This window comes from Panicum virgatum, chromosome 8N (genome assembly GCF_016808335.1).
Source record: "Panicum virgatum strain AP13 chromosome 8N, P.virgatum_v5, whole genome shotgun sequence".
Taxonomy (NCBI): domain Eukaryota; kingdom Viridiplantae; phylum Streptophyta; class Magnoliopsida; order Poales; family Poaceae; genus Panicum; species Panicum virgatum.
This window is the reverse complement of record NC_053152.1, coordinates 48,695,772-48,934,977: the sequence shown is the minus strand read 5'-3', so window position 1 is coordinate 48,934,977 and position 239,206 is coordinate 48,695,772. Positions and strand designations below refer to the sequence as shown.

At 45.1% G+C, this 239,206-nt stretch overlaps 12 protein-coding genes, 5 long non-coding RNA genes and 3 pseudogenes across 47 annotated transcripts; 7 read left to right on the top strand and 13 right to left on the bottom strand.

The window, feature by feature from the left end:
- Nucleotides 1-8,269: 8,269 nt before the first annotated feature.
- On the bottom strand, nucleotides 8,270-12,174 carry LOC120685581. The gene is made up of 3 exons (XM_039967590.1): nucleotides 9,129-12,174; nucleotides 8,818-8,977; nucleotides 8,270-8,704 (listed from the first exon to the last, which is right to left on the bottom strand). Exons 1-2 carry the CDS (start codon nucleotides 9,992-9,994, stop codon nucleotides 8,974-8,976), a joined length of 870 nt encoding a protein of 289 aa, XP_039823524.1. The 5' UTR covers nucleotides 9,995-12,174; the 3' UTR covers nucleotides 8,270-8,704; nucleotides 8,818-8,973.
- A 16,262-nt stretch (nucleotides 12,175-28,436) lies between these two features.
- Nucleotides 28,437-89,002, bottom strand: LOC120685577. 3 transcript variants are annotated; one of them, XR_005679642.1, is made up of 5 exons: nucleotides 88,966-89,002; nucleotides 44,100-44,357; nucleotides 43,854-43,997; nucleotides 28,756-29,190; nucleotides 28,437-28,664 (listed from the first exon to the last, which is right to left on the bottom strand). It is a non-coding gene; the product is annotated as an uncharacterized LOC120685577 (long non-coding RNA). The 3 variants fall into 3 exon arrangements; XR_005679641.1 differs by lacking the exon at nucleotides 88,966-89,002 and adding an exon at nucleotides 44,781-44,846; XR_005679640.1 differs by lacking the exon at nucleotides 88,966-89,002 and having other exon boundaries at nucleotides 44,100-44,821.
- LOC120685579 lies at nucleotides 33,871-34,881 on the bottom strand. Its single transcript, XR_005679643.1, has 2 exons — nucleotides 34,357-34,881; nucleotides 33,871-34,222 (listed from the first exon to the last, which is right to left on the bottom strand). It is a non-coding gene; the product is annotated as an uncharacterized LOC120685579 (long non-coding RNA).
- LOC120685576 (putative disease resistance protein RGA4) lies at nucleotides 35,542-41,365 on the bottom strand. Of its 9 annotated transcripts, none has more exons than XM_039967584.1 (8): nucleotides 41,152-41,365; nucleotides 41,019-41,070; nucleotides 40,860-40,899; nucleotides 40,517-40,716; nucleotides 40,317-40,418; nucleotides 40,015-40,222; nucleotides 36,000-39,188; nucleotides 35,542-35,878 (listed from the first exon to the last, which is right to left on the bottom strand). In XM_039967584.1, exon 7 carries the CDS (start codon nucleotides 39,085-39,087, stop codon nucleotides 36,028-36,030), a length of 3,060 nt encoding a protein of 1,019 aa, XP_039823518.1. In that variant the 5' UTR covers nucleotides 39,088-39,188; nucleotides 40,015-40,222; nucleotides 40,317-40,418; nucleotides 40,517-40,716; nucleotides 40,860-40,899; nucleotides 41,019-41,070; nucleotides 41,152-41,365; the 3' UTR covers nucleotides 35,542-35,878; nucleotides 36,000-36,027. The 9 variants fall into 9 exon arrangements, with proteins under 9 accessions (XP_039823518.1, XP_039823520.1, XP_039823519.1 ...); XM_039967586.1 differs by having other exon boundaries at nucleotides 41,019-41,059; XM_039967585.1 differs by having other exon boundaries at nucleotides 41,019-41,043.
- LOC120685580 lies at nucleotides 45,969-47,216 on the bottom strand. Of its 2 annotated transcripts, XR_005679645.1 has the most exons (3): nucleotides 46,839-47,216; nucleotides 46,364-46,538; nucleotides 45,969-46,244 (listed from the first exon to the last, which is right to left on the bottom strand). It is a non-coding gene; the product is annotated as an uncharacterized LOC120685580 (long non-coding RNA). The 2 variants fall into 2 exon arrangements; XR_005679644.1 differs by having other exon boundaries at nucleotides 46,364-47,216.
- On the bottom strand, nucleotides 69,587-74,445 carry LOC120685575 (annotated as a pseudogene).
- Nucleotides 74,871-88,601, bottom strand: LOC120685573 (putative disease resistance protein RGA4). Of its 11 annotated transcripts, none has more exons than XM_039967573.1 (6): nucleotides 88,461-88,574; nucleotides 87,782-88,216; nucleotides 87,412-87,635; nucleotides 80,232-80,365; nucleotides 76,898-80,045; nucleotides 76,366-76,790 (listed from the first exon to the last, which is right to left on the bottom strand). In XM_039967573.1, exon 5 carries the CDS (start codon nucleotides 79,999-80,001, stop codon nucleotides 76,927-76,929), a length of 3,075 nt encoding a protein of 1,024 aa, XP_039823507.1. In that variant the 5' UTR covers nucleotides 80,002-80,045; nucleotides 80,232-80,365; nucleotides 87,412-87,635; nucleotides 87,782-88,216; nucleotides 88,461-88,574; the 3' UTR covers nucleotides 76,366-76,790; nucleotides 76,898-76,926. The 11 variants fall into 11 exon arrangements, 10 of the variants coding, with proteins under 10 accessions (XP_039823505.1, XP_039823507.1, XP_039823508.1 ...); XM_039967574.1 differs by lacking the exon at nucleotides 88,461-88,574 and having other exon boundaries at nucleotides 87,782-87,819; nucleotides 87,960-88,416; XM_039967577.1 differs by lacking the exon at nucleotides 87,782-88,216 and having other exon boundaries at nucleotides 88,461-88,601.
- A 1,379-nt stretch (nucleotides 89,003-90,381) lies between the features above and the next one.
- On the bottom strand, nucleotides 90,382-93,765 carry LOC120685572. Its single transcript, XR_005679638.1, has 3 exons — nucleotides 91,599-93,765; nucleotides 90,868-91,519; nucleotides 90,382-90,767 (listed from the first exon to the last, which is right to left on the bottom strand). It is a non-coding gene; the product is annotated as an uncharacterized LOC120685572 (long non-coding RNA).
- Nucleotides 93,766-98,984: 5,219 nt separating this feature from the next.
- Nucleotides 98,985-99,857, bottom strand: LOC120685206. The gene is made up of 2 exons (XM_039967022.1): nucleotides 99,828-99,857; nucleotides 98,985-99,779 (listed from the first exon to the last, which is right to left on the bottom strand). The coding sequence occupies exons 1-2, from the start codon at nucleotides 99,855-99,857 to the stop codon at nucleotides 99,093-99,095; spliced, it is 717 nt and encodes a 238-aa protein (XP_039822956.1). The 3' UTR covers nucleotides 98,985-99,092.
- Nucleotides 99,858-105,165: 5,308 nt separating this feature from the next.
- Nucleotides 105,166-106,385, bottom strand: LOC120685205 (putative disease resistance protein RGA1). The gene has a single exon (XM_039967021.1). The coding sequence runs from the start codon at nucleotides 106,383-106,385 to the stop codon at nucleotides 105,246-105,248; it is 1,140 nt and encodes a 379-aa protein (XP_039822955.1). The 3' UTR covers nucleotides 105,166-105,245.
- Nucleotides 106,386-122,862: 16,477 nt separating this feature from the next.
- Nucleotides 122,863-123,438, top strand: LOC120685204 (uncharacterized mitochondrial protein AtMg00810-like). Its single transcript, XM_039967020.1, has one exon. It carries the CDS (start codon nucleotides 122,863-122,865, stop codon nucleotides 123,436-123,438), a length of 576 nt encoding a protein of 191 aa, XP_039822954.1.
- Nucleotides 123,439-125,621: 2,183 nt separating this feature from the next.
- Nucleotides 125,622-127,632, bottom strand: LOC120685571. The gene is made up of 2 exons (XR_005679637.1): nucleotides 127,569-127,632; nucleotides 125,622-127,466 (listed from the first exon to the last, which is right to left on the bottom strand). It is a non-coding gene; the product is annotated as an uncharacterized LOC120685571 (long non-coding RNA).
- Nucleotides 127,633-138,026: 10,394 nt separating this feature from the next.
- Nucleotides 138,027-154,008, bottom strand: LOC120686392. 4 transcript variants are annotated; one of them, XR_005680158.1, is made up of 5 exons: nucleotides 153,798-154,007; nucleotides 153,519-153,586; nucleotides 151,681-153,362; nucleotides 138,879-139,146; nucleotides 138,027-138,569 (listed from the first exon to the last, which is right to left on the bottom strand). XR_005680158.1 is itself a non-coding variant. In XM_039968592.1 (5 exons), exons 1-5 carry the CDS (start codon nucleotides 153,898-153,900, stop codon nucleotides 139,140-139,142), a joined length of 1,722 nt encoding a protein of 573 aa, XP_039824526.1. In that variant the 5' UTR covers nucleotides 153,901-154,008; the 3' UTR covers nucleotides 138,665-139,139. The 4 variants fall into 4 exon arrangements, 3 of the variants coding, with proteins under 3 accessions (XP_039824526.1, XP_039824524.1, XP_039824525.1); XM_039968592.1 differs by lacking the exon at nucleotides 138,027-138,569 and having other exon boundaries at nucleotides 138,665-139,146; nucleotides 151,681-152,038; nucleotides 152,177-153,362; nucleotides 153,798-154,008; XM_039968590.1 differs by lacking the exon at nucleotides 138,027-138,569 and having other exon boundaries at nucleotides 138,665-139,146.
- Nucleotides 154,009-178,482: 24,474 nt separating this feature from the next.
- LOC120684402 (cytochrome c oxidase subunit 3-like) lies at nucleotides 178,483-179,516 on the top strand. The gene has a single exon (XM_039966271.1). It carries the CDS (start codon nucleotides 178,640-178,642, stop codon nucleotides 179,480-179,482), a length of 843 nt encoding a protein of 280 aa, XP_039822205.1. The 5' UTR covers nucleotides 178,483-178,639; the 3' UTR covers nucleotides 179,483-179,516.
- Nucleotides 179,517-179,939: 423 nt separating this feature from the next.
- LOC120685202 lies at nucleotides 179,940-180,895 on the top strand (annotated as a pseudogene).
- A 1,746-nt stretch (nucleotides 180,896-182,641) lies between these two features.
- On the bottom strand, nucleotides 182,642-183,868 carry LOC120685938 (DNA-directed RNA polymerases II, IV and V subunit 9B-like). 7 transcript variants are annotated; one of them, XM_039968074.1, is made up of 5 exons: nucleotides 183,769-183,868; nucleotides 183,558-183,627; nucleotides 183,334-183,409; nucleotides 182,972-183,133; nucleotides 182,642-182,885 (listed from the first exon to the last, which is right to left on the bottom strand). In XM_039968074.1, exons 2-5 carry the CDS (start codon nucleotides 183,584-183,586, stop codon nucleotides 182,805-182,807), a joined length of 348 nt encoding a protein of 115 aa, XP_039824008.1. In that variant the 5' UTR covers nucleotides 183,587-183,627; nucleotides 183,769-183,868; the 3' UTR covers nucleotides 182,642-182,804. The 7 variants fall into 7 exon arrangements, with proteins under 7 accessions (XP_039824008.1, XP_039824007.1, XP_039824011.1 ...); XM_039968073.1 differs by having other exon boundaries at nucleotides 183,558-183,679; nucleotides 183,769-183,865; XM_039968077.1 differs by having other exon boundaries at nucleotides 182,972-183,130; nucleotides 183,558-183,679; nucleotides 183,769-183,865.
- Nucleotides 183,869-191,859: 7,991 nt separating this feature from the next.
- LOC120686226 (probable beta-D-xylosidase 2) lies at nucleotides 191,860-196,611 on the top strand. The gene is made up of 3 exons (XM_039968409.1): nucleotides 191,860-192,575; nucleotides 194,304-195,642; nucleotides 195,751-196,611. The coding sequence occupies exons 1-3, from the start codon at nucleotides 192,186-192,188 to the stop codon at nucleotides 196,386-196,388; spliced, it is 2,367 nt and encodes a 788-aa protein (XP_039824343.1). The 5' UTR covers nucleotides 191,860-192,185; the 3' UTR covers nucleotides 196,389-196,611.
- Nucleotides 196,612-205,503: 8,892 nt separating this feature from the next.
- LOC120685201 (putative wall-associated receptor kinase-like 16) lies at nucleotides 205,504-210,526 on the top strand. Its single transcript, XM_039967019.1, has 4 exons — nucleotides 205,504-205,565; nucleotides 206,698-207,267; nucleotides 207,438-207,493; nucleotides 209,346-210,526. Exons 1-4 carry the CDS (start codon nucleotides 205,504-205,506, stop codon nucleotides 210,524-210,526), a joined length of 1,869 nt encoding a protein of 622 aa, XP_039822953.1.
- Nucleotides 210,527-214,161: 3,635 nt separating this feature from the next.
- LOC120686212 (transmembrane protein 205-like) lies at nucleotides 214,162-216,893 on the top strand. Its single transcript, XM_039968393.1, has 3 exons — nucleotides 214,162-214,538; nucleotides 215,301-215,520; nucleotides 216,421-216,893. Exons 1-3 carry the CDS (start codon nucleotides 214,348-214,350, stop codon nucleotides 216,634-216,636), a joined length of 627 nt encoding a protein of 208 aa, XP_039824327.1. The 5' UTR covers nucleotides 214,162-214,347; the 3' UTR covers nucleotides 216,637-216,893.
- A 7,386-nt stretch (nucleotides 216,894-224,279) lies between these two features.
- LOC120685200 lies at nucleotides 224,280-226,961 on the top strand (annotated as a pseudogene).
- Nucleotides 226,962-239,206: the final 12,245 nt, after the last annotated feature.

Genomic DNA, 239,206 nt, shown 5'->3' with positions numbered 1-239,206 from the left:
AAACAAATTCTCGAAGAAACCGCACACTCACAAAGTAAGCATCAACTATAGTGGAAAAAAAGAACATCTTTATCATATATAACATCTGTTACAAGTCAGGCATTCTACTGTCACGAGGGCACGACAATGGGAGCCGGCGGCACGGACTCCTCCAGCGGCCAGCACTCCCAGTCGCCGTCCTTGCTCTGCGACAGCGAGAAATGCTTGGGCATCCAGACCTCCCCCTTCTCGTTCCTCTCCTCGGCGAGCTTCCTCGCCCCGTCCTCCACCTGCCGCTTCGCCAGCCGAGCTCTCTCCCAGTCCTTCTTCAGGATCGCGTCGCTCACCTCGCCCCAGACCACGGCAGACTCCGAAGGCGACAACCCCTGCCATAGCATGATCAGCACTATATTTCAGAGTGTTCTTTGTCGCACAAGCAAAGAAAAAAGAAAAATGCCACAGTAGTCAGTACCTTGTGATCTTGAACCACTGGCGTGGTGAGGTTGCCAATGGCGCGCTCGGCGTCGTAGAGCACGGAGACCTCGCCGGCTGCTGCAAGTTTAATTTTCACTTTTTTTTCCCTCAGATCAGAGTGGTCAACGGCGACCGTGTGCATGATTGTTACAGTATTTGATCAAAAGTGCTTTAGCTTTACCGGATCAAATAAACATTTTTAAACACAACAGATCATCTTCACTGTGATCATCCTGATGATCATATTATATTCCCGGTGCAGGTCAGACGCAAAAAGAAAATGGGCTTGAACCAACACCAAGAGTAAGAGTGATATATGAAACAAAATGACCAAGGGCCAAGTAAACGATGGTTGATCGATCCTTTTGTTGACGGAACAACAATCGACTCGCGTACGTTCACGGGTCCAGGCTGCATGCGGAACGGAAGGGATTGGAGAAAGGAAGGAAGGAGAGGCCAGCAGCAAGAGCCAGCCCAGAGGGGAAGGGAATCAATCACCGGAGCGGGTCTGAATAATATCGGCTGCATCCACCCACCAAATAAACAGGGGAGGAGGAAGGAAGAGGTCGAGGGGCTGGGATCGTCGGTGGATCGTCAGCGGCGGCGGTCGTAGCATGTACGGCGTTTGTAGTATGTGTGGGTTTGCAGTTTGCACCAATGATCCCTCCTAGCTGGGTTGTCGCCGGTAAACTGCTTCGGCATCAAGTCATCGGCTGCAGCCATGGAGTCTGGATCAGAGACACACGCAGCTTCAGCCTTCAGCCAGAATAAAATAAAATACGAGTTGCTCCGCCGTGCTGTTCGTTTCTGTTATGACCGAAACGTCCTAAAAAGAACATCTACACAAGTTCTATATAGGTATACACACTAGGTTTTTTATGCGTTTCTAACTCTACCACACAAAATTTTATACCTTGTTAAGTTTCAATCCTATCAAGTACACATGGTAATTTTATGAAAGGTAATACAAAAGTTAAGTGCAACAATTAAATGAGCAATGTAAAGTGCGTGCATTGTGCCTTGTGAGCATTTGAGATGTTTTGCAAAAAAGATAGGATCTGGCTAACGTACAGCCGGCCGTAATTTAGGCCGGCTGTACGGCCTATCTGTTTTTGGCAACAAAGACAATCAGATTTTTTCCCCTTTCCTTATTTAGATAAAACTGCCACTGTAACTCAAAAGCATTGTCAAAGGACAATTCAAAAAATAAAAAAACTGCATGAAACGAAGCTTGCATTTTTTCCGTAATGTGCATATGATTACAAGACAAGATTCTGAACTACAAAGATCATAAATCTAGCAATTTGATTATATAATATGCTATTTACACATAGATTTGCCTCCCATCCTCCCCTAAAATCAAAAGCATCACAGGGAAAGCTAGCTATTCATAACTGTATACAATCAGAAATACACATTTCTGTGCTTCACACTGCTTCACACTTGCATAACTGGTGAGTACCTTTCATGACATGCCATGCGACAACAAAATAAAGAGAACGAACTCAGTTAGCATGCAACACATAACAAATTAAAAAGAAAAACAAACAAAAATAATTCAGATGAGATAAACAATCACAGGGAAAGCTAGCTATTCATAACTGTATACAATCAAAAATACATGTTTCTGTGCTTCACACTGCTTCACACTTGCATAACTGGTGAGTACCTTTCATGACCTGCCATGCGACAACAAAATAAAGAGAACGAACTCAGTTAGCATGCAACACATAACAAATTAAAAAGAAAAACAAACAAAAATAATTCAGATGAGATAAACAACTAGCTTGTTTATCCTAATTTTCAGTAGAGACACACCAGAAATAAAAAGCTCATCAGAAATTGCCTATAGGCAAATGTACTGTTTTGCCCATTCTATAGCAAAAAGTTGCCTAACCAAAAATATTATTTTGCCTAACTAATAATAATGATTTGCTTAGACTCAATTTCCTAGAGCTTGAATTATTCTGCCTTACTAATAACACATTGTTGCCTAATGGTAAAAATAAACAAAGAAAACTCATACAACATGTCCTGATTTTAAGCACAAGCCATTCATTAATCAAGAAGACATGTCAATGGCTTGAAGTTAAAACAAATCTTCAATCATCTTTGGACTGAAAATTTATCTTCACTGGGACAGATAATTGATCAGAAGTACAACATAAGGTCACAACAAAAACATGGGTGAAAAACGTTCATCGCCTGTACGACCACAAGCAACTTGCTTCCCAGCAACTCATTACACATCTAGAGAACATCGGGTGGGACAAACTGACTTGCTACTGGCGGATCTAGGACTGAGGGGAAGGGAAGAGGGAGGGATTGGATGGGAGAGTTACCATCTTCTTATGAGACTGGGCCACTGGGGACTGGGGAGCCACCGAGCTCTTGTTTTCTATCCACCAGTACTTCCTTCTTTCCTGCTGGATACCTGCAAAATATTTAGAATGAATATGATTTGATTAGAGAACTTGTAGTATAGTGGAAAATAGTGAGGCATAACAGATAATTACCTAAGAGCTTGAATTATTCTTCCTTGCTAATAACACATTGTTGCCCAATGGTAAAAATAAACAAGGAAAACTCATATAACATGTCCTGAGTTTGCTTTTGTTCTTAAGCCTGAATATATGTATTGAGTTGCATATATGAAAATCAGAAGAAATGCCTAAATATATGCACTGAGTTAGCCTTGTTCTTAACATACTATTGCTTAGATTGATGCTTGGCTAGTATGATTAATTTGTTTGTTGGTTGAGCATAAGTTGCATATATGAAATCCAAAAAATGACCAGTAGGAAGATTGGGAAATTATAAGCAAATGCCTAAGTAAAGAAAAACATTATTCTGGAGTAGACAAATGGAACATTTCTGTTAATTAAACTACTGCCTAACTGAGAATCATGCTTGTGCCTAATTCAAGAATGGTATATAGTTACGCCTAGTTCAAGAAGACAGATCACTAACATGGGCATGCACTTCTTGTGGTCTTGGGAGCCCTCTAAGTTCACACTTGTATTATTGCTAATTTAGAACTATATTATTGCCTACAGAGTATATTGGTTTGCCTAATTTAGCAGCACTTATTGTCTAATTTCTATCGCTGAGAGAATCAACGGAACAAAACTAACAAAGCACACACAGAAGGGAGATCTCATGGTGATGCCATAGAATTACTGAAAAAGGATTAAAAGGCAGTGAGAAAACAAAAGAATGGTATCAATCTAAGAAATTATTTTGGAGGAAAAGACCTAAAACAAGCAGTTCATAATGTTTGCCCTGTAAGTTTTAGTAAAGACTTCATAGATATTGGAATTTCCTTGGAGTTACAAATAGAGACTTAACAGAGCAAACTAAAAATTAGGCCTAACAAATTTACTCCTTTTAATGTAAGAAAGCTGACCCATTACTTGGTTGTATACTTATATGGTGCACTAGAGACAACAAGATGTAAAACATAGGGGATGCGTCTCATGGCAACAGAAGCCAAGCATTCAAGTAACTCTTTGCCTTCTTTCTCTCGGCTCGGGTTTTGTTCTCGCTCGCTTTCTTTTGCGCTTCCGTGTGTGAGTGCGTGTGAGTTTTCACCGGTGCTTCCGCGTGTTGGTTTTTGGTGCCTTGAGCGAGCTTTGGCAATGCCCCAAGGTCTAGTAGTCCGCTTGTGGCTACGTAGAGCTGGCATTCGCCATGTTTGAGGTGTGTTGGGTGTAATCGGGACATAGGCCCACCGATTTGTCAAAATCGGGTTGTGGCTCCCATTCACCCCCCTCTGGTCACCCTTTTCGGTCCTTCATGGGGGAAGCTCAATTAGAGCATGTGGGTGCCCAGGCACCCCCTCCATTTCACAAAATACTTTAGAGCAACTAAAATTCGGTCCTATTGGCACCCCCCAAGCCCAAGATGAGGTGCCCACCGGCCCAGGCCACCCACCGGCCCAAGAAGGCAAGAAGCCCACCCCAACCCACCGCTATTGCACTGAGTCTTTCAGCCGAAGTGTTGCACGGTGCCCAACGCCCACACGTGCGACTCTCCATTTGCCTCCCTCTTCCCTCGTATACGCGTTTTTCTCGTCGTCCGCCGGTGGCCATAGCTCATTGGCTCATCGCTAGACCTGGAGGCTTCGTCGGAAGCCGTAGCCATGGCCCCTGGCCCGTCTGCTGAGCCAGCCGAGCTGCCACCTCGCCGACACCGAGGTGTGATTGTGCGGCCCTATGCGACCATGCGTGTCAGCGTGTGGCGCGGCGTTTTGCGCCCGCACCACCGCCGGCCGCCCCGGCCCCGCCCGGCTGCCGCCCTGGCACCCCCCACCCATTAGCTCTACCTTCGCCCCTGTCCAGCTCTCGTGCCACTTTAGGGGCCCTGCTTTAGTGCGGAGCTGTTTTTGGTACTCCAGCACCACGCTACAGTTAATGGAAGGAGGGGCGGAGCAGCTGCAGCAAAAATTGTGGCTTCTCTAGCTCCATGCTACTGTAATAGAGTCGGAGCCGCTAGGAGCCACACCAAACGAGCTCTGCAACCGAGAGTGGCACCAAGGAAGCCTACATATTCATTTGAGAAAAATATGAGAATAAATGAATAATACCAGTAGAGAAATGACACACATTCTGTGTTAATCTGTCGAGCTACATAGTTTTATGCTTGCTACAACACCATCTATTCAGCATGTCGACTGTAATTTTGACTACAACTTAGAGGAACTTAGGATTTTACTATAGTTTGGACTATGGTTTAAACAATAAATTTTCACTGTTCTTACTTGTTCCAACAACTATATAAGTTGTTTTAATAGACAAAGAGCAAGCGCGTCAATGGACTATGAACCATGACACCTATGCAAAAAATAATGAAGTGATAGATTCATTTCACCTAGGTTGCAATCCTAGAAGAACAAAGAATCAACCCGGCTAAGTATAATTCTTATTCCATGAAATAAAAAGTTCATTATATGTAATAAAATGGCGCAAAAAGGCCATGTGAACTCTTAGGACAATTTTAACATTGTAATTATTCCATTTCAAATTAGATCAATCAATGTAATTAAGTTAAAGTGGTTAAAGTTTGTATTAAGCCTTGGATATTTAAATTTTTTTAGCTCGCGTATAAATGGCCTAGCCAAAAATGAGAAAAAAAATAAGAAGGGGACCCGGAGAGAGAGCAACTAAATAAGGGTAGAGGTAGTTCAACATATTATTGTGGGTACAAGAGGTTGTAGCAAAAACTATCTAGAAAAAATAAAACGATCTACAATTTCGAACATAAAAAGTAATTTACCAGCATTCTTTATATAATGAATACAATAAGAAAACACTGGTTGCATATTACAAAAACCTTCATGAGTCCACTGTGTTCTTTCTATAGTTGCTTGCCATGTATTCATTGTTGCTCCTGACCTCTGCCCAAGGTTTGCACCTGGACTAGGGGCACCAAAACCACAACCAGCCTCGCCAGAGTGCATAGAAAGAATTATCTCAATTCTCTATCGAATAATGTCGTCCTGGTAGAAAATTGATTTCCATTTTCTCTCTTGACTTTTAGTTTAAAACTAATTTTTAGGTAGATTCTCATACCCTCAATAATTTTCAGTTTTCAATCATCTAACTTCAAAGTCTCGACTCATCTTATATGTTACTAATTGTTACTAATCTTATAGTATGTTACTAACTTCAAAGCCTCCAGTCATCTAACAGATAATCTACTACTTAGTAACATATAAGATTAAGCAAAGAAATACAAAATTTACTACTCGCTAATTGAACTTGTATAGAAACAATGGACCATCTACAGCTCAAATGGCCCATAACACTGGCCATAAGCGGCAAAGCCGCGAACTTCTCTAGTTGAAACTATTCAAGACAATCTGGCCTCCTAAATAAAGCCTCAAAGAGTAAATATCATGGCCTAACTACCCCATCGATATCCATTCCCGTCATTTGTCCTTCACTCCCATAGCGGGCGAGCTAGAGCGGCAAGCAAGGTGGTGAGCAGGAGCAGCGCGGGTGGCGAGCGAGCGTGGCAAGCAGGTCGATGCGGCAAGCAGGGGCAACGGAACTCATGTCCTCCGGTGAGCGGTGGATACTCGGTGGATACGTATCGGACGTGTATCGGCGGTGTATCGCGTATATGTGTATCGGTGGATACGGGATACGTCCTTCCATGAAGTATCGGGGTAACATAGCTGTATGCCTATGGGTCATAATAACTTCAGGCCGAAAGGCCGAGCGGCCCAGCAGGCGTGCACGGAGGGGGCTTTGCCCTTATCCTCTCGACTCCTGTCCCAACGGAAAGAACATACAGAGCGCTCGCAACTCTCTGTTGCCGGCGGCGGCGGCGGCGCGTATCGGCCTCTCCGTCCTTGCCGGCTTGCCGGGTATGCTGCTGCTTGCGCATGCGGCAGGTGCAGACTGCCGCGGGATGGCGGCTCTCGGCCGCTCGCCCCTCCCTCGCTCGATCCGACAATGGGGGTGCGCGGACTGCTCGCACATACAAATCCCCATCTTGTTCATCCTCTCCAGCTTGCTCTGCATTTTTGGAACTCAAGTCTCTAGTCAAACATACAAATATAGTTAAACCAGCGAGGGATCTAAGCGGCTAAATTTATTACAATTATTATTTGAATATTTTTTCTCAAGTCATTTCATATTTGCACAGTTTTTCCACTGCCTTTGAGAATTTAATTTATGGACTTTGTATTGTCTTTGCTAACTCTATCAACTATTGTTTTAAGACTATTCACACATCTCCACACTGTTCATCCACTTGCTATTATTTTCATACCCCTCTCCACCACCATCGCTATTTTATTACTACCTCACAAAGATTGCGTTTTTGAGTTTTAAAATTTGTCCCACAAAGATTGTCATTCTTGCTTTCCATTACAACTTTATCTCTCTATCTTTCTTATCCTCCACTCCTCTTTTCATGTGCACTCTCTACTTTTTCATTCTTCATTAATTCCCATACCCAAACCAAAAACTGCAATCTTTGTGGGATGGAGATAGTATCTGATAATAGATATCATGGACTTGTTCGTCGATGCTTTGTCTCTGCTGCAAATACGATCAACTCTTCATGATTAGCTTGTTGCATTGTTCATAAGTAGGACATCGTCACCTACCTCTTGTTAGATATTTAGGCAAATTCAGGCATATTTTAATCCAGAAATACAAGATATTTTCTATCATGAATATTGACCTTGAAATAACTAGTACGGCTAAACATGTCCACTACTGAGCATAACAAAGCAAACATCTCAAATATGAATAGTAGTACTAGTCTAGAAATATACCCTTAAGCGGGACCAGAGCCGGAGGCTCTGGTGGCGCTGTTAACATCATCGCCAGCCATGGCTAGATATGCTGTTCGATGTAGTCGTACAGGTTGATGCAGAGCAGAGGTTCGTAGTGCAGTCTCTCGAACTGCTGCCGGGAAGTAGTCGTTCGCTTGACAGAGAAGGAGCAGTCGTGTAGAGGTGCGCTCCCCAAAAACCTGATCGCCCGCCTATCCCAAGCAGGATCTCGAAGCGGTGATGGTTCCGGTGGCCTGCTATTTCGATGTGCTGTGCGCGCAGAACATAGAGACGGGGAAGCAAGAGCGCAGTGCAGAGGAGTCACGAGGAGGACGAGGAACTGGTGTGCCCATTGAGAGAGACAGGACCCTTGTTTATATAGGGGGGAGCGGCCATGAATAAAAGGAAGGCGACCTCAATCAAGAAAAAAAAAATCCCCATCTTGCTCATCCTCTCCGCCTTGCTCTGCCGATCCCAGCCTTGTCTAGTCAAACATACAAATGAGTTAAATAAATGAACCACAGAGAGTGACATCTTAAACCTCCTTAACATGTTCAAGGGAAACATCATACATACGTTCAATACATAAATAAACAAAGTTATTTGTGTCCATCACAAATCACACGCACTGCCAGACGGCCTGTGAGGTGCCGTCAGACCTTATTATTTGGAATGTATAGCAAACACAAACCACGCCGAATGAAACGCACAATGTCCGTGCGAGTATATATGCACACATCACACAGCCATCTTCAGCGTATCGAATGCGCAGGCAGAGATACGAGAGATGCTTTTATTTTAGGCTTCAGTAAGCAGCAGCTCCGGAGCCATGCTGGAACAAGCACAACATTATGTATATATTGTTGCAGATACGCAGAAACAGCCGACTAGTTGTAGCGCCATCAATCCTCAAGACAGAAGAACATATTGACTGATACCAATAACATACCACACGCAGAACACCTGGGCATGAAAGAACAGGTGAATAGTAAGATCTGCTGCTGGAAACCAAATGCAGAGACGTGCATGCAGATGAGGACTTAATGGAACATATTAGAGAAATTCTGAGTTCTGACCTGATGAGAATAAAGCAGCCTGTCTTCTCATAGACTCCAGAATCAACACACGGAAACACACAGAAAATGGTATTGCGAAACACAGAGTGCTAGTTGCCTGAATGGCTGGAGCAACATCCAGATACTAGCGGTGCACAGATCCATATAGCAATTAGCTTACCTGGACATACAGAAAAAAAAACATTTCATCAATGCATGATCACCTAAACTCAAAAGATAGATTCATCCGAAGCGATGGATGGATAAGTACAAGCAGGTAAATGAACTGATGGATTGTTAGTTGAACATTAGAGAGAGGTCGAATTACATACCTGAGAGGTGTTCCTCTCAGCATGGTCTTCCTGTAAAACCCTGAGTGGCTCGGTGCGAAGAGGTTGCGGCTCTCCTCCATCCCAGACCAATCCAGCTTATCCCAACAATCCTTCTCGCAATCCACCAGAACCAGCGGTTTATCATTTGCGCCGCCATTATGGATGGTCGGCAGCCTCCTGAGACTCCAGCAGCCTCTAAGCTTGATGGTCTCTAAAGCAGGGGCCAGCATATCAGCTTCACATATCAACTTGGGGAGCTCATGGAAGTGGATACGCTTGAGGCTTGGAAACTCTATGCTTGTAGCACATCGCCCTCTGTATGGTTCCCCCCTTGGGAAAATCTGTCTAAGCTCATCACAGTATGTGACATGGATGATTTCCAAGCTTGGTAGGGTGGCGAAGGACCAGGGAAGTACGAATTTGAGGCTGGGGCAGGAGTGCAGGTGCAGGTATCTTAGTTTTCCAAAAGCAGGTAAATGTTCCTCTCTGCCGTCGTAGAACCTAATTTTTCTGCTCCAGATGCATTCGACTTGCTTGAGATGAGATGCTCTGAAGGTCTCTAGGCTCTGGAAAGATTCTTTCGGCAGGGGCGAAAGATTGAGATGGAAGACTGTGTGCATCTTCGGGCACCTCTCAACCACGCACCACCTCACATTTTCAAATTGCTTTACCTTATAATCTACGCTAGCAGTAGTGATGGAGGCATGGTCATGCACATGCAGGGATTCAGCATGCAGCAAAAACGAATCCACGCTTCCATGATCAGGATACTTTAGGGTCTCCAAGTTAAATGCTCCCTCAGAAATTTCAACGTGGCGCTGCAAAGGTTGAGGCGGCACAGTCTTGTACTGAGCAGACATCATCATTCTCCCCAACAATATTGCCACGGAGACTCAGATAAGGCAATGATGACAATATTGCTCGAGGAGCACTCAATTCATCACTGGGGATGGCATCCTTTTGCTTGTTCGTTCCTTTAACTTGTGCGTGCCAGAGAGTAGTAGAAGATACTAGGTGTAAGTGGAATTGCTGCTCCCCGAATACAGTGTCAGATTCTAATCCATATCTAGACAAAAATCCTCGAAGGAACCTTACATCTGTAATAACGATATGTGCCAGTGGGCGGGAGGTGTCTTGTTGAGACCCCTGACAGTCATCATTCATTGATCTTATTCCTGCATTTCCTCTGGTATCTACATATAGCAACTTTAGTGGTGGAATTCCCAAATCATGCCATTTCATTCTGCGAAGCTTCTCGCAGTCCAATAGGAAAAGCCGCTCAAGATGAGGGAGCTGCATAGCTTCTAGGTCAAGTGCTTGGACCGCTGTGTCAGAGAGGTTTAGCTCCTCAAGATCTGGCAATCCACGAAGGAACACATTCTGCAGGGATATCTTAGAGACTCTTGGAGGTTTCTGGCTTGCTTTAATAGAACTAGGGCGCTCCTCTGTTCCTGGGATCTGCAATGAATGCTTCCATCGTGATGCTGGTCCAAATCCATCGAAGCTGAATGACTCTAGTGATGAGGGGAGGACGCCAGGTTCAACATTGTCTAGCCCATCACATCCATCAAGAATAAGCACCTTCAGTCTACTTGCTGCCGTCAGGTTTGGCAAGGCTTCCATTGTACTATTGCCAGAGAGGTCGAGAAGCTCCAAATTCTCCATTTCCGGTATTGAGTCTTGCAGTAGAACCTCCAAATACGAAGGAGATTCAACTACCCTGAACTTGCAATGATTACGCGGCCATTTAAACTTGGTTGTACCAATCCTAATAACATCAACAGCCTTCACATTTAGTTCCCTGAGTTCAACCATCAGCTCCATTATCTGGGGTGTCAATATCCATGCCCAGTTTGTTTGCCGTATGTCCAGCACCCATAGGCCTTTGAGAGATATCCACCTGCTCTCTTCCTTTCCAACCAGTCCATTGCCACTGCAGGAGTCTACCCAAAGAAACCTCAGGTTGTGGCAGAAGAGGAAAGGAGGTGACTCAAAGCTGAAAGCACATGAAGAGAGTTTTAGCACTCGAAGCTGTACTGAGTGATGAAACAAGCTGGTTGGCAAGTCTGAGTGCAAACTCAGGAAGTAAGATGTTGCCTCCTGGGGTATGGTGGTCTTCGAAACACTTGAAACCCATCTGCACCTATTTTCTTGCAGTTTAGAGAAGTCCTCAAACCACTTGATTTTGTTTTCTCACGAAGGAAGATGCTCCAATCGCATTGCTTCAAAGAGTCTGCTACCAGCCTCCCAAGCACCATCACCTTTAATGATCCCATCACAAACCCAAAAGTTAGGAACATGGACTTCCTCGTCATGACCACTGAAGTTGACATCATTGAAACTCAACCATGCCAGATAAAACCAACAATCTGTGACTATATCAGGGGTGAGAGAATCTACTTTTGTGAAACGTGCTAGCTCTTTAGAATTGTCGTGCACGGAGGTTGTTAACTGTGAGTCAGGTATTTTTCCGTCATCTCGCACTGCACTAAGAAACATGTGAACATTTCTCACATTGCTTTCCAGTATAGGTGTAAATATAAATGGCCACCGGTATGTCCACAATGCTTTGTTTTCTCTCCAATCAAACAAAGGAATACCAAAGTTTACCCAGTTGATCTCCTCGTCAGTTCCATTGCGAAAAATCACCAAAAACCTCTCCTTGGCCAAGACTTCAAAGATGTGGTCAGAAACTTCAGGTATCTCTTGCCTTGAGGTTTTGTCTATTCCCTCGAAGTCGTCATCCTCATCCTGCTTGTGAAAAACATTCACTACAGATGTGCCGAGTTTCAACTGCTCTGCTATATTTCTCTGCAATGATCTGCTTTCTGACTTCGAGAAATGAATGGTGATTACTCTGTCGAAGTTGAATTCCTTGGACCTCGGTAAGTTTGATATAGCGGTGAGGACAGCAGATGCTCCAATTCCATCCCACCCATCAAAGTAGAGAATGTTCTGCCGGCGCTCATATGTTGGACTGTCGGTGTTAAAATGATATTTAATGAACAGATTTACTGCATCAGAAATATTATCCACCGGTACGACCTGCACGAAATAGACTTTATTGTGAGGTTGCTATGTCGAATCTCCATTCTAAGTAAACCTGGAAGCATTTGCACACACAAATAACCACATTTTACGAAATTATCCATCTGCATATTGTCGTACTGACACCGGTACACCTAAATCACTACTACAAAACAGGCCTTTGTTCCTGGCCATTTGTCCCGGCAGCCTTTGGGCCCTGGACAATAGGTGGCTTTTGTCCCGGGTCCAACGGCTAGCCGGGCCAGCGGGGGGGACGGGGGCCTTTTGTCCCGGTTGGAGACACCAACCGGGACAAAATGGGAGCCTTTTGTCCCGGTTGGTGGTTCCAACCGGGACAAAAGGCCCGCGTAGCCTTTTGTCCCGGTTGGAACCACCAACCGGGACAAAAGTCCCCCCTTTTGTCCCGGTTGGTGCCTCCAACCGGGACAAAAGGCCTTGGGCCCCTTATCCCCTTCCCTCTCCCCCCGCCCGAGCCATTCAGCTCACTTGTTTTCTTGCTGTTCTTGGCTCGGGATAGAGGAGTTCTTGCTCATTTCTTCACCACATTTGTGAAGATCTTTGATTCCCCGTCCATCCATCTGCTCTAAAGGTTTGGGGTTTGTTTTTCTCTTCTTCCTTGGCTTGTATAGCTCATTTCATACTTTAGAAATAGAGAAAATGTGTAGCTAGCTCATTTCTTGGACATTTAGCTAGCTAGATTGCATATGTAGGTGTAATTTTCTTTTAGATTTAGATGAGTATATGGATAGTAGAAATTTTTAGAATGAGTGTAGATACTTCATGTGATGTACTTGTATATATGACCATATTGTGGATAGTTGATTTTTTTATTCATGAATGAATTAATGAAATGAGTATATTATAGAATTTTTTGTATTATGAATGGATTATTTTGACACTCTAGTGATGTATTTAATCAGGCTCACATTGAAACCATTTAGAAGCTAAAAAAATCTTTATTTCGAAACAAGTATATGTCGTTAATCTCCATCCAACGGTGATGGCACTACCTTTCAGGGATACACGATGCGCTATAAGGACGTCGCAAATCGGTTGGTCACATCACCAGCACTTCCGATTGATAAGAAGACAGCATTTGACGCAGTCAGCATGCCCGTTGTTGTACTGAGAGCATATCAACGAGCATGCTGCCTGTGCCAAGTGCTGTGCCTATTAATCGTAAATGTTGGTGCTGCGACTAGCCGATTGGTGACATCCTTGTACCGCACCGTGTCCCCCCGAAAGGCAGTGTCATCACCGCAGGGTTGAGGTTACTGACATATACATTTTCAGAAATAAAGGTTTATTTTTCTTCTAGAGGGTTTCTGGATATTGAAAAGAGTGTACTCCTGGAACTGAAGGGTGTCAAAGTAATTAGAAGTTATTGAGATTTCTTTCAATTAATTAGAGATTTCTTGAGGATTAATGATACATTTCGTCTTTTTTATATGATTTCATTGATATTTGCAAGAGTTATTAATCTGATCATTGTTATTGTAATAGTAAATAATTTTTGCATTGTAATGGTAAGAATTTATAATTTTGTGGAAAATAAAGGTATTTTTCAATAAAATATGGCTTCAGCAGCTGGAGGGTTTGATATATTTTATTTATTCGATACGTGTAAAGAATTCAAATCGATTTATTTAAAATGCAGATGGACCGGCAATGGATGTACAATGCTGACCGACGTTCGAAAGAATTCATTGATGGCCTGCATTATTTTTTGTCTGTGGCTGAGGCAAACAAGCAGAATGGTTTTATGTGCTGCCCGTGTGTTCATTGCAACAATAACAAGGATTACTCATCTTCAAGAATCCTACACAGCCACATTTTCGCAAATGGTTTCATGAAGAAGTATGTTTGTTGGACGAAGCACGGAGAACAGGGGGTTACCATGGAAGACAATGAAGAAGAAGATTTTGACGACCACTTTCCCGGGAATGCTGGAATCGGTGCATTCGATGACGATATTCCCATGGAAGAGCCCGAAGTAGATGTAGCAGAAAATGATCCCAGCGACGATCTGGGGCAGGCATTGCACAATGTGCAGGCAGACTGTGAGAGTGAAACGGAGAGGTTGAAGTTCCAGAAGTTGTTAGAGGACCACCATAAGTTGTTGTACCCAGATTGTCAAAATGGATTTAAGAAACTTGGCACCACCTTGGAGTTGCTGTAATGGAAGGCGACAAATGGTGTATCCGACAAGGGATTTGGTGAATTACTCAAACTTGTTAAAAAAATGCTTCCTAAGGACAATGAATTGCCTGCCACAACGTATGAAGCCAAACAACTTGTTTGCCCTTTGGGACTGAAAGTGCAAAAGATACATGCATGCCCCAACGACTGCATCCTCTACCGAGGCGAGTACGAGAATTTGGATGCATGTCCCGTATGCAGTGCATTGCGTTACAAGATTAGAAAAGATGATCCTGGAGATGTCGAGGGGGAGCCTCCCCGGAAGAGAGTTCCTGTGAAGGTCATGTGGTATTTGCCTATAATACCACGTTTGAAGCGTCTGTTTAGAAATAAAGATAATGCTAAGTTGATGCGATGGCACAAAGAGGAACGCAAGAAAGACTCGATGTTGAGACACCCCGCTGATGGGTCGCAGTGGAGAAAAATAGATAGAACGTACCTTAAATTTGATTTGGATGCGAGAAACATAAGGTTCGGTTTGAGTACGGATGGCATGAATCCTTTTGGTGAGATGAGCAGTGGTCATAGCACTTGGCCTGCGACTCTTTGTCTGTACAATCTTCCACCATGGCTCTGCATGAAACGAAAGTTCATCATGATGCCAGTGCTTATCCCGGGTCCAAAGCAGCCCGGAAATGACATTGATGTGTACCTAAGACCATTGGTCGAAGAACTCTTATTGCTCTGGGGCGATGAAGGTGTACGGATGTGGGATGAATACAAACAGGAAAACTTCAACCTACGAGCATTGCTGTTCGTAACGATCAATGACTGGCCTGCTCTTAGTAACTTGTCAGGACATTCGAACAAGGGATACAAAGCATGCACACACTGTTTAGATGATACCGATAATATATGGTTGACTCACTGTAAGAAGGTTGTATACATGGGTCATCGTCGGTTTCTTCCCATCAGGCATGCGGTACGAAAGAAGGGCAAGCATTTCAAAGGCCAAGCGGACCACCGAACAAAACCGATGCACTGTAGTGGTAAAGACGTCTTCAACATGGTAAAAGATCTAGAAGTTGTTTTTGGAAAGGGATCTGGTAGCCAACCTGTTCCGAACGAAAACGGAATGGCGCCCATGTGGAAGAAGAAATCTATATTTTGGGAGCTACCATATTGGGAAGTCTTAGATGTTCGTCATGCAATTGATGTGATGCACCTCACGAAGAATTTTTGCGTCAACCTGATAGCATTCTTGGGAGTGTATGGAAAGACAAAAGATACAGTAGAAGCACGTCAAGAATTGCAACGTATGGAAGAACGAGATGCCTTACATCCACAACAGCGAGATAATGGACGACAATACTTAAGTCCTGCCAGCTATACTCTTAGCAAGGAAGAGAAAGAAACCATGTTTGACTGCTTGAGCAGTATAAAGGTTCCATCTGGATACTCATCCAATATAAAAGGAATCTTAAATTTGGCAGAGAAGAAATTTACAAATCTCAAGTCCCATGACTGCCATGTGCTTATGACCGAACTTCTTCCGGTTGTGCTGCGGGGGATTCTGCCTGATAACGTCCGGTTAACCATCGTGAAGATATGTGCCTTCCTCAACGCAGTTTCTCAGAAGATAATTGACCCGGAGAATTTGATAAAGCTGCAAAATGATGTGGTGCAATGTCTTGTTGGCTTTGAGCTGATATTTCCACCATCTTTCTTCAACATCATGACACATCTTCTAGTGCACCTTGTCAAAGAGATTGATATTCTCGTACCAGTATTTCTACACAACATGTTCCCATTCGAAAGGTTCATGGGGGTACTCAAGAAATGTGTTCATAATAGAGCTCGTCCAGAAGGAAGCATCGCCAGTGCCTACGGAACTGAGGAGGTCATTGACTTTTGTGTTGACTTTATTGATGACCTTAAACCGATTGGAGTCCCTGAATCGCGATATGAGGGGAGACTAACTGGAAAGGGTACATTAGGAAAGAAATCTTATGTCTGCACAGATGATTTCTCATTCAAGAAAGCGCATTATACGGTTCTTCAACAATCATCCTTGGTTGACCCATATATCGAGGAACACAAGAAAATTCTGCTCTCCAATTTCCCGGAAAAGTCTGAGGCATGGATTACACGTGAGCACATGAACACTTTCTGCAGCTGGTTGCGGAAGCATCTAATGCATAACATGGATATAAGTGAACAACTGTTCTTATTGGCTAGGGGACCATCTTGGAATATCTTAACATACCAAGGGTACGAGATAAATGGAAACACATTTTATATGATAGCCCAAGATAAAAAGAGTACCAACCAAAACAGCGGTGTTCGTATGGATGCCACGGACAATAATGGAAAAAAAGACACATATTACGGCTACATTGAAGAGATATGGGAGCTGGATTACGGTCCCAATTTCAAGGTGCCTCTATTTCGTTGCCAATGGGTTAAGCTATCTGGAGGAGGGGTAACAAAAGATGAGTATGGGATGACAATAGTTGATCTCAACAATCTTGGGTATAGAGACGAGCCATTTGTCCTAGCCCAGGATGTCGCTCAGGTTTTCTACATTAAGGACATGTCCAGCAAGCCAAAGAAGGGGATAAACAAGCAAAAGGATGAGCCTAAGCGACACATAGTTCTATCAGGAAAGAGAAACATCATTGGAGTTGAGGACAAGACAGACTTTTCAGAAGAATATAATAATTTTGTTGTCATTCCACCTTTCGAAGTAAATGCTGATCCATGCATCCTGCTAGCCAATGATGATACTCCATACTTGCGTCGTGATCATAATCAAGGGACATTTGTGAAGAGAAAGTCTGTTACCGCTAATCCTTCATGTACTTGAATCATTTTATATTATTGTATAAAAACATAATCGCAATTCGAATACTTTTATTATATATGTACTGTACAATTATACTTTATGTGTTATATATATTATTTTATATATTTTTCACTTAATTACTAGACTCAATTATAATTTTCATTCAATAATGGATTACTCAATTAATTTTATTTATTTCATGAAATTACATTCACATTAACACACTATACTCTCTCACTAACACACACAATCTCACTAACACACACTATCTCTCAAACTCACACACTACTCATTAATATCATGAAATTGCTTAATTTTATCTAAAATTCACTTTTTAAACATTAATATCGTGATAGAATCCACTTTCTGTCGAAAAGCAACAGTTTGAAAAAAAAAATCACCTAATATATTTTTGCATGGTCAAAATAACAAATATGATTTCAAAAAAGTTAGATATTTCATTGACCCAATCACTTGAATGAAAATTAATTATTTTTGTTGCGTGTATCAAGTTTATATAGAGATAAGAAATTTTGTTCCATAATTTTTGGAATCATAATTTTATTAACTGAATTAACAAATGAAAGCCAATTTTAAAAGAGAAGTAAAAAGAAACAAAAACAAACATAACATTAGGCGGGAACGAGGGAAAACGGGCCCCTTTTGTCCCGGGTGGTAGATCCACCCAGGACTAAAGGTGGGCCGCGTGGAGCAGGTGTGCCAGGGTTGGGAGACGCTCGAGCTTGATATTCTTGGAGGCGATGGGGAGAGGACACTAGCAGAAGCCATTCATGGCTACATCCTATGGGATAAGCGCTACATTGTCCTAAAGTCGGATGATCAAACACCAAGACCGGCATCTCAGCATGCCTCTCCAAGACCAGCATCTCCGCAAAACTCCCCAAGGGCAGCACTGTCTCGGCAAGGTTCACCGGCACATTCTCCATCACCATCATCTCATGCGCCGATGAACACTCAAGCGTCACCGTCGCCTCCATGGCCACCCCCTCCGCCGCCGGCAAAGAAGCAGAAACGGCCGCCGGCAAAGAAGGTAGCTGCACCGGCTAGGGAGCCTCCAAAGAAGAAGGAAAAGAAGAAGAAAACCAAGGAGGCTCCTATTAAACCCTGGGACATGAGCCTTGAAGAATGCGATCGGATAACTCAAGAAAGAGTTAAAGAGCACTTCAAGCCGAAGCCGAAACCGGAGCCCGAGAAAGTCATAAATCCGATAGATTTGAAATTTTTTAAGGAAATGTGCGAAGCAAATAAGAGAAAATTTATTCCGAGAGACCCCCCTTCAGACTACGAATGCACAATTATCAAAACTACTGAGAAAAAGAAGAGACAATCAAAGTCGTCGTCGTCCGACGTTCCACAGCTCGGAGCCCAAAAGAAACAATCAATAGAGCCTCTCGTAGTGGGACAGACGACGCAAGAACAAGACTTTGTTACATTTCTGAAAGAATCAAACCTGACGGCCGCTCAGATTGCAGGGGGAGAAGATATTCCAAAGGCCGATGTGGTCGTCAAATGGACGTTTGAGATCGGCAAAACTCTTGTACCCCCCGAAGTAGTGTCTGTGCTTCCAACGCAAATGTATAAGCTGCACCAGCACTACATGCGTGCGATGGCCGATTGCATCTTCATGCAGGGCGCAAAGATTAAAGATGACGATTTCTTACGGGGGGAGGCCATTATATGGATAAACTGGGAAGAAATTTACCAACTATTCCATCAGGAGGCCCTCGACATCTCTATGGTCGGCTTGTGGGTTCTGTAAGTATTTTACTCTCCTTACGTATTGTTTTGCATGATCTCAACATACTGATCTCTTGATGTATTCGGTATCATGTAGAATGGAGATACATACTTGCAGAAGAAAGGGATACTCTCACCTCGGCTTCATCGACCCAATTACTTGTAATTGGAGGCTTCTACGTGACAATCCCGATGACATATTCCAAAACTTGTTCAAGTACATAAGCGTTCATCACAACAAGCAAATGATATTGTTTCCTTACAACTTTGCGTGAGTGATTCCTTCCGTCTAACTCTTTCTATTCTATAATCGAATTGTTTAAACCTTAACTACCAAGAACTGCCTCCGTATAATCTTGCAGTGAACACTTTGTCCTAATTGTCATAATTCCCGAGAAGAGCCTACTCGTGGTTATGGACTCATTGAGGAGACCTCCAGAACAATACGAAAATCTTCTTAACATGATGAAAAAGTAATTCTACCACTACTCCGTCCATGACCGATAATTTGAATCACTTTGTTACTTGACTATAATTTTTCTAATCATACACAGGGTTTGGAAAGAATTCGCTAAAAATCATCCAGGCAAATTTGACAAGGAATTGAAGATCAAGACAGATTTTCCGGTACGCGCTTGGATGATTCGTTGCACGATTCATTAGTTTTATTATATATTCATGTAAATACCTGATAATTTCTTCTCTCTTAAAGTGTATGAGGCAGAAACCAGGCACTGTATTGTGCGCATACTATGTATGCGAGAACATCCATGGTCTGGTAGGTCCTCCAAAGGGCTGGACAGATTGGGAGGAGGAAGTAAGTAAAAAACTTGTTAATATTTGAACTCGTATTTTAATTAGTCGAAATTAATTATCCCCTTTTTCCATAGGTCGGGGAGATGCGCGATAAACTCATACCGGAGGAAAAGATTATGGCGATTCAAGAACAATTCTCCGGATTTATTGTTGAGCAAGTCCTCGATCCAAAAGGCGAATTCTACTATGATGGAATATCTAATATTGACAATCACAGCAAATATGACAATATACGCGTATATATGTAATTAAGAACGAATATAACTATGTAAATATATGTGTGTCTATGTATTAAATTTCTATTTATGAGTATGTATGTATGTATTAAATTTCCAAAATGCGAATTCTACTATGTAATTAAGAACGAATATACCTATGCAAATATGATGGAGTATGTATGTATTATATATATAAGCACTCCAATAATATATATGTGTATATATATATTTATATAATATTGGTCCTAGACATTTTCATATGTAAAGGAATTCACATGTATAGATATGTGTATACATATATATATATAAGTGAATTAATTTATATATGAAAACTATCTAGGACAAATATTATATAAGTAACTATATATATATGTATATATTAGTGGAGATCATACACACTGAATTCCAATACATAAGTTTAATTGAAATGCAAAAGTATAATTGAAATAAAAAAAGAATTGAGAAAAGAAAAACATGAAAAAAAAGAGACATTTTGTCCCGGTTGGTAACACCAACCGGGACAAAAGAGTGCGCCAACCACGTGGGCGCTGGCTGCACCTTTTGTCCCGGTTGGTGTTACCAACCGGGACAAAAGGTCCTCTTTTGTCCCTGTTGCCACACCCGGGACAAAAGGGCACCCCTTTTGTCCCGGACAGGCGTTCCCGGTTGGGAAACCGGGACAACAGCGGTTTCCCAACCGGGACAAATCAACGTTTTTGTAGTAGTGAATCCAGCCCTAGGGGCAATTAGATGATGTAGCCCATGTGACCTAGTGGCTCGATCTACAAATAACTATCCAACGGACTCTATCCTAAGTAGCATAAACTTCCTGTCACTTTATCTAATTATGGAACGTGCACACTTCGATCATAAATTTTGTGTTTTCTAAAGCAATGTCTTCATTGAGAAGGGGGGCGGGGTGGAGGGGCCTCAAGATCTGCCTCACTTCTACTGCGGCTTTTGCAAGTTTTGTGATGTCCCTGTGATAGGGCTTAACATTTCTTTTAAGAAAAAGAGCATTTTTCAACGCGACCTCACAGCAAAGAAACTTGAGCAGGTCCCAAAGCCAGCCCTGTGCGTCAAATGGTTAAACAAAAACAGTAGGAATCACATCATATATAGCTTTTCAAATTTTTTTTAATTTTGTTTTTCTAACGTATACATTTAGCAATGTGAATTGCACATGCATGTTTTAAAGTGGAATTCTAACAGTTTTTTAAGAGGATATTCCTGTCAAACAAAACTATAGATTAACATTAACTTGCCGTAGACAAACTTTCCCATTAGATTACCAATTTAAAGTGCATCAGTTATCTCTATTCTCACTAACTAGCGAATGCAAATAAGAAAGGTACAATACCGCTCGCTTCATGAAGTACAATATTGGCAGTCAACGATTGAGTACTTGATGTTTTGGAGATATAACACTAGCCCATGATCATGATCAATTCCTTGTCCCGTTCTCCTGCGTGAAAGGTCATGTTCATTCTTAAAAACTCCTAAACCAGTGAATAAATACAAAACTTGTGACATTTCAAAGTTGCGGACGGATAGCCGGAAAAAAAGAGAGGTGTTTGGCATACCTGGTGGATTTTTAGGAGTCCAGCAACCAGATGGAAGAGATCAATTTCGAGAGACTATGGTTGGCTCAGCTTGCCAAAATGCCTAGCTCTTGAGGTTTATGCCTTGGCTTCTATTCCCCGCGAGCGGCAACTTCACTTTTGTTGTATTAGCATCTCTTTTGTCACACTATTTGCATAGAGCACGGTTGCCGATGAATAATTCTTTTCTTGCAATGGGAGTAAATAAAGTCATGCCTTGAGACACATGGAACAAAGTTGCCCACTGTCCCACGGATAGCACGACACAGAAGATTTCTTTTGTCTATCTGCTTTGTGCTTTGTTACTCAAGTAGCACCCCAAGCTGCCAGATGGAAGAGAAAATGAGGAATGAGAGTACTCTATCCTGCCTGTGATGAGTGAATTGTTAACCGTGCGGTGTGATCGTGCGCTTGGTCTTTGGATTGCAGGTACACGGGCGTCGAGTGTCGACGGAGAGTTGCCATGGAGGAGCTCAGGCCAGGCGGCAGCTGTGGCGTCCACTCCTGTATCGAGGGCGCAAGCGGCGACGGAAGACGGGTTTCTTGGTTTGCGCCACAAAACCAAGGAAGCTGACGGCGGTTGAAGACTCCAAGTCGTGGAGGCACGGGCGTCGGTCTTAGGACTGACGGAGGCGACGGGCGTCGACGGCGTCTAGGGCCTCGCTGCGGGCGAGGAGGTGACGGGCGTCAGGCGGCGTCTAGGGCCGTCAGAAGGCCGAGGCAGGAACGACGTCTAGGGCCACGGCGTGGAGGCAGGAATCTTCCCGCGCGTGGAGTTTTGGCGGTTTTCTCAAAACCGGCCACCTACCCGGGTTTCGCGGACCCTCCAAAACCGCGGAACGGATCTTCGTCCACATGGCGGCATCGCGGAGAAGGCTTCGAGTCGAAGAAAGAACATCGGCCGTCGGATGAGTCCAATGTATCTTTTCCAGTTTTGCCCCTACGGGCTTTCTAGTGTCTAGTTAAGTCTAGGGGTATTTTAGTCTTTAGTCTAGAGAGTTAGAGGGGATAAAATAGAGAGAGGAGGGCAGCCAACTAGTCTGGTCCACAAGTCCCCGTCGCCCCTCCTCCTCTCACGTTTTTCTTTTTTCCTTTCTTCCTCTCCTGATCTAGGGTTAGAATTTGGGGATGAAATCTTGAGATCTTGTACTGCAATTCAACGGGAATGGAGGCCCTTCCCTCCTGTGCCCTCCTGGTGTTTTTGATTTGAGTAGTTTGGTGTTGTTCTTGTGATTGGATTCGCGTTATTTCCTTTGGTCTCTTTTTCTGTTCTTGCGTAGTTCAAGGAGCAGCGCCGGCAAGGCGCACGGCGCCTGCCGCGTCGGTGCGGCGCTCGGGACGAGCAGCGCATGCCCGTGCTGACATAGGGCCGCACGCGCGCCAGGATGGCAGCAGCAGCAGGCAGTGCCTCTTCGGCAGCACATCTTCGGGCAGGTGGCGGCCGGCACAGCAGCTTCGCGTGGCACCTTCAGCGACAGGCACCACGAGCACATCACTGCTGCAGGCAGGGCGATTCAGCAAGCATGTATCTGCATATGTTTCTTGCAGGGTCTTTGCTTCGACGGCTGCTGTCTCTGGAGCAGTGAACCAGCGGAGGTGTCAAGGCGCATTCAACCTGTTTGATGAATTGATCCAAAGGGGACGACATAGCAGTAGCAACACAGGAGGCCGAGTGCAGCCTACCAGTAGCAGGCCAACGTGGAGCAAGTAGATTCGTGTCCAGCACTGTAAGCTTTTCTTTTCCTTTCTTCTACTCCTCTCACGTATATCTACTTTTGTAATTGGTATGGATTCGTGTCCAGAATGGAAATGGGTAGAAATTGGTATGGATTTCATTGTGGGGTTACCACGTACAAAGGATGGCTATGATTCTATATGGGTTATTGTGGATAGGTTGACAAAGGTAGCGCACTTCATTCCAGTGAAGACTACTTACTCGGGAGCCAAACTAGCAGAGCTATACATATCCAGGATTGTCTGCCTACATGGGGTACCTAAGAAGATTGTGTCTGACAGAGGTACTCAGTTCACATCTCGGTTTTGGCAAAAGTTGCATGAGTCAATGGATACGAAGCTGAACTTCAGCTCAGCTTATCACCCGCAGACAGATGGGCAGATAGAAAGGACCAATCAGGTGTTAGAGGATATGCTTAGAGCTTGTGCTCTAAAGCACGGAGGCAGTTGGGATAAGAGCTTGCCGTATGCAGAGTTTTCATACAACAATAGTTACCAAGCCAGCTTGAAGATGGCACCGTTTGAGGCATTATATGGAAGGAAGTGCAGGACTCCATTATATTGGAGTGAGACAGGAGAAAGCTAGTTGTTCGGCCCAGAGATCATCAAAGAGGCCGAACGACAAGTACAGATTGTCAGAGAGAATCTGAAAGTCGCACAGTCGAGGCAGAAGAGTTATGCAGACATGGGACGTAGAGAGTTGATCTTTGAAGAAGGAGATTTTGTGTATCTCAAAGTGTCACCTATTAGAGGTTTGCGCAGATTCAAAGTTAAGGGGAAGTTGTCACCTCGTTACATCGGACCATTAAAGATCTTGGCCCGGAAGGGTGAAGTAGCTTATGAGCTAGAACTACCGGCCCGATTGTCCAATGTGCACAATGTGTTCCATATATCTCAGTTGAGAAAGTGTTTGAGGGTGCCAGAGGAGGAGTCACCACTGGAGGAACTGAATGTGCAGGATGATCTGACTTATACCGAGTATCCAGTCAAAATTTTGGATACACTAGAGAGAATTACTCGGAGTAAGAGAATACGGATGTGTAAGGTTCAGTGGAGTCATCATGCAGAGGATGAGGCTACTTGGGAAAGAGAAGATGAGTTACAGGCAGAATTCCCTCAGCTCTTTGCTAGCCCAGCCGAATCTCGAGGACGAGATTCGGGGTAGGTTTGTAACACCCGTATTTTCAAATTAGGAGCCTAAATAAATTTAATTAGGTTTTTTTGTAGGTTCGATAAGGTTTTATTTATTTTATCTCGGATTTAGAGCATTTATCGCAAGCTTAAAATAAAATATTTAGCCATAAAATAAATGTAAGGAATATAGGTTTGTGCATCTCATGCTACTTTACATCTTTTATTTGCTTGTTGTTCAACTTAAATTCAAATCTTTGAGTTTGAATTTAAATTGAAAATGTTTGAATCGTTTTGGAAAATGGAAAATCTTTTCTCTTTCTCCGTCTCTTTTAGCCCAGCACGTTTTTTCTTTTTCTTCTTTCACCACGTGGCCCAGAACTCATTCCCGCGGCCCGTTCTTCGCCTCCCGGCCTAGTTCGGCCCAGCGCTCACCTCCCCCTCCCTGTCTCACCGCCAGGCAGGCCCCGCCCGTCGGGTTCGTCTCCCTCCCCCAACCGAGCCGGACTCAAGCTCGAGTTCGACCCGGCCGCGCGCGCCGCCGCGCCCCCCTTGGGCCCGCACGCCCAGGCGCCAGGTCGTCCCTATAAAAGGAACCCGAGACCCCCCCTAGACCTCGCCAAACCCGCAGCCGTCGCCTTAGCCCTCGCTAACGCGCGCCGCCGCGCCCCCCTTGGGCCCGCACGCCCAGGCGCCAGGTCGCCCCTATAAAAGGAACCCAAGACCCCCCCTAGACCTCGCCAAACCCGCAGCCGTCGCCTTAGCCCTCGCTAACCCTAGCTCCCAGAGCCGCCGCTTCGTCGAGTTCGGAGCTCGCCGCCGTGCCGCCGTTCCGCTCTGCTTCCTCGACGACATCGCTGCTCCGGAGCTTCGCCGTGGTGAGAGGAACCTCGCCGACCCCGTCTATTTTCCTATCTCGCCTTCTTGCCGGCGCTTAGCTCGCCAGAGTTTTCACTCCGCCATGCGCCGCCGCTAGCGCTGCTCCGGCCGTTGTCTCGCTGTCCAGATCCCCTAATCGAGTTCGCGACTTCACGAACATGCTCCCCGACCCAAATCCGAGCCTAACCCAAGCCCAGATGACCGTTTTGGTCTACTCCGGCCATCCTGCCGCCGCGCGCCGCCGCCTAGCTCGCCGCCGGCCGCTCACGCCGCCGCCAGTCCGACCCAAAGAACCCTAACCGTTGGATCTAAATCGAACGACCCAAATTAGATCGAATCCAAGTCAACTAAGTTAGAAACCGGTCAACCGTGGTCTTTTTGCACATAAGCCCCTCTATTTTTCCAAAATTAACCCGCCGTCCACTGCTGTTGAAAAGTATTTACGGAAAAGCCCTTTCTTTTATGTTTTAGCCCCTGAGTATAAGGTTTAATTAAGTTTTAGCCCTTAGATCTTGTTTTAGCCATAACTTTCTCGTTTTAGATCCATTTTCGATGATCTTTATGCTCACGCGATCGTTGCAACGAGTAGTATAGTTTAGTAACCTCTTTTTGTACTGTTTATGTTGTTTGGTGTACTGTTTCTTATTGTTTGTAGTCGCTCGTTTGTATGTGCGCGTTTGGTGCGATAGACGATCCGCAGTTCGAGGAGCAGCAGCAAGATCAAGGCTTCGGAGGGCTGGACCAGCAGCAGTTTGAGGAAGGCAAGTGGACCCTTGATCATGTTTTTGACCCATGAAATCACCAAATCTATCACATTTACTTTTATGTACATGCATGTGTCTATAAAATGATGGGAACCGAGTTAAGGACATGCCTAGTATTGTTTACCTTATTCCTTGATCAACTTGGGTTTAATTTCATGTTGGGTAGCTATGCTAGTTGCTATACTTTGGGTTATGGTTGGTTAATGATGATACAAATGCTATACTTGTTTACTTCATGTTCATGATGCTTAATGTTGTTAATCAAGAGTATATGATTTAATTGGAACATGGAGAACCACCCAGAAAAATAGTGCAACCACAATACTATATGGCTCTGGTCTTGGCTAAGTAACTAGATGATCTATATGTCGTGCTGGGGCGGTGATTGGTGGATTTTTTTCGGGTTATCGTGCTTTGAGGAGCGGGTGAAGGAAGCTTCGTCTTCTGAGGCACCGCAGAAAAAGGGACCAGTGCATACATATAGTGATTCTTTGGAAAAGCCTCGTAGTGAATCCCTAGCCACTCACCAAAGGAAGTGTTTAAGGGCCTTGCAAACCCGGGCGACATGGGAAACACGAATTGTGGGTAAAGTGTACAACCTCTGCAGAGTGTAAAACTAACCGGTTAGCCGTGTTCACGGTCAAGAGCGGCTTGGACCCTCACATGATAATTGAACTTGAAGTTGATCTAATTCGATGCTCTAATTTATGGTTAATTGTTGTTTATCTCTCTATATATGCTTATCTTGTTGGTTTAATGGTATATACTTATATCTAGATAATGCTTGCTAATAAAATATGATCAACTAAAAATGCTGAATGCAGTTAAACCGTGTCAGCTATTCCTTGAAATAGCCTTGCATATATTATAGTTGTTTTCCTGCCACTTGTTGAGTACCAACCATAAGTGTACTCACCCTTGCATACTTGCTGCTCAGACCATAATAACAACTGTCCGGAGTTTCCAGAAGACTTCGAGGATTTCTAGGCGTATGTCTCCCAGTCATCTGCCTGTGCTGAAGAAGATTCCGCTTCTACTCTATAGACGTTTACTTATTCGCTTAAGACATTTGGTTTTGTAATAAAGTTATTTAATACTGTCTTTACGCTTGCACTAGTTGTGATATTCACTTTATGGTTAATCATATGTGTGTAAACTGATCCTGGCGCACATATGAGATGCATTCGGTTTGCCTTTATAAACCGGGTGTGACAAGATGGGAGGACTATTAGCTGATCGCCTAGAGAAGAAACCAAAAGAAAAGTGGTGGGCACAACTAGAATGGCATAGCAGACAACAAGAAACACTACCACTGAATCAGATCATCTAGAACTGAAAACGGTACCTGAATACTGAATATGGAACCACTGTTATTGGGCTGATCAGAGTATTATACACAGAGATCAGTATGTGTCAATGAATTTTGTTTTTCCGTTCTGCTCCCAACCCGATGTAATCATTCAGAAATTGTTCTCTGTCTAGCATGAAACTTCTGCTATCTCTGCATGATCAACACATTTAAATCAGCCAATGAGGCATGTGTTATTAGAAGGAAAACGGGGAAATCAGAACTCTATATTGGTTTAAGTACCTGGGGCAAGGAGCTTGCCGCAACAATCAACCCCCCTTTTTTAACTTTTCTTTTTTTTCCCTCAGCTGTACAACAGAGATGACAAGAAATAGGTGCACAATCAAGACATGTACATCAAGAAATAGGTTACTTTAGTCTATTTTCATAATAGCAGATGTGGGTAATTTATAAGAAAATATAACAGATCCGATGGCTATTATAATTAGACTTGTTAGATTGATGGCTAGATGTTTCTGATTTTTGCGAGAATTTATATGATTCCTCTATTTTTTTAGAATCCTAGGTAGCTTCATGTGGAGACTTCAAAGGAGCCTCCAATTAGTAATAGTAAGATTGACATATACCAGTACTGATTTGTGGTGTAATATGTACCAAGGTGTTGGGGCACCTTGTTATATTAAGCTAAACATCACTAAATTTTTCTTTATACATCATACATAATGCTATTCCATATGGGTCAGGAACTAATACACTAGGCACAAGATGATTTTTAGCAAAATGAGTAGTCCGGTTAGGTATTGAGGTATAAACTCCTGAGTTAGCTTATTGTCCTTTTGTTTGTGCTGGTAAATATTGTAAGCGAACTTGGATTGGATTGGATGTTATCAATTGGAAAATATTTGCCATTATGCACAGAAAACCTCAAGAAATTCTGCCGACAGTGAACTTTTTATTTGCTATAGCATAATGACTATTTGATTCACCATTTCAACACGCTACTATAGAAGTCACAACTATTGTAACTTAAGGAAATGAAGATGAAATATAGTGGTAGCCTTGAAAGCTTACCTGTTAATAAGAGAATGACTTATGCCCAGATTCAATGTTAATTATTTATTTGTATAAAGAGAATTATCAGATGATAACCCATCAAGACTTCAAACATCCAGCAGACTGCGCCCAAGCTAGGCAGATGAAAGTAACTGATTTTAAACACCACTTTATAATGTGGATAGCAGAAGTTATAAGCCAATAAACGACGGATAACCACAAATAACAGAGCTCATTAAACCTGCAAAAGTCGATGAAAGAATGAATAGGTTAAGTGCTTGCTCATCGAAAGAATTATTACTGAATTAAAGCCATGCTGGTGCATTAAGTACCTGATTATAGGTGCATTGGTAACCCACTGATCAGAACACTACAGAAGGAGATCAGTATGTGTCAGTGCAATTCTTTTTTCTCCCTGCACTTTTCTCTTTAATGAGAGCTTTTTAGATAAACTTGAGAGATTAAGAAGTCCATAGAAATTGGTGCACATAGCATCAAGCTTCTGCTTACAAGGACATGCAAATCTGAAGCACAACTCGAACCATCTTCCAAGGAGCCTAAGAGTCTCATAACCACCAATAGTAATCTTCTTAAACAAGCAGTTTGTTCATCCGATCATTACCCATGAGTACTTTTAAGGCCTTCATGAAAGAGGGGATGCAATTTAAAACACAGGTGCCTGGTGAGACCAATGTATAGAATAGATGACTGAGGACTATCACTTTATTGCTAGGAGAATCGAGAACCAGCAGATCCTATGGCAACTACTGCAAAAGCGGGGACAATTCTTAGCAGGTTAAATGACAGCACGGTTAATCAACACCTATAACTAGAACAGCTTAACAGGTAATATAATTAAGAAAAATCACTGATAAAACTCAGCATTTTCAGATCTATTAGAACTAGAAAGGGTACCTGAATATTAGACCAGTTTAGCAGGTAATATGATTAACAAGAAAAATTACTGCTAAATGTCAGAGTTTTCAGATCTGTTAGAACTAGAAAGGGTACCTGAATAAGGGTCAACGGGTAAAGCACTGATTAGAGTGCTTCGTATGGAGCTCTGTATGTTTCAAAGTATATTATTTTGCTCCCAATAGGATCTAATGAATCAATGGTCCATCAGAAATGGGCACACTGTCCAGCATCAAGCTTCTGCACGATTAGTCAATTCTTATGAGAAAAGAATGCTAAGGGGGAAATCTGAACGTCTTGATTAACTGGAGGCCATGAAGCTTTCCATATCCAAAAACATACCTTCAGCAGAGCAGAGCGCAAGGACACAAACAGCGGAGGAGTAAATGAAAACTGGAGAGCCTTTGTTGCGGAAGGCCTTGAAACACATGAATAGTGGGTTGGAGACTTGCAGAAAAGTTGCTTTTAGACTATACAGCACAGTCTACCAAGACTGTTGTGGCATTTGAATATTGTGGAAGAAGCCAATGAGCTTTCTGTAGGATTAGCCAGTAAGTACATTTAATAATCATAGTATTAGCTGTAGATTCGATCTGCTTACCTCGAGATTCGACGAGTACATGTGAAGACCACTGTGCATGTTTGATGAAATTAGTACTAGCCTGTAGGCGACGGAACGTAACCCATTTTAATTAGCCTCAGAGTTGTATATAGCTTTATTATGTTGTGTGTGAACAGCTGACCTGTATATTCCTATATATTAATAACCTCGAGATCTTTGGTAGCGTGAACTGTTTTAAATTTGCCTCGAGATTCCACAGTCACACGTCGAACCGCTGTGCATGTACTTCAGTTCTTTTTGCCCCACGAATGCCGCACGTCTGGGTTTTTTTTCACGGGCGGTCTGGGTTTGGCAAGATTGCAATCCGACTTGGCATTTCTGGATCGGGCAGATGCAGCGGCCATGCTGCTAGAAAGACCAAACGCGTACTCCACATGAACGCGGGTTGGGAACTTGCAGAAAAGATGCAAATCAAGAATATGCAGCAATACCCGTGCGGCAGAGTTGTGTATCACAGCAAGCTTGCAATGTCAGTGCGGTGGCTACTGGCTAATGCGCTCCTCCGACCCAAGCCTGTACAAGCCAGCATCTTCCTGTGAGTGAGGGCCGGCGACTTGACTCGCGGCCTCGCGCGTCATCAAGGTCTCCATTATAGTGGGCCTTGTTGGTCGGCAGGCTCAATTATTGTCCTCCGCTCAGTCGTGTTCGATGGCTTTGCCAAGGCAGCCACCAGCACGCAGTAGTAATTGTCTTGCAGAATTAGTTTGTTTAAATCATTACTACACGCGAGTACTTTTAAGACCTTCCCGGACACTACTACACTGCAGAATTAAGCCGGCATTACCAACCTCAACCTGATGGTCGCTGATGCAGCAGAGCAGTCCATTGACTACAAGTCAGTAATGGGCTCACACACAGCTAGCACACGTACAATCACCAATGCGCTCGGCTCCTGTTGACATCCAAAATTAGCACAAGTCAAGTTTGACACGGTCAAGATGAGTTCAATAGATGACTCAGGTGCAGCCGGTCAGATCAGGTCTCCCGACCGGTCAGACCGGTCCTCTTCGAAGTATCCGAACATGTACCGGAGTATCCAGGTTGTCGATCGGATATCCAAACACATGTCCGGAGTATCCGGACATATACCCGGAATATCCAAGATGCCGATCGGATGTCCGAACACATGTCCGGAGTATCTGGAATGTCGATCGTTGACAGCCAAATTTGGCATGCACTGAGGCCGACCGGTCTGACCGGTCAGGCTTATAGAGTCCGAGTAGATTTAGATTTTGTATAAGGAAATCTTTGCTATTTGAAGGTAATCTCAATCGATTCAATAATTAGTACCTTACTTTTCATCTCCAAACCCTAATTTTTCCAACCCCATCTGATGTTCTTCTTGCATCTCTACGGCGTTCGAGGGCGTTCTGAGTGGCATGCCGACCTCAGAGCAACCCTAGATCTTCAAGCTCCGACAGATCCCTCTCGAGCTTGTGGTTCTAGGTTTTTGCCGTCTCCCTGGAGCACCGGTCTGACCGGTTCGCATAACTGGTCTGACCGGTCTGCGCAGAGAGGCTGCTGGTGTTGATCGTTTTGACGATCTTGCTGCGTGTTCTAGCGCATTCGAGTGTGTGACCAAATTCTGCGTCAACACACTTTTTAGCGACTCCGCTAGGGAAAGATATCTTGGTTATTGAAAACCGATCTAATCTACCCTAGAAAACATGAGCATTATCACCGACCTCGACGAGGGCAACATCATCTCTACATCTTTCGAGGAACTTAGCGAGGAGAAGCACCAAGATTACTTGGTGGCCACGGAGCACTTCAAGGCACAATTCTTGAAGGGATTCAAAAAAGATCAAAAAGGCCAAGTCACGAGGGCTCAAGACTTCGTGATGCCCTCCTTCACGCTCAAAAATAAGCAAGTCGAGGTAATAAGCGATGTAAGCACCTCATCTTCCGACTTGCTCAGCCAATTATCATCTATTATGGATCAGAAAATTGCCGATATGTATAAACCCAGGGATGATTTGCTTGCTAATCTAAAGGGTCAATTAGACATTATAAAAAAGGCAAATTTGTAGATGGTAATTGTTTTATCCAAACTGCTGAACCTAACTTATCGGCAGCGCTAGCATTCGCTCAACAACCACTGTACGGCATGCTGATGAGTTATTTTGCAGGAAAACACCACCACCTCAAATGTCGCAGGCAAGCATGGCTGGACCGGTCAGAGCACGGCGGTGATGCTTCTACAAAGTACAAAACCAGACATCATCAGTTCCCACAATTGCAGCTCCGATAATCGGTCATCTGCGCAGCAATGAATACCAAGGGCTTGCTCTGCAATTGAAGTCGTGGACACCACTGCACGGTGCTGTGAGTTCTTCCCTTGGCTAGCACTGCTTTATGCCTTGTTCAGCTGGAGCCTGAGACGGTAGGCAACTTCCTAATGGAATCTGCTTTTTTGCTGCAAATTTGGCCTCGCATTATTGATATTCTAATAGAGACATGAGCTAGTGCATGTCGACATGAGTCGCAGTCGAGGGGATGGCTGGCCAGCAGAAAAGCATGAGGGCACCGCAATTAAGAAAAAAAAGAGAGAAAGCACGACAGCATCGATTCCACCATTAACCCACCTCGTGCAGTCGTGCTAGCACTGCTTTATGCCTTGTTCAGCTGGAGCCTGAGACGGTAGGCAACTTCCGTGTGCACCAGAGCGCTATTGGGTGATCTTTCCCGTGCCTCCATGGCCGGCAGTGAGGCCCAGGTGAGCTCCCCCGCCTCCCCGTTCTTTCTAGGGTTATCTTTTCATTTTTGTTTTTTGATTTGCATTAAAATTCTATCTTTTCTTTTGATTTCTTTCGATTCATGACGAATCCAAACTTTCCCCGTCTCGATCTACCCACTAGATCGGCTCTTGATACCATTGTTATAATTTTTGGATCAACTAGCAGTAGATCGAGTGGGAGTACTCACTGATTCTTAGGAACTCGACCTGGCCAGCACTGGTTCATCAGGGAAGGATTGCTCTGGGGCAGTGACGTGGGGTGCAGAGGCGATGGCGAGGTCGGTGAGGGTTGTTGACACAGCGGGTCACCGGAGTTGTGGAGGGCGGCGCCGGTGGCACGCAGTGACATCGGGCGACGAGGACATCCTCGCTATGGCGAGGACGATGGCGTCGGTGGACTTCCCGCCGCAGCAGCGCCCCCTCTAGATCGGGTAAAGGTTTTGGACGGTGGGAACTGTAGCGGCGGCGAACCTCGTGTCATGTGCCGCATTCCCCACCTCCTTTATATATGTCACTGCACGACGGGGGCCCACCAGCAGTCTATTGGGCTGGGCGTCCCCGATCAGGACGCGAGTCAAGGGCCCAGTTGCCGTTAGGCCAACTGATGGAGATCCATACTAACATCCAGTTCCTCGTCTTATTGACATCACTCCAGCAGGCATATGTACCATGAACGCTGCTCCGTTGCCATCGTTGATCGGGTGAGACTGGTGCAACTTGACTCCATGGTCAAGGTCTCCATCCCCTCTAGCGCTGGGAGCGGGGCCATGTGGCCCCCACTCCATTATTGATCTTCCGTTGAGGCACGATGACCTGGTCCATTTAGGGTACAGGCACCCCAACCCAACCAGGCAGCAGTGGGGGCTCTGCTGACTAATCATATAAGCAAGTTGCACAATTGGGATACAACAGGCACCAATTTGTCCACCATGAGTTGGCCGATGGTTTGCTGACAGGCACTGTCAAGTGTGACCCAAACAGTGTGTTGTGGTGGCTCTGTCGGTGATGATCGCATTGTTCTGGAATCAGATGAGCAACCACACACCCAAGCAAGTTGTGGTTAATTAGGGGAAGTGCCGAGGTTTTGGGATTCAAAAGCAAAAAAAATTCGGAGCCCACCGAAATGGGTGAATTTCGGAAATTTCGGGAAATTCGGCCCGAATTTCAGTTGAATTGACCGGTCAAACAATTTGAACTTCATTCGAATTTTGACCGAATTTTGACCGAATTTTTTACAAATAAAGCAACAGATATTTTTCGAGCGATTGCTTCAAAATAGATAATATAAGCATCAAGAGAGAATAAGAAAGATGATACTACATGCACCACAGTCCACACGACAGTCCAGTTAACACATTTTAGAGTCCAATTGAGCCTAAGATGATACTGCAGCTCTTGCCGGCGCATCGTGACCAACTCCGACGTGTTCGACGCCTTGACCGCCGGCGCTGCCCCTGTTGCCGACCAACCCGCTGCGTACACGGGCACTGACCAACTAACTTCGTGATGCCTCCATGAGCAGGGCCTAGCCAAGAACAACAACTGATTAGGGACACGATAGATCAGCACAAGTTCAACCAACACGATTAAAAACAGAGGACCAACCACCACCTACGAGCTGCAGATTTGAATGGAGAGATGGACGGGAATGGGACGAACCAGGAAGGAGATGGGCAGATCTTCGAGGAGGTTGACGGGGAAACCCTCTTCCGCTCCCGTCTCGACCGCGCCTCCGCGGCCTGTTGGCGGCGGCCGCCAGCAGGGAATTTCTAGAGTTTCAGGTTGGAGTCCCGAGTTTTATAGTGAGAAGAGGTATTTGTGGGCTGTAATGGACCTTGGGCTGGGCTACAAATTCAAATTGAGCCGAATTTTTTTCGCCAGTTTATTTTTTGTCTCGGGCCTAACCGAAATGGGCGAAATTCAGTGAAATTCGGCCCATAAACCTTGGTGCCGACTACTGACTGATCGAGTTCCATCCATGAAGCTGCAGCCTGCAGATTCAGATGAACTCTACGGCATGCAGCAGCTTCCAGCGCTATCGAACTTGTGAGGCCAATTTAGATGATGCGTACTGCTTATATTGGCCTCTGCAAATCACGCATGTAAGCATGTTGCATGAAAGCAGGGAAAAGCAAGACGACGAGACTTGAAAAGCAGGGAAAAGCTGCAACATGCATGTAATCATGCATCATGCATGTAATCATGCATGCATGGTGCATGTTGCATGAAGCACACGCTAGTAGCAAGCAAACAACACTGATCTATGGAAGCCAACAAAAGTTAGTAGCCCGTCTATGCAGCTATATACGCACATATGGACGGCCGGGCAAATTAATAAGTGCATCTGTCAGCGAGCGGAGGAATACCACCGAATCACCGTGAGACGACCGACCACCACGCGCGCATGTGCATCTGATGCGCCGTCGCGCTGCAAGCAGGCCGGAACACAAGCCGCCGGCCGTGGCGAACGCGGCCCGGCGAAGTATCAACCCGTACCTGCCTGCGTTCCCCGCGGTTGACCACGATGCCATCCACGGTTGTGGCGGCCACGGCGTCGGGAACTCTCGCGTCCTCGAGGCGCGCGGCGGCGTCCGAGTGACAGCACGACGAGCATGCCCATGTCTGCGTGGTTACCCTTGCTCGTCGGGTTCCAGCACCACCATTTTGGCGCCCTTCTCCGGCGGCGCATCCTATGGCCGCCGGAACCGACTGTGATCTGCAGAAGATGCTGGTACTGGGCCACCATTTTGGCCGGCCTATGCTGCAGCCGGCAACAGAGATCGGGTGTGGTCTGTACAAGATGCATCAGTGCAAGGACCCAGAAATGTTACTGCTAAACTGCTAACTAGAGTTCGATTTTCATGTATATCTATAATGGCAAAAGAAAGCAGGCAACAGCAGGTTCAGTTTCTTCATATTACATGTTTGCAAATTACAAAACGTTCAAGCTCATCGCAGAGTTATTCCAGAAACTCAAGTAGCACACATTTTATATTTTTATTCAGACATGCACACTAGCCAAACGCTTAAACAAACATTTAACAAGCCTTCCCATAAGCAGCGGAAACATCAGCTCATGTTGTTGTTCTTCATCAAGATATACAGTAGCCTTCGCCGGCACTAGACAGACGTTCAGGTCCACGAGTAGCTAGGCACTTCCATCTTCAAGAGATACGGTACCCTTTATGAAAGCAAAAGGAAATAGCTTGTCAGTCGATCATGACAAGAAAACAGAGCACGAAAGGAAACCAGGGGAAAGATAAGTATGTAACGATATTCAAATATCCAAAAAGTGGTCATACCTTGCATATTCACAGGATTGGACAATCATCACCAGGTGTAGACATCCAGGTCTTCTCCGTGCAGCTGCTGGTGCCGCTCTTGGAGTCCAGGCAGCCACCGTGAGGAGACATCTTGCATATCCCCTGTCAAAAACAGCTGGTGCAAGCTGTCCAACCTCTCCACACACCTCAAGTTCGGACACAGCTGTGCACGCAGCTCTGTCACTTGCGGAATATTTTGTATCCTCTCTAGGCCTTTACAACCAGCAATTACGAGTGCCTCAGAGAGGAACGGGAGGTTCTCCACCACCTTAATGTTATCAACATTTCTTAAATGGAGCTCCTTCAAACTGGTGGCCTGCTGTCCGATCTGTGGTGGGAGAGCTCTCAGCTTGGGGCAGCGGTCAAGGTCCAACTTCCTTAAACGAGGCAGCAGCTGCATCCTTGGAGGTGGGGCTTCCCCGATTTGCTTTGCAACAGCTCCATCCTTTCCCGCTTCCTTACTTGCTGCTGTCGCTTCTTCTTCATTAGCAAACAAAGTCCACTCCTCCCAGTTGGGCATGTCCCAGATGACCAACATTTCAAGCTTGGGGAAAGCTATTGCCTCTGCAGATTCGGGATTACCCACCCCATAGCCAACAAATTCGGGTCCAATCTTGGTGACTGCAGTGGCTCCCTCGATTTTCAGATATTTTAGGTTGGGGAGCTGTCCAATTATTGGAGGAAGATGCTCACAGGACGTGAAATGTTGGAGTTTCAACTCAATTAATGAAATCAAATCTTTAGCACTGTACAGCCAGAAGGGAAACCTCCGACCAAAGAATCGTTTAATACATAGATCTTCCAGGTTATTTGGAGGGATTAGCTGATCAAAAACTTTCTCAATATTGTTGACAACCTCTTCAGGGTGTTGTTCCTCTGCACACTCAGTGCACCGTAAATTTAAAACTTTGAGATACTTCTTGTTTGTTAGTACTGAATCTGTACTACAAATTGCGGATTCTCCCAATTTAATCATATGAAGTTGCCTCAGCTGCAAAAGAGGACCCAACTCTTCTAGATTCCATCCACCTTGCATTCCAGTACAATTCTCACTGCTACTACCAATTGGAAATCCTTTTAAGTCGTTGAGAAATTTCAACCTCCCAATACCTTTTGGAACCTTATTTATGGGTGAACCTTTAAGACCAAGACGCCTTAAGTTGCATAATTTAACAATTGCTACAGGAAGGTTGTACAAACTGTCACAATTTTGCAATTCCAATACCTCAAGGTTTTTGAGTGATCCCATTGACTCGGGAAGGCATGTTATGCTGGTATCATTAAGTTTGAACAAGCGCAAATGAATCAAACTTCCAATATAATCTGGAATATTTTGTACAAGTGACCCACTTAAATCCAGAACACGAACATATGGAAATTGCTTGAAAATTGAAGATTCAGATGTCAGTGACTTGCCAGAGAAACTTATTAAAGTTCTCACTTTGTGTTGATTCATGTTCATGGTAGGTAAAGCAATCATATTATTGTCTGTTACAACTGACACACGTCGTAATTTAGATATACTGCTGCCCTCAAATGACCGTGGATCTCCACAGAAATACTCTTCTCCTGATAAATTCTGAGCAAGCTGTCTTAAGAGGTCATGCATTTTGCACTTGTATTGGTTAATATACGTTGGATCTGGCATGAGGAGGTTCCTTGAAATCAACTCATAGTAGTATTCTTCTGCAGTATCTTCCAGTAGTTGGTTCTTTTTCTTTTCTATAAAGCCTTCAGCAATCCAGAGCCTAACAAGATCATCACGACATAGTGTCCAATCTTCAGGGTATAAAGCACAGTAAAGAAAACATTGCTTCAGGTTTTGTGGCAGCTGATCATAACTCAAGAATAAAGCACCTCTCACTTCAGCATGGAGTTTACTTATGGACCAAGCATCATTGCTTAGAATCTTCTGCCATTCACTCTCTGTTGTCTCCTTCACTAAGAGAACACCAGCTATAGTCCTAATTGCAAGAGGAAGGCCACCACATTTTCGAACAATCTCCATTCCTGTGTCCTGCAGGTTGTGCACTTCTTTCTCATCAGAGATGTTCATACTCTTCCAGAGTAGCTCCCATCCTACTTCTTCTGACATCAATTCAACTCGGTGCATATGCTCCACCCCAATTGCCTTTGCAACTGTATCATGTCGAGTTGTTGCTACTATTGTTACTTGAGCTGCAGCATTTAGTGGAATTCTTAGATAATTGGTCCATACATCAGGCTCCCACAAGTCATCCAATACAAGAAAAAAGTTCTTTCCTTCGATCGCTTCTGCAAGTTTGGCTTGGAGCTCCCCCACACTTTCACCTTGCCCTTGGTTCACTCCGACATTTCGTAGTATTTCTTTCAACAGAATAACTGGAGAGTACTGTTGGGAAACACAAATCCATACCTGTTTCTGAAAGTTAGCTTTTACTCTTTGATTATTGTATAATTTCTGAGCTAATGTTGTCTTTCCAACTCCTCCTGTTCCGACAATACCTATCTTGTAAGCCTTCTTCTCCCTGTGGTCTAGCACCACTCTTACCAATGTCCCAGTAGCATGAATAATCTCCTTTCCCACAATATTTGGTTCCACAAGGTGGGACGTTTTCCTCATATCTGAAACACTGACAACAGGTTCTGCTTCAAACTTGAATTTTGTACCTAATTCTGCAATCCTCTCTATTCTTCTTTTGAGGCTTTTAATCTGAACAGCAATATCACGACGTGTCAAAATAGCAGAAAAGCTAGAGGCAAGTGGAAAACCATTGCATGCGGTTAATTTTCTTGATGATGACGAAGGCTGTTCTCCTAGTAGCTTCCTCCCTTTAAACCTGGCCAAGTCGATGATATTATCAGCATCATACATTGCATCTTTCAGCTCACCAAGCCAATTGCTAACAGCAAAGTCTTCAATCCTCCTCCGATCAGCATCTATGAGAAAACACTGTACTTGCATCATTGTTTGCTGCAAGTCACTAAGCTCTTGTTTAACATGTAGTATCTGTATTGTTTCGTCTGTAATGATTTCTTGGAGCTTCTTAATGCATGATCCGGCAAAAGAAAATAATATGGTTGCCATTAGTTGAATCCCAGAAACAGACCCACCAGCAAGAAGAGCAAGTTGGCAGTGGGATTACTGAACCAGCTTGCACAGTGTCAATCGATAAACAAAACTTAGATCTGAAAGTGACAAGTTTACAACAGTACTTATTAGGGATCTGAATAAGCACTTGAATGATGCAATAATTTATACATGCATGCTCTGGTGAGTACACATACATGTAAAGTACTACTGCATATGATCTCACACTAATTACGAAGCAAAGGATATGTAAATGATGCCAGCACCTAGAGAAAATTCATACCATGCACAAGCCGAAAGACAGACACAAAAAAAACTATATTGGGTGGACTTAGGTACATCCATGCATTACTACTTTTAGATTCCCCTAAACATTAGAGGTCCAAATTATGCCTTTGTTTATAATAAAGACTGACTGCTAATATATATCAAGTCTATTTATAGTTGGGCATTTAACATTGAGGTCTATCTATATTTTGCTCTACACTTTCCACATGCTAAAAAAACTGTGCCATGCTGAAACTTTATTTAGGCCTAGAACCAGTTGAAAGTAGAAATGAGCCGAGCATAGCCCTAACAGCCTGATCTCAGTCTTCTGCCTGGATATAGTTGACTTTACTTACCAGTAATTTTCACATGATTATACTTGTATGTGTAAAATTTGCTCCGATTTTCTGAAATTTACTTTTTTTTAACGAACTATTAAAAAGAAGAAACCCAGACTGTTTTCTTTTTAAAAAAAACTTACTTGATGCATATTCATCTGTGATTTGACATACTACTAGAGCCTGCTCAGCTCAAATGAAGGATTAAAGAACATAGAATTTGAACTGAGTGTTGTGCAAATTCCACCTTGGTTTTCTTTTTAGTGATCTAACTCTGACTGATGCCTTGATTTCATGCTTAGCACATTTTCAGGCCTACCTTTCATATCAATTTTTTTCTTAACGGCACAGAACCGTGTGTCTGTGTACTAGTAAGATTGAATACTGAATATGAATCCACTGTTATAGGACTGATCAGAGTGTAGTGGAGATCAGTATGTGTCAATGAATTTTTCCCCCTTTTTGCTCCCAACCGGATGTAATCAATCAGAAATTGTGTTCTGTCTAGCATGAAACTTCTGCTATCTCTGCATGTGATCAATACGTTCAAATCAGCCAATAAGGCATGTGCAATGAGATTATGAGAAGAAAGAAGTGGAAACCCGAACTCTATCAACGTACCATAACTCCATGATCTTAGCAGAGTAGAGCTGAAGGATGAGGCCGATGTTCGATAACAGATAGACAGTATGTGTGACAGTCCCCTTTTAAGTTTTTGCTCAGCTGTCCAACGGAAAATGAGAAGAATCGTTTAAGAAAAGAGAGAGGGGAAACTAAACATCCGATCCCTTTATCGATCAGACAATGAATTTTTCACTTACCAAACTGAAAGGATGCAAAAACAGAGGAGCCAGTTGAAAGCCCAAAGAGCACTTCCTACTGAACCACCATTCCAGTTCCTCCTCTTTTTGACATCACTTCAGCAGCGAGGAATGAGTGGGTGAGGCATGTGTACCATGAACTCTGCTTGGTCGCCGTCGTTGATAGGGTGAGGCCGGTGCAACTTTCAGGCTAGTAATGACTGCACAACAAATGTTAACATGATTCCTAAATAGAAGAAAATGAAAAGGCGATGCACGTTGAAAGAAAGACTATTCAATCATTAGCTATTACTAGTTCAGTGGAAAAGCATATCAATTGCAGCTATGATGATGGAGTATGTACCTGATTAGAGGGGCAGATTGATAAGCCACTTATCAGAAGGCTGTAGAATAGATTAGTATGTGTCAATTATATTTTTTTTATGCTCCCAACATGATCTGTTTAATAAGAGATTGAGAAGTCCAGCAGAAATGGGTGCGCAGAGCTCCAAGCTTGTTCTACCTCTTGATGACAAGCTCATGCAAATCTGAAGCACAACTCAACTGTGAATCATCTTCCAAGAAGGGAAAACAGTCCCAATAAGAACTAGCAGTAATCTGCTTGAACAAGCAGAAAAGATGATACGGCAACATACCTTGAGCAGAGCAGGGAGAAAGGATGCCACCACCAGCTTGCTGCAAAAGGCTCCTCTCCCTTTGCATCACATGAATGGTGGGATGGGGACTCGCAGAAAAGATGCAATGTCAGTGCGGTGGCTACTGGCTAATGCCCTCCTCCTACCCAATGAGTGGGGGCCGGCGGCTTGACTCGGCGTCAAGGTCTCCCTGGGCGGCTGGGCCAGCCACCTGCACATGCACCAGTGCACGCCGTGGGCGTTGTTGGTTGTTAGGCTCAATAATTATTGTCCTCTGCCGCGTTTGATGGCTTTGCCAAGGCAGCCACCAGCACGCGGTAGTAAACATCTTGCAGAATTAGTTTGTTTAGATCATTGCATTGCTTTTAAGACGTTCCGGGACACTACTCTGAAGAATTAGGTCCGCATTATCAACCTGATGGTACTTGCCCTATAGTCACTGATGCAGAGCACATGTGCCCCTCAGTCAGTGGTTGCAAGTCACGGGCTCACAGCTAGAACACGCACCATCAGTCCATCACCATGCGCCCGCATTTTTTTGCTTTTTAGCTTTTCTCGCGAAAGAATTCCACGTCTAGATTCTTTTTGTAACGATTTACGAAAATGGATCTTGGGGTCGGCACCGTAGTCTACGCACCGAGCTAACATATCTTGGCACATAGTCTACGGTGCCAAGGTGCCATGCCCGCATGCCAACCTAGATGAGCTGGTTATGGACATGGTCAGTGCTCAGCGTCGCAGATCACGACGCCGAGTTTAAGTTTGGAAAATTAATATAACAATGAGGTCAATAATTATAATTAGGGGGTGCTTAGTTGGTGAAAAAGTTTAAGTTTGAGTACTATAGCACGTTTCGTTGTTACTTGACAATTAATGTCCAATCATGGATTAATTAACGTCATTAGATTCATTTATAATGAATCAGTTAGACTTTGTAATTAATTATTTTTTCAACTGCATTTAATGCTCCATGCATGTGTTCAAAAACTCGATGTGATGGGTACTGTGCAAAAATGTTTGGAAACTAAACGCTGCCTTACGTTTGTCACGCTCTTTTTCATCAATTAAATATTCTAACACATACTCTAAAAATATATATTCATCATTATTTAGTTACAACAGATTTCATTTTGCATCCCACCTCCACATGTATTTGATATATCTATTTAGTTGAACTATTTGTTTGTGAATTGGTAGTCTTATCTCTTCCATTATACATAAATACATTGTGACACATCGTGGGTAGTATTTTTACATAAATAATAATATTAGTAATGATAGAAATTATAATTTAGATTTTTATATTGATATTTTAATATTTTATTATAATTATATAATTTAAATTTAGATTTAGGAGTTGTTTAACTTCTAATAATGATATAATTGGATAATTTATATGCAAATTTAGGGGGCTATTTGTATTATAATGGCATAGGTGGGTAATTTACACGAAAATTAGGGGGTTACTTTAGATTTTTTTATAATGGCACAGGTGGGTAATTTAGATACATGTTTAGGGGGTTACTTTAGTCTATTTTCATAATTGCAGATGTGAGTAATTTATAAGGAAATATAACAGATCTGATGGCTATTATAATAAGACTTGTTAGATTGATGGCTAGATGTTTCTGATTTTTGCGAGAATTTATAGGATTTCTCTATTTTTTTAAAAGTGTCCACCTAGTATCCTAGGTGGCTTCATGTGGAGACTTCAAAGGAGTCTCCAATTAGTAATAGTAAGATTGACATATACCAGTACTGATTTGTGGTGTAATATGTACCAAGATGTTGGGGCACCTTGTTATATTAAGCTAAACATCACTAAATTTTTCTTTATATCTTCAGTAAATCATACATAATGCTATTCCATATGGGTCACGAACTAATACACTAGGCACAAGATGATTTTTAGCAAAATGAGTAGTACGGTTAGGTATTGAGGTATAAACTCTTGAGTTAGCTTATTGTCCTTTTGTTTGTGCTGGTAAATATTGTAAGCGAACCTGGATTGGATTGGATGTTATCAATTGGAAAATATTTGCCATTATGCACAGAAAACCTCAAGAAATTCTGCCGACAGTCAACTTTTTATTTGCTATAGCATAATGACTATTTGATTCACCATTTCAACACGCTACTATAGAAGTCACAACTATTGTAACTTAAGGAAATGAAGATGAAACATAGTGGTAGCCTTGAAAGCTTACCTGTTAATAAGAGAATGACTTATGCCCAGATTCAATGTTAATTATTTATTTGTATAAAGAGAATTATCAGATGATAACCCATCAAGACTTCAAACATCCAGCAGACTGCGCCCAAGCTAGGCAGATGAAAGTAACTGATTTTAAACACCACTTTATAATGTGGATAGCAGAAGTTATAAGCCAATAAACGACGGATAACCACAAATAACAGAGCTCATTAAACCTGCAAAAGTCGATGAAAGAATGAATAGGTTAAGTGCTTGCTCATCGAAAGAATTATTACTGAATAAGCGGGGACAATTCTTAGCAGGTTAAATCTAGAACAGCTTAGCCGGTAATATAATTAAGAAAAATCACGATAAAGCTCAACATTTTCAGATCTATTAGAATTAGAAAGGATACCTGAATACTAGAACAATTTAGCAGGTAATATGATTAACAAGAATTACTGCTAAATCTCAGAATTTTCAGATCTGTTAGAACTAGAAAGGGTACCTGAATAAGGGTCAACTGATAAGGCACTGATTAGAGTGCTTCGTATGGAGCTCTGTATGTTTCAAGGTATATTATTTTGCTCCCAATTGGATCTCTTGAATCAATGGTCCATGAGAAATGGGCACACTGTCCAGCATCAAGCTTCTGCACGATTAGTCAATTCTTATGAGAAAAGAATGCTAAGGGGGAAATCTGAACGTCTTGATTAACTGGAGGCCATGAAGCTTTCCATATCCAAAAACATACCTTCAGCAGAGCAGGGCGCAAGGACACAAACAGCGGAGTAAATGAAAACTGGACACAAACTGGAGCAGGGCGAAAGGATGCCACCACCAGCTTGCTGCAAAAGGCTCCTCTCCCTTTGCATCAGATGAATGGTGGGATGGGGACTTGCAGATCGAAAAGATGCAAATATAGAATATGCAGATCGAAAGGATTAGTTGGCTGTCACAGCGAGCTTGCAATGTCCTGGTGCGGTGGATAATGCGCTCCTTCTACCCATGCCTGTATATATAAGAAAAAAAAATTAAACTACTCGCTAGCATCTCCTGCGAGTGGGGGCAGACGACTTGACTCGGTGGCCTCGCGAGTCAAGGTCTCCCTGGGGCCTGGGCCAACCAACGGGCGGCCCGTCCTCCGCTGCACGCCGTGGTGTTTGATGGCTTTGCTAAGGCAGCCACCAGCACGCCGGTTGTCTTAGTGAATGCAGTGGAGACCATGCAGCAGGCAGCCAGGAATGGACTAATAACAAGAACCGGTAGTAATCGTACTATTGCAGAATTAGTTTGGAACGCATGAATAGTGGGTTGGAGACTTGCAGAAAAGATGCTTTTAGACTATACAGCACAGTCTACAAAGACTCAGTATTTTAGCACCTATTGTGGCACTTGAATATTGTGGAAGAAGCTGCAGATTAGATCTGCTTACCTCGAGATTCGACGAGTACATGTGAAAACAACTGTGCATGTTTGATGAAATCAGTACTAGCATGTAGGCGATGGAACGTAACCCATTTTAATTAGCCTCAGAGTTGTATATAGCTTTATTATGTCGTGTGTGAACAGCTGACCTGTGCAAGCATGTGCTTAAGTATTGTTTAGGTATACTCCTATATATTAACAACCTCGAGATCCAGTCTGCTCAGCTCAGTTAACCAACATGAATAGTGGGTAGTCAGGATCTTTGGTAGCGTGAACTGTTTTAAATTTGCCTCGAGATTCCACATGAACGCGGTGGCGACGGCCGCGGGAGCCGGCGGGGCCTACAGGTAGCCGGTGTCCACGACGATGTACCTCACATGAAGGTGGCGTCGTCTGGTCCATCGATGGCCACGGTGCTGCCTCGCTGCTTCGAGGACGCCGGTAGTCTGGGCGATGCTTTCCCTCCAGGGGCTGCATTGCACGTCTCGTTACACATTCGACGACCACACGGCAGCAATGTCGATGGCGACATGGCGTGATCTGTATAAGATGCATCGGTGCAAGCAGCAGATGTTTCGGTTCACAGAAGATGCATTACTGGAACGAGAAGGCAAACAACTCAAACAAGTAACGACAGTTTCTGTTTCACATAAATGTTAGTGGTAGTTACAAAATAAGAGCTCACTAGCAAGGTATGCATAGGAATGTTAACGGTGTTAGCAGCCACGTGAAAAGACCATTTTACCTCTATTTGTGTTTCTATGACCAAATTGATATTGGTACATGTACCAAATTGATATTGGCCCCTAGGGGCTGCATAGGAATGTTCATAAACGTTTTTAAAAAGTTCAGAAATATATTATAATTAACATGCATATTTGTAAATATAAAATGTGAAAAAATTACACCAGCTGGTCGAGCAGCAAAGTACTAAAGTCTAAACTCTGATTTTTATTTCAAACACTCATTGCCACACGAAACGGCCGAATGATTTGGTACTCATCCATGTATCAGAGCATGGCTAATAAGCCAGCCGGCTGCTGGCTGAATAGAAGCGCCATGTCATATGCAGCCTACAATACAGCCAGCTCATATAATGGGTTGGCTATTAGATTGGCTGAAAAAAGAGTTGTAATAAAGATGCAATTACTGTATGCTTGCATGTGCACATGATCAATCGTGATCAACATCTCTGTGGCCATTTAGCAAACACAACATAATGATAACCATATGACATCATGAATAAGAATCATGGTTCATTTTAAATCCCAGATAACAATAACTTTAGATAACATCACACTGATAACTAGCACCACGACACACATATAGGAGTCTTATGAAAAAACATCAACTAAAAGTATTTCCGGCATGCAAGCCGCTACTTATTGACCTAGACAACGATAAAAGCATAGCACAGTTGCATCTTCGCTTAAAGGAGCAGCATCCCACTCGCACCAACCACCTTCAATCACTACATAGAAAAGAAAAAGAAGGCAGGGGTAAATATTGAGCCAATGCAAAACTTACAAATTTATTATTTCACAAGTATGAGTACAGGTTCATTTAAGTGAAAAGTTACAGAACGCACACCTGTAGTAGCACCCACGGCAATGGCCAGATCACAAGGACCTCAAATGGAATACATTGATGGGCTGCGATGAGATCCCTACAACTTGTGCCTGGCTGGGTGTGTTCTTCTCCAGCAAATTAACATAGCCACCAGGTGGGTGAGGGTGAAAATCTAAAACTCTACCCAAAAATAGTCCTACAATAAATTTTCTTCATCTCTAATTAGAGAGCAAATGGAAGATAACATTGTATTGCGTATCCAGAATCAGTAGTTAACAAATTCCTGTGTAATTATAGACTGAATTTTAGTCTGCTTAACAAATTGCTGGAAGATAACATTGTGTAGTTAACAAATATAGTCTAGTGTAAACTGCATCCTTGCTTGCTTGCAAATGGCAAGTGTCTTCATTCGAAACTGAATGCTATGCTACTCATACACAAGTTAGCGTACAGGAACATGAAAATTAACCAATAAAGACTATGGAGAGACACGTACCATCCTTGCAGATTGAAATCTTCATGATTTGTAGAGGGACCATTGCTCCCAGGTGCCCACCAAGGGCCTTGACTCAATGCCCCGGCCATGCTCGGGTGCTGTAGCCTGGCGAACCAGTATGGCATGGAGGAGGGCGCCATGAACTACGGTGGATGTGGAGGACACCAAGCTAGGGCGGAATAGGCTGGGCACTTGCCGACGGGATTTCTTGAGGGGTCGGTGCCGAGGTCCTCCTTGACCGGCGACTCATCTCGCAGAGAACAGAGACGTCGGCGGCTGGTTTGGCGCCTAGGGTTTGGAGTGAGATTGGGGATAAATCAGGCATGGCTTTGGGCTTTATCCTTCGATTTGGTGTGCAAGGAGCTAATTTGGAGCATGGACACCCTTTCCCCTCTTGTACATATAAATATTGTGGTCTAAACCATCAATCAATACAATCAATCATTCATTACACTCTCTCTTTCACTTTTACTTTACAACACGTTATCACGCAGTGTCTCTCACTGAGCGCACAAAGGAAAAACACTCGGCGACGCTCCCTGGAAGGCTAGAACTCGCCGACTTCTTTATTGCAACAAGAAGGCCATTGCAGGAAGACTTCACCGGAGTTCCTCGCCGGAGACCTCGCCGGAATCCCTGCCCATCGCCGGAATCCTCGGCCAACGAACCATTGGGGCGGTGCGGAGCAAGCAAGAGGAGGGGGGAGACGATGGCGCCCGCATGCGGCACTCGACACCGGCGACGGCACCAAGCGGCGGCGGCGCTCATCAGCACGGGGGCGGTGGCGGCGAATCGGCAAAGGGGCGCCGGCGGCGCACCCTACAGGCGGCGGCGGTAGTTCACGGGGCAGGGGCGGTTAGGGTTCCCCTAAGCCGCACCCCCCTGCCCCCTTTAACCGGGCCGCGCCAGGCCGCTGCAGGCCGGACAGAGCCGGGCCGGGCCATGGCAAGCCGAGATGGGCCGCCCGAGCGCCAGGCCAATCCAGCCTTTCCCCCCTCAATTCCTCTGCAATTTTACAATGAGGCCCCTGGAACTTTATCTATTTATGTTTTAGATATTTTAGTTCTGTATATTTATGTTTAAGGCTTTAGATTGTTCTGTTTCAGTCCTTTGACTACTCTGAATTTGCATAATTATTGTAAATATCTATCTAGATCATCAGATTCGGATTCTAAGTATCATTGTAATATAGATATTATGATTACTGCAGTAATTGTATATATGTGATCCGCAGATTCCACATTGATTATGCAAATACTATCTAAACAATATTTTTCATGTGCTATTTATTTTATTTGAATTACTATCAACTTAGCAGACAAATTACATTCTACATCATGTAGAAATATGCAAAATTTAAATTAATGTATATAAATCATGTTTTGGAAAAACACAAGGTAATGGATTCCTAAGCATCGGCTGTGATAAATTCTTTAAGAATTTATTTGCCCTGAGATCATGCTTTTAGGCAGCAAATTATTTGCTCATTACTAAAGGTCTACATCTTATGATGATTACCTATAATGTGTATATCTAAATTATTCAATACAAATTCAATTTGTATATATTAAAACTACCAAGTAAATTATTCCCGCAGGAATATTATAAAATAGTTGCACTATTTAATCAATATACCATAAGTTTTGATTCAAGCATCGTCTTGATTTCATTATTTTGCATAAATTTACACACACATAAATTTTAATTTACCACAGTAAATTAATCATATACATGATATTTCATGTAGGAATATGTCAACTATTGTCAATAAAGATTTCGCTGAACTTGCCGCAGATGGTAGTAACTATCTAACTTGGGCTATGGACGTAAATATCATGCTAACAACAAATGGTTTTCTCAATTCAATTGAGGAGCCAAATCCACAAGCCCCTATTTCAAATGAAGCAAAATATTCTACATTACATTTCTTGAGACATCATCTTCATCCAGATCTCAAGAACGAATATATAATGGAGGAGAATCCTAGAGCACTTTGGGTTGCACTCAAAGAACGCTATGATCAACAAAGGCAATTATTTTGCCTGAAGCTAGACGTGAATGGTCTCTCCTTCGCCTTATGGATTTCAAATCTGTTGCAGAATATAACTCTGCCGTTCACAAGATTTGTTCCAAGCTTCGTTTTTGTGATCAACCAATTGATGATGCCGAAAAGATTGAAAAGACTTTGTCCACATTTCTCCCAGCCAATAGGATATTGTAGCAGCAATACCGCCGCCACAAGTATACTAAATACTCTGACTTGATATATGATTTACTTCAGGTAGAAAAACATGATGAGCTCTTAACAAAGAATCATCAATTGCGCCCCGTCGGAGCATCACCTTTGCCTGAAGTTCACTACAATAGTCAGAACACTCAAAAGAAGTTTGGTGGCAAGAAATTCAAAAAGAATTTCAAGGGAAAGTTGAACAAAAATAAGCATCATTTCTAGAAAAATAAGGATTCTCACAAAGGCAAGGGCACTTTCAAGAAGAATTTCCGTCATGACAACTCTCAAGTTTGTCAAAGGTGTGGTTGTCACAACCATATCACTAAGAAGTGCCACACAGCTAAGCATTTAGTTGAACTCTACCAGAAATCTGTTGGCAAAAAGTTCATGGGGACAAGTATGAAGCGCACTTCACTACTCAACTGACTGACGCTAGTTGCTCCAAGGACACTCCTTTGGAAACCATTGATGAGAAGACTCCTCCGCAGACGGACGATTTATTCAGCACTGAAGATATGCTCGTTGAATTTCAATCCAATGACATATTCGGAGACGCCAACTAGTCTCAATCACCCCCATAGACTTGATCATTAAGCCATATTCTTGTAAATATTATGTTGTGTTGTAAAATATTTGTTGTCATAAATATTGTAAGACATACAATATAGTATTATAAATATATAATACTTACTCAATAATATATATACATATATATTATATAATTATTTGAGTTTATCTTAATATATTTGACTAAATCATTATAGATTATCTACGGGAACAATCCAAATGGAGGAAGAACTTTGTTTAGTGGATAGTGCTACCACTAATACAATACTTAGGGAAATTAAATATTTCCAAACTCTAACTAAGAGTAAAGGAAAAGTCATGACAATCGTAGGCCGAGATGCCGTGATTGTTGGTTCAGGATGAGCCATAATGATTCTCCCTATGGGTACACAATTAATAATCGAGGATGCACTCCTGTATCCCGATTCAACTCGTACCCTATTGAGTTACAAAGATATCCGTCGTAATGGTTTTCATATTGAAATACATAACGACAACAAAGATGAATATCTATTCATCACCAAAAATGACGGATATAACAAGCAATTGCTTTAAAAAATTCCTTCACTATCAACTGGATTGTATTTCACATATATCAAACCCGTACAACATGTTGCATATAAGATAATTTTTCAAAATCTTGATATATTCAATACTTGGCATGATCGCCTAGGACATCCCGGAATTGGGATGATGCGAAAAATTATTAGCAATTCACTTGGTCATCATATGAATACTTCAAAATTTCCTAAACCTTCAGATTTTGTATGCACCGCATGTGCTACCGGGAAATTAATCTTGAGACCCTCTTATCTTAAGATCAAGGCTGAACCGCTAACATTTCTTGAACGCATTCAAGGAGATATTTGTGGTCCTATTCATCAATTAACTGGGCCATTTAGGTACTTCATGGTACTTATCGATGCATCAACAAGATGGTCCCATATATGTTTGTTATCCACAAGAAATCATGCTTTTGCAAGATTCATTGCTCAAATTATCAAATTAAGAGCACATTATCCGGATAATCCAATAAAATCCATCAGAATGGATAATGCCGCTGAGTTTTCCTCAAAAGCCTTCAATGACTATTGTATGGCTCTAGGCATAAATGTGGAACATTCAGTTCCATACGTACATACACAAAATGGATTAGCCGAATCTCTTATAAAGAGAATAAAATTAATTGCTAGACCATTATTATAGAATTGCAAATTACCAGCATCTTGTTGGGGTCATGCGGTCTTACATGCCGCTGATTTGAATCAAATTAGACCTACTGCATACAATACGATCTCTCCGTTGCAGTTAGTACGTGGGAATCAACCAAGTATTTCCCATCTGCGAAAATTCGGTTGTGCTGTGTACGTACCGATTTCACCACCGCAGCGTACATCAATGGGCCCCCATAGAAAATTGGGGATTTATGTGGTGTATAAATCACCGTCAATCATTAAATACCTCGAGCCTCTTACATGGGACTTATTCACTGCCCGTCATGCTGATTGCATCTTCGATGAGGACAATTTCCCGGCATTAGGGGGAGACAATATGTACCATAACAAATGCCAGGAAATAAATTGGAATACCTCAGGTATTCAGTCCTTTGATCCACATACTATAGAAACTTAACGTGAAGTTCAAAAGATTATCAATTTGCAAAATATTGCAAATAATCTGCCAGAAGCATTTACTGATTATAAAGGTGTCACAAAGTCACACAATCCTGCCGTAAACATACCAGAAAGAGAAGTACCTACTCAAAATCTCCCAAATCAAAATAAGAGGGGGAGAAATACAGTAACAAAGGATAAGCCTCCGCGGAAACCAAGGAAGCCTACTTCCAAAATGGTAAATGCAAATCAACATCACGTTGATAGACACCAATTAGATATTGTAAATCCAAACAATATGGATATTCAAGAAATATACCATATACCTAGTACAAATGCGCGCACAAATACAAGTGCTAGGACATCGGAAGACCCAGACTCAAATTCTTTGGGAAATATAGAAGAGTCACAAAGGTTAAATGAAATTTCCACTAATTATATTGATTCTGGAGAATCATTCAATAGAAAAACTACAATTGTCGACATTAATTTCGCCTCCAAGATTGAAAGTAACCTCCAACTTGATCCAGAACCTAAGAACATGGCAGAGTGCATCAAGCGCTCAGACTGGATTAAATGGAAGGAAGTAATCGAGGCAGAATTGCACTCGCTCAAGAAACGAGAGGTATTCTCATCAGTTATACCTACTCCTCGAAACATTTTTCCTGTGGGATCAAAATGGGTTTTCGTCCGTAAAAGGAATGAAAACAATGAGGTGGTGAGATACAAAGCGAGGCTTGTAGCACAAGTGTTCACACAGAGACCCGGCATCGATTATGATGAAACATATTCCCCTGTTATGAGTGGCATAACATTCCGATATTTAATATCATTGGCAGCACAGAAAGGCCTATCCATGCATCTCATGGACGTAGTGACAGCATATCTTTATGGGTCATTAGATTCGGATATTTATATGAAAGTTCCTGAAGGGCTTGATATTCCGAATAAGAATCATTCACGCAACATGTATTGTGTAAAGCTTCAGAAATCATTATATGGTTTGAAGCAGTGGGGAAGAATGTGGTACAACCGACTAAAGTAATTCCTTCTTCAGAAAGGTTTTTCCAATAACGATGATTGCCCATGTGTATTCATCAAGAAATCCTTAAGTGGATTCTGCATTATATCTGTGTACGTCTATGATCTCAATATCATTGGGAGTACACGAGATATAGATGAAGCACGCAACCATCTAAAGACGGAATTTGAAATGAAAGATTTGGTTAAAACCAAATTTTGTTTAGGCTTTCAGCTCGAACATCTCCCATCAGGGATATTAGTACATCAATCTGCATATATCCAGAAAATTCTTCAGAAATTCAATATGAATAAATCATATCCATCAAAGACACCTATGGTCGTCAGATCTCTTGACATGAATAAGGATCAATTCAGACCAAAGGGCGAAAATGAAGAATTATTGGGAACTGAAGTTCCATATCTAAGTGCCATTGGAGCACTAATGTATGTCGCAAATTGCACTAGGCCTGACATTGCATTTGCGGTAAACTTACTAGCTAGACATAGTGCAGCTCCAACAAAACATCATTGGACGGGAGTTAAGAATATCTTCATATATCTCCAAGGTACAATGGATCTTGGTTTATTCTATCAGTTTGACCAAGATAAATCAATAATTGGATATACAGATGCTGGCTACCTTTCTGATCCCCACAATGCCAGATCTCAGACAGGCTTTGTATTTTTACATGGTGGAACGGCTATATCATGGAAATCATCCAAGCAAACCTTAGTAGCCACATCCACTAATCATTCTGAAATAATTGCATTATATGAAGCTTCACGTGAATGTGTATGGCTTCGTAGAATGATTAATCACATACAACACTCATGTGATATTGGTTCAATTACGAAACCAACAATTATCTATGAAGATAATTCAGCTTGCATTGCACAAATGAATGCAGGTTACATAAAGAGCAATATCACAAAACACATTACTCCTAAATTATTCTATCCTCACGAGCTCCAGAAAAATGGAGAGATAGAAATCTTGCAAACAAAGTCACGTGATAATCTTGCAGATTTATTCACAAAGTCTTTACCTACATCATTATTCCAAAAATATGTTTTCGGAATTGGTATGAGAAGACTTAAGGATTTGCAAGCATCAGGGGGAGTAAACCTTTGACTTTAATCTTCTGATTATATATTGTACTCTTTTCCTAAATGAGTTTTTCTATCAAGATTTTCTCATACTAGGTTTTCAACGAGGCAATATTCTGTGTCATATCTCAAATTTTCCCCACCGGGGTTTCTGAAGAGATATTCAAGACATATTATATATATTTATATATATATATATCATATTTTCTATTTTCTCAGCAGAGTTTTTAAGAAGATATCCAAGATATAATTTCTCCTCATATTTTTCCCATCGGGTTTTGGGGGGAGAATAAGTTCAAATATGATCAGCAGATCATAATACATCGCAACTTACTTATGAGTTTTCCTTTTGAGGTTTTTCTCATATAAGTTTGCAATTAATGATATTCCATATCATTTTCTCCTTATATTTTTCCCACTGGGTTTTAAAGGAGTTTTTAAATGAATACCAACACATATATGTCATCTCAAAATTTTCTCCTATTTTTCCAAAAGGGTTTAAGGAGTTTTTCCATGACATATACATACATACATCTCCTGATTTTTCCCACAGTGTTTTTCAAGGAGCTATATGATTGATTACAAGACCACAAGAAGATCAAAATTGATTATAAGGCTACAAGAAGAACAAATTGATTAAGGGGGAGTGTTACGAAGGAAAATAGGCTTAGTGATCAATTTCCATATTTATTAATTAGATTAATGACATCATTGTGATGTCACCAGGCAGTTACAAACATCACGAAGGGGCTGTCCCTTCATAAATAGATATCCTTTCCCCTCTTGTACATATAAATATTGTGGTCTAAACCATCAATCAATACAATCAATCATTCATTACACTCTCTCTTTCACTTTTACTTTACAACAGCTCTCACAGAACACAGCTGTAGCATATTGGGCAAGCAGTCAAAGTACTTCTAAAAGCTGTTTAAAAATAATGTAAGCTAAGACGTTAGCCCAGCCTTTTCCTGCTTATTTGCATCGATTTCGGTAAATTAGCACTTACGAGGAGCAATAAACAAGTCCAAGGAATATATTTAGTTTTCCTAAGCATGGTGCCCATGAGACCATTGCCTCGATATTCCACAAGCCCATGTGACACCCACGACCATATTTACTAGCTAATTGCGCCGGACCAGATCAAGTTCATACTTTTTTTTTTGATCCTCAATCAAGTTCATACTGATTTTTTAAGAGTAAGGTGCACTTGGGTTCTTAAATTTTTCCTAGATATCCTCGTCTTGGTTAATGAACACTTCGAGTAGCATCTTGGTCCTAGGACACTTTAATTTTTCCGCTCTAAGTAACAATCCAGTTAGGTCCATAATTGGTTATGGACTTTGAGGGAATTTAGGGTGTCACTTGAAAAGTTTGAAAACCATGCATGTAACATTCCGTATTTTTTTGTAACATATTTAATTGTGCAAAATGTGAAATTTCAAAAACTTTTTGTCTGGAGATGAAAAATAGATAGCACAACTCTAAGATTAACTCTATCTTCCTCAAATTCCTAGCAAATAAAATCTAATTTAAACAAGGACCTAGTGCTAGTTTGAAAATATTCGGATTTTATTTGGATTTATGCCTCTACCTTGTTTGTGTTTATTTGGATGAATTTTTGGTTTGAATTTGAGTGGTATTTACTTTGAATACAAAAGCTAATACTAACATGGGCCTAAACCTACCCAACCCGCCTAACCAACCCGACCCATACCCTTTCCTAGCTCGCTAACCATGCTGAGTCAGCCAAACCCATGCGCCCCACGCGCGGCCCGCGCGACCCGCCCGGCCCAAACGGCCTAGCACCACCACGCCCCTGCAGCCCAGACAACCGCACCCCTCTTTTCCTTTTCGCCGCCACTGACAGGTGAACCCCACCTGTCGGCTTTCCTCTTCCCCTATTCATCTTCTTCTCTACGCCACATCCACGACGTCCACACCGTAGATGCGCCCGACCATGTTTTGTGCTGATAGCGCCTGTCCCGCTGACGCCACCACCTGCCGCCTGTCCTCGCTGTCGACCACGACCGCCCGTGTGCGCGCGTCCCCACTCCACACCGTGAACCCTTTCTGCTCGTGCCCTTGCATCGCGCTGTGACCCGTGGCCCGGACGCCAAAAAGCAGCACGCAACAACCCCCACCTGCCCGCGCATGCCTCCAAAGACCTCCGAGGCACCGCCAGAGGAAATCCTAGACCGCTTGGGGAATTTTCCCCTTTTTCCACCACCGCCGCAAGTAATGCTAGAAGCAGAGGAGGAGAAGGGGAAGAAGAGGAGGGGAGAGCGTAGAGAGGAGGATGTCGCCGACGCCGGAGCGTCGATGTCGTTCAGCGCCCCGATCGGCTACACTAGCATTGTAGCTTGGCACGGCACTGCACCACGTCTTCCTGCTTCGACTCACCGCCGCGTCACGTCCTTCTTCCTCGAGCCGGCCGGTAAAACCATGTCTCCACCCTCGATCGCCTCCCCATCACCATGCGCCTAGCCGAGCGAAGCCCTAGGACATGTCCCAGTGTGGTTGCTTGCAGGAGCAGATGCACCGCCTTGCCGTGAGCCGCAGACCCCGCCGCCCTTCCTAGCACCTCCGTGACATGCTCGGCCACACCGCGGGCTTGGGATTCTAGGAACCCGCGCGGACCTGGGCAAGCCAAGGCTCTGCCCTTTGGCGCGCCACGACGAACCCCACCGTCCTAGCCCCGTCGGCGATACCCGCCGCAGCCTCGCCATGGCTTCGCCATGGGCGTGCTCGGCGTGCGCGCATCGGGGCCAACGAACCCGGGCTCGCCACGAACCTGAGGGATGCGATCGCCACCGCGACGTCACGACTACCACATGGCAAGCCTATTGGGGCGATTTGCCAAATACCTAGGCAGCCTAAGTTGTACATCCACACCCGAACCACACACGCATGCACAGTCACACACGAGTCGCACAGGATCTGGGCATGGCCACACCCGATCCCCGTGAGGTTGACAGCCTGGCCCCACCTGTCAGTGAAAGATGGAAGATGCCGAGACGGGTCCGGCTTGTCAGTGGGAGAGCACAGGAAAAAGGAAACAGAAGAAGAAGGAGAAGAAGAGATGGGCCAAGGCCTATGAGCCACCGCCGGATCGAGCTGGTGTTCGGGCCGAATTTGCGCGAATATGAGATGGGCCGAATCGCTACTTTCAGCCCAAGTGCACAGGCGCCCTTTTCTGTTTCTTCTTCCTAGAAACCTAACACGTGGATCCCACCTGTCAGTGAGATCCAGAGACTGACCAATGGGCCCCCTTGATCTTTTACTGTTGACCCATTGACTAGGTCAATGTTGATCGGTCAACGCTGACATGACATGAGCAGACTTGACCCTTTGGATGATGCCATGCTGATGTCAGCATGCCACATGGCACACCCAGAGGCTGCCACATGTCACTGATTCTGTTTTTCTTTTTCTGAAATTTATTTACCAGAAATACCTTTAAACTTAGAGAATTCATAATAAATCAACTGGACCTCCAAAAAATATGAAACCACTTTGGATCTTATTCAGGTACTTTTGTGCACTTTTGCCCTTTACCCCTATACTTATACATATTTATGAATAGGACCCGTCGCCGAGGAGCTGACCGAAGACCAGTAGTACCAGGAGACCCAGGAGTTCTACGAGGAATCACTAGGTTCACGCCCATCTTTAATCTTAACCTCCTATAGACATTGCATGCTAGACCCGTTACCGCTTTACTTATTGTTGAGATGAACCTGCTTTATCTTGCATCATGGTGGTGCTTTTAGTGGAGACGGTTGGCCACTAGCATTTGGCCGATGTCATAATAGCCCCAATGGCTGGCCTTCGCCAGCGCACGACAGGTTTGTGTACATCTTACCTTTTGTTTCTTTTATTTAGTGTATATGGTCCCTATGACTGATACTAAGTTAATGAAGTTCTATTGCAATGCCCTTCGAGTAAACCAAGTATATGATCACTTACTACACGCCCGTTTGTGAATCATTAAGACAGATATATTTGTTTCCGCAGCTCGATTTAAATAAAAGTGTTGATAGCCAAAATTAGCACCAACCGGTCTGACCGGTCTGACCGAGCGGTCTGACCGGTCGAAGCACTGTGGCCTGTCCGGCAGGGACCGACCGGTCTAGGAGGAGTCCGAGTCAAATAGGGATTTTTGTAGATCTAGATCTGTAATAGGGATTTCTTGCAGGATAAGTCCACCCACCCTATAAATATAAAGGGTCACGGCCGATTGAGGATATCTAATTGAACAAAATCAATACAAACTCTATCTTTTTACCTTTTCTCCAAACCCTAGCTTTTCCTAACCCAATCTGCTGTTCTTCCTTCGTCTCTGCGACATTTGAAGGCGTTCTAGGTGGCCTGGTGATCCTAGAACAACGCTACGTGTGTCTGCCCTAATGGGGTCCCTCCCGGGCTAGCGTTCGTCGGCCGTCGCCGATTTCACCCCGGCGACCGGTCTGACCGGTCCCTTAGACCGGTCTGGCCGCTCCACGTAGGAGGAGCTGCATCGACCTCTTCCTCGCACCGCACGATCTAGTGCGTTCGTGTGTTGATCCGTAAAAGGCGTCAACATACTTTTTGGTGACTCCGCTGGGGAAGAAAGATCTTGGTTAGCAAAACTGATCTTATCTACCCCGAAGAAGATGGGCTCTACTGCTGAAATCGACCCAGACAACGTCATCCCTGCGACGTACGAGCATCTTCCTGAGGACGTCCGCCTGATGCTGGAGGAGCGCAAGAAGAAGCGTGATAAAGAAGATCTACTAGTGGCGCTTGCAAGCATCAAGGTCGATCGACGCGGCAAAGTCACCAAGATCAAGGAGATAGACTTCGCTTCTACCTCCACAGATGCATCTATGGAGGTAACACCTGCTGTGAGTGCTCCACCTTCTGGTGTTACTATGGAACAAATTCAAAAATTGCTAGCTGAGCATGTTGTTTATTGGGTTAATTGGCTTAACTCTAAGGAAAGGGAATCGGCTGGTTAGAAACCAGAAACAGCTGATGAACCTCCATCTGTTTCTACTTCTGAATTTTACGTTCCTCAACCATTGGTAGCATCTCCTACGAGTCAACCTCAATATGGGATGCCGATGAATTATTTCAGTGGTCAAACTATGACACCCACATACACTGATCCCATTATGAGTATTGTTGGTTCGGCCAACATTAGCCGAACAAACGAGATTGTTCAGTACACACCACCAGAAATCTCCAGGAACTCAGTGCCACACATCGGCCCTATCTCCGACGAAATGTGCGACCGATATGTACAGCATTGGCAAAACCGGCAGAGACCGGTCAGACCTGTATACCAGTCCGGTCAGACCGGTTCCCCTCCACCGGTCCGACCGGTCATACCGACTAGTCCGATCGGTCTATCTGGTCAGCTTGTTGCAAACCAGCGAGAGGTATCTACATCCACACAGCCAAATTCTTCGAGTAATTTTGATAAGATGCTTGCTGATTATAGGAATGATTTGGCTAATTTGCTTAGAGAATGTTTTGGAGTGGATGTTAGAAGCAAAACCCGCACATACCAAAAGCCGTATCCTACTTCGTTTGATTCGGTTGCATACCCTGCTGGTTTTAGGTTGCCTGAGTTTGTTAAATTCAGTGGGGAAGATACCAGGAGTACTTTTGAGCATATTAGTCAGTAACTTGCCCAGTTAGGAGAAGCTGATTCAATAAATGAGTTGAAAGTGCGTTTATTTTCTTTATCTTTAACTGGAACCGCTTTCTCATAGTTTTAATCTTTGGCACCTAATTCTATTGGCTCATGGGAACAATTAAAGCAGAAGTTCCATGAGCACTTTTTCTATGGGCGTGATGAGCTTAAATTGTCTCACTTGACATCGGTTAGACAATAGCATAATGAATCTGTCAATGATTACATAAGACGATTCCGCGATACAAAAAACCAATGCTTTAGTGTGAATATTGCAGAAAAGGATTTAGCTGATTTGGCTTTTAATGGCTTGCGCTCTCATATCAAAGAAAGATTAGAGGGCTATGATTTTTTTACTGTTACTCAGGTGCATCAAAGAGCTTTGGCTGTAGAAAGCCGAAGTAAAGAGTCTCAAGAGTCTCATAGACACCATCGTTCTAGTGTGCATGCTTTAGAGTGTAATTCAGATTGTTCGGGCGATGAGTCTAATGATGTATATGCTGCTGAGTTTGCTTGGCTATCTCAAGCCAAACCCCTTACATGTTTTGCTCTTAAGCCGATTCACAAAAAATCAGCAAGACGAAAGATTTAGTTTTGATGTATCCAAGTACGAAAGAATATTTCATGCGTTATATAGACTTGGATACATCAAGATGTCACATACTTTACCGCCGCTTGAAGAGTTGAAGCGGCGAGCATATTGCAAGCTCCATAGTACTTTTTCACATGCTACTAATGATAGCAATATGTTACGTAGACAGATTCAATTGGCTATTAATGAAGGACGATTGGTTAATCCTAATATGCAAGTTGATCAAAATCCTTTCCCAGTGCATATGTTGGAATTAAACAATCATAAAGTGCTAGTTCGGCCGAGTCAAGCCAAATCAACTAAAGGGAAAAATATAGTCATTGGTGACGCAAGACCTGAAAAGAAGCTGACAATGAGGACCCCTGAAGGCGCGAAAACACTCGGGGGCAAGACAAGAAGAAGAAGGCTGACAACAAGTCGACCGGTCTAATCGGCCACAACGGAGGTCTGACCGGTCACGGGACCAGTCTGACCGGTGCGCCCAGTAGATCTGGGAACTCCTCCAAAATCAAGACAAGGCCGAGTTATAAGGAACTCTTGGCCAAATATGATAAAGAAGGGAGTGCTCAGAGACAGAAGAGGCGACCAAGCGAAGCAAAGGATACGGGATCATCGTCGAAACATCAAGAAAAATCGAGTCAAGGTAATTATGTTTCATCTAGCGGACCGATTGCTCTAAGGTATTGCTGGTATCCTTACTTTTATACACTGATGGATTATAGTAGGATGTATATGTAGTCATATTATATTCAATATCCTCCTATGTATCCAAACCATGCAAAAAGACCGATTGTTGATAACAATAATCTGGTCCAGCAAGATGTTGATTGTAGCAAGGAGAAAGAGAAGAGCAAGGAGCAAGATTCGAAGTATTTACAGCCGAGGTGGTGTCCATCAGGCTTATCTCATACTCAGAAGCGAAGGCTGCAATGTATGCGCAAGAAGGAGGCAATGGAAGCCGTATCAAAGACGTCAGCAACAATGAAGATGGTGTGGCGGCCCAAACAAGTTGTTTCAGCATCGACTTGATTAGAGCAAGTTATGGCCGATAATTACTTATTGCCCTTAGTACAAAAAATGCCGATGTAGTGTTAATCATCGCCCTTAGACAATGTTGGCTCAGAATAATGTTTTTTGACAAGCAAGCTTTACCGAAAAAACAGGGGGGCATATGTTGACAGTTAAAATTGGCACCAACCGGTCTGACCGGTCGAAGCACTGTGGCCTGTCCGGCAGGGACCGACCGGCCTGACCGGTAGGTCTCACCGGTCTAGGAGGAGTCCGAGTCAAATAGGGATTTTCGTAGATCTAGATCTATATTAGAGATTTCTTGCGGGATAAGTCCTCCTCACCCTATAAATATAAAGGGTCACGGCCGATTGAGGATATCCAACCGAACAAAATCAATACAAACTCTATCTTTTTACCTTGTCTCCAAACCCTAGCTTTTCCAACCCCAATCTGTTGTTCTTCCTTCGTCTCCGCGACATTTGAATGCGTTCTAGGTGGCCTGCCGATTCTAGAACAACCCTACGTGCGCAAGCCCTGACGGGGTCCCTCCTGGGCTAGCGTTCGTCAGCCATTGCCGATTTCACCCCGGCGACCGGTCTGACCGGTCCCTTAGACCGGTTTGACCGCTCCACGCAGAAGGAGCTGCATCGAGCTCTTCCTCGCGCCGCACGATCTAGTGCGTTCGTGTATTGATTCGTAAAAGGCATCAACAAAAAGCTTGGAACCTTATGGCTTTAGCAAGATCATTATTATCTAAGTGCTGTACATATCTATCGATCATAGCTAGATAAGAAGGAACTGTCTTACATAACTTGATTGAATAAAAGTAAAATCATAAACCATTGAATCATATGGCTGTATATGTCATTTCTCAGTTCTCAAGTTCTAATTCTTCAAATGATAGTTCATTAGTATCAACTTTTTATTTAGGTAAGTACGGAAAAAACCAGGGTAACTGCACCGCCTGTGATTTAATTATTGCTAGACTAGATTTAAGTGGGTTTAATTTAATCTCCTATGCGCCTATAATCCTGTAATTAATTTGGGCAGTGCCAATTTTCTTTTAATCTTAGGTAACAAACTTGATTAGTAATTAATTTTTAGTTAAAGGAAATAGCAGTTAGTGTTGACCTTAGCATTTGAACTTTGACTACGGATTCAATTTGGAAATGCTGAAGGTTCTTACAAAGCTTGACTTCATATTATTGTTTCCTCGCGCATTCCATCCGTTCCTAGTCTGAGCATTTTCAACACGTTTCCACTGTTGCCAAATGAATTTCAGGAGGAACTCACCACGGGCACCTTCCCATCCAAAATTCCAAATAGGGAGCAAATCGCTGGCACTCATCAAGGCTTTGGAGATCTGCCCATCGCAGTTCGCAGAGGTATAGCTCAATGCATTAATAGTACGGAGTATTCTATACTAGCTAGTATGTGTTGAACAATTCATTTTTGTCATTGGAAATGAATAATGTATATGCAGCAGGACGGAGAACACCATGTATCACGATGCCTGCGAGACAGGTTTTGGCTGTCACGATTCAGCAGGTACATACTACTGTATTACTGATGCTATTAGTGAACCTAAAACATCAACCATGATATATATGATGATTAATGACATTGAGTACTTATTCGTGCGTGCGTGGCAGTGACGATGGTGAGCTGCTTATGGAGCTCAGGTACATACCAGTCTTGCTTCAGCTCCCCATGGCAGAGCTGATGTTTTCGTCATGGATAGCGGGGCCGGATTTCACGTGATCACCCAATGTTTCCGGATTCCAGGTGGATAATTCAGCGATTGCTTGCAGGTCCAACTCGATTAACACGGCCAATTAATTTCGTGAATCATCAGATACGATGAGTAGGTTCACAATTCTTGGTCCCAATGCAACAATCCATGGCACTCAGCTCAGGTTGCCCAATTTGACATGGTCTGACCAGTGAGGCCCCAATTTGACAGAGACAGGCACACTTCGCAATGCATATTGGCAACGTATGCATGCAAACCACTTTCGTATGCAAACTATGGAAACTCCAATTTGGGCCATCGGATCAACATCCAAGAGGCATGGGGATGGGATAATTTTACAATCTGGACCCGCCCTTGGATTGGATAATCATACTTTTGCAAATTATTGGTGTAGGACACTCTTCGGAATGAATGAGTATCACAACAGCTCGGTTCGTCGAGGGCAAAGCCCCGGGAAGATAATCAGGACCAGAGTGACAGCACGAAAATCAAAGCAGGGGGCGTAATCGCTCTGTATTCAATGTCCCATCACACAGTTACAAAGGGGTATTTATAGCCCAACGATTCACCTACCTATGGGCTGAAAACCCGATGCTACCCCCTAACTGTCAGCATCTAAGAATATTCCGAGGGCAATTTGGTACTGTTACATAATCAGACAACTTGTGGATTACAGCTGGCCCGACAAGTGGGCCTTGGCTCAGCTCCGAAACGCTTCGTGACTGAACGCCTTCGATCCGGCTTTCGGGCTCGGCCTTTGCCATTCGGGTCTCTCACTGCATCCTCACTTGGCTATTCTTCGCACTTCGACTTTCGCTGTCTCCCCTTCGTCACCTTGCCGGATAGGAACCGACCATTGCCCGGAGATCCGGAGTCTTCGGGACAGGGTCTTCGTTATAGAATCTTCACCCCAGGGCTTTCGCTGATCAGGGCATGCACAATTGCCTCATCCTATCTTCGAGTCCTCATACCTTCGCACCGTCGCCGAAGGTGGCTCTCCCAACAGTAGCCCCTTGTTCTATAGTCTGGGGAAACTTCGCACACTGAAACCTAAGAAATATTTCTCCATGCTGCGGACTGCTGCCAGGTACTTCGCTAGCTCGGGTTTGAGTGCTCTATAGGTTTTGCCTATGTGGTTGGTGATGAGCTCGGAGTCGGACTTGATAGATAGCCTGCTCGCTCCAAGTGCTCGTGCCTTGCGAAGACCTAGAAGCAAGCCTTCGTACTCAGCGACATTGTTCGTGCATTGGAAATTCCAGTCTGGCTGCATACTTGAGTTGAGTCCCCGAAGGTGCTGTCAGGATTGCTGAAGCGCCCGAGCCATTCTAGTAGTAGGATCCATCTCATTCTAGCTGCCAGATTGCTTCAATTATCGGAGGACTCTGCGAAGGTGCTGATGATGTCCAGTCAGCAACGAAGTCTGCCAAGACTTGAGACTTGATTGCGCTTCGCGGTATGAAATCGATTGTGTGCGAAGTGAGTTGCGTTGCCCATTTTCCAATTCTTCCTAAGGCCTCTCTGTTCTCAAACATGTCCCGAAGGGGAAAAGATGTTGGGACCTTAATTTTAAAACTCTGGAAATAATGTCGAAGCTTTCTTGCTGCCATTACCACTGCATAGGCCATCTTTTCTATTTCAGAATAAAGCAGCTTCGATCCGCTAAGTGCTTCGGATACAAAGTAGATTGGTAGTTGCTTCAAAGTGCCTTCGACCATTCTTTCTTCAACTAATGCTGCGCTCACTGTGGAGCTCGAAGTTGCAATATACAATAGGAGCTCTTCCCCAGGCGAAGGGCTTGTCATTACGGCTAGGTTTTCCAAGTACTGTTTTAGATCTTCAAAGGCTTTGCCTTGCTCCGTACCCCAGTGAAAATTTTCTTTGCCTTTCAACACCTTGAAGAAAGGGAGTGACTTTTCTGCGGATCGCGAAATGAATTTTTTCAGCGAAGCCAATCTGCCTGTCAACTTCTGTACCCCCTTCTTGGTCGAAGGTGGTTGCATTCTTCTGATGGCTTCGATCTTTACTGGATTTGCCTCGATGCCCCTCTTTGTGATCATACATCCTAGAAGTTTCCCCCTTCTGACCCCGAAGACACACTTTTCTGGGTTCAATTTCAGCCTGTGTTTGCAAAGGTTGGCGACGGTCTCTCAAAGGTCTGAAATGTGGTCTTCGCACTTTTTGCTTCGCACGACGACGTCGTCAACGTACGCAGAAATGTTTCTGTCCAAATGAGTATCCAATACTGCTGCAATGGTTCTGTTGAATGCGCATCCTGCATTGCGAAGCCCCTCGGGCATCCTCACATAGCAGTATGTGCCGAAGGGAGTAGTGAAACTAGTCTTTTCTTCATCCGACTTCTTCAAAAAGATTTGGCGATAGCCGAAAAAACAAACTAACATGCTTAACATCTCCGACTCTGCCGCTGCATCTACCAGGGTGTCGATGCGAGGCAAAGGAAACTCATCCTTCGGGCAGAATTTGTTGAGAGTGGTGAAGTCGATGCATATTCTCCAACTTCTGTTCTTCTTCGGGACCATGACTACATTGGCCAGCCATTTTGTGTACTACACTTCGCGGATTACACCCGCGTCAAGTAATTTCTAAACTTCGCTTTGTGCGGCCTTCTTGCGGTTTTCGGACATTGCGTGAAGATGCTGCTTACGCGGCTTGACCTTCGAGTCCACCCTTAGCTCATTTCCATGATTTCTCTGCTGACTCCTCATAGGTCTGAAGATGACCATGCGAAGACGTCCTAATTGTTTCGCAAGAACTGGATGAATCTGGCTTCTTCTATCTTTTTGAGCTCTTTTCCGATCATTACTGTGCGATCGGGTACATCTTCGCATAATAGGACCTTCTTTGTGTGTTTGGCAGGAAGGACTCCCTCTTTGTGGGGTTGTTCAAAATTGTGTGGCTTTGCTTATTCGTTGTTTGCGGCTTCGATTGCATGGACATTTTTCATGGCACACGCCGCGTTGTCTTCGCATCTTCTGGCTTCTTCTTGGTTGCCTAGGATCGTGATGACTCCTCCGGCTGTCGGGATTTTCATGCAGAGGTAGGCTTGGTTGATAACTGTTGCGAACTAGATGATGCTGTTGTGGCCGAAGATGGCATTGTATGGGTAGGCTATGTCTACCACATCGAAGGTTATGAGCTCTGTTAGCTAGGTGTTGCCTTCTCCAAAGGTCACATTTAGCTCTATTTTGCCGAGGGCTTCGATTCGCTTCCCCCCGAAGCCGATGAGTGGGTACTGAGACTTGTGTAGGTTTTTCTCTGTGAAGCCCATCTTGACGAAGCATTGCCAAGTGAGAACATCTGCGGAGCTGCCATTGTCAACGAGGATCCGACCAACGTTGTTTCCCGCAAAGTGTACAAAATTTCTTCCAATGTTTGCACTGATAACAAGGGGGTCGTTGTGTGGGTAGTGTTGAAGCCTGAGGTCAGCTTTAGAGAAAGTGATTGGGACGTGAGACCAGGGAGTGCGGAAATGCTTTGCCTTCGTAGACATGCGAGATGGTGCGGAGGTATTCTTTCCTCTGATGCTTCGTCTCATGTACTGGCTCATTTGATCCACCGGAGATGGCATTGATGACGTTCACCGTGCCTCAAACCGGATCATTGGCCCTTTCTAGGATCGTGCCAGGTTCTAGCTTTAGCGGTGTGGGAAGGTAGGTGGGAGCTTGTGGCTGGGGTTGTGGGTGCCACCCTTGATGTGGCGCCGAAAGGGTTTGGATTTGTGGGAGTTGGGGTGCCGAAGGTGCTGGAAGGGCTTGTCGGTGTATGTGGGGTTGTAGTGGAAGGTTGGGAAAGATGGTGACAGAGTGGGATATGTCGAAGTCCAGTGAGGTTGTTGCGGAAGCTGCCACTGGATTTGTGGTGGCGGGCCTCGCGGCTGGTTGTTGTGAGTGTAATTGACGGGCTTTGGCGGTTGTTCGTTGTTTGTGGCTCGGTCCAACTCTTCTTTCTTTTGCTTGAGGAGGGGGCACTCACTCGTCCAATGACCCTTGTCTCTGCCATGAATGCAGCAGTAGGGTACTTTCTGCCTTCGGCCGGAGTTTTCCCTCCGACCCCGGTTGCTTCGTTCGCTCCTCCCTCCTCTGTTGTTTTGAGGCCGGGAATCGCGGGCTTCATCACCGGAGACCGTGTTCACGGCCTTCGCGGTCTTCGCTTGTTCAGCCTAATGTCGCTTCGGCCGGTCGCGATTGCACGATCTCTTCTCATTCATCTCTTCAATTCTCTGGCGCTTTTCTTTGTCTGAGATGCAGTATTCTTGCATAATCTCGAAGAGCCTGTTCAAGGTCTTCGCCCTGCGGCGCTCGAGGTACTCTCCGCACGGGCCAAGACTTAGGCCTGCGATTGCGGCATCGATGATGGAAGACTCCGCTACATCTGGAGCCCTTGCGCGAAGCCTGACGAGACGGTGCAAGTAGTCTTGCAGTGTGGACCCTTCTTGATTCAAGTTGTGGAAGTCACATGAGTTAACTTCTTCAGGCTTCGGCGCTCTGAAAGTAGCGGTGAGCTCTCTTCGGAGCTAGTCCCAGGTGTGGATGTGGCTGCCTGGGAGGTTGGAGTACCAATGCTGAGCGAGGCCCTTGAGCGAAAGGACAATCGCCTTGACTTTGCATGCTGGGCCGCATCCGGATGCTTCGATGGCCACTTCATACTTGAGGAGGAAATCTTTTGGATCGGAGTCTCCATCGAATTGCGGGAGAATAGTGGGGTTGAAGCGTGGAGGCCACAGGAGCTCTTCGAACTCTGCTGAGAGAGGTATGGCGAGGCCTTGTTGTAGTTGAAGTTGATCCTGCATTACGTAATCTCCTTCCTCTTCGTCCGAGTACTGGTCTTCTTCGATGAGGATGGGTTGTTGAAGAAGCCTGCGAGGTTGAGGCGCCTGCTACACAGGCTTCGGGGCTTGGCGAGGGGGTTTCAACATTACCAAACGATCACGGATGGATTGCCGCATTGCTTTGCAATGAAGCTCTTCTTTTCTTAGTTTGTTTAGTTGCTCCTCGAGCTCTTGAGCGGTGAGCTCTTGTCCTTTTTCCCTTCGCCCATGTTGCCCCGGCGCATTCGACGTGCCGGCCTGAGCTTGTTTGCGCGTGACGAAGACGCTCGGAGAAGCATGCGTCAATTCTCTTCATGACTTGGATGTCTTCGGCAGAGATGCCAAGGTCGTGGAGATCGACCTCGAAGTCCCCGTCAGCGAGGTTTTTGACCTCGAAGTCTTCGCTGTGCTCATCATTGTTGTTGTCGGTGTTCGTCGTGACGAGGGTACCGTCTATCGTAACAGGGGCTTTGGCTGAGGCGTTGGCCTCCGAAGCACCAGGGTTTAGTTTCTTCTTCGCTGCCATGTGGTCGTGTCAGGACGAACCGCGGGTGGGCGCCAAAATTGTTGGTGTAGGACACTCTTCGGAATGAATGAGTATCACAACAGCTCGGTTCGTCGGGGGCGAAGCCCCGGGAAGACAATCAGGACTAGAGTGATAGCACGAAAATCAAAGCATGGGGCGTAATTGCTCTGTATTCAATGTCCCATCACACAGTTACAAAGGGGTATTTATAACCCAACGGTTCACCTACCCACGGGCTGAAAACCCGATACTACCCCCTAACTGCCAGCATCTAAGAATATTGCGAGGGCAATTTGGTACTGTTACATAATCAGACAACTTGTGGATTACAGCTGGCCCAACAAGTGGGCCTTGGCTCAGCTCCGAAATGCTTCGTGACGGAATGCCTTCGATCCGGGCTTCGGGCTCGGCCTTCGCCATTCGGGTCTCTCACTGCATCCTCACTTGGCTATTCTTCGCACTTTGACCTTCGCTGTCTCCCCTTCGTCACCTTGCCGGATAGGAACCGACCATCGCCCATAGATCCGGAGTCTTCGGGCTAGGGTCTTCGTTATAGAATCTTCACCCCGGGGCCTTCGCCGATCAGGGCATGAACAATTGCCTCGTCCTGTCTTCGAGTCCTCATACCTTCGCACCGTCGCCGAAGGTGGCTCCCCCAACACAAATCCCCCTCGCACGCCCCTGCACCCCTCCCCTTGGATGTTGATCCGATGGCCCAAATTGGAGTTTCCATAGTTTACATACGAAGGTGGTTTGCATAGCATACGTTGTCTTACATATTCAGTCACCCTGGGTCCCAGAACACAAACTGTTCTAGTTATTGTTGTCATATTATATTATGTATGATTAATTTCAGATATGTCAACATCAGTCCACTCTTGCCTTTTATAATATCTAGCGCACATTCTTGTTCCACACCTATGCCAACTCAAGAGATCATGCACCCAAGTTCATTTCATCTGCATAATAAGATGAGCACCTATTGTTCGAACAAGACGAGAGTGATACAAAATCTGTATCCAGTTTGGGATTGATCAAAGCTTGAAACCAGACACACTGTAAAAACACAATAGTGCACCTCCACGCCCTGCGCTTCCCTCCATGTCCAATGCACGACTGAACGTCTGAACACGACCGACGAAACCAAGGATTTCAGTCCGCTTGAAGTCTAGCTGAAACCACGAAAGAAAAAGAAAAGAACCAACTTTCAGAGGAATCCAACCCGATCAACAGTTCAACACGGTTGACTAATTCCGCAGCCGAGAAAATCGCGCGGGCGGACTCGCGATTCCCGGTCCCAAACCAGCAATCTCGCAGCATCAAGTCCTGGTCGCCCAACATGGCATGCCAAGCCCCCCGAGGAAGAGAATGGGGGAAGGAGGAGGGGATCGATCGATTACCTCCGTGGGGACCGAGCTACTGAGGAGCCGAGTGGTCGTGCTCAGGTCCTCGACGGAGCGCCGCGCGAGAAGGCACCCTTGCCGATCCAGCGGCCGCCAGAGCCGGAGCGAGCGGGCGACGGAGCGGAGGATCGCCGCCGACGCCATGTGATCCGCTCGGCCCATAGGCCGGTGGGCCGACCCAGTATTGAGGCCCATCGCGAGGAAGCAGCTGGCCCAGTGGGAAAGGAGCAGCCCAGTTGTGGGACAGAGCCGGGCCGTTTTGCTTGCTGTGTCTGATTTTCTTTCCCTTTCTCTTGGCATTAATCCTAATGATGAGTCCATTGTATTTATTTTTGTATTAAAAAAAGAAAATCTTGTATCGTTTTAAAAAAACTTTTGTAACAATTTTGTAGCTACTATAGGAACATTTCCCGTATAATTTCATAACTTTATCACTTCAATTTGCACCGTAAAGATTTTTGTGCACTCAACAAAAGATGTTCTGAACAAAAGATATTAGCAATTAGATGGAGGTGGCTGGTAATCCCATCCCATCATGCCCCATCGAGGTGATTCTTTTGCAGGTCCTGATGCTCATTGTCGTCGTTGGGATTACTATATTCCAATCGTTTCTCTTCAGATGGTCAAGCACAAAATAAAATGCCTGAATGTCTGAATGGGTTCAGTTGCTGCCGGGAACAGAGAGTTCTCTCGCAGATGACAGAGAGTTGCTGTGAACAGGCAGAGCCAGGGGATATTCAAATGTAAGTGCTCATACCTTGCATATTCACAGGACTGGACAATCATCACCAGGTCCAGGTGTATACATCCATGTCTTCTCTGTGCAGCTGCTGGTGCTGCTCTTGGAGTCCAGGCAGCCACCGTGAGGAGATACCTTGCATATCCTTTGTCAGAAACAGCTGATGCAAGTTGTCCAACCTCTCCACACACCTCAAGTTCGGACACAGCTGTGCACGCAGCTCTGTCACTTGTGGAATATTTAGTACCCTCTCTAGGCCTTTACAATCAACAATTAGAAGCGTCTCAGAGAGGAACGGGAGGTTCTCCACCACCTTAATGCTATCCACATCTCTTAAATGGAGCTCCTTCAAGCTGGTGGCCTGCTGTCCGATCTGTGGTGGGAGAGCTCTCAGCTTGGGGCAGCGTTCAATATCCAACTTCTTCAAACGAGGCAGCAGCTACATCCTTGGACGTGGGGCTTCTCCCTTTCGCTCTGCAGCAGCTCCATCCTCTCCCACTTCCTTACTTGCTGTTGTCACTTCTTCTCCTTCAACAACAAAGGTCCGCTCCTCCCAGTTGGGCATATCCCAGATGAGCAACATTTCAAGCTTGAGGAAAGCTACTGCCTCTGCAGATATGGGATTACCCGCCCCATAACCAACAAATTCAGGTCCAATTTTAGTGATTGCAGTGGCTTCCATGATTTTCAGATATTTCAAGTTGGGAAACTGCCCAATTGGAGGAAGATGCACACATGATTTACACTGTACGAGTTGCAAGTACTTCAATGATGGAAAATGTGTAGCATTACCAAGCCAGGTGGGAAACCGCCGACCAAAGAAATTTTTCATAACTATATCTTCAATGCTCCTTGGAGGGATTAGCTCCTCAAATGCCCTCTCTACATTGATTATCTCGTCTTTACTATATGGCTCATCTCTATGTTCCATACAATATAAACTGAGATTTTTGAGAAACTTTTTGTCTTCTAACAATGAATTTTGCACTGCAAGGAGATGCTCTCTCCAACTTAATCATGCAAAGCCTCCTCAGCTGAACAAGAGGAGCCAACTCTTCTAAGCTCCATCCATCTTGCGTTCTAGCAATATTATCACTGCCACCACCAACTGGAAATCCTTCCAGATCGTTAAGGAACTTCAATTTAGCAATACCTTTTGGAACCTGATTTATTGGTGTTCCAGCAAGACCAAGGCGTCTCAAGTCACATAACTGAGTTATGCCTGAAGGGAGACTCTTCAAAGCACTGCACCGCTGCAAGTTCAATATCTGAAGATTTATGAGACAACCAATGGATTCAGGAAGATGGGATATGTCAGTCCCATCAAGGTCAAGTGATCGTAGGTGGATCAAACTTCCAATACAATCTGGAATACTTTGTATAATTGAACCTGTGAGATCCAATACTCGTATCTTTGGGAGTGTTTTGAAAATTGTATTTTTGACTTCTAAGGCCTTACATTTGGTTGTCAAAGTTCTTACTCTAATATTATGCTCCTTCTGCACGCTTGGGGCAATTGAGAATTCCTTACCCATGACAATTGCAATACGCCATAATTTGGTTAAAGATTTAGTCTCCAAGGATTGTGGATCTCCATAAAAAAATTCTTCACCTGATAAATGTTGAGCCAGCTTTCTTAAAAGATCATGCATTTTGCATCTAGCATAATTAGCAGAAGTTTCATCTGGTTGAAGAAGATTTCTATGTATCAATTCATAATAATATTCTTCAGCTGTATCCTCCAGAAGTTGTGTCTCTTGCTCTTGCACAAAACCTTCAGCAATCCAGAACCTAACAAGGTCATCACGATGCATATTAAAATCTTCAGAATATAAGGAACAGTACAAGAAACGTTGCTTCAAATGCCGTGGTAGCTCATCATAGCTCAGATATAACGCACCACTCAGCTCAATAGGGAGCGTGCTAATAGACCAAGCACTTTTGTTTATAACCTTTCTCCACTCATTCTCATTTATCTCTTTAGTTGCTAGAACACTAGCAGTAACCTTGATTGCAAGAGGAAGGCCACCACACAAACGAACAATCTCCAACCCAATAGTCTTAAGGTTTTGCACTTCAATATATTTTGTAATGTTCATAGTCTTCCACAGGAGCTCCCATCCTACTTCTGGGGACATCAAATCAACTCGATGAATATATTCCACCCCAATTGCCCGTGCAACTATATCATTTCGAGTGGTGACCAAAACTATTCCTGTAGCAGCAGCGTCAAATGGAGTTCTCAGGAGATTGGTCCACACCCCATGCTGCCAAACGTCATCCAACACAAGGAAATAACGTTTATTTTGAATGGCTATAGCAAGCTTTATACTGAGTTCTCCTACAGTTTGGTCATGCTGATATTGTACCCCAAACTTTCGAAGAAGTTCTTTCAAAAGATCAATAGTAGAGTACTCTTGAGAAACACAAATCCATGCTTGTTTGCTGAAGTTTCCTTTTATTTTGGGGTCATTATATATTTTTTGTGCTAGATTCGTTTTTCCAACACCTCCTGTTCCAACAATACCAAGCTTGTAGAGTGTTTTATCCTTATTTCTAAGTACCAAGTCCATTATTTTTCTACTAGCATGAAAAATTTCCATTCCAACAATGTTTGGCTCCACAAGTTGCCATGTTGTTATTTGTCGTACCATTGAATCTTCTAATTTAGGTTGCATGTTCTGAAGCTTTAAGAATCTTTCACCAAGCTTTGAAATTTTCTCATGTTCAGTGTTGAAGTTCCTGATTTGAACTGCAATCTTGTGGCGTATTCGAATATTAGGAAGGCAGGAACAAAATGAAGAATATTTAAATGAAGCAGAGCTTCTTGAGGATGAAGGACGATCAGCTAGCAGTTTGTTTCCTTCTAATCTAGCGAAGTCAATAATATCATCAGCTTCATACAAAGCATCTTTTAGTTCATAAAGACAATTATTAACTGCTGACTCCTCTATTCTCCTTTGCTCGGCATCATTAAGAAAACACTGTATTTGGTTCATGGTTCGCTTTAGTTCTTTGAGCTCTTCTTTTACTCCAAGAATCAGAATAGCCTCCTCTGAAATCATATCTTGCAATTTCTTTGCACAAGAACCAACTAGAGAATCTAGTATGGTTGCCATCAGATAATCTTGAGGGGGGTAGATGCACAAAGTACCCAAGCAGCTTATATGGGAGAATGCAAAACTCGCATGGCTGCAGGCTGCAAATGGATGATTTAAAATTAGACAAGTTTCACTAAATAGTTATCTTGTAACAGAGGTTTCGCAGTTAAACATACTTGTTTATAGTCCATTAAAAAATATACTTGAACAAGGATGAATAACTTTGATAACTGAATTTACACATGCTAGCTAAAAGGACATGCTATCATATTTTACTGTGGCAATGTCATGGGACCAAGTAAACAAGGATGCAATATCTGAACCACAGCTAGAAAGTCTGACCTTACAATCCTATTCTCCCTCAAGAAAAAGTGACTGATAACAAGGATGAATAGTGATCATCTTGCAGAGTCAGTTTGTTCAGATAATCTTAGTCCATCAGTACATCAATGTCTTGATGGAAGGAGATTAGAAGCAAGTGCTTGGGGAAACCCACCTACAGAGTAGATGGGAGGACTATTAGCTGATCGCCAAGAGAAGAAACCAAAAGAAAAGTGGTGGGCACAACTAGAATGGCATAGCAGACAACAAGAAACACTACCACTGAATCAGATCATCAAGAACTGAAAACGGTACCTGAATACTGAATATGGAACCACTGTTATTGGGCTGATCAGAGTATTATACACAGAGATCAGTATGTGTCAATGAATTTTGTTTTTCCGTTCTGCTCCCAACCGGATGTAATCATTCAGAAATTGTTCTCTGTCTAGCATGAAACTTCTGCTATCTCTGCATGATCAACACGTTTAAATCAGCCAATGAGGCATGTGTTATTAGAAGGAAAACGGGGAAATCAGAACTCTATATTGGTTTAAGTACCTGGGGCAAGGAGCTTGCTGCAACAATCAACCCCCCTTTTTTAACTTTTCTTTTTTTCCCTCAGCTGTACAACAGAGATGACAAGAAATAGGTGCACAATCAAGACATGTACATCAAGCGTGACATAAGAAAAAAGAGAGGGGAATCAAAACATCCGAACCCTTTATCAACCAGACAATGAATTTTTCGCTTACCAAACTGAAAGGATGCAGAAACAGAGGAACCAGTTGAAAACGCAAAGAGCACTTCCTACTGAACCACCATCCCAGTTCCTCCTCTTATTGACATCACTCCAGCAGCGAGGAAACGAATCACGGTCACAGCAGGCATATGTACCATGAACGCTGCTCCGGATCCGTTGCCATCGTTGATCGGGTGAGGCTGGTGCAACTTGACTCCATGGTCATGGTCTCCATGTGGCCCCCACTCCAATATTTGTCTTCCGTAGAGGCGCGATTTTACCTGGTCCATTTAGGCACAATTGGGAAACAACAGGCCGGACCGCGAATTAAGCAGCCGGTCGTAGAAGCAGCCAAGTCTACGAAAGCCAATAAAAGTTTGAGACTTGGCGGTGCATCTTAATCAAGGTGACCATTATGGATTGGCAGCTGGCACGAGAGTAAACCCTTGGATCGCGATCGGTGGTTGGGGTGGGGGCTGTGCGCGACTTGGTACTGTGGCCGGTCGGGTCAAGGTCTCTGTCCTCTAGGGCAGCGAGCGGCAGGGCCATCTCTCCCCACTCCATTATTCGCCTCTCAGGGAGGCACCAATTTTTCCACCATGAGTTGGCCGATGGTTTGCTGACAGGCACTGTCAAGTGTGACTCAAACAGTGCGTTGTGGTGGCTCTGTCGGTGATGATCGCATTGTTCTGGAATCAGATGAGCAACCACACACCCAAGCAAGTTGTGGTTAATTCGGGGAAGTGCTGAGGTTTTGGGATTCAAAAGCAAAAAAAATTCGGACCGAATTTCAGTTGAATTGACCGGTCAAACCATTTGAACTTCATTCGTATTTTGACCGAATTTTTTACAAACAAAGCAATAAATATTTTTCGAGCGATTGCTTCAAAATAGATAATATAAGCATCAAGAGAGAATAAGAAAGATGATACTACATGCACCACAGTCCGCACGACAGTCCAGTTAACACATTTTAGAGTCCAATTGAGCCTAAGATGATACTGCAGCTCTTGCCGGCGCATCGTGACCAACTCCGACGTGTTCGACGCCTTGACCGCCGGCGCTGCCCCTGTTGCCGACCAACCCGCTGCGTACACGGGCACTGACCAAGTAACTTCGTGATGCCTCCATGAGCAGGGCCTAGCCAAGAACAACGAACTGATTAGGGACACGCTAGATCAGCACAAGTTCACCCAACACGATTAAAAACAGAGGACCAACCACAACCTACGAGCTGCAGATTTGAATGGAGATGGGCAGATCTTCGGTTGACGGGGAAACCCTCTTCCGCTCCTGTCTCGACCGTGCCTCCGCGGCCTGTTGGCGGCGGCGGCCAGCAGGGAGAGGGGGTGGAGTAAAATGAAATTTCTAGGGTTTCAGGTTGGAGTCCCGAGTTTTATAGTGAGAAGATGTATTTGTGAGCTGTAATGGACCTTGGGCTGGGCTACAAATTCAAATTTGGCCGAATTTTTTTGGCCGGTTTATTTTTGTCTCGGGCCTAACCGAAATGGGCGAAATCTGGTGAAATTCGGCCCATTCGGTCTGAATCCCTAAACCTTGGTGCCGACTACTAACTGATCGAGTTCCATCCATGAAGCTGCAGCCTGCAGATTCAGATGAACTCTACGGCATGCAGCAGCTTCCAGCGCTATCGAACTTGTGAGGCCAATTTAGATGATGCGTACTGCTTATATTGGCCTCTGCAAATCACGCATGTAAGCATGTTGCATGAAAGCAGGGAAAAGCAAGATGACGAGACTTGAAAAGCGGCGGCGTCCGAGTGACAGCACGACAAGCATGCCCATGTCTGCGTGGTGGCCCTTGCTCGGCGGGTTCCAGCACCACCATTTTGGCGCCCTTCTCCGGCGGCGCATCCTATGGCCGACGGAACCGACTGTGATCTGCAGAAGATGCTGGTACACGGGCATGATCCAGCGGCTTACGCGGCCGCTGGAGCGCGGTGGCGACACGCGTCCCTGCCGTACCCGCGGAGCGCGGTGGTGCGAGCACCAGGCAGCAGCTATTAACAATTTTGATTAGCATATTGAGGTATGGGGAGCAGAGCAAGATGAGGACTCTGCACGTACTGATGCTGTCTATCTATGTTGCAACTGGGTGGCAGGCAAGTGACACTGGGAAATAAACCAACTGCAGGATAACTAGCCTCCTGCTCTCCTAGATAGAAAACGTTGCTACGGAAGACAGGAGCAAGCAGAGCAAGACATATGAAGTAGATAAAGCAAGCAGAGCAAGACGGCGCGATCATGCAATATTCTTCCTCTTAAGTACGTTGATAAAGCTCAGATCATATGAAGTAGCCATTAGCCAACAAATTATGCACCTCTCTTTTCAGTAACAGGGGCATGCGACAAAAACGTAACACAACAGTAGTTGTTATACAGAAATGTTTAGAGCAGGAGCACATACACAATCTCAGTTGGCACCATAACAACAGCAGTAAACATAGAGATATGGAACAAAAAGGAGATGAAGTCTTTCACACTACAAAGTTCACTCACATACTAAAAGCAAGGTGATCTCTGTTGCCTTTCTTGATCAGAATTGCACGCATAAAAAACACTGGTTACTGCAGTTTATCTTGTATATACCCGTGATCCTATCATGCATACAACGGCTCTGTATCTTGCTCCGCGCAGCTCGATAAAGGCATACATGCAGTGCAGACGCAAAGCACTTGGTCACTTCCATGCTCAGTACCCTATATACATGAAGAGAAAGTACATGGCTAGTTAACATCTAATTACAGCAGGAGAAAAAAAAAAGAACCAGGTCACCGATATTAAAACAGGGTACATCAATACGTACCAGGATTAGAAGAAAGCCCAGCCACGAGGTCACCATGTCCAATTGTAGACATCCAGGTCTTCTCCGTGCAGCTGCTGGTGCCGCTCTTGGAGTCCAGGCAGCCACTGCGAGGAGACATCTTGCATATCCTTTGTGAGAAACAGCTGGTGCAAGCTGTCCAACCTCTCCACACACCACAAGTTCAGACACTTCTGTGCACGCAGCTCTCTCACTTGGGGAATATTCGAGACCCTCTCTAGGCCTTCACATCCAGCAATTAGGAGCACCTCAGAGAGGAAAGGGAGGTTCTCCACCACCTTAATGCTATCCATATTTCTTAATTGGAGCACATTCAAGCTGGTGGCCTCCAGTCCAAGCTGCTGTGGGAGAGCTCTCAGCCTGGGGCACCTGTCAAGTTCCAACCTCTTCAAACGTGGCAGCAGCTGCATCCTTGGAGATAGGGCTTCCCCGCCCTTTTGCTTGGCAGCAACTCCATCCTCTCCCGCTTCCTTACTTGCTGTTGTCACTTCTTCTCCTTCAACAACAAAGGTCCACTCCTCCCAGTTGGGCATATCCTCGATGACCAACCCTTCAAGCTTGGGGAAAGCTACTGCCTCTGCAGATATGGGATTACCCACCACATAACCAATAAATTCAGGTCCAATCTTGGTGACTGCAGTGGCTCCCGCAACTTTGAGATATTTTAAGTTGGGGAGCTGTCCAATTGGAGGAAGATGCACGCAGGATTTACACCGTATGAGATTCAAGTACTTCAAAGATGGAAAATGTGCAGCAGTATCAAGCCAGGTGGGAAACCTCCGACCAAAGAAATCTTCAATAAAAATATCTTCAATGCTCCGTGGAGGGATTAGCTTCTCAAAAATCCTCTCAATATTGATTACATCCTCTTCACTATATGCTTCATCTGTACGTTTAGTACAACATAAACTGAGCTTTTTGAGAAAGTTTTTGTCTAGTAACAATGGATCTGTGACACAAGGAGATGCTCTCTCCAATTTAATCATTTTAAGCTTCCACAGCTGAAAAAGAGGACCCAACTCGTCTAGGTTCCATCCATCTTTCATTGTAGCACTATCATCATTGCCACAACCAACTGGAAATCCTTCTAGATCATTGAGGAACTTCAATTGGGCAATCCCTTTTGGAACCTGATTTATTGGTGTTCCAGAAAGACCAAGGCGTCTCAAGTTACATAATCCAGTGATTGGCATAGGAAGGATGTGTAGAGCATGACACTGCTGCAAGTTTAATATTTGAAGGTATCTGAGAGAACCGATGGACTCTGGAAGATAAGATATGTTAGTACGATCAAGATCAAGTAGTCGTAGATGGATCAAATTTCCAATACAATTTGGAACATTTTCTATTATTGTACCACTCAAATCCAAAACTCGAATGCATGAAAATCTTCTGAATATTGTATTTTCCACTCTTATTGACTTGTTAAAACCAATAAGCAATGTACGTGCTCTTGTATGCTCTTGGCTCAAATTGTGGAATGTTACAGGATCTTTGTCAGTAACAATCGAAACATGTCGTAGTTTGGACAAAGATTTAGCCTCCAATGATTGTTGATCTCCACAAAAATATTCATCTTGCGACAAATATTGACCTAGCCGCCTCAAAAGATCATGCATTTTACAAAAATAATAGTCAGCATACTCAGGATTTGGATGAAGAAGATTCCTGTATATTAATTCATGGTAATATTCATCAGCTATATCCTCAAGAAGTTGTTCTCCTTGATCTTGTACAAACCCTTCGGCAACCCAATACCTTATAAGATCATCACGACACATGCTATAATCTTCTGGATATAAGGCACAGAAGAGGAAGCATTGCTTCAAATGCCATGGTAGTTCATCATAACTCAAATACAATGCTCCTCTCAGCTCAATAGGAAGTTCGCTCATGGACCAAGCACTTTTGTTTATGACTTGTCTCCATTGGTTCTCAGTTTTCTCTTTAGTTGCTAGGACACTTGCAATAACCTTGATAGCAAGGGGAAGGCCACTGCACATACGAACAATCTCTGTCCCTATACCTCTTAGATTTTGCACTTCGGTATCTTCATTAATGTTCATACTTTTCCAAAGCAGCTCCCAGCCTATGTCATCAGACATCAATTCAACTCGATGCACATGTTCCGCACCAATTGCTCGTGTGACTGTATCATTACGAGTAGTCACCAGAATTATTGTTGCAGATGCAGTGTTTAACGGAGTTCTTAATAGATTAGTCCATACATCTTGCCTCCAAACGTCATCCAACACAAGAAAGAAACTTTTATTTTTAATAGCTATTGCAAGCTTTTTGATGAGTTCTCCAACAGTTTCATCTTGGTTATAATCTACCCCAATGTTTCGAAGAACTTCTTTCAAAAGTGTGTCTTGAGAGTACGCTTGAGAAACACAAATCCATGCTTGTTTGCTAAAAGTTCCTTTTATTTTGGGGTGATTATATATTTTTTGGGCCAAAGTCGTTTTTCCGACCCCTCCTGTTCCAACAATGCCAATCTTGTATGTCTTCTCTTCTTTATGTGCAAGGATCAGTCCCACCAATCTTGTGCAAGCAAGAAATGTTTCCTTTCCCACAAGGTTAGGCTCCACCAGTTCACAAGCTTTCATCCTAAGCGTTTCTGAAACATCATCTATAGGCTGCACATTCTGAATTTTTAAAAATCTTTGACCTAGCTTTGAAATCTTCTCAAGTTCATTGTTGAATTTCCTGATCCGAACGGCAATCTCATGACGCCTTTGAATATTAGGAAGGCAAGAGAAAAGTGGAAATCTTGTACATGCAGCAGACCTTCTTGATGATGACGCATGGTCCGCTAGCAACTTATTTCCTTCTAATCTAGCCAAGTCTATGATATCATCGGCTTCATACATAGCATCTTTCAGCTCACCAAGCCAATTATTAACTGCTGACTCTTCTTTCCTCCTTTGCTCTGCATCATGAAGAAAGCATCGTATATGGTTCATTATTCTTTGTAGTTCTTTGAGATCATCTTTCACCCTCAGAACTGAAATGGCTTCCTCAAGAACGATATCTTGCAACTTTTTAGCAAATGATCCAACCACAGAATCAATTATGGTTGCCATAAAAGAAAGTTGTTGAGGAAGATCCACCAAAAATACCAAGCGACCTATTTGGAAGAATGGCAGACTTTCAGGCTTGTAATGAATACACAACAAGTGTTAAGATGATTCCCAAATTGAAGAAAATGAAAGGTAAAGTACATACTCGTTGAAAGGAAGTCTTTTCAATCATTGGCTATTACAAGAATGGTTCGGTGGGAAAGCATATCAGCTAAAGCTATAGCAGTAAGTATCTGATTGCAGGTGAATTTATAAGTCACTGATCAGAATGCTGCAGAAGAGATCAATATGTGTCAATGTTCGATTGTTTTTTTGTCCCTCCCTATAAGAAAATTGTTAAGGAAGATCTACCAAAATACCAAGCGACCTGTTTGGAAGAATGGGAGACTTTCAGGCTAAGTAACGCATGCACAACAAGTGTTAGCATGATTCCTAAATTGACAACAATGAAAAGGCGCAGTACATGCTCGTTGAAAGAAAGTCTTTTCAATCATTGGCTATTACTAGAATGGTTTAGTGGAAAACCATATCATCTAAAGCTATAGTGGTGCAATAAGTACCTGATTGCAGGTGAATTGATAGGCCACTTATCATAATGCTGTAGAAGAGATCTATATATATATATATGCATCGGTCAGATTTTTTTTCGCTCCCAACATGATCTCCAACACTCCCCCTCACGTGAAGGCTCCCTCAGACCTTAGACGCGGAATATGAGCGAGTAGCAATTATTTTATTTAATTGCGCTAACCAGAATTCGAACACGAGACCTCTAGCTTTGATACTATATTGAGTTGCATGCATGTAACGAACATGGCACCATTTATGCCATTTCGAGTGATTTTGGTGATTGAATGACAACGCAATCAATTGACTAATGGTTTTGTTAAGAGAACATTTATAGATCCCATGGATGAAGTAAAAAGGCCATGCAAAGCAAAACACGAAGAAAAGAACTCAAAGAAACGCTAAAATGGATGAGTTCTGCAGAAACCAGTAGCACCGGAAGAACCGATGCCCAAGCATCGGTGCATCCGATGGTTGTCGGTTGATCCGACACCTCGCTGTGGATCAAGTCTGAGCGCCTCTGGAGAATAAGCGAAGAAACAAGTGAAGCACCGCTTGAACTGACGACTTCAAGATAAGCATCGGTGCATTCAGTATACCATGTTCCAGAGACGATGTCAAGCGAGCAGAAGCGAAGTCTTCAGCACCGGTTGAACCGGTGGTGCGTCGGAGCATTGCATCGGTATAATGACGTCAGCAGAAGAGAAGAAGGCCAACGGCTAGTTGAGTGTTGTGTGTGATCGGTTTAACCAACGGATGAGCATCGGTTCAACCGGTTGTCACTGTGTTAGCAGTCAGGAACTCAACGGCTACTTCAGGCCTTAGAGTGACCGGATGAACCGACGCTACACCTGCCAGAGGCATCAGTTCATCCGATGATACGCAGATTTTCTGCTGACCGTTGGAGCAACGGCTACAAGACTTGGTGGCCTATATATACGCCTCACCCCGGCCATTTGACGATTGCTGGAGTTGCTGAACAACCCAAACACACCCAAGAACATCTCCAAGCCATACATGAGCTCATTGATCATATCCTTAGCCTTTAGCACTAGCTTTGTAAAGTGTGAGTGCTAGACTAGCTCTTAGTGAGTGAGATTGCAAGGCCTTGAGCCTTTGTGCTGTGGTTCTTTAGTGAACCAAAACAAATGCTTGGTGCGCCGGCCCCTTGGAGCTTAGAAGCTCGCCGGCAACGTTATCGACCCTCCGACTTGGTGTGGAGCGGCGACGACACTTTGTGCGGGGGACGTGGAGACCCCCATCCCTTTGTGGAGAAGCTCCTTAGTGGAACCCGGGGCCAAGGTGACCGTGATTGTGTTCACGGAAGAGACTTGGTGGCCGAGTAGCAATACTCTTAGTGAGTGCTACAACAACATGGATGTAGGTGTGCCTTTGTGGCTAACCGAACCACGAAATAAACACTCGCATCAAGAGTTTGCTATCTCCTATCCCACTCTTTAAGCTTCCGCATTTCATAATAGCAATTTGTATGCCTTTACTTTCATAGATTAGTTTCTTGATAGGAAAGGCTATAGGTTGCTAAACTCTTTTGGGATAGGGGTTTCATACTAGAACAACCTAGTTGCACATATAGATAGCTTGTTTTAGTTTAAGTTTTGTGCAAACTAGTTGGAGCCATAGGTCCAAGGTTTTTAGATTGCCTAATTAACCTCCTCCCCCTCTTAGGCTAGAGCACCCGATACTTTCAAGTGGTATCAGAGCCGGAACTCACTCCTCTCACAAAGGAAGCCAATTCTACTGGCAATTTGTGCTTACTGGCTCACTTGATCGGTTAGGCTTCACCGCCTAGTGAGTTAGCTCTTTTAGGGGAAGGGATGGATTCTCTAGGACCTCCTCCACATTTCGATGGCACGGGCTTCCAACGATGGAAGATTTTGATGCAATCTCACCTCCAAGTAAAGGGCCTAAATGTTTGGAGAGTAACGAATGAAGGAACTAAAAGCAATAGTCAATAAGAGAAGCAATATGATGCTATAGCCAAGTGTGCTATTTTAAATTCTCTTGGTGAAATGTTTCCAACCGTGTGTTTGCTTGTGAAAATGCTAATATTTTATGGAAAACTATTAGTGAGAACCATGAAGGCACAAAAGATATTACAAATGAAAGATATCATGTTCTCATTGATAAACTTAATAGCTTCAAGCAACATGATCATAAAAATGCCGAAGCTATGTACTCATGGTTGAATATTCTTGTGAATGAGATTAATTCTTTAGATGTAAAGAAAATTGAAGATTTGAAACTCATTCGCAAGATTCTTCACTCGCTTAGAAGGCCGGACTATGATTTGGTGACAACAATTCTATATGAGAAAGATCTCAACACAATGACACCAAACAAAGTCCTAAACAAGGTGATTGCCCATGAGCTACGCCATGATATCAAGCCAAGAGCGCCACCTTCTTCACCAACACATAGTGCACTTGCATGCAAGCAAGTCAAAAAGTTGAAGAAGATGGCCATCAAAGGTAGCTCAAGTGATGAGGAAGAAGAGGATGCAAGAAACTCCTCAAATGATGATCAAGAGCCAATGAACCCCTACCTCTACAAGCAAGTAAAGAAAATGAACAATTGCTTGAAGGAAATCAACTCAATAGGGTATATGGTCTTCCTCAAGGATGGGCCTCACCATTAACTTATGAAGGTTGATAAGAAGTTCAAGAAGAACAAGCAAAAGAAATAGAAGCCCAAGCATGAATCATTTGCCATATTTGGTGAATGGGTTAGCGGTGGTGAAGAATCAAGTGCTAGTTCAAGTGATGACTCAAACAAGAAATTCACCACCTGCATCGGATCATCATCAAACACTTGTCTTATGGTCAAATGTATGGATAGCGATTTAAGTGATCATGACTCTGATTCTCCTTCAATTGATGAACTTCTTGACCTTGTTCATGAGCACCAAAAAGTCATTAAGAAGCAATCAAAAGAAATCAAAAACCTTAGTGCTCTCAAAGATCTAAATGCTTCTCTTGCTACAAATTTTGAAGATTTGATGTGCAAATTCAAATTGCTTAGCAAGGAGCATGAAGAGCTCAAATTAAAATTTGAGAGTATTAATGATACTAATGACTCTTTGGAAAAGAAGCAAAGTATCCCTTGTGCAATTCCTATCTCTAGGGTAGATACTTCAACTTCTTGCATTGATTTAATTGATGATTCTTGCTCTAATCCTTACAATGAGAAATGTTATGAGAATGTTGTAGAATCATGTGATGATCTCATTACCAAGGAAAATGATGAGCTCAAGCAAGAAGTGGAACGACTCATGAAGGACTTGTATAGATTGAAGGGCAAAGGCATAGAGAGCAATGTCCAACATTCTCAAGATAACCGTGAAGACATGGTGAAGAAGCTTGAGAAGGAGTCCACCGTGACTTGCTCAAAGTGCCACAAAGAAGGCCACAAGTTCAACAAGTGTCCTCAACCAAGGAAGAAGCTTTCGGATGAGAAGAACAAGAAGAAGCTTACAATCAAGAGTTCTCTCATCTACACCAAGCCCAACCGGAGGAACAAAAGCAATAGCACCTCCTATGTGATCAAGAAGAAAACCAATGGCAAGGTGGTTGCTCACAAGGTTGGGAAGCAAGAAAGGAGTTGGAACCACTCCATTTGGGTGCCCAAGGACATCATCACCAATATGAAGGGGGCTCAAATGGTATGGGTTCCAAAGGAGACTTGAAGCCCAAGAATGGCTTCGGGGGATTTGGCGGCTTAGCTTACAAGTTGAAGTGAAGGTTCAAGCCAAAACAAGCTAAGCTCACAACTTGGACACTTGTTGCCCAAGTCCCCCATAAGGTAATGGAAGCTAGATTTCAATTCAAGCATCATGTAGCTCCATTGCTCTTGCTAGGTTGTTTGCATTGCATCACCTAGTGTTATATATGGTGAGTTGCTTGTTCCATGACTCTAACCCATAAGCAACCTACATAGTTTGATAAGTGTGTAGAAAGCTACACAAGGTCACCCTTCATGGTACATGGACTTCATAAGATATGTATTTCATATGTGTACCATGAGCACAATCTATAGGGTAAACTTCCTATTGTTGTCAAAAACATTGTGCATACAATTACTTGGTGATTCAAACACTAAATGCATACATTTAGGGGGAGTTCATCCTATAGATTGTGATTTTGAGACTAACATGATTTCAAGATTATCTTGTGTAGTCTCACGTGGAGTTAACACTCTAAGAGAATATTATTCACGCTCAATGTGAACAAACAACTCTATAAGAGTGTTTAGATAAATTGTGCTTTCATGCATATTGAGCCATGCTCTATTGAACTTAAATGCTCATATCTAAGTTCATAGGCTATGTGCCCATACATTTGCTCAACCTTGGTGTACCAAGTGCTTTTCTTCAAAAAAGACTTACAAGTGGTATCTTGTGCAAGTCACTTTCAATTGGTACATGCAAGGTAAACAAAGTGACCCCCGGAGGTATGCAAGGTTCTAATTTCTAACAAGTGGTATAATTGTCAAATTCTTATTATTCTTAGAGCAACCTCCGTGCATGATATGATCTAAGCTCTCTAGTTATATCATCTAGTTGTGCACTTGATTTTCACATTATCATTTTGTGAACATACTTATGGAGAGCTTATCTCATGTCATGCTAGTTTCGTGATTTTGTGATCCACCTTAGTGAAATTTTCAATTGGTATCTTCATTGACATCATACTTTTGGATCTTGAGTCATGAAACCAACTCCCTAGGCTACTAACCCTCTCTTGAGCTATATTATTTTGCAAGACTTTCTAGGTGCAAGATCTTTTAGGTGATTTGATTCCAAAGGGGGAGAGATGTGGATCAAAGCAAGGCATGTTCCCAACAAAGGGGGAGAAATGTTCCCTATTCCAAAGGGGGAAATGCCAAGTGAATCAAGTCACGAGGAAGAAGTAGTGACATAAGGGGAGGAACAAAAGGGGGAATCATGGTTTTAGGGGGAGGCCAAGCCATCATTGGATAATGGGGGAGATTGTAACAAACATGGCACAATGATGGTAAGCATCCAAGCAAGTGTAAGTGGTCTCAATTGGTATCAAATGGTTAAATTTGTCAATTCTTGCAAATTTTATGCTTTCTTTGATTGTGTTGTTATCAATCACCAAAATGGGGAGATTGTAACGAACGTGGCACCATTTATGCCATTTCGAGTGATTTTGGTGATTGAATGACAACGCAATCATCGGGACTAATAGTTTTGTTAAGAGAACATTTATAGATCCCATGGATGAAGTAAAAAGGCCATGCAAAGCAAAACACGAAGAAAAGAACTCAAAAAAATACTGAAATGGACGAGTTCTGCAGAAACCAGTAGCACCGGAAGAACCGATGCCCAAGCATCGGTGCATCCGATGGTTGTCGGATGATCTGACGCCCTCGCTGTGGATCAAGTTTGAGCGCCTCTGGAGAATAAGTGAAGAAACAAGTGAAGCACTGGTTGAACCGACGACTTCAAGATAAGCATCGGTGCATTCAGTATACCATGTTCCAGAGACAACGTCAAGTGAGCAGAAGCGGAGTCTTCAGCACCGGTTGAACCGGTGGTGCGTCGTAGCATTGCATCGGTGTAATGACGTCAGCAGAAGAGAAAAAGGCCAACGGCTAGTTGAGTGCTGTGAGTGATCGGTTTAACCAACGGATGTGCATCGGTTCAACCAGTGGTCACTGTGTCAGCAGTCAGGAACTCAATGGCTACTTCAGGCCTTAGAGTGACCGGATGAACCGACGCTACACCTGCCAGAGGCATTGGTTCATCCGATGATACGCATATTTTCTGCTGACCGTTGGAGCAATGGCTACAAGACTTGGTGGCCTATATATACGCCTCACCCCGGCCATTTGACGATTGCTGGAGTTGCTGAACAACCCAAACACACCCAAGAACATCTCCAAGCCATACAAGAGTTCATTGATCATATCCTTAGCCTTTAGCACTAGCTTTGTAAAGTGTGAGTGTTGGACTAGCTCTTAGTGAGTGAGATTGCAAGGCCTTGAGCCTTTGTGCTGTGGTTCTTTAGTGAACCAAAACAAAAGCTTGGTGCGCCGGGCCCTTGGAGCTTAGAAGCTCGCCGGCAACGTCATTGACCCTCCGACTTGGTGTGGAGCGGCGACGACACTTTGTGCGGGGGACGTGGAGACCCCCATCCTTTGTAGAGAAGCTCCTTAGTGGAACCTGGGGCCAAAGTGACCGTGATTGTGTTCACGGAAGAGACTTGGTGGCCGAGTAGCAATACTCTTAGTGAGTGCTACAACAACATGGATGTAGGTGTGCCTTTGTGGCTAACCGAACCACGGGATAAACACCCGCGTCAAGAGTTTGCTATCTCCTATCCCACTCTTTAAGCTTCCGCATTTCATAATAGCAAATTGTATGCCTTTACTTTGGTAGATTAGTTTCTTGATAGAAAATGCTATAGGTTGCTAAACTCTTTTGGGATAGGGGTTTTACACTAGAATAACCTAGTTGCACATATAGATAGCTTGTTTTAGTTTAAGTTTTGTGCAAACTAGTTGTTGCCATAGGTCCAAAGTTTTTAGATTGCCTAATTAACCCCCTCCCCCTCTTAGGCTAGAGCACCCGATCCTTTCAATGCACCAACCAGTTCAACCCAAAACCTTAAGTTGATGGGAAGAGGTGGGCAATTCACTTATATTCCAACAGAAAACCTCAAGAAATTCTGCTGATAGTCAATTTTTTATCTGCTAGAGCACAATGACTATTTGATTCACCATTTCAACTGTAACACTAAAAAATTTCTTGTTTTCTACACGCTACTGTGAAGATGCAATATAGCGGTAGCCTTGGAAGCTTACCTGTTAACAAGAGAATGCCTTATGCACAGATTCAATGTTAATTATTTATTTGTAGAAAGAGAATTCTCAGATGATAACCTATCAAGACTTCAAACATAAAGCAGACTGCGTCCCAAGCTAGGCAGATGAAAAGTAACTGATTTTAAAACCACTTTATAATGTGGATAGCAGAAGTTATCAGCCAATCACCAATGGAGAACCACAAATAACAGAGCTCATTAAACCTGCAAAAGTTGACGAAAGAATGAATAAGTTAAGTGCTTGCTCATCGAAAGAAAAGTTGTTCAATCACAGGCTACAGCTAGAATGGTTCAGCCGAAGAGCAAAATGAATTGTCACTGAATTAAAGCCATGCTGGTGCATTAAGTACCTGATTATAGGTGCATTGGTAACCCACTGATCAGAACACTACAGAAGGAGATCAGTATGTGTCAGTGCAATTCTTTTTTCTCCCTGCACTTTTCTCTTTAATGAAAGCTTTTTAGATAAACTTGAGAGATTAAGAGGTCCATAGAATTTGGTGCACAGAGCATCAAGCTTCTGCTTACAAGGACATGCAAATCTGAAGCACAACTCGAACCATCTTCCAAGGAGCCTGAGAGTCTCATAACCACCAATAGTAATCTTCTTAAACAAGCAGTTTGTTCATCCGATCATTACCCATGAGTACTTTTAAGGCCTTCATGAAAGAGGGGATGCAATTTAAAACACAGGTGCCTGGGGAGACCAATGTATAGAATAGATGACTGAGGACTATCACTTTATTGCTAGGAGAATCGAGAACCAGCAGATCCTATGGCAACTACTGCAAAAAGCGAGACAATTCTTAGCAGGTTAAATGACAGCACGGTTAATCAACACCTATAACTAGAACAGCTTAGCAGGTAATATAATTAAGAAAAATCACTGATAAAACTCAGCATTTTCAGATCTATTAGAACTAGAAAGGGTACCTGAATATTGGACCAGTTTAGCAGGTAATATGATTAACAAGAAAAATTACTGCTAAATGTCAGAGTTTTCAGATCTGTTAGAACTAGAAAGGGTACCTGAATAAGGGTCAACTGGTAAAGCAGTGATTAGAGTGCTTCGTATGGAGCTCTGTATGTTTTAAGGTATATCATTTTGCTCCCAATAGGATCTAATGAATCAATGGTCCATGAGAAATGGGCACACTGTCCAGCATCAAGCTTCTGCACGATTAGTCAATTCTTATGAGAAAAGAATGCTAAGGGGGAAATCTGAACGTCTTGATTAACTGGAGGCCATGAAGCTTTCCATATCCAAAAACATACCTTCAGCAGAGCAGAGCGCAAGGACACAAACAGCCGAGGAGTAAATGAAAACTGGAGAGCCTTTGTTGCGGAAGGCCTTGAAACACATGAATAGTGGGTTGGAGATTTGCAGAAAAGTTGCTTTTAGACTATACAGCACAGTCTACCAAGACTGTTGTGGCATTTGAATATTGTGGAAGAAGCCAATGAGCTTTCTGTAGGATTAGCCAGTAAGTACATTTAATAATCATAGGATTAGCTGTAGATTCGATCTGCTTACCTCGAGATTCGACGAGTACATGTGAAGACCCCTGTGCATGTTTGATGAAATTAGTACTAGCCTGTCGGCGATGGAACGTAACCCATTTTAATTAGCCTCAGAGTTGTATATAGCTTTATTATGTTGTGTGTGAACAGCTGACCTGTATATTCCTATATATTAATAACCTCGAGATCTTTGGTAGCGTGAACTGTTTTAAATTTGCCTCGAGATTCCACAGTCACACGTCGAACCGCTGTGCATGTACTTCAGTTCTTTTTGCCCCACGAATGCCGCACGTCTGGGTTTTTTTCACGGGCGGTCTGGGTTTGGCAAGATAGCAATCCGACTTGGCATTTCTGGATCGGGCAGATGCAGCGGCCATGCTGCAGGAAGCCAGGAACTACTCGACTGCTAGAACGACCAAACGCGTACTCCACGTGAACGCGGGTTGGGAACTTGCAGAAAAGATGCAAATCAAGCCTGTACAAGCTTGCAATGTCAGTGCGGTGGCTACTGGCTAATGCGCTCCTCCGACCCAAGCCTGTACAAGCCAGCATCTTCCTGTGAGTGAGGGCCGGCGACTTGACTCGCGGCCTCGCGCGTCATCAAGGTCTCCATTATAGCGGGCCTTGTTGGTCGGCAGGCTCAATTATTGTCCTCCGCTCAGTCGTGTTCGATGGCTTTGCCAAGGCAGCCACCAGCACGCAGTAGTAATTGTCTTGCAGAAATGTCGGGCAGTTGGTTCCGGCAGTCCGGCGGCACTTCGGAGCTTGTGGGTTCGATCTCCGGAAGAGGCGAATTTCCGCCTCCAGTTAAAAAAACCCCCTCGCCTGCCTCATGTCCAAAATACTGTGGAGCCCGGCCTAACTCACAAGGCGACGGGCCCGTGTACGGGTGGGGCAGGGGTTCGGGGGTTTTCTTGGCCTGCTGTGAGAAGATCATTATACCTCTCAAATAATGCCGTGGGGATGGTCTTACCCCCGTAGGTCAAGTTTTTTTAAATCATTACTACACGCAAGTACTTTTAAGACCTTCCCGGACACTACTACACTGCAGAATTAAGCCGGCATTACCAACCTCAACCTGATGGTCACACACAGCTAGCACACGTACCATCACCAATGCGCTCGCCTCCTGTTGACATCCAAAATTAGCACAAGTCAAGTTTGACACGGTCAAGATGAGTTCAATAGACGACTCAGGTGCAGCCGGTCAGATCAGGTCTCACGACCGGTCAGACCGGTCCTCTTCGAAGTATCCGGACATGTACCCGGAGTATCCAGGTTGTCGATCGGATATCCAAACACATGTCCAGAGTATCCGGACATATACCCGGAATATTCAAGATGCCGATCGGATGTCCGAACACATGTTCGGAGTATCCGGAATGTCGATCGTTGACAGCCAAATTTGGCATGCACCGAGGCCGACCGGTCAGGCTTGTAGAGTCCGAGTAGATTTAGATTTTGTATTAAGAAATCTTTGCTGTTTGAAGGTAATCTCAATCGATTGAATAATTAGTACTTTACTTTTCATCTCCAAACCCTAATTTTTCCAACCCCATCTGATGTTCTTCTTGCATCTCTACGGCGTTCGAGGGCGTTCTGAGTGGCATGCCGACCTCAGAATAACCCTAGATCTTCAAGCTCCGACAGGGTCCCTCCCGAGCTTGTGGTTCTCGGTTTTCGCCGTCTCCCTAGAGCACCGGTCTGACCGGTTCGCATAACTGGTCTGACCGGTCTGCGCAAAGAGGCTGCTGGTGTTGATCGTTTTGACGATCTTGCTGCGCGTTCTAGCGCATTCGAGTGTGTGACCAAATTCTGCGTCAACACACTTTTTAGCGACCCCACTAGGGAAAGATATCTTGGTTATTGAAAACCGATCTAATCTACCCTAGAAAAGATGAGCATTATCACTGACCTCGACGAGGGCAACATCATCTCTACATCTTTCGAGGAACTTAGCGAGGAGAAGCATCAAGATTATTTGGTGGCCAGGGAGCACTTCAAGGCACAATTCTTGAAGGGGTTCAAAAAAGATCAGAAAGGCCAAGTCACGAGGGCTCAAGACTTCGTGATGCCCTCCTTCACGCTCAAAAATAAGCAAGTCGAGGTAATAAGCGATGTAAGCACCTCATCTCCCGACTTGCTCAGCCAATTATCATCTATTATGGATCAGAAAACTGCCGATATGTATAAACCCAGGGATGATTTGCTTGCTAATCTAAAGGGTCAATTAGACATTATAAAAAAAGGGCAAATTTGTAGATGGTAATTGTTTTATCCAAACTGCTGAATGAAAGGAATCGGGTGCTCTAGCCTAAGATGGGGAGGGGGTGAATTAGGCACTCTAAAAACTTAAACCTATGGCTCGAACTAGTTTGCACAAAATCACTCGAAATGACATAAATGGTGTCACGTTCGTTACACTGAACCTAACTTATTGGCAGTGCTAGCATTCGCTCAACAACCACTGTACGGCATGCTGATGAGTTATTTTGCAGGAAAACACCACCACCTCAAATGTCGCAGCCAAGCACGGCTGGACCGGTTAGAGCACGGCGGTGATGCTTCTGCAAAGTACAACACCAGACGTCATCAGTTCCCACAATTGCAGCTCCGATAATCGGTCATCTGCGCAGCGATGAATACCAAGGGCTTGCTCTGCAATTGAAGTCGTGGACACCACTGCACGGTGCTGTGAGTTCTTCCCTTGGCTAGCACTGCTTTATGCCTTGTTCAGCTGGAGCCTGAGACGGTAGGCAACTTCCTAATGGAATCTGCTTTTTTGCTGCAAATTTGGCCTCGCATTATTGATATTCTAATAGAGACATGAGCTAGTGCATGTCGACATGAATCGCAGTCGAGGGGACGGCTGGCCAGCAGAAAAGCATGAGGGCACCGCAATTAAGAAAAGAAAGAGAGAAAGCGCGACAGCATCGATTCCACCATTAACCCACCTCGTGCAGTCGTGCTAGCACTGCTTTATGCCTTGTTCAGCTGGAGCCTGAGCCGGTAGGCAACTTCCTAATGGAATCTGCTTTTTTGCTGCAAATTTGGCCTCGCATTATTGATATTCTAATAGAGACATGAGCTAGTGCATGTCGACATGAGTCGCAGTCGAGGGGACGGCTGGCCAGCAGAAAAGCATGAGGGCACCGCAATTAAGAAAAGAAAGAGAGAAAGCGCGACGGCATCGATTCCACCATTAACCCACCTCGTGCAGTCGTGCTGTCGATGCTGATGCTCCCTGATACAAGGTTAACTGTCTGAAATTGGTACTGAATTTGAATTTGCAGCTCGAAAAATTTGGCTGACTTTGCGTTACGTCCGTGAACGGGCTAAACTCAGGCCAGGATATGGGATCCGCGGCCGCCGGTGAGAGGCTTCGTCGGCACTCAGCAGGCATGTAGGCGCGGTCGTCACTTGACGGGAACGAGGTTTTGTTAGGCCGTCGATGTCGGCAACACGACCGTCATACCCACGTCTGTGTGGCTGCTCGGCGGGGACAAATGTCACCGTGATGGTCGCTGCAAGCCGGGGGCTGGGCGGCCCTGCGAGGCGGAACCGGTGGAGCAGAGGACGCCGTGCCCAGCGGCAGCGTAGGGGGCGGACAGTATTTCATTTACCGTCCACCCTTGGGTCTCTGGCGTCCGTCCGATCCGACACGGGCGGTCCGGATTTGACCTGATTGCCATCTGACTTGGCTGTTTTCTGGCTCAGGAGCCGGGACGCCGCGGCGGCGAAGCTCCATGGTGACCGCGCTGCTCGAGGTCGCCGCTGCTTTCGCCTCCTAGCTAGCCGTGGCAGTGAGAAGTGACGCTGACGGACGCGGCCGAGCAGCTGCAGGAACTTGACTGCTCGAGCCGACGGCAGTGTCCGCGAACGCGAGGTCGGCGGCAGTGTCCGCGAACGGGCTGCTCGTCGTCTTGTGGCAGGACGAGTGTGGCGCCTGGCGACCGATGCTCGAGGGTGAAATGTCGTCTGCGAACATGCTTGCTCTGTTTGCATATCTGTTGGATGACGGCGTCGCCCTCCAGGGTACAGGAGGACTACAAGCAGGGCAGCAGGCAGCCAGGACTACAAGCAAGCCTCATCGGCAGCCAACGCGCACGGCATCGACAACGGCCCTCAGTTGGTGGAGATAGGGGAGTGGGTGGCCGGGCAGTAGCGCCGGGAACCCACTCCCCTGTGAGAACGGAGGGAGTACTAAAATTTTTGAGGTGCCCTCTCCTAGAAATAATTTGAGCTAATTTTGGCCGTCTTATAAAATTCTAACTTGCAGTCCTAGATGGTTAATTTGAAACGGAGGGAGTAGAACATAATGGAGCGAGTTAGCACCATATTGTTGTTTCTTGGGCCTTTGGACAGTCAGTTGCTATGTGTCTATTTCTATGAACATGGATCTAAAATGTGAACTAATTTCCTAATTATGGATATCGAGTGCACGTTGTATGCCTGTAATCAGCATTATGATACTACTTGCAGGCTAAGAACTCCCCAGCAGTCCGGGCATTGAATGGGAAATAGTGGCCAGGGAGGGACGACGATATGCAGGGGATGGGGCAGATTGGACCAAATTAATCAAGACATTGTTATCCTTATTATCTATAGTATCCGTAACCACGTTGAAAACATTCTTTTTCTAGCAAGAATGCACAGTCCTGTTCTGATGCTCTATGTTTGTAGTTTTCTTTTAACTTGCACCAATTATTTGCATATAGGTTGCTTATCGTTAATTCTTTTCCTTGGTTGCTTACCGTTATATTTCTTTCTAAACGGACGCTAACTGTGGAGCAAGAAAATCAAATACTGCATCGCAAATCTGAGGAATGTTGAGTACTCTATCCTGCTTGTGATGAGTGAATTGTCAACCGTGCGGTGTGATCGTGCGCTTGGTCTTTGGATTGCAGGTACACGGGCGTCGAGTGTCGATAGGGAGCTGTCGTGGAGGTGCTGTGGCTGATGGACCATGCGGTGGACGGCGGTGAAGGGCAGCCGGGACCGGAGCTCGGACCGGGCGGAAGCTGTGGCGTCCACTCCTGGATCGAGGGCGCAAGCGGCGACGGAAGGCGGGTTTCTTGATTTGCGCCACAAAACCAAGCAGACGGACGGCGGTTGAAGACGCCAAGTCGTGGAGGCACGGGCGTCGGTCTCGGGACTGACGGAGGCGACGGGCGTCGACGGCGTCTAGGGCTTCGCTGCGGGCGAGGAGGTGACGGGCGTCGGGCGGCGTCTAGGGCCGTCAGAAGGCCGAGGCGGGAACGGCGTCTAGGGCCACGGCGTGGAGGCGGGAATCTTCCCGCGCGTCAGGTTTTGGCGGTTTTCTCAAAACCGGCCACCTACCCGGGTTTCGCGGACCCTTCAAAACCGCGGACTGGATCTTCATCAAGACGGCGGCATCGTGGAGAAGACTTCGTTCCGAAGAAAGAACCTCGGCCGTCGGATGAGATCGTGTACAGGGGGTGCTGCAGGCAAACCGGTCTGACCGGTCCAGCGTACCGGTCTGACCGGTCCCGCGGGTATAAATACCCCTACACTTGTGTTAGGTTAATTGCGGCTTTTGTATTTCGTCCGTGAATTGTTCTGTTCTCCAGGCCGCCGCCCCTGTGCCCCCCCCCCGTTCTTCTCTTTAGAGTAGATTTTGTCCATGGATTTGTGAGACCTTGTGTGAGATTTGATTGGGAAAGGAGACCCTATCCTCCTCGTGCCCTCTGGGCTTTTGAATCGATTCAATTCCCCAGTTCTTGTGCCCCGTTTGTGATGGATTTCTATTTCGTTTTTGGTGCACACGATTGCTAGGATTCTACGAGCTCTTTGCGGTGATTCTCGTGCTTCTGATCCTGTCCCAAACCCTCTGGAATCATTAGCTCTTTTGAATTAGATTTCTTGAGTTTTTGAGAAAACCCCAATCCTTCTTGATCTCCCCTTGAATTCACGGGATTCTTTGATCTTTAGGACGAGATCTCTTGGGGATATGTTCTTGGGGTAGAAACGAAGCCTTCCTCCAAGTTTCATCGATTTTCGTGGAGGTTTGGTCGAGATTCATCGTTTGAATCCAAGTTTTCGGGGGTTTTCTGGGTGCCACCGGTCAGACCGGTAGGCGAGACCGGTCAGACCAGTCTGCTAGCTTTCGGACAGTCTCGACTGGTCAGACCGGTCCAGCGCACCGGTCAGACCGGTCCAGCCAGATCAGTTCTGTAGCTTTCCCGATTCGCTTCCGATCTGCTTCGTGGTTTCGCTCGCTCGTTCGTGGCCTTTTGTATTGGTTTAGCTTTTCCATAGCTATTCCAAACTCTGGTCAGAACGCTTGAGGGCTTGGGTGATTTTTGGGATATAGGCCGATGGTTCGAATTTCGAAGAAATTTTGATCGGCTCCCATTCACACCCCCTCTGGTCGCCGGCTTCGGTCCCTCAGAATCCACATCTAGACCATTTTATTGATGGGTTACTACGGACACGGGGTCATGCGCACCAGCGACCATCACGGATGTCTTGGCACCATTCAGAAAGTTGCTTCCCATCTCTCTGTGTGATCTGTTCTTAGACGTGCAATCCCTCTGAACCAGTATGGCGATGAAGGAGAAACCTTTATGCAATTTCGGACTGAACTTGTGCCCGGCCCCTTTATATATGTCGTCAAGACTAGGGATGTAAATAGTATGGATATTTTTTGACCGTATTCGAATTTGATCCGGTTTAGAATGGTTTTTATCCGTTCATATCCGATTCCGGATATTCAATATTCGTAACTGATCCGTATCCAGATACTAGAAGTTACATTTTTAGGATGTCGATATCCGTAATCGATCCGTATCCGGATACTAGAAGTTATATTTTTATGATATCGATATCCATTATAATCTTATCCGACAAAAACTAACACTATCTGTATCCAACTCCGTATTCAAATAAAAATATGAACAGTAATATCCGTCCGTATTCAATCAGTTTACATCCCTAGTTAGGACCTTCATGCTACCATGTCAATTTTGGACAGAACTTGTACCCGGCCCTTTATGTATGTCGTCAGGACCTTCATTCTACCATATCAATTTCGGACTGAACTTGTGCTTCCTAATGTAATCCCACTAATCTATCAACCTGTGCTCCGCACGGGCTAATTAGAATTAATATAAAAATAAAACTCATTGCTAATATAATTGTAATTATTTATCTCACACCCTCTTTCATTTATTAAATATTCTAACACATACTCTAAAATGCATATTTATCATTATCGAGTTGCAATAGATTTTATGCATCACACCTCCATATATATTTGATATATATTTAATTGAATCATTTGTTTGTGAATAGGTATTCTTCTTTCTTTCATCATATATGAATACATGGTGACGTATCGTGGGTAGTATTTTATATAAATAATAACATAAATATTATATTAATAATAATAGAAATAGTAATTTAGAATTTTATATTAGTGCACTTTAATATTTTATTATAATTATATAATTTAGATTCAAATTTAGAGGTTACTTTAAGTTTAAGTTTAAATAATGATACAATTGGATAAATATATGAAAGTTTAGGGGTTTATTTGTATTATTTTTATAATGGTATAGGTGGGTAATTTACACGAAAATTTGGGGGTTATTTTAGATTTTTACAATGACAGAGTTGGATAATTTAAATACATGTTTAGGGATTACTTTAGTCTATTTTTATAATGACGGAGGCGGATAATTTATTTGAAAAGATATCAGATCTCATGGCTATTATAATTAGAGTTGTTGGATTGATGGTCGGATGTTTCTGATTTTTGTGAGAATTTTTAGGATTTATCTATTTTTGTAGAGTGTATATCTAGAATCATAGGTGGCTTCACGTGGAGATTTAAAAAGAGCCTTCAATTAGTAATAGTAAGATAAGATATGTTATGGTGAGAAATTCACTTCAAGACTTGGGCTTGATTTGCAGCTCCAAGGTAAGGAACAAACAGCGTTAGCTCCAGTCAGGCCTGAAAGGGGACGAGTATGATGATGATCAGGGTCATTCAGCATTCTACCCCTAGCCGCAGAAGATCACAGGCCATTCAGCGATCGATTAACTCAACATAGCAGACTACCAAGATCAGTTCTGCACTGAATTGAAGCTGCCTGCCACGGCAAGGAATTCAGATTTCCTTTTCACTGAAACACATATAATCCTGGCGTGATTCAGCTTTAGCACGCATGGTATAACAGCGCTAAATACCTGAACAAACAATGTGCTAATGCTATCATCAGGGGTCCAAGATGCTTCCTCGGTTCAGACTTGAGACAAAGATAACCGTAGCAGCAGTAGCAGCAATCGTGATTCCAGAGAAGGGACTCTTTAACATGACAGTGGAGGAAGCTGCAGCAGTGAATACATGCGGACTCTCCACGCTGCAGCAGGTTTCTGATAAGCTGCATGCCGAGCTCGTGTGCTCAACTTTGCCATGAGCAGAGCAGGCGGGCTTCGCCACAGCAAACCGGGCAGGGAAGGGAACAGAAGCCATGGAAAGAGAACAGAGTCGTCCGACGGCGAAGTGACCAAGGAGTCCAAGACCACCAACCCCCTTGTGAGGTGGGCGGACCGCCATGGCCTCTGTGTTCCGAGCTCTGAGCCTCTGATCTGACATTCACATTTTGACCCTGAGAAGGACCAGTCGATTGGTTCGGCCAGTATGGCGGCGGGGACAGAATGTGCCGCACCGCTCATCCCGCGGCACGCCACAGCTTCTGCGCTCCGCCTGTCGCATCCACACCATGCACCAGGGTAACATTCGCCGGCCGGAGGCACGAGCAGGTGCGGCTGCGGCACTTCCACGAACACATCCGGTCGCGGTCGCGGTCGCGCCATGGTCGGCGTTCTTCGCCGCCCAAGAGAGCAAAGTTGGTGCCTGACGAGGAAGACGCCTGTTGCGACGGGCCTAATCATGGCCGCCTAACCCCGATCGGACGGACGAGAGGAGCCCAGAGTGTGGACGGTATTTCAAATACCGTCCACCCTTGGCGTCCTGCCATGCGGCAGCGCGCCGGAGCGCCGCCGAACTCTGGCCATTCCTAGCTTCCTGCCCCTTCCTCGTGAGCACCGCGGAGCCTCGCCGTCTTGCATCTACCACCACCACGTTCGTACGCCCGGTGTGGTGCGATAACCGGAGGCGATCGTTGGGGCCGACCGCGGTGGGGTGCTGGGGCGCGGCACGGCAGGACCGCTGGCATGGCATGGCGGCGTCGTAAGCAGCCGGACAGAACGCCAATGAAAGAGGTGGGCAGGCAGATCACCATGGAATCCGGCCGGCTGCTGCTCCTGCTGCCGTGGCGCGCCGCGGATCACACCCTCCGTGGTCCGAGCTCTGACTGACCATGAGGCAGAGGGCGAGTGGCCGGCCGAGGGCTCTGCTTGGCTTGGCGAGCCAAAGAGGAGTTCGTTCAGGTCTTCCCCCTGGCTGCCTTCTTCCGGCGAGCTTTGAAGCTGTTGTTCCTCACCTTGAGCAGTGCCGTATGCAGGAAACACTCTCTGTGATTGACCTGATTGAAACCCGTTGTTTTCAGTCGTGGCATATTTGAAAGAGCATCAATCACAAAATAATTTTTTGCGAAAAAAACTCACTAAATGTTTACTGTCCGGACACAGGACAGGACCACGTAAGAACTTGAAGAATGCACAGTCATATTGTGATGCTTTATGTTTGTTGTTTTCTTTTAACTTGCACCCAATTATTTGCATAGGTTGCTTATCATTAATTCTTTTCCCTGGTTACTTATCATTGTCTTTCTTTTCTGAACGGATGCTAATTGTGGAGTAAGCAAATCAGATAATGTGCCACGAATAATCCACATCTAGTGCTGCAGTGAACTGAAGCTGCCACGGCAAGGAATTGAGCAGCACTCCGATATCACAGATGGAAAGACAGACTAGCTAAAAAATCAGTTACCAGCAAAGATAAGCTCTTGCAAAATCTGACTGAGCATGCTCAGCATGTATATAAGATAAGCATGTGGAGGTCACATCACCACCTGTGGCGACAATAGTAAACCACAAGCCAGATTGAGAAAATAATCGATTTTTCAGCTGGTACTTACATGAAAACCAAAAATGTGTATCTAGTTAATGGCATATGGGGGGAAAAGGGTGAAGCTACCTAATTGAACATATCTAATCATCTCCGTCTGACCACTTGTAGATATCCAGATCTTTGCCGTGATGTTGCTGTTGATGTCCAGGCACCCACCGTGTAGATGTCTCTTGCATATCATCTGATAGCCACAGTTGCAGCAAATTGTCCAATTTCTCAACACACCTCAAGTTTGGGCAACCGTGTACCCTCATCTGTCTCACTTGAGGAAGATTTGAGATCCTCTCTAGGCCTTCACAAAATGAGATTGATAGCACGTCAGAGAGGAATGTGTTGTCCTCCACAAACTTGATGCTTCCTGCAAATATTAATACAAGCTCCTTCAAGCTGACAACTTCTTGTCCAAGCTGTCGTGGGAGAGCTTTCAACTTGGGGCAACGAACAATTCCCAAAATCTTTAGACATGGTAGTAGTCGCATCTTTGGAGTTCGGGCTTCATATTTTTGCTTCACAGCAACTCCAACCTCTCTGCCTTCCTTACCTGCTATTGTTTCATCATCTTCTTCAGCATCAAAGGTCCACTCCTCCCAGTTGGGCAAATCTTCTATGAACAACGCTTCAAGCTTGGGGAAAGATATAAACTCTGTAGTCCCAGAATCATCCACCCGCAATCCAAGAATCTCGGGACCAATTTTGGTGACTGCAGTTGCTCCATCAACTCTAAGGTATTCCAAGTTGGGTAGCTGTGATGAATTTGGGGGAAAACTCTAGAACTACTCTCTTGATTGCCTTGTGGTACATATATATATATATACATTGTTATGGGCTAGGCCTAACACATACATGGCCCAACACTCCCCCTCAAGATGGGTGATAGATATCTATCATTCCCATCTTGTTACATGCTAAATTACATTCCTTTACTCCTAAACCTTTTGTTAAACAGTCAGCTACTTGATTACATGAGTTTACATGGCCTAATTCCAATATACCATCATCTATTTTCTCCTTGATGAAGAAGCGATCTATCTCCACATGCTTGGTTCTATCATGTTGAACAGGATTACTAGCAATGTTGATAGCTGACTTGTTGTCGCACCTAACTCTCAAGGGGCCTTTTCTTAGCACATTTAACTCTGATAAAAGATTTCTCACCCATAACATTTCACTCACCCCAAGAGACATTGCTCTATATTCTGCTTCAGCAGTTGAACGGGACACGATTGATTGCTTCTTGCTCCTCCATGACACTAAGTTTCCCCCAACGAAGACACAATAACCTGAAGTTGATCTCCTATCATCAAGACAACTCGCCCAATCAGCATCACAATAGCCTTCAACATTCAAGTGACCATGACTTTTAAAGATCAACCCCTTTCCTAGGCTACTCTTGAGATATCTTAGGATCCGATAAACTGCATCCAAATGCCCACTCCTTGGGTCATGCATATACCGACTCACAACACTTACTGCATATGATATGTCAGGCCTTGTATGACATAGATAAATAAGACGCCCAACAAGCCTCTGATATCTTTCCTTATTCACTGGATTGCCCGATTCAGCACATAACTTGTGATTAGGATCAATTGGTGTTGATACAGGGCGACATCCAAGCATGCCGGTCTCACTAAGCAAGTCCAGAACATACTTTCTCTGTGAAAGAACGATGCCTTTTGGATTCCGTGCAATCTCAATACCAAGAAAATATCTGAGTTGACCAAGGTCCTTGACTTCAAACTCCTTACTTAGTTTTTCTTTAAGGTGAATGATCTCTCTTTCATCATCACCTGTAATGATAATATCATCCACATATACAGCTAGCACCGTGATCTTGCGTCCCAAATGTCTATAGAATAGTGTATGATCTCCATTGCATTGTTTGTATTGCATACCACATAATGCACGTTTGAATCTATCAAACCATGCTCGTGGAGATTGCTTGAGGCCATATAGGGACTTTTTTAGTCTACATACCTTTCCAATCACTTCAGGTTTAGAATAACCAGGGGGTATCTCCATATACACCTCCTCTTGGAGCTCACCATGCAAGAAAGCATTCTTTACATCCAATTGATACAAGGGCCAACCAAAGTTTGCAGCACAAGATACCAATGTTCTTATGGTACTCATCTTTGCTACCGGTGCAAATGTTTCATCATAATCAATCCCATATGTCTGGCTGTACCCTCTTGCAACCAATCTTGCTTTATATCGTTCCACTTTCCCTTCTACATTTTGCTTCACTGTGAAGACCCACTTGCAACTAACAGTTTTCTTTCCAGCAGGTAGTTTCACAAGATCCCAAGTCTTGTTCTTTTCAAGAGCTCTTAGCTCCTCCAACATAGCCTCATGCCATTTAGGATCCTGCTTTGCTTCTTTCCAGTCCTTAGGGATTACTACGGACTGTAATGATGCAACAAATGTTCTATATGCAGGAGATAGTAATGCATAAGAAACATAGTTACTGATATCATGCTCAAATCCATACCTTGGTGGAGGCATACCAGCTTTAGCTCATGGTTCTTTCCGTAATGCAATGGGCAAATCATCCAAACCGTATTCTTCAATCTCAGTCGAAGAAGTCGGTGACACATCAACAATTTCTTGAGGGATTGCTAATTCAGGAGTTATTCCTGGAACCTTTTCTTGAGATGTACGTGTCCTCCTTGTATACACTCTCAATGGGCCCTTATATCGTGGGTCATCACCTACAGAACTGTCCTCTTGACAAGGAGTTGGATCCAAGTCACTTGTCATTGTCTCCATTCTTGGTTGAGGAATAGAGCCAGTAATCACTGCTTCCATTCTCCTTTGATTTTGCTCAGTTGGACTACTTATGACACCATGGTTCTCCCCCTCTCGATCATCTTGATTTATGCTCAGATCACCAAATTCAAACAAGGAGCTTAAGTCGGTCTTTTCACCATAATAAGGTTCTAATTCCCTAAATGTCACATCCATACTTACAAAGAGACGATGTTCAGTGGGACACCAACACTTGTACCCCTTTTGACTTGATGAATAACCCACAAATATGCATTTGACTGCTCGAGAATCCAACTTTCCAACAGAAGGCCTATGATCCCTGACAAAGCAAGTGCACCCAAATACCTTAGGTGGAACAATAAATTCATTAACTCCTATTAGCATCTCATATGGGGTTTTCCAACCAAGCAATCTAGAAGGCGTACGATTAATCAAATATACAGCTGCCATCACTGCCTCACTCCACAAAAATTTTGGCACATTCATAGTATACATGAGTGAATGTGCAACTTCCAAAATATGGCGGTTCTTTCTTTCAGCTACTCCATTTTGTGAAGGAGTATATGGACAAGTGGTTTGATGCAATATCCCCTGGGCCGATAGAAAATTACCAAACTCATTATTCATGTACTCTGTTCCATTATCTGTCCTTAATACCTTAATCTGACCATCATACTGATTCTTGATGAGTGAGCAAAAATCTTGAAAACATCTAAGTACTTCGCTCTTGTGTTTCATGAGATATATCCAAGTCACACGTGAATGGCAATCAATAAAGGTAACAAAGTATCTCATTCCACTGACTGAGACAATTGGGCATGTCCACACATCAGAGTGAATAAGCATAAAAGGAGATAGACTTCTAAGTCCTCTGCTTACATATGTTGCTCTTGTATGCTTCCCATACTCACATGCATCACATATAAGTTTCCTCCTGTCTGCCTTACTCATCATCTCTGGAAACACTTTAGCCATAGTGTCAAATGATAAATGGCCCAATCGACAATGTTGAAGCATCATTCTTGCTTCATCTTCATTCATACCTGCTACCAAAGCAGCATCTATAAGCCTGCCATCCTCTTTTCGATCAAGGTACCACAATCCGCCATGCCTAACACCGATCCCAATTTCCTTTCCTGTCCTTCTTTCTTGAATAGTGCAATGCTCTCGATCAAAAGTGACTCGACAATCTATTTGATCAACTAGAGCACTCAATGATAACAAATTTACAGGAAATGATGGAACATGTAGAACTGATGTCAAATTAATTGATGGCGTGCAATTAACAGTACCAATACCTTTGATGGGTTGACATGTCCCGTCAACAGTTTGGATGGTCTCCTTGTGTGTGGATGGATATTGTTTATATGTCAAAAACTCATTTTGAGCACCTGTGACATGTTTGGAAGCTCCAGAGTCCAATATCCATTCAGAGTGAGGGATTCCCATACATGAAAGTGCTTTACCATGAATACCTTCTAGCTTGATGTTATTTGACATCACTTCCACCCTTTTTTCCTGTTCTAAATTCGCCACAATTTGCTTGGTACATGATTGCATCTCCTCTGTCCGCACAATGAGCAAGCTGACCAATTTCTCTAGTCTAGCCAATTTCTCAAGAATTTGTTCAATTCTTTGATTTTCCTCCTCCTTCCTCGCAGCAGGCATCTCCATCTTCATTTCATCGACCGCCGACTCCAATTCGCTGTTCCTAGCAATGGCCACTAAGGCCACCTCCAGAGAACCGATCTTCGCCTCCACATCCGCCTTCCTAAATTGCAGAGCCTCCAATTCCCTCAATGTCTCCTGGAGCTTCTCCTCCATCTGATCCTCAATGGTACCCTTGCTTCCTGCAGCTTCTCCATCAGTAGCAATGTTTGTCTGACCTTCCTCTCCAAGGCTGCAACTCTTCCTTTCTTCTTCCTCAGCAGCACAATCCCGTGCCACAACTTCCTCCTCCATCGGTGCAGGTGCAGGTGCAGGTGCAGGAGGTCTCCCCCGGCGGCCGCCAGCCACCGCGGGTTCATGGCTGCCACCAGCTGTGGGCGGGCGCAGAGGGCCTCCCAGGCCGCCGCGCGGGCCGTCGGCGCATGGGGCCGGCCTCCCGGCAGCCGCGCGGGCCGCTGCTCTGCTCTGCTCTGATACGGTCCCGCGCCGCTGCTGCTCTGCGCTGCTCCAAAGCAGCATCCTCATCAGTGTCTCCCCCGTGCTCTCCTCTGTGACCAGGCCCAGCCGCATCCACACATCCTGCTCCACCGCCTTGGCCAACTCCAACCCCGCCACGGTCTCAGCTCGCACCAGCGCCTCACGCGCTGCCTCCGCGTCGGCGCGCCCGAACACCTCCCGCGCCGCCGCGAGGCAGGCCCCTAGCGCAGCGCGCTCCTTCCCCTGCTCCGCCTTCTCTTTGGCGTACTCCGCCTGCTGCGTGTTTGCGGCCATCGTCGACGCGGTCTCCACCTCCGCCTCCTCCAGAATCGCCATCGTCGGCTCTGACACCATGATGAATTTGGGGGAAAACTCTAGAACTACTCTCTTGATTGCCTTGTGGTACATATATATATATATACATTGTTATGGGCTAGGCCTAACACATACATGGCCCAACAAGCTGTCCAATTGAAGGAAGTTGCGCAAAGGATTTGCAATCAATGAGGTTCAAATATTTTAGTGATGACAGATGAGTAGTACCTAACCAGTTGGGATACCTCTGACCAAAGAAGCCCTTAATGCCAAGATCTTCCAGATTCTGTGGAGGGATTAGAAGCTCAAAGATCTTCTCAACATTGCTAACATCCTCTTTAGAATATAGTTCATCCATACCTTTTGTGCACCTCAGACGCAAAGTTTTGAGATACTTTTTGTTTATTAGAACTAAGTCTGAACTACCAGGTGCTGCTCGTTCCAATTTAATCATATCAAGCTGCCTCAACTGCAGAAGAGGATACAACTCGTTCAAATTCCATCCATCTTGCATTCTTGTACTATTTTGAATGCCGCCACAAGTTGGGAAACCTTCTAGATCATTGAGAAACTCCAATCTGCCTATCCCCTTCGGGATCAGATTTATTGGTGTCCCATCAAGGCCAAGACGCCTTAAACTGCTTAACCGAGTGATAGCCCAAGGAAGCTTGTGCAAAGCATCACACTTCTGCAAGTTCAAAATCTGAAGGTTTACGAGAGAACCAATGGACTCTGGAAGATAAGATATATCAGTGGAATCAAGATCAAGTAACCGTAGATGAATTAAACTTCCAATACAATCTGGAATACTTTGGACAATGGAACCAGTTAAATCAAAAACTTGAATATGTTGGAGTTTTATGAAAAATTTGTTACCAATTCTTTGTAGCCTGCTACAATTAAAATGCAATGTCCTTGCTCTAATATGCTCCTTGTTCAAGTTGGGGAGCATTATAATATCCTTATTACTAACAACTGAAACACGTCGTAGTCATGACAAAGATTTAGCCTCCAACAATTGTGGGTCTCCACAAAAAACATTCATCTTGTGACAAATGCTGAACGAGCTGCTTTAATAGATCGTGCATTTTGCACCTTGAATAGTCAAAATATGTAGGTTCTGGTTGAAGGAGATTCCTATGTATCAATTCATAGAAATATTCTTCAGCTGTATCCTCTAGAAGTTGTTGGTCTTGCTCTTCTACGAAACCTTCAGCAACCCAGAACCTGATGAGGTCATCACGATACATTATTTGATCTTCTGGGAATAAGGCACAATAAAGGAAGCACTGCTTCAAATGTCGAGGTAGGTCATCGTAACTCAAATACAAAGCTCCTCTCAGTTCAATAGGAACTTTGCTCATAGACCAATCACTTCTATTTATAATTTTTCTCCATTGTTTCTCATTTTTCTCTTTAGTTGCTAGAACACTAGCAGTAACCTTGATTGCAAGAGGAAGGCCACCACACATACGAACAATGTCCATCCCAATACCCCGTAGGTTTTGCACTTCAGTCTCTTCGTTAATGTTCATACTCTTCCAAAGTAGCTCCCATCCTACATCTGCTGACATCAATTCAACTCGATGCACATCTTCCACCCCAATTGCTCGTACCACTATATCATTTCGAGTTGTCATTAGAATTGTTCCTGTTGCTGCAGTATCCAATGGAATTCTTAGTAGATTAGTCCATACTTCATGTTTCCATACATCATCCAACACAAGAAAGAAACTTCTCTTTTCAATGGCTATTGCAAGGTTTCTGCTAAGTTCTCCAACAGTTTCATCTTGCCCATATTCTACCCCAAAGTTGCGAAGAACCTCTTTCAAAAGAGCAACCTCAGAGTACTCCTGAGAAACGCAAATCCATGCTCTCTTGCTGAAGGTTCCTTTTATTCTGTGATCATTATATATCTTTTGAGCAAGAGTAGTTTTTCCAACACCTCCTATTCCAACAACACCAACCTTGTAGGACTTCTTTTTCTTATGCGCAAGTATCAGTTCCACCAATCTCGTACAAGCAAGTGAAGTCTCCTTACCCACAAGGTTAGGCTCCACAAGTTGCCAAGTTTTCATCCTCCTTATTATTGAAACTTCCTCTTTTGGTAGCATATTCTGAAGCATTAGAGATCTTTCACCCATTTCTGAAATCTTCACAAGTTTATTGTTGAAGTTCCTGATCTGAATTGCAATTTCATGACGTCTTCGGAGATTAGGAAGCCAAGAGAAAAGTGAAAATCATGTACCTGTGTCAGATTTTCTAGATGATGAAGAGTGGTCCACTAACAGCTTGCTTCCTTCTAATCTAGCCAAGTCAATAATATCATCTGCTTCATACATTGCATCTTTTAGCTCATCAAGCCAGTTGTTAACCACTGACTCTACTGTCCTCCTTTTCTCAGCATCGCAAAGAAAGCATTTTATTTGGTCCATAGTTCGTTCTAGTTCTTTGAGATCTTGTACCCCAAGAACCAAAACAGCTTTCTCTGTAATGATATGTTGCAACTTCTTGACACATGATCCAACCAAAGAATCAAGTATGGTTGCCATCAACAAACTTAACGAAGGAAATCCACCAAAAATCCCAAGCGATTTATATGGGAGAATGAGAACTTGCAGAGCTGCAGGCTGGCAGTGAATAACAACATGTGTTAAGATGTAATAGAGAATCACAGGTACACTGCTTATTGGCATCTACATTTTGAATAAAGTTTAGCATACTAGAGGTATGTGAATCTCATGATGGCTTCTTTTGTCCCATATATCTTTTGCATAGCATGTAGATGTACATGGCTAGAGTTGTGAAGTTATACTTCTATGAAAACATGATCAATGTAAATATGTGCATATAGCCCCTAAATTGTGCATAATGATGACCCTATGGTTGAGTTAATACACTAGGTGTCACACCTGGTTTATGAAGGCAAACCGAATGCATCTCATATATGCGCCAGGATTAGTTTACACACATATGATTAACCATAAAGTGAATATCACAACGAGTGCAAGTAGAAAGAGAGTATTAAAGACTTTATTACAAAACCGAATGTCTTGAGCGAATAAGTAAACGTCTATAGAGTAGCAGCGGAATCTTCTTAGCACAGGCAGATGACTGGGAGACATACGCCTAGAAATCATCGAAGTCTTATGGATACTCCGGACAGTTGTTATTATGGTCTGAGCAGCAAGTATGTAAGGGTGAGTACACTTATGGTTGGTATTCAATAAGTGGTAGGGAAACAACTATAATACATGCAAGGCTAATTCAAGGAATAGCTGACACGGTTTAACTGCACTCAGCAATTTTAGTTGATCACATTTTATTAGCAAGCATTAACTAGATATAAGTATATACCATTAAACTCACAAGATAAGCATAGATGAAGATAAGCAACATAACCATAAGTTAGAGCATCGATTTAGATCAACTTCAAGTTCAATTATCATGTGAGGGTCCAAGCCGCTCGTGACCGTGAGCACGGCTGATATATCAGTTTTACACTCTGCAGAGGTTGTACACTTTACCCACAACTCGTGTTTCCCATGTCGCCCGGGTTTGCAAAGCCCTTAAACACTTCCTTTGGTGAGTGGCTAGGGATTCACTACGAGGCTTTTCCAAAGAATCACTATATGTACGCACTGGCCCCTTGCTTTTTGCGGTGCCTCAGAAGACGAAGCTTTCTTCACCCGCTCCTCAAAGCACAATAACCCGAAAATCCACCAATCAAACGCCCCAGGCACGACATATGGATCATCTAGTTACTTAGCCAAGACCAGAGCCATATGATATTGTGGTTGCACTATTTTCCTGGGTGGTTCTCTATGTTCCAATTAACACATATGATCTTGATTAACAACATTAAGCCATCATGAACATGAAGTAAACAAGTATAGCATTGGTATTACATTATCCACCCACAACCAAGGTAAAGCGACTAGCATAGCTACCCAACATGAAAATAAACCCAAGTTGATCAAGGAATAAGGTAAACAATACTAGGCATGTCCTTAACTCGGTTCCCATCATATTATAGACACATGCATGTACATAAAAGTAAGTATGATAGATTTGGTGATTTCATGGGTCAAAAACATGATCAAGGGTCCACTTACCTTCCTCAAACTATTGCTGGTCCGGTCCTTCGAAGTCTTGATCTTGCTGCTGCTCCTCGAACTGCGGATCGTCTATCGCATCGCACACGCACATACAAGCAAACAAGTGCAAACAATAAGAAACAGTACACCAAACAACATAAACAGTACAAAACAAGGTTTCTAAACTATTGTACTCGCTGCAATGATTGTGTGAGCGCAAGAATCAACAAAAACGGATCTAAAACGAGAAAGTTATGGCTAAAACAAGTTCTAAGGGCTAAAACTTAATTAAACCTTATACGCAGGGGCTAAAACATAAAAGCAAGGGCTGTTTTGTAAAAACTCTTCAACAGCGAAGGACTGCGGGTTCTAATATATAAAAGCAGAGGGGTTTATGTGCAAAAGGGACCACAGTTGACCGTTTTCTGACTAAGTTGACTTGGATTCGATCTAATCTGGGCCGTTTGATTTAGATCTGACGGCTAGGGTCTGATGGGGCGGCTGGCGGCGGCGAGCTAGGTGGCGGTGTGCGGCGGCGGGATGGCCGGAGTAGACCAAATTTGGTCCTCCGGTGCTCGATTCGAGCCGGGATTGGATCGGGGAGCTAACGCGCGAGCATGCGAACCCGATGGCGGGGTTTGCGCGGGGTAAAGGCGAGCGGAGCGAGCTTGCGGCGGCGCACGGTGGAGCGGCGGCGCCGGCGAATAGATGCGGGCAAAACAGAGCGAGGGAGAGGGAAAAAATAAAGATCAGTTGCTTCACTACCTCGACGCGAAGCTTCGGGGCAGCGAAATTGTCGACGGGGAGCAGAGGAACGGCGGCGCGGCTTGGAGCTCCAAGCTCCAACAATGGCGGCGGCGCGGAAACTTGGGTTTTGCGAGGGCGGAAGCGACGACTGCGGGTTTAGGGTCCCAGGGGGGCACGGTGTTGCTTTTATAGGGCGGGGCCGGGGCCTTGGCGTGCGAGCCAAGGGAAGGCGGGGTGCGCGCGGCCGGGTCGGACTCGGCCGGGAGTCCGGCTCGAGCGCGAGCTCGGCGACGAGCCCGACAGGTGGGGGCCACCTGGCGGTGAGACATTGAGGGGAGGGGGCGCTGGGCCGGATTGGGCCAGGAGGCGGGGAACGGGCCGGCGGTGGAAACATTGGGCCAGGAAAAGAAAGGAAGAGGGAGAGAGAGGGCCTGCTGGGCTGAAAGGGTGAGGGGGAAAAAGAAAACCTTTTGCAAATTTTCTAAAACAATTCAAACAAGTTCAACCCAAAATTCGAATGCAAGAGTTTGAATTCAAGCTGATCATCAAGCAAAATAAAATGCAAGGGCAGCATGAAATGCAACAAACCCTATTTTCCTTATATCTCTTTTTTATGGCTAAGTATTTTATTTAATTTCCGACAAATGCTCTAAAATCAAGAGGAACTAAATAAAACCTTATCGAACCTATAACAAACCTAATTAAATTTATTTGGGTTCCTGATTTAAAAACACGGGTGTTACACTAGGCAATAAAAAAATTGCTCAAGTACATAAAAGATGGTGTCTAACATATTCAGCTGTCCTTTCATTCTGTATGGTGAGGGTTTTTTTGTTTGAAAAAATTTCTTATATGACACTAGGAAAGTTGCTTATTCCTTTTTCTTGGCCCTAAAAAAATTTCTTCCCTATTTAAACACAAATCCAAATTTGGTACTACCATCAATTTTAACCATTCACGGTATTAAGTCCAGTGTGAAAAGACCATTTTGCCCTTTTGAACTGTGCAGGGTGTAGCGCAGGGCCTTCTCACACATCCCCTCCCCCATTTTTCCAATCTCGTGTCTGTCTCTCTCCCGATTTCTCTGTGCAGCACCCCTGCGTGATTTCTCTCTCTCGTGTCTATGCAGCACAGCCCGACGGGCAGTGAGCAGTCGCGGCACCCCCCCCCCCCCCCGGCAACGGGCGGCGACGCACGCGCGGGCCACCCCGCACGACGGACCACCGCTCGATGCTGCGGCGGTCGTAGGTGACGCCGGTGGGCACCGTGACGGGATCCTCCATCAGTTCCATGGAGATGGGACACAGGAACAGCTGGGGAGGCTCCTCCATGGCCATCACCTAGAATTGATCTCGATCTGTGGCGAATCCAAGCAGCAGCAAACTGGCAACCAATCAAGACTCAATGTAGCATGTCTGAGAGGGACGCGGGAGGATCAGGGCCCAAGGGCAAAACTGTTCTGGCACAAAAGGGCAAAATGGTCTTTTCACGCCGAATTTAACACTGTGAACAATAGACGGAAGTGCCAAATAGGGAACCAAATTTGGATTTATGGTCAAATAGGGAAGAAAAAAGTTTTGAGGGCCAAGGAAGGAATAAGCAACTTTCCTAGTGTCATATAAGGAATTTTCTCTTTTTGTTTTGCAAAAATTCTATACTTTGAGTTAACAGCTGTTTTTTTCTTTAGTCTGGTTTATCACTTATTTGTCATTTATTGGCAAGTTACTCATCAACCCAGATACAAACCTATGATGAGTAATATTTCAATTTGTTATAGTGTTTTAGTTGTTACAACATAGATGTATCATCCATCTATAACTTCCATCTTTTTTATATCGATCTTCTAGGGCATTTACTGTTATTAAATTCTCACGCGTTAATTAGTTGTGATTGTAATAGCAACATGGGAACAAGTAAATGATGATTCAATATCTGAAGCACGGCTACAGATCTTACCTTAGAAACAGCATTTTCCAACAAGGAAAAGTGATTGGTAAGAAGAATTGGTTGCGATCATCTTGCACATGCAGTCTGCTCTCTTGATCAACTAATCAGTAGTGAGGGGAGGCCATAGAGATTAAGAGCAACTACTTGGAGAAACAAACGTGTATAGAATATATTAACAGAGATCTATAATCACCAAGAGAAAGAATACCAACAGATCAAATCGCGATACCTACAGAAAAAGTGAAAGATCTTCCTCGTTAGAGGAAAACCTGGTTGAATCTAGTTATAAGTAGAATAGCTTGCCAGACAACAAGAAAAATTGCAATGAACCGAAGTTACTCGAACTGCAAGAAAATACCTACCTGTGGTTCAACGGATAAGGCACTGATGCAGACGGGTGTCAGTATGTTACAATGCAAATCCTTTTTCCTCCCAACAGTATCACTTCAATCAGTTTGTCCAAAATTAATGGGTGCACCTTCCAGCAAACTTTTGCTATCTTTGGATGATCAGCATATGCAAAGCAGGCATGCGTTATGAGAAGGAAGGAATAAATCAGAACTCTATCTTTTTAAGTGGATGCCATGGAGCTTACCACAGACAATAGCATACCAGGAGCTGAAAGATGCAATGGCAGAGGAAGGTTGAAATAAGCATTCTTCTGATGGGGTGTTCTGTTCTTGCATCACAAGAATACTGGAAAAGACGTTGCATAAAATACATAGATAGCACGCTCTACATAGACAAGAATATTCTTTTGCCGTAGTATTTGTTAATTCACAGGCTACAATATGCTTGCTGCCTATATTGGCCTCAATTTTCCTGGCCAAATAGAGGCATTCAGCGTTCATCAGATTATCCCGGCATTGCTAGGATCGGTTGGCATTGTTATCTGTTTACCAGAAGATTCCACGAGCACATGTGAGACCTGCCACAAAGTGATTGGTTGATTTTGATGTCAACTAAAGCTGGCAGATCAAGTCTGCATCTATCTGTACAATTACAATGATGTACACCCAGCCTTGGTCAACTGTTAGTGCAGAAGAACAGTTCTTAACCTTGGGTCTGATAGTGATTTAAATAAATACGAGACTACATGAGCAGGCTGTACATCCTACCCTGCACACACACAATTTTCTTTTTGAATGCAATAATTGCATACTATCAAACTCAGACTGGCAGAGAAGAGAGAACAAAGAACCAGCAAGAGGCACTCGAAGAAAAAGAGGATGTAACTGTTTATGCAATCAAGCTTTAAAAATGCTCTTTTGGATTTGGATTTAGGTAAGTGGTGTGACAGCGAACTGCATGCTAAGATTAGTTGGCCGCATGATCCGTTTTCACTAAAAATTCTTGGCAAGTGGCACAATTGACAACACAAGTCCCAGAGGGTGACATACCACCAGCTCCCTGCTGTGGCGTCATAAGTTAGCAAGCTAGTGATATGATAAACAAGCATTACAGGAAAAGAAAATCTGCTTACATGCGTAGCTGTATTGTACAATCATAAGGCTAAGTCATATAATCATATATAGTATCGCAAGGTAAGCCTTTTGACCAAGATCCAAATACTAATATAACAGGGATAAAAATATTAGTAGGAATACATGAACCGTTGGCATGAACTCTGCAAGACCAACGATTAGTGCAGCAGCCTAGTATCGAAAGTTCATGCCAGATCAATACTAGTTTTGAATTTAGAAAATGAACAGACTGACTATTGCATCAAACCTCCCAACTCAGGCCTTGTTTATGCAGGTTGCCACATTGTAGAAGCATTAAGTTAAGTTGATGAAGCAATAAGCTAAGAAACTAACCTCACGCGAGAGCAACATACCACCAACTCTTTCAAATTCAAGTTAAGTTGCAAATTTTATATAGTTGTCAAGTGCAAGGAGGAGAAGAAACGAATCTCTCCTGAAACAAACATGCTACCAACTCTATTGATTTCCAAGCTCAGAAAACAAACTTAAAATTATATAGACGTTGCGCTGGAAAAGCTGTGTTAAGGGGACTCATCAAATTGGGCTTAATTTGAACAAATAGCCTCTGCTCCAGGTTTGGCACGACAGACATACACACAGGCAGTGAAATTCGATCCGGGTACTGTAGCAAAGAAAGAAACAAAATTCAGCACCAGATCATCACGCAGCTGCTAGGACAAAAGAAATCATCCCTCGTTGGCCTTCGCATTGCCCATTCGCCACTAGCAGAACAAAGGAAACGGAAAGTAGTGAATGGTACCCTCCATCGACGCTTTGCGTCGCAGGGTCTCTCGTCCAGATGAGGCAACATGGAACGGGAGGTGCAATCCATATTGCGCGCCTCCAAAGCCCTGGTGTGGTGGTCTCCTTCCACCAGCCGCTGCCTCTCCGGCCCCAGAGACAGAGAGGCACGGCAGGACGCAGCGGCGGCGAGGCGGCGGCCATGGAAATGGGAAGAGGATGAAGAGGGGACACCCTACGGAGTGAAATGGGCCTTGCAGATAATAAATAGGCCTCATGGGCCTTGCTGGGCCGGATAATAAGACATATATTATACAAAAGAAAAATACCCACAAAAGTACTCACGAATTCGGCTCAAAAAAAAAAAACAAAAGTACTCACGAATAGATTATCCGTTGTAGCTCAAAAAATAATCAGACCATCTCAAACAGCTTTCATTCCAGGACGGCACATCATAGAGGGAGTGGTCATTCTACATGAAACAATTCATGAAATGCATAAGAAAAAGAAAAAAGGGTTATCTTGAAACTTGATTTTGAAAAATCATATGACAAGGTGAAATGACCGTTTCTTCAACAAGTGTTGCGAATGAAAGGCTTTTCAACAACTTGGTGTGCTTGGATTAATCAAGTGATAACCAAAGGTTCGGTAGCCATAAAAGTAAATGATGATGTAGGGCACTACTTCCAAACGAGAAAAGGAGTTAGGCAAGGTGATCCTCTTTCTCCCATACTCTTTAATATTGTTGTTGACATGCTGGCAATATTAATTGAGAGAGCCAAAGAAAACCAGCAGTTCAAGGGAGTAGTTCCGCATTTAATTGATGATGGTCTTTCTATTTTGCAATATGCAGATGACACAATTCTCTTTATGGAACATAATCTTGAATAGGCAAAAAACCTCAAACTTTTACTATGTGCTTTTGAACAACTGTCTGGCCTCAAGATTAATTTTCATAAAAGCGAATTATTCTTCTTTGGGGAGGCCCAGGCTGTCCAAATGGAATATGAACAAATCTTTGGCTGCAACCATGCATTACAAAAGACTTCAAAATTCGGATTGGAAGAGAGTTGATGAAAGATTCCAAAAGAGGTTAAGCGAATGGAAAGGGAAGTTGCTTTCTACTGGTGGAAAGCTAGTCCTTATTAACTCTGTGCTTAGCAGCTTACCATTGTTTATGTTTTCGTTCTTTGAAGCTCCTCGTGAGGTTCTAAAAAAGCTAGATTTCTATAGATCTAGGTTTTTTTTGGCAAAGTAACGAACATAAAAAAAGTATAGGCTGACAAGATGGAGTGTCCTTTGCTGCTCAAAAGACCAAGGGGGTTTGGGAATCTTAAATCTAGATGCACAAAATAAATGTTTGCTAAGCAAATGGCTTTTTAAGCTAATAAATGAACAAGGGGTGTGGCAAACTCTGCTTAGGAGGAAATACCTTCGGTTCAGATCTCTTACTCAGGTTGAAAACTTGCCTGGAGATTCACACATTTGGTCGGGTCTCATGAGTGTCAAATCTGAGTTCCTGAGATGGGGCAAATTTAAGCTGGGTAATGGGTCTCAGATCAAATTCTGGGAAGATTCCTGGCTTGATAATGAACCTCTTAAAAATCAATACCCGACCCTGTATAACATTGCCAAAAAAAATCTGCGTTAGTCAGCCATGTTCTAAGCTCGACTCCACTAAATATATCTTTTCGTAGATCTCTAGTGGCTAACAACTTACTCTTGTGGCACCAACTGGTGGCTAGAGTAATGGATATTCAACTAAAAGATCAAAGTGACATTTTTGTGTGGTCTCTGCATCAGAATGGATTTTTTCAGTGCGATCTATGTATAGGACAATAACAACCACTAATATAATACCTCATAATCATATTATCTGGAAACTTAAATTGCCTCTTAAGATTAAGATTTTTATGTGGTACTTGATTAAAGGGGTTACTCTCACTAAGGATAATTTAGCTAGACGGCGATGGAAAGGGAGTTTAAAATGTTGTTACTGTAATCTTAATGAAACAAAACAACACCTTTTTTCGATTGCCACAACGCTAAATTCTTATGGAGACTGATAAGTGTTGTTTTTAATTTACCAATGCCGTTAAATGTGAATCATATGTTCACTTACTGGTTAAATGGGTTGAGAAAACAACATAAATATCAGGCTTTAGTGGGAGCATGTGCAATCTTATGGGCGATCTGGCTAACGCGAAATGACATTACTTTTAACTGTGCGCGAGTTTCTTCTTCTCTGCAGGTGTTGTTCAGAGGAACTTATTGGATCCAGTTTTGGGCGCTGCTGCAAAAAGAAGAGGAAAGGCCGCTGATGTTAGAGGGGTGTCGCATACTTGAGTGTTCTGCCATGGAAATCTTCGCTTTGAATGGATGGCCTTTCATTAATCGGATTGCCTATGTCTAAGTTTTTTTTAGTCTCTTTTTTTCTGCTACTCTGTTTTGTCTCGCTCGGACGCTTGTTGCTGTGTGGTTTGTGGTTTTGAATAGCTATATGTATCAATCGATACAGAAGTTGGAATATGTTTAATACATATTCCCAATTCTAAAAAAAAACTATCGTAAAAATCTGATTTTTGTCCCTCAACTATAAAATCGGGTATCTAGTCTCCCCCAACTATCAAAACTGTTTGTTTTACCTCCCTAGATGGTTTCACAGGCAGTTTTCGCATTATCTTCTCTTTCTCTTTCTACGCCTATCTTCTCTTTCTCTTTGTCATCACTTGAACCTAAAAGCCTGAGAATGATCATCTTAACAATCATATTAGTCCAAGTGTTGTGTTGTCATTCGATCACCAAAATCACTCGAAATGGCATAAATGATGTCATGTTCGTTACAATATTAGAGTTGTAACTTCAATAAACATGCCTAATCAGTACTTCAGAACATTTATACCTTCAGCACTTTAATTGTGATTTTTTTTTGCTGGGAACCGTTAACATCCGAGACTGGTTGTATGACGGCACCAGGAGCTATTTCAGATCCACTCACACGCTGGAAACCTGGACCCTTCATGTTATGACACCCTGTATTGCGATGCACATCTCTCTGTATAAACACCAAGTTCTATGGTCACACATGTGTATTTATATGTGATCATACATATCTTTTCAGCTCAAAGGAAGAAATTAACATACTGTCCATTCCGTGTAGAAGTGAATCTCCATATTGACCTGGGAAGTATACCTACATAAAAACACAAGAATGTCTAGTTATTAAATGCAAAAAATTTCTCAAGGTATATATGGTCATATAATAATGGCTTACACAAGGATGCCACCGTACGTCTTCTACGAGCGCTGTGCCCTCCGCTACTCCAACAAGGACTTCCTCCGACACCTATGGCTTCAAAGACATGCCGTTGGCAGAAAAGAGGATCGGAGCCAACAGAACGCGTCCGTGCCAGCCGCTGTGTTCGCCGCCGCCGTCCAGTGTCCTCCTCAAGGCCACGGCCGACTACGCGGCAACCAAGTCACCCAGGAGGTTTGGTACCGGGGTGCAGCATAGCCCCACCATCTTCGGCATAGCCATTGGGCGTAGTTGCAGCGCAGTGAAGGAGAGGATGATTTAGGCATATCGTTTGTTGGAGATGTCGGCTCTTTATTTCTTCGCATCCTATGGATAGCTTTTTAGTTTACGGATTGGCTTTCAACAAGTATGCTTTATACTTTAAACATATTGTAAGAACATGGTGTCGTTGCTACTACGTGTAATAAGGTTGGTCTGATCCCACCTCGATAAGGAGGGTGAAGCCAGATAATCTTTTCCATTATCAAAAAAAATGCACGCCTCATCTGATGCCGGCCGACTGCCGAACTTGCCTGGTAGACCTATTTGCATTGATTATAATGGGGTCGCCGGGGTCTGCACCAAGGGCAAGAGGCTGCACGGCCAGTCGCTTAAGACGCGTGCGGCGTCTACGACCAGTCCAGATTCTTCTCTGGCACCGCACTGGTCCACCAGCCACCGCCCGTGGCTCCCTCCGCTGGTCATCAACGTAAAGAAAGTGATCCATCCCTCGATCGATCGGTTTCAATTCATCGTTGCATCCTCCGGTGGTCACTAACCTGGATTTCCATTGATCTATCGACATTCCTGCAGATGGTAAAACTTACTGCTGGTCTGGTTCTATCCATTACCGTGCCCATCTTAGGCAGGGGCGAAGGTAGGTATTTAGATTAATTTTCACCATATATGCACCATACGTTCTAAGTTTATGTACCCATAAGGCAAATACACCCCCTACTAATTTCCTCTAGCTTCGTCACTGATCTTAGGTACTGTTGCAACACTTGCTACTGTCCTCTATTGTTATCTCCGGAGGGGAAGAAAGACGAAAATGACTGCAGTTGCTGCAGGTTTGCCATGCCAACCACACCAAAGCTTCCGCCCCTTCATTACAAATCACCGAGAATGCAACTCTAAATTGCATCCGAAATCCATTTAAAATATAAATGGATATATCTTTCATCTTCTAACGTCACGTAAAAATTAAGGATGAACAAAAATTTATGTAAAAATGAATAAAAAAGAAAAATGAGTGCATGTATATAGTTAAGGGTGCAACTATATTCATCTCTAGGCTAGTGTTTGTATACTGATTTTCCTTTTTTTTCTTCTTGTATAATTTTTTTATAATTAGTTTTTGCATGATGGTACAAGATGGTACAAATAGAAGGTCATATATAAGGAGCTTACTAATTAACTTTTCACATATATGCATACTTAACTTTTGAGGTTGAATTGTAACTATGTGTGTCAATTTGCTTTTACTTTCAAGGTGGAATTGCTATGCAAGATTTACTTGACCTAGAAGAACAAAAAATAATTGACTCCCTTGCTATTGATCTACAAACTCTTCAAACTGCAATGGAAGACTTTGGTTTAGACAACATGCTCGGCCAAGGAGATTTTGGCCCAGTTTATAATGTATGGAGATTTGATGTTGCGAGCAGTTTTAATCTATGCCTCCATTTCTTATGCCATGTTGAAGTACATGTCTCCATATTCAGGGGTGGATCCAGCATGGGGGAGGGGGGTTCAAGCCCCCTATCCCAGGAACTCCATGGAAGAAGAAAAAAGGGAGTAGCTTTTATGAATAGGTGTGAAGTGCTTGCATTTTATTTATGGCTCTTTGTACTCGCTGACAGATGTGGAGAAACACGGTCAACTGGATCTTTTTATGGTCATCTATGGCATTGCTCGAGGTCTGCAATACCTCCATGAAGATTCATCTGAGAGGATTGTTCATCGGGATTTGAAACCACAAAATGTTCTGTTGGACAGTAAATTCAAACCCAAAATCTCTGACTTTGGGCTTGGAAAGATTTTTGTTAGCAACCAATCAGAAGATATGACACAAACTAAGCCGGAACCAGGTAAGTCTCTTGCAATCTCAGATCGAATAATTCCTCTCTCTTTTTTTTTCTTCCTCCTCCTCATTTTCCTCTTCCTCTTCTTCATTTATGGTTGAAAATTGTAGGGGGGCTTGGGGGAGGGGTCTCTGTGGGCTGCACAGGGGTAGGGGGGGCTCCAGCCCCCTGGCTCCGTTGCTGCGCCAGAAGATCATTGCCAGTTGTTGGAGTGTGTGGTTTTAGGTCCATAGAGGCCCATGTAAGACTGCTTATATATACTCCTTTTTAGGGTTGGAATAGAAGAGAATACAACTCCAATATTGTATCAGACTAACCCTAGGACCTCTCCACAGCCGCCACCGCGTGCCATGGATGGCAGCGCGCCGCCACCTCCTCTTTCCCCATCCTCTTTCCCTCCTCTACCCCCCATTCCCGTCTAGGCCATGGCGCCCGTCCAGCCTCGACGCGCCGCCTGGGGCGTTGGCCCCTTGGCCGCTACGCCGCCCGTGCCGCCCGAGCTGGACCTAGCCGCCGCGTCGTCGGCCCCTGCCGCGCCCGCGTAGGACCTGGCCGCCGCGCCACCGGCGCCGACCCCTGTGGCGCTGCCTGCTATAGTCCCTACTGCGCCGCCCGTGTCGGCCCCTGCCGCACCGACCCCTGCGGCGCTGCCCGCAACGGCCCCTGCTGCACCGCCCGCGACGGCCCCTGCTGCGCCGACCCCTGCCGCGCCGACCCCTTGCCGTGGCGAACAACACTCTCGCCGAGGTTCTCCTTGTGGCCAAGATGGCGGCCGCGGCAGCCCAGGAGCGTGTCCGCTTGGTTACCCTCACCTGGGAGCGTGAGCGTGCCATGGCCGATACGCTCGCTCGCCAGGTTGCAGAGGCGGAGCTCCACCTCTCCATCTCCATCGATCGGCAGCCCTTCCTCGACTCCACTGAGACTGGTGCCGCCTCATTGCCCCGAGCTCTGTCCCCTCCGCCGGTCTCGTTACCAGATCCGGTGGATCCGATGGTCACCCAGCTCCACCTCCAGGCCGCGGGTATCTAGAACATCTGGGCCCTCGTCCCGGTCGTCCTTGACCCCACGTCGTCTTCCTATGGCTGATGGCGGGACCTGGTCCTTCTCACCCTCCGCCGCTATGCCCTGGACGACCACGCCCTTCTCGACACGCCGGCCCTGGTTCGAACCCCGATGTGGCAGCGTCTCGACAGCATTGCTCTGTCCTGGATCCTCGGGACTCTCTCTCCCGCACTCCAGGACATCGTCAGGACCCGGGGTGGTGCGGCGCGTCAGGTGTGGCTGGCGATTGAGTCAGTTCCTCGGCAACGCCGAGGCCCGTGCTCTTCAACTCGATGCGACCTTCCGCCACTTCGAGCAGGGTGATCTTTCTGTCAGCGAGTACTGTCGGTGGATGAAAGGCATGGCCGACGCTCTGCTTGACCTTGGCTGCCCGGTGGAGGACCGGATCCTCGTGCTCAATGTCCTGCGGGGTCTCAACAACAGCTACGGCCACCTGCAGACATGGATCACTCGTCAGCATCCCTTCCCCTCTTTCCTGCAGGTCCGGGACGACCATGTCCTGGAGGAGATCACCAAGGGCCACACGTCCGGGTCGCCCTCCTCTACGGCCCTTGTTGCCGCGGGTTCCGCTCGCCTTCCTCCTCCCACCGGCCCGAGCGGTGGTGGAGGGGGCCGTTCCGGGGGGGGGGTGGTGGACGTCGTCACCAGGGGGGCGTGCAGGTCGCGCAGGCATGCCGGCTCCACCTCCTACCGCCGCCACCTCTACCATGGGTGCGCCCTGGCCCTCCTTCAACCATCCCTGGTCCAGACGCATCTCGATGTGGCCGCACCCAGCCACTGGGGGGTCTTCGACCTCCGTTGGAGGCTGTGTTCGCCGGCACTCCCCCTCGTGTGCTGGCGCCGACCCTCGGCATGCTGACCCCCGGGGCGCCGACCCCTGGACCCTCCTCGCCCTAGTCGGCCGACTGGGACCAGGCTGCCCTCGCCCAGTCTTTCAGCACCCTGGGGCTGACTCCGCCGGTCAGTGCTAACTGGGTTGTCGACTCCGGCGCCTCCTACCACACCACGCCGGATGCTGGTATACTTTTCTCTCTCCGACCTCCTCCACCTTCTTGCCCTTCTTCCATCATGGTCGGAAAATGGCACTTGTCTTCCTATCACGTCCGTGGGTAATGCAACTACCCATGGTCCTTTTCGCCTTCCCAATGTTCTTGTCGCCCCTCATATGGTTCATAATGTTCTTTCTATTCATCAATTCACAGCTGGCAATTATTGTTCTGTCGAATTTGACTCTTCTGGTCTCACTGTGAAGGATTTGGCGTCACGACGTCCTCTTATCCGCTGTGACAGCACGGGGCCTCTTTACACTCTTCGGCTTCCGACTTTCGCTGCTGCTTCTCCCGCTTCTCCATCAACTTCTTTGTCAGCTGCTTTCGCCACCACCACCACTTCCACTACATGGCACCGCCGGCTTGGTCATCTCGGCTGCGATATTTTGGCTCGCCTTAGTCGTAGCTCCGATGTTCCTTGTACTAGGGCTACCGATGAGCACTTTTGTCATGTGTAGTTGGGCCGACATGTTCGACTTCCTTTTCCTTCTTCTTCGTCGCATGCGGCTCATATTTTTTATCTTGTCCATTGTGACTTGTGGACCTCTCTTGTACTTAGCAACTCTGGCTATAAGTATTATTTGGTGGTGTTGGATGATTTCTCTATTATTCTTGGACTTTCCCTTTGCGCTCCAAGTCTGAGGCATTCCCCACTCTTTCTCATTTTTTCGCTTGGGTGTCCACTCAGTTCGGTCTCACCATTAAGGCCGTCCAATGTGACAACGGGCGTGAATTTGATAACAACGCCTCCCGCGTGTTCTTCCTCTCTCGCGGTGTTCACCTGCGCATGTCTTGTCCATATACCTCTCCTCAGAACGGCAAGGCAGAGCGCATGATTCGTACCATCAACGATGTCATGCGCACCCTTCTGTTCCAGGCTTTTCTTCCTGTTCGCTTCTGGGCCGAGAGTCTCAACACTGCCACTTATCTCCTCAATCGCTTACCCTCCACAGCATCCCCAGCTCCCACCCCACATCATGCTCTCTTCGGTATCCCTCCTCGCTACGACCACCTCCGTGTCATTGGGTGTGCGTGTTACCCCAACATCTCCGCCACGGCTCCCCACAAGCTGGCATCCCGTTCGACTCATTGTGTGTTCCTTGGCTACTCTCCGGATCACAAGGGATACCGCTGCCTTGACCTCACCTTTCGCCGGGTCCTGATCTCCCGACACATTGTTTTTGACGAGTCAGATTTCCCCTTCTCCACCAGCTCCGCTCCTGCCTCCGATCTCGAGCTGGAGTCCTTATTTACGACTGACCCGGTGGTTCAGCCACCAGTTTCTGATTTTTCTACAGGACTTCCACCGGCGTATCTTCCTACTGCTCCAATACCCTCTTCTATCTGTGGTGCCCTAGCGGATCCTCACTAGCATCGTGCGATGGAAGAGGAGTACGCGGCCCTTCTTGCCAACCAGACGTGGGACTTAGTACCACGCCCGTCTGGTTACAATGTCATCACTGGCAAGTGGATCTGGACGCATAAGCATCGTGCTGATGGATCTCTGGATTGCTACAAGGCTCGCTGGGTTCTCCGGGGCTTCACTCAGCGCCCTGGCATCGACTATTATGAGACCTTCAGCCCAGTGGTGAAGCCGGCTACAGTACGCACAGTTCTCTCTCACTCTATCTCTCTCTCTCTCGCTCATGGCCTGTGCATCAGCTCGATGTGAAGAATGTGTTTCTTCATGGCACCTTGATGGAGATAGTTTACTGTAGCCAGCCGGTGGGTTTTGTGGATCTTGCTCATCCTGAGATGGTCTGTCAGCTCAACAAGTCTCTTTATGGGCTCAAGCAGGCTCCACGTGCTTGGTACTCTTGGTTTGCTTCGTTCCTGGTGTCCCTGGGATTTACTGAGGCTAAGTCTGACACTTCTTTGTTCGTCTACCACCGGGGTGATGAGACTGCATATCTTCTGCTCTATGTTGATGATATTATCCTCACAGCCTCCAGTCAGCACTTACTTCAGGGCATCATCACATCTCTACAACAGGAGTTTGCTATGAAGGACCTGGGTGTGCTCCACCACTTCTTGGGTGTCACTGTTGAGCCCCGTTCCTCTGGACTCCTCCTTCACCAGCGACAGTATATTCTCGACATCCTGGAGCGGGCAGGTATGGCTAACTGCAATCCTTGCTCCACCCTAGTTGACACTCAGGCTAAGCTGTCAGAGGATGAGGGTACCCCCGTTGCTGATCCTACCGCCTACCGGAGTCTTGCTGGTGCCCTGCAGTACCTCACCTTTACCAGGCCGGACATCATCTATGCGGTTCAGCAGGTCTGCCTCCATATGCATGACCCGCGGGAGCCGCATCGCACCGCCCTGCAGCGGATCCTCCGCTACCTCCATGGCACGTTGGACCACGGCCTGCTTCTTCACCAAAATTCGTCTACTGAGCTTGTCGTCTACACAGATGCTGACTGGGCCGGCTGCCTGGACACTCGCCGGTCCACCTCTGGCTACACCGTTTTCTTGGGTGGCAACCTTGTCTCCTGGTCGTCCAAGCAGCAGCCGGTTGTCTCTCGTTCCAGCGCTGAGGCCGAGTACCGGGCTGTCGCTAATGGCGTGGCGGAGGCGTCTTGGCTTCGACAGCTCCTAGCTGAGCTTCACAGCCTGCTCACTAGGAGCACCCTTGCCTACTGCAACAACGTCAGCGCGGTATACCTGTCCACCAACCCGGTTCAACACTAGTGGACCAAGCATGTGGAGATCGACCTGCACTTCGTCCGTGACCGGGTTGCCATCAGCGATGTTCGGGTTCTTCACGTCCCAACTGTCTCCCAGTTTGCTGATAACTTCACCAAGGGTCTACCCTCCTCGACCTTCTCCGAGTTCAGATCCAGCCTCAACATCAGCCGTGGCTATAGATGAGGCTGCGGGGGGGGGGGGGGTGTTGGAGTGTGTGGTTTTAGGCCCATGTAAGACTGCTTATATATACCCCTTTCTAGGGTTGGAATAGAAGAGAATACAACTCCAATACCAGTGATCATGGAGCTGGAGGAGAGTACTGATACATAGATGGATCCATGAGCTGGAGGAGAGTACTGATACATAGATCGATCCATACTAATGGAAATAAAGTTGGTAATGCTTGTCACGAAATAATTGTATCATGATATAAGATATGATCATGGTGCTGGAATAGTATTTATACATAGATCCAGACTGTGTAAATAAAATTTAATGTTTGTCAGTCAACAATTATATCATGAGATAAGATATTGATTATACCCTGCATGCTGAATAAACTATTGCATGCAAAATGAGCTTTTGTACTGAGAAGTCAGCTAACAATGTAAGTACGGAGGAAAATGAAGTTGTCCAAATATTTTATCTACCCTAGCTAATAAGAACTAGTCACCATTCTCTTAGTACTTGTCGTCCACGACCGTCTTCACTTTACATGTGACTATAACAAGGTATTCTAGAGTGGCAGAGTAGTTGAACGGAAATGCGAAGTTACAGAACGGTGATCAGATTTAACAGAAGGCTAGCTTAAGAGCCGTTGGATCACAATGAGATCTTCCATCTTGACCGTCCACCATCACTTACCTGACTTCTGAACCTTCTTCCATTCTTCTTCTTTATAAAAACAATAGCCTGCTCGCTCCTGGCGACCAGGCTGCTCGCCTCCTATCCGGCCACCATTCGCGTACGGTACGGCTATGGGTATATGCGCCATTGCGCCGGCGAGAAGGCCGGAAGGCTGGTCCCGTGGCGACCTGCAGGCTGCTTGTGGCGACCAGACTGCTCGCCGCTGTCCACACGTTGCGCCGGCGAGAAGGCCGAGAAGCTGCTCCGCGTCCAGACTGGTGGTCGCCGTTGTCTACCTTCGCCGTACGGCCCCGGGCGATCACGTGTGCGCGCCGGCGTCCGGCGAGCAGGTGGGGAGGCTGGCTCCTCCTGGCGATCGAGCAGGCTACTCGATCGCGACCTTCGCGTACGGCCCCCAGCGATCACGTATTCACGTGTGCGCCGGTGAACAGGTAAGGAAGGTCCTCCTCTCGATCGCTCCCTGGCGATCAGGCTGCTCGCCGCGTGTCCACCTTCCCGTACGGCACCACGGCGATAAGGTACGTAGACACCGGCGACGGCGACCAGCTGGTGCAGCCTTAGCTTCTGGCAGGTGGTCCCACCAGTCTTCATGCTTAAGCCACAGGTACGGTGTATGTTCTGCCCCCTAGCTAGTGCCCCAACTTGCTGCACACGATCAATGATAACCGGTAACAAAACTTGAGACGACAAGACATTCAGGACCATAAATAATAACAATCAAAATTATTTACCTTTGTCTCATTTATTAAATATTTGAACACAATACACATAACACATAATTATCTTTACTAGTCCATCAACCGGTGCTACCGCACGGGCTAGCATTTGTTGGAAATATTAACATTAGACTTTTTAAAATTCCTATTTTCTGCTTGTTGTACGTGTTAATTTTCTTACTTTTGTGGCATCATCATAAAAAGGATTACACAATTTTGCAACATAGATTCATAATATTTTAATATTGAATAATATATTAATAATTATTTTATTCTCGATAGCTGGGTCCATACAATTTGAACATTTATGTAGTGCATACTGTGATTGAAATTGCTAAATTTAAATGCCTACTACTATATAAGGAGGAATCACTATGGCTCATGTCTTCTCCTGTAGCAGGTACGAAGAAATTTGAGTACACCTATGAGCGTGTGGGAGGACCCTCTTTTGGAATTGAAGCTTGCAGATAGCTACATTGAAAATGTCAGTTATTAGTTCACATGTGAATAAATAATTAGTAACATGCTTGAATGAGATGTTTGGATCGTTACTTGCATTGCATATATTCCCCCGCAGTGTAGTCTAGCTTCTTCATTTTTTTCCTCATCAATTGCCTCAGTTTGTCTTGAAACATCGTACTACTGATGGCATGAATGCCCAGTGATGCATTGTTACCATCTCCTTCCTCAACGGTGTTACACATAAATGAAACAAATAGGTCTGGGTATCCAATCAAATGACATGCCATCATAGCATCTTGGAAGTTCTGTCCTTTGTAAATTGTGCATCCTTGAAAGAAGACGGTAATATTATTCTGTTTCCTGGTCAGCCCTCGTTCCTTTCACCAGGATGTCCTCTGTTCCAGTAGTTTTCCCTATATCGCTCAATAGATGTGATAGTAAATGGAAGAAGGTATCTGAATTGTTTAGGGTGTAATAGGGAAACAAAAAGGTACGTAAAAGGATCTTATGTTGTATCTGAATTCTGAAAAAGGGCACATCCCTGAAATAATTTCTGGATTAACTCCAACGAAAGGGCAGTATCCAGATATTATCTAGGTTGGTCGGCTCCTTTAGGATCTCTATGCATGCATGTTGCGTATATAAAGTAATCTACAACTTGTGGAGCCTAAAATTAATCCGTGTTGTTTGGTGCAAAAAGGGAAGGCGATTGGGAGATTACCTGGTTGATCTCTGCGACATCATTTTAGATTTGAAGGTTGCTGCGATGAAGATGGTGATGCCGTCTAGGTAATCTCCGGATGGTAAGTTCGATGGTTTGTACAGAACATGGAAGGGATCGGTCGTATTGCTTTTATTTATAGATGACAATATGAGTGGTTTAGAGATTTAGATTTAGATGGCATTTTCTGTTTTTTATGGTTTAGAGATGGATAAATATAGATTTATTTTATTTTGCGAGATATAGTATCTCGGTAGGGACCGTTTGTTTTCCGATTAAGTTTGTTTATTATCTTAAAGAGTTGGGATGACTACTGCATGGTTTAAAATATATGGATGGCCAGGTGTTAATGTAAGGATTTTATTTAGAGTTTCTCTAAAGTTCATTATTTACAAACTTTGAATTTTATATTTAAGGTTATATAATCATATTGGTAATATAGTTTACCTTCTATAATTGTGAACTGAGTACAGCTCAGTTGATAAGTTTTTTTTTTGGAACTTGTCCACCCGGGTTCAAGTGCTCGACTTGGCACGAATGCTCGTATACTCCTATATTTATTCCAAAATTTAATCAGCTCTATTATTTCAGTAGTAGGTGACATGGTCATCGATAACAAGGTGCCTATGGTAACTTTGTCAATCTTAAAGACCTGCTAGGCCAGTCTCTCATAGATGCTCATAGGGGTATGGTTGCGTGCGTTGTAAAATAGATTTGTTATGGTGTGAAACAACGATCATGTGAAATAGATTTGTTAGGAATAAAAAATATGAGATTTCACAACAATTCAATAAGAATGGCTAGACATGAGTTGTTCGTATTGTTGCTCCATTTTTGCCGGACCAACAAAAAAGATATTTAATCACAATGCGTAATCCTTTTCGCTTTTGATCTTCAGATGATGAAACAGATGATATTTAATTATAGATGGCTTTACGTGGAGGCTTTAAAAGAAGTTTTTATTTTTTAGGTATTCACATAGGATCCTAGGTGGCTTCACCTTCATGCTTCAAAAAGAGCCTCCAATTAGTAATATATATTAAGATTAAGATGCCTAGTTAGCTGAACACATTCTAAATTATAAAACTGAAGGAAAGCTGGAGATCGAATACTATAAAAAGGACAACTTACTTCGCATCCCACAGCTCATTACCGATCCAAATTGCTGCCACACTCGCTTGGCCACCAGTCAGACTGTATCCGTACACATCCATTGTAGCTACCATTCAGAAGTAGCTAGCAGTATGTGTCTTATGCACGGCAAACTACAAAACATGCAAAGAGTATTGAACTTGCCAGTCACGACTACGAGGTCGAATGAACTCACTAGTTAAATGAATTCGGAGATAGAAATCAAAGGAACTCACATATGGTTTGTCTTTGCCCGCTTCTGATGGCAAATGTTGTCCCTTCCACATCTGAATGGAGATGCGAGGATGTGGAAGCTTATACCTAGTCCAGCCATGCATCCTCCTGATCAAATGAGAGACAAATACAAACATCTATGAAACATTCAGAAGCACCCGGTTCCTTTATAGTGAAGATATTTTCCTGTTTCGTTGTAGTGGAATAAATAAAACATGAATATTAAGATTTGCTTAGCTACTACTATATATCTATCATGTCTGAAGATTTATAATATTTACAATGAAATGCGAACGGGTGCCAAACCAGATTGGTAGCTACAATGGATACACATCTCATCCTACCTCTAATATGTATATCATTTAAAATAGAATCAATAGAAAACAATATCAATGCCTTGTTAATTTTTGAGATCGGCAAAAGTTACAGATTTCTTCCAGTCACTAATATTAAATACATTACTATTGCATATGTGGTGGCGGATCTTAAGGGGCCTTAGGGGCTCAAGCCCCCCTCTCCAAGATTAATAGATACCCTCCCCAAAAAAATGAAGAAGAAGAGGAGAGAGATGAGCCCCTCACTAGCTTAGCTAGCTAATAAGTGAAACAACAACCACTTTATTACGCTTTAATGCATTTATTTATATATCCTGGGCTGTGGCTGGCGTCAAATTGTCAATTATATTGATGGGATGGGCGAGGTAAGCTTTGCCTGCAATCAACCAATCTAAGTAAGCGTCGCGTTCATCTGGGCCTGTCACACCCTGAAATTTTTGGATTTCATGATGTGATTAAAATTAAAAATAAATAAACAATTTTCTCATAGTTTTAAAATTTTGCAACATTTTCTTTTCCTTCACAGGGAATTTAGTAAAATTAAATAAAGTTTGTTTGAATTTAAAAAAAATTAAAATGAAGTTGGTTGTGTGTTGCACTCATGCTACCCTTGCATTGTTTTAATGTTGTGGTTCAATTTGAATTTGAATTCTTCGAATTTGAATTCAACTTGAATTTGTTTGAACCGTTTGCAAAAAGGAAAAATAGGAAAACTCGTTTTCAGCCCAAACCGGCCCAGCTCTCGTTTTCTTCTTCTTTCCCGTGGCCCAAAAGTCCCACCGCCGGCCCGGTTCTCCTTCCCCGGCCCAGTCCACCAACCCCCTCTCCCTTCCTCCCTCTGTCGCTGATGCGCGGGACCCGCCCGTCAGGGCCTTCTCCTCCGCGTGCTTGGGCAGGACTCCGCCGAGTCCGACCCGGCCTGGCGCACGCCGCTGCGCCGCCTTGGGCTCGCACGCCGAGGCCCGGTCCTCGCCCCTATAAAAGCAATGCGCCCCCACCCCGAATCCCCTTGAGCCTGAGCCGCCGCCTCTAGCTCGCGCAAACCCTAGCCGCCATTGTTGCCGAGCTCGGAGCTCCGCGCCACGCCGCCGTTTCGCCGCCCAACCTCGACGTCTTCACCGCTCCGAAGGTTCGCCACGTGGTGAGGATCGTCCATCGCCCCGGAATCCCTCTCTCTCGCACGTTCTTGGGCTCGGAAAAGCTCACCGGAGTTTGAGCTCCGCCGGCTGCCGTTGCGCGCCCTGCTCCGGCCGCCTAGACCCCCTCCCGAGCACCCCACCGAGTTTGTGAGCTCGTGCGCAAGCTCCCCGACCCGACCTCGGCTCGAATCGAGCACCGAGGGCCGAATTCGGCCTACATCAGCCATGCGCCGCCGCTCGCTGGCCTGGCGCCGCCGTCCACCGTCCCTTCCTCACCCTGGCCGTCTGATCTAGATCGGATGGATCAGATTAGGTACCATATAAACCAAATCCAAGTCGTCCAGATCTAATCCAATGGCCCAGATCCAATCTAGCCCGAGTCAAACCAGCCATACACCGGTCAACCGGGGAACTTTTACAAAAGAGACCCTCGGTTTCATGCAAATCAACCCGCGGTCCATGCTAGGTGAAAAGAATTTACAAACCAGTCCTTTCTTTTATGGTTTAACCCCTGAGCTTCTCCAAAATAGGTCCCGCCTTCCTTAGAGCGTTGTTTTGCAAGCTAACCCCTGTAGTTTAGGTTTAATTTTGTTTTAGTCCCTGGTTTCTTTAGAGCTAGCCCTGGAAGTATAAATCTATCGCAAACAAGTCCCTAAAACCTTGTTTTAGCTATATCTTTCACGTTTTAACTCCGTTTTCATCGATTCTCGCGCTCACGTGATCCTTGCAACGTGTGCGATAGTTTTATGACCTTGTTATCCTCTGTGAGCATAGTTTTCTGTGTCTTGCAAATATTTTCTGCTAGTCCTTAACCTTTTAGTTAATCGCGACTAGATCCCTGAAGCATCGTTTATCCCATAGAATCGCCGTTTTAGTTCCGTTTTCCGTGTTTCTTGAGCCCTCGTAACCGTAGCAGCAAGCTCTATCCTTTAGTGCGTTCTTTTAAAGTCTTTCTTTTGTTTTGGTGTAATGTTCTTAGTTGCATCTTTTTGTTTGCTTTGTATGTTTGCCCGAAGATTGTTCCGAGTAGAAGGATCATTGTTCGAAGATTGAAGATCAAGAATTGCAAGTGAGCAAAAGCTGAAGAGCAGTAAGAGTAGCTTTTCGTTGGAGAAAGGCAAGTGACCCTAACCATACTTCTATCTATGCTTTATTTACAAGATGATATGATTTAATTGGAACATGGAGAACCACCCAAGAAAACAGTACAACCACAATACTATATGGCTCTGGTCTTGGCTGATTAATTAGAGACTCTAGCTTGTGACAATCTTACCGAAAGGGCAAGAGGGGATGCATCGACGGGGTATAGCTCGGTCCTCTTGGGGCAATTGGTATTGTTTAATGGTCCTTTGGCAAGGTACCACCTCATTAGGATAGTGTTATGACCGCTTTGACTTGAAACCTTAGCGGATTGTCATAGGTTAGGGAATCTTTGTAAAGGCCTCGTAGCGTCCCTATGCAATCACACCTCGGAAGTGTGGTATTGTGCCTGATCAGCACATATGCGTGGTTGGGTTCAAAGTTCTTCGGAACTTTTACGCGAATTGTGGTGAAAGTGTACAACCTCTGCAGAGTTAAAACTAACCGGTTAGCCGTGCTCACGGTCAAGAGCGGCTTGGACCCTCACATGATTAATAAACTTAAAGATGGATTTAAATCATTTTCTGGTTATATCTTGTGGCCTTGCTGAGTACCAACCATAAATGTACTCACCCTTGCTTACTGCTGTTCAGAAGGAGAAGGTTTATGAAGTTTTCTGAAGATGTTGCTGAGTTCTAGGCGTACGCAACCCCCAGTCGATTGCCTGTGAAGTTTGAAGCCTCCGTTTCCAGGATAAGCTGTATAACTCTGATAGTGTTTTAATTGTTTTAGTTTCTCTTTTTCGTGATACTGTTACTGATTATTCACTTATGATATCTCTATATGTATGAAACTTGATCCTGGCATACATATAGTTATGCATTCGGTTTTGTCCTTAAAACCGGGTGTGACAGAAGTGGTATCAGAGCTGTATCGACTATAGGACGTATGCCTAGATAGCAATGGCCGTGTTCTAAGGTTTCTTTTGATATCAAATCTATTCATACTTATTCCTTGACCCCCTCCATTGAATATTCTCACTCCTTAGTTTTTTCTTCTTTCGATCCGCTTTGATAACTCACCTTTCTCATCTGACCACTTTCTCATTTGCACCTTATTATTTTGCAAACGTTAGACCCTCAATTCTGGTAGGTCTAATTTCCCCTTCTGGATCACTCCTTGATTTTAATCCTCCTTAATGCATGATTATACAAAATTCCATCCTTGAATTTCTTTTAACTTATCTTTCTTGAGCCTATTTTCTTTTAATTTGTTTACAATGTGCTCAGTTTTCACATTGTGCCTCTTCTTTCCAAAATAATAATAATAATAATAACAACAATACCGCTCTGGAATCATCCCTTGATTTTTTTTATTCCAAAGTATCTTTCGTGATTCAAGAAAATTAGATGATCCGCGCCATGTATACTAATGCCTGTCCAAGTCATCTGAGATCCAAGTCATCTTAAGAATAGAACTGCTAGTTCATCATAAGGAGTCGAGTTTAATTGAAAATAATACCACCTGCTCACCTTCCTACTCATGTTGGATGGAAAATTCAAAGCACTACCAAAGAATCAAGCTTGAGCCACATGGTGACGCTATCACTACTACTACAATCACGATGGTGAAGTCAACGCTGGACAAGTTGAAGGAGGCACGTGTCATCCATGACGAAGCTGGAAGATGCAATCAAGCTTAGGAGTACCCCTTCTAGCTCTATTAACATCGTTTAGCATCGTCTTTGACTGTGATGTCTGGTGGAATTCTGTGTTTGCATGATGATGTTTGTCTTTATGACCTTGTTTGATTTCATTTCTTTGTAATGATTGTCGGTGTATTGTGGGTCTTCTACCTACAATGACATCAGTTGCCTAGATGGGTTCTTCTTATGTACCTCCCACCTCCTTGTTATCTTCTATCTTTCTACCTAATCATTTAAAGGATGTCAAGAAAGAAGTTCATGGAAGAAGTCCATGGCAACACTCGTCTACAATGATCAACAAATGAAAGAAACTGAAGACAAGAATGCTCTCTTTTTCTTTTTGTTATCCCCATGTCTTTCTCCCCTCCACCTTGATTTCTTTAAGTTGCGACCACCAAGAGTTGAAGAGGATATCATGGATTTTGCCTTGTTAATTCGATCTTTCTTTTTCATTCTCTCTACTGACCTTATCCTTACCACGCAACTAGATGGTGAGTCCCAGCAGAAAGGAGAAAGAAGACCTCAACATCCCAGCACAAACTCAGGGAGTACAAGCAATGGTTCCAACCAGGGTCAATATCCAACAACATGTTACAGAGCAAGCCTCATTTCCTAGGAGCCACAACCCTGTTAGCAGTGATAATCAAGTCACAACCGGTCTGCCACCGTTTGATAAAGAGAAGCTATTAGCTATGCAAGCTCGTGTTTTACAAGGAAGGTTGCAGCCTAATATAGCATCACCTCATAGCATGGAGTTGACCAAAGCAAAGATTCCTACCGGACCAGTGAAGAGGCAAGTAGCGGAAGCATGGAACAATGAAAAGCGTAAGAGAAACTATGAAGCACCAAAGCCACAGACAGAGAAACAACATGAGATTAGTAAGACTTCAGAAAAGTGCCAATGTTGTGAGCATTATGGCCGTCGATGTCTACAAGAAGATAGTTTAATGACAACAAAAGCAAGCCAACGTTATCATTCAGATATCAATAGAAAGTTATCTATGCACGTTCCAAACCTAGAAGGAGTTACTCAAGCTGAAGATAGAAATCCGACTATAAATCTCGAGGATTGGACAATCACTTTCAAAGAATATCAGCCTAAAAGAAGCAAGCATCCTAAGAAACAAATTAGTAAAACAAGCCAAGAGAATATGGAGTTACCACAATCATTGGCAGATAACGGTACTCAACTTAGTTTCAATCAACCACAGCCAAAAGTTGTTCAACCTCCATGTGACCCCTCTGCCAAAAAGGATCCTGATGTACAAGCTATTCCACTAAGAGTTGTGGAGGAGCAGAAAAGTAGTCGGGATGGATGTATTAAAAGAGTAATGTGCTATAAATGTGGTGAAAAAGGCCACTATGCCAATAGATGTCCCACAAAATAAGAAAGTCGAAATGGGTATGTTAAAAGAGTGTGTTTTGGATGTGGTAAAGAAGGGCATTATGCTGATAGCTGTCCAACAAAGCATAAGAAGACCAGGTCCCGTAATACTTGATTATATTACCTCAGGTTTGGAGAAGATGGACACCTTGCCAGTTGGTGTAAAAAAAATGATAATTAATGACAGAAGTACATGAAGACTTGAGAGGTGATACAAGACTCCAAGCCAGAAAGAAACAATCAAGCTCTATTCAAATCACTTTATCAAGGTACGAAGGATGTTCTTCGAAAGATGTGCCAACGAAGCTGTGGAAAGAATGGAAGTTAAAGGATGAATTAGACTGAATACCCGTGAAGCGTTTTGTATGAGTTACCAGGAATTAAGAAGTATACGTTGTAAGAAGGAACGATCTGAGAAGAAAGATAATATGTGTTGGATGCTACCCACCTAAACCTTTGTCTCATGCTAGCCTTGTGAATCTCGGGACGAGATTCCTTCTAAGGGGGGTAGTTCTGTCACACCCTGAAATTTTTGGATTTCATGATGTGATTAAAATTAAAAATAAATAAACAATTTTCTCATAGTTTTAAAATTTTACAACATTTTCTTTTCCTTCACAGGGAATTTAGTAAAATTAAATAAAGTTTGTTTGAATTTAAAAAAAATTAAAATGAAGTTGGTTGTGTGTTGCACTCTTGCTACCCTTGCATTGTTTTAATATTGTGGTTCAATTTGAATTTGAATTCTTCGAATTTGAATTCAACTTGAATTTGTTTGAACCGTTTGCAAAAAGGAAAAATAGGAAAACTCGTTTTCAGCCCAAACCGGCCCAGCTCTCGTTTTCTTCTTCTTTCCCGTGGCCCAAAAGTCCCACCGCCGGCCCGGTTCTCCTTCCCCGGCCCAGTCCACCAACCCCCTCTCCCTTCCTCCCTCTGTCGCTGATGCGCGGGACCCGCCCGTCAGGGCCTTCTCCTCCGCGTGCTTGGGCAGGACTCCGCCGAGTCCGACCCGGCCTGGCGCACGCCGCTGCGCCGCCTTGGGCTCGCACGCCGAGGCCCGGTCCTCGCCCCTATAAAAGCAATGCGCCCCCACCCCGAATCCCCTTGAGCCTGAGCCGCCGCCTCTAGCTCGCGCAAACCCTAGCCGCCATTGTTGCCGAGCTCGGAGCTCCGCGCCACGCCGCCGTTTCGCCGCCCAACCTCGACGTCTTCACCGCTCCGAAGGTTCGCCACGTGGTGAGGATCGTCCATCGCCCCGGAATCCCTCTCTCTCGCACGTTCTTGGGCTCGGAAAAGCTCACCGGAGTTTGAGCTCCGCCGGCTGCCGTTGCGCGCCCTGCTCCGGCCGCCTAGACCCCCTCCCGAGCACCCCACCGAGTTTGTGAGCTCGTGCGCAAGCTCCCCGACCCGACCTCGGCTCGAATCGAGCACCGAGGGCCGAATTCGGCCTACATCAGCCATGCGCCGCCGCTCGCCGGCCTGGCGCCGCCGTCCACCGTCCCTTCCTCACCCTGGTCGTCTGATCTAGATCGGATGGATCAAATTAGGTACCATATAAACCAAATCCAAGTCGTCCAGATCTAATCCAACGGCCCAGATCCAATCTAGCCCGAGTCAAACCAGCCATACACCGGTCAACCGGGGAACTTTTACAAAAGAGACCCTCGGTTTCATGCAAATCAACCCGCGGTCCATGCTAGGTGAAAAGAATTTACAAACCAGTCCTTTCTTTTATGGTTTAACCCCTGAGCTTCTCCAAAATAGGTCCCGCCATCCTTAGAGCGTTGTTTTGCAAGCTAACCCCTATAGTTTAGGTTTAATTTCGTTTTAGTCCCTGGTTTCTTTTGAGCTAGCCCTGGAAGTATAAATCTATCGCAAACAAGTCCCTAGAACCTTGTTTTAGCTATATCTTTCACGTTTTAACTCCGTTTTCATCGATTCTCGCGCTCACGTGATCCTTGCAACGTGTGCGATAGTTTTATGACCTTGTTATCCTCTGTGAGCATAGTTTTCTGTGTCTTGCAAATATTTTCTGTTAGTCCTTAACCTTTTAGTTAATCGCGACTAGATCCCTGAAGCATCGTTTATCCCATAGAATCATCGTTTTAGTTCCGTTTTCCGCGTTTCTTGAGCCCTCGTAACCGTAGCAGCAAGCTCTATCCTTTAGTGCGTTCTTTTAAAGTCTTTCTTTTGTTTTGGTGTAATGTTCTTAGTTGCATCTTTTTGTTTGCTTTGTATGTTTGCCCGAAGATTGTTCCGAGTAGAAGGATCATTGTTCGAAGATTGAAGATCAAGAATTGCAAGTGAGCAAAAGCTGAAGAGCAGTAAGAGTAGCTTTTCGTTGGAGAAAGGCAAGTGACCCTAACCATACTTCTATTTATGCTTTATTTACAAGATGATATGATTTAATTGGAACATGGAGAACCACCCAAGAAAACAGTACAACCACAATACTATATGGCTCTGGTCTTGGCTGATTAATTAGAGACTCTAGCTTGTGACAATCTTACCGAAAGGGCAAGAGGGGATGCATCGACGGGGTATAGCTCGGTCCTCTTGGGGCAATTGGTATTGTTTAATGGTCCTTTGGCAAGGTACCACCTCATTAGGACAGTGTTATGACCGCTTTGACTTGAAACCTTAGCGGATTGTCATAGGTTAGGGAATCTTTGTAAAGGCCTCGTAGCGTCCCTATGCAATCACACCTCGGAAGTGTGGTATTGTGCCTGATCAGCACATATGCGTGGTTGGGTTCAAAGTTCTTCGGAACTTTTACGCGAATTGTGGTGAAAGTGTACAACCTCTGCAGAGTTAAAACTAACCGGTTAGCCGTGCTCACGGTCAAGAGCGGTTTGGACCCTCACATGATTAATAAACTTAAAGATGGATTTAAAGCATTTTCTGGTTATATCTTGTGGCCTTGCTGAGTACCAACCATAAATGTACTCACCCTTACTTACTGCTGTTCAGAAGGAGAAGGTTTATGAAGTTTTCTGAAGATGTTGCTGAGTTCTAGGCGTACGCAACCCCCAGTCGATTGCCTGTGAAGTTTGAAGCCTCCGTTTCCAGGATAAGCTGTATAACTCTGATAGTGTTTTAATTGTTTTAGTTTCTCTTTTTCGTGATACTGTTACTGATTATTCACTTATGATATCTCTATATGTATGAAACTTGATCCTGGCATACATATAGTTATGCATTCGGTTTTGTCCTTAAAACCGGGTGTGACAGGGCCGACGCCATCACCCTAACTTGTCGAATTGTAATATTTTCAATGATTAAACTAAATGTTTCACCATATCTATAGTAAATCAATCCTATCTCCAATATTGAACACGTTGGAACCAAAACTGATGTAAAGTAAATAAACAAATGTAGGTGTGTAAGATGCATGCTCAATGTATATCAATTGAAATAGTCAATAAAAAAAATAGGCAATATCAATGCCTTGTTGATTTGTGAGATCTGCAAAAGATACAGATTTCTTCCAATCACTAATATTAAATACATTACTATCGCATATGTGACTGCAATTAGTGGCGGATCTGTAGGGCTCAGCGCCCCCCCCCCCCCCCTCCATATTATTGGGAGGAAAGAATGAAGAAGAAGCGAAGGGAGATGAGCCTACTCCTCATATATATGTTGGCTGGATTGGTGCCTGCAATCAGAGATGAATAATCGCATGTAAGCCAAAACAACCAAACCAGAAAAAAAAAGAATCTAGCACACCCCTCGTTCTACTCTCCTTTAATTGGTGATGGCAGCCTCAGATGAACAATCGTAAGTAAGTTTATATATAGTTTATCACTGAGGAAACAAACGAACTCCTGCGTTCTAATCTCCTTTGTTTTCATAACTGAAGCTTCAAATTTTACAGATGTTCAGAACTTCATCTATATATGTCGTCAGGACCTTATTAGCTTCTTGCTACCACAAATTTAGCACTGAACTTGTGCTTCCACAAATCGCTCGTTACACTGGTGTCCCTCCACGGCCGCGGCGAGGGTCAGGTGTCAGGAACGCCGGAAGAAGCCTCGTTGGGAGCCAGCGCGCGTGTCGTGACGTCGTGAGGAGGCGGCCGGTCTGAACCGCACCAGCCTCTCCCTGCATCCTGCTGCTGGACGTTCCCGCTGTCGCCGTTGGTGAGCTCCGGCCAGGAGGTCATGCATATATGTCAGACCTTGCGGCGCAGCGCGCACGCCGTACCAGCGGGATGACGGCGAACACGGCGGCGCTCCGACGGGGCGAGGAGAGGAGAGGAGGCAGCGCTCCACCGCTTGGATCCATGATGACCGTCGTATCCCACACGTGCGGCCCGGATGTAGAAGAATCGCAATAATCGGACTTGGTTCCATTTTGGTTCTGGGGCCGGAGCCCGGAGGGTGGACGGTCCAGCTCATCGACGACGTACGGCGTCGCGGAGGTCGTCGTTGCCGGCGTGCCGATCGAGCGGGACAACGGCAGCGATGCTTCGCCAGAACGCAAGCCTGCGTTTGCACCGTGGCACGCGCCGGTGACGGCCGTGAGAGCTCAGCCGCGCGCCGGCCGCCGGGCGGCGGTGATGGCCGCTGCACCCGGCGCCAGGCATGCATGCCACGGTTGTCGCCTTGGTCCAATCCCCAGCCTGTTCTACAAAACTGTGCGCGGACTGATGACCAGCAGTGCTGATTGAGGTCTGTTCGTGCGAAACGATAAGACCGGGAATATGTGGAAGAATTAGAAGAGAACACGTCGCAGGCTCGCAGCTGTTTTATGCTTATTATGATACATGATACATGGTTTAATTTTATGCTTATTATGTTTCCATTGCAGTATTAATTCCAGCACACATTCTTTTAGATAATTCTGCAATATATGATGCAATCAATTTACAGAGATGTACCGGATTTTTTGTTCTCCTTGTAATTATGTTAGCATTTTCTGGTATAGGTCATATATAGGTGACACTGACATATCAAGCTGAAAACCGTACAGCAATATGGGGAGAGTCCCACTACTATTCCTGGTTCTGCTTCTGGTGGGAGCGGAGTTGTTCTTCGCATCAACCTTGCCATGGTCATCCAGAAGAACTCCACAAGACAACAGCAGCAGAATTCTGCACGAGGACTATCCAACATTGCAACTAACCAATCAGCGCTGAAATCTGCTGAAAAATATTGTCTGAACTCCACTTGTGAACCCAGGATGTCGCAGATTTACTTGAACTTTACCTACAAAAAGTAAATGCTCTGGAAAACCAAATAGGGCATGCAAAAAGTGGGCAACACGCAGGACAGAGCACGAGAATAAATGAATGATCAATGGTAACGACTGAAGAATATCCGGTGCCAGCAAACCTGAGTTGGCTTCTTCAGTTTCTACAGCATAAACACTTGCATCAGCGCGTTGTAAGTTTCTTTGCAAGAACTCATGTAATACAGAGATTTACCAGATATCTATCAGTGCAAACCAGTTGCCAGAAAATCCTAGAAGGAATTGAAGTTCATGAACAAAATCAGGTTGCTCATAAATTGATACAGCAATAAGCCAATGAGGACATTCCAGCTAAATATAGATTGTTTAAGTTGCATCAAGCTCCATAAGTCAGCCATGATGAGCAATTGTGCATCTTATACCATGGTCTTGAATGACTATAGTAAGAAGCTCATCAGAAATTGAAATTATACCTCAGATAACCTCAGGAACTACACCATTGTATCATGAGTTTAGAGGGGCAGATGCTATTGAGTTTATTGGTGACAATGCTACACGTACAACCATTTGAATACAGCTTGGGTACAGCTCAGGTTCCAACTGTTGATGAAACGCTCACAAATGCACTGGTTCAGATTCATGGTTGTACTCAAAAGCATTTGCCATTTTCTCTCAATTGTCCTCAGCTTTCTCAGCAACATGTTCTTGTGCAAAATCATCCAGGTGAGATAATATTAACACCTGCAGAAACATGAAAAGTAATTAAATATTTCGTTAACTTGGATTCGAATCAAAGATACAACACGTAGGTAGCGTCAGCAAGCAGATCCCATTCCTCCACTTCCTGAACCCCAAAAGAATGGCTGAAACATGTATGCATTGCAAATCAGCAAGACGGCATTCTCCCAATCACATCAATTTTCCATTTCCAAATTTTATACACGACATCTCATTTCAAGTGATGTATGGCCGTATGCATGACTACACAAAATTGACAAACACCTCAAGCATTTAAGCCAAAGAAAGTAAGCTTCAGCAAAGACCTTTTGATTTTTTTGTTTGGGTAGCTGCTGAAGGATAGTGCTACTATACATGTAAACCTTCCTGACACAGGAGTATATACTTTTATGTGCAATGCAGTTCCGTTTGCATGTCTGGCACTTTCCTAGTGTTGTCAAGGTACTCTGTTTTGTGCACAAACTAGCCAAAGGGAAATTTGGCAACAAAAACTCTAAGGTTTCATTACACTATTCCGCACACATTAGCTAAGACTTCAATGAATTCCTCACTGTACGATTCCCTTTTTTCTGTTCCAACTTTCAGTACGCGTCTTACGGATGTTAGCTATCACCACCACAGTCATGAAATAGACGAAGGAGTTGCTGGATACCACTAAGGGTTAGCCCCATGCAGTCACTTGCCCATAGACATGATAAACCCCTAGTCCACAATTTCTCTAAATCTGCAAATAACCTCCCAGTCTTCATATAACCTTTAGAGCTCACTCATTTTCCTTTTTACTCTTTTCCTGAAATTGTACACCCTCTGTGAATTATCAATGACCATCGGATCTTGGTCGGAAATCATAACCCCACCCCCTGTTCAATTTTTCCTTTGTCTTGCTGAGCTTTGAAAGATGCTTCTGATATGACAGCTTGAGCTGTTTCATCAGCTTTTATAACAGATATTTACTCAACAGCACCTCCCTCTTGGGGGAGGTTCACATTATAAATGATGCATTATTTTCTAAACAACTACCACCAGCAGTTATAAACAGTGAAGGATTCACAGAAGCAAAACAGATTTTAAGTGGTACTTTAGGATTATGTTCAATATATGACTGCTTTTTGTCCAATACTTTAGGGTTCTGTTCAATATAATTTAGGATTCACAGAAGCCTTTGTTAGAGATGCATGAGTTAGACCTATCACCTATTTTTTTCTCGAATACAGTCTGACATGCATTGCTTATTCAACTTCTGTACCAGATTTTTTGTTGCATTTGGTGGACCATTCCCTATAAGCATCTGTAGAACTACTAGCCCATAAACAGAATTTCTTTTGTATTACTACTAACGTTTTGGGACAAAAGGGTACTTTTAGTTACAAAAGGACAACGCTACTATACATGTAATCCTTCCTTCCCAACACAGAAGTTCTTTACAATGCAGTTTCGCTTGCTTGTCTATCAGTTTCCAAGTGTTCTCAAAGGGCTTATTTGGTAATTCAGTCTGTGCCCAAACTAGGCTACTGTTATCGCCATAAATTAACAAGGGTTAATTTATGAGCCGAAAGCAAGATGGGCTTAAAGCAGAAGATTGAGGAAGGCTTGTAAATCGGCTCCTGCGTGAGCATATGGGCCACATTGGCCGTGTATCCTTAGATTTAGTTTAAGATTAGAGATAGAGTCCAATCGGGACAAGATTAGTTTAGATTGTTTCCCAAGTCTCCGGACTATAAATATGTATCCTTTGTTATTCGTAAGGAGAGCGTCATCACGACTCGCAAACAACAACTCTCGGCGCATCGCCACCCCTAATCCTAGGGTTTCAACCAAGTAAGTGCCATGCTGCCCTGATCGTTTCTTACGATCAGGGCAGTATTGTTCTTGCTTTTACCTTGGTATTACTCGTACTGAAGCGTTTTTTATGGCGAGTAGTACTAGTTATCATGATGTTCGTAGCATGGCTTTTAGTAGATCTTTTGTGCTTTGTTGCTTATCATGTGCGAATATCATGTTGTCTCTGTGCAGTCACGTTTCAATCTCTCGCTAGTTCTTATCGCATAGAACTAGTCGCACAGGGACAACACCCTGCTTCTTTCATGTTTAGTAGATCCGATCTGTTATGGTTTGCTCTTATCTTAAGAGTTGGCATAATATCTGCTGGGTTAGGCCTTGCAAACGGATTGGATGATCCGGTGGCGTAGTAGATGCTTTATCTTAGCCTTGATAGGGATTGTTCCGGGAATCGGCTCTTGCTAGTTCTTAGGCCTCTGTTTTAGGTTGTGGTTTAGTTGTCTGTTACGTTCGCTAGGCCTAGTCACGTGTAGGATGTTCCGATCCAGTAGTGAAGCTGTTACCATCGTGGATTAAGATTAATTAGACTTGATTGAAGCAGTTTTATAGTGATTTGCTCTATTTATTATATCCGGATACAATCAGATCCCGTCTGACACCGGGACTCGATCGGCTCTTCAAAGCCGATGCAAGAGTCGTCCCGGGGAGCCGACCACGGCTCGGACTTATGTTTACACGTGTCTTTGTATGCAGGAAACTGTTCGGAGCACGTCTACACCCTCCTGATCGGGTATAGGTCAGGTGGCACGCCCGGCTTTCACACATTCTCCGGGCGCGTGACGGAAATTGCGGGCCGTCGACGAGGGAGCAGTGCCTGTCAGCGCACCAGCAACCTCCCGGCTCTTCGTGTTGCCCGTCGTTGCTCGACGGTGGGTTTCGGTCGACAACAGCTAAATATAATGGAAGTATAGAGGCGGCCAGCCCATGCGGTTGGCCAAATAATTTTTCTTGTCATCTCCCTGTGTTTGCCGCTGATCTTGCAGACAATGAAGACTCGCCTGCGTTCGCAGCTGGTTTCTCAGATGACGGCAAACTAGGATACGGGTTCACGTCAGCTGACGATTTGGAAAAAGTTGACATCGGTTCTGGGGATAAGCCACGCCCGACATTTATCAGCAAAAAGTTGGATCCGGTTTTGCGTGAGGAGATGATTGCATTACTGAAAGAGTATCGGGACTGTTTTGCATGGGACTACACTGAAATGCCCGGTCTGGATAGAAGCATCGTCGAGCATCGGCTCCCGCTCAAGAAGGGGTTTCGGCCGTTTCAGCAACCAGCACGTCAGATGAAGGTCGAAGTCCTAGAAGAAGTTAAGAAAGAGGTGGAGAAGATGCTGGATGCTGGGTTCATCAGGCCGTGCCGGTATGCGGAATGGATCTCCAGTGTGGTGCCGGTACAAAAGAAAGATGGCCGATGGCGTGTCTGCGTCGATTTTAGAGATCTCAATAGAGCAACTCCGAAGGATGAATACCCAATGCCTGTTGCAGAGACGTTGATCAATGCCGCTGCTGGCCACAAAATGATGAGTTTTATGGATGGCAACGCCGGTTACAACCAGATCTTCATGGCCCCAGAGGACGTGAACAAGACTACGTTCAGAGTACCAGGTGCAGTTGGCTTGTTTGAGTACTTGGTTATGACCTTCGGACTGAAAAATGCCGGTGCAACGTACCAACGTGCTATGAATTACATTTTTCATGATCTCATCGGCAAGCTGGTGGAGATTTATATTGATGACGTTGTGGTCAAGTCCAAGTCAATTGCGGAGCATTTAGAGGATCTGCGTCAAGTTATGGAGCGGACTCGAAGGTTCGGGCTCAAAATGAACCCAAAGAAGTGTGTCTTCGGTGTATCGGCCGGTCAATTTCTGGGATTCCTGGTGCATGAACGGGGAATCGAGATCGGCCTAAAGAGTCAAGAAGCTGTGAAGACGATGAAGCCACCTACTACGAAGAAAGAATTGCAGAAGCTCATCGGTAAAATCAACTTTGTCAGACGGTTTATCTCTAATCTGTCTGGGCGCATTGAGCCGTTCATGGGTCTAGTGAAGATCAAATCTGATGATGAGTTTCGCTGGGGGTAGAACAACAGCAAGCTTTCGATGAAATCAAAGAATATTTGTCAAAGCCTCCAGTGTTGGTTCCTCCTCAGCATGATAGGCCGTTTTATGTGTACCTATCCATGGGTGACACTTCTATTGCTTCAGTGTTGGTTCAGAAGCATGATGGCCAGGAGAGGGTGGTTTTCTACCTCAGCAGACGCATGTTAGACGCCGAGACCAAGTACCCTGAAATCGAGAAGCTTTGCCTTTGCTTATACTTTACATGTACAAAGCTTCGTCATATTTTGCTCTCGGCGGAAACAATTGTTATATGCAAATCAGATATCATAAAGCACATGCTATCGGCTCCTGTCCTGAAATGCCGACTTGGAAAATGGATGTTTGCATTGTCAGAGTTTGATATCCGATACCAGCCTGCAAAAGCAGTCAGGGACAAGCACTGGCGGATCTTGTTGCGGACAGGATCAGCACTGATATTGCTGCAGTATTTATTCATGCTTGGGCTATGTTCTTTGATGGATCGGCTTGTGATGATGGGTGCGGTATGGGAATTCTGTTGGTCTCGCCTCGTGGGGCGACATATTCTTTTTCCATCAGAATGACTGCCTCATGCACCAATAATTTGGTGGAATATGAAGCCGTTCGCAAAGGGATGGAACTACTCCTTGAAGCTGGAGCAGAGGCGGTGGAAATTTTTGGGGACTCAAAATTGGTGATTTCTCAGCTCATGGAGGAATATAGATGTGAGAGCGAGGCTCTTTTCCCGATATGGATGCAATGCCGTGAGTTGATGTCACAATTTAGATACATCAATTTCCACTGGATACGCAGGACTCTGAACAATGAAGCCAATGATTTGGCACAGATGGCTTCCGGGTACAGGGAAGCAGCCGATGGAGTCGATGTGGAGGTTCAGTTTCTAGAACCCGGAGACTGGAGAGCCGATATCTTCAATTACCTGAAGGATTCGGCTCGGGGGGCACCCAGAAGGATAAGACTCAAGGCCATGAAGTATCTTCTGATAGGGGACGATATGTTCTACAGGACCTTGGAAGGACTATTACTTAAATGCCTGGGACCTTCAGAGTCAAATCGGCTCTTGCATGAGGTACATGAAGGAGCCTGCGGTACTCACCAATCGGCTCATAAGATGAAATGGCTGATTAGGCGATTGGGTTATTACTGGCCCACTATACTTGAAGATTGTTTTAAATATTACAAGGGATGTCAAGCATGTCAGAGGTTTGGCAAAATTCAGATAGTGCCAGCATCAGTGATGAATCCTATCATCAAACCCTGGCCATTCAGAGGATGGGGCATGGACATGATTGGACAGATCAACCCGTCGTCTAGCAAGGGTCACCAATGGGTCTTAGCTGCCACAGATTATTTCACAAAGTGGGTAGAGGCAGTGCCCATGAGGTCAGTAGCATCGAGAGATGTGATCAGCTTTGTCAAAGAACACATCATTCATAGGTTTGGGATCCCTCAGACCATTACGACTGATGGAGGATCGGTCTTTATATCAGAGGAGTTCAGAAAGTTTGCCGATGACATGGGGATTAAGCTGATCAGATCATCTCCGTATTATGCCCAAGCTAATGGACAAGCTGAAGCATCCAACCAGAGCCTTATCAAGCTTATAAAGAGAAAGATCGATGAATATCCTAGGCGCTGGCATGAGGTGTTATCAGAAGCTTTGTGGGCATATCGTATTTCATGTCATGGGTCCACCAAGACGTCGCCGTACCATCTAGTCTACGACCAGGATGCTGTGCTACCATGGGAAATCACGGCTGGATCAAGGCGTGTTGAGTTTCAGAATGATCTATCTGCTGAACAGTATGCAGCCTTGATGAACGATAATGTGGAGGACCTGATAGAGCTAAGGCTTTGGTCGCTGGAAAAAATCAAAGAGAACAAAGCTAAAGTTGCCCGTGCATACAACAAGAAGGTCAAGCCTAAGGATTTCCGAGTTGGAGATTTGGTTTGGGAGGCGGTATTGCCATTGGGAACTAAAGACAAAAAGTTTGGTAAATGGTCTCCAACTTGGCATGGGCCGTACAAGGTTGATCAGGTTTTGCCTGGGAACGCATACATGCTCGAGGAATTGGATGGTGTCAAGTTTCCTGTTGCTGTCAATGGTCAGCATCTCAAGAGGTATTTCCCGAGCATGTGGGAAGGCGAGTAATGAAAGCCGATGACGTCCATCTGGTTATATCACGACAGGCCAACACGTTGAGTTGGCCAGTAAAAAAAAGAAAAAGAAAGAAAAAGAAAAATCATGACAGGCCAACACTTTGAGTTGGATAGTGAAAAATATGAAAAGCGAACAGCCGATGTGTGACCATCGACTTAAGATGTTTTAAAAGAACAGTTACAAGTCTCAAATTAACAGGCGGTACTAATTCTCTCTTGAGCCTATCTACTGGTTCAGGAATTCCACTATGGCATGGATGGCTTCAGTACGGACGGCGTCTGCTCGTGCTACAATCGCTTCGTCATCCTTGTCATCGCCTGTGACTATCTGCCGACTCAAGGTGTTGATATCTGGAAACTCTGCTTGTATCTGCTTGGCTATTTCCTGGGTTTCTTGCTTGGAGTTTGCGATGGAGGTTTCTTCGGCCTGGATGAGTTCTTTGGTGGTGCGGACCTTTTCTTCGAGTTCCGCCAGTTCTTTCTTCAGGAGGTTGAGTCGGTTCACGTTGGCAGACACGTCAGCTTTGACATCTAGAGTTGCCTTCTTCTGGTTGAGGGCCTTGCACTTTTGGGTAATGTCAGCTTTCAGAAAAGTTTGAGAGCGACGTGCTTCCATCCTTTGTTGTGCTTTACTGACTTCTATCCGAAAGAATGGGAGGTTGCTGGCCGACCAGAGCTTGATTTGCAATGGCTCTGGAAGTTGGGATTCTATTTGCTCGAAGATGTTCTTTATTTTGCTGGAATCGTCAACCAGAGTGGTGATTGGAGCGGATAGAAGATCCTTGATGAGTTGAAGCTGATGTGTTAAGTTAGCCGATTGCTGCAGAGATAATGTTTCTGCTCCAGGGACAATCAGACCCATTGATGCCGGGTCGAAGGAAAGCAAATCTGAAATGTCAAAGCTCTATGGACATCTTTGGAGTTAGAACAAGGTGCATTTATGAAGTTATCGGCTGGTTCAGAATTGGTTTTGTAATGTCACCTGTTCTGGAGAAGAAGTGTTGGTCGGTTCAGGAGCAATCGTCCTATCAGAGCTGGTATTAGCGTCAAGAGCATCGACTGTATCAGCTTGTTCTTCGTTTATATCCATCAGTGCATCAGGAGTTGAAGCCGTCTCATGTTGATTCAGGCCTTCTGCATTGGAGGTTTCTTCAGCTGCATCCTGAAAATAGAATTACAGTCAACCAGAGTATATATGTCTGAAATAAAGAAAAAGTTCTTGAATGATGAGTTACCTGGTTGGTGTTGGACTCTGATGGGCTCGGAGAAGTTGGTACTGGTTTCTTGATCACTCGCCTGGTGATCATCTTCCTTTTCTTGGTCAAGACTCGAGGGGCAACTACTGCAGAAGTTTGTCTTCGTTTGAAAGCCGACTGAAGTAAGTCTGGCTGGACAGTCATTATCACTTTCTTCATTGGTGGTGATCCTTTGCAGAAAAGTACATCAGGAGCAGTTGGAAGAAAGTGAAATGGTTCCCCAGTACTGGTCATGGGTTCTGGGCCATCTTGTTGCTGCTAACAGGATGAGCAGGATTAGCCAAGAGAAAAGGATAGGGGACTTAGGAAGAATTAAATGCACAAATTCAGTACCTCTTCCTCGAGGATTACATATTCAGGATCGATTTGCTGCAGTCGAGGACCTAGAGCTTTTCTGAAGACATGAGTTCTCCACATGTTCCACCAAGTATCAAAGCCGATTGATGAAGAGATAAAGAACAGATCGGCTGGTATTGGGATGTGGAGGTCATCAAACATGCTGTAGCATCTTGAACTGGTGAGACCATCGGGCAGATCGGCTCTGCTCTCCACCAGGTGGTGAATATGGAAGTGGGGAGGGACCTGTCCTAGACCAAGTTGCCGAGCTGCTACGACTGGCTGGTAAGATTCATAGCCTGGCTTGATAATTCTATTAGAGGTGCTAATGCCAACAGGAAGGAAGCTAGGTTGAATCATCCTAGAATACAGATGCCGAGTGTTGTCGTCATCGGCAAAGTTATCTAATCTAAAGGCAGTTGGGTTTTCGAAGGATTCAGATTCAGTAAATGGAAAGTAGAGGGGATTATCTAGGCCCTTGTAGAAGACTCTGAACCAGTTTGCTGCATCTATTGAGTTCAGTTTACTGCCGGGGAGACTGAATAAAGCTTGGCCATAGCTTGTGCATCTAATTGGTTTGCCACTTTCATCAGGGAAAGAATTCTTGGTCAGGTCTTGGAAGTTGGGAATATGATGCTGGAAGTACAGCTGTGCCCATAACTGAATGAACCACCAAGGGCCTCCAGTTCTCAGTTTCTTGTGGTTGAGCAGATTGGATGTCATTAAGTGGAGATATCTATATGTTTCTCCAAGAAAAAGTTTGCCTAGGCCAGTGTGATTACCATGGGCCAGGTGATAGGCCAAGGGGAGATAGTTCTTAGTTGGAGCTAAAGAAGGGCCACAGAAGATGAAGTGCTCTAGCCAAAGATTTAAGAAGGCTGTGTGTTCCTTCTCAGTCACTGGACCTTTTGTTTTCATGTGCTGACTCATGTAAGTACCCCAGTTTGTGCAGTTGACTTTGGAAGAAAGTTTAAAGGGGACTTCTGCCATTTTGTGAGCAGCAGGATTAGGAGAGCTAATGTCTAGTCCGGTGATCATGACAACATCTAGCAGAGTAGGGGTCATGGGTCCGTGACCAAAAAGGAAACAATTCAGAGCATCAGACCAGAACTAGCCGATGGTTTTCAGAAGATTTTCATCTTTGTCAAGGGGTGACAGTGATAGGCTAAGTGCATCGGCTATGCTCAAATCTTGCCACAAGGGCATGTGGGTTTTTGCTACTCTGTTATACCATGTTATCCAGCTTTCAGGTGGATTAGGCCAGGCTCTTAAGCAGTCGGCCCAGAGGTTCAAATCGATGTTTTGGCTCACAAAAGGAATCCTATTTGCTTCACAAGAGATCAAATCTGTGGGGGTTTCATGGGTTTGTGGGCCAAGACAGAAAGATTTTGGATTGGAGGGATGCGACAGAAGGATGTCTGACACCTGAAGTTCAAAAGTTCAGAAATATGCGTTTGGTGTCATGTTTCAGAGTTTCAGTTTCAGAAGCTTAGTGAGCTGAAGAAAACTAAAAGATTAGGCCGAATATTACCTTCAGGCCATGGATTGCCGCATCGTTAGAGCTTGTTGTCTGAACTGCAGAATCCGCCATGGTCACAGATCTGTGGACTTAGGGTTTGGTTGTTGGAGATTCTGGTTCGAATTCCGACTGCCTGGAGGGTTCTTGCTCGGATTTGTAGAGTTTGTTTTTCGAATTGCACTCGAATTTGAGGGTTCGTCGAGTTTGGTTCAGACTGGAAGTATTATTCTTGTGCGGGTTACTTCTAGTTTGAATTTCGTCGGCTCTTGGATATTTATGGAAGCCTGATGCGTTGCCATCGGCTTTTTGGGAAAGTAAATGAAGACACACAAGATTGACGGAACTCGATTTCATTAAAGGAAAGTTTATTACAGGGAAAGCCGATTTTACAAAGGAATCAATCCTTCGGCTTTGTGATTCTACCCTTATGGTATTACTACTGTTCGTAGGTACCTAGTACCTACGACGCTTGGGGCTTCGGGCTGGCACATCCCCGCTGCCGTTGTCGTCGCTGCCGTTGTCGTCGTCGTCGTCGCTGCTGAAGGCGCTGCTGCCACCTTCAGACCCGGAGTCGCTCCAGCCGCCGTCGTCGCCGCTGACCTCCTCTTCGCTGTCCTCCTCGGAGGACCCGAGGAACTGGAAGGGCTTTCCGCCCATCGGCTCGTCGTCATCGGAGGGGGAGTCGATCTCCTTTTCCGAGGAAGAGTCGACTCCGTCCGATGAGGGGTCTTCTTCCTCGTCCTTCTCCGACTCTTCTTGGAACAGGAGTCGGAGGTCTTCTCCTTCGGTCATGGGTTCGTCCTCCTCGGAGGCGACCCCAAAGTCGAACTCCTCTGCGTCCCAGTGCAGAGGAGCCAGCACCTCGTAGGCCGCTGTTGGGTCCCACTCAGGGGTCGGCTCTCGGCTCTCTGGGATAGAGTCGATGGACGAGGCCGAGAGGGAGGAAGAAGAAGAAGGGGAAGAGGAAGAAGAAGAAGAGTCTCCGAACGAGTTGGAGCCGAAGGAGGAAGAGATGGCCATGGCTGTTGGAGGATTGGGGTGGTTTCTGTGCTACTGGCTTTGGGAAGAAGATGGAGTTTTGCTGTGAAGAAGAGCCGATGCATAGGGAGATTAAATAGTAAGAAGATAGAAGATGGATCGGCAGTTTCACATTCTACGAGCAGCTAGTTGCAGAGATGTTGCGTCTTCCTTGGTGGCTGCAGTATGATTAATGAGCATTAACGGGAAGATGAAGCGACGGATTGGTTTTGGAACTATCATTGCCAAAACCAGGGGGCATGTGTTGTTAATTTATGGGCTGAAAGCAAGATGGGCTTAAAGAAGAAGATTGAGGAAGGCTTGTAAATCGGCTCCTGCGTGAGCATATGGGCCACATTGGCCGTGTATCCTTAGATTTAGTTTAAGATTAGAGATAGAGTCCAATCGGGACAAGATTAGTTTAGATTGTTTCCCAAGTCTCCGGACTATAAATATGTATCCTTTGTTATTCGTAAGGAGAGCGTCATCACGACTCGCAAACAACAACTCTCGGCGCATCGCCACCCCTAATCCTAGGGTTTCAACCAAGTAAGTGCCATGCTGCCCTGATCGCTTCTTGCGATCAGGGCAGTATTGTTCTTGCTTTTACCTTGGTATTACTCGTACTGAAGCGTTTTTTATGGCGAGTAGTACTAGTTATCATGATGTTCGTAGCATGACTTTTAGTAGATCTTTTGTGCTTTGTTGCTTATCATCTGCGAATATCATGTTGTCTCTGTGCAGTCACGTTTCAATCTCTCGCTAGTTCTTATCGCATAGAACTAGTCGCACAGGGACAACACCTGCTTCTTTCATGTTTAGTAGATCCGATCTGTTATGGTTTGCTCTTATCTTAAGAGTTGGCATAATATCTGCTGGGTTAGGCCTTGCAAACGGATTGGATGATCCGGTGGCGTAGTAGATGCTTTATCTTAGCCTTGATAGGGATTGTTCCGGGAATCGGCTCTTGCTAGTTCTTAGGCCTCTGTTTTAGGTTGTGGTTTAGTTGTTTGTTACGTTCGCTAGGCCTAGTCACGTGTAGGATGTTCCGATCCAGTAGTGAAGCTGTTACCATCGTGGATTAAGATTAATTAGACTTGATTGAAGCAGTTTTATAGTGATTTGCTCTATTTATCATATCCGGATACAATCAGATCCCATCTGACACCGGGACTCGATCGGCTCTTCAAAGCCGATGCAAGAGTCGTCCCGGGGAGCCGACCACGGCTCGGACTTATGTTTACACGTGTCTTTGTATGCAGGAAACTGTTCGGAGCACGTCTACACCCTCCTGATCGGGTATAGGTCAGGTGGCACGCCCGGCTTTCACACATTCTCCGGGCGCGTGACGGAAATTGCGGGCCGTCGACGAGGGAGCAGTGCCTGCCAGCGCACCAGCAACCTCCCGGCTCTTCGTGTTGCCCGTCGTTGCTCGCCGGTGGGTTTCGGTCGACAACAGCTACCCAACTTGCCAGCAAAAATATCATTAAGGTTTCATTACAACATTTCATACACATTTATTAGGGCAGCAGATCAGTAATGGTGGTGGTGGTGTATTGGTGGAACATAATGTTGCCAATCACCTTCATCAACAGGGCTTGTGACTACACCAGGAGGCTCTGACCATGCTTGTCCTTCAGAGAACTTTGATCGAAACTTGCTTCATCCCCTGAGAAAGACTAGGCTACCTTTATCTAAGAGGTGTCATCTAGCTAAATTAAGAAACTAGGAAATAGACAACCAACTAGGATTATACAAACTGACTAGATAACTTGCTAAACTAACTTATCACTTTGCATAACACAATAGCTAAGAATTCAAGGAATTCCTAACCATACCATCCCTGCTACCTCGTTCGTGCTTTTTAGACACTTAGTTTAACACAGAATTTATTCACGGCTTTACTTCAAAGTTCAAACAGTTATATATCCCTTATAATATGCCTAGTTTATTAAACTAGTAATTCCACTTGGAACTAAGCTTCAAACCACTGGGTCCAAATAGGGCTATCAAAACATGATCAGTTCACCTATATCAACATGAAGCCAACACATGATGAAATTTGAAGCATTCGAGAACTTCCAGATGGGAGAAAGACGCCTAAACCGTATTTTTGTATGTACATGAATAAAATTGACTCTGGTTGCATGCTCAACATACAAGCACTGTTCACAATAATTTGAAAATTATATTGCTCGCTTTTAAGATCATTTATGGGGCAGAAACAAAATATATTCTAACTACTTAATGTAGTAAACTATTGGTGTCAGCCATAAGCACATTATATCTCAGGGAAAGAGCAGATTTACCTGAAAGGATATATCTTTATTGCCTTGCTTATAGGCACTTTGCGCACAACAATCCGCTTGTGCCTTCTTCTGAAACAAATCCGTTCTATGCTAACATTTGATGTGGCCCCTCCATTTTCCCCTTTGTCGAGATAATGGCTATTGGAAACTGGCCACTTGACATCTTCTTTCATGGATTCAACACAGTGTGGGTCATCTGTTCTTTTGCAGCTGCTTTCACCACCACATCCAGCTATCCGTGGTTCTTTGTCACCTCTCTTTGTCTTCACTTCTCTGTCTGAAGACTTTCCTCTTTCCATGGACTCAACCCCAGGTGGGATATCTGATTCATTGTTGCCGCTTTCAACATTATGTGCACCACCACATCCAGCTATCCGTGGTTCTTTGTCACCTCTCTTTGTCTTCACTTCTCTGTCCGAAGACTTTCCTCTTTCCATGGACTCAACCCCAGGTGGGATATCTGATTCATTGTTGCTGCTTTCAACATTATGTGCACCAGATGCCAAGGTCTCCTTCTGGCCACCAGAGGGATTTTTCCCCAAACCATGTGAATGGTCTTCCAAATCATATGGCAAGGGGACACTGTTCAATTTTGCTTGCTCAGCCACACAACTCTTCTTCTCAGATGATTCAGCATTACAAGTGGAGCTAGCAAGAGAGGACAGATCGTCACCACATTTTACAACGATGCTTTCGTTGGTTTTATCTTCCTCCCTATAACGTTTCTTCCCTCTTCGTTCTGTGATGATGTCCTTTTGTTGACCCCCAACAGGACCATTCCCTCTGCCTGCTGCTGCATCAAGGTCTGAACTTTCTTGATGCATGGTAGGCTTATCTTCGCTCTGAACAGAGGCATGGTCAACAGCATCATGAGATTTGTCCTGCTGGTTCATTGGTGGGGCGTCACTGTAGCCTGCTACTAAGTCAAAATCTGAACTTTTTTGAGGCATGCTGATTCCATCTTCGAGCTGACCGGAGGCATGCTCAACACATTCCTGAGGTTTGTCCTCTTGGTTTGCCAGTGGGGTGCCACTGTCGCCTGTGGTTAAATCAATATCTGAACTTTCTTGAGGCATGGTAATTCCATCTTCGAGCTGACCGGAGTCATGCTCAACACACTCCTGAGGTTTGTCCTCCTGGTTTGCCAGTGAGGTGCCACTGTCACCTGTGGCTGAATCAATATCTGAACTTTCTTGAGGCATGGCAATTCCATCCTCGATCTGACCAGAAGCATGCTCAACACATTCCTGAGGTTTGTCCTCCTGGTTGGGCAGTAGGGTGTCTCTGTCGCCTGCGGCTAAATCAAGATCGGAACTTTTCTGTGGCATGGTAGTTTCATCTTTGCCCTGACCCGAGGCATGCTCATCACCTTCCTGAGGGTTATCCTGCTGATTTATCTGTGGGGTGTCACTGACGCCATCACCAGAGGCAAGACTGCCACCTCCCTGAGACCCTGCAGGAGGCATCAAGTACTGCATCTGTGTGGAGTTATCGGAGATGACAGGCCGGCCGGCACTTGGTTCAGCATCACTAGTTTCACACTTTGCATCCTTGCGAGCAAGCGGATGAGAGCGAAGCTCATGAGCCTCAGCCAGGAGGCGCCAGGGCCCCTTAACCCACTCGAAAGCATCTCTCACAGCCATGGAATCGGTGAGCTGAAACCAGGAGCCATCTAGCTTAACCTGCAAAACGAAGCAGTGGCCAATGGATGAAAACCAAAGGAAACGAAATTCCCCGCAACGGGAATCACCCGAATTTCCTGAACAAGGCAGCCGGAACGAAATTGGCTGCCAAAGATTGAGCCTTTGCGCATCCGCATTGTCACTGCGGCACCATACCTGCAAGGATGTGACGGCGATTGGCCCGGTGCGGGGGAAACAGGTGGCGTGCTCCGCGCTCACTCGGCCTGCAAGTACAATTTGGGGGTATGGGGTTTTCAGCTCGTGGGTTTTCCAACCACGCCGCACAAAATTTGAAGATCGCTTACAAATTCGTGGGGGGAAGGAGATCGATTTGCATAGAATCGCAACAAGCAAGAAGAAAAGAAAGAAAAATGCGGATTTTTTTTTCTAGCTGGGAGAGCGAGGAGAATGGGGAGGAGATGGAGAGGCCCGCACCCTTGAGGTCGGCGACGGTGGTGGCGCCGGCGGGGAAGGAAACGACGAGGCGGGTGCCGAGGGTCGTCTCCAGGAAGACCGTTGCGGTGTCGCCGGCGGCCATCGCCGACCGGAGGCGGGGGCCGGGGGTTGATTTCTCCTCTGCGCGGCTTCGATCGGCCCTGCCCCTTCCGGCGGAGAAAACCCCACCCAGCTGAGCCGCCGCCGCGGGCGTAGTCTCCGTTTGACGTCTGTCGCTCGCTATTACATCTGAGATTTTTTTTTCTTTTGAAAAAAGTACAGTAAGTAGTTGGTGGTACTCATTTTTCATTTTCGTCTGATGAGTATTTTTTACCAAAAAAATGGTATGCTTATTTTGGTAAAACATGATATCATTATTATCAATAGCATCTATTGTTCATAAAAAGTACCCCTCTGTCTCAAAATAAATACAATTCTAGCTATGTATCTGGACAAAAACTAGTCCATATCAGCCAGAATTGCATTCTTTTCGGGACGGAGGAAGTAAGTCATAATTATTGCTATGTGTCTATATTCTTTTCACTGGATGCGGAATTCTCGTTTTGTAAAGATCTCCTTGGCTTATTATTTCTCATGTCTATATATAGGTATTCTTGTGTCTCTGCTCTGTTGAGCCTTGTTGCCATTTATTATTGCTATGTGCTCACCCGCTCCTATTGACCAGTGCTGTCTGACCTTCGAAAGGGAAAGATAATAAGATTGGGGAGAATACCTTGTTATGGCCTTTTCCTTGGATACGAGCAGCTACTCAATGGATTTACCACTGGCATTTTATTGACCAGCTTTCCAATCAATTAAAGAAGAGGCAGGTTATTATGTAAGATAAGAATAGTGGAGTGGAGACAGAAAGAAAAGTGAAAAAAGTATGATCACCATATGGCAAAAGTAAGAAATCTCTTTTGTGATAGAACGAGCACAAGCAAGATGGATGGAATATTAAGATAAGCCCTCCTCCCCCTTAGTACGAATAAGAGAAAGGGCGATTTCGGCACTGGAACCACTCCCACTCCAGTGCGTGCTACTTCTCTCCTCTTTTCATTCTAGATAGAGAGAGCAGCCTCCTCGGCCAGCCGACTACCTACCAATAGAAGCGCTCTTCCATCCATACCGCCCCTTAATCCAAATATAGATCTACAAGCCCCTTCCTTAGGTAGAAGTGAGCTCTCGATGCAAGAGGGGGACTATTTAAAGAAATTCCCTGCGCGAAAGTCCCATCATCGTTGGGTGGCATCTGGGATCTGATATGTGGGGGTCAGAGTGAGAAGATGGTTTTGGCCACGGAGTTGAGTTCGGAAGAATCCTTGTTTCTTTTTTTTTCATTTTATGGAACACCCGCTTGCTAACTTACTTTTGTCAAGCCCCTCTCCATGAGATCGATTTTCATCCGAGGGGCAACGTCCCAAAGCTGGACTTCCCGCTGGAAGCTCCCTATTCTGAGTGGTTGATAAGCCTGCTCATACGAGAAGAGCCCTAGTTTTTTCGGAACCAAACAATTGAGAGTAGCCCGATGCACCGGAGCCGTGTGACCAGCCCAAGCATACCACGAACAATTGATGCGTCTAGGGATTTTGGAGACGAAGCATAATCTAGAGACGAAGCAGACACCACAAAGCCATCTTCAGGTTCGAACCCAACTACGGAAAGCAGAAATCAACAGCTTGAGTCTTCTTGGCAGGTGCCTCTTGGCAGCCAAACTAGCTCTATTTAAATTGTAGGTCGCATGAGCCACCATAATGAGCATTTAGACTTGACCAAACTGCGACAGCATACGGACATTAGAAGCTCAGAAATAAAGCAGACTCAACTGGACAGTACCTGCACATGACATACGGCTTAGAGCAGTGCAGTTGCCTTCTTTCTTTGTTCACCTACGTTTTCTTGTTCTTTATTGAATTGGATTTGATTGAGGACAAGACGCGCAGCTAGTGCTAGTTTCAGTAAGCCTGTCTCTTCTAGAGGAAAGGAAAGCAGGTAAGAAGAGCTCCTATTTTCATACTCTAAGCTTGGATAATCCGCATCAAGAAGATTCGAACCCCTGCTAGCACTGCGTAAGACAACCAGTCAATCCGGAGTTTAGTAGAACGCGCTTTTAGTCTTTCTTTCTTGCACAGAAATCGAAGTTTCTAGGTGAAAGCTCAGTTTATCCAATTACATATTAATACCGGAAGATTCTGATGGCATCACTTTCTCTCGCATAAGGTCCAGTTGATATCAAACAAAGGTGGATCCAGCAGATTTTCTCACCCTGTGGCGAAATGCAAGTCTTTACAGTGCCCGGGATTTGGTCCATAAGGGGTAAAGATCCGCATTACTAACCTACAATCCGCGGGTGGATAAGCAGATACACGGTCTTGCGCTTCGCAAACATTTTAAGAACTATCTTCTCGCGCCACCGACAACTATCTTCTCAGCATGGTGTTTCCAGCCGGAGCGGTTGCCACCATCTCGCGACCTGGTGGTTGCTGAGCCGCTGGTGACAGTCATTGAATCTCCTCCGGTTAAACGGGCGCTGGTGTATCCCGTCCGGTTCTCTGTCACGGAGTCACGACAGCTGGGGGCGCCAGGAGGGCCGCCTTCCCCTCCCAACTCGGAAGACAATGGAAGTGAAGATGACTCTCAGTGTCACCAACGACGTCGGGTTGCATCACCGGTGCCTTTGCCGGCGGCGACAGCCGGTGTGGCCCCGATGACTCAAGCTCAACTTCCAAGCGGCAATGCGGCAACGCCATCGAACTCCGGGAAGTGCCATGAAGCACAACTCGTAGAGGACGGTAGCCCACCTTCTGCTCCAGGTTCCAAAGAGCCAGCCAAAGCTACAGAGGCTGATCTTTCAAAACGCTTAATGCGTGTGTCCCTCACGGAGAATACACCCTCAGTTATTTCGCCGACTTTCGCAAGATTCAAGGTGCTGTCCTGCCCGTTGCTCTCACCTCTAGTTGAAGCTGATGGGCCCATTGCTGAGGACCCACACGGAAGTCCGAATGCTGATATCGATGTGGTTGGGTCGGTCAACGTGACGCTCGGGTTGGTCGAGGCACCTGGAGGCTCCCCATCTCCAGACGTTATGTCTCCTGGCCCGGAAGTGACGCCACACGACTCCACCAGCCCAGCCGCAGAAGATCCTCTGCCTCCGCCATGCAGCCCGGACATTCCTCTCTCAACAGGACCAAATGACTCGATATCGTCACCCCAGGGTCGCCTGTGTTGTGGCTCCCTGCTGAAGATGTTCTCCCAAGTGAGCCGCTACAAGAACCAGCGGATGCTGTCGCGCGACGCGGCCGATATGATGGGGCGGGTTATTCTCGACGACCTGCAGCTTCGGTGGCCTTGGCTGCCTCCCCCTCGGCTGCTGCTACTTCACCTGTAGTGGCCCCGCCATCCCCGCCGCCACCAACAGAGGATTTCATCAATCAGATATCAAGGCCACTGACGCAAGTTCTCCCCACACCGCCCCCCCCCCCCCCCCCCCCCCCCGCCCCCCCCCCCCCCCCCCCCCCCCCCAGCGCCGGCGCCGGCGGCAAGCGGTCTCTACCCTACCACCGCGGAGGAGTCGGCGTATTGCACGGCTGCCACCAGAGATTGATCATCAAGCTGCTGCCACAATCTGCCGTCGATTGGGATTTACTGAAGGTCAAGGACAGATAACAGAGGAAGTGAAGGATAAATATGCTCGATTTTTTGAGAACCCGCTCAGCCGAGATCATATGGAAGCTCTTGCAACTCTGTTAGGCAAACAATTGCCGATGGAGCTGTTAGTCGAGCAAGAGGAGTTAGTGGTTTAGCCGCTGGTGCCCGTGGTCGTGTTCTTTTTTGTTTCCCCATGGATTCTTCTAATTTTTTGATTTGGAATGCACTGGGTCTCAATGACCGTGCTAGGAGAGACTCGGTCCGGAAACTGGTTGATGCTTGTCGTCCGATTCTCGTCTGTATCCAGGAAACGAAATTAGCGTATATCTCTGAGTATGACGTATCTTCCTTTCTTGGTCGTGAATTCAGCAAGTTTGTGTATTTGACCGCGAGTGGAACCCGTGGAGGGATCTTGGTGGCCTGGCGAGAAGACGCGCTCATGGCGGATTCGTGGAGAGTGCATAGGCATTCCGTCTCCGTCAATTTCAGCTCAAATTCAGAACCGTCGTGGTGGTTTACTGGGGTTTACGGCCCGACTCAAGATGCAGAAAAGATTGGCTTTCTGGAGGAATTAAGGGAGGTACGGAGTCACTATGTAGGTGAAGTGCATCTAGGCCGATAGATGCTTATGGTAAGTTTCGGTAATTAATGACAACTGTATGCGACTAACGTGTGTTTTGAAGGAAAAATTAATGATTAGATTAGTCTCATATGAAATGTGAAAGGAGACCCCTCAATTCGGAACAACCATGCGTGTCAAGGACTCAATTTTAAAGATTAAGGACCTTTCTAGTCTCAAGTGTCACAAGGAGATGAATGACACTTGATTTAGCTAGGGTTTATAATTTTTAGTTCTTGACCGTACTATTAAGAGAGGTTCATGAGTTAGTAGCTTGACTAAAATTGAGTTGGCCTTAGAAATCTTGCATACTCGCTCAAAAACAGCCCAAGATGGTCAATAGAAGTTAACACAATGCTTGGAAGAAGAAACAATCGAAGTTACGTTCAAATCCAAGTCAATTCAGTTGAAAACAAAGAAAAACAGCAGCACCGGTTTAACCGATGCCCTAGCATCGGAGCATCCGATGCTTGGCGGAAGTTTCGACGCCCTGTCGGTCTATCTCTCTGGATGCAAGCAGAAATCAAATCAACAATCTCTATAGCACCGGTTGAACCGATGGTCAAAAAGATAAGCACCGGTGCATTAGATGTACTATGTTCCAGAGAGCATGTTTTGGTGGACCTCAACTCGCCTTCAGCACCGGTTGAACCGACGTTTCAGAATCAAGCACCGGTGCATTGGATATACTATGTTCCAGAGAGCTTGATTGAGTTGATCAGTGAACCTCTTCAGCACCGGTTGAACCGATGGCCCTACGGAGCATGCACCGGTGCAATGACGCAAGCCTGGATACTGTGTCAGAACCCCAACAGCTACTAATTGGACACAGAGAGACCGGTTGAACCGATGCTTTCACTTTCTATCCCGTCGGTTCTTCCGGTGGTCTCAATTTTTCTGCAGTGGACTTCCAACGGCTATGTAACTCTTTCCACTCTATATAAGGGCACCCCCTGGCTCATTTGAAGTGACTTTTGACACCCTGAATACCTGAGGCCACCCTTGAGAAGAAGAGAAAGTGATTTGAGCAAAAGAGAGAAGATCTAGTACATTGTTTGTGCTTCAACCTTGAAGAATTCATCCTTTGCAAGTGTAGCAAGTGTGCTTGAGTTAGGGCCAACTGAGTGTAGGTCAAGTGAAGGCTTAGGAGCTTGTTACTCTTGGTGTTTGACGGCACCTAGCCGGTCTTGGTGATTGGGAGGTTCTTGGTGAGCTCTTGGAGTTTGTGGGAGCCCCAAGACAAGAAGATTGTACACTGTGTGAAGCTCGCCGTTCCGGAGATGGAGAAGGGGCATTTTTAGTGATCACTTGCTCCTTGGTTAAGCAAGGGAGCTATACCCTTGTGTGGGTGCTCCAACGTGGATTAGGGGGGAGCATCAACTCCTCGATACCACGGGAAAAAATCCGGTTGTCTCGTGTCGCTTACTTTTATTTCAAGCAATTAAATCCATTTGTTGTTATTCTTGCTTTTGATTGCTTGTAGATTGACTAAGACAACTAGCATGGTAGTGTGATCTCTTGCTTAGGTTTTTGATCTTGTTAGTGTGCAATCATCTAGACAAAATGATCATGATAGTGTGTTTACCTACCTAAGGACCTTTTGCAAGCATGCTCTAGTGACTAGGTTTCAAATTTGTAGATTGGTCAATACTAGTCTAGGTTAAGGATTAAGTAGAAATTTGAAAAAGTCCCAATTCAACCCCCCCTTATTGGGCCACGATCCTTTCAATTGGTATCAGAGCAAGGGCTCTCTTGTTAGGCTTCAAATCCTAGAGAATGGCCGGGGGAAGTGGTGGTCCGCCCAATCTCGATGGGAGAAACTATACTTATTGGAAAGCTCGCATGGCGGGTTACCTTGAGGCTATTAATCCCATCGCTTGGGCGGTCACGGAAAAACTTATTGTCGGTTATTAGAATGAGGATCAAGTCAAATATGGTGCTAGAGCGAAGAATGCTTTGTTTGATGCTCTTATTGAGGAGATTTTTGCTCGTGTTCACAGCAAAAAGACCTCTCATGAAATTTGGGAAGCACTTGAAGCTATCTATGTTGGTTCTAAAAAGCTTCGTGAAGAAAAATATCAAGTGCTTAAGGAAAAACTTAATGAATTCAAAATGCTTCCAAATGAGTTGGTTGAACAAATGTATGCTCGATTGAATGTGCTTATTGAGGACATTAACGCTCTTGAAATTTCTCCTTTGTCTACTAGTGACATCATCCGGAAGATCCTTCATTGTCTACACAAGCCCAAGTACAACATCGCCACCTCATTGACCTATGAGAAGGATCTTGAAACACTTGAAGTGGGTGATGTTGTTGGGAAGATTCGGTCTCATGATATGTTCCTCTTGGGAGAAGTTGATCCACCGCAAGACAAGAGAGATCTTGCACTCAAAGCTAAGAGTGATCATAAGTCCAAGAAAAAGAACAAGTGCAAAGTTCCATCACCAAGCTCAAGCGAAGATGAAGCTAATGAAGATTCAAGTGATGAAGATGGTGATGTTGAGCTAGCACTTCTCATGAGGAAGACCTCCAAGATGATGTCAAGGTTGAACAAGAGAGGGTACAACTATGACCCCAAGAAAAACAAGTTTCGTACCCGCAAAAGTAAGGAAAATGTTAAGAAAATTTGTTACAATTGCGGCAAATATGGCCACCTCTCATATGATTGTCCAGAGCCTTCAAAGCTCAACAAGAAACAAGAAGATGATAACAATCAACACAAGACATCAAATAAAAGTCATGAGAAGAAGGACCACAAGAAGAAAGGGTCTTTCACAAGAAAAGAGAAGGTCAAGGCTTTCCTTGGAGAATGGATCACGGATGGAGAATCCTCAAATGATGACTCAAGTGATGAAGAATCCAAGAAAAAGATTGTGGGGATTGCCATGCATGATGATGAAAATGATGATGATGAGGCACCTCTACCTCCACCACCCATGTGCTTCATGGCAAGAGGTAACTCCAAGGTGAGTGATAATGACGACTCCTCTAGTGATGAAAGTAAACATTGTTTATCTCCTAATGAAGTGCAAAACATCCTAGATGAGTACCAACAAGTAATCAAGAAGTACAAATCAAAATGTAAAGTTCTTGAAATTGAATATGCCAAGCTTAATGCCACAAATGATGAGTTGATTGTTAGGCACAATGAGGTAGTAGAAACTCATGATACAAGCATTGTTTCTAGCAAGCAACTTAGAGAGGAGCATGACAAGCTACTTGTTAAGCATGATGAATTGAATATTAAATATGAGGAAGTTGTTGTGCTTAACAAGTCACTTACTTCAAGCAACAAAAAGCTTAATCTTGATTATGCCAACTTAAGTATGATGTATCAAGAACTTGACCTTGTCTTTGATGCTTTGGATGAAGAACTAAAAGAAACTCAAAAGAAAGTCATCAAAGTCAATATGGCTACTTCTTGTGATGATCTTGTGGAGTTGCCTCACCTTACTACTTGTCATCGTACTTCTCCTTCTTGTTCAAAGACTAACCATGATAGGGAGAAACAACTTGTGGAGGAACTTGAAAGCATGACCAAATGCATGTTCAATGTGACAAGGGGAGAATAATTGCATAAGGAGATTCTCTTCCACAATGCAAGGCACTTTGGGACAAATGGACTTGGATCATTTCCTAAGCCTCCAGAAAATTGTCCCAAGTCGCCGGAGCTCAAGGCATGCTTCAACAAGGAAGTTGGCTCATATTGTCAACATTGTCAAATCACCGGGCATCACACAAGGGAGTGTCCAATTCCTACTCGTCCACCTCCTACCTTGCCTCTTAATTACAAGTCTCAATTCAATGAACATCATTTCTTGTTAAGCAAGTTTAAAAGCGGCAAGGTTAAGTCAAAGTTTATTGGCACTCACATGAAGGGAAATCTACCACGCCAACTATGGGTTCCTAAAGCTTTAGTAACTCATGTCAAAGGACCCAAACTTGCTTGGGTTCCCAAACCTCAAAAGTGATTCATTTGTGTGTAGGTGAACTACAAAGCCGGTGGCAAGCATTGGGTGCTTGATAGCGGATGTACACAACACATGACCGGCTATGTAAAGATGTTCACCTCACTAGATGAAGATGTGGGCGATTATGAACATGTCACCTTTGGTGATAACTCAAAAGGAAAAGTGGTAGGTTTGGGTAAGGTAGCCATTATCAAGTATCTTTCTATCTCTAATGTGTTGCTTGTTGAGTCAGTTAGTTTTAATTTGTTATCTATTGCTCAACTTTGTGATTTAGGACTAATATGCACCTTTAGTGATAGTGAGGTTGTAGTGACAAGCAAGGAGGACAAGAGCTTAATATTCAAAGGATTTCGACATGGTAACATTTACCTTGTTGATTTCTCATCTAATGATGCAAGCTTGGCGACATGTCTCTTCTCCAAGAACTCCATGGGTTGGCTTTGGCATCGCCGCATTGCTCATATTGGCATGAGCCAACTCAAGAAGGCCTTCAAACGAGGTATGGTGGTTGATGTCAAAAATGTTACTTTTGACAAAAACAAATTGTGTAGTGCTTGTCAAGCCGGGAAGCAATTTGCATCATCACATCCCATGAAGGCTTATTTGTCAATATCAAGAATCTTGGAGCTACTACACATGGATCTCTTTTGGCCAACCACCTACAAAAGTCTTGGCGGTAATCTCTATTGTCTTGTAATTATTGATGATTACTCTAGATATATTTGGACTTTCTTTTTAGAGGACAAGAGCAAGACTATGGGAATCTTCAAGATTTTTGTCAAGCAAGCTCAAAATGAATTTGAGTCAAGTGTTGTGAAGGTCCGGAGTGACAATGGCATGGAGTTTAGGAACACTCAAGTAGAAGAGCTTTGCAACGACATGGGAATCAAGCATGAGTTTTCATCAACATACACACCCCAACAAAATGGAGTGGTGGAAAGGAAGAACAAGACATTAATCACTCTTGCAAGAGCAATGTTGGATGACTATGGCATCTCACAAAGATTTTGGGCGGAAGCCATCAACACTGCATGCCATGCATCCAACCGAGTTTATCTCCACCGCTTCTTGGGAAAGACACCCTATGAGCTTCTCGTTGGGAGGAAGCCCAACATCTCCTACTTCCGGGTGTTTGGTTGTAAATGCTACATATTCAAGAAAAGGAAGCACCTAGGCAAGTTTGAAAGTAGATGTGATGTTGGTTTTCTTATTGGTTATTCATCAAACTCCAAAGCATATCGAGTATTCAATAGTGCTAGTAGCAAGATTGAAGAAACTTGTGATGTGGAGTTTGATGAGACTAATGGCTCTCAAGGGGAAGTTTTCTCTTGTGATGATGTAGGTGATGAACCACTTCGAGAAGTCATGAAGAACATCACTATTGGGCAAGTCAAGCCAAAGGAGGAGGTAGAAGAGCTACAAGCCTCATCCACTCAAGTTGAAGTCACTTCCAAGGATGACTCAAAGGATGAAGACAAGTCTACACCATCACATCACCATGATGAGTCATCCGATGAAGAAGATGATGCCTCACCCCCTTTCCATGATGCCCAAAATGAACAAGTGATTGAAGAACAACTTCCATTTGATGACACGCACATCACAAGTGAACAAGCCCAAACTCAAGATCAAGATGGCGAACCACTAGAAGAATCAACGTCTCAAGCACAAGAGAGGCTTACAAGAACTTCAAGAAATCATCCCATTGACTTGGTCATGGGTAACCCCTCCGGTGGAGTAAGAACTCGTAGACGTCAATATGCCTCTTTTTGTGAACATTACTCGTTTGTTTCTTGCTTGGAACTCACAAATATAGATGAAGCTCTTGAGGACCCGGATTGGGTGATGGCCATGCAAGAAGAGCTCAACAACTTCACTCATAATGAAGTTTGGGTTCTTGAAGAACGTCCTCAAGACAAGAATATCATTGGTACTAAGTGGGTCTTCCGCAACAAACAAGATGAGCATGGTATAGTGATTCGCAACAAGGCAAGACTTGTGGCAAAGGGCTTTGCACAAGTTGAAGGGTTGAATTTTGGTGAAACATTTGCTCCCGTTGCAAGACTTGAAGCCATCCGTATCCTTTTAGCGTACGCTTCACATCATAACATGAAACTCTTTCAAATGGATGTGAAGAGTGCGTTCTTAAATGGCCTTATTAATGAGTTGGTGTTTGTTGAACAACCTCCCGGGTTTGAGGATCCTAGATATCCTAATCATGTTTATAGGTTGCACAAGGCGCTCTACGGGCTCAAGCAAGCGCCAAGGGCTTGGTATGAACGCCTTCGTGACTTCCTTCTCAACAAGGGCTTCAAGATCGGGAGGGTGGATACAACTCTATTCACAAGAATCATCAATGAAGAGTTATTCGTATGTCAAATTTATATTGATGATATCATTTTTGGTTCAACTAACCCCACTCTTTGCAAAGAATTTGGAGAAATGATGGCTAGGGAATTCGAGATGTCCATGATCGGTGAGCTCAATTTCTTCCTTGGGTTTCAAATCAAGCAATTGAAGGAAGGGATTTTCATCCATCAAGAAAAGGATACAAAGGATATTCTCAAGAAATTCAAGATGGATGATTGCAAGCCGATCAAGACTCCAATGCCAACAAATGGACATCTTGACTTGGATGAGGGAGGTAAATCGGTTGACCAAACTCTCTATCGTTCTATGATTGGGTCGCTTCTTTACCTAACCGCATCTAGACCCGATATCATGTTTAGCGTATGCATGTGTGCTCGCTTTCAAGCTAATCCTAAGGAATCACACATTAGTGCCGTTAAGAGGAACCTTAGATATCTCAAGCATACGCCTAGCATAGGCTTGTGGTACCCCAAAGGCGCTAGTTTTACCCTCTTGGGATACTTGGATTCGGACTTTGCCGGATGTCGTGTGGATCACAAGAGTACATCGGGTGGGTGCCACTTGCTAGGGCGTTCCTTGGTCTCTTGGTCGTCAAAGAAACGAAATTCCGTGGCCTTGTCAACCGCGGAGGCGAAATATATTGCCGCCGGGGCTTGTTGTGCTCAAATCCTCTACATGAAGCAAAGCCTCTTGGACTATGGTGTAGTATTAGATAGGATCCCGCTCCTTTGTGATAACAAGAGTGCCGTTAAAATTGCTAATAACCCGGTTCAACAGTCTCGCACCAAGCACATAGATATTCGCCATCACTTTCTAAGAGATCATGTGGCAAGGAATGATATACTACTTTGTGGTGTTCGTTCCAGAGATCAATTGGCGGATATCTTCACCAAACCTCTAGATGAGAGCACCTTTTGTAGGTTGCGAAGTGAGCTTAACGTTCTAGATGCTTCTAACGTCATATAATTGCCTTGTCATATAGATGCATTTCATATGTACAAATGCTAGGGGCTTGTCTAACCTTGTCAAGATAGTGATGAACATGGGTCTTGTATGAACCGGTGGTCTTGGTTTCGCTCATGGCATGAAGAATGGTTCATCATGAAGAAGCTTGCCAAGGGTTCAAACTTGACAAGATAGATTTAAATTTTTGCAATGCATGTGCTTGTCATATAGAATGCATCCATGTTTAATTTCTAGCTTTGCATTGGCATTGCATCACGTTAGTAGCATCACAAGGGAGCAAATCACACTTCGAGAAAGATATTCATGCTAAATATGATATATCATCTCTACAAGGATGATAAGATCAATGTTGCACTTTCATGCCTATTGAGTCACGTCCTATCGAACTTAAAGTTTCAATCTCTAAAGTTCATAGGCAAAGTGGCTCATACATTTGGTTTTGTGTTTAAAACATCGCTTGGATCTTAATTTGCCTATGTTTATGTAAAAGCTTATCGAGCATTATATGTATGAGTGTTTGAGGGGTGAGGTTGTCTCCCGAAAATGGTCCAAATTGAGTGTTTATGGCTTTGGTTTTGAAAATTTGGATCAGAAGTAGAGTTTGTAGTTCAGCAGAAAATTTCCTAAACCACCGGTTAAACCGACGCCTTGTTTTTCCATGCATCGGTTCAACCGGTGCTTAACTCTTCGTGGCTCAGTTTCTGCATCGTCTCTGGAACAACCTCCGACTGTTACACCGACGGCCACCGGTGCATCCGATGGTTGGCGGATGACCCGACGCCATTGCATCGGTTCAACCGGTGCTACTGCGTGGAGTTTTGGCCCGTGCAGTGTCTCTGGACCTTCCTCCTGCAGTTGCACCGACGCCCGTCGGATGTTCCAATGGTTCAGTAGCGGTTCTTCCGATGCCCTCAGTTGACCGCGTTCAAACTCATCCAGATCTGGTCAACCTTACACCGATGGATACACCGATGCCTATATCTCCGAACCATCGGACCTTCCGGTGCTTTAGGGTTGGCGGCCCCGCTCGTCCTATTTCACTTAACCCGTCCACGGGCCCCGCGCATCAGTCACCGCGGCTCCTTTCTTCTTCCTCGCGAAACCGCCGCCCCCGCACCCGCGCCTTCGCCCGTACACTGCTCCGCCGCCGCTCGCGCACCGCTCCGCCGCCTCTCGTACGCCGCTCCGCCACAGCTTGCATGCGCGCCACCGCCGCAGCACTCCGCGCCCGCGCCGAGCCTTCACTGCGCCCGCGCCACGCACGCACCGCGCCTGCGCCACACCCGCAGCACCGCCTCTTTACCGCCGCGCCGCCGCTCACCACCGCCGCCGACGCACCCTGTCCACGCGCGCAGCTTCTCCTGCTCTACACTGTCTCCCACGCGCATGCTTTCAAGCCCGATTTGAGTTCCCTCCACCCTCGGTTCAAGGGCACGCAAGGTGTTCGAGGAATTGCCTCTTAGGTTTTTTCTTCGATTTCTTCTCGACCGATTCTCGGGTTAGCAAGGGTATGGTGCTGCCCCTCCTAGCATGTGATGTATCTCCGTGTTCTTATCCTTTACACACATGTTTACATATATCCTTGCCATGCTCACTCACATCGAATCTTGTTACTTCAATAGTTCTTTTTAGGGTGTTAGTGAGTTGTTATCCACTAGATCTCACCATAATAGGCTCATATCATTCCATGCTTTGCTTAAGGACATTCTTTCCTTTAGTGGATATCTCGTATATGCATAATTCCCTGTCTTAATTCCATTATCTTCTATCGATTCTCTATGATAGATGGCAAGAGACAAAAAGGGCAAGGGCAAGCAGGTTGTGCAGAAGAAGAAGCGCACTCGTGAGGACCGAGAGCGAGAGAGAGCAGAGGCAGTTGCAGATGCAGCAGACAGGCAGGGTTCACTCAGGATCAGAGATCCTCAGGCTCAGGGGGAGCCACAGTAGCAGTTACGTTGCTCAGGACGTACTCAGACAGCTCAGACCACTCCTGAGTCCCGCTCACATCCATGGACTCGAGGTGGTGGTGCTCACAGGGCAGCAGGCCGTGACAGTGAGAGAGAGGCAGCTGGTCAGGACAGTGGTGCAGAGGTGGAGCCTCCACAGGTTGAGCTGCTTGTTCTTTGGGGCATTGCAGGACCTAGGGTCAAGAGATTGAGATATGTCACCCCGGAGCAGTGGTTTCCTGAGCAGAGGGATGTTGGAGTTGACTGTCGCTTTCACACTCTGCTCCAGGAATCTTTCTACCACTCTTATACCCAGATGGACATCAAGATCAGTGAGCACAAAATGCTTCACTGGGTGGCTATGCGCATGGCAGTAGGAGGCATTCCTATCCTCCCTTTGTTTGAGAGATATGAGGGTCTACCAGCTCTGCTGAATGAGAGGTCTCGGTACATCAGAGAGTGGGTTCGTGTTTTCTATGCCACCCTATTTGTTGAGGAGGACCGGCAGTTCATTGACTTCATGTTCCAGCAGAGGCATTATAGGTTGACTCGAGCACGTTTGGCTACCTTGCTAGGAGTTCAGATTGCCGAGGAGCCACACTTCTTGCACTATTAGGCTTATGGCAACACAGTGCCTCCTCGTCGTCCTCATGAGACTCACTCACCGTCTGACGAGGAGGTCAGCGTTCTCTTTCAGCAGCCTTTTCTGCCTGGCACACCAAGGACCCCGGACAGACAGACTCCCGTAGCTCACTCCGTACACCTAGCTTTGAGGAAGAGTCTGTTGTTCCGGATTGGATACAACGAGGGGATCACAGCTCTGTAGCAGTGGCTTCTACTGTATATCATGACAGGACGAGACTTTGACCTCGTCGACTTCTTTATCTGCGAGCTAGAGGATGTGATCTTAGATGGGATGACAGTTCACCGTCGCCATCCTTTTGCTCATTGGATCTGCTGGATACTCGCTCAGCTCAGTTAGAATGAGCATATGGATGAGCTGGAGCAGTCGAGGACGCACTTCAGTTTTTACTCGCCTACTACTCCTCGAGACGGTCGTCATGGCCCGAGAGGCCAGCGCAGGGCACAGCGGATTCTGGATGAGCGTGTTTTGGCTGAGGGTAGAGTTGTGGATGATCCCACTGCAGCTGAGGACGCTTCACTTGCAGCAGCAGAGGCCCAGCTCCCACACTACCTGGTCACAGACTCAGAGGATGACGAGGATTTCATACCCACTGTTACCGTCCCTCGAGGTGCTCATGATGATGAGGCAGGATCCTCTGGTGCAGCCCGCACCCCTGCTCCTCCAGTTACCACTGCACAGGTCACACAGCCCGATGCACTCGCCGCCATTCTTCAGAGGCTCTCTGACCAGCAGGACCGATTTACTGCAGCTCAGCTGAGGATGCAAGCGAGCAGGCTCGCCAGCAGGAGGCCCAGACACTAGTACTTGAGGGGATCCAACAGTAGCAGGAGGCCATGAGGTTACAGCTTCAGCAACAGTCCCAGATTCAGCAGCAGATGTTCACCTTCTTCTCGGGATGCTTCGGTCAGCTGTACCGTCACACTGGACTGCCTGAGCCTTAGCTCCCTACACCCCAGCAGCTCAAGTTCGACCCCACTGCTCCTACTCCACCTGTTGGCGGTTTTGTGCAGACACCCTTGGCGTCCTTCCCGATGTCACCACTTCTTCAGACCGGGTTGTTTGCCAGCCCTGCTCCTACTTTCACTACTGCTCCGGCTCTTGCTCCACAACCTAGTGTCTGGACTGCCGAGCAGCGTGCAGAGTTCCTCAGGCAGCAGCAGGTTCTGCATCATCTACAGCACCCCTCAGCTCAGTCCCTCACGTTCAAGTCTCCCTCACAGCCTGAGGTGATGCGTCCGTCCGTTGTGTGCCCTACTCAGCCAGACCTGACTCCCGTCATGTCTGCTCCTCCTACGGACTCCACAGTCGTCACCGAGCCAGTTGCTACCGCTAGTCCAGCTACTTCTGCTGCTCCGATGACTCCGGTCGAGCAGAAGTCCTCTTCGGTCGATGAAGACTGGACGGACGACGACGCTGACGACTCCGCCGCTCAGTTCTCCACCGGACCGAGTCTGAAGACCCCGCCTTATCCAGCTCAGGACTAGATGGCCTTCCTTTTTGGTGCTTTGTTGCCAAAGGGGGAGATAGGGGGAGTAGAGATAGGGGGAGCTTGGTGGTTTGTGGCGTGTTTGGATCTTCATGGATTTTGTGTATGGACATGTTATTTGGATATTGTGTATGCTCTGTGTTAACATGTCCCTACATGTGCTTTATTTCTAGTAATGCATGCTTGTTGTTCGTGTTTCAATTTCACATCTTTGCATCTCTACTTTGTGTTGTCATCAATCACCAAAAAGGGGAAGATTGAAGTGCATCTAGGCCGATAAATGCTTATGGTAAGTTTCGGTGATTAATGACAACCATATGCGACTAACGTGTGTTTTGAAGGAAAAATTAATGATTAGATTAGTCTCATATGAAATGTGAAAGGAGACCCCTCAATTCAGAACAACCATGTGTGCCAAGGACTCAATTTTAAAGATTAAGGACCTTTCTAGTCTCAAGTGTCACAAGGAGATGAAGGACACTTGATTTAGCTAGGATTTATAGTTTTTAGTTCTTGACCATACTATTAAGAGGGGTTCATGAGTTAGTAACTTGACTAAAATTGAGTTGGCCTTAGAAATCTTGCACACTCGCTCAAAAACAGCCCAAGATGGTCAATAGAAGTTAACACAACGCTTGGAAGAAGAAACAATCGAAGTTACGTTCAAATCCAAGTCAATTCAGTCGAAAACAAAGAAAAACAGCAGGACCGGTTTAACCGATGCCCTAGCATCGGAGCATCCGATGCTTGGCGGAAGTTCCGACGCCCTGTCGGTCTATCTCTCTGGATGCAAGCAGAAATCAAATCAACAATCTCTATAGCACCGGTTAAACTGATGGTCAAAAAGATAAGCACCGGTGCATTAGATGTACTATATTCTAGAGATCATGTTTTGGTGGACCTCAACTCGCCTTCAGCACTGGTTGAACCGACGCTTCAGAATCAAGCACTGGTGCATTGGATATACTATGTTCCAGAGAGCTTGCTTGAGTTGATCAGTGAACCTCTTCAACACCGGTTGAACCGATGCCCCTACGGAGCATGCACCGGTGCAATGACGCAAGCCTGGATACTGTGTCAGAACCCCAACGGCTACTAATTGGACACAGAGAGACCGGTTGAACCGATGCTTTCACTTTCTATCCCGTCGGTTCTTCCGGTGGTCTCGATTTTTCTGCAGTGGACTTCCAACGGCTATGTAACTCTTTCCACTCTATATAAGGGCACCCCCTGGCTCATTTGAAGTGACTTTTGACACCCTGAATACCTGAGGCCACCCTTGAGAAGAAGAGAAAGTGATTTGAGCAAAAGAGAGAAGATCTAGTACATTGTTTGTGCTTCAACCTTGAAGAATTCATCCTTTGCAAGTGTAGCAAGTGTGCTTGAGCTAGGGCCAACTGAGTGTAGGTCAATTGAAGGCTTAGGAGCTTGTTACTCTTGGTGTTTGACGGCACCTAGCCGGTCTTGGTGATTGGGAGGTTCTTGGTGAGCTCTTGGAGTTTGTGGGAGCCCCAAGACAAGAAGATTGTACACGGTGTGAAGCTCGCCATTCCGGAGATGGAGAAGGAGCATTCTTAGTGATCACTTGCTCCTTGGTGAAGCAAGGGAGCTATACCCTTGTGTGGGTGCTCCAACGTGGATTAGGGGGGAGCGTCAACTCCTCGATACCACGGGAAAAAATCTGGTTGTCTCGTGTCGCTTACTTTTATTTCAAGCAATTAAATCCATTTGTTGTTATTCTTGCTTTTGATTGCTTGTAGATTGACTAAGACAACTAGAATGGTAGTTTGAGCTCTTGCTTAGGTTTTTGATCTTGTTAGTGTGCAATCATCTAGACAAAATGATCATGATAGTGTGTTTACCTACCTAAGGACCTTTTGCTAGCATGCTCTAGTGACTAGGTTTCAAATTTGTAGATTGGGCAATACTAGTCTAGGTTAAGGACTAAGTAGAAATTTGAAAAAGTCCCAATTCAACCCCCCCATTCTTGGGCCACGATCCTTTCAGTAGGGCCTTGGATTTTGGCCGGTGACTTCAACATGATCTATTCCGCAGAGGACAAAAATAACGAGAACTTGAACAGAGCTTTGATGGGGCGCGACGATTTGTTAATGATCTTGAGCTCAAAGAAATTCCGTTACTTGGGAGACGGTATACTTGGTCGAATGAGAGAGAGGCCCCGACCCTTGTCAAATTAGACAAAGTACTTTGTACAAATTACTAGGAAGCCATGTTTCCAGATAGCATTTTGCAAAGCCAAGCAACCGAAATTTCAGATCACTATCCTTTGGTACTTGGACTCAAAGAGCGTTTTCATGGGGAGAAACGATTCCACTTTGAAAGTTTTTGGACTAAACTTCCTGGATTTCATGACACGGTCGCATCATCTTGGTATGAACCTATTCGGGAGTCTTGTCCACTTGAAAGGGTTTCTCTCAAACTCAAGAGGCTCACTCGGGCGCTGCAATCATGGAGCCACAAACAGGTCGGTCATGTAAAGTCTCAGCTTGCCCTCGCTCGGGAAATTCTCCATCGCCTAGAAATTGCACAAGACCATCGTCAGCTGAATGGGGATGAAACATGGTTGCGGAATGAACTCAAAAAGCATTGTCTCGTGCTAGCTTCGCTTGAACGGACAATTGCTCGTTTACGGTCGCGCATTCGCTATCTCAAAGACGGTGACGCTAATACAGCATTTTTTCATAGGCAAGCTGGTTTTCGCAAGAAGAAAAACTTCATTCCCAAGTTGCAACAAGACGATCAGGTTGTAACAACTCAGGAAGGGAAACAAGAGATCATGTTTGACTATTTCGAGGGCCTTTTGGGGACAGCGTTTGATCGCCCATCGACTCTAAACCTTGATTTCTTCCATAGGGAAGGTATTGATCTCTCAGCCCTTGATGCTCCTATCACGGACGATGAAGTGTGGGACACTATCAAGTCATTGCCGGCAGACTAAGCCCCGGGTCCGGATGGCTACACCGGCAGATTTTATAAGTCTTGTTGGCATTTGATCAAGATGGATTTCATGGCAGCCATCATCACTCTACAACAAGGCAATGCTAGTAAATTATGGCTGCTAAATTCGGCGTATCTCACACTCATTCCCAAGAAGGCCGATGCTATCTCACCTAAAGACTTTCATCCCATAAGTCTGGTTCATAGCTTTGCAAAATTGGTGACAAAATTGTTGGCAAATCGGTTGGCTCCCTACCTTAATAATTTGGTGGCTTCCAATCAAAGTGCATTCATCCGTGGACGATGTATCCACGACAACTATATTTTGGTGCAGCAAACGGTCAAGGTGATGTTCAAGCAAAAGGTACCGAGCCTCTTCCTCAAGCTCGATATTTCTAAAGCCTTTGATTCGGTGGCTTGGTCCTTTTTGTTGGAAATTCTGGATCATTTGGGTTTCGGTCCTTCTTGGCGCAACTTGGTTTCTTGTTTGTTGTCCACAGCTTCCACTCGTGTGATGGTGAATGGGGAACTAGGTGATCAGATCCGGCATAAACGTGGATTGCGACGAGGCGACCCGTTGTCTCCCATGTTGTTTATCTTGGTAATGGATGTATTGAACAGCCTCATCACAAAAGCTAGTGATCTTGGTCTCTTGCTGCCACTATCTCGACGAAACCCGGGGCAAAGAGTATCCCTCTATGCCGACGACGTCGTCCTTTTCATAAGACCGGTGGAGGATGAAATGAATCTAACCATGGAAATTCTTGGCAAATTTGGAGAGGCTTCGGGCCTCCAAACCAATCTACAAAAAAGTTGTGTCATCCCTATCCGGTGTGATGAGGGGCAGGTTGATGAGGTGCGCACAGTCATGCCTTGCACAACCTCGGAGTTCCCTTGTACTTATTTGGGCCTCCCTATCTCGGACAAGAAATTGAGGAAATCTGATCTTTTGCCTTGGATTGAGAAGATAGGTGACAAGCTGCCGAGTTGGAGGGCCTCTCTAATGAACTTGGCGGGCCGAGCCACTTGGGTACGGTTTGTCCTATCGGCCATCCCTATTTATGTGCTTATTGCTATCAATGTCCCGAAGTGGTTCATCAAGGCAATTGATAAGATTAGATGTGGTTTCCTTTGGAAAGGCAGAAAGCAAGCAAATGGAGGCTCCTGTCTAGTTTCATGGGACAAGGTTTGCTTACCACTTGAATATGGTGGCCTGGGTATTCTCAACCTGGAAATCATGGCTTGGTCATTGCAAATTCGGTGGCTGTGGGCAATGAAAACAGATTTCAATAAGCCTTGGAGGGGTCTGGACATCCCCATTCACAACAATGCGAAGGCTCTCTTCTCCATCGCAATTGAGAGTCATATTGGCAATGGCACCAACACAATTTTCTGGAATGACAAATGGTTATTCGGCTGTACCATATCTGAGCTAGCACCTACGGTAGTTGCCTTTGTTCCCACAAGGACTCGCAACAGTCGCACAGTGGCCGAAGCTCTCTTTGATCACAGCTGGCCCAGAGATATACAAGGAGGCCTCTCACTGATCGGGTTGTTCGAGTACTTTCAGCTGTGGGATATCATTCATGAAGTGACGCTTATTCAGAGTGAAGATAACCATGTTTGGCTGTTTGATGCATCCGGTCAGTACTCCTCTAAATCTGCATATAAAGCTTTCTTGAATGGAAAGGTTTTATTTGAACCGTGGAGGAGATTATGGAAGTCACGGGCCCCTGCCAAATGCAAGGTTTTTCTCTGGCTTGCAATCCGCAACCGCTGCTGGACGGCCGACCGGCTTGCGAGGTGTGGCTTGCCGCATCCAAGCCAATGTCCTCTATGTGATCAATGCGACAAAGACGTCCAACACCTGCTCACAACCTGTGTCTTTGCTCGTCAGTTTTGGTTCAAGATATTCCAACATTGGGGACTGCATCAATGTGTACCAGATCAGGATGAAATCTCTTTTGCTAATTGGTGGAGGTGGGCAGTTAAAAAAGTTTTAAAGGAGCAGAGGAAAGGGCTGAACTCTATTATTATTTTGGGAGCTTGGTTGCTATGGAAACATCGCAACTCATGTGTATTCGAAGGAGCTATCTCGAGCATCAATAATATTCTGCGAGCATTTGAGGATGAGCACCAACTCTGGTGTTTTGCTGGTGCCCGAGGCCTGCGGGCACTCGAGTCGGGTCGCGTTCTAGAACCGGGTTAGTCAGTCTTTAATTCGCTTAGGTCAGGTCTCACCCTTTGTGTGTGTTTTATAAGGTTACATCTATGTATGTAAGCTGCCCATCATAGCTCGGTCCGGAGTGATGAGGCACTATTTGTAAGGGACCGTTTCTCCTCTCTTTAAATACAAAGATGCGCAGCTCTCCTGTATTTTCGAAAAAAAAGATAAAACCTTATCTTCCTTAGTGATATCTTCGCTATTATTCTTCGGTTTCCTTTTCACGGCATGGACGGCTACCCCATTGGGGGTACTCAGCCCTTTAATGAATATCTGTAATGGCCAAGTGGCAAAGCTCAAGTATATGACTTCCTTGCCTAGTTGGTAGTTAGTTAGAATAAGTACTCGACAGCCAGGCCAATAGAATATACACCGAACCAAGCCGGCTCTGTCCATTACCCTTCGCGAGCCAAGCTTTTTCCGTTGCCTGATCTTATCAAGATACGTACCTTGAATATCATGACTGTTAGTTAGTACGAACAGGCCAAGCACTGCAAGCCAGAATGCTCCCCACAATTTATTGATTTGAAGTAGTTTGGAGGTAGTCTCCTTCTTCTAGTTACGATTCGCCCTCGTCTGTCACTATAGATGTTCTAGCTTGGCCAACCTTTCCTTTCTCATAGGAATAGAGAGAGCAGAGCAACCAAGATCAGCACCTCAACCAGCCCTTTACATATTCAAAAAAGCAGGAGCAACTTTCCACCTCGACTCCTTCCTTTCCCTCATTCTAAGCCCGGCCACCTTTTCTTGTTTCAGTAGTTCTCCCCGCGAGCTAGGCCATCTTCTCTCCCGTCGGTTCTTTCTTTACCGAAGCCGCCTCCTTGTCTTTACCTAGTGTCGAAAGAAGGAATGACTTCTGATGAAAGCAAGGGTGACTCTTCAACTTGACCCTATGCCGCTTCTGCTGGGATACCGGGATGATCTGCTCCTTTCCTTGCTAGTGGCTGAGCTAGACACCAACAATTCCTTTCTGAGCGGTAGAACCAAAGAGGATTTTGACTGATTAGCAGAAGATTCTCAGGCTGATTCCGCACCTTCTTCTCCTCTGGTCAGCTCACGCCAGGTAAAGGCGAAGGCCGGTGTGCAATCTATAAGGGAAAACGAGGCCTGAAGAGAAGTCCACGCGTGATGACCAATATTCATCAAAACCCTCCCTCGGTCAGCATAGTGCCAGCAAGGAATAAATCAGAAGGGCAAGCAGGTTTGAATCATTTGTTTTTAGCATCTCCACTATAATATAAAGAGTAGAGAGAAAGAAGCCTTTCGCATCTGGAAAGAGGACACCCACTACAACTTATTATCTTAGGGGCTTGCTTCTTGTGAAGAACTAAGGCAGCTCAAATTAATGCTCGCCTACTCATGTAGCTGTCTCTTCTTATTTTATTGCGTAATATGAATTGTAAATGCTGCTAAATTCTCTCTCTATAAAGTAAAAAAGAAGAAGAGTTGTCAATTCGGTAAACTCATTTAAAAAAAGAAATGAACAGTCTCACTATTAGATGAACTAGGGTGGGCCAGGGAACTCGTAGCTTATGCACGCGCACGAGGCATGAAAAAGGAGGAAAGTCATTACATAGGATAGGAGCACACGCCATAGAGGAATTATCATGTTATGCATGGTAATTCTGACTTCAGAAGAAAGAAAAGAAGCCATCCCAGGAGTGTGTGTTTTCTCATAAGAGAATCCATCCTCTAGTAAAGTTAGCTGTCAGCACATAAATGTCAGTATGTCACTCACCACCTAGCTATTGTATTCCATCCCACTCAAGTACCACTTCAGAGGATAATAACTAAGTAAAGGCCGGCTAAAAAAGAGTTGTGAGAAGAATTCTTCAGTCAATCCGGCAGCCAGGCGTCCTTGTATTGCTTGTAGTTTCGGCAGGGAGGGCGTTGTATGGTATAGCTAGTAGAGCTGTCCAACCCAGAAAGCAGTGAATAAAGAAAGAGATCCCCATTCTTGAGAAGAAAGAGTCTGAGGAAATGTAGTAAGGTCAATCATGGTGAATGAACACTTACTATAGGAAATCAAAGAGTTGGAGTTGGGAATTCGATCTATTAAAAAAGGCCTGTGCCTTCTACTCTGGACGGGGAAGAAGCCATCAATACTAGATAGTTTTAATCATTGACTAAATGGAAAGTACGGTACTAGTTCAGTGATAGTGCTGGAAAACTCAGATGCTACACACATGGGCTAGAAAGTATCTCCTTTATGTTCTTTACATTTATAGTTGACCGACTCAACCCACAAATGTTTTCTACTGGAAAATTTGCCTACTTATTAGACCTTTTCAGCTGGAGCTGAGCGAGGATTCATAGACTTGAAACAACTCGGCACTCGCATATGAGAATTATCGTATAATAGATAGGCCTGTGGAACTCCCCCGAATAAATGAGCGACTCGCAAGACTCGAACTGACGTAGGTGATAGATAGAGTCCTTCTTTCCATTTTGGATTGATAAAGCGTCAGGCCCAAAGAGCTCTACAGTAGTGCCTTGCGAGGTCGTAGACCCAGTAACCCATCGTCCGCCTAAGATCGAAAATGCTTAGTCACATCACTCTTCATTCAGTTCAGTCCATTTTCGTAACACATGCATGTCCAAAGAGATGGCGATGACAGTCTCTCTCTTTAAAAGAGAGATTGTGTGGGTGTTCAGTCTACCGCTCATGTTCACGTTCTCAAAAGAAAAGAAGGCTTTCCTTGGGGAATCTCTCTAAGGACAGTTGTTAGCTGATTTTAGAAACAACGGGGTAGCAGGAATAGATGGAAATATTGGGGTGCAATGTTGAATCCGAGAAGAAGAAGTCCTAGCCGTGTCTTTAACTTCGATCAGGCAAGCCAGTCGTCTTCAAGTAGTTCTACAGTTAATCTCCAAAGAGGAGAACGCCGTATCTTTCAGTTTGACAAAGCTAGCCTAAACTCAACAGATAGCTCTGTTCATACGACTGTAAGCTCTGGTCACACAATAATCGGCGGATCCCATACAAGTAATGCTGCGAATCTTGATAGTAATGGTATGATGATTCCGCAGAGAGAAGAAACTGGAATTTATGAAGACCATCCTGGTCTGAACCCAACCTATGAAAGAGATCTGGGTGAAGATTTTGAGCGAATTTGCTTAGAACTTTATCATCTTTTCTACCTCTCTCCGGACAGGGACTTACCTCCAAGCTGGCCGATTAGGGATTTTACACTATTCATCCTCGGGGATGTTGATATAACCCCTGCCTATCTGGCAGATGTGTACAACAACCTCCAGGAATGTGGAATCGATTCCCTCTATTGGAAAATGGTGCTCGGTTATCTTAATCTTATTAATGGCTCATATATTTATTTCGATCCTATGGATCTTATGTCCATATTATCCATAAAAATATATGAGTGTTAAGCTTGTGCGTGTTGTTATTTTCTGATTATGTGAGGCTGCATGCGATTGTCGTGTCTTTATGTTGTCAGCCTTGTGAGAAAGCTAGGGATACTTACCTCTTTTCTTTCTTTTTGAATGATGGGCTGGACCAGGATCTCAATAAAAAGCCTCCCGCGGAGGAGGTTGAGCCGGACGCCAGTGACGGCTGAGGGGACTAGACTAGGGGGCGGGGGTCATGGCGAAATGTTTGCATCGGGGTCAGGCGCCGACCCTGCAGCTTCCACTTCTCCATCAAGAGCGGCTTCGCCGAAATTCTGGAAGAAGCTGACGGATACGGAGAGGCATTTTGCTCGGTTTTATTGGATTTCATCAATGAGGAATAATCTAATCTCTCTATATAGATATTTTTTTGGGGCAACTTCTAATTTCTCATAACTCGGAACCGGAGAGGGTTCCACATGAAAAAGACCAATCAAAAACTTCTTCGTTTCGTTGGTAGAACCCACGCCAACTCTTTTCTCTAAAAAATAGAGAGATCTTTTGATAGTCTCACTTCTATCAATGCAATGAAAGAACTATCCCTTCCTATTTGTTTGTCCTAATGAGACAAAGAAGTGCCTCCTTCTTTACCACTTTAGGGGATGAGGGTGAAGGGGGGTTTACATACAACCGGGACAAAGTGGTTTATGATTGAATCTCAGAGGCATTCTTATCATTTGGTAGATCCAAGTCCATGGCCTATTTCGGGTTCACTCGGAGCTTTGACAACCACTGTAGGAGGTGTGATGTGCATGCACTCATTTCAAGGGGGTGCAACACTTCTCAGTTTGGGCCTAATATTTCTTCTTTATACCATGTTCATATGGTGGCGGGATGTTCTACGTGAATCCACGTTGGAAGGGCATCATACAAAAGCTGTACAATTAGGACCTCGATATGGTTCTATTCTCTTCATAGTCTCGGAGGTTATGTTCCTTTTTGCTTTTTTTTGGGCTTCTTCTCATTCTTCTTTGGCACCTACGGTAGAGATCGGAGGTATTTGGCCCCCAAAAGGGATTGGGGTCTTAGATCCTTGGGAAATCCCTCTTCTTAATACCCCTATTCTCCCTTCATCCGGAGCAGCCATAACTTGGGCTCATCATGCTATACTCGCGGGGAAGGAAAAACGAGCAGTTTACGCTTTAGTAGCAACCGTTTCACTGGCTCTAGTATCCACTGGCTTTCAAGGAATGGAATATTACCAAGCACCCTCCACTATTTCGGATAGTATTTATGGTTCTACCTTTTTCTTAGCAACTGGCTTTCATGGTTTTCATGTGATTATAGGTACTCTTTTCTTGATCGTATGTGGTATTCGCCAATATCTTGGTCACCTGACCAAGAAGCATCACGTTGGCTTTGAAGCAGCAGCATGGTACTGGCATTTTGTAGACGTGGTTCGGTTATTCCCATTTGTCTCTATCTATTGGTGGGGAGGTATATGAAAGAAGGGAACGAATAAGTGGATTGCGGAATGAAAGCCTGAAGACAAAGAGAACTGGGTTGCTTTAATAGAATGGAATCCTATTTAATATTAGCAATTCACATATAATCTTAAATAACGATCATCCCGCTTCCTTCCTCTGTGTGCAAAATGAAGCTGCCGTAGGTAGTTGTGTTATTATGGAATTGTGTTTTGATTCCTAGTTTATAAAATAAACGTTGTAAGGTAACGTTTCTCTTCGGTTTTGGTAGTAGTTGTTGTTGGTTATAAATGTTAGTTGTTGTGAAGCATATGAGAATATGCCTGGTTTTGGGTAATATCTTAAGAGGTGCAACGTTCTCCGTGGGTGTTGGTACGAGTGTGGTTTTTCACAGGTCTGGAGACAAGAAAAGAGCCGAATTAGTGTAGGAATGGAGATTTCTACTTTCCGTAGTTGGGTTCGATTCCCTTTATACGCGATGTGGCGAAAAAGACTGAGTCGACGAAATATGCCAGCATTAAGATTTAAAATGTGTCATCTACTTCCAGGAAATGTTCGGAACAGAGAACTTTCTCTAATCCAACACCGCATTCTCCAAAGATTGAGGAACAAGAGGAGATCCATTAAAAGAAATCTTTCTCAGAGAGAAAATCTAAATAGTAACATCAAATCACAAACTACACGAAAGTTGTCCCTTTATTATGGGGATTTACCCATAAGGGAGATGCACAGAGGAAGAAAACGAACTTCATATATCCCTTTTTTTTACTCGATCAAGAAACAAGATCGGACGTGATTCCGGTTCGTCTCTGTTTTAGTGACACTCTTCCTCAAGCAAGGCAGCCGATAAGTCATCGAAGGGTTTGTTTGAATAATGGACTGGTAACCATTACTCATTTGAAAGTTTCCCACAGTGATCTAATATCTTTTAAAGAAAATGACGCGAGAACCCGCGGTGAAGAAATAAGGAGATCTTTCTATATCGACATATCAGTTGGAAAAATCATAGTCAAATTCCTACCGGTCAGAATCAGGAGAAGAACAAAAACAGAATGGTTCCGCTTACTCACAACTCAGAGGGGATGCCGCTTACTACTCAAATCCGGATTTTTGCAAGAGTTGCGTTCTTATATGCAAGAAGAAGACTTAGAAAGAACAAAGAAGTTTGGATCCGCAAAAGTATGCTTAGGTAGTTCCTTCGCTGAGCACAAAAGAATGAAGAGGAATTTGTTTCATAGGCAAATTCCTACCGGTCAGAATCTGGAGAAGAACAAAAACAGAATGGTTCCGCTTACTCACAACTCAGAGGGGATGCCGCTTACTACTCAAATCCGGGTTTTTGCAAGAGTTGCGTTCTTATATGCAAGAAGAAGACTTAGAAAGAGCAAAGAAGTTTGGATCCGCAAAAGTATGCTTAGGCAGTTCCTTCGCTGAGCACAACAGAATGAAGAGGAATTTGTTTCATTTCAAATATCCGTGATACGAAAACCAAAATCAGAATGAGGAAGAAAAAGATATCGTGATGTAAGTCAATGATTCCTTGCATCATAGGTGTTGCTGCGTCTTGAGATCCTAATTGCCATGGTTCCGTAGCATCACAAAGAGCGATTGTGAGGAATCGACATTCTAATGAACGAAGAATCATTGGAATTTCCCATCTTTTTCAGCTCTACTCCCAAAAAAGGGAGACTTGGATTTTGGTCGTCGTTGGTTCTACCAACGAAACGAAGAAGTTCAAGATTGTCTTTTTCATGTGGAACCCTCTCCATATTAGTAAGTGGGCCCACACCTTCGTAACCCAAGGACCGACAAACACAAATTGAAACAACGCAACCGTACTATCTATTTACGATAATTTGATTGCTGACAACACGACAACATCATGCTTCTCTTTCTTATTCTTATTTATATAACTGTCACTTTACCGGGCCGGAAAAGTGACACCGTCACGTCTCAGGGTCGTATGCCTGGAACAAGAAGGGTCGTTGTACAATTTCAATTTCAGCGATTACAAAAAAGAAGGAGGCGAGCTCCCTATCCATCTTTGTCTTTCCACTTCCCTTGTTCAGGAACAAACACTTCGTAAAATTCTTTTGAGTCCGGGCCCAGTTTTTCCCCACTAACCAATTACGTTACGACCACTGAACAAACTTGGTTGACGAACATGGTTTATGCGTCGCTAATCTAGCGGCTTGTCGAGCATTTGACAAACTCACACCATCCATTTCAAATGGGATTTGTCCCGTGGACACACGAGCAATCCAACCCGTAGGATTTCCTTTTCCTCTGTAAACATGTGCTAATGATGGATTAATTAGGCTTAATAGATCTGTCTTGTCAATTAGTCTACATTTATGCAATTGGTTTTGTAATAAGTCTATACTCTCTCCATTTTAAATTACTCAAGCTTGACCTTATTCAAAAAATTTGTGCAAATATAGTAAAATTTAAGTCATTTTTGAAGAACTTGTATTAATAAAGTAAGCCATAATAAAAGAAGTGGTATTTTGCATAATTTTTTGAATAAGACGAGTGGTCAAACTTGGCATAAAAAATCACCTGTAATTAGGAACGGTGGGAGTATTTAATACTTCTAATTAGTATCCAAACATTTAATGTGACGGAACTAAAGTTTTAGCCCCCTTCTCCAATCACCCCAACGGCACAAAAAAATTTGAATTGTGGCACGTCACAGTCACTATTGCGCGCTCGACCAAGCATGTGGCCAATGGATTTGTGAAGATGGCGCAGAGCTTGCTTGCTTGAGCTATCGTGTCTACGTGTCGAGGTGGAGCTCAACAATAGGAAGCGCTACGCAGGGCAGAACTGATGGTGCTCATCAGATCGCGTGGACTGACGGTGCTCGGAGCCCCAAGAGGCGGCCAATGTGGCAATGTCTGTTCTGACAAGAAACGCCGCATCTGCCTTCATGCCGCGCGCCGCGCGCCGGAGCAGCACCGCTATCCGGCCTCCCCTCATTTCCATCCTCTTATTCATGGAGGATTCATCGCCGCACCTGCTTGCATCTAGCCATGGCCACGGCCCTGCAGCTGCCCGTTTCCAGACTCCAGAGGCGAAGGGATGGCCTGGCCGGCAAGGTTGCCAGTCTGCCAGACATGGAGCGGGCACAAAGCTCTGCGACCGACCGAACAAATTTCCTACTCAACTAGTCATGTCATCGATCCCAGAATCTTAGCATGGATTCTGAATTCCGTCAACTTATTACCATTTCCTGAACCACAATGCAAGAGGTAAACCATGAATCTCTTGCTGCAAGTTATATTAATGCATCGATGAAGTTTTGTTCTCTTGAAGCAACCAGCTGAAGCATCGGGTCACCATTTCAGTCCCTCCATCGGTGGCCGCAGCTGGGGTTGCAGCAGACGAAGAAGAGCGTCATGCCTTCCTCGCCCCTCGCCGTCGCCTGCGCCAACGACTCGGGCATGGTGGCTGTCAGGTCTGAACTCTGAAACTCTGAACCAACTAAAGCAGACAAGACATGGTGCTGACCTGGAAGAAGACAGCCTCGCCGTGGCCGCAGGCGGCGCAGCGGACGGACTTGGTGCGCGGTAGGGTGGGGTCGGAGGCGACGTCCTCGAAGAGCACCTGCGTGAACTCGCCGGCGGCGTGGTCGACCACGTTCCGGTACACGCAGTTGCTGTCGGACACCTCCTGCGGAGAGCAGAGTTTCAGACAGGGTACTTGCAGGGCCATGACAAGTTCAGAAAATCAGAAGTTCAGAGTGACTGCTCTTTAATTCAGGTGCCCTGGACCTAAAACAATATAGTTTTGCAGAATTTGAAAGAAAGTGTCAAATCTTTGAGCAGATAATGGATTACGGGAAGATAAATATGGATGGAGAATCAGGTAACCTGATGATCACAGTTCCTGCAGGCATAGAGAAGCACCTTGTTCTCCCTGTCCTCCTTGGGATACAGTATGTTGTTGCTGCATGCATGCCCCATAAAAAAAACAGAGAGCGAGCTTGTTCAGAGAGAGAGCTTGTTCATGAGCCAATAACCTCTTGGGAAAAAAAAATCAAGAAAGGGGGTTAACTGGCTGAGCATATGAATCAATCGACCATCAATCAGCTCACCACTCCCGGCAGAACTTCATGGTGCTCATGGTTGCTCCTGCTGCAGCCTATCCGCCCTCTCCTGCTCTGACTGTATCAGTGATCCGAGACGGCTGACAAGTAAATTCAGATGCTATTTGTTTCTAAAAAGGAGATCAGAGATGGGAGAGAAGGAACAAAAGTTTGTAAGAGGCAATTGAATGATACGGAGAAAATATTTGCAGAACCTCACCTGACGTTGCTGCTGCTGCTGGTGGCTGATGCCAGGTCGTGTAGTCTGGAGGAACCTGGTGGAAGAAGTGAGAAGTGGCTGGAGAGGCAGCTTGTCGTAGGCTCGTAGCATCAGGTACAACGCTTTATCCCATCGTATTAAACAGAAGCTTGCTATTTAAAAGTATTAAATAAAATCTAATTATAAAACTAATTGCAGAATTCTGGGACTAAACTGCGAGACGAATCTAATGAGGTATATTAATTTATAATTAACAGATGGTTACTATAACATCACTGTTGCAAATCATGAATTAATTAAGCTTATTAGATTTGTCTCGCGAATTAGTATCATCTGTAAAAAATATTTTATATATTTTTAAATAATAAGATTCTTTTTTACGTGGCAGGACTGAAGTTTCCTTTGAACCAAACAGGGCTGGTCGAGCACTCGAGCTGTCTGGTCGTCAACTGATCCACTAACTGCTAGAAGCAGCTCCGTCTCGCTTGAAGTTTTTTTTTTTTTTGCAAAAGCTTGAAGCCTTTGTTTTAATCATGAAAGCTTGAAGCTTTGATTCTACTGTGAGAACACTTGAATATATGCTCTTGTGCCGATCCTCACATTTTTTTTGAGGAGGGGTCGAAATTCTTATATGTCTTTATGTTTACTATCATAGTACTCGTGCGTTGCTACGGGTAATATAAATTTTATCTATACCTATATGAGATCACTAATTTTTTGATAAAAACTCTATGTACAACATGTGCCGTGATCGTGCAAGGTATTAATTGTCCGATTTTCGAATGGGATTTAGATTGATTTGTTCGGGTTCCGATTAGGATTCTAATTGATTTATCTATATTCCGATTAGAATTTCAATTGACAGACCGTGGAATCATTGTTTTGTTTAAAAATAGTAGAGATTTGGTCCATGTAGGGCATAGAGTTTTTGTGAATTTTTCTTCAAAAAACAATTAGTGTTCTCGCAGCAATATGGAATTAGTCCTCACAATTAGTGTTCTCGCATCTGCCTTTTGGTACTTCGATCTAATCTAAAGTTCTACCAACCCAATCTACTGTAGGTATTTATAGAAGTCCATTGTGTTGGTAGTAAGTCTGTACAATGCTCAAAAATTTATGTACAATGACTTTAGGGCAGTCCTTATTGTGGTTTCTATTTCTATTAAATAAGTTAATGAGGAAAGAGAGAGAAAATAGAGAAAACCGTTTCTTCAGAGGGAAACGAAGTCTACGCTCGGCACGAGGCACGAAGAAACCGCGAATTTGGTGTTGGGAAGAAACCATCGGTTTCTATCGCGGTGGGATCCGCGTCCGCTGGTCCGTGCTCAACTGCCGCTTGCCGCGCGCTCGCGCGATCGCCTGCTCCGCCGCTGCGCACGCTCGATCGCCGGTCGCCGCGCGCTCGTGCGATCGCCTGCTCCGCTGCTGCGCTCCGCCGCTGCACGCGCTCGCCTGCTCTGTCGCCGCTCTCGCTCGCCGCTGCACGCACTAGCTGGCAACCGCGCGCTTGTCCGCGCCGGCAAGCCGCTCGCGTGCGTTTGCTTGCCTGCCTGCTCTGCCGCTTGCTCCCGTGCTTTTGGTTCGTACCGTCTACAGAGAGAGAGAAGACGATGGACTGGTCCGTGACAAGAGAAGACGATGAACTCCAGGAGGCTCGACGCGTGAGGAAAAAAAAAAGAGAACATTTATTAAGAGAAGAAACCTGCATTGTAGGAGATGATTTCTATAGATGGTTTCTCGCTCATGTGGCTGCTATAGAAACCGTGCGTAGTTTTTATCATTGGGACTGCCTTTAGCAAAGTAATTTAAATTTAGGCCTTGTAGGGGAGATTGTTTTCAGTTCCGTTGGGGACTTGCAAAATTCTTTCATTCTGAAATTATGCGTGACGAGTTTTTAGAGTTCGAGCCATGGCGCGCGCTCTCTCTCTCTTTCTCTGAGACGGAAAACGAAGTTCTGTGATCGGGATGTGGCTGGATTTGGCTTGGGCCGAATAGATGGGCTAGCCTAACATCACTGGGCCTTACCTTCCTTTTAACAACGCCAACCAACTTGGTTGGGCTGGGCCTCATATCCGTCTGAATGAAACGCGTATCAGAGTAGTCTTATTTACCTTTCTTTCTGGCTGAGTTTACGTTTCCGCTCTGAACTAAAAAAATCAGATATTTTGGCTCCTCAAACTCGCGATACCGGAAATATGACCTCCTTATGTGATTTTTATCATTTCCTTTTATGTTTATTTTGAATGAAAAAATTTAAAAATCATAGTAAATCATAAAAAATAAAAAATAAAAATTTGAATTTTGTTGAACTCTACATGAGTAGATCTATGCAATGAACATATGATATGATATAATTTAGTAAAAAATTTATTTTTACTTCTAGATATATTTTTTTCTATAATTAATGCATATCTACATTTTTCGTGGTCCAATTGTGGAGAAGTTTTTATAGTGGTCTAATCATTAAATAATTGAGTTGTACTAAAAATTTCATGCTCATTGGATCACATATGCCTGAGTTATAGATTCAGGAGTTTAATTCCAAGCTATATAATTATTGTTTACTGCAGCTCAAGAATATAATTATTAGCTTACCATAAAAACTTTACCATAATTAGACTACAGAAGATGTTGATATGAATTAATTACAGAAAAGTATATATTTAAATGTAAAAATATATTTTTTACTAAATTATACCATATCATATATTCATTGCATAGATCTACATGTGGAATCTAACAAAATTTAATTTTCTATTTTCTATTTTTTTGATTTACTATGATTTTTTAAAGATTTATCCAAAATAAACATAAAAGAAAAAGAGGAAAACCACTAAGAAAAACCACCAAGGGAGATCATATGTCCGGTATTGCGAGTTCGAGGAGCCAAAATACCCAGTTTTCAAGTTCAGGGTGCAAACGTAAACTCGGTCCATAGTTCAGGAGGTAAATAGGATTTTTTCCCCCCCTTTTTATCAATTATTGCACTAACTACGCCAAGAGAAACCATTCTGTCAAACCGATTTACAAGAACGGTGTATGCAGCGATGCTGTGGCAGAGAACTCACACCACCGATTCTTCGTGCAGCTTCTTCGAATAGGAGGAGAAATACATCCAAACAAAAATAACGTATTCAAGGTTTTTTTCTTTTGTTTTCTTTTCTTGTGGCAAACGTGTGCTAACCATCTGCTCCGGATAGCTGATATGATTCTATCCAACCCAGCAGATTCATGGAGAGCGACGTTCCTCTCATCCTCTGTCCTCCATCGACAATGCCGCGCGCATCACCTCGCGGCGGCGGCAGGCAGGCAGGCAGGCAGGCAGAAAGCCGTGAGCACAAATGCTCCCACTCGAGATCGAGATGGATGGTCACCTGATCACCGATCTGGCAAGCATCAGGCGCCGACCCCATCACCCAGCTTGCCCGACGGATCAGTCGGATAAGACACACAGCTAGCCTGGTACACAGTACGACTGCTCATCACCATCAGTCACCAGTCATCATCCATCACTCCCATCCCTCGATCCAAGCTCGTCCATGGACCATGGGCCATGGCCATTGGCCAGCCATGGATGATGGACGCTCCCGTCACCTCACACCAACTGTACTACAGGAGGCCATGTACTGTACGTACGATATGGGTCATGGAGGCGTACCGTGTACGAATGGCATCGCCTGCCTGATTGGCTCGGCACCGGGGCCCACCGGCCGGCGTCACACGGGCTGTACTACAGGTGTACAGCGACCTCGGCTGCCTGAATTCCACGAGCTGAAGCAATCCTGCTCCAGCTGGGTTGGGAAGTGGAGGTGTGGAAATGGAATCCTCTCAGTCTCTCACCCACTGCTCACTCACTCCATGTTTCTGGCATGGAATTTGTAAGGTAGCTTCCCAATAATATCTTTCAAATAAAGGGAAAAGGTTTCCAGGAACACAAAACAAGAACAACCATGCTGCACCGTGCTGTAGTGCCCAGCACTGAAGTTCAGCAAACCAGAGTATCTTGAATCACCAAGCTGTTAGCCACCAGCTGGTCTAGGCTGTTGCATTGTCAACACATGTACTAGTCCCAAACAGGGTCACAGCAAAATGGCAAATTTTGCCAGCGTAGGAGGGTAGCACCTGCTCTACAGCGCCTAATTTTAACCCTCTGTACCCGCTTATAGAAGATATCTTGGGCCTGCTTGCTTTGACAATGCGTCGTCACCCCCATAAATACAGACCAACCCCAGCTCTTGGATCTAATCGCTGTCCTAAGCGAATAGCAGCTGATACCGCTACTATAGCTACTAGTGCAGCAAAGGGACCCCTTCAGTAGCAGAAAGAAGGGTTCGTGCCCATTTTCTCCGCTCTCCTTTTTCCTAGAGGGAGTGTCTGTCAGCTGAAAGAGGAGAGCCCATGCGTTGAAAGGCACCAAGGAATCCAGTCTCATGTGGTGGTGAGCACATGATGGAACTGAGAAAGGAAGGGAATGGAGGGCAAATTGACATGTTGCCATCCCAGCAGGGTCTGTTCGGATGGGGAAAAGAGAGAGATGCCATACGATTTTCACAAGAATTTCATATAGTCAGCGACCACATCATCAGGGGAAATTCCAGCTTTTCTCTTTTTTTTTGAAGGAAAAAATCCCTGCTTTTCGACAAAGCTTGAGTTAGTTCCTTTTTTTTAGGATAGCCTCATCAGCTAATTTACACGATGTAATTTAGAGTTTCCAACTTGACATGGAAAAAGCTGCAGTTGTCTATGTAGGCTTGGTGATGCCTTGCATTTACCAGTCTTTTTTTTTTGAAGAAAGTTGCAGGAGCACTGCGCATTTACCAGGCTTCAACGCAAGGGTAAAGAACCCTTGTAAAAAAGGGATCAGTCGGCACACAATGCAAGCAGAGCCTTGCAAGGCACGTTAACCTCAGCCCGGCAAACACGACGACTTGCTTAACACTGCTTGTCTTTGTTTCCATCTGAAATCGTTCTCACCTGCCTGATTCCTTTTGCCATTTTAGCCTCAGCAGCGGCTGATGATCGACGACCCATCTGCTCCGACCCGATGGTGACAACGAGACGCTCTCTAGCTCCTCTCGCTTTCTGCCCGTCCTGTCCCTTTTCAGTTTCTTCATCCTGCTCGTCTCTGCATTCCTCCCATGGTTTGGATCGCATCAGCGTCAAGAAAGCGAGCGGAGCTCCGTAGCAGGAGACCGGTCATCGGTCGACCGTCTGGATGAAGGAAGCTGTCAATCTCATCGACGCTACTATCTAAGCTGTCAATCTCATCAACGCTGCTATCTTATTCTTATCCTCTGGGTTGGTCCAATCGGCAAGTGATTCTTGCAGTGAAAGCTGCTAATTGCTCAGCCAAGCTACTGCTCTGAACCGTCAAAGCAAAACAAAACAGGTGCTTTTCACCTCTCTGATGCAGGCTGCAGCAAATCTTCTTCTTCAGGTTAGTAAAGACAAAAGACCAATTGGCGGCTGGATAAGCTTTTCTAATCACGTGATTAACCTCTCTCTTTTCTTTTCTGGACCACTGTTAAGAGCCTAATCAGGTTAAGATTAGGTTCAGAAACCAGAAGTTGTGTGTGCTGCAATTATTCAATGCTGAACCGTTGTTGTAAAAGGCGTTAGGTGACATCAAAGACAATTCGATGCATGGCAAGAGTATTGGACGAACAACCGCTACCATTGCTGGAGAAAACCTGTTCTGTACTTCGCCGTAGCAGGTTGGCTGCCCGCTAAATCTGACCATTTAAGAACGGGAATCACCAAACCGCATGCAAGGATCAACGGTGAGCGCACACTAGTCGTACATGAGATGAAAAAATCTCGCCCAAATGTAAAAACTAAAAAGTGAAAAGAAAAATCCTTTGGTTTTCCCTTTACGACTGTTCCACAATCTCATCATGTACAAACATTTGCTGTTGCAAAGAAAACCAACAGCTTTGCTTACATGAATCTTGTGTGTGTGTGTGTTTCGACACGTGTTCTTAGCTCATTTTGACAGTTCTACAAGAAATTTGTGTGTTTTCCGAACGTATTCTTAACGTACACATAATTCTTTTTTCCAAGTACGTGCACAGTACACCCAACACTTTGAGCTCAGATGATGGCGCCGTTTATGGCTGAAGGCAGAGTGGTTGCATTCGTGCTACGTACGTCCCGCTCTGATGACATGTTTTGGACAGGGAAAGAAATATCATTTTGGTCTTGCAACTGCAAGTGGTCCTTCTCCTCCATCTCATGCCATGAACATCTATAGCCTCTCTTTTTCACAAAGGGAAAAGTCTGTTTTTCAACCCTGAACTATCACGATAGTCCGATTTTGGTCCTTGAACTACGAAACCGGACATCCTACACCTCCAACTAACGAAACCGTTTGAAAAACAACCCTGGCTCAGCCAAAGACAGTTTTTCTACAGTAAAATTTCAGAATTTCTAGAATTTCACACCTCTCTCAATTAAATAATAAAGAAAGCATAGTTAATATTGTCTAAAAATCATGATATTTTTTTGGGAGGTAGACCAAAAGATAAGGAATTTATTTTGGCTAGATGTGATACATTAAACATAATGAAATTTGAATTATAAAATTTTAAAAATGGGTAGAATTCAAAATTTCTTGAATTTTTTGGTTAGCTAAACCTTTGATAAAAATGAAATAAAAATATGATAATTCATAATTTTTTATTTAGTTTAATAAGGTATTTTTTTATTGGCCCAAGTTTTTATGAAAGTTTTTGAATTCCTTCGCAATGCTCAAATTTGAATCAAATTTGATTCCTCAAATTTTAATTTATGAATTTTATATAGAACTTGGGCCAATAAAAAGTACCTAACTAAAATAAATAAAAAATTATGAATTATCATATTTTTAATGCATTTTTATCATAGGTTTAGCTGACCTAAAAATTCAAGGAATTTTGAATTCTACCTATTTTTAAAATTTTATAATTCAAATTCCTTTATGTCTATTGTAGCACATCTAGCCAAAATAGATTCCTTGTCTTTTGATCTACCTCCCAAAAAAATATCATGAGTTTTAGACAATATTAATTATGCTTTCTTTATTATTTAATTGAGAGAGGTGTGAAATAGTAGAAATTCGGAAATTTTACTGTAGCAAAACCGCCTTTGGCTGAGCCAGGGTTGTTTTTCAAACGGTTTCGTTAGTTGGAGGTGTAGGATGTCCGGTTTCGTAGTTCAAGGGCCAAAATCGGACTACCGTGATAGTTCAGGGTTGAAAAACAGACTTTTCCCTTTCACAAATGTGCTGCTGATGCTGCTGCTAAAGGCGATGGCAGCCTCTTTTCATGGCACATCAACGCAAAAGGCTAAAAAGCTGTTTTGTGATGGATCAAAACCATTTAGTACGTACTTGCTCGGTCATTGTGCGCATGATAACCACCACGAATTTGTGCTGCTAGTAGGGAAGCTTGTTTGGAACGAATGAACTTCAGCTCACGTAGTTTGTTTTCTTTAGGATGAATCTTGCATAAAAGTGTATGTAAAAGCACTTGTAATTAACATCAAGGAATGGTTAAAGAGGGCTTTTGGACGAAAGAAGACGGGAAAGGTGACAAGATGGTGATGTCCATGTGGGAAAGGCTCCTCTGTTTCCATATTATTACCTTTTCCTTTCCTTTGCAACACAAGATACTCTGCTCTGCTGCAACTGGGACCTTATCCTCCATGGTAATTAATCTGCAGGTAAACCACACACTAATTTATGTACCAGCCTTTAATCCATGTTCATTGTTAAATCCATGAACAGTTACTGAGTAGCATTATCTTCTGCAAATTCTGGAACCGGTACCAAGGTGGGTACTAATCATGGACGCCGTGCTTTGTCCTTGGCACACTTTCATTTACCAGCCAGCCAGTTTACCTGCCTTTCGCAGCGATTCAATTCCTGATTTATTTACCTTTTATAACAGTGCCACCAAAATCCAGCACCCAACAACAACCTTCAGCGACTGAGTGTACCACGAACACTAGTGCAATATCCTAATATATCCCCTTTTACTCCTCACATGCAGCATACGAAAAACTACACCCCTACACTGCAGGCTGCACAAACTGTCCGGCAGCAGTTACAGTCCTCTCCCCCAGCCTTTGTCTCTCTTATTAGAAAACCACGCATTATTACTCTAATTCCAAAATGCTTAAGCTTACAAGAAAATGATGAAATGGTAGTTCCTTAAGTCCAGAAAAGGTTTCATTTTTCCCCAAAAAAATCAGAGCAGAAAGAAAGAAAAAACAGGAAGTATTCTTTTCTTGGCACAACCACCATCTTCCTTCTCCCCTGCGGGCGGTGGTTGCCACTTGCGGCGCGGACGCCGCTCGCTCGCTCTATATAACCCACGCTCCCCCGCCTCTCCATTCGTTCACTTCCCACAACCACACAGCCGCACCCGCCGCCGGCAGCCATGCGGCGCCTCGCCCTCCTCCTCCTCGTCGTCCTCCTGGTCGCCGCGGCGGCGCCGGCGGCCACGGCGGCGCGCGCGGCGTTCGCGTGCGCCCCGGGCGGGCCGGGGTCGTCGCTGCCGTTCTGCCGGCGGTCGCTGCCGGCCCGCGCCCGCGCCCGGGACCTGGTGTCCCGGCTGACCCGCGCGGAGAAGGTGCGGCTGCTGGTGAACAACGCGGCGGGGGTGCCGCGGCTGGGCGTGTCCCGGTACGAGTGGTGGTCGGAGGCGCTGCACGGCGTGTCGGACACGGGGCCCGGGGTGCAGTTCGGCGGCGCGTTCCCCGGCGCCACCGCGTTCCCGCAGGTCATCGGCGCCGCCGCCGCGCTCAACGCCTGGGAGCTCGTCGGCCGGGTACGTGCATTGTGCATTTTTTGGGTTGTTGCTGTGGTTGCGCGCGCACGTGACTAGTGAGGCTGCCCGGCCGGCAGCATGTGTGTGTCGCTGGCTCGCCGGGCGGCGCGCTGCGTGTTTGGCGCCATCGAGTTGGTGGTCGTCCCGGGGCAGTTCAAGTGTTGGACTGACACTGACTGAGTGGTGTGGAGTGGGGCCACTCGGTCAGGGGTGGCGACAATGAGAATGAGGTGCGAGCCGTACGGGTGGGCCAGCATCCTCAGCTGGGCATCTTCTAGCTGCTGGGCAGAGCATCTCCGTTGAATGCTTTTTCACACTGAATGCTTGCTTGCTTGCTACCGGAGCAGAGCAGAGCATCTCCGTACACCATACCATTGCGATGATAGAGTAGAGAGCAGACTGTCTGATGGAGGAGGAGGAGCACGAGCTTTTTTTGTGCCGTGCCTGTGTGTGCTTTTGTTTCAATCTTCCTTTTTCACAGCAAGCACTCGGATGACTGTTTGGTAGGAGAATTTCACGTTTCCTCTCTTCAATTCCTCATCAAGCGGCAACACAAAGATGCTGGAATTACTAACTTTTTTTTAAAAAAAAGGACAGTGGTAGTGGAATTCCTAGTGTAACAAACAAACTAACAACAGAGCACAGCAGTAGTACGAGGCGGATGGGAGGGGATTCAAATTCCCTGCTGGCCAGTGGCGAGCGAGAGCTGCGGCCATGTGCAGGCCAGCCTAGCCAAATCCACCAACTTTTTTCTCAAAGCCCATACCCTCATCATCTTATCCTAACAAAACAACGAATATCTTGGATAAGCAAAACTTAATAACAATAGAATAAGCAAAAAGGTGTCACATCCGAGGAAAAGGTGACCGGATCGTGAGAGGTTGGTAGGCACTAGGCCGCCATGGAAGCAACGGCCGTGGTGGAGTCAAGTGCTGCAGCAATCGTCCGTTTTCCTGCAACATGGAGAGGCTCCATGGACCATGGGGACAAGCTCATGTTCTTGGATCTAGCTTCTAGTTTCGGCACGAGCACTTTGCCATCTTCCAACGCTCCAAAAATATGCCAACTTCCAACCACCGTCCGTCCCCAACTGCATTGGCGATTCCAGAGATTGTTCTCTGCATAGTACACCGTTTCCTAGTAAGTTTTGTAGGAGAATTTTATTTTGGAAAAATGAATCCATAGACTGGCTAGCATTTCCTAGAAATGCTGGCACAAAATAGAAACAAGAACATAATGGTCCAATAGACAGTAGTCGGCTTCAAGACCTTGAGCAAGTTGCAAGTGGCGCTGCCCGTGCTCCTGAGTCCTGAACCCTCATCGTCTGCGTCCCCTGTCCCCGAAGCGATAGGATCTGCAGCAGCATCTCTGCAGATCGAGGATCCATGAGCAGTGAACATGGTCTGCTGCCGTGCTGCCGAGTTCATTCGATCACGAGCACCAATTCCATCCCATCCTTCACGTGCGCGGCCGCCGGCCGGCGATCGCCGGCGTGCATCGTAACCTGCACCCGCCGCCGCACGTGATCGGTCCGACACCGGTCAGAGATGCCCCACGCACGCCCGTCATCCTGCCTCCTCGGTGCCCGCGCACCTGACCCGACGACGACGACGACCACGATAAAAAAAGAATACTTTATTTATTTGTATGTATTTCCTTGGTGTATTGTACTAGTAGTATTTGTAACGTGCACACTACTCACCGGCGTACGGTACGGCGCCATGGCAGGCGGTGTCGGACGAGGCGCGCGCCATGTACAACGGCGGCGCGGCGGGGCTGAGCTTCTGGTCCCCGAACGTCAACATCTTCCGCGACCCGCGGTGGGGCCGCGGCCAGGAGACCCCCGGCGAGGACCCCGCCGTCTCCTCCCGCTACGCCGCCGCCTACGTCCGCGGCCTCCAGCAGCAGCACCCGCGCTCCGGCGGCCTCAAGCTCGCCGCCTGCTGCAAGCACTTCACCGCCTACGACCTCGACCGCTGGGGCGGCACCGACCGCTTCCACTTCAACGCCGTCGTCGCGCCGCAGGACCTCGAGGACACCTTCAACGTCCCCTTCCGCGCCTGCGTCGCCGACGGCGCCGCCGCCGCCGTCATGTGCTCCTACAACCAGGTCAACGGCGTGCCCACCTGCGCCGACCGGGCCTTCCTCAGGGGCACCATCCGCGCCCAGTGGGGCCTCGACGGCTACATCGTCTCCGACTGCGACTCCGTCGACGTCTTCTTCCGCGACCAGCACTACACGCGCACCACCGAGGACGCCGTCGCCGCCGCGCTCCGCGCCGGCCTCGACCTCGACTGCGGGCCCTTCCTCGCGCAGTACACCGAGCCCGCCATCACCAGCGGCAAGGTCTCCGACGCCGACGTCGACGCCGCGCTGCTCAACACCGTCGCCGTGCAGATGCGCCTCGGCATGTTCGACGGCGACCCCGCCGCGGGGCCGTTCGGCCACCTGGGGCCCCACGACGTGTGCACGCCGGCGCACCAGGAGCTCGCGCTCGAGGCGGCGCGCCAGAGCGTCGTGCTCCTCAAGAACGGCAGAGGGAAGCACAGGGCCGGCGTCCTGCCGCTGCGCCCGGCGACGCACCGGGTCGTCGCCGTCGTGGGGCCGCACGCCGAGGCCACGGTCGCCATGATCGGGAACTACGCCGGCAAGCCCTGCCGGTACACCACGCCGCTGCAGGGCATCGCGGGGTACGTGAAGCAGGCGGTGCACCAGGCCGGGTGCGCCGACGTGGCGTGCGCCGGAGGTCAGCAGCCCATCGCCGCCGCCGTCGACGCCGCGCGCCGCGCCGACGCCACCATCGTCGTCGCGGGGCTCGACCAGAAGGTGGAGGCCGAGGGCCTTGACCGGTCGAGCCTGCTCCTCCCTGGCCGGCAAGCGGAGCTCATCTCGGCCGTGGCCAGGGCGTCCAAGGGACCCGTCGTCCTCGTGCTCATGTCCGGCGGCCCCATCGACATTGCCTTCGCGCTGAACGACCCCAGGATCGCCGCCATCCTGTGGGCGGGGTACCCCGGCCAGGCCGGCGGGCAGGTCATCGCCGACGTGATCTTCGGCAACCATAACCCAGGTACATGGCGAGCATACGAAAAGATTTTTCTTTTGAATGAAGAGATCAACCTTTGAGATATCAAGAAAAGGCTTGTAATTTGAAATTTTGGTTGTCATTTTGTTGCAGGCGGGAAGCTGCCGATGACATGGTACCCCCAGGACTACCTGCAGAAGGCGCCGATGACGAACATGGCGATGCGCGCCAACCCGAAGACCGGGTACCCCGGCCGGACCTACCGCTTCTACACGGGCCCGATGATCCTCCCGTTCGGGCACGGGCTCAGCTACACCCAGTTCACGCACTCGCTGGCGCACGCGCCGGCGCAGCTCACCGTGCAGCTCGCGGGCGGCCGCGCCGCCGCCGCCGCCGCGACGTCGCTCCTCAACGCGACGCGCTCCGGCGGCGGCAGCAGCAGCGCCGGCGCCGTGCGCGTGGCGCACGCGCGCTGCGAGGGCCTGAGCGTCCCGGTGCACGTCGACGTGAGGAACGTCGGCGACCGCGACGGCGCCCACGCGGTGCTCGTGTACCACGCCGCCCCGCGGTCCGCCGTGGCCGGCGCGCCGGCGCGGCAGCTGGTGGCGTTCGAGAAGGTGCACGTGCCGGCGGGCGGCGTGGCGCGCGTGGAGATGACCGTCGGCGTGTGCGAGGGGCTCAGCGTGGCGGACCGCGACGGCGTGCGGCGGATCCCCGTCGGCGAGCACAGGCTGATGATCGGCGAGCTGACGCACTCGGTCACGATCGGCGTCGAGCAGCTAGGGGTATAGAACGAGGCGTAGGAGGGTTGTCCGAATAACTTGCGTCGTTTTCGGAGGGCTATTGGATTGCGATTGCTTCCGTCTCTGCAAAGGTGGAGATGGAGATCTGTCAGGTTAGAAAAGGCACCGGATTACTGAAAAATTGTTGAAACGATTGCAAATGATTAAACTGGAAGGAACACAGAAGAATGTGGTTTCTTCATTCCACACAATCAATGTTTTCTGTTCTCAAGATTTATGCATCTCATGGAGATCAGGCACATCCTTCATTTTCCCTACCAACAAGACATTTTGTCTCTGTATCAAAATGCCTTTTTGATGGAAAGTTGGCCAAGAGATTTCAGATTAAAACTGTCATCTGATCTGAGCTTGAGCCTGCAAAGACGACAAGAGCTTCTGTACTTTCAGACCTCCTACTGTTTGGCATGCTTTCCTGAACAACAGTTTTCTTTTTGTCTGGTCCAACCGAAGCCATGTGCTGGCCCTTCCCTGTCTTTGCCCACTGATTTGGTGTTATTTTCACGAATATCTTGGAGCCCATTTTCCATAAAAAAAATCTTGGAACCCATGGATTTGGCAGGTGACTCCACCAAGTTTCAGAGACAGAGAAGCCTGTGCTGCATATTTTCGTTGCTAATTACTTCCTCTTTAAAGTTATGAGAGAAATCTGACCTCTAAATCTGTCCAGGCAATAGTCACCTAGACGCAATGTGATGTCTCCCACCAAGTACCAGACGAATTTTTTGAGAATGTTGAGAAAGAAACATGCCTCTGTTTCTACAACTACGAGAGCAACTGAGCAAGCATATTCTTTCTTTCTTTCTTTTTTGAGATGAAGGTAGGCTCTTACTCAATAATGTTTTGAGGTACATGTATCATTTCTGGACACTCTAGAAGCCAAACGTATCTCCCAGGTGCCATATTACAAACACTTTTAGCAAGAACATCGGTCTCACTATTAGAGCTTCTACCTTCATGCTTGAAAATTACTTCTTGAAGCAGCTCACTCCTAGCTTTAATCTCCTTTAGGATCGCAGAGTAAGCACACAAATTCTGCTTATGAATGTTGACAATTACTTCCAAGCAGTCTGAAGCTATGACACATTTATGCACATGCATATCAAGCGCCAAAGAAATTGCTTCATTACAAGCCATGACTTCTAGAGAAGGTGGATCGACTAAGCCATTATTGAGTAACGACAATGGCACTGGCAGCAACATAATTTCCAGAGCTATCCCGGCAGATAACACCCATCGTACCTTTTTATCTCCTGATCACATCACGGCGGCACCAACATTAAATTTGAAAAAGCCATCAGGAGGAGCAATCCATTTGGGAGCAGATTGTTCAGTTTTCCTTGATGGTGTCATTTCTTTTCCTTCACAAAACCCAGCTAGTTCCATATCATTTAGGAATATTGAAATAAAATCGAACATTGTTAGAGGGCTTTGGATGACGCTCTATTCGGCTGGCTGTGGCTGGTAGCTGGTGCTGATTTGTCGTCAGAGAAAAGTACTGCTGGTTGGTGGCTCATACTGATTTGGTATGAGAGAAAAGCACAGTTGATTGGCTGACAATTTCCCCAACAAATGACAAGAAGTTTTTGTAAATCCTTTGCTGAAAAAGTTTCTCGCATAACAGATAACCACAACCATGGATTGTTAATTTCTATATTAGCAATATGTTCAGTAAGTTCCTCATCTACCAGTGCCCATTCACACCTTGCCATTGTACAATTGAAAAGAGCATGCTTCCATGAATCAACATCCACACCACATGTATTACAACCACCATGTTCTCTCATAGGCCTTTCTTTAAGCACTTGCCCAATTGGCAAGCATATTCTTTCTAGACGTGCTTGCTCTTTTTTTTTGAGATAGTACCACCTTTAATTAAGAAATATAGTTGGTACAAACTCCATCAGGAGGAGCAAGAAGCTAGACATGCCGTCCTACAGCTTCATAGATCGAACTTCTAGCTAGTCTATGAGCATCACCATTAGAATTCCGACCTTCGTGAACAAATTGAGCGTCCACAAACCGAGCTGTCCCTGCCTTGATCTCCATAACGATATGGCCATAAAGTCTCATACCTTGCCCATATATGTTCTTCACCACATTGACACAGTCCGTGGAAATTCTGATCTTCTGCAGGTCCAGATCACTTGCGAGAGCAAGTCCCTCCCGGCAAGCCATTGCTTCCGCAACCTCTGGCGAGTTAATTCCCTCAACAACCAGAGCTGATGCGCCAAGAAACCTCCCTGTTTCATCTCTTGCCACCGCGGCCATGGCTGCAATATCTGAATTCTTGGATAGGGCTGCATCAACATTCACCTTCAACACTCCCTAAGGAGGTGGGATCCAGCGCGGCACCTGAGGCCTGATCCTCTCCCCTTGTCTCTGTTTTACCTTCGTAGGAGTAGCTGTTTTCAGATCTGATAAGAACCGCTCAATAAAATTATGAGTAGATAATGGGCTTTGGAACATCTCCTCATGAATGGCTTTCCTTCGAGCATACCAAATCGCCCACATCATGACTGTCAAACGCACAAGGTCTTCATGTCTTAAATTTGCCACTGCCTCGTGTAGCCATCCCCTAGCATCCTCATGCTGTGCCTGACTTAGAAATTCCAGCACAAGTTCACCTTGCAAAACCCAGACACACTTGGCCATGTTGCACTCCAGCAAGGAGTGGCGCCAGGAATTCGGCCTTCCACATATGGAGCAGTTGCTGTGCTGCGCCATATTTCTATGATAACAGACATTTCCGGTCGGGATCGATTGTTTTGCAAGTCTCCACAAAAAGACTCGAACTTTGGAAGGAACTTTGACACTCCATAAATCTGTCCAGTCCTTATGTTTTGCTCTCACATCTGACTGACCTGGGTTGTGATCAATCCAATCAGTCCTTTGCTCTCGGTTAGACACCAACATTCGATACGCAGAACGAACTGAGAAAACTCCCGATTTCTCATAGTGCCAGGCCCAAAAATCCTCCTGTCTTCGAGTGGATAGGGGTATACTCCTGATTACCTCCTAGTCCATCGGTATGAAGTGGAATTTCAGTTTATCCAGATCCCAAGACAAACTCACCGGATCGATTAGCTCACTAACCACTGCCGGCGGTGTACTGCTCAAGCAGCAGATCGGCCTCATGTGGCCATCTCTTGGTAACCAATTTGTTCTCCACACATCTGTGTCCTCACCCGTTCCAATTCTTTTGATCAGACCCTGCTGTAGAACTCCCTTGCTGTCAATAATAGCTCTCCAAACTCTGGATGGAGATGGGCCAAATTATGTGTCAAGAAAGTCTGCATTAGGGAAGTAAACTGCCTTCAACACCCTCGCGCTGAGCGTGGCCGGCTCCTGCAAAATGCGCCAGGCCTGTCTCGCAAGTAGTGCAAGGTTGAAAAGCTCAATATCTCTGAATCCCAATCCTCCCATATATTTTCGTTTTGTCATCTCCTCCCATGCTACCCAGCATGTCTTCCTCTTCCCCTCCTTACTCCCCCACCAGAAGCCTCGCAGCAAACTATCGATATGTTGACCCAGCCCTCTCGGCAATCTGAAGCAAGACATGGAGAAGGTTGGCACCGCTTGTGCCACTGCCTCGATAAGCACTTTCTTTCCACCAACTGACAGTGTTTGCTCCATCCACCCCTGGACCTTCTTCCAAACTCTATCTTTGAGATAATTGAAAGCTCCATTCGAAGCAGTACCAACATCCGTGGGTATTCCCAAGTACTTCTCACTTAGAGCTTCATTGTGCACATCCAGGGTCTCCATGATTTCCTCTCTGATGCCGCCACTCACCCCCTTGGCGAAGTGTATAGAAGATTTATCCATGTTGATCCTCTGACCCGAGGCCTGGCAGTATGAGTTCAACACATCCGTCACCATCTCCGCACTCTCCCTGTTTGCCTTGAAGAACAGCAGGCTGTCATCCGCGAACAATAAGTGGCTAACCATCGGGGCCGAGGCAGCCACTTTAATCCCACTGAGGCTCGATGACTGAATTTTGGACTTTAACAGGCACGAAAGGCCCTCCGCTGCTAACAAGAACAAGTAAGGCGAGATTGGGTCTCCCTGACGGATTCCCCTTGTCGGAACAAAAATATTCAGACGATCTCCATTGAATAAGATAGAAAAATACACCGTAGTGACCAATCTCATAATCATCTCAACCCATATCCGATGGAAACCCAGCTTAATCATTATAGCCTTTAAATAGCTCCATTCCACACGGTCATATGTTTTCCTCATGTCCAGCTTCAGCGCACAAAATATGTTATCTCTAGTTCTCTTCTTCTTCATAAAATGCATGCACTCATAAGCCGTAATTATATTATCTGTGATAAGTCGGCCTGGAACAAAAGCCGACTGTTCCTCAGAAATAATCTCCGGTAGAACAGACTTCATCCTATTCGCCATCACCTTTGAAGCTATCTTGTATATTACATTACATAGGCTAATAGGGCGAAACTGACCCAGTTCCTTCGGGCTCTCCACATTTGGTATTAAAACAATGCACGTGCAATTAATCAAAGATGGATCATCCTCACCTGGCAAGACGCAAAGTACCACTTCAGTAACCTCGTCAACACAGAGCTCCCAATGACGCTGAAAGAAATGTGCCGGCAAACTGTCAGGCCCCGGCGCTTTAGTGGGAAACATCTGAAATAACGCCCTCTTTATTTCATCTTTATAAAAAGGGGCCACCAAACTCTCATTCATAGCCACTGTCACCTTGGCTGGAACCGTATCAAGGACCAGGTTCATATTTACCGTCCCCTCTGACGTGTACAACGTCTTGTAGAAATCTGTTGCCATAACTCCCATCTCCACTTGATTATCAGTGAACTGACCATCCTGATTTTTCAGCTTGGAGATGTAATTTCTTCTGCGTCGCTGACTCTTCCTGAGATGAAAGAAGCGAGTATTCCTATCACCTTCCATCAGCCACGTGATTCTGGAGCGTTGCTTCCACATAATTTCTTCTCTGTGATTCAACTCCACAATTCTCTCCACCACTTTAATTTCCACATGAGAAGGTCCCCAGCCCGCGTGGTGTCTGATCTCATCCTTTCCAGTTTCTCATTCAAAGCTTTAAGCTCACGGCGAACGTGGCCAAAAGAATGAGCTCCCCATTCGCTCAGACTACCCTCCAAGCGTGCCACTTTCTTGTTTAGCTCCTGTAGAGTATGTGCATTCCCTCCTCCCTGCCATGTTTGAGCCAACATAGCAATAAAATCTTCATGAGATTCCCACATCACCTCGTACCTGAAAATCTTCTTCTTTTTCCTTCGCCGATCACTCTCATCCAACTCCCATCGGAGTAGTATTGGGCCGTGGTCCGACGCTGCTCTAGTAAGATGTGAAACCCTTGCCTCAGAGAAGTGTGAGCACCAATCCGCCGTGGCCAGATCTCGATCAAGTTGAACTCGGCAGTACGAGCCACCTGCAACTCTCTTTTCAAAGGTCCAACTCCTTCCCTCATAACCGAGGTCATGAAAACCACACACGTCCACCACCTCGCTGGAAGCTCGTGATATGTGTGTGGCTGCACTCTTGCACCCCCTGGTGCTCCTCCCTCAGCAACACTTCATTAAAATCACCCATGCACATCCAGGGAAGATGCGATGAGGCTTTGATAAATTTCAACATGTCCCATGTCTTATGGTGCTCGGCAGTTTGAGCATCAGCATAAACACATGTCAATCTCCAAGGCTCCTTCCCATACTCTGTCACAATTGCATCAATATGATATTATGAGTACGGTAAAATTTCCACTCTAATTTTATTATTCCAAAAGATACCAAGGCCACCACTGCGACCTGAACTACTAACAGCAAAGGAATTATCATACCCTAGAGTACCCTTTAACAACTCCACCCGTGACTTGTGAATCTGAGTTTCTAAAACACATAGCACGGTCGGGGCATACTTCTTCGCAAGATTGCGAAGCTCACCAACTGTCGCGGCATTGCCCAAGCCGCGGCAGTTCCAGCTCAAGCAACTCATTGGTCCCGGTGGCACTCCGACTCGGAGCCAGCCGATGAAGTAGGACAAGTGCCCTCTTTGATCTTCTTCTGCTTCTTCTTATCTGCCGCCATGATCCTACCCCTGTTCCTACTCTCGCAGATCAAGCCGATACCCCGCCAAGGCCGGGAAACTAAGTCAGATCAGTCCCTTGGTCAGCCCGAGCGGAGGACGACTCAACCATACGCGAGGAGGAGGACTGGTGTCGGTGGAAAACCTTTGTCAGCACAGAACGCCGCCGAAGTCGTCAAGTCCTAGAAACCTAGGTCCATACATGAGCCAGATGCATCTGACGCCATCTCCTCAGCCGCAACCTGAAAAAACCCCCCGAAGCCCAACCACCGTCCTACCAAGGCCGGTCAGCCGATCACGCCGGCCCCTTAGGGCATGGTTAATAATAGAGCCAAGTGCTTGGCTTATAGCTAAGGAACAAAAGTCAAGCTATATAGCCTCTTATTTGGCTCCAAATATTTTTTTATTATTATATGGTTTCATTCTCTTTCCTCTTCTCCTCACAAAGATCTCTATTGGGACCCACTATTGCCTATGCATCCGTGCCTAGCTTGGTATTTAATTTGGAGCCAAGCTCTCTTCTCTCTCCTTCCTTCTCTCCTCCATGTCATCAACATTACTGACTAGCTTGGCTATAAGCCTATTATTGTATCTGCTCTTAGTCAGCCCGAGCAGGAGGGAGAGGACCAAAGCAGGGATTTCCAGGACCAAATTCCTCGCCGGCGGGGAGTCGCCAGCAGAGTCGCCAAACCCCTGGATCACCTAGGTAACCTCCGTCCGCTGCTGGTTATAGCTGGAACGTACTGAAATTATCTTCTAGACGTGCTTGCTTGCTGCCTGCCATACAGCCTGGGCCTTCGATCGCAGGGGGCTAAGGATGTGGGCCATGGTGGCCCAGTAATTCACGGAAGGAGTAACGAACTGATTTGTCCTTTTTCTTTTCTTTTGTTTTCCATTTTATTTTTTCTTTACAATTCTTTCATTTTTCAAGTGTTCCGTACAACTAAAAAGTAAATTGCTGCTATTTGTTTATTTGTGTTCTATGGAGACTTATAACATTTATTTGTACATCTATTTGTTTATCTATGACAATATTTGCATCGAGTTAAATGTTTGAAGTGGTAATATGCGCGGCGTTCCCGATTTGAATTACCGATTCCCGACCGCTATTGATATGTTCCCGATCGAAATGTTTGTTCCCAACATTCCGTATATCCAATTTTGCTTTCCCGACCGACTTCTTCCGATTCCGCTTCCATTTCCGAATAAAAATATAAAAACAAAAGTGGTTAAGAGTCTTTTTCCGATCGTTCCCGACCGCTTTCATCCCCGCCATTGGAGGATGGATGCTTCCCCCGTCCGGTTCCAGTGGATCCTGATTAACCAATTCATGTTAACTCAGCTCGCTTTGATTAGGCACCCAAGTACTGTACGTGGTCAAAGTATTCATATTTGCATCGCTCCTTTTCATCTAAGCTTTGGTTTCTAATTATTCTTGCAGGCCATCGATCCTCGAGATCTACTACCGGAGTTGAAGTGTTGAACGATGCAGCATGTAAGGCATGTAGTTAACCGGAGTTAAACGAAAAAGCGCCAGATGGACACAAATAAACTCCTGCTGGCCGCCCTGCAGCCTTGGGACGGCTGCATACGTCTGCACGTCGACACATGGTGGACTGGACTGGTAGAGTGCGAGGCCATGCATAGCAATTGGAATACCTAGTACAAATACTTGTAGTCCACCATCTTACCAGGCCAGTCAAATACTGGTCGATGCTTAGTTAACATGGAATGTGACATATAGGTAATAAGCAGTTTAGCAAAAGATAAGTCATCTAACAACCATAAAATAATTCTTCTATGTTAAGTTGTTAACATTCACCAAATAACGACTTCAGCTGATATCTAAGTAGCTCAATTAATACCTGCTAAATTAGACAAACCTAACGAGCCAAGAGTCACGATTGAGTCCTGAGGGCATGTAACCGTTTAGATTAGGGGTGGGCACAATTTCCCGAATCCAAATCTGATCCTGAATTATCCGAACCCGATATATCGATAACTATTTCGGATAGGAAGTTAAGAAACCCGAATTTAATTCGAGTAATTCGGATTTTGACTCCCGGTACCCGAATTACCCGAACTTTATTGAAACCCAAAAGATCATGGCCTAATCCACTCACTTGACCCCAACAACCCAATAAAAAATTTATTTGTGTGATTTGTTGATTGCTTGTTTGTTTGATTTGTGCAATAACAATGATATGATCTTAATTTTGTATTTGAACCTCCTTTTTACTTGTTGCCTAATGGGAGAGACAAATATTTGGTAGTTGATCGGGTATTTTGGGGAAAATCCGAACTTGATATTTCAGGTACCCAAAATTTCGGGTATTCCTTTTTTGGGTCAATTTCCGGTAGTATTTCTAGATACCCGAATTTTCCATTAACCGAAGGAGCGTGCAAGGACAACGTTGTACATGTGTGTTAAGGCTGTGCATGGCGTTCGATTGCCCATATATCTTTAAACTCATGCTCATCTAAAATCGATTTTAAAGACAATGAATACAATAATGTGTCAGTAGTATCTTCTAATTAATGAGTCTTGTTTCTCTCATCTTTCTTTCTCTTTCCACCCATATCAACTATTCTCGGCTAGAAACCCATTTTAAGATCGTTACTGTATTTGCTGTCAATTCATGTGAACTAGAGCCAGACGTATGCTGATCGATGGAAACAGGTGAAATTTTGACTGTATACTGCAGACACTTGGATCAAGTTTCGATCTGACCAGGCTCAGGGTTTCATGGCCGGCCGGCAAACTCGAGGACGGCAGCCAGCACTCAACTCAGAAAAGGCATATATGTGGGTTAGCAGTCAAATTGATGATGGCATCATTAATCAATAATCATGGTTGGCATAGAAGGATGTACTCCCTCCGTCGTCCTTCCCATGAAAACAAAATTTCCGGCCCCAAAATTTTGTACCATGACGTGCCCATTGACCTTTTCAGTTCCAATCGAGTGTCATTTTCTCCCCACTTTGTCTCCCTGTTGACGACAGCCACCGGCGCATGCTGCACTGGCTGCGGGCACAGGCCGCGGTGGCGGCGTGGGTGGGGCGGAGGGCGCGAAGGCAAGGGCCGCAGGCGGCACGGGGTGGAGGCCATGGTGGCGACATGGGAGTGTCTATTCAAAGCTCTCTGCGATTGGGCGCTCTGCCGTCCTCCGCCTCTCTTGACTCCGGCGGCCTCCGGCCCTTCCACCATCTTGCCCTCCACCGCCGCCGCTAACCATTTCTGCCTCCGCACCTTATTATTTTATCCCATGTCGCCGCCCATATTTAATCACATCTTCACATCCTTAAACTGTAATTTAAGAATAACTAGCTAATTTTGCCCGCAAGATTATGCAGGCTAGCAATGTTAGCAATTCTATATTGTTCAAAAATATTATTTCATCCCATGGGATTTATTTTTAAATCTTGAGACTGTTATGATTTAGCTGGATAATTACTGCTATGTCATGAATGATTGCACTCATAAAAAGAATTGTGCATGATTACTATGTTACATTGCTCTTACTATGTTAGCACTGACATATATATTAGCATGCATATACGAGTAATTTTAGAATCGAATACCTATGCATCGTTCTTTTATAATGACATAAGTGGGTATTTATTATCAAGTATTAGTATTAGGGGTACTTTGTGGTTAATTGTTGCATAATAGCAGAAGTGGGTAATTTTGAAGCATGTTAGATCTAACATAGGTCATTGTCAGTCATGATTAGAGTCTACCACGCACACAGATGGTCCGATGTTTTGCTTTTTTTTTGAGCATTTCTGAACTATTTCTCCTTTTTTTCTCTCTCTAGCGACCGTGGTGGAAAGGTCATCTATCTCGTTTTATTGTTAAATAGGTGAGGTGTGAACGCGTGGGCCTAGTCAGGGATCCGCGCCTTCCGTCCATCCATTTATAGAACATCGATCAACGGAGCCGCTGTAAAGTACTACAACTAGTGCCTCGCACATTGGTGGCTACAGTAGCTGGTGGGAGAGTGCACAGCAGACTAATGGTGGCGCTAAACTCAGCCATTGCTCTGCTAGTGTTGGCGACGACTGCTGTTGCCACGGCATTGCCGACGCCTATGATCGGGCTGGAAGGATGCAAGACTAGCTGCCGAGGAGTGGGCGTGCCGTACCCTTTCGGCTTGGGGCCGGCACGCTGCTACTGGCCGGGGTTCAACCTCACCTGACACCGGAGAGGCCGCGGGCCACCGCGGCTGCTCCTCGGCGACGGCACCCTCGAGGCCATCAATATCTCCCTCACCACCACGATCCCCACGGTGCACGTCATCCGCACCGGGCCCATCATTGACGACGACAGCACCCCCAACTTCACCTCCGATGGCTTGCCCTTGTTCCCCTTCGGCACCAGCTTCGCGGGCTCCATCTACACCTTGTACACCTTCAAGAACGAGCTATTCCTCTTCGGGTGCAACCTCACGGTGATGCTGGTGGAGGACATCAACGAAAGCAATCCCAAGATCAGCGCCGGCTGCACCTCCATCTGCTCACCGGACTTATCCAAATACAAAGGGATCGTTAAAGACAAGCTCTGCTTCGGCATTGGCTGCTGCCAGGCGGAGATCGCCGTCGCCCCCAGGAACTTCAGCGACTTTCTCCGTGGTGTACCCACCAATGCTGTGCAGCTGAGGTCGCAGGGGCCCAAGAACAAGTCGCCGTGGCAAGTGTTCCTCGCCAAGAAGGGGTGGTTCGACGATAGTAGCAACCTGACCAAGGCGGACATTCAGAACGAGCTGCCGGTCTCCGGGTTCCTTTTGTTCTCCGGTGGGGGGCGCAGCCAGGGAAGGCCGGCTTGCCGAATCGGTATAACTTGGGATCAAAGAAACATAAACAATCGTGCCCTGGCAACACATCCCGCTTGCTATGCAGGAGCGACCACACAGAGTGCGTATCCTTGTCCTTTGGCTACTTCTGCAGGTGCATAACGGGTTATGACGGCAACCCTTACCTGCCCGGCGCCAGCGGCTGCCGAGGTACACTACTTTATATATACTCAGCTTGTTTTTTACTAGGAGTGTTAACTACTCTCTGTTTTTTTAAGAGTAAATTGCATCCACCATACAACAACTTGTCAGGTGGGTGCAAATTAGTCCAACAATTTGTAAAATGCTCAATTTAATGCAATAACTTGACAGTGGGTGCAAATCGGTCCAAAAACTTGTAAAATGCCCAATTTAATGTGATAACTTGGTAAATAGGTGCATTCATAGTCCAAATATTACACAGCAATGTAACTAACGCAAGGTCTCGATAAAGAGTATATTCACGTTAGAACAAATTATTAAGTATTATTGGACCATTGATTTTTGTGCTACACCTGCCTGGCAATGTATTTGGCCAAGATAAGAACCCTCAGTGTTTAGAAATTAATGTTATGTCTTTACATAATTATTTTTTATAGTGATTTAATTTTAATTAAAACTATTTAATTTGATATTCAATTTTGAAAAAAAATCACCCTCACTGTTTTCGATATGTTTGATTATATGCACGATTAAGCTAGAAAATCAATATATTGATACAAACTATTGATACCTTTTATGAGCTTGGTACATATATTCTTAAAGCCTCTATATTGGTTAGAATGGAAAATGAGCTAAATAAAGTAATAAACAGAAACAAACAAAAGCATAGTTGAATACATGAGCACAGAAGCGCAGGAGAAACCTAAGGTTTCAGGGTCTCTCTTATCGACTTCGGTGTTTCAGTGATGCTAATGGTGTTTCAGTGTTTCATTAAAATTTGATTGAATTTGAACTAATAAATTTTTTTAGAATTACACCATCAATATTTTCCATTTATTAAATTTAAGAATTATTGACGTTCATCTATTGTGCTTAATATGTTGCTGTTGTAATGGCGGTTAAATAATGTATTATTTTTAATAAAACTATAATTAATTTATTCTGAGAATAAAATTATTGGCGTCCATTGCTGGTCAAATAATACATTCTCACGTGAATATACTGTTTACTGTTTATTGTGACCTGACGTTAGCAAATACATTGTCGTGTAAGGTTTGGACTGTGAATGCACCAATTTACCAAGTTATTGCACTAAATTAAACATTTTCTAAGTTGTTGGATTAATCTGCATCCAGTTGTCAAGTTATTGTACTAAATTGAGCATTTTATAAATTGTTGGACCAATTTGCACCCACCTACCAAGTTGTTGTAGGGTGAGTGCAATTTACCCTTTTTTTATATATCTGATGACGTTTAAGACAAGAAATTCAGTTCATTTTGAATAACTAAAATTGTTGTTCTAAACATCGTCATGTCATATAGTTAAAAACGGAGGTAGTAATTTGTAATATCATTCTACATAGTACTGCATGCTTTTCTATTTTATTAGCATGTTTAACTATTGATTGATTAATCCATCTTTGCATATGCTAATTGCTGCGTCCCAATACCAGCTGATGATCCAGTCCTCCAAAAGCCCCACTCCAAAGGTATATATATCTCCTTCAAGTCTCAGTAGGAGCCATTTGATGATGATTTCTCTATTGTCTTCATTACACTTTAAATGTAAAATGTGGATTTTTGGTAATAATAATTAGTGTAAAGCACTGCATGTTTGTGTGTTTTAAAGTTTAGACACACCAGATTTTAGCTCGAGTTTGCAACATTGATAGCACCAAAGCACATATGAAAGCTTTTTATTTATTCCAGTTTCCTTCTTTTTATTTCTACAAATATAATGGGTTCACGTAGACCGAAATTAAACTTCATTGCCTTTTAATTTTCTTAACCTAATTGTTTCCACTTAAATGAACTTCTCGTTACTAAGAGAGTAATAAAAATAGTATCTACTTGCTTTCAGGTTTAATCATTGGTATAGCAATTGGTAGCGGGGTGGGCTCCATACTTTATGTTCTCCTTGCAATCTTTATGACACAAAAGTTTAAACATTTGAGAGCAAAGAAGTTGAAGCAAAAGTATTTCAAGCAAAATCGTGGACAGTTGTTGCAACATTTGGTATCCCAAAATACAGTCATTGCGGAAAGGATGATCATACCGGTAGATGAGCTTGCAAAGGTAACTAACAATTTCGACAAAGCCCGTAAGCTTGGTGGTGGAGGGCATGGTACTGTTTATAAAGGGATTTTATCAGACCAACATGTCGTAGCCATCAAGAAATCAAATATAACAGTCCAAAGAGAAATAGATGAGTTCTTAAATGAGGTAGCCATCCTCTCACAGATCAACCATCGGAATATAGTAAAACTTTTTGGGTGTTGCTTGGAGACAGAGGTCCCTTTGCTTGTTTATGAGTTTATTTCTAATGGAACCCTTTACCAGCATCTTCATGTTGAAGGACCAAGACAATTGCCATGGGGAACGAGGCTGAGGATTGCAGTTGAAACTTCTAGTGCTCTTGCCTATCTTCACTCATCGGTTTCAATGCCAATAATCCACAGAGATATTAAGTCTAGTAATATACTTCTTGATGACACTTTGACAACAAAAGTGTCGGACTTCGGAGCCTCAAGATACATTCCTATTGAAAAAGCAGGCCTAACTACGAGGGTCCAAGGGACTATAGGATATTTGGATCCTATGTACTTTTACACAGGCCGTCTTACCGAGAAAAGTGATGTGTATAGCTTTGGTGTCATGCTTGTGGAATTGCTCACCCGGAAGAAACCATTTTCATATTTGTCCTTGGACGATGAGAGCCTTGTTTCTCACTTCGTCAACTTGCTTGACCAGAATAATCTTGTCCAAATACTAGATCCACTAGTCGTAGAGGAGGGAGACGAGGAAGTCCATGAAGTGGCCATACTTGCAGCATCATGTATAAAGTTAACAGGTGAGGACCGACCTAGGATGCAACAAGTGGAGCATGCACTCAAAGGAATTGCTGCTAGAAGAATTGAGGAGAATGGCATTGCTGCAGTGAATTGTTCATCAGAGACAAAAGAAGGGGAACAAAGCAAGGTGTCAAGCAGAAGATACAGTATGGAGCAAGAATTTTTGTTGTCTGCAAGTTTCCCTCGTTAGATGGGTATCTTTCTACTCTACGCATGAGCGTAATGTATCCAATATTTATCTGTGGTTATTCGACCAGAACCTGTGTTCTTTACCATCTCTTTTGTTTCAGTTAGACAGTCGCCTTTTGTGTGAAAGTTGCTTTTTTGTTTCTACCAGAAATGAAGTCGCTTTCTATGAGTGGAAGTCACTAGATGATCGATGACGCCACCATAGGCCTTGGTCACCATTGTGGTCCTGCTGGCCACTGTGCTGCTGCCAGGGGGGATGCGAGGTAGAAGATGACCTTTTTCGTGTTATTGGGCCACGCGTGCAGGTGTCCTTAGAGTAGAATTAGACTGGGCTGTGAAGTAGGGGAATAGAAGACATTGGGCCACCAAAAATTATGCCTAACACCCTAACAACCCTTCAAACCCAGGCCTATGTCTCTCCCTCCTAATCCCCACTCTGAAAAAGTCGACTTTCCCTCCCTCAACTATCAAAAAAGTCTTCATCCCTCAATTACAAAACCAGTAATCCAGCCTCCCCCAACTATCAAACCATTTGTTTTGCCTCCATCGGTGGTTTCACAAGCAGTTTTTAATTTTTTTTCATAGATTTTATACCTTCTCTCCTTTTTTTCACTCAATTGAGGTAGCAAACGTGGATAAAAAATCATGAAAATTGGCATAGTGATAGAGAAGAGTGTAGAGAACCCAATTTTTCAACCTTTTGAAGTTGAAAATAAAAAAGTTAAAATTTAAAATTTTGAAGAAAGAAAGAATTCAAACTTCATTAAAATTTTAAAGCATCATGATGGGCTCCATCTTTAACAAAATTTGAACTGTGTGGTACATATTAGAGGTGCATTATTAAGGAATTTTTTGTGAGTATAGGTTCTATAGTAGAATTTTAAGTTTATTAGGAAGGGTCAAATAAGCCAAATTTGATTTATTTTCATAGAATCTAAAATCTACTCAAGCATTCACATATTTGATGTGTACATATGCAAATCCTTTAGTAGATTTTAAATTATGTAAACATAAACAAAAAATATAAAATTTTGCTATAGAACATATACTCACAAAAATTCCAGAATGATACACCTCTAATATGTGTAATATGTGTCATACAGTTCAAATTTTGTTGAAGATGGAGCTCATCTTGATGCCTTAAAGATTGAATGAAATTTGAATTCTTTCTTTCATTAAAACCATAAGTTTCAAATTTAGAATAAACCTTAGGTTAAAGAAATTCTGGTGCATGTTTTGATGTCCTAGAAATTCAATGAAATTTAAATTTCCCTATATTAAATATTTATATTTCAAATTCATTTGGATTTAAACTTTTGAAAATTCAAAATAGGTTCTTTATCACCTACTTTACCTCTATAAAAAGTTTCATAATTTTTAGAGCCATTTAACTATTTTTTCTTGCTATTAAAGTTTGAGGGAGAGAAAAAAGAAAATCATATTGATGTGATGAAAACCGGGGTGGCTTTGGTCAAGGGGTAGGATGTTCGGTGTCATAGTTCAAAAGGGAAATTTGAACTTCCTCAACAGCATCACCTCCTCTGCTCCCCCCGCCCTCGTTGTCAAGGCCACCCGGGCCACCATGGACTCCTCCGTTTGTGCCACGACAGCCAAGCGGGAGGCCACCGCTGTCGTTGATCGGGTCCTAAGCATGCAGGTGAGCCCGCCGCTGTGTTTCGAATCTTACTTGCTCCCTCCCCTAATCTCCACCTCCGTCGCCGCATCTCGCCCGGGTCACTCCCTCCCCCGACAAGGTCTCTATTGATTAATCCACGGCGATGTTTGCTGCAAAGCTTCGATCATTATTAATCTTTGAGACATTAGGGCGGGGCGTCTCACGCACAATTCACACACAACCTACAGACGCAGGCAAATATGTTAGGTAAGTGTAATTTCTACAAGTATGTGGTCTTGTTCCATATAAGTTATAGTACTAATTTGTGAATATATCAATGCAGAGTCTCAGTCTACTTTCCTTGGTGCTTTGATGACTTGTCTTGATGAAAAAGATGAAGAAATGGTATTGCTATTATTTTCTTATGTATTCAACTTGTGAATATACTTATATACAATATGATGAACATTTAAGTACTAAGCTAATCTCTCTATTTTTGTTTCACAGGATGAAGATGATTCCACCATAATTGATGAATGAATGAAAATGATGATCTCTGTAATAATGTTATTTGTTTGGAGGCCTACTGTTATTTGTTTGGTGGACTATGGATGTTGATTTATATTGTTTCACTTGTATTGAACTTGGAGTGCTACTTGTGTGGTGTTGCTTTGTTTGTAATAATCTCAACTATTTGTAATAATCTCAGCTGTGTTATGTCTTGTTGGAATGTTGTTGTGTTGGAATGTTGTCGCAGTCCATGTTTGTTGGATTGTTTTGCTGTCAATGGTTGTTGGAACTTGGAAATATTGTTGGTGATTTGTAAAAAAAATTGGGTTTTGGATTATCTTTGGGTTTTGGGTATCCGCAAATTTTGGTTTTGGCCATGAATTTGCACCCAAATCGGAGTTCGGGTCAGGTTCGGATTTTAAATTCGGATTTCGATTTTGGGTTTCCAAACACTCCACCCAAGCGAACCCGTCCCGTTGCCATCCATATCCACAACACGACGCGCCACGCCGGCAGCAGCATGCGGTGCTCGGTTGTCTGAATAACTTGTGTCGTTTTGGGAGGCGGGGTATTGGGTTGCGATTGCCATGGTGCTTCCGTCTCTACAAAGGTGGAGATGGAGATCTGTCAGGTTAGATGTATCGTTCCTGCAAGAAATTATGTCTCTGTATCAAAATGTCTTTGCTTGAACAAGGTAGGCAAATTGGCCAAGAGATTTAGATTAAAAAAATGTCAGTTGATCTGAGCTCGGAGCCTTTTTTTAGGGCCCTATACTAGAGTACAAGATGTAGTATCTGAACTTACATGTAGACGCACACCGCACACACACACACTCACACCTCACTCAACACCACCCTACAAGAAAGTTAAGACCTACAACCTATTCTCTATTGTTGCCTGTTCATGTGCAGAGCACGATCGGATAAGGGCCACCTGTACCTGAAAGAAATAGGGGAAAACCCTGGTGAGAATCGCGGGCCGAGTAAAGCTCGAACCCGGGACCGGCGGCTCGTGCCACTCAAGCCTTACCGTCCGAGCTACCGCTCGTTCTCATCTGAGCTCAGAGTATGCAAAGATGACAAGAGCCTCTGAACTTTCAGAGCTCCTACTGTTTGGCATGCTTTCCTGAACAACTGGTTCCATTTTGTCTGGTCCAAAACCATGTGCTGCCCTTCCTTTGTATTGTATTGCCCACTGATTTGGGCCTTGTTTAGTTGCAAGGTGTAAAATTTTTGAAAGGAAATATTTCTATATTTGAAGTACTAAACATAGACTAATCACAAAATTAATTACAGAACTCGTATGTAAATCGCGAGACGAATCTAATGAGCCTAATTAATCCATAATTTGCTAGAGTAATCATCCGCTAATTACGGATTAATATACTTTATTAGATTCGTCTCGCAATTTAACCCCAAAAATTTGCAGTTAGTTTTATAATCAAATTTTATTTAATATTAATAAATATTAAAATTCTCTTGAATGTGACATAATCTAAACCCCTTACTCTCGGCGCTTCCATTCCAAGCTCAGAGCTCCTTCCCCATTCTCTCTCCAGTCTCCACCGTCTTCTTCCTCTAGTCCTCTTGCCCGCTCGCACGCAGACTCCCTCTCCAGTCTCCACCGTCTTCTTCCGCTCGCTCGCTCTCCACGACCCCCAGCGCCGCGCGGCCGTCTCGGGCTCCAAGGGCCGCGCGATGGGGTGGGCGGCGCGGTTCCTCACGGCGGCGGCGTTCCTAGCCGCGGGGCTCCTCTTCGCGCCCGACGCGCTTGGCCTCGGCGGCGGCAACGCGACGGCGGCGGCGAGGCTGGTCCACCTCCTCGCGTTCGCCACCGGCTGGGGCGCCGGGCTCTGGGTCACCTTCGTCGGCGGCATCGTCATGTTCAAGTAAGCAGGCGGCTTCATCCGTCCCGTTGGTAACCTGAGAATTTGGGTGGGTTCGCTCGTTGCTAGCTCCGACCGATGCATCTCGCCGCCGCCGTTGACCGGCCGGCGCCTCGCCTCTGCTTCGGTCCGCAGCCACCGACCGTCGGGGCCCCACGAGGGGCCTTTTTGCAAACATTGCACCTTGAAGATCTGTTGGGAAGGGGCCTTTTTGCAAACATTGCACCTTGAAGATCTGTTGGGAAGGAGCCCAAAAATCATGAATTGGGATAGCTGGATTGTTTTAATGCTGTAGCGTGTAGCTCGTAAGTGCTGTAGCTGGATTTTTCTAGATGTTGGCTTGTGGATATTGTGATGATTTCTGTCAACATCATCTCAAGAAACATTCTGAACGTTCAGGTAAACACAGCTGCAATTTTGCAAGCAAGTGGGGTTGTTCCTCTGTTTGTTGCCTAAATATTTGGAGTAATATGCTGGCTGCAGTCTTTGAGTCTAGAAAGCAATGTCTTTTGCTCAGGTGTTCAAGTATACCTTCAATTCTATATGACTTCTGCTCAGGTGTTCAAGTATACCTTCAGTTTTATATTTACAGTGTACATATTATCTTGTTGTAGTGAGAGCAGAGAAGTCCACCGTTGCCGTATATTGTTCTTGCAATAGTTAGTGACCATGAGTGGATGCGCTACTGTGCAGGTCCATTATTCCCTTCAGAACATAGTATAAACCTTTTGACATTGTTTTGAAATAATCTTTTTTATTCTGAAGGTACTTGCCGAGGCACCAGTTTGGGAGTCTGCAGGGGAAAATGTTCCCAGCGTACTTCACTTTGATATCAGTCTGTTCAGCAATATCTGTGGCAGCATTCGCATACCTGCACCCTTGGAAGACATCATCAACCATCGAGCGCTACCAGCTTGGATTCCTTCTTTCAGCCCTTGGCTGTAACCTGTCAAACCTTCTGGTCTTCACACCTATGACTGTTGAGGTGAAATACTTTGTTCACGGCCTTCAGGTTTTTTGTTTACATCTCATTTTGGATTCGACAAATGCTAGTTTGTGATAATATCAGGACTAATGAATGCATGTCTTACACTTTTTATATACAATTTCATTTTCTATGTTGATGGTAGTTGAGGTATGTGAGGCAAAAGGAAGCTATATGTAGATTTATATGGTTACATAGGTCATATTGCAACTTATGACTACTATTCCTTGCAGCGCTCACAGGAATACATTGATTTGTTCTTTATTTTATTTTCAAGAATCAATACAGATTGCATAAAGCAGAATTTAGTCCATGAATAATTAGCAGTCTAGAACCTGGAGGCAAAAAATCTAGTTTTATTAGAATCATAATTTTGGATAAAATTTGATAGAAAATTGGGCAATTTAGTAATTTGACAAAGCAAGGATATTTGTCCAGCTGTGTATATGAACCTTTTTGACATTTTTTTAGAATTCTGGTTAAGTACCCCAGTCCAATTTGCATTACAAAGGTGAGGACTTTAGGTTAGCGTTCAATACACCGATCACAATTCAGTTCATGCACCTGGCAGCATTACAGGCTAGTTATAATTCTGTTCAAGCATGTGATTGTCTGATTTCGCATTTGCATTGTAGTTCTCATTACTTAATTGTTGTTTTAGAGACCAAACTTCTGAAGTGATATATCTTGATTGCTGAAATCGACAACAACAACACAATTCTGTTATTTGAGTAGTATAGAGGTGATCTTGTGAACATAAAAAACAAAAGAATGTGCCTTATTCTTTGGCTAGTGAACTTAAAAAACAAAAGAATGTGCCTTGTTCTTTGGTTGGTTCAACATTATTCTTTCCTACTATCATTTTGACCATGTGCCAATCGAATTGCTCTTGTCGCGCAGATGATGATGAAGAGGCACAAGATGGAGAAGGACCTCGGCATCGGCACAGAGGTTGGGTACTCCAAGAACGCAGAGACAGCGAAGAGGAGCCCCGCCCTGGCAGCGATGAACCGCAAGTTCGGGATGATCCACGGGCTGTCGTCGCTGGCCAACATTATGTCCTTTGGTAGCCTGGCCATGCACTCGTGGTACCTCTCCAGCAAACTCGACCTTTGACTGCTTGACTGAGGGCTTTGCCACGCTCTGAAGCTGCTGCTGCTGCTGCTAGCCGGTGACCACAAACTGCGAACTTAGCCTAGGTTTCTATGGAGAAAAGAAAGAGTTCTGTCGGTGTGAGAACCTTGGTCCTTGCGGTGATATGAAGAACTTTAATAATGTACAGAATGCAGGCAGTTCATTTCATTTTGAAATTTGTCTATTGGAAATATATCTGGCAAAATTCTAGGATTTTACAAGGCAGATAGATCAGTAAAGAAATGCAGCTAACAAGAGTCTCAGCTCATGTTCCAATCTGAGCTTGAGCCTGAAGAAATGGCAAGATGCTGCAAGTTTCAGACCTACTCTCTGAAAAATGTCCCGGGATGAATTGTTTAGTGTGCATTCCTATCACTGGTTTCTTTTGCCTTGTGGTCGAAAACCATGTGCCCAACTGCCCACTGATTTTGCTGTAGAAAGCTTGTGCTTGGGACAGAGTACTATTTCCTCTAGGTATGATAGGATACAATTGCAGTCTGAGTACTATTTCCTCTAGGTATGATAGGATACAATTGCGTCAATGAACTGGAAGTTCTGGTTGATCCACGGGCTGTTGTCGCTAGCCAACATCATGTCCTTTGGCAGCCTGGCCATGCATTCCTGGTACCTCTCCAGCAAGCTCGACCTGTGACTGTCCGACTGAGGGCTTTGCCATGCTCTGGAGCTGCTACTGCTAGCTGGTGACCACGGACTTTTAACTTAGCTTAAGTTTGTAGGGAGAAAAAAGGAAGTTCTGTCAGTTTGATAACTTTTGTCCTTGGGGTGATATGAATATATGATGAATTTTCTGATGTACAGAATGCAAGCAGTTCGTTTCATATTGGAATTCATCTATAGGAAATGTCTGGAAAAATGGTGACTCTTTACAGGGCAGATTGGTCAGTCAAGAAATGCAGCTAAAAATGTTCTGCCAGCTAGTGTTCTAAGGGCATCTCCAGTGTTTAGCACTTGTGCTAAGCTAAGATGGAGCCCACCTAAGAAAAGTTAGATTGGCATAAGTTGCTCCAATGCTTAGCAATCGTGTAGCACCATCAAACCAAATACTCCCTCCATCCAACTATCCAAGGCCCATTAGAAAATCTGAAAAATCCATATATGTAAGGCCTATTTTGGTTTTTCCTCAAAAGTGACGCTTCGGGAATCGTTGCGGCAGTAATTCATCACGTGCATGTCTCGGGAGTGAAAGCACATGCAGAGAATAATCAAATCCACAATAAACACTGGTTGTTTTTTTCCCAAGAAAAACTAATGACGGGAGTATTTTCCTTGGTCTTTGAGCCAAGCAAAAATAGGCCTTGCATAGTTGGATGGAGGGAGTAATAAATTAATTTTTTTTCTCTCTCCACAGACCCAACAGTGAGACAAGCTGGGAGCTTGTGCTGGCGGACAAGGTAGAAAGAAACAGTTTTTTATTCTTAGCACCGGGTGCAAACTAGAGCTTCAGGTGCTAGTGTTTTCTTCTTAGCACCACCTACTCCAGTGTATGGCACCCCTCTTTTTTCGTTTCTCTCTCCTGCTAGCACCCTCGAATACACAACACTGGAGCTGCTCTAACCTGAGCTCATGTCTGAAGAAATGACAAGAGCTTTTGTAACTTCCTACTTTCTGAACAAAAAAATTGTCCAGGAAATGAGTCGTTTGGTGTGCATGTGAACACTGACTTCTCTTGTCTGGTGGTCCAAAACCATTTTGCCGTTCCTTCCTTTGGTCTTGGCCCAACTGCCCACTGAATTTGGCTGGCTACTATGGGCTAAGTCCAGTTGGCCTTTCGAACCACGGCCCATTTCGCACCACCAAACCACCCCGCGCGATCTCGCCGCCGCCGGCGACCCCACGGGTGCCTGCTGCACCTCCTCCACCACTGCCCGAGCGCGCGCGCCCGCCCGCTCGAGCTCCTCGCGTTCGCCGTCCGCCGCGCGCTCCCCGCCTCCCCGCCGTCGCCGCACCACCACTCCCTCGCGGCGCTGCTCCCCCTCTCCTCCCCGCCGCCGCCCGCGCTGCCCCTCCTCCGCCTCATCCCTCCCGAGCTCCCGCCCCCGCTCTGTCGTGTCCCTAGGCCGCGGCGGTCGCCGACGACGTGAACGCGAGTGATCGGTAGAGCAGAGCAAGGGGATACTTGGGGGAGGGGAAGAACCCTGACACCCCGATCTCGTTTTTTTCTATTACTTTTCAGCGAGTACAAAATCTGTCTCTTCTCGTACACGGCATGAGTAGATATACTCAGAGGCCAGACACCGGCCGGTGGCCCGCCACACCCCGTTTACCACTCACGCTTTGCTTAACTGGATGGTTGACACCCTCTCTTCCAACGTGTCCGCTGCATCGCGCGTGACACTTCCCCCCGCCAGAGCTGTTGCTTGTCCACAAGCAGGAGACGCCGGGAATCGCTGACGGAGCACATGAAAGTCTTCCCAAGTTGCAGAATCTTCAGGCAGATGAGACCACTTGACACGCACCTGAGGAATTGCAGCATTGCCCTTCTTGACCAAGCGACGTTCAAGAATCTTCTCTGGTTGTAGTGTGACCGTGTCCAGGTGGACAATCCTGTTAACATCTGAGTAAATTGGAGAATAGTTAGCAGTAAATGGTTTCAACTGTGAGACATGAAAGACATCATGAATTTTGGAATCCCCAGGTAATGCTAAACGATACGCCACAGTGCCGATCTTCTCAGTAACAGCATAGGGTCCAAAGTATTTGAAGGCCAGCTTAGGGAACGGACGATTAGCCACTGATGTCTGAGCATAGGGCTGGAGTTTCAGCAGCACTTGCTCACCGACTTGGTACTGACGTTCCACTCTGTGTCTGTCAGCATAAGTCTTCATGCGGTGTTGAGCTTTGGCCAAATGTTCCTTCAACATGAGTAGATGGTCTGCACGATTTGTGATCAGCTCAGTAACTTGAGGAGAAGCGTCTAAAACTTCAGAGGGGACAGTAGGCATAGCTGGTTCATGACCATAGAGTGCCTTGAATGGGGAACAACCAATAGTAGAGTGGTATGAGGAGTTATACCATAGTTCTGCTAGAGGTAGCCAATTTTTCCATTGTTTAGGGTGATCATATACTGCGCAGCGTAGAAACATTTCGAGACACTGATTCACCCGCTCCGTTTGCCCGTCAGTTTGTGGGTGATAAGCCGTACTCATCAGAAGCTGAGTCCCATGCAACTTGAAGAGCTCCCGCCAGAATGAACTCAAGAAAATCTTATCACGATCACTGACAATGGTAGTAGGAAACCCATGTAATCGGATGACTTGGTCGAGCAGCAGCTTTGCAACAGACTGGGCAGTATAGGGATGTTTGAGCGGTAAGAAGTGAGCATACTTTGTCAGTCGATCGACCACCACTAAGATGACGGAATAACCGTCCACCACAGGTAGTCCTTCCACGAAGTTCATAGACCAATCCTGCCAAGCACTACTAGGTATTGGAAGTGGTTGAAGTAAACCTGCTGGGTGCTCATTTGTATGTTTAGCATGTTGGCATATCTCACATTGTTGAACAAAGCTCTCCACTGCCTGTTTCAACCCTTTCCAGTAGAAGAGACCCTTAACTCGATGATATGTGGCAGTGATCCCAGAATGTCCTCCAATAGGGCTAGCATGAAAAGCTGCAATGATCTTGGTTTGTAGGGCAGAATTATTCCCTATCCACAATTTACCTTTGAACCGAATCAGGCCATTATGCAATGAGTACCCAGAGGAATCAGGGCTGTGGACAGCAAGCTGGGTAAGTAGTTGTTGAGCTATGGAGTCTGTTCTATATGAATTAGAGACCTCCTGGAGCCATACTGGTTGAGCCATTGACACAGCCTGAATTGCCATAAGATGACCTACACGAGAAAGAGCATCAGCCACTACATTATCCTTTCCCTGTCGATATACCACTTTGAACTGAAGTCCCATCAACCGAGTCATAGCTTTACGCTGCATGTCAGAATGGAGATTCTGCTCAGTGAGATAGGCTAAACTTTTGTGATCAGTCCGGATAAGAAACTCTTGTTGCTGCAAATATGGACGCCAACGTTCCACAGCCATGATTAGAGCCAAAAACTCTTTCTCATAGATAGACAAGTGTTTGTGGGCAGGCCCTAAAGCTTTACTGAGGAACGCTAAAGGCTGGCCATGCTGGATGAGAACAGCTCCAATACCATCATCACAAGCATCGGTTTCAACAATGAAAGGAGTATTGAAATCAGGCAAACCCAGCACTGGAGTAGTTACCATGGCATCCTTGAGTTTGACAAAAGCTTGCTGAGCTGTAGAAGTCCACACAAATTGTTTGCACTTCAGCAAATTGGTAAGTGGCTTAGCTAACAGCCCATAATGCTTGACAAAACGTCTGTAATAACCTGTCAAGCCCAAAAATCCTCTGAGCTCTGTAAAATTTGTTGGTGATGGCCAGTTGTACATAGCACTGGTTTTGGATGGATCTGTAGCCACCCCATCAGCAGAAATAATGTGGCCCAAGTATTCTAGTGAATGCTGAGCAAAGGAGCATTTGCTAGCTTTCAGATACAGCTGATTGTCCTTCAACTTGTCAAAGACTTGAGTCAGATGATCCAGATGAGACTCCAAGGAAGGGCTATAGACTAGAATGTCATCCAGGAACACTAAAACAAACTTTCTCAGAAAAGGACCCAAAATATCATTCATGAGGCACTGAAAAGTGGCTGGAGCATTAGTGAGCCCAAAAGGCATCACTCTAAACTGATAATGACCATGATGGGTTTTAAAAGCTGTTTTATATTCATCATGTGGCACCATCCTAATCTGATGATAACCTGCCCTCATATCCAACTTTGTAAAATACTTGGCACCAAATAGTTCCTCTAAAATTTCCTCTATGATAGGCATAGGAAACCTGTTCTTAATAGTGAGATCATTGAGTCTTCGATAATCCACACAAAATCTCCAACTACCATCCTTCTTTTGCACCAAAAGCACAGGAGAGGCAAAAGGGCTAGAACTGTGAGTGATCATACCAGCTGCCAATAACTCCTTCACTTGCTTCTCAATTTCAGATTTGTGTGTGGGAGAATACCTGTAAGGTCGAGCATTGACAGGAACAGCCTCTGGTAGTAATGGAATGGCATGATCATGAACCCTGGAAGGAGGAAGAGTAGTTGGCACATGAAACAAATCTGAATAGGTGGCCAGTAATGACTGTACAGCAGGATGAATTTCTGTAGGTGTGACAGAATCTGAAGCTTCCACCATGGCAAAAGCCCAAACATCATTGCCCTTGCAGTATTTGACCAATTTGTCTGCAGACAATGGAGACAGTTGTAAAGTTGGGGATTGCATTCCCTGAATAGTAACTAGTGTATCTCCTTGTGTAAACTGAATTTGCTTGTTAGTCCAATCACAGGTCATTGGGCTGTGCAATTTAAGCCAATCATATCCTAGTATGCCATCATACACATCCAAATCCAGGACTCTCATATCAGTTGAAAGTGTGTGGCCCTGGCACCACCAAGTCAAGGAAGGAACTAGTCTATCTGAGATAAGAACCTCCCCATTGGGCAATCTGACTTGTTGTGGACTGGTGGAAATAGTGGAAAGCCCAGCTTTGAGCACAAATGCAGAGCTGACAAAGCTGTTGGAACTACCACTATCCAGCAACAATAGAAACACTTTGTTCTGAACTCTTCCCCGAATTTGTATGCATTCAGAACCGACTGCAGAGGAAAGAGCATTCAGTGATAGCTGACCAAATTCCTGCTGCAAAGAATCTTCAACAGCTAATTGGTGCAATATTTCATCAGTTAATTGAACATCCAGGTCATTCACCACCAAAGCATTGAGCTGAGACTTGGGTCGTTTGGGACATTTGTCTGCATGGCCTGGTTCAAACTTTTCAGCACAATAGAAACATAGTCCATGTGCTTTCCTATAGTCCCTTTCCTGTCTTTCTTTCCATAATGCAGAGGGCTGCGAGTGCTGTTTGCTCTCAGACTTCCCACCAACATTCTGAGGTTTGCCCTGATATACTGATTTCTGTGCTCTATATTTGCCTCTGTCAATCATTTTCTGTTGGATCTTAGCTAGGAGAATGGCCTTGTTAACTTTATCAGGTAACTGAAGCTGCACAGCCGATTGAATATCCTCCCTCAGCCCTTTGATGAATTGAGCCACAAAAAATAATTCCCCATAACTAGGATTATGCATAGAGACTTGGAACTGCAAAGACTCAAACTCAGTAACATATTCTTCCACTGTGCCACTTTGTTTTAACATCAACAACTCATCTAGTGCTGCCCTATAATCATCTGAGCCGAACTGATCTTCGACTGCCTGTGCAAACTGTAACCAAGTACCAACCCCCCATGTTTTAGCTTGTACATTTGAAACCATTGGGCCGCATTATCATCCAGATGTAACGAAGCAGTCGTGACCCACATATACTCAGGAACATTGCAAATATGAAAATAATCCATGCACTTATCACGCCAGATTTTAGGTTGACGACCATCAAAACGCGGAAACGAGAGCTTAGGGATGTAATTACGATTCCCCCCTGATTGATCATGATGCGGACGGCCAAAATGAAACTGGTTGCGCTGGTAATTGTTCTCACCTGAAGTACCCTGCTGCGGAGAAGAAGGATGTCGCGCTGAATCGAAACCCACGAACTCAGGAGTCAACTTCGCGACCGCTTGACTTGCAGCGTCCACCTTCTGTGTGAGAACCTCTTGTGCTTGTGCATACCCTTGCAACACTTCGGTGTGCTGACCCAACTGAGCACGAATCTGCTGCTGGTCACGACCAATATCGGTGACGCGCGCGAAGAGCAGATCTAAACTCTCCATAACTTGATCCCAGTGAGTGTCCTCAGCCTGGATGTGCTCCTCCATCCGACCGAGAATAATTTGGGTCTGCACGGAGGGCTTAGGGGGAGCCGTGGTGACCGCACCGGAAACTAAGCTACCACAACCCGAATTGAGGAACCTCAACGAGGCTCGAGCAGGGTTGCTAAGCCGCCGGAGTACAGCAATCACACGACGGAACCCACGCACAGCACCGAAGCGTTCGATGCCGCGCCCGTGATGCAGACCACACAGTGCCGCCGCCTCGGTAGATCGATTCCACTACAGACCTAAGCGGCGCGGAGAAAGTGGATGGTCGACGGCGCCGGAATGGCTAACCGGCGATTTGCGGTGGCCGCTAACGACGGTCGTCGGTGAGCGGGGCGGAGGACGTCGGAATCGCGTGATTCACGGCGGAGCAGGACGAGCACCGAGGTATTGGGCTGACCGGAACGGAATCGATCGGTGGAGCGGTAGCGGCGGAGAGGAATCGCCCAAATCTGATACCAATTGTCGTGTCCCTAGGCCGCGGCGGTCGCCGACGACGTGAACGCGAGGGATCGGTAGAGCAGAGCAAGGGGATACTTGGGGGAGGGGAAGAACCCTGACACCCCGATCTCGTTTTTTTCTATTACTTTTCAGCGAGTACAAAATCTGTCTCTTCTCGTACACGGCATGAGTAGATATACTCAGAGGCCAGACACCGGCCGGTGGCCCGCCACACCCCGTTTACCACTCACGCTTTGCTTAACTGGATGGTTGACACCCTCTCTTCCAACGTGTCCGCTGCATCGCGCGTGACACGCTCCTGCTTCTCAACGCCGCCGTCAAGGCCCTCTCCGCGTCCTCCCCGCCGGCCGACGCCTTCCGCCTCCTCTCCACCCTCCGCCGCCTCCACGCGCCCGACCGCCTCAGCTTCCTGCCCCTCCTCGGCTGCGCCTCCTCCTTGCCGCTCCTCTCCGCGCTCCACTCGCTGCTCCTCCGCCTCGGCTTCCTCTCCCACCACGCCATCGCCGTCGCGCTCCTCAAGCCCTACCCTTTGCCGCACGGCCGCGTCTTGTTCGACGAAATCCCCCAGAAGAACAGGTGCGCGGTCGCGTACAACACGCTCATCACTGCGATAATCAAGGCCAGGGACATCCGCACCGCGCGCCACCTGTTTGAGGAAATGCAGCGGTACAGGCAATCCAGGAGGAGCGTGGTTTCTTGGAACCTTATGATCGGAGGGTGTGCACGGTGCGGACGAGATGACATGGCGGTGTGGTTTTCGAGAGGATGGTCGGAGAGAGGGAGGTGGCGCCCAATGATGGGACCTTGGCGGCCGTGCTCCCAGCCTGTGGGAGGACTGGAAATGTTGGAGCAGGGAGGTGGGCGCATGAGTATGCGATGAAGACTGGGCTGTTAGAAAGTACAGTGAATGTTGCTAATATGGTGGTGGATATGTACTGCAAGTGCGGTGATGTTGCCAGTGCAAGGGAGGTGTTCGAGGGGATGCAGCAGCGGAGCGTGGTAAGCTGGAACACTATGATTACCGGATTCTCACTTAATGGCCATGGAGTTGAGGGAATTGAACTGTTCCAAGAGATGCAGCGGCAAGGAATGGAGCCTCATGCTGTGACATTCTTGGGGGTGCTTGGGTGCTGTGCGCATGCTGGGTCAGTGGAAGTTGGACAGGAGATCTTCCAGAAAATGCAGTTGGAGCATGGTATTGAGCCAGAAATTGAGCATTATGGGTGTATGGTGGATTTACTTGGAAGATCTGGCCTTCTTGAGTAGGCACGTGCACTGATTCAGGAGATTCCAATGAAGCCTAATGCTGCAATATGGGGAGCACTGTTAAGTGCATGCCGTGCCCATGCTGGTCTCGGCATTGCTGAGGTAGCTCTGAAAGAGCTTATCAATCTTGAGCCATGGAACTCGGGGAAGTATGTGCTGTTAGCCAATCTTTATGCAGAAACAGGACGATGGGAGGACGCAGGGGAAGTGAGGAGACTGATGAGGACAATGAGTGTGAATAAGGCTCCAGGGCCGAGCTTAATCGAAGAATCCGGTTTTCAGTTGACAAATGTATGCCAATAGCCGACCCCCAGGAAATAAAACTTCAGTTTGAAAGACAAACTGCTGAGTCTCAGTTTGGAAGGTAAAGCTCCATGCATCAAACAATGCTATCAAGATATGCAGAGTTGCAAACTCCAGCTATCTTTGGCCATGTTTCCTCCATTTTTTATACAAGTAGTGTGCTGAATATGTGTTTTGTTTTTAGAATATTATGTCACAACAAATTTACATACCCAATAATGTATATGCCTTGATGGTTATATTGATAAAAAGAAAGAGACACCAAAAACTCAATAGATATGATAGTTGACAATTTGGCATAGAATGAATTAAAATTCAGCTTTTTAGACGAATCAATATATTTCAATACTCATGGCAAAATTATTGCCTTTTCTTTTCTGAACTTCAAGTTTGATTCAATTCGAGAATCCTAGAGATTGTCAAGTGTTGACACCTAGGATTTGTTTTTTTTTTCTGAACTTCAAGTTTGATTCAATTTGAGAGGGCTAGAATTGTGAAATGTGGACATCTAGGAAAATTATCTCCTTTCTTTCTGAGCTTGAAGTTTAATTCAACTGAGAGCCCCAGAAATCCTTCAACAACTACATTTGCTGATGCAACATATCATATTGGCCAATTCAGATTAAATCTTTTGTACTCTTTAACTATATTTTTTTCTTCTGATTTTCTCATGTCGATTATGCATATTATCCATACAAGCTATATATTGGTAACGTATAATTGTGGAAGGATTAAAGTACTTCTAAAACATGGCTCTCTCTTGTACTTAACCAAAGCACAACATTCATTTCTCCCGTTTTCCCTTTTCCAGTTATCATCTGTTAGCTGGAGCTTGACATGCGCTCATAATTGTCTGGACTGTTGATTTCTAGTTTCCTGCCATCTTGAACAAGTAGGTTGTTCCCTTCTTTGATTTTACTTGGTTTCAAAACATCGCACAGTTTTCATGTGCATCATATTTTTCTTGTAACAAAGCTACATAAGTAAAGTTCACTGAGGAAAAACAAAGAGAAAATGATTGAACAGTTAACCCTTCTTTTGGCAGGGATCAAGGAAGTTAGTGATCCATTCACAGTTCTCTGAGTTGGGTATAGTATATAATCATCAATCCAAAGCAGTTGAGATACACATTTTGAGAACGCACATCATCAACATTACGCACGACTTTGCGTTAAAAAAAACATTACGCACGACTCACATCTTAACTATTACTTCCCGATAAGTGGTTTTACTGACAGGAAAATTAGTCAATTTTCAGTACCATCCATGTGTGCTGGGAGGAAGTAATTGTATCCAAAACAAGGCCAAAGGAGAACTTCAAAGAACTATTTTTGGAAATAGATAATGATTTGTAAAAGGCAGTTCTATGCAGGAAGTTATCAGAGTTCTGAATTTACAGTTGTATTGTCTGTGCAGACAGCAAGGCTGTCACTCTACCAGGTATTCAGGATTTACCTGTGCGTTGTGGGCACAAAATGGGGTCCTGAAAGTAACTAGCCAGATGATGTATCATCATGCAGTTACCAGGACCCAGAAGGAAAAATATGACGATGCACTCACAGTCACAGAACGGCAAACACTAGGAACCGAATATTCACACAGACACATGCTGGGCCCAGCGAAAACCTTGGCATTTTCCTTTTGTGGGCTCCCTAACATGGACAGCTCGAAACAATACAATTGAAGCCCCCAACGAAAAGAAACCAAACAAATCGAAAAGATGCCGCCTAGATTCATGGGAAATTTCCTGGTGTTGGGCCTTGTGATCCTTGTCCTGCCCCCCCCCCCCCCCCCCCCCCCCCCTTTTCCTCCCCGGACTCCTAGTTATTTGCTTTGCTTTGTCGCCCCCATCTCTGCTCTCAAAAACCGCAAAGAATGGGTGCAAGGATGAGGCAAAGGGAGAAAGGAGCAGTTTTGAGTTGCCTGTCTTTCCATGGATGCTCCGGCACATTCATCTGTGCATGTTTTGTGCATCGTGTTGCTGAACCGGAAACTGGTGTCATTGAGCTGTTGGTATCCAGGCATCGTGCTGCTGACATGTGGATCTATGTCATTTCAGGAACCAGACGCGGAAATCTCTTAAAAGCGTGTGCACTTCAGGTTGAGATGTTCCACTTAAATCCCTCGATCTTCCTTGTTAAAGTAAGCGGCACAAGAATCCGTGAGGAAATGTTACTTCTGAAATAAAGCTGGTGGATCACTTCCAGAAAACAGTGGTTCTGCTGGTATGGCATGGCTTGGGGTCAAATTTCAGGATGTTCTTATTTTTAGCAAAGTGCATACTAAGCTCTATCATTCATTTCAAGATGAGGGAATCTTGAGTTATTTTGTTAAATGCTATCATAGCTGTTCTGCATTAGGCAAGAAAAGCAACTGTTATCCAAAAACTAGGCTAGGCTGGTATAAGTAGAGAATGACTGTATGACCTAACAGGTTTAAAGGCATTCTTGCTCTGCTCCTTCCCTACCTTGATTTTATTTTACTTCGAAAAAAAGAAAAGATTTAGAAGCATCTTGAGTACTCTGCACAGCCTAATCACGATGGCCCACTGCATAATTCCCTCCCAGTTGGTGCCAAGTTTGTTCAATTAGTGCACAAGGTACCCTTTTTTTCCCCTTGAGTGCAAAGAAGATACTCTTGTTTGCATCAGGATCAGAGGCACATGCGAGCCACCTTTGGATTCTCTCTAACCCTGCTCTCATTTTGATGCAGGTCCCCACAACTGCTGCCAGGGGGAGGAGAGGAGCCAGGGCACCGGCATTTCTTTCTGTGTGCATCCATCCTCCACACTTTGTTTTATCCACTGCCCTTCAACCTGCTGCCGCTAGTGCCCGTTCTTTACTCCCAGCAGCAGCTGCCGAGCTCAATGGCCGCTGGGCGCTGGGCGCTCGTGTCGCGCGGCCTGGGGATCGGCGCGGCGGTTGCGCGGCGCAAGGCCGGCCGGCCGCCGGAGCTGGGGAGAGACAGGCGTTGACCTCGGCACCGTCTCCTCGAACGCCGGCGGTCCAGGTCGTGGGGTGCTAGGATCGGCTCCCGGGGATATGTAGCCTCTGGACACGAACCACGGAGGATCGGGGCAGCAGATTTTGTGTTTCTGAATCGTTGCCTCCACTTGGATTCTCAGGCCGTGTTCCAACGCAAAAAATTTTTGTAATGGAATCTTGGTAATTTAAAGTACTAAATGAAGTCTATTTATAAAACTTTTTTTACAGATGGGTTTTAATCGCGAAACGAATCTAATGATGCTAATTAATCCATAATTAGCGGATGGTTACTGTAGCATCACTATTGCAAATCATGGATTAAATTGGCTCATTAGATTCGTCTCGCGATTTACAGCCCATCCATGCAAAAAAATTGTAAATAGATTTCATTTAGTACTCCATACATGTATCAAAATATTCGATGTGACGTTATTTTTATATTTACGGGTAAAGATCTAAACATGGCCTCATTTCGTCACAAGTATCATCAGCTGGATAAAATGCCAGCAATCATGTGCTGGATGTATAATTTTGCGATGCTCCAAAGAGTCTTCTGATCATGAGGAATGAGGCGCTGCAATAATAATCAAGTGGTAGTGCTCGCTGCTGTAGTGGCATGCATGCTGTATCCTACTGCTTCTTTAGGCTATCCGCACCGGCTACTGCGAGCCTCACGGTTGAGCTCCCTCCAGTAAAAAATTTGCTGCAGCGGGGGACGGTAAAGCTTCCGCCACCGTCCCGCGTCCGCTGGATCTGGCGGGATCCCGGACGCGCGCAATCGGCCACCGTGGCGCGGGCCCCGCCTGCTACCGTCGCGCCCCACTGCTGCGAGCCACCACGGGACAGCACGCCGCTGCAGACAGGATGTGCTCGGAGCTGGGCCGCGGCCACTCGCGAGGGAGCAGGGAGGGGGTCGCTCGCCCGCGCGGGCGAGGTGCGCCCTGGCCGCGGCGACAGCGCGCGGGAGAAGAGGGCCTCGCCGCGGCCGGGCTCGCGTGCGCCGCGGCCGGCCTCCGCGCGCCAGGTGCCGCCGCCCGCGGGCCTCCCCATCGCCGTCCTGCTCCTCCCGGCCTCGCCCACCTCAGACATGAGGCCTGCCTCTGCGGCCCGCCTCGCCGCGCCGCCAGAGCCCCGATGGAGCTCCACCACCAAGAGCCGCGCGCGGGGCAGTGGGATGCCGGAGAGGGGACGAGGCCCGCCGCCGGGAGGAGGAACGCCGGCGGCGGCGGCCTCCGACCTTGTACATCCGCCGCCTCGCCGCCGCGCCTCCGCGGCTCACCCCGCCGCGCACCTCCGCGGCGCGGCCGTCCTCGAGCTCGGCGGCGTCCGCGCGCGTCCCTTCGCCGTAGGGTCGAGATGGCGGACTAGAGGAGTGAATAGTCCTTTCTAAAAATAATCGCACTGAATAACCGAAATTTATGCGGAATTGAAATTATTCACTTAGCCAAGACTTCACCCCTATAACAATGACCATAAGGCACATCCAAAAAAATCATACACAAAGCAAATGGAGTGCCAAGCTAACAAGAACTCTCCTGACAATTCTAATGCCAAGCCACACAAGCCTAAGTACTAGTACTTCACAAACCAGGGGAGCTCCTACACAATTCTAATGAGCAAAACCACAAAGCCAAACCTAAATTCACTAGATGATCAAGGACAAGGATACACAATCCAAATCCAAGAGCTCAACTTGCTTAGCTATACAATCTAAGCAAGAGCAACTAATTAAGCTATACAAGCTAACAAGTTACAACAGAGAGCAACTACACAAGTACAAAATATAGATGAATGTAAATACAAGGCTTGTGATTTGAAAAATGCAAACCACCGAGAAGAGTAGACAAAATTGACACTGTGATTTTTATCCCGAGGTTCACTTGGTTGCCACCAAGCTAATCCCCGTTGAGACAACCTCCAAGGTTGCCGCCGATCCTCTTGCTAGTGGTGACTCTCAAGTCACACTCTCCCACGTGGAGTGCTCACACCAAGCTCTAGCATATGATCCGGCCGAACCACTTGTTGCTCTTCACGTCTCGCTCAACTAGAGTTGCTCTTCGCGGCTCCCGCGGGGTGAGCACAATACCCCTCACAATCTCTTCTCCGGAGCACCGCACAATATTCTTGCGGGCTTCAACGGAGCCTCTTGCCACCAAGCCGTCTAGGAGGTGGCAACCTCCAAGAGTAACAAACACACCGGCTTGCAACACGATCACCTAGTGCCACTCGATGCAATCTCTCAAAGATCTCGCACTGGAATCGCTCTCTCACTCGATCGGATGATTACTATCAAGTTAGAGTGAGTAGATGGGCTCTCAAGCACTCTCACACATGGACACTAAGTCCCTAAGGTGCTCAGCCACAACAAATGGCCGGCCACACCCTCTATTTATAGAGGGAGGCCCCAAACTAGCTGTTATACTCAAAACCCGTGAAAACAGAGTTTTCACAGACTGTCCGCCTCACAAATACCGGACTGTCCGCCATTCAAACCCAACGGCTAGATCTCCAATGATTATGTGTCAGAGTCGACCGTTAGAGCCCTTCGCAGACTGTCCGCTCCCTATTGGTGGACCGTCTGCCGTTCAGACACTCCGAACACTCAGAGAGACAGCGTCTTTGGACAAACTTAAAGTTTGAGGGGCGGACCGTCCGACCTTCACATCGTGCAACCTACCACAAGCGAAATCGTCTCTGGACAATTTCTCAACTGACCTGCGGACCGTCCGCACCCCAGGGGCGGACCGTCCACCCTTCACTCTTAAATCCCACCAGAGACCCAACACGTCTCTAGTCAATTTTGTTAAGTGACCTGCGGACCGTCCGCTCCCCTTGGCCGGACAGTCTGCGTTCCAACCTTTCAGCCTAAGCCAGAGAAACAACCTCTCTGGATGATTTCTTTAAAACACCTGCGGACTGTCCGCACCCCAGTGGCAGACCGTCCGCAGTACGGCCTTCAAGCCCAAACAGAGCTGCAACCTCTCTGGACGAAAAAAGAATTATACTTGCGGACCGTCCGCCTTACCGGGCCGGACCGTCCGCCCGAGACTTCTTTTTCCCACAAGTTGATCAACATCAACTCCAACACCTTCTCCTTTGCAAATGTGCCAACACCACCACGTGAACAACACCATGTGCATGTGTGTTAGCATTTCACAAACATTTTCAAAGGATTTTCACTTGATCTCACCACGCCACTCGATCCTAACAACATCGCAATGTTAGATTGCTCAAGTGGCACTAGATGACCGATATGCAAACAAGTTTGCCCCTCTTGATAGTCCGGCCATCTATCCTAAATCTGGTTATGCACTTCTCTACACAATCTTTGACCAGTGAAATGAAATACCCTACAAGTCATACCTTTGCCTTGCACATTCCATTTCATCTTCCCAAATATTGATGCCACACAAGCACCAAACTCCATCAAGCCTTTTGATCATCATTATGAGTCAACACTTGGCTTGATCTTTCTTAAATGATATGATCCACTCCATATCATCACATGACCTCTTTGGTCCATCGATCTTGACCTTGCTCGCTCTTCACCGCTGTCTCGGTCCATCGGCACCAAATCTTGCCCAAGCTTCACCGTCTCGCGGTCCCTCGCTTCAAAGCCTTGACTTGCCCTTCTCCATTGCAACCGGTCCATCAAGCCAAGCCTTGTCTTGATCTTCTCCACTTTGGTCACATAACTCCATGTCATGTCTCATATGCAATGAGTTCCTACATCACACTATATGAGCATAGCATCAACCCTTAGCCATTTCTCCTCCATGACACATGTTGCTCATACTAGTGTCTTTGTGTGGACTAATCTCCTGTGTATCTCAACATAAACACTTATTAGTCCACCTAAGTTTTCACTCAATTACGAAAACCAAACAAGGGCCTTTCAATCTCCCCTTTTTTGGTAATTGATGAAAACTCTACAAAGATATGGAAATTAAGCATATTCCAAGCTAGCACTTCACACACGTGTAAATAGCTAATTTTGTTTGGATTTTATATTTCTTATCCACCATTAAGACCACTTGTAAAAGATTGGATAAGCACCATAAAAATCCGACTTGGTAGTGATAACTCCCCCTACATGTGTGCTCAACAGATTTGGTTTTAAACTCACACACATGCATAAATATGAAATTTGTGAAATTGTTATCATTACTAAGTGATGCTAAGGTATATAGGATAAACCTTTGAAGCATGATACCAATTGGAGTTTCATCCTTGAAGTTCATTCCTTAGCATCAATGAGTAACTATACATGCATCAAAAACTCAAGATACCTCATGAGATCAATATTATTAGCAAGGCTTTTGATTTACATGTAAAAATAACATGTCTAGCTACAATCTATGCATGCTAGTTATCAAATCATCAATCAAGTTCTATGACAAGCATACATCACACATAAGCATTGCATATATAAATTTTAGAACTTATGCAAATGCCAGCAAGCACATGAATATGCACATATCAAATGCAAATAACCAAGTTCATGAGCTTGCTCCCCCTACTTGTGTGCTCCTCTTGTCCAAGAATATTGATCCTCCTCAATATTGCTCCTCTTGATCCATGTCCATGCTCGCACTCTCATCTCATCTCCCCCTTTGTCATCCAAGGATAATTCATATCTTTGTTCATTCCTCTCCCCCTTTGTCATCAATGACCATAAAAAGGGCTGAAACCACATGAAATTTGCCATGTGAAGATCAATGGCTACCACTTGAAGTTGTACCTCTTGCACTTGTAGGGTTACCACTTGAATACCCCTTGTAGGCAATCATATGAAGCGCTTGTGGTTTGATACAAAGAGTTGGACTTGGGTAGATGGTTGAGCCTTGAATCTTCATTTTTTATGGACATTTTCAATTTGATTGGAATTGACACCACCTATAACAACAACATGTGGAAGCATGAAGACCACCTTAAAATGCCACATGTAAGACACTAGTAGGATCCTTGACCTTGATACCTTGTAGTGAGGCTCCCCATTATGTCAAAGTGTTTGTCAATCTACTTGAATCTTGAGCTCTTCTTGATGAGGGTAGCTTTCTTGATTTGAATTGATCACTTAAAATTGAGGATCACTTGTGGAACCACCATTGTTGCACTATATCTACTTGAATGAATACCACTTGTATGACCATGTATATCACTTGTCGAGATACAATGATATACCTTTTGTTGAATCTAGTATCACTTGTAAATTCATGATGGACCACTTTGTTGAATTTGACATTGATAATCAATTCTTGAACTAGATTGTTTCCATGAGCTTCTTTCTCTTTGACTTGATCTAGACTACTTGCCCAAATAATTCAACTCGGTTTGAACCAATGACAAGCTTCTTCACACCTCATTCTAAGGGTTATCTTGACAATGTTGAGTTAAACACTTGAAAGCTCATTTTCTAGATCAACTATTTGGGTTTACTAGCTCATGAACATGTCATATGTTACCACTAGATCATATCAAGCATAGAAGCAATAGTGGCATCATAAAACATTTAAAATTATTTTATTTTTCATGAATGATCACTATATATGACTATATGCACTAATCATGTTCTTAGCATAGTATGAATGCATATGTCAAGCAATTTCACCTTGCTATGTTGGAGTAGAGGATAGTCATTAGATTCTAATTTAGCTCTCCAACTAGCATCATGAAGTCCAATTATAATAGTTTGGTGAAGACAATGAATACCAATATGAAAACCATTCTTCACCCATATGAATTGAGATTTATTTATGATCAAGTGCACTATCTTGTTTGGGGTTTGGCTTGCTTCTTCTTTTTGATTTTTGCTTGCTTGAGAGAATACCACTTGAATATACTTGAACTATCATGAATCTCTCTTATGTTAGGTGTTGCTTGCTTTTCTTGATCAACCCATTTGATAGTTTCAACTAAGCATCTCCAATAACTCTAGATTACCACTTCCATGTCGGCCTTCCAAGCACCTTGCTTGTCCATCCCACTCTTGGGCAGCCCGACCCCTCTCCAGGGAGAAGTGATCTCTCCAAGAACCATTTTTGACACTCACTTGAATGACTTTGATTGATTGATCAAACTATGGACTTTTCATAATGAAAAATCTTCACATCTTTCTTTAAGTCCTTTTCTTTCTTCTTGAGCTTGGTCTTGATCTTTCAATTGAGAGCCAAATGTGTGCCAAGTACACACCACAATCAAATGGCCTTGTACCTAATACTAGTTATGCTTCTAGCTCCTCTCAAAACCAAACCTAGGTTCCTCAACCACTTATAAAGATGATTTCAACTTGAGGACCTTTCAATTTAAGTGACTCAAGATCAATCCAATATTTGTTACTTTTCTGGCAGATTTTGTACCTCTCAAAGAATATATCATATCTCTTAGAGTACAAGTTGAATTGCCATAAAATTTTGTGGAGACGTGTAACACTAAGTCATATAGCAGCTATAAAAATTTGAGGTTCCAAACATTTCTAGATTGCTACCAGATTTTGATAGAGCTAAGATTGTTTCTGGGAAGATTCAACTTATCGCAGGCGGACCGTCCGCGGTATACTGGCGGACCGTCCGCACCTGCTTCACTTGTCATCCAATTACTCCGATGCACAGGCGTCGGACTGACTGAAGCCTACCGGACCGTCCGCGGATACTTGGCGGACCGTCCGCGCTAGCTTAGTGGACACATCATCGGTGTACCCGAAACTTACCGGTGCATCTGGCGGACCGTCCGCGGTACATGGGCGAACTGTCCGCGTTGCAATTTTCTGCTGATCAGAGCCTCTGGTGAAAAACTTCATGAATGGCAGACCGTCCGCCTCTTACACGCGGACCGTCCGCGCTACCAAATTTCTGACAGCCCAGAAATTTGCCAACTTTCACAATTTCAACTTTGAATTGGGATCATTGGTCAAATAAAATTCCAAAAATCTCAAAACTAGCATGAACACCATCCAAAAACTCATATGAGTGAGTAAGAACGAGAAATCAAAAATAAATCAAGTAAAATCAAGGAAACTCATAAATTGCCCATAAAAGCTTTGAAAAAACAAAAAAAAAATTGGAGCAAAGAGTGCACCTAAGAACCAAATGTCATATGTACTAGTTTTCAAGCCACATTTGAGAATTAAATGACATTTAGCTCATTTTTCAATTTGCAAAAAGATTTTTCATCCAAAAGCAAGATTTAACACAAATAAGTTTGCAAGCCATCAAATATTTCCAATGAATTTCTCACAACTAGAATAAGATACTTGTATGTTGTAGCACTTGGACTTCATTGTTTTGACTTGACATTGGGTTGTATATATATGCAAAGAAAACTTCAATTCTTTGATTCAATCATAAGATCAAAAATATAAATTTAATTTGAATCAAGCCTCCAATGCCTTTGGTACCTGCACACATTCATCCACGTTTTGATGGTACCCAAACTAGGTTGGGTCCTCTCAAATTAGGAGCAACATACTTTGGCAATGCCTTAGTATGAATAGCGGGATGTTTTGCAATAGTAACAAATGAGGTACCATTACCATCCTTTCTAAGCATAATATTTGCATCAATTAAAATAGGCTTAGAATTGTTATCTAAGGGACATGAATAAGCCATGTGTCCCCTTTCCCGGCATAAGTAGCATCTTCTCTTTTGTTGAGCCTTTTCTTCCTTACTCATTTGATGCTTCTCATTGCCTTGCTTCTCATAGTTTGCTTGAGCCTTCTTCTCAAGCTTGTTTGGGCAACCCGAAGCTAGGTGACCTAATATTGCACAACTATGGCACTTGATGTGAGCATGTGGATTCTTCTCTTGAATCTTGTTCTTGCTCAACATCTTGGCATCTTGAATGTGAGTTGGATGCCTTACTCTTGCCTTGCCACCCCTTCTTGTTCTCTTTTTCATCATCTTCAAGTCATCAACTTGATCATCTGTTATCGCCATAAATTAACAGGATTAATTTATGGGCCGAAAGCAAGATGGGCTTAAAGCAGAAGATTGAAGAAAACTTGTAAATCGGCTCCTGCGCGAGCATCTGGGCCGCATGGGCCATGTATCCTTAGATTTAGTTAGAGATATAGTCCAATCGGGACAAGATTAGTTTAGATTGTTTCCCAAGTCTCCGGACTATAAAAATATACCCTTTGTTATTCATGAAGGAGAGTGTCATCACGTCTCACAAACAACAACTCTCGGCGCATCGCCACCCCTAATCCTAGGGTTTCAGCCAAGTAAGTGCCATGTTGCCCTGATCGCTTCTCGCGATCAGGGCAGCATTGTTCTTGCTTTTACCTTGGTATTACTCGTACTGAAGCATTTTTTATGGCGAGTAGTACTAGTTATCCTGATGTTCGTAGCATGGCTTTTAGTAGATCCATTGTGCTTTGTTGCTTATCATCTACGAATGTCATGTTGTCTCTGTGCAGTCACGTTTCAATCTTATGCTAGTTCTTGTCGTATAGAATTAGTCGCACAGAGGCAACACCCTGCTTCTTTTATGTCTAGTAGATCTAATCTGTTATGGTTTGCTCTTATCTTAGGAGTCTGCGTAATATCTGCTAGGTTAGGCCTTGCAAACGGATTGGATGATCCGGTGGTGTAGTAGATGCTTTATCTTAGCCTTAATAGGGATTGTTCCGGGAATCGGCTTTTGCTAGTTCTTAGGCCTCTGTTTTGAGTTATGGTTCAGTTATCTGTTACGTTCATTAGGCCTAGTCACGTGTAGGATGTTCCGATCTAGCAGTGAAGCTGTTACCATCGTGGATTAGATTAATTAGATTTAATTGAAGCAGTTTCATAATTATTTGCTTTATTTATCAATATCTGGATAGATGCAGATCCAATCTGACACCGGGACTCGATCGGCTCTTCAAAGCCGATGCAAGAGTCGTCCCGGGGAGCCGACCACGGCTCGGACTTACGTTTACACGTGTCTTTGTACGCAGGAAACTGTCTGGAGCACGTTCACACCCTCCTGATCGGGTATAGGTCAGGTGGCACGCCCGGCTTTCCACACATTCTCCGGGCGCGTGATGGAATTGCGGGTTGTTGACGAGGGAGTAGTGCCTGCCAGCGCCCCGGCGACCTCCCGGCTCTTCGTGTTGCCCGTCGCTGCTCGCCGGTGGGTTTCGACCGACAACACATTCTGGCATGCCCGGTGGGACCCTTCTCGGCAACAACGTCCACTACAACAATGACCGGAGCTCAAGATCAAGAACCCGCTCCCAAGCCCGTCACGTATGAAGAGCTCTCTCCTGAACACAAGAAGAAGTATGATGAGATCAAAGCTCTGCTGGAAGCCGATCTCATCGGCTCTTTTGAGAGGACCCGCAACCATGGCATCAGGTGGAAGGGGTTCTCGCCTGAAGGTGCTCTCGACAACGTGGACTTGTCTGTACCATCAGAGGAGCGCATCAGGGCCCTGCGTCAGGAGATGAACTACATGGTGGCCCATGCGCTTCATCGGCACTCTCAGAGCCTGATGAACGAGCTTGAGCGCATGGCGCATCGCATCATCCAGGAGATAATCAAGAACCAGTACTCTCCATCGGGGCCAACCCTGGGGAGTCACACAGAGGAAGCTGCACTGCATTCTAGACCGGTATTGCCGTTCTCGTTTGCGGCCCCAAGACCACAAAATTCGCCGATCTACGTCGTCCACAAGATCGGCGGCGATCCTGGAGAAGGCCAATTCCTCACCGAGCCACCCAAGGAGATCCCGCACGGCTACACGAGCGCCTACATCCTTGACAGCGTCAATCCAACACGCTCGGTGCAGATGGCAAACCCAGGAGCTTCTGGAGCAGACGTGGAGAAACAAGCATGGCTGGCAAAGTACGCTACTGGGCCGAGTGCTGAGCCATCGGCCCCAGGAGTTCTTAGTGTGGAGCTGGTCAGTGCAATACTGAGAGACCAGTTCGGCATCCTGTCCAAGAGGAAAGCGATCGGCTATTCCAAGCCGTATCCAAGTGATTATGACTTGATCCCACTGCCGCCCAAGTATCGGCTTCCTGAGTTCACCAAGTTCAACAGGTCAGAAGGAGCCAGCTCCATCGAGCATGTGAGCCGATACTTAACGCAGCTTGGGATGATCTCAATGTCGGATCCGTTGAGGGTCCGGTTCTTCGGCCAATCCCTTACAGGCCCAGCTTTTGGGGGTATGCATCACTGGCTCCGGATTCGATCCGAACTTGGAGGCAGCTCGAAGATCAATTTCATACCCAGTACCATTCGGAGGCTGCCAAAGCTGGAATTGCCGACCTCACCCAAGTCAGGCAGAAGCGAGGAGAGACTGTGTCAGAGTACATACAGTGCTTCAGGGAGGTCAAGAACCGATGCTACTCGTCGCGCATCACAGAGAAGGAGGCAGTCGATCTGGCTGTCCTCAGACTTGCGAAGCCGATCAAGGATGCGGCTTTTCAGTTGGAGTTCACATCTCTGGCGCACCTGGCGCAGAAGCTCACAGCATACGAACATTACCATCCCGAGCTGTACAAGGACAAGTTCAAGCACCATGTTAACATGGCCCAGGCGGATGAATCTGACGACTCTGGCAAGGAGCAAGAAGTGGCCGTGGCAGAGTGGACTCGGGGGGCAAACCCTGTCCCATGCAAGTGGGTCAAACAGCAGGGGCTTGTGAAGGGCTTCGACTTCGACGTAACCAAAGCAGA

Excerpts from the sequence above, each read along its gene's own strand:
- LOC120685581 (XM_039967590.1), bottom strand. The coding sequence starts at position 9,994 with ATGATGATGTCTGCTCAGTACAAGACTGTGCCGCCTCAACCTTTGCAG.
- LOC120685576 (XM_039967584.1), bottom strand. The coding sequence starts at position 39,087 with ATGGCAACCATATTATTTTCTTTTGCCGGATCATGCATTAAGAAGCTC.
- LOC120685573 (XM_039967571.1), bottom strand. The coding sequence starts at position 80,592 with ATGATAAGTGGCCTATCAATTCACCTGCAATCAG. Across the intron at positions 80,046-80,558 it reads ATCAATTCACCTGCAATCAG|GTCGCTTGGTATTTTTGGTG; the intron begins GTACTTATTGCA and ends TCTTCCAAATAG.
- LOC120685206 (XM_039967022.1), bottom strand. The coding sequence starts at position 99,857 with ATGTATGTGTTAGGCCTAGCCCATAACAAT. Across the intron at positions 99,780-99,827 it reads TAGGCCTAGCCCATAACAAT|AGTTTTCCCCCAAATTCATC; the intron begins GTATATATATAT and ends GAGTAGTTCTAG.
- LOC120685205 (XM_039967021.1), bottom strand. The coding sequence starts at position 106,385 with ATGGGTGAAAGATCTCTAATGCTTCAGAATATGCTACCAAAAGAGGAA.
- LOC120685204 (XM_039967020.1), top strand. The coding sequence starts at position 122,863 with ATGGCTAACTGCAATCCTTGCTCCACCCTAGTTGACACTCAGGCTAAG.
- LOC120686392 (XM_039968590.1), bottom strand. The coding sequence starts at position 153,900 with ATGGCCGCCGGCGACACCGCAACGGTCTTCCTGGAGACGACCCTCGGC. Across the intron at positions 153,587-153,797 it reads CACCGTCGCCGACCTCAAGG|GCCGAGTGAGCGCGGAGCAC; the intron begins GTGCGGGCCTCT and ends TTGTACTTGCAG. Across the intron at positions 153,363-153,518 it reads TCGCCGTCACATCCTTGCAG|GTTAAGCTAGATGGCTCCTG; the intron begins GTATGGTGCCGC and ends TTCGTTTTGCAG.
- LOC120684402 (XM_039966271.1), top strand. The coding sequence starts at position 178,640 with ATGAGGGTGAAGGGGGGTTTACATACAACCGGGACAAAGTGGTTTATG.
- LOC120685938 (XM_039968074.1), bottom strand. The coding sequence starts at position 183,586 with ATGAGCACCATGAAGTTCTGCCGGGAGTG. Across the intron at positions 183,134-183,333 it reads GCAGGAACTGTGATCATCAG|GAGGTGTCCGACAGCAACTG; the intron begins GTTACCTGATTC and ends TGCTCTCCGCAG. Across the intron at positions 182,886-182,971 it reads GCGAGGCTGTCTTCTTCCAG|GCGACGGCGAGGGGCGAGGA; the intron begins GTCAGCACCATG and ends TCGTTGGCGCAG.
- LOC120686226 (XM_039968409.1), top strand. The coding sequence starts at position 192,186 with ATGCGGCGCCTCGCCCTCCTCCTCCTCGTCGTCCTCCTGGTCGCCGCG. Across the intron at positions 192,576-194,303 it reads CCTGGGAGCTCGTCGGCCGG|GCGGTGTCGGACGAGGCGCG; the intron begins GTACGTGCATTG and ends GCGCCATGGCAG. Across the intron at positions 195,643-195,750 it reads CTTCGGCAACCATAACCCAG|GCGGGAAGCTGCCGATGACA; the intron begins GTACATGGCGAG and ends ATTTTGTTGCAG.
- LOC120685201 (XM_039967019.1), top strand. The coding sequence starts at position 205,504 with ATGCTGCACTGGCTGCGGGCACAGGCCGCGGTGGCGGCGTGGGTGGGG. Across the intron at positions 207,268-207,437 it reads AACGAGCTGCCGGTCTCCGG|GTGCATAACGGGTTATGACG; the intron begins GTTCCTTTTGTT and ends CTACTTCTGCAG. Across the intron at positions 207,494-209,345 it reads CGGCGCCAGCGGCTGCCGAG|GTTTAATCATTGGTATAGCA; the intron begins GTACACTACTTT and ends ACTTGCTTTCAG.
- LOC120686212 (XM_039968393.1), top strand. The coding sequence starts at position 214,348 with ATGGGGTGGGCGGCGCGGTTCCTCACGGCGGCGGCGTTCCTAGCCGCG. Across the intron at positions 214,539-215,300 it reads GGCGGCATCGTCATGTTCAA|GTACTTGCCGAGGCACCAGT; the intron begins GTAAGCAGGCGG and ends TTTATTCTGAAG. Across the intron at positions 215,521-216,420 it reads TCACACCTATGACTGTTGAG|ATGATGATGAAGAGGCACAA; the intron begins GTGAAATACTTT and ends CTTGTCGCGCAG.